Below are 267423 nucleotides of genomic sequence, written 5' to 3' on the forward strand. Positions count from 1 at the left end.
GCTGTCCCTTTAAGTTCATTGTGACCCTCTCTCATAGGCCTGGATGGAGGTCCCTCGGGAGCCAGGAATGCATCTCTGTTAATTTACCTCCAGTCCCGTCATTTTGAAGGTCCAGATGTTGGGCAGCTGCATCCTGTTTACGGCTCTTTTCAGCCCCCTTGGCTGTGCAACACCTGGCGCCTGGGAGATGTTTTATCAATATTCATTGCAGGAAGGAGGAGCCTCAGGAATCCTGGGGTCAGTCACTGGGGTTCCGACTTTAGGAACAGGAACTTAATATTTTCTGACTTGTTTATTTTCTGATTTATATTTATGATTATTATAAAATAATCATAGCAGACAATTATGTTTTAAAAAGCAATGTTCAAGCTGGGCATGGTGGTGCATGCCTTTAATCTCAGTACTTAGGAGGCTGAGACAGGAGGATCATAAGTTCGAGGCCAGCTTCCACAGCTTAGTGAGACCCTCAGTAATTTAGGAGACCCTGTTTCAAAGAAAAAAAGGTAAAAAGGGCTGGAGGTGTAGCTCAGAGGTAGAACACCTCTAGGTTCAATCTCTAGGAAGAAGGAGAAGGAGAAGGAGGAGAAGAAGAAGGAGGAGGAGAAGGAGGAGGAGGAGAAGAAATATCAACCTCTCTATGTTAGAAGCGCTCCTGGAAGGGGTGGTCAGGGAGGTCCAAGGAGGAGCAGGAGAGCTGGGGCTTCCCAGAGGAGGATGGTCCTGAAGAGTAGGAGGCTCTGCGGGGCAGGTGGGCTTTGCAAGGGGGATGGGATTGCATATTCCCAGGCCCTCCCTCCAGACCCTGAAAGGATCTCTCCCTTTTCTTTCTTTCTTTCTTCCTTCCTTTCTTTCTTTCTTTCTTTCTTTCTTTCTTTCTTTCTTTCTTTCTTTCTTTCTTTCTTTCTTTCTTTCTTTCTTTCTTTCTTTTTTGCAGTACTGGTAGAATACCCAGGACCATTCTACCTCCAAGCTACACCCCCAGCTCTATTTTTTATTCTTTATTTTGAAACAGGGTCTCACTGAGTTTTAACTGGCCTCACTAAGTAGCGGAGGCTGGCCGAACCGCGATCCTCCTGTCTCAGCCTCCGGAATGCTGGGATGACAAGCGTGCGCCACCACGCCCGGCTCTTGAGCTGAGGTTTCCAAACCTCCTCAATTTGGAAGCTACGTCCAGAGACTCCATCAAGCCTCCCAGCGCTGGGAATCTGGTCATGGGTTCCTGCTAACCTTGACGCGCAGCCATTCCTGCTGCTGTGCCCTCTGCATGACAAGCCTCAGCGTGATTCCGGTCCTGACCACCCCGGCCACTCGGCCCTCAGTGGGAGGCGGGAGGAGGAGGAAAGTGCTGAGGCCTCCTTTAGTTCTCCGGGACTGGGCAGAGCTCTGGGTTCCTTTTGGGGACTCACTAGCGTTGGTGAATTTAAGAGAGCCTCTGGGTGTAGAAGCCCATGGATGAGGGGCAAGGGTGGGCTCCCAGCAGGTTCCAGCAGGGGCTCAGGCCTAGCTCTCCAGAGTGGACAGGTCAGGCCCCCGAGCTGGCCGTGGAAGCGGCCTCGTGGAATTGCAGTTGGTGAAGGACAGGATTCTCCTGCTGTTGGGCGCGGCATCGACGTACCTGCCTAGTGTGGCCACCTGGCCGTGGTCCGCCGTCTGGCCGGGTGGAGGGCCTGAGGAGCAGCCCCCAGCCCCGCGGCTGCCCTCGCCCTGCCCTTGGCCTTCAAATCAGGGCTTGAAGTTGCCCCACCACCATCCTCACCTCATCCTACCTCCACTCACGCTTGCTTGGAAGAGTCTGGGCTTTGGAGTCAGAGCTTCCAGGTGATAATTAAATATGACCAGGTGGTTGAGCTCCCCAAGAGGCCAGAGCCAAGCACCCGGGATCCCCAGGGAGCTCAGGGCAAAGGGGAGGCGAGACCACGGGTGGGTGGGCAGGGCTCTCCAGGGAGCAGGGGCTTTAGCTTTTAGAAGCTGCTAGAAGGGTCTTGCTGCTGCTGAGGCCCTACCTAGCCCTGGTGCAGAGGAGGAGCTGGCGGGGGATTGGAAGGGCAAGGAGTGGAACATCCGCTGCCCTGCAGGAGGGGCTCTCCTGAGGCGGGGACAGGATGAAGCGGTCGGCTGAGTTTTATGGTGCAGATAATGGGTGAACCTAGGGTCCGCCGTCCTTTTTCAGAGCCAGCCGTGGGACGGGGGTTTCACTGCAGCTCTGCCTCTCCTGCCTGGGTAGCACTGAGCCGGTTTAGAGCACTCTGGGCCTCCATCGCTTCACCTGTAAAATGCGAGTATTAATAAAACCTAGAGCTCTCCTCTCCGTGGAGAGCACACAGGAGCCTACACGCTGGCCACAGTTCATGAAGGGAAAGCGGGGCACGGCCGCAGTGCCTGTAATTCCATTATTCGGGAGGCCGAGACAGAAAAATCACAGGTGGAGGCTAGTGCCTCAGCAACTTAGTGAGACCCTCAGAAACTTATCAGACTTTTCAAAATAATAATAATAAAAAAAATAAGCTGGGTGTGGTGGCACATGCGTTTCATTCAATACTTGGTGAGATCCTGTTTAAAAAAAAAAATAGCCAGGCGTGGTGGCGCACGCTTGTAATCCCCGCGCTTGGGAGGCGGAGACAGGAGGATCGCGCAGGTTCGAAGCCAGCCGTGCTGGTGTAAGAGACCCTGTTTCCAAAAATAAAATAGGTCTGGGAGTGTAGCCTGGAGGTAGAAGGGCTTCCAGGAATCCCAGTACCACTAAAAAAAAAAAAAATTAAAAATTAAAAATTAAAAAAATTTAAAAAATTAAAAAATAAATAAAAAGGGCCCGGGGTGTAGCTTGGAGGTAGAATGCCCCTGGGTTCTATTCCCAGTATCAAATAAATAAATGAATAAATAAATAAATAAATAAATAAAATAGAGAGAAATGTAAAAATGATATTCACACACAAAAAGTCAAGCTTCCCACCCAGCCCAGAGGCCCAGGCCGGCTCCCAGCTGGATGGCCCGGTGTCAAGAGCGATGGCTTCCGAGCTGTACCAAGGATGGCAGCCAAAAAAACTGCCTCTGCTACCCGCACCGGCAGGTCTCTGTCCTGCCTCCCGCCCCTCTTATGTAAGAGCGCCACAGGTGGGCAGCTGGGCCCGTGCCATGTAGGTGAGAGGTATCTGGGGCCACACCTTGCCCGCAGCCCCAAGGCGGGCTGGGGCGGGTCCCCACTTACGCCCAGCCCCACTGCTTCTTCACCCGAAACCTGGGGCCCCGGCAGCCAGCTCCCAGACTCACCATGGCTTAGGAGCAAAGGGATGCTGAGCCCTGCGTCTGCCCGCGGCGTCTAGGAGAAGGAAGGTGAGCTTTCTGGAGCCACTTCTGTCCCGGGTCTTCCATGGGGTTCACAAGCCAGGAACTGGGGATTGGGAGGGAGCTGCCAGAGCCTGGTCTTTGAGGTGACATAGGAGAAGTTGCAGGTGCCAGGGGATGTGGGGCCACTGGGCCAGGTCACCTGGGGACCACGGTGGCCCTTGCGGCCAGCACCTCGCAGTCCAGAGGGGCCTCCGCTCTTCTTCTCATTTGGGGTTTTGAGGATGGGGGTACGTAGATAGTACTTTCCCCGGAGAGCATTCTTCTGGGTTCTCCCTCTGCCCCTGAGGTGACCAGCGGTGGGAAGTCTTAGCAAAGCTGGAGTCCTAGAAGTCTGTTTTACTGGTGAGCGATTGGCCCTGGGCACTAGGGAGGTCAGAGCCCCAAGGCAGCCACCACCCGGGAGGCGTGTGTTGTTCTCCATCTGACCAATGAACCTGTGCGCTCAGGAGGCAGTAAATTATAGTCAGGTGCCCAGGCCCTAGGAGCAGTGAGTCATGCCCGAAAGGAGGGCGACTGTCCCCTGGCCCAGCCGGGCCTCGGGCCGTGACTCACGCTGTGTCTCTGTTGCAGGCCGGTTTGGTGGCACCGGGCCTCTCTGGGGCTGCTGTGGCGCTCCCTCCCCGGGGGACGCTGGGACACGCTCTCTGAGGTCCTCCCTCTCTCCTGGGTGAGCTCGAGGGAGCAGTAGCCCCCCAAGGACCATGCCGGAGGTACTCCTGTTCAGGTCCGCCAGCTCCATCCTGAGGACCACGTAAGGAACAGGCTCCCACCTCTCCCTGCCTTCCGGTCCCCGCCCTGTCTCCTGGGAGCTTTTGCCCCAGCACCTGGACATTGAACTTGGGTTTGGGATTTTCACCCCAATCAGTCACCCTCCCAATATCACCAGAGAATCTTCTTACTCCCCAAAAGATCCGAGACAGTGAACATAAATAAACAGACACTGGGTCCTCCTCCATAAGGAGTTCACACAAAAAAAACAGGGCTTGCCTAATGGCTGTGTCTGTCACCTGCGGAGTGACAGCTTGAGAGGACTAGGCCCAGCTCCAGTAGCAAGCCCTCATGGCGGGGGAACAGAGTCAAGAGTGACCCTGAGCCAGGTGGCTCAGGCCTGGAATCCCGGTACTTGGGAGGCTGAGACAGGAGGATCTCAGGTTCAAAGGCAGTTCTCAGCAACCTAGACCCTGTTTCAGTGTTTAAAATAGGGCTGGGGATGTAGCTTAGAGGTAGAATGTCCCTCGGCTCAATCCCCAGTACAAATGTTGGGGGAAGAGAGAGAGAGAGAGAGAGAGAGAGAGAGAGAGAGACAGAGAGACAGAGAGACAGAGAGACAGAGAGAGACAGAGAGAGAGACAGAGAGACATCTCTAGGAGCTTCCCAAGCCATAAGTGTCGAAGGTTCATGGGGGTGTTGGAGAAATCTGGGAGGCCTTCTTGAAAGAGGTGTTGAAAGAGGGACTCTGCGTCCAAATGTTTCCTGCTAGCTCTTCCAGCGAGATAGGAGGAGTAAGGAAAGACTAATCCATGGACAGAGGGCAGAGTAAACGGGGCGCGGCTCCCCTTCTGGCCACACTCCTTCCAACCTGCCTCTGCGTTCTCGCCCCTCCTGCTGCTGGAGAGATACTCGCGAAGCAGGGCTTTGTTTGCTCGTTTGGTTCTGTGAAAGGAGAGTAAGGTAACGTAGCACGCTCTGCGAGTTGGGGATGAGGACGAATCCTTCGCCCCCCCTTCCCCAAGCTACATCCTCAGCCCTCTTTTAATTTTTATATTTTGAAACAGGGTCTCACTAGGTTGAGTCTCGCCAAGTTGCTGAGGCTGGCCCGGAACCTGCGCTCCTCCTTTCTCAGCCTCCCCTGTTACTGTCCCTTTGTTACTTTAGGTCACTTTCTCCCCTGGGACATCTGCTAGCTTCTGGAAGACTTCATTCTCCAGAATAATAGGATTATAACGCTAACCACCGGACAGGCCCGCGAGGGGCTAGAGACCGTGGCGCCGCCTCTCCTGAGCCGGGGCAGTTCCCTGGCCGCCTGTCCTGCTGGGAATAGAGCTTTGACTTTTTTGTATGTGTGTGTGTGCAGTACTGGGGATGGAGCTGAGGGGCATTCTACCTCTGAGCGACACCCCCAGCCTTATTTTTTTTTTTTATTTATTCTTTACTTGGAAACAGGATCTCACTAAGTTGCAGAGGGCCTCACTAAGTAGCTGAGTCTGACCTTGAACCTGCCATCCTCCTGTCTCAGCCTCCCAAGTGCTGGGATTATAAGCATGCGCCACCACGCCCGGCCAAAAGTTTGACTTCTTAAACTACTTTTAAGGAGGCAAACAGAATAGAGTTTTAAGGAAAACACAATAGGTTGCACTTTGGAGTGTTTCCTGCCCTTTCACCCACACTTCTAACAAGCGGAGCTGTCTTGCTTTCTATTCTGCAAGAGAGGGCAAGCGGAGCCAAATGGCGCAGCTGTGATCCCAGGGCAGCTGTGATCCCAGGGCTTGGGAGGCTGAGCCAGGAGGCTCACAGGTTCTAGGGCAGCCTCAGCAATGTAGCAAGACTCTCGGCACCCTAGCAAGACCCTGTTTCGAAATTCATAAATAAAAAGCACTGGGGGTATAGCTCAGAGGTAAAATTCCCTGCATGTAATTTCCAGTACAAAAAAAAAAAGCCAGGCTTTGCCAACAGTCTCCTTGAGGAGGCTCGGGAGGTTCCGGCTAGATGCAGCTCATTCATTCCACTTCTGTGTTCAAGTCAGCCTGGTGAAGTGTGCTAGCGGTGCCTAGCGCCCTGATTTAAGTAGGAAAAGTCACAGGAAGCGTGAGTGCATTCTAATTCAGATGGCATCCCCTGAGAGGAACTCCCTCTCAGTCCCTTGTGAAGGAAAGAACAGGCTTCATTCCTGCGGGAAATTAAGAGAGTTTTGACTGGCTCTTGACCAAGTAGCTCCAGTTCTTGGAGCGTGGGGCGTAGAGTCGATGAAGACACTCGTGGGCCAGCAGTAAGGATGGGCGAGGGTCCCTGTCCCGCCAGCGCTGGCTGCACGGGGTCCACCGCTCGCTGCAGATAGGGAGAGCACCGGGATTTGATGCAATGGGCTAGCCAGGCGCGGAGGGGCGGTGCGCCCGGGCCTCAACCCCTGTAAAGAAGGCTCTAATCATCTCTGCGCTTGCCCTCAGCTTCCTTAGGTTGGCTGTCTTTTCATTTGTTCTTTGTTTAGCTGTTTTAAAAGCCGAACCAGTTTACACAAAGTTAATTAGGTGGGGGAATCGCTGCCTGTACCTTTAATGGTGAGGATTTAAATACAGACTTGTTTGTGAAGAGGCAGATAAGATGGTGGGGAGTTACAGCTTCCACTAATTTGGGGGTGCTGGCCAGCTGGTGATCTCAAATGCCGATCAACCTGGGGCACAGGGCTAGTCCTGCTGTTGGGCCCCATCTTTTGAAGATAGAGGCTGCCCTGCCCCCATGGCCCCGTGGGGGACCAGCAAGAGCCGGGCAGTCTCTTCCCCGCCCGTCTCTTCCCCGCCCTCTGCCCAGCACAGTGGACAGAGCCTGGCCCCAGCAGCAGCTCTGTGGGCCCGGGAGCTGGTTGCCATAGCAACAGAAGGGCTGCTCCAGCCCGCTGCCCAGGCTCTGCTCTCAACATTCCCAAGAAGGGGGCCAGCCCAGCCCCCCCCTCGCCCTCCTGCCCCCTCCTGCTCCCTTCATAACCTCCTGATGTCTTTGCTCCAAAACCTATCTCAGGTTCTTAAGCAGACTGCTGCCAGGTGGGCCTAGGTGCGTTCGAAAACTTAGTTTGAACCGACAGTACCAGCAAGGAGTAAAGCCGAGCGTACAAAGCAGGTAATTGGCCGGGCTTCCTGGGAGCTGGATGGAGCTGGGGCTCACCCACCCTGACAGCGATGGGGCTCCCTGGAGCCAAGGTCATGCCCTCGGGGTGCCACGGCCAGCCGCACACGCTGCCCACTGCACAGCCCCCGTAGGCTCCGTTTGCAGAGCTGGTGACTATGTGCGGGGCCTGGAGTTGCACAGCCCCGAGGTGTGTGCTGAAACTTGTCTGCTCATCACCAGGAGGTCGAGGAGTGGTGAGGCAAACCCTGAGGGACAGCGGCCTGAGGTGGAGGCCATGGCACCAATCCCAGGCCCCATCCTCACCCATGCCCTCCGAGGAGTGAACAGGCATAGGCTATGCCCACGGGGACGATGGGGGAGGGAGGCCTTTACCCAAAGGCCACGCAGGACCCGCAGAGGCCCAGAGATGCCCTCAGCGTGGCCAGGACTGGTGTGGAGCACGAGGCACGGGGGCTTTTCCCGAAGGCCTGTGCTCCAATGGAGCCAGAGTAGAGCTTGGAACCCCCCGTGCCAGACTCCAACCCTGTCCCTGTCCAGATGGGGACACTGAGACTCGGAGAGAGAGAACCTGCTCAGAGTCACACAGCAAGTTAGGGCGCAGCAGGACTGGCTTCTCTTTCTGCTGGGCCCTTTGAGCCTGCTGGGGACCAAAGGCGGGGGTGGGGAGGGCAGGGCCAACCCCTGCGAGGACTGAGGCCTCATCCCGGGCCCCCATTGGGCTCCTCTGTGGATGGCCTTGGGGTCTGCAGGAGGAAGAGACGTCCGTGTCACCCAGGGGTGCAGAGGTGGGGCGGGGGCTGTGGTCCAGCACCCAGGCCACGCATGTTGTAACAAATGTCCCACCACCCCTGCCAGCTCTCTGACTGACCAGCAGACCCTCTCCAAAGAGTCCCTGAGCCATGGTGTCCGGCTCTCCACCCCAGAGAAGGCCAAGGACACCCGGCTGGATCGTCCAGGTGAGCTGGGCAGGGCAGGGCCAGCGCCGGGCTGGGGCGCTGGGCTTTGGGGAGCCACAGCACAAGTTCTGGGGAGGAGGGGGGTAAATGATGCTCTCGGGCACCCCACCAAGCTCTTCCCTCATGGTCAGCCACCATCAGGGCCAGGCCTGGCCGCAGAGAGGTCTTTCTTCAGAAAGGTCGGGAAGGACAGAAGCCAGGGAAGGAGAGCCAGCCAGGATGTCCCGGGGCTGGGTCCTCCTTGGCTGCTCAGGTCAGGTGTCTGGGGATGGGGGAGGCTCAGATAAGCCCAGATAACTGGAGCAGGGGCCAGGCGGACGGCAAGGCCAGCAGGGTTTGTTCTGGAGGCTGGAAAGTCACATGGTCACTTGGTGACCTTCCCCTCAGATAAACTCACCCCAAAGGAGGACAGGATTATTATCATTTACCCTCAAACGCTATCTCAACAATAATAGTAGTAATAATACAGCGCTTGTTCACTTTTATTGGCTGCATGACAATATTGTAGCAACAACAGCAGGAGAGAGAGGGAGGGAGGGAGCGAGCCTGATGCAGAGATCCCTCTTCCGCCATCTGCGCTGCCCTGGGGACCTGACACTCATCACCGGCTGGGTCACCTTCCGGGCTGAGAGCTTCCCCCTTGGGTCTTCCTGGCTGGGAGTCCCCAGCCTCACCTGGTGCCTGGCTCCCCGTGCAGGAAGCCGGCTGGGCAGAGGGGAGCTGCCCGCCGGGTGGCCGTGCTTGACCTGGCCGGATATTTTGTAGAATGACCTTCTTTGTGGGTGTGCTTGGCCTCATCCTGGTTAACAGGGCTCATGGGTTTGAGGGAGTGGGTGGTAGTTTAAAGTGAGATCAGCTGGAACAGAAGGGGCCAGTTTTGGGGGGTCCCTGAAGCAGCAGAGCCTGGGGCTCGGGCAGGTCCTGAGGCTTCTTTCCCCCGGGGCTTCTCCTGACCCGGCTTTCCTGGGACCTGGGAAGGGGTCAGAGAACAAAGCAGCGCCAGGGCTCCTCTCTCCATCCTCAGCACGGTCATGGACTACAAGGTGGGAGGCGGGACACGGTCACGTGCCGTTTCAGTGAAGAAACTGACACATAAAGATGTATAACTAAAGAAGTGTAACAGAGCCGGGCATGGTGGCGCACGCTTGTAATCCCAGCATTCGGGAGGCTGAGACTGGAGGATCATGGTTCACGGACAGCCTCCTCTACTTAATGAGGCCCTTTGCAACTCACCGAGACCCTGTTTCAAAAGAAAAAAGAAAAAATAGGGCTGGGGGTGTAGCTCGGAGGTAGAATGCTCTTGGGTTCATTCCCAGTACTGCAAAAACAAACAAACAAACAAACAAACAAACAAACAAACAAACAGGATCGGGGGTATAGCTCATAGGTAGAACACCCCTGAGTTTAATCCCCAGTATAAAAGAAAAAGATGCAACAAGGTAGACAGCAGGTGCTCCGTCCCCCAGGTACTTTGTTCCCTGGAGACCACAGCCAGTCCCTTGCCCTAGCTGGGCTGCCACCGTCCCCAGACAAGAAGCCCTTCTCTCAGGCTGTCTCTCAGGGTGGCCTTGGCAGGGGTCTGAGTGGGGGTGGGGGCGCCTCCTGGGGTGGGCATTGCCTCCCATGCCCGTCCTCAGAGCTAAGAAGAAGGAACTAGTCAAGCAGAAGGAACTAGGTCAGGGAGAGTGTTTTGAAAGGCATGGAGGTAGTCGGGAGGATCACAGGTTCAAGGACAGCCTCAGGAACTTAGTGAGCCGCTCAGCAACTTAGTGAGACCATGCTTCACAATGAAAATATAAAGGGCTGGGGCTCAGCTACTTAGTGAGGCTGTCAGCAACTTAGTGAGACCCTGTTTCCAAATAAAATATAAAAAAAAAAGGTCTGGGAGTATAACCCGGAGGTAGAAAGCCTCTGGGTTCCACCCCCAGTACCACCAAAAAAAATATGTATATAAAGGGCTGGGGGTGCAGCTTGGAGGTAGAATGTCCCTGGGTCCAATCCCCAGGGAGAAAGGAAGGAGAAAGAGGAAGGGACGGGGCAGGGTCCACACTCACTGCCCACATGCCTGCATCTTCCTAGCCACCCCTCTGGGGCGCTCAAAGGGCAGGTGCCAGAACCCAGGGGCATGGGAGGAAGCCCAGGGCTTGAGAAGTCCCAGTGTGGGCAGTGGACCTGGCATTCAAGAGGCAGGAAGAGAGTCCGTGTGGGAAGCTCGGTGGCCCCAGGAGCCCGAGACGTGCCTGGCATTCCTGGGAACCACACAGCACCCGTAGCCCTTGGGCCTCAGCTGTGCACTGGGCATCCCTGTCACACGACAGTCCTGGGGCAGGGGGGCAGCAGCCCGTGCAGGGATGCCAGCCAAGGGCCCACAGGGAGCCAGAGCAGGGCAGTGGGAGGGCGCTGGGCTGGACTGGGAGGCCACGGTAGAAGTGTGGCCACCATCATCCAGTTTCTCAGGACTGTAGGGAGCCGGCAGCCTGCTGACTGTGTGACCCGCTCCCCTGCGTGCAAGGCTGGTGGTGCTGGCCTCGAAGAACTCCCAGGCCCAGGGCAGACAGCCCCGAGTGGAAGGTGCGGACCATCTGAGGTCTGCGCTCCGGGGTCTGGGACAGGGCGCCCTCCCTGGACCAGGAGAACCTCCCGCTGCCCTCAGGACCCCAGGCTCCATCTGGGCGCTGGGACGAGGTGACCCAGACATCCCCACGCAGACCGAGCGCCCACTGCGGGGCAGGCCTGCGGAGGCCTGGAACTGCATAGGAGCCTGGGGCTCAGGCCTGGCTCGGGCTGATGGGAGCCGTCTAGAAGCTGCCTGTTTTGGTTTCGGGAGATTGAGAAAAGGCAACTTTCCATCACAATGCCTTGAGGAGGGGCATTTGTGGGATTGTGGCAGGTGAAAGACAAAGTTTCATGGAGCGTTTACCGCAGGCTGAGCCTCGGATTAAAACGCTTTCTTGTGTTCTGCGGTTGTCTTCTCACAGGAGCCGTGGGCAAAGGCACACTCATCATCCCCATGCTCTGATGGCAGCTCAGAGAGGCCTAGTGATTTTCTTTGAGTCACAGAGCTTACTGGAGGTAGAACTCTTGTGTGTGTGTGGCAGGGAGGAGGGTACTAGGGACAACAGGGTCTTGCTAAGTTACTGGGGGCCTTGCTGAATTGCTAAAGCTGGCCTCCACCTTATAATCCCCCTGTCTCGGCGTCCCAAGTACTGTGATTACAGGTGTGCGCCACCCAGCCCGGCTAGAGCTGGAACTCTGCTGACCGTGCTGTCTCTTTAGGACCTGAATGCGACCTGTACAGTGCAGTTCTCTCTGGGTCTGGGCAGCCCTGCCTCCCCTCCACCTTGCTGCTGCCCAGGCAGCAGCCCCTCTGAGGAGCTCCTGGAGTCCTGCCTATAGGAATTGGGGTTTGCCCTGGAACCCGGAGAGGCTCCTTGGCCTCCTTGAGTTCCCAAGAGCGTGAGAGTCCCTGCACGCTTGTCCGAGGCTGGGCTCCGAGCTGCCCAGAACTGCTGGAATCTAACCTCGACACAAAAGCAGTCTTGTGCCAGGTCCTGAGACACATTTCTTTCTAGACCTTTCTAGGCTGAGCGTGAACCCAAGCTGAAGAAGGGGAGGGGACCCTGGGAGAGCAGCTTTTGGGGACAGCGCCAGCAGAGGTGCTGGTCAGGGCTGGTGCTTCACCCCCACCCTCCCTAAAAACACTCCCACACCAACGGGGAGCTCAGCTCAGAGCTAAAGATTGGGAAATGGGGTGCTCGGCCCAGCTCAGTCTGCAGCCCAGGGAGGCCCGCAGAGGCCCCAGAGACTTGCTGCACCTCCCTGTACCTCGTTCCGGTCCTTCACGAAGTCCCAAGGGCACAAGTGGTATTTCAGGCCAGAGCTATGAAGCGGGGAGCCAAGAAGGAGCGGGAGACTGCCGGGTCCATGGGGAGTTCGTGATCTGAGCCTGGGGCCTCAGTCCTCTGCCCGGGCCTCCCGTGTTCCCTGAGCACACCCACCCAGCGCAGGGCCTGGCTCCGTGGTCAGGCCTGGGTGTGTGGAGGCCTGGAGGGCCTCGTGGCGTCACCTTGTCCATCCACACCGTGACTGAGACGGGGAACAGGCCCAGGGAGGACTGGGGTCTGCACTGCTCACTCCACTGAGTGGCCCAAACTCAGAGCTCTTGACCCCAGCGAGAAGGCTGAGAGTGGTTGGCAGCCGCAGGGTCCTCCAGAGTCTTCTCCCATCAGACACAGAAGAACAAAACTGGCAGCGATTTTGACAGTACTTCTGTAACACTTTGCCAAGGTTCTGACAGTTCCTCTGTCCTAAGCCACCATCTTATCTCTCATCTGGTCCTGAGGGCAATGGCCGAAAGTGCCTGGCATGGGGCGCACCAGGGCCAGAGGCCCTCGGCACAAAGCCCTGTGTGGAGAGAGGCCTTTCTGGGCTGATTCCCCACTGGCCATTGGAGGAGGGGCCTTAGAAACCATGCCCTGAGGAGCTCTGTCCCCAGTGGGGGCACAGCCTCCTCCTAACGCTCCATCTGTACATATGTGCGTGCGTGTGTGGTACTGGGGATTGAACCCAAGTGCATTCAACCTCCAAGCTGCACGCTCAGCTCTATTTTATTCTTTATTTTGAAAGAAGGTCTCACTAAGTTGCGGAGGGTCTCACAAGCTGCTGAGGCTGACCGCGAGCCTGTGGTCCTCCTGTCTCAGCCTCCCCCGTACTGAGATTACAAGTGTGCGCCACCACGCCTGGCCTGCATTGCACTTTTTGATATCTCCTCCTCCTCCTCCTCCTCCTCCTCTTTTTTTTTATTTTTGGGAGGGGAGATTGAACCCAGGGACATTCTACCTCCAAGCTGCACCCACAGCCCTTTTTATTTTTTTATTTTGAAGCAGAGTCTCACTAAGTTTTGGGGTTTTTTGTTTTTGTTTGTTTGTCTGTTTGTTTGCAGTACTGAGGATGGAACCCAGGGGCATTCTACCTTCAAGCTACACCCCAGCCCGATTTTTTATTCTTTCTTTCTTTATTTTTGTTTATTTATTTATTTATTTATTTATTTATTTATTTATTTATTGGTGGTACTGGGGGTGGAACCCAGAGGCTTTCTACCTCCGGGCTATACTCCCAGACCCATTTTATATTTTATTTGGAAACAGGGGCTCACTAAGTTGCTGAGAGCCTCACTAAGTAGCTGAGGCTGGCTTCGAACCCATGCAATCCTCCTGTCTCAGCCTCCCAAGCACAGGGATTACAAGCGTGCACCACCACGCCCGGCTTTATTCTTTATTTTGAAACAGGGTCTCAGTGAGTTGCAGAAGGCCTCACTAAGTAGCTGAGGCTGGCCGCGAACCACGATCCTCCTGTCTCAGCCTCCCAAATGCTGGGGTTACAAGTGTGCGCCACCACACTCAGCTTTCTCGCTAAGTTCTTGAGACGGGCATCCAACCTGAGATCCTCCTGTCTCAGCCTCCCAGGTACCGGGATTTCAGGAATGCACCACCACACCTGGATGCATGCTTTTTATAGCCATTCCCACGGACAACAGAAAACATCCCGGGCCTCCCTGTCTCTGAGCTAGCGCTTTTCTTCTTCCCAGCACTCTGAGTGACTTCCTCTGCTGTTCAGATGTCTTTATTTCAGAAACCCAGAGAACAGAGCTGCCCAACCACCCCAGCATAGTGGGCAGATTGATAAGATACAGGTCAAGGTTGGGCCAAGACCAGCGGTAACATGCGAGGGAGCGGAAGGAGGGAGAGGCAGCCCGGCCTGGGAAAGCCCGCTGCGTGCTGGCACGGCCGCCGGCTGGCTGGGCTCTGCTACACTGTGGGTCGGGTTGGATCGTGGGTACCTTGCTAAGTGACGAAGGCCTCTCCTGGGTCCTGACACTGTTCTTAGTTGCTACTGCAACAGCCATCCTGTTTTAGGCAAAGGACAGAGTTGATGTCTGTGGCGTGTTGAACACTGACGCCCCTTTCATGGACTACTTTAAGGACTGGAAGCCCAGCCTGATTTTTTTTTTTTTTCCGGTACTAGGGATGGAACCCAGGGACATTCTACCTCCGATCTTCACCCCCAGCCCTATTTTTTATTCTTTATTTCGAAACTGGGTCTCACTGAATTGCAAAAGGCCTCACTAAGAGGCTGAGGCTGGCCGTGAACTGCGATCCTCCTGTCTCAGCCTCTTGAATGCTGGGATTACTAGCCTTATTTCTTAAGACTCTCTAAGCTCTGTGGACCACCCCCAGATAGACAGGCCGAGAGGTGTTCACAGCAGACCTGGGCTGGCACATGATCCCTCCCTTCTGCTTGGTTCTGAGCCAGCCCAACTTAGCGCATGCACCCCCAAGGGCATGCCCCATTCGCCGACCAGTTCCCCAAGCCCCTGAACACAAGGAAGCTGCCAGGACCAACTGGGATCATCGTGGTGCTTTTTTGTTTTTGTGTTTTTGTGGGTTGTTTTGGTTTGGTTTTTGGTTGTTGGTACTGGGGATTGAACCCAGGGACATCCTACCTCAGAGCCTCACCACCAGCCCTTTTTAGTTTTAATTTTTGAAACAGGATTTTACTAAATTGCTGAGGTTGGCCTCAGACCTATGATCCTCCTGTCTCAGCCTCCTAAGCACTGGGATTACAGGTGTGGGCCACCAGGCCTGGCTCCAACTGAAATCTTATCCAGTCCCTGCCCCTAACTTGCTGTGGTCCTGGCCATCCGTCCTTCCCCTCTGAAAGAACACCGGCACTCTCTGATGTACTCGGTACATCCTGCCCCCACTTCCTAAGGGCGACCCATCCTGCTGAGGGCTCTGTACTTCTGAACGGGCTGCAACATCACATGTAGAATTTTGTGTGTATGCGCATTACTGGAGATTCAACCCGGGGGGCGGGGGTTCTACCTCTGAGCCAAACCCCCAGCCCTTTTTATCTTTTTTTTTGGTGTGTGGTACTGGGGATGGAACCCAGGGGCTTTTCTTCCTCTGGGCTATATTTTATTTTATTTCTTACTTTGAAACAAGGTCTTGCTAAGTTGCTGAGGCTATCGTCAAACCTGTGATCCTCCTGTCTCAGCCTCCCAACTACTGGGATTACAAGCGTGCGCCTCCAGGCCCGGCCACCACGCCCTCCTTTGATGAGCAGACACTTTCCTGCCTGCTCAGTCCCCACCAGTCCCTGTTCTGAGTCGGGGTTGGCACAGTTATCAGTCATCGCCTTCACGTCCCAGCTCTACCCCCTTTCCATAAATCACTTATTTTATTATTTATAAGATATTTTTCTAGATTTTTAATCGGTGCATTGTAATGACACGTCACAGTGAAGTTCAGAGTAACACATCCATCCACGCCCACAGCGCTCACCCTGCATTTCCCTCCGGTTCCCACCCCGCTCCTTCTCCCCACGGATAAGCTTTACTTTGTTACAGATGACTTCATGTGTGAGCAAACAGTTATTTGAATAGTTTCTCCCCATCTCCCTCCCCCATTCCACTAGTGTCTCTCCTGCTATCTGAGGTCCTCTGCTTCCCAGTTTCTCTCTAGCCCCCCGCCCAAGGAGCAAGAACACACGACCCTTCCTTTTCTGTGACTGGCTAATCTCGCTAAGCACAGTGTTGTTGAGTTCCATCCATTTCCCTGCAAATGACATGACTGTGTTCTCATTTATGGCTGAGTAGTATTCCATTATTGTGTGTATATAGCAGGCTTTTCTAAACCATTTGTCTGTTGAACCTCGGCTGTTTCCACACTTTGGCTACCATTGACTGTGCCAATGGAAATACACGTATCCCTATGGTAATCTGATTTTAATTCCTAAGAGTGGTATGGCTGGGTGGTTTGGTGGCTTTTAAGGAATCTCCATGCTGATCTCTAGTGGCTGAACTAGTTTGCAGTCCCACTAACAGTGTGTGTAGCCCTATTTCCCACTAACAGCGTGTAAGAACCCTATTTCCCCACATCCTCGCCAGCATATATTGTTGTTTGTATTCCTGATGATTACCATTCTAACTGGAGTTAGATAAAATCTGTCATTTTGATTTGCATTTCCTTGATTACTGTTGATGGTGAACATTTGTTCATATATGTATTTCTTCTTTTGAGAAAAGTGTCTATTCAGATCCATTGCCCTTTTTCTTTTCAGTATCGAGTTTTTAAGTTCCTCCTCCTCCTCCTCCTCCTCCTCCTCCTCCTCCTCCTCCTCCTCCTCCTCCTCCTCCTCCTCCTCCTCCTCCTCCTCTTCTTCTTCTTCTTCTTCTTCTTCTTCTTCTTCTTCTTCTTCTTCTTCTTCTTCTTCTTCTTCTTCTTCTTCTTCTGCAATACTGGGGATGGAACCCGGGGGCATTCTACCTCAGAGCTACACCCCCCAGCCCTATTTTTTATTCTTTATTTTGAAACAGGGTCTCACTGAGTTGCAGAGGGCCTCACTTGGTAGCTGAGGCTGTCCTCAAACTGTGATCCTCCTGTCTCAGCCTCCCAAATGCTGAGATTACAAGCGTGCACCACCACACCCAGCTTAAATTCTTTATATATTCTAGATATTAGTCCTCTATCAGAGGACTGGCTGGCAGAGATTTTTTTCCATTCTGTAGGCTCTCTCTTCAAATTCTCCACAGCTTCCTTTGCTGTGCAGAAGCTTTTTAATATGATGCTTTTTCCCTTTTCAAAAACAGTTATTTTTTATTTAATTGATGAATTAAAATTCTGTGTATTTATGGTGGGCAACATTTTTTGTGTGTGTGTTTCTAGGGGCATTCTACCTCCAAGCGACACCCGCAGCCCTATTTTTTATTCTTTATTTGAAACAAGGTCTCACTGAGTTGCAGAAGGCCTCACTAAGTAGCTGAGGCTGTCCATCAACCCAGATCCTCCTGTCTCAGCCTCCCAAGTACTGGGATTACAAGCGTGCACATCCGAACCTGGATTAACATGTTTTGAAATATGTATACATTGCGGAATGGCTAAACTGATATCATCAGTATATGAGTTACTTCTTGGATTAATTTTGTGTGTGTGATGAAATCGCTGAATCTACTGTTAGCTGTGTTCAAAAATATAACATCATTATTAACTACGGTCATTGTGCTGTGCCACAGATCTCTGGAACTTTGCAGCTTTTCTTATAAGAGAGAAATATCACACGGTCTGGTCTCTACCAAAGGCAGAGAAACAAAAGGCGGGGCCTCTCTCTCTGTGTAAATGAAGACTGTACATCTGAGTTTCATTGACAAATCCTGGAGCACTTCCTTCGTTTATTATTTATCATCCTACATTATTTACTGTGATGCTGAGGCCCATGTCTTACAGACATTTCGAGTTTGCTACCCTTGATTAATACACTAAGAGAGAACTCTTCACCTTTTATTTATTTTATTTTTTATTTTTTGGTGGTACTGGGGTTCCTGGAAACCCTTCTACCTCCAGGCTACACTCCCAGGCCTATTTTATATTTTTATTTGGAAACAGGGTCTCTTAAGCCAGCAAGGCTGGCTTCGAACCTGCGCAATCCTCCTGTCTCTGCCTCCCAAGCGCGGGGATTACAAACGTGCGCCACCACGCCTGGCTTCCGACTTTATTTCTTATTTGGAAACAGGTCTCGCTAGGTTGCTGAGAGCCTCACTAATTTGCCAAGACTGGCTTTGAACCTGTGATCCTCCTGTCTTAGCCTCCCAAGTATTGCAATTATAAGCATGTACTACCATGCCTGGCTTATTATTTTTATTTTTAGAAACAGTGTCTCACTAAGTTGCTGGGGCTGACCTCCATCCAACCTGTGAACCTCCTGTCTCAGCCTCCAAGTGCTGAGATTATAGATGTGCACCACAACACCTGGCTCATCTGTGTGCGTGTGTGTGTGTGTGTGTGTGTGTGTATGTATGTGTGTGTGTGTATATATATATATATATATATATATATATATATATGTATGTATGTATCAGTGGCACTGAGGATTGGACCCAGAGGCATTCTACCAGATGTGTTTGTTTGTTTATTTATTGCGGTACTGGGAATTGAACCCAGGGGCATTCTACCTCCAAGCTACAACTCCATCCCTATTTTTTTTTAATTCTTTATTTTGAACCAGGGCCTCATTAGGTAGCTGAGGCTGACTGTGAAGCTGCGATCTTCCTGTCTTAGCCTCCCAAGCGTGCAGCATCACACCCGGCTTTTTTACTTTTACTTTGAAATGGGGTCTCACTAGGTTGATGTGAGTCTTAGCACTTGCTAAGGCTGTCCACCTGTCTCAGCCTCCCAATATATATATATATATATATATATATATATATATATATATATATATATATATATATATATAATTGGGATTATAAGCATGTGCCTCCACGTCCGGCTCATCTGTATATTTTATAAGGAGGGTCTATCATTTTTTATATCATAGGCTTCTAAATTGTTTCTTATTTCTTGGCACATGTATCCTATTCTTGTCATCTGAAAAAGATGATAAGTGTTCAGGTGAAAACTTTGGGCTTGAGGGAAGATTTAGCAACAGATCATAAGACTCACCTCTGCCCATCTTGGCAAAGCACAGTGGGGCGTGAGTTTCCAGGTGCCCTCAGGAGGAAGCCACCTTGGAAGACTGTGCCGGGGAGGGCAGGAGCCGTGATGGGCAGCAACCCCGCTGTTGGGACATCAGTGGGCCAACAACATTCTTCCTCCTTCGCTTTTTTTTTGTTGTTGTTTTTGTGTTTTTGGTCCTGGGGATTGAAGCCAGGGCAGTCTACCTCTAAGCCTATGTTCCCCTGGGCCTACATCCCCAGCCCTTTTCAGTTCTTTATTTTGAAACAGGGTCTTGCTAAATCGCTGAGCCAGGCCTCCTGTCTTGGCCTCTCGTGTACTGGGATTATAGATGTGTGCCACCATACCCAGCTTTTGCCATTTATTTTGAAGGCAGCTTTATAGCTGGAGGTAGCGGTATATGCTTGTAATTCTAGTACTCACCCTACCCATGGTCCTCCTCCTCCTCTTCCTTCTCCTCTTCCTCTGCCTCCTCCCTCTTTATTTTTGGTACAAAGATTGAATCCAAGAACATTCTACCTCCAAGCCACAGCCCCAGCCATTTTCCTTTTCCTTCTCTCTCTCTCTCACTCACTGAGGATTGAATCCAGAGGCATTCTACCTCTCATCTACAACCCCAGCTCAATTTTATATTTTACTTGGAAACAGGGTCCCACTATGTTGCTGAGGGCCTTACTAAATTCCTGAGTCTGGCCTTGAACCTGCTATTCTCCTATCTCAGCCTCTTAAGTACTGGGATTATAGGTGTGTGCCACCTCACCCTGCCCTTTTTATTTTTTATTTTTGAAGCAGGGCCATGCTTAGTTGCTGAGGCTGGCCTCAAACCTGTGATACGCCGGTATCAGCCTTCCAAGTCTTAGAATGACCACTCTTGCCCCAGGGGAAGAGGCCCCAAAGAGTCCAGACCATCCATCCAAACAAACAACCATCCATCCAAACTTCCTTTGCAAACAATTTGAAAAACTTTGAAACAGAGGAAGAAGGAAAGTGTGTATTTATTAAGCACCAACTATTTACTAAGGCTTTTCATACACACCTTTTCTTCCAATGGTCCTTGTTAGGTTGAAAATAGAGTTAAGGGGTTTAGGAGGGTGGTAAAACACCAACCGGGTTATCAGGAACCGCTGTTTTATTTGGACCCGGCACCCTCCGGAGAGTCAGCCGGCAGGGAGGGAAGGGACCGACGGGCCACGCGTCTGTGAAGTCGCACATAGTCCTGATCAGTCGGCTGAGTCACGTGGTGGATCAGAGGCACCGATGTTTTATAGGTATGCCGATTCTCGCGACATTTGTAGTCTCGGGATGTTTGGAGTCTCGAGGTACCTGGAGTCTCGCGATATCTCTGCTTCTGGCTTCTGGGGTTGCTGCAAGATCACGTGGGGGAGGGACCCAACTTATCAGTCCTATCCACCCTGATCATTAAATCCTCACCTTTTCCCTGAGGAAACAGTGACTGTCCGCAGAGGTGAAGTGCTGGCCTCAAATCTCACATACTAAGTGGTTAGTCCCTTCCCCCCTCCACCCCACACACATCCTTGAAGGCCGGTTGGTGCCTGGGACTGTTTTGAGACTGGGCTGTGGTGTCAGGCTCACCTGAGCTGGTGTCCTGACTGCCATTCCTGGGTGTGTGAACTTGGGGGGCACCTGGCCTGTCTGAGCTGTTGCTGCCCATCTGTGAAACAGGGCATTCAGTCCCCAGCTGTGAGACTAGAGATCGCCTACCCAAGAGGCAGGACGCACAGGAGACTTTGCAGGCTGGGGACCAGGGCTGGCTGCTTTTCAGCTCCCAGATCTTTGGGGCGCTTGCTTCCTCCGATGCTTTGACCTTCTGTCTGGCAGAGCCTGTCCCCAGCTGTTCCTAGGAGGCAGGAAAACCCTGCAAATCTGCAGTGCAGTCTCCTGAGAAGGTGCGAGCTCCAGCAGGCCTGGAAGCTGTGTCCAGGCAGGACCCAGTCCCCTGGCGAAAGCCCCCCAGGGCATGACCAGCCCTGGTCTCTCCCTCCCCTGCAGAGGAGGCGCTGTGGACAACTCAGGCCGACGGGCGGGTCCGCCTGCGCATGGACCCCAACTGCCCCCAGCTGCCCTGCACGGTGCACCAGATGTTCTACAACGCCCTGGACAAGTACGGGGACCTCAGCGCTCTGGGTTTCAAGCGCCGGGACAGGTGGGAGCGGATCTCCTACTCCCAGTACTACCTGATCTCCCGCAAAGTCGCCAAGGGCTTCCTGAAGGTGAGAGGCTGCTCCGGGATGTCCTCCACCCCCAGCCCACCTGCCTCCCCGCTCTGTCCCCCACGGCCACCTTCCTGATCCCCCAACAGGCAAGGTCCTTAGAAATCATAATCATAAAAAGTACCCTTGTTCATGTGAGCTGGGCGTGGTGGCGCATGCTATAATCCCAGCATTCCGGAGGCTGAGACCGGAGGATCATGGTTCATGGACAGCCTCAGCTACTTAGTGAGGCCCTTTGCAACTCAGTGAAACACAAAATAAAGAATAAAAAATGGAGCTGGGGTTGTAGCTCTGAGGTAGAATGTCCCTGGGTTCCATCCCCAGTACTGCAAAACAAAACAAAACAAACAAACAAAAAACCTTGTTTATGAAGCTAATAATATGTGATAGACCAGGTACAAAGGACTTTTTATTTACTGATTCAGAAACTTGATGTTATGGGATTTTCATTTGTTTTCCTATCCAAGGAGGGCTGGGAAGCCTAGTGTGCTGGGCTGAGAGGCTGGACTCCCCGGAAGACTTGGGAGGGGGCCGCAAGAGCTGTCCAATCACTGTCCCCAAGGGGACTCTGGCTAGGAGGGCCTGAGCTGGGCCTGAGTCTGGACGGAGGGCAGCGGGGAAGGAGAGGCCCTTCCTGTGCTCACCTGCTCTGCCTGCCTTTGGCCCGCAGCTCGGCCTGGAGCGCGCCCACAGCGTGGCCATCCTGGGCTTCAACTCCCCCGAGTGGTTCTTCTCGGCCGTGGGCACAGTCTTTGCAGGGTAAGCGACTGAGTAGGGGTACTGTCTCCATGGGTTGGGGTGAGCCCTCAGCCTCCGTCTCTCCCCTGGGGCCTCCCCCTGGGCTGCCCTTGCCCCCCTCTGCCTGGTGCAGCTATGCTGCGACACCGCGGGAGGCCCACCGTTCTAGCCCCGGGAGCTCTCTGGGGCTGGGGCCGAGGGGGGTGGAGACAAGGGGGTGCACCCTCTGCACCCGCCCAAGCGCAAATCCTCCCTGCTCTCCTGCAGAGGCATCGTCACTGGCATCTACACCACCAGCTCCCCTGAGGCCTGCCAGTACATTGCCCACGACTGCCGGGCCAACATCGTGGTGGTGGACACCCAGAAGCAGCTGGAAAAAATCCTGAAGGTTTGCGGGGAGGGGCTGTGGGCCTGGGACCACTACTCCAGCTTACTCCTCTCCTCTCCCTCAGCCCAACAGCAACACCAATCCCCCAACACATACACACACACACACACACACACACACACACACACACACACACCCCAAGCAGGGGAGGGCAATGGTTACAGCCCCATCTGGCAGATTCAGGGCAGGGTCTCCTCTGAATTGAGCAGGCGCGGTGAACGCCAGGGCCCTCTACTGGTGGGAGAGGTGTGTGCATGTCGGGGTGACTGATTCTAGAGAGTCACCCAGTCACCCAGAGAAGGGTTTATTCTGTGAGAGTCCAGAGGAGTTCCCAAGGGGGACAGGAGACTGCAACTCTGAGCTGGCAGGGTCCTTGGTTCATGTGATGGGAAAGAATTTCAACAAGTGTCAATCAGAGACCCAGATTTATTTAGGAAAGCAAGAAATACACGCCTAAGGGAGAATGTTGGCCATCCCCAGAGCGAGAGAGAGATGTACTTGGGGTTCCATGGCTGTGTGTGTGTGTGTGTGTGTGTACCAAAAAAAAAAAACACCTAGAAAATGCCTAGGTAATTCCAGTATTTAGGAAGCTGAGACAGGAGGGTCTCAGGTTCAGAGACAACCTCAGCAGAATAGTAAAGCTCTCAGCAACCTAACAAGATCCTGTTTCAAAACAACAAGTAAAAGCCAGGTGTGGTGGCACACACTTGTAACCCCAGTACTTGGGAGGCTGAGACAGGAGCATTGCAGGTTCGCAGCTGGCCTCAGCTACTTAGTGAGGCCCTCTGCAACTTAGTGAGACCCGTTTCAAAAATAAAGAATAAAAAAATAGGGCTGGGGGTGTAGAATGCCCCTGGGTTTCACCCCCAATACCACAAAAAAAAAAGTAATAAAAAGGGCTGGGGGTACAGTGCAAGAGGTATAGTGTTCCTAGGTTCTATTCCCAGTTACCCCCTCCCCACACACACATAGCTAAAATAAGCTGAGGGTCACGGCCCATGCCTGTAATCTCAGTACATGGGAGAAATTCAGGTTTGAGGCCAGCCTCAGCAACTCAGCGGAACCCTCGGGAACTTAGCAAGACCCTGTTTCAAAATAAAAAAGAAAAGTGCTGGGGATGTAGTGCAGAGGTAGAATGCCCCTGAGTTCTGTCCCCAGTACCAATTAAATCATGAAGCTAGAAAAGAATGTTCTGAATGTTCTTACCATGAGGAATGATGGACTGGCCAGTCACTCTGATGGGACTGTTACACTATGCATACCTGTATGGAACCAGCACATTACATTACAGCCTATAAATGTGTATAATTCTTACATGTCAATTAAAAGGATTTTTAATGAAAAAACTAAAAAAAATCAAATCCCCAATTTCCTGTTTTCCCAGCCCCTGGCAACCCCCATTCTACTATCTATCTTATCTACCCATGGTATCTTTTTTTGTTTGATTTTGCAGTTCTGGGGATGGGACCCAGGGGCACTACACCCCGGAGCCACACCCCAGCCCTATTTTTTATTCTTTATTTTATTTTATTTTTACTTTTTGGTGGTACTGGGGTTCCTGGAAGCCCTTCTACCTCCGGGCTACACTCCCAGACCTATTTTTACATTTTTATTTGGAAACAGGATCTCCCCAGCCAGCGCGCGCAGCTGGCTTTGAACCTGCGCGATCCTCCTGTCTCTGCTTCCCAAGCGCGGGGATTACAAAGCGTGTGCCACCACGCCCAGCTATTTTTTATTCTTTATTTTGAAACAAGGTCTCACTAAGTTGCAGAGGGCCTCACTAAGTAGCTAAACTTCAACAGCGATCCTCCTGTCTCAGCCTCCCAAGTACTGGGATCACAAGTGTGTGCCCCACACCCTCTCCACAGTATCTTTTTACCGCTGATTTATTTGGTCAGGCTCTAAACCAGCCATCAAGTTGCCTGTGGGTTGTCTCCTAAGTAGGGTGTAATTCAGAACAAAGCCAGCGTGGTTCCCAAATTAATAATATCTGGGAACTGGCTAGAAATGCACATTTTCAGGCCCCACCCCAGCCCTTCTGAGGAGCTCAGGGTGGGGGCGCGCTGTGGGCTCTGGAGCAGGCTGGCGGCTGAGGGCGGCTGGTGTGGACGCTGCAGAAGCTGGCTCCGCGGGCTTGCGCAAGGCCTCTGGTCGGGAGCGTGGTTCAACTTGCTCCTCTCTCCCCTGCTTCCTGCTGAGCGAGGCCGGGGTGCGTTTCAGGTGAGACCTTTTCGGCAAGGGCCCCTTAGAGGTGGCGCTGTGTACCCCATAGTGCCGCCCCAAGAGGCACAGGTGCTGCCACTGGGATGCTGAGGGACGGGCGGATGGCGGCCACCGGCCCTTCACCTGTGCCGCCCCCTGGCGGCCCTTCTCTAGCGGTGTTACGTGCATTGGTTCTCGTTGGCTGAATTATCACTTCTCTCGGGGTGGGAAATGGTGACACGTGAGCGCATCCCTGGAATTCTCTAAAGGAAAAACTTTCCCTTGGCAGCTTTGAGTTTTAGATTTTGTTGTGTTCCTCTTGCTTGAGACTCTAGAATTGATGGGTTCATAGTTTTAATCCAGCTTGGAAATTTCTCAAGCCTCTTTTTTTTTTTTTTGATGGTGGTGCTGGGGCTGGAACTCAGGGCATTTTACCTCCAAGCTCCCCCCCCCCATCCCCCGGCTCTACATTTTTTTAAAAATTTGGAAATAGGGTTTTTCTAAGTTGTAGAGAGCTTCACTAACTTGCTGAAGCTGGCTTCATACCTGCGACCCTCCTGTCTCAGCCTTCCAAGTGTTGGGATTACAGGTGTGTGCCACTGCACCTTGGCTGTGTTTTCTTTCTTTCTTTCCTTTTCTTTTCTTTCTTTTTTATACACCTCCATTCTTTCTCGCCCTTTTTTGACTTTCTGACCTCCAATGGAATTCTTTCTTTGTGTCTCCGTAGTTTTGGAGAGCTATAAGGTAGACTTTGATGTAAAGGACTTGGGTTCAAATTCCGATCCTTATTTCCAGCTCTGTGTTCTTGGCAAGTCTGAGTCCTAACATATATCATCCATAGAGTGACAATAATGTGACAATCAAATGAGGTGTTAAGGTTCTTAATTCGACATGTGACAACAATTACTGCCTCTGTTATGGTACTTTCTACTATTGGACTGTGTTCCTTCAGGAAACTATCATCTTGTGCTTAGGGCTTTTTTTTTTTGCCACATGCCTGGCTTTATTTCTTATTTTGAAACAGGGTCTTGCCAAGGCTGTCCTCATACCAGCGATCCTCTTGTCTCAGCCTCCCAAGTACTGGGATCATAGGCATGTGCCACTATGTCCGGCTTATTCTTTTTTTAGTTTTTAAAAATACTTTTCTGAGCCGGGCGTGGTGGCGCACGCTTGTAATCCCAGCATTCTGGAGGCTGAGACCGGAGGATCCCGGTGCAAGGACGGCCTCAGCTACTTAGTGAAGCCCTCTGCAACTTAGTGAGACCCTGTTTCAAAATAAAGAATAAAAAAAAATAGGTCACGGGGCGTAGCTTGGAGGTCGAATTCCCCTGGGTTCCATCCCCAGACCCGCCAGAAAAATAAAAAAAATAAAAAAAAAAACTTTTCCGTTGGCCGGGCGTGGTGGCACACGCTTGTAATCCCAGGGCTTGGGAGGCTGAGACAGGAGGATCAACAGGTTCGATGCCAGCCTCAACAACTTTGAAGCCAGCCTCAGCTACTTAGTGAGGCTCTCAGCAACTTAGTGAGACTGAGACCCTGTTTCCAAATAAAGTATAAAATAGGTCTGGGAGTATAGCCTGGAGGTAGGAAGGCCCTGGGTTCCACCCCCAGTACCACCAAAAAAAAAAACTTTTCTGGGATTTTCCATGTATATTAGATTTCTTAATACTGTCCTACAAGTCATTTTTCCTTCCCTGGAGTTCACTTTGAAGCATGTGTGTGAGGCTTGGCAGGGCTGGTCTAGATAGGCTTTACACCAAGGCTGATTTAGCACACCGACCCTCTGGGTCTCTGCTCACTGCCCGTGAGGCCCTCCTGGCCACCGATGGGGGCTTGGAGAATTCCTGTGCGTGTCCCCGCGTGTCCACCAGCCTGGGCACTGTTCCTGCTCCGGCCTCGGGGACTTTGCCCATGTGTCTGTGGATGGATCTTCAAAGACTCGAGAGGACCCTGGAACCCTGCTCCCGAGTTCTCTCCTGTCTGGCATTCTGCCCACAGGTGTGAGCCGCCCTGGCTTTCCTGAGCTCCGATCTCTGCCGCCTCAATTCAGCGATTCTCCCTCCTCTTTCTCTCCTTTCTTTCCCCCTCATCGCACAGACCCTGCGGCGGCCGGGCGGGGTCCTCGGGGGCTCCGCCAGCCCTTTCTCTTCCCTCGATGTCTGTAACATCTGAAATCAATGGCTTCATGTGTTTTCCCTCAGTGCTTATAATAAAGAATGTTGTTATTTCTTTGTGGTCAAATTAGAAGCCTTAGAAATATTATTATTATTATTATTTTTGTGTGGTACTGAGGATGGAACCCAGAGGTTCTCTGCCACAGAGCCATTCCCCCGCTCTTTCTTTTTTTCTTTTTTGGTGGTACTGGGGATGGAACCCTTCTACCTCCAGGCTACATTTCCCAGACCTATTTTTTATTTTATATTATTATTATTTATTATTATTATTATTATTATTATTATTATTTTGGTGGTACTGGGGTTCCTGGAAGCCCTTCTATCTCCGGGATACACTCCCATGGGCTACACTCCCAGACCTATTTTTTTACTTTTTATGTGGAAACAGGGTCTCTTAAGCCAGCAAGGCTGGCTCCGAACCAGCGCGATCCTCCCGTCTCCACCTCCCAAGCGCAGGGATTACAAGCGTGCGCCACCACGCCCGGCTTATTTTATTTTATTTTTTGAAACAGGGTCTCTTAAGCCAGCGAGAGAGGCTGGCTTTGAACCTGTGTGATCCTCCTGTCTCTGCCTCCCAAGCCTGGGGATTACAAGTGTGCGCCACCATGCCCAGCCCCCCCCCCCCCGCGGCTCTTTCTATTGTTCATTTTAAAGAAAGAATCTTCTTACTAAGTTATAGAGTTCTGGCCTTCAGCCTGCCATCTTCCTGTTGCAGCCTCCCAAGTACTGGGGTTATAGGGGTGCGCCAACAGGCCCAGCTGTTTGTTTATTGTTGTTTTCCTTTACTAGGGATTAAACCCAGGGGTATTCTGTTTCCAAGATACACTCTCAGCCCTATTTTAATTTAATTTAATTAATTAATTTATTTTTTAGGTACTAGGGATGGAACCCAGGGGCATTCTACCTCCGAGTTACACCCAGAGCTCTATTTTTTTTCTTTTCTTTTGTGTGTCTGTGGATGGAACCCAGGGGCATTGGACCTCCGAGCTACACCCCCTGCCCTATTTTATAGTCTTTATTTTGAAACAGGGTCTCACTAAGTTGCAGAGGGCCTCACTAAGAAGCTGAGGCTGTTCGTGAACCGCGATCCTCTGGTCTCAGCCTCCCGAATGCTGGGATTACACGTGTGCGCCACCACGCCTGGCTCCCAGCTCTATTTTTAATTTGTCATCTTTTTATTTTGAAACAGGGTCTCACTGAGTAGCAAAGGGTAGCTGAGGCTGTCTGCGAACCGCAATCCTCTTGTCTCAGCCTCCCAATGCTGGGATTACAAGCGTGCACCACCACACCCGGCTTATTTTTTATTTTGAAACAGGGCCTCACTAGATTATGGAGAGTCTCACTAAGTTGCTGAGGCTGGTCATGAACCTGGAATCCTCCTGTCTTAGCCTCCCAAGCACTGAAATTACAGCAGTGTGCCACTGAACCTGGCTTTTTATATTGTTTTTAACTCTTTGAGACAATCATCTTTTCCATTTCCATATCATTTTATTTTTCAAATGATTATAACATTTACATGATTCCAAAGTCAAAAAAATATAAGATTCACTCAAAGAATTCTTCTTCCCACCCTTTCCTTTCACCCCTGTACCCATTTTAGGTTTAACCTCCTAATGGTTCCTTTTAACAAACATAAGCAAATACACATTTGCATATATAGACATATATTCATGAGTATTTACATTCTGTCCCTTTCTTATGCAAAGATTAGGTGCTCTGTGCCTATTGTCCACATTCTCTGTTTCGCTAGCGGTGTACCCTAGAAATCACTTTGTGTCCATGTTTGGAACTCTGTCCCTTGGTCCCTCCGTCCCTCTGTCCTTCTCTCACCGTCGGCTGCCTCAGGCTCTGCTGTGCAGCTGGGTTCCGCCCGTTCCGCCAGCCCCACGCTGTCCAGCAGCAGTTTCCCTGCCCTGTGTCCACCCCCCACCCCACTCCCAAGTTCCCACGATGGGAAACTATGGACAAAGAGCTGCGATTGTTCTGCTGGAGTCAAAGGTCAGGACGGGGCACCCAGAGACGGGCCACACAGTGCCTGCCAAGCAGACTAACACACTGGTGAATGGGGCTTCCTTTCAGAAAGTAATATTTTTCTTGCTGAAACTCTACTTTTTAATTTTTTTTTGTCCCTGCCAATGCAGATCTGGAAAAATTTGCCACATCTAAAGGCAGTAGTGATCTACCAAGAACCTCCTCCAAAGAAGATGGCCAACGTGTACACGGTAGGGAGGGGGAGCGGCCCTGGGTGGCGGGTGGGGCCCGTCTGGTCCCACCCAGCTGACCTGACCTGGCCGCTCTCCCCTCCTGGCCCCAGATGGAGGAACTCATGGAGCTGGGGCAAGATGTGCCCGAGGAGGCCCTCGACACCATCATCGATGCCCAGCGGCCCAACCAGTGCTGCGTGCTGGTCTACACATCGGGCACCACCGGGAACCCCAAGGGCGTGATGCTGAGTCAGGACAACGTAGGACAGAGGGCCAGATGGGTAGAGGAGGGACAGTGGGGGAGGAGGGAGAGGTCCAGGCCATGACCTGCCCCAGTGGCCCCTAGGGAAGCTCCTCCAGCACATCCCATTAGTCTGTGGTCCAGCTGAGCTCAGCAAAGGGGCAGGAAAGGGGACAGAGAGAAGGCCTGTCCCTGAGGGTTTCCAGGGGCCACGGAAATGCCCAGGAGGGTCCCCACCCCCCGAGAAGTAGCACTACCCGTCAGGATGACCACCGTGTGGGCATTGCCAGGGCTGGCTCTGGACAATGTTGGCCCCTCTGCCTGCCCTCCAGATCACGTGGACCGCGCGGTATGGCAGCCAGGCCGGTGACATCCATCCGGCGGAGGTCCAGCAGGAGGTGGTGGTCAGCTACCTGCCCCTCAGCCACATCGCCGCCCAGATCTACGACTTGTGGACGGGTATCCAGTGGGGAGCCCAGGTCTGCTTTGCAGAGCCCGATGCCCTGAAGGTCAGTCTGCCTCTCCCGGTGTGGGTGTCCAGCGCGTGAGCAAGCACACGGTCAAGTGTGCACTCGTGTCTGCACCTGTGGGGCCGCCGGTGCCTTCGCGGGTGTGGGGTCCCATATGCATTCAACAATCAGAATTTTTCCAGGTGTGATTCACACAGCCTGATTCAAATGAACAGGCCAGGGGCGGTGCTGCACACCTCTAACCCCTGTACCGGGGAGGCTGAGACAAGAGCTTCGCAGGTTGCAGCCAGCCTCAGCAACTTAGTAAGACACTTTTTCAAAATAAAAAGGAATAGGGATGTAGCTTGGAAGTAAAATGCCCCTGGGTTCCATCCCCATCACCAAAATAAATAAGAAATGACCAAACAAGTTGGAAACTGGTGACATAGAGTGGTTTGCTGGGTCCACAGCGCCATCAAGGATGGCCCTCAAGCCGGGCCTGGTGGCGCACGCTTGTAATCCTAGCATTCGGGAGGCTGAGACAGGAGGATCATGGTTCGCGGACAACCTCAGCTACTTAGTGAGGCCCTCTGCAACTCAGTGAGACCCTGTTTCTAAATAAAGAATAAAATTGGGAGCCGAGCATGGTGGCGCACACTTGTAATCCCCGTGCTTGGGAGGCTGAGACAGGAGGATCGCACGGGTTCGAAGCCAGCCTCAGCTACGCAGTGAGGCTTCCAGCAACTTAGTGAGACCCTGTTTCCAAATAAAATATAAAAAAGGTCTGGGAGTATAGCCTGGAAGTAGAAAGCCTCTGGGTTCCACCCCCAGTACCACCAAAAAAAAAAAAAAAAAAAAAAAATTGGGCAGGGGGTGTAGCTCGGAGGTCAAATGCCTCTGGGTTCCATCCCCAGACCCGCAAAAAAAAAAAAAAAAAGGATGGCCCTCCGCAGAGGGGAGGGTTAGACGGTCACAGGGGCTGCAGCGTCCCGGCATCCCAGACTATGGCTATTCTTTGGATCCTTATTTTAACCAAGAAGAAAATTTCCCAGAAACCCCATAGCAGGCTTCCCTGACCCAGCATCTCAGTCGCCCAACAATACCATATGTCCCCTAGGAACACACTCATTCCTTTTTTTTTTTTTTTTTTTGCGGGACTGGGGATGGAACCCAGAAGCATTCTACCTCTGAGCTACACCCCCAGCCCTATTATTATTATTATTATTATTATTATTATTATTATTATTATTCTTTATTTTGAAGCAGGGTCTCACTGACTTGCAAAGGGCCTAAGTAGCTGAGGCTGGCTGCGAACCCCAGTCCTCCTGCCTCAGCCTCCCAATGTCCATTCTTAAAGCATATATTGCTTAGGAGAACGGGGTTGTTGTTGAGTTAGACAAATTAAGAGTTTCCACTCCCAGTCCTAGGAAGAGACACAGGTACTTCTGAAGCACCTGGTACCCTGCAACCCGAGGGACGCAAGGTTCTGTTAGCGAAGGGTGCGGGGGTGACCGTCAAGCCAGGGCTACCCGCATGTGCGGGTGTGCACACGTGGGCATCCGTGTGCAGCAGGCATGCTGGGCACCTGGCTCAGGTGAGGGGCCTCCTGGAGCCTGCTGGCCCTGAACCAGAGGCCTGCCTCCCCCTGGCGGTGAACAGGGGAGCCTGGTGAACACCCTGCGAGAAGTGGAGCCCACCTCTCACATGGGGGTGCCCCGCGTGTGGGAGAAGATCATGGAGCGGATCCAGGAGGTGGCGGCTCAGTCCGGCTTCATCCGACGCAAGATGCTGCTGTGGGCCATGTCAGTGACCTTGGAGCAGAATCTCACCTGCCCCAGCAGGTACTGAGCACTGGGAGACAGGAGGCCCAGGGAGGCAGCAGGGCTGGCTCAAAAACCCCTCGTCCATAACCAGGGATCTGGTCACAGCCCCTGGGACTGTCAGTCTGAGCGACCCCAGGACAGAAGCCCCCTCAGTAGCTGGGCTTGCGCTACTATGCTCGTTGTAGACACAGTGGGAATAGCTGGCATCTGTGGGTTCTGCCTGGCAGGATGACCGGCTGGCTCCCTGGGAGTGGCCCCCCACAGGGCCTCCCAGCCTTGGTAGGTGGTTGCAGAAGGGGTTACAGTGATGGGGTTCAGCCATCCCAGCAGCTCAGGCTGGGAATCTTTCCCCAGCCCTGTAGGTTGCTTTTTAAATTCCCACACAAGTCGGGTGCAGTGGCACACACCTGGAACCCCAGGAGTTGGGAGGTTAAGACAGGAGGATCACAGGTTCAAGGCCAGCCTCAGAAGCTTAGTGAGACCCTGTCTCAAATGTAAATAAAAAACAAACAAACAAATAAACAAATAGGGCTGGAGGTGTAACTCAGAGGTAGCATGGTCCTGGGCTCAATTCCTAGAAGCACATGCACACACACAAATAATAAACTCTCATGCAGTGCTTTGGAAGGGTTAATATTATAAATCCGGCCAGGTTTCAATTTAAAAATTGTTTCAGCCGGGCATGGTGGCGCACGCTTGTAATCTCCACGCTTGGGAGGCTGAGACAGGAGGATCGCACGGGTTCGAAGCCAGCCTCAGATACTTAGTGAGGCTCTCAGCAACTTAGTGAGACCCTGTTTCCAAATAAAATATAAAATAAGTCTGGGAGTATAGCCCGGAGGTAGGAAGCCTCTGGGTTCCACCCCCAGTACCACCAAAAAAAAAAAAAAAATAGTTTCCAATAACAGTGTGTCTATGAAACATCATTTTTCATGAGACCTGTGGACATGTCTGTACATCTACAGTTTCATTTACACACACAAATGATCATAGACAAAGCACTTGTGGGCTTCACACGGGATCATACACATGTACACACGAGAGTCCCAGAGTGCATTTCAAGTCTCATGTGTGTATTGTCATATTGTAAATCTGCCTGCATCTGTGTTTTTGCCTGTGTGTCACAGCTGGGTCTATCCCTCTGGCTTCCCGGCTCAGGACACATTTGCACGCGACCACGTGCAGGCACTCCTGCTTTCACGTGCACATCCACGGCAGGACCAATATTCAAAAGATTCAAAACGTAATTCAGTAGTAGCCAGGCATGGCGGCGCAGGCCTGTGATCCAGGACCTGCCACATTGAGACAGGGGAGTCCTGGGCTCAAGGCCAGTCTTAGCAACTTAGTGAAACCCTGTTTCAAAAATTAAAAATGCACAAGGACCAGGGGAGTGTAGCTTAGAGGTAGAATGCCCCTGGGTTCAATCACCAGTTCCCCCCATAAAAAAGAGGTTCAGCATTGGCACCAAGCAGTTAGAATAGCCAACCAGAATGTCTTGGCTGGCGTTTACCTGTGGAAGGCCACTTTTTCACGTGTCCCCTCCCACCAGTGACCTGAAGCCCTTCACAACCAGACTGGCAGATTACCTGGTATTAGCCAAGGTTCGTCAGGCGCTGGGCTTTGCCAAGTGCCAGAAGAGCTTCTACGGGGCGGCCCCCATGACGGCAGAGACACAGCGCTTCTTCCTGGGCCTCAACATCCGCTTGTATGCAGGCTACGGCCTCAGCGAGAGCACGGGCCCCCACTTCATGTCCAGCCCCTACAATTACCGCCTCTACAGGTGAGGTCCGAGGCTGCAACATCACGCGAGCCCCTAACCCTCACTGACGCGCCTGGGTGCCTGCCTGCGAAGCGCCCGGGACCAGCTCCTCTCTCTACACTGGAGCCCCGGCCCGTGGGCCCCAAGAGCTGCCATTGCCATCCTGGGCCGAGCCCCTTGCTGTCCTTCTTGGACCAGTGGGGTGGTCACCGCCACTGTGGCTTGTGAGGGTGTGGTCGAAACGGTTTTCACAGCTCTGGAAGGGACTTCTGTTGAAGGAATGTCCTCCAGTAGTACGGGGTGTATGCTAGAGGATGCCTCAAGAGAGAGCCATGCCTGGCTCCAGCTGGGGTGGGAGCGGGGAGACAGGGCCCCCGCAGCAGCGAAGGCAGATCTAGGGAGGGGTTTGAATGGCCATCTGTCGTGCTCTGCATTTTCCTGTCACAGTGCAAGATTAGGAATTCAAGCCGGGTGTGGTGGCGCACGCTTGTAATCCCCGCGCTTGGGAGGCCGAGACAGGAGGATCGTGCAGGTTCCAAGCCAGCTCAGCTACTGAGTGAGGCTCTCAGCAACTTAGTGAGATCCTGTTTCCAAATAAAGTATAAAATAGGTCTGGGAGTATAGCCCGGAGGTAGAAAGCCCCTGAGTTCCACCCTCAGTGCCACAAAATAAATAAAGATAAAAAATAGGGATGGGGGTACAGCTTGGAGGTAGAATAGCCCTGGGTTCCATCCCCAGAACTGTAAAAGAGAGAGAGAGAAAGAGAGAGAGAGAGAGAGAGAGAGAGAGAGAGAGAGAGAGAGAGAGATATTAGCAATTTACTCATTCATTCATTCAAAAAAAAATCTATACCAGATCCTATCTTTCAACTCTGAGCATCCCATTAAAATACAAAAACCCAGCCGGGCTTGGTGGTTCCTACCTGGAATCCCAGTACTTGGGAGGCAGAGACAGGAGGATCCCAGGCTCCCCAGCAAGTCTTAGCAACTTGGTGAAGCCCTCTGCCACTTAGTGAGATGCTGTTCCAAAATAAAAAAGAATATAGGGCTGGAATGCCCCTGGGTTCAATCACCAGTACCACAAATTAATTAATTAATTAAAATACAAACACCCAGCCTGGCGTGGTGGTGCATGCTTGTAATCCCAGCATTCAGGAGGCTGACAGGAGGATTGTGGTTCGTGGACAGCCTCAGTTACTTAGTGAGGCCCTTTGTAACTCAGTGTGACCCTGTTTCAAAATAAAGAATAAAAGCTGGGCATGGTGGCACATGCTTATAATCCCAGTGCTTGGGAGGCTGAGACAGGAGGATCGCACAGGTTCCAAGCCAGCCTCAGCTACTTAGTGAGGCTCTCAGCAACTTAGTGAGACCTTGTTTCCAAAAAAAAATTATAAAATAGGGCTGGAGTATATCCTGGAGGTAGAAAGCCCTTGGGTTTCACCCCCCAGTACCACACACACACAAAAAAAAAAGAATAAAAAATAGGGCTAGGGGTGTGGCTCAAAGGTAGAATGCCCCTGGGTTGCATCCCCAGTACCTAAAAAAATAAAAATTAAAAATTAAATACAAAAACCCTGGTCACTGGCACCTGGTCACCTGTGGAGACCAAGAGGCTGGGACCCCGTCCAGGGCCCCTCCAACTGACCCCTTCTCCTGCCTGTCGGTCGCCAGCTCAGGCAAGGTGGTGCCGGGCTGCCGGGTGAGGCTGGTGAACGAGGACGCGGAGGGCGTTGGCGAGATCTGCCTGTGGGGCCGCACCATCTTCATGGGCTACCTGAACATGGAGGACAAGACGTGCGAGGCCATCGACTCCGAGGGCTGGCTGCACACGGGTGACACCGGCCGCCTGGACACCGACGGCTTCCTCTACATCACCGGGCGCCTCAAAGGTGAGCACCCCACCAGCCAGCAGCTGGGCGTCAGGCTGCAGAAAGCGCGGGAGGAGCTCTACGTCCATCCACGTGCACCCCCGCCACCTGTGCTGACGGAGCCCTCACTAGGCGCACGGACTTTACAGATGTCATTTAACTTGGTCCTGTAATGGGGACCTCCAGAGAGGTTAAGCAACTCGCCCAGGGCCGCTCAGCCAGTGAAGGGTGGAGCTGGGATTCACATCCCTTAGAGAAATAGCCCAGGGCTTTGCAGGATATTCAAGGGCATAAATATTATGTAGCTTTATATGCAAGCACAGATGAGATGGAGAGTAGGAAACAAACTGGATAAAATGTTTAAAAATAAAATATGAGATGTCAGATTTCCTACAGAGAGAGCTGGATCGTGGTTGCGCACGCTTGTAATCCCCGCGCTTGGGAGGCTGAGACAGGAGGATCGTACAGGTTCAAAGCCAGCCTCAGCTACTTAGTGAGCCTCTCAGCAACTCAGTGAGACCCTGTTTACAAATAAAGTATAAAATAGGTCTGGGAGTATAGCCTGGAGGTAGAAAAGCCCCTGAGTTTCACCCCCAGTACCACAAAAAGAAAAAAAAAATCCTGCAGAGAAAGGGAAGTATGTTGGGGGGATTCTTATATGGAAAAAAACATTTTGCTTACTCTGCCCAAGTGGGTGTAATACCTATAGCATCCATGTGGGAATCTTGTACCCTCATTTCACAGGGGAAATTCGGTGAGCAGGTAAACAACTTTCTGTGCTCTCTGGAAATCACGCAGGCAGGTATAGTGAGGGAGACATGGACGCTCTGCAGGGGTTGGGGACAGAATGACCCCGCCGGACCCTAGGCCCTGAAGGCCCCTGAGGATTGGCAGGGGAGATCTTGGAGTAACAGGCGGCAGCTTGGGTGTGCCGCATGCGCGCCACCTAGTGTCCACATTTGCAATGGCAGGCGACAACCAGAGGTGGCTATACTGTTGGGAATAGTATTGTGAGCCAGGCATGGTAGCATGCGCCTGTAATCCGGTACTTGGGAGGCAGAGACAGGGTGTTGTTGCAGGTTCAAACCCAGTCTCGGCAACTTAATAAGGCCCTGATAAAGAATAAAAAGGGCTGAGCCGGGCATAGTGGCGCAAGCTTGTAATCCCAACATTTTGGAGGCTGAAGCAGGAGGATTGTAGTTCAAGGACAGACTCGGCTACTTAGTGAGGCCTTTTGCAACTCCATGAGACCCTGTTTCAAAATAAAGAATAAAAAATAGGGCTGAGGGTGTAGCTCGGAGGTAGAATGCCCCGGTTTCCATCCCCAGTACTGGGAAAAAAAAAAAAAAGACTCAATACAAAACAAAACAAAAAAATAAAAAGGGCCACAGTGAGCTAAGCATGCTGGCGCACACTTGCAATCCCAGGACTTGGGAGACTGAGTCAGGAAAATTGTAGGTTCACAGTCAGCCTCAGCAACTTAGTGAGGCCCTCTGCAATTTAGACCCTGTTTCAAAATAAAAAAATAAGCCAGGCGTGGTGGCGCACGCTTGTAATCCCTGCGCTTGGGAGGCGGGGACAGAAGGATTGCGCTGGTTCGGAGTCAGCTTCACTGGCTTAAGAGACATTGTTTCCAAATTTAAAAATTATAAAAATAGGTCTGGGAGTAAAGTCCAGAGGTAGAAGGGCTTCCAGGAACCCCAGTACCACCCAAAAAAAAAAAAAAAAATAGGGCTGGGAATGTAGCTCGGAGGAAGAATGTCCCTGGATTCCATCCCCAGCACAAAAAAAAAAAAAAAAAAAGACAGCCTGCTTTTTTTTATAGGCTTGTTTTAACAATTGAATGTGCGACTGTATGTAAAGCATGTAGACAGCCCCCACCCTGTGATGAGGGGTTGGTTGTTATTCTGTGTGTGTGTGTGTGTGTGTGTGTGTGTGTGTGTGTGTGGTACTGGGGATGGATCCCAGGGGCATTTTACCTCCAAGCCACACCCCCGGCCCTATTTTACTTTTTACTTTGAAACAAGGTCTAAGTTGCGGAGGGCCTCACTAAATAACTAAGGCTGGCCACGAACCTGCGATCCTCCTGTCTCAGTCTCCCAAGTACTGGGATTACAAGCGTGTACCACCACGCCCAGCTGGGGGGCTGGTTATAAAGCAAAGGCAGGGAGAGGAACACGGCTCTTTGGAGGCAAGGTGGGAGGCCTGTAGAGGAACATGGGCTGGCAAGAGGGGCCCAGGGAGGAGATGCCCGAGAAGGCAAAACCTTGGAGTAGGGGCTGTGGGTAGCATTGAACCTCGGGGTCTGCCACCGCCCCCCAGCAGGGCCCAGGCGTTTCTCCAGCGCACTTTCTGCCGCTTGGGCCTCCCAGGCCGGGGCTGAGTGGACCAGGGTTCCGCCCGGGACCTCTGGACTACAGCCTGTGCCGGCCCGGCCTTGCCTCCCCAGAACTAATCATCACAGCCGGCGGGGAGAACGTGCCCCCGGTGCCCATCGAGGAGGCCGTGAAGACGGAGCTGCCCATCATCAGTAACGCCGTGCTGATCGGGGACCAGAGGAAGTTCCTGTCCATGCTGCTCACCTTGAAGGTGTGTGCCGGGGCCGGGTGCTGCTCTTGGGGCTGGTCTGGCAGAAGCCATAGCCAGCCCAGGGTGCACCTGGATATCCAGGCTTTTTTCTGGAATCGCGGCAGCCAGGGCCGTCTGCACTCCTGCCGGAGTGGGGCAGTTGTCACCCAGGGAAACTCCGTTGCTGAGAGGACCCTTTCTGTGTTCCCAATGCGTTCCGGCTGGCAGGGTAGTTTTCATGCCCCTTTCAGGAAGTCTTCTGGCAGACCTGTTGCTCCTTCCACCACACCCCAAGGCTCAGCACAGTGGAGCCCTGCACATTCTAGAACCATCTCTGTAAAACAGCACAGTGACTACCACTCCTGCTCTGGGCAGTACCTCCTCCAGCCCGGGGCTTGGTCTCCATCTTTCTTCCCTTTGACTTTTCAGTGCACTCTGGACCCAGACACCTCTGACCCGACGGATAATCTGACCGAACAAGCGGTGGAGTTCTGCCAGAGGGTGGGCAGCCGAGCCAGCACCGTGTCGGAGATCGTGGGGAAGAAGGACGAGGCCGTGTACCAGGCCATCGAAGAGGGCATCCAGAGGGTGAACGGGAATGCGGCGGCCCGGCCCTACCACATTCAGAAGTGGGCCATCCTTCAAAGGGACTTCTCCATCTCGGGCGGAGAGCTGGGTAGGTTTTTTTTTTGTTTTTTTTTTTGGGGGGGGGGTGGGGATGGAACCCAGAGGCATTTGACCTCTGAGCTCCACCCCCTGCCCAATTTTTTATTCTTTATTTTGAAACAGGGTCTCACTGAGTTGCAAAGGGCCTCACTAAGTAGCCGAGGCTGTCCGTGAACTGTGATCCTCCGGTCTCAGCCTCCTGAGTGCTGGGATTACAAGTGTGCACCACCACGCCCAGCTCGAGCTGGGTAGGGTTTATCTGTCAAAGCTCCAGCGACCACGGGGAAGGCAGGGGCCGCGGCAGAGCCAGGGAGGAGCCCCTTAGGAAGCAGCCCTGGACTGACTGTCCTACATGCCCTCGGGGTGGTGCAGAACCTGTGGGATGTATGTAGTCGGCCCTCCCTACAACATGGCTTCCACATCTATGGGTTCAACTACAGATGGAAAATATTTGGGGAGAATACTGTATCTGTACTGTGTAGACTTTCCCCCTGTCATTATTCTCCAAATGACACAGAATGACTGTTTACATATCATTTGCATTGTGTTAGGTATTTTAAGTGATCTAGAGATGAGGATTGCAGGGTCGAGGCCAGCCTCATCAACTTAGTGAGACGCTGTTTAAAATAAAAAATCAAATAGGGAAGATTCAGAGTTCAGTTCAATCCCCAGTATCCCCCCACCACACTCACAATATATAAGAGCCGGGCACAGTGATGCACCTACAATCTCAACACTTGGGAGGTTGAAAGAGGAACATCACAGGTTCAAGGCCAGCCTCAGCAATTTAGTGAGGCCCTCGGCAATTTAACAAGACCATTTCAAAATTTTAAAAAAATTTTTAAAGGATTGAGGTGTAGCCAGGTGTGGTGGTGCACACTTGTAATCCCCGTGCTTGAGAGGCTGAGACAGGAGGATCGCACAGGTTCAAAGCCAGCCTCAGCTACTTAGTGAGGCTCTCAGCAACTTAGTGAGACCCTGTTTCCAAATAAAATATAAAAATAGGTCTGGAGTATAGCCCAGAGGTAGAAAGCCCCTGGGTTTCACCCCCAGTACCACCAAAAAAGAAAAAAGGGTTGAGGTGTAGCTCAGAGGTAGAATGTCCATGGGTTCAATCTCCAGTGGGTGTGTGTAAGTTATATACAAATATATATTATGGCATTAAATGTTAGGATTTGAGCATTTTCAGGCTTAATCATCTAACAGGGATCCTAGAACCAATCCTTGGTATCCACATATATTCATTCAAGGGACAGAGTACCAAATAAACATCAGGAATGGATACAGGGCAACGTAAGGTGGATAGGATTTACATCACTTTATTAAAACCGTGGTCATTTTGAATCTATTCTCAGAAGTGACAGACCATCACTTCCCCTGTTCTCTGCTGGTCAGACACACCAACCCTGGCATGCTACGGGAGGGACTGCTCAGGGGTATTGGGGCCAAGAGCAGGGTCCACTGCCGCGGAGGCTGCTTCTAGGCTTGTCCCACTTGCCTGGCTTGCTTCCTGAGCTGGGGGACTCCCCAACGGCATTTCTTTTGTTTTTCGGATTGAACCCAGAGGCGTTCTATCTCTGAGCTTCACCTAGCCCTTTGTTTTTATTTCTTGGTGGTGCTGGGGATTGAACCTAAGGGCATTCTACCTCTGAGCTACACCCTTAGCCTCATTTTTTATTATTTGTGGGTCTGGAGATGGAACCCAGGGGCATTCTACCTCTGAGCTACACTCCCCTGCCCTATTTTTTATTCTTTATTTTGAAACCGGGTCTCACTGAGTTGCAGAGGGCCTCACCGAGTAGCTGAGGCTGTCCGCGAACGGCGATCCTCCAGTCTCAGCCTCCCGAATGCTGGGATTATAAGCATGCGCCACCATGCCCGGCTCTTTTTATTTTGAAACAGGGTCTTGATAAATTGCTGAGGCCAGCCTCCAACCTGGGATCCACCTGTTTCAGCCTCCCAAGTACTGGGATTATAGGCATGCACCTACCATACCCGGCCCGAGTCTGCACCTATCACACACCTCAGAGTTCTCAGAACCTGAGCCTCACTCATTCCTTCCAATTTCTCTTTCAGGTCCCACCATGAAACTGAAACGGCCCACAGTTTTGGAGAAGTACAAAGATATCATTGATTCCTTTTATCAAGAGCAAAAAAAATAATCGGGGCATCCTGTGGTTTCTGCTGAATAGATGGCTGGCCTTCTGAGCCTTCCCCTGAGCTCCAGGCTCTCCTCATTTTGGGCCCAGAGAACTCCTGGCGTATCTGTTCAGCCTCCAGGTCAGGCTACGGCACTTACACCTGCAGTTCCACATGTGGATAGTCTAAATCTGTTGCTTCAAAAGTGGGTGACAGATGAGATCCGCTCTTCCCAGAACTAAAGAGCTGATCATTGCTGACCTTAGTCCAGGTAGATTTAACAAGCTGCTAGCTCACAGGACAGGTCACCCCCTGCCAGGCTGCCGAGGGCAGCAGGGAGGGAAGATGGCCTGTGTCGCTAGTGTGCTCTGCAGGGAAGCACAGCTGTAGCTCACCTAGTGCCCGGCTTACTCTGGGATCCTCTTGGACTGCTGACTACTGCCCACTACCAGGCATTCCTCCACCTCACCAACTGACTCGATGCTTAATACTGCCGTGCTTATGTGACTGTATTTAAAATATAATTTGAATATTAAACTTTTAACAGAACTGTCAACCTGACTTTTTTTTGTCAGCTGAGCACACTAAATACAGTACTGTTCAACCACACGACTGTGTGCGGCGGGTATGAGTGACCAGTACTGTACCGTGACTGCCCTGGAACAGGTGAAAGTGCGAGATGGGGTCGAGTGAGACATTCTGGTAAAAGCAGCCAGCTCTAGGGTTACCCTATCACCACCGGGCCCCCCCTCACTCTGAACACTGTCAACCACCATTCTATGAAAGGCAAAATGCCCTAAGACATCTGACCAGGAAACAGAGGGCATACATCACCATCAGTCTGGGAATTCTTTATTACGATGAACTGAAGAGCCACTGATAATTAGTATAATCCAATAAAACACAGGAAGCAGCAGTTTAAACAAAGCAAAACACACAAAAGATTGTTAAGTCTGGTTACAAGCTTAAAAAAAATATGACCCAGACAAGGATATTTGCTATTAAGAAATACCCTTGTGACCTGGGTGCATTATGCAAAGCCACAGGTTTGCAAATTTACACAAGGGCCAATGGAGGACAAGTTGCCTTTGGTGAGAGGTCAGAGGGTAACTGTTTATGCTGTAGCAGAGGAGGGGGCTGGGGAGAAGGAATCTGGAGGTGACAGCTGATGTGCCCAGGCCCAGCATGGAGTGATCTTGTGAATCAGCCCAGGGAGCCGACTCTCTTCTCAGCAAGGGCATCTTCTACAGTGCTGAGGAGGTGAGGGCAGCTATGTGGTGCTTGGGGAAACTGAAGGAGCAGCCAATCAAATACAAAGTAGCCAGCACCCAGCTCCTCAGTCACAGCTGAAATAGGAGTGATGAGGCATCTGAGCAGTACCACCCGGCAGTGCCCAGTGCGGCGGGAGTGCGGTCTGTTCCCAGTGTCATGCAAGAGCCAGCGCCTGCGGGCGTCGCTCCCCTGGCCTGGCTCGGGGGCTCAGAGCTGTGACAATCTGCGATGCTTACAATGTGTCCAGTGAAAAGGAATTACCATTTTTTGTTTCATTAAGAGCTCTTGCAAAGAATATTAAATCTCAAGGTAACAAAATAATTGAATACACAATGCATTTGGGGCTTTGTATCTAATATATTATTTATATCTTATTGACAAAAATTACATTGCTCATTATTTCTTAGATCCAAGTTTTTATTCATAGTAATTCATGTAAAGGACAGATCTGTCTTTATTTTCCATCACTAAGAAAGATACCATTTTCAGTTTCTGATGTGAACTTTCCCAGGATATTTTTCCTGTGCCTATTTAGTTTTGTAAGAATGTCATCTTGTGCTCTGATGTCAATATCCTGTTCTATTTCTATTATTTTTTTTTTGTAAACCAAGGAAAACAGGACTTTGTTTAAAAAGTTAGATGTTTTCTCTTATTAATTCTGTATCACAATATTTACAGCTGAGGAAAAATGATTTTAACTGAAGTGTAGAATGGTTAACAATGGCAAATGATACAGTCCACTTAAAAGAGTTTACAAAAAACTGTTTCATCAGATAGACATTTAATAAATAAAACAAGCACTCGGAAGAAGTCCCTTGAAAGCAGGCCCAGGGACATCACCTGCACCCTTTGCAGACTGTTAAGAAAAGGCCAGATCTAAAACTGCACTCTGTCAAGAAACAAGCAAGCCAAACGCATACGTATCCCAGGTGTTTGAAGAGAGGTTCGTGTGGTGGTGTCCATTAGGAGTGAACGCAGCAAATACCATCTACGCAAGGGTTAATCTAAATCTTTTACCCGGCGACAGATTTCTTCTGTGAAGTCTGAGCATTTTGAATTGCCTCCCAAATCTTTTGTTAAGCTCTGGAAATAGAAAAAAATAAAAAAGAAATAAAAATGCATCCACACACTACACTGAAGCCTATTTGCCTGTTCCTACTTTTATTTAGTTCCTTTTTTCAACGCAAGGTCCATTACGCACCACCCACCTACCCAAGGACGACATGCTCTGATAAATATGAGGCGCTTCTGTTACGAAAAGGAGTAAAGTTTTCAAAAGCTTTTCTGTTTGTACATACACCCTAAAAAAATATTGGCTGATTGTGGGTATTTAAATGAGAGCAAATCTAAACAAGGTTTCATAAAGTTCTTGGTGAATTTTAAACGAAAATAACTTAAGATGTTCTGATTTAAGAGGCTGAAAAACAAATACCAAGAAAAAAATACTTGAATAACTAACTTACGCTTCTCTCTCCATGGGAGAAAGATGACCGGGCAGCCCATCTTTCTCAAGCAGCTGTATCAACATCCTATGCGATTAAGAGCGCCTACTGTGCACCTCGGGCATCTCTCTGCTCGCTCTAGAATATAACTCCTCATACAGCTTCAGAGTAAAAACCAAAACACACACCCGCTAAAGTTACCATCGGGCTGTTAAAAACATACTTGGCATTGGGTGTACAGCTCAATGCTACCTAATCACAAGGCCTTAAAATAGATCCCAAGTACTGCAAAACAAAAACAAAAAACTCGCATATCTTACATTTTGGCCATAAGAAACAACCTCCAATTATGACTTCTTTAAAGAGAGCCGAGCACGGTAGTGTACACCTATAAACACAGTACTCACAAGGCTGAGACAGGAGGACTAAAAGTTCAAAACCAGCTTCAGCAATTTAGTGAGACTTATTTCAAAATAAAAAGGGCTGGGGGTGAAGTTCAGAGGTAGCGTGCCCTGTGTTAGGTCTTCAGTACCAGGAAAAATAAATAAATAAATAAATAAAAAAAGAAGGGGCCAGCTTTGAAGAGATTATGCTAAGAGGAGGATCTGGAGCTGGGGGTGGGGGTGCATGTCTGTAATCTCAGTGCTTAGGAGGCTGCGCAGGAGGACTGCAGGTTTGAAGCCAGCAACTTGGTGAGACCCTGTTTCAAAACAGAAAAAAAAAGCCGGGCGTGGTGACGCACGCCTGTAATCCCAGCACTCAGGAGGCTGAGACAGGAGGATCACAAAGGTTTGAAGCCAGCCTCAGCTACTTAGTGAAGCCCTCGGCAACTTAGTGAGACCCTATTTCCAAATAAAGTATAAAATAGGTCTGGGAGTATAGCCCAGAGGTAGAAAAGCCCGCGGATTCAACCCCAAGTACCACACACACACACACCAAAAATTAATAATAAATAAATAAATAAATAAATAAATAAATAAATAAAAATAAGGCTGGCCCTCTCTGGGCGTGGCGGTGCACGCTTGCAATCCCAGCATCTGGGAGGCTGAGACAGGAGGGTCGCGGTTTGTGGACAGCTTCAGCTACTTAGTGAGGCCCTCAGCAACTCAGTGAGACCCTGTTTCAAAATAAAGACTAAAAACTAGAGCTGCGGTTGTAGCTGCGGTTGTAAAATGCTCCTGGGTTCCATCCCCAGTACTGCAAAAGAAAAAAAGAAAAAAGAAAAAAAATAAATAAAATCAGTCTGGGGGTGTAGCTCCGAGGTAAAATGGCCCTGGGTCCCTGGGTCCAATCCCCAGCACCAAAAAAAGAAAAAGAGGACTTGGCGGAGATCCGAGATCACGCAGCTGACAGAACGCCCGGCGCACGTGGCCCACACTCCCCCACTGCGCACTGACGCCACTGGTGTTCCCAAATGCTTTTCAGCCTAAATACCCGATCCCCGCCCCAGCAGAGGCACACACGCACACACACACGCACACACATCCCCTGAAGTGCAAGCAGGAAGTTCTGCTAAGAACCCACACTCAGCCACGTATGGTGGGACACGCCTGTAACCCTAGTCCTTGAGAGGCTCAGACAAGAGGATCACGGTTCAAGAACAGCCTCAGCGATTTAGTGAGGCCCTCAGCAACTTAGTGAGAACCTGTTTCACAATAAAATATAAAACCGGGCTGGGAGTGTAGCTCAGAGGTAGAATGCTCCGGGGTCCAATCCCTACACCACTCATGCAGAAAAGGCTCCCCATTCAATGCCGAGTTCTTCAGCTCTCTCGAGGACTATTTTCTGTTCCCTTAACTCAGATGAAACATGTGGAAGAAATGCCTTTAACTCGGTACAAGTAGGTCAAGCTCACGGTACCTTTCCATCCTTAATGGTAGCAAAGCACGCGGCCTCAATTCTCCCGGCATGGTCAAAGAGCCCCATGTGGCGCAGCATCATCACGGCGCTGAGCAGCAGGGCCGTGGGGTTGGCCATGTCCTTGCCGGCAATGTCTGGGGCGGTCCCGTGAACCTGCACAGGAAGGCAGCGTCAGCACGAAGGTATTGAGAACAAGCAGGTGTTGGCTGAGGGTGCAGGAGGTCCTGGGCTCTATCCCCAACACCCACAATAAAAAGAACAAGACCCAGCAGCCCTCTTCTGGAAAAGCTGGGGTCTCATTCCTCCCCAATAAAAAGTATTACTGAGCTGGGCATGGTGGCATACACCTATAATCCCACTGTTTGGGAGCTGAGACAGGAGAACTGCACATTTGAGGTCAGCCTTAGCAGGGAGTGAGCCTCTCATCTACCTAGTGCGATGCTGTTTTAGGGCTGGGGGTGTAGCTCAGAGGTGAAATGCCCTGGGGCTAAATCCCCGTTACCACACATACACCAAAAAAGCAAAACAAAATTTAGCAGGACCTTGCCTGAAAATGAAGATAAAATAGGGCTGTGGGTATAGCTAGAAGGTAGAACACCCCTGTGTTCAATCCTAGTAACACAGACACACACACACACACACACACACACACACACACACACACACACTTACTGACAGCTCTCATGCTCAGTTATCTGACATAGATCTTAGAAATAAAGAAGAAACCTTTCGGAAATAAAGCTACTTTTAAGTGCAAAAATAGAGACCAACAATCTTTTCCAAAATCTTCTAAGTGAGGAAGGATGTGTAATAAAGAAATACCTAGAGAGAAATAAGCAAATCAAGGCTGTGTAAAAACAGACAAAGCGCCGTTTTCTTTGATGACGTGCAGAACTCCGGGGTAGAAGCCTACGCATGCAGACAACCCCACTCGAGTTCTCATGCTGTTGACCGAATTCTGCTCCAGCGTCAGGGTCCTTACCGACTCGAAGATGGCAACCCCGTTGGCTCCAATGTTGCCACTTGGGGTTACACCAAGACCTCCGATCAGTCCCGCACACAGGTCACTGGGGGCAGAAAAGCAATTCAAAGGATATTTGAAAAAGAAAACACTTCACCTACCATTCAAATTTTAGTTTTTAAATACCATCCTCTACTAAAAGGAGCCAGCGATCTGTGGTGAAAGGCGGTGATTCCAAGGCTAAGGTCAGCAAAGGTAGATGAGCCGGGCAGTTTACTGTGCTGGGCAGCAGGGAGAGGCTCTGAGGAAGGCGAGCCCAAAGGACCCAGGAGCCGTGGGGAAGAGCCCCTGGCCGAGGGGACAACCTGGGCGTGAAGGTCAGTGGTAACAGCAATGGATACGCCACGGAACAAAATGGAAAACCACGAATCCTCCCCACAGATAAACAACAAATACGAACAAGTGCATCCTTACAGTAGAATGCCATGACATGCTGCTCTCCATGCAGTGGGGGCGGGGGAAGGGAAAGGCGGAAAGACAGCAGGGACGGTAAAGTCAAAGCACAGTGGGAGGTAACACCGGGAGTCCATGCTGAGAACACGGGATTCTCCCTACCACTCGTGTAAATTGTCTAAAACTCTGGAAATTATGTCAAAGGTTACTTGGGACAAGGGGAACAGCTCAGTAGTACTGCGTGCTTAGCCCAAGGCCCTGGATTTGATCCCCAGAACCATAGACACAAACTTTACAAAACATAAAGATGACCACCCACCCAGTCGCTAGACATAACAAAACATACCGAAACTCCTGAAAAACGGGAAGAGTGAACCAACAATCAGGGAGCAAGAGCCCAGGGGTGACGAGCCAACCGGTGCACCGCCCAGCACAGCGACCGCTGACCTCCACCCAGCACAGCGACCCTGACCTCACCAACTCCACTCTTACGATCCAACGCCTATCTTAGGACAAGTGCTGCAGCTTCTAATACTTGAGTAAAAGCTCAGCCCTCTTTTATTTTTATTTAGAAACAGGGCCTCTTTAAGTTGCTGAGGCTGGCTTCGAACCTGAGATCCTCCTGTCTCAGCCTCCCAAGTACTGGTATTACAAGCGTGAGCCACCACAAGTGGCAAATAAAAACTTTATGCCATAATATACTTTAGGATGTCATTATGGTTTGGATTTTACCTTTTTTTTTGGGGGGCGGGGGGAATTCTGGTGATTAAATCCAGGGGCGTTCTTCCTCCAAGCTAGAGCCCCAGCCCTTTTTATTTTGAAACAGGGTCTCACTAGGTTGCTGGGAGTCTAAGTTGCTGAGGCTGATCTCGAGCCTGCCACCCTCCTGTCTCAGCCTTCAAGAACTGGGATCACAGGCATGTGCCACCACGCCTGGCACGGTGTGGATGTTCCATGTCCCACAAAGGCCAAGCGCTAACGGCTTGGTCTGAGAGATGGCACTGCTGGGAGAGGCAGGAGCGGAGGCGCCTCCGAGGGTTTGCGTCTCCCCTCCCTGCTCCCTCGCCGCCACGACGTGCGCGGCGCTGGTCTATCACACCTCCCTGCTGCGCTGTTCTGCCGGCAATGAACCAAGCGTGGACTCAAGCACCTGAAACCATGAGCCAAAATAAACCTTTTCTCCTTTAAGCTGAGTCCAGGTTATTTTGCCACAGTGATGAAAAGCTAACACAGATGTTGATAAAGAAACTACTGGCAAGAAGTACAAAGGGCCCGTGTGGCACACTCACCTGAGGATGTCTCCGTACAAATTTGGCATCACAAGAACATCAAACTGGGATGGATCTTGTACCATCTACAAGGAATACAATTGTGTATTTAGCAATCAGAAAGTGCACACCATACACACACGATTTGCCATAAGAAGCAGATAAGTATAAATACATACTTACATTCAAACACACTGTATCAAGGTACATCTCGTTAAATTTAATATCTTTACAGTTTTCTGCAACTTCCCTGCATTTTTGCAGAAAAAGTCCATCTGACATCCGCCTGTATTTAATCAAATAAATACTGCTGAAAACAAAGACTTGCAGAAAGAAGAGTCAAATCAAAGAAGTATATCTGAAAAATTTTAAATTCCAGAAACCAAAATGTTTGATTTAAATTACAGTAAGATTATTGCTTAGGCAGTTAATAAATTCAAGCTGAAAATATCTGGGAGCCGGGCATGGCGGCGCATACTTGTAATCCCAGCACTTGGGATGATCACAGGCTTGCAGACAGACTCAGCAACCTGCGGGGCTCTCCACAACTCAGTGAGACCATGTTTCAAAATAAAGAATAAAATAGGGCTGGGTATGTGGCTCAGAGGTAGAATGCCCCTGGTTTCAATTCCTGGTATCACCAAAAAAGAAAAAAGAAAAAGAAAAAGAAAAAAGTATATATTAAAATATTTGGGACTCTTCTGGAAGCACACAAAGTAAAAATGTACAATAGTTTGATCATAAAGGAAAAAACTAGATTTTTTTAATATTATCACCCTGGCCAGAACTAAGAAATACCCATTAATATTATTTAAATTGTCTTAAAAGGTTAATGTAAGCCAGGCGTGGTGGTGCACACTTGTAATCCTAGTACTTGGGAGGCGGAGACAGGAGGACCACAGGTTTGCAGCCAGCCTCAGCAAATTAATTGAGGTCCTCTAAAACTTAGTGAGACTGTTTCCAAATAAAATAATAAAATAGGGCTGGGGTGTAGCTTAAGGAAGAATAATGCCTCTGGGCTGAATTGCCAGTACCACAAAAAAGGTTAACTTAACTCTATTACTTAAATGATTTTACTGTCTTGTATGTTCATATTTTCCTTTTGTTAAGAAAGTTCTTTTTTGCTGGGCGTGTTGGCGCACGCTTGTAATCCCTGCGCTTGGGAGGAGGAGACAGGAGGATCGCGCAGATTCGAAGCCAGCCTCGCTGGCTTAAAACGCCCTGTTTCCAAATAAAAAAAATATATAAGTACCACAAAAAAAAAAGTTCTTTTTTGTTTATTTCTGGTACTGGGGGTTGAACCCAAGGGCACTGTACTTCTGAACTACACCCCAGCCCTTTTTATTTTGAAACAGGGTCTCACTACATTGCTAAAGGACTCAATTGCTGAAGCTGGCCTCAAATCTGTGAGCCTTCTGTCTCAGCTTCCCAAGTACTGGTATTACAGGAATGGGCCACCATGCCCAGCTATAACTATGTCTTTATACAGAGTTGGCCTTTAATAAACTGGGCAAAACACATCAGAGAGTATTAGCACTGACTATTTTGAGCCCCCAAGCATGTGGCCATTTCAGAAACATCCCCACTATTCCACATCTAAAACATACACTACATGGCCTCTGCCAAGTAGTCGTCTAGCCCCAAGTCGTCTCTAGCTTCCTTTTCTGATAGAACCTTAAGCACCTTCTAAACTTGCAAACCTGAATCCCCACCCCTTCTTCCTGCCTCTCCCTCTCCTTCTCCCTCTGACGGTACTGGGGATTGAACCAAGGGGCATCTCTCAGCCCTATTTTATTCTTTATTTTGAAACAGGGTCCCACTAAGTTGCTGAGAGCCTTGCCAAGTTGCCAAGGCCAGTCTCGAATCTGTCTCAGCCTCTTAAGTCCTGGGATTACAGATGCATGCCACCATGCCCACCCCAGCCCCCTTCTTTTGCTCTGGTCGCTCATCCAGCGAGGCACAGCGAACAGATAACAGAAGAGCAATGGGGCTATGCCCAATCCTCTGACTGGTACAAAGCTCTCCCAGAGATCTTAGGATCCATGAGGAACTCTCGGTCACTAATCTCCCTCAGTAAAGTGAGAGGCACTGGCCCCGGACTCACATGATGTTGGCTTTGTGCACCGCCGTGACGTTGCTCCGGTGATTGTTCCGGGCATACTCAAAGGCAAACTCAGCGATGCGCTTGCTCGCCTCCTCAGTGATGAGCTTGATGCTTTGCACGACTCCGTCAACGATCTGAAAGAGAGAAGGCCCTGTCTCGCTGGAAAGGGGGTGGCAACCACTCGTCAGCTTGCCATCAGCAGACAGCATCACAGTGCCATGCTTGCTTGGTGTCAGCTAGCAAGGCTGGGTCACACACGCTCAGAACTGAGACAGGCGGACGCTCTACCGCACAGACGTGCAAAACCGAGGTCACCTGCTGAAGAGCACACCTGTGAAATGGGGGATTCAAAATTCAAAGGGCTTCAGTACCAGTACTCCATATTGGGAAGAAGGGAAATGGGGAGGCGGAGGGGGGACACCAAATACTGTGTGCATGTATATCATTGTCATCAAAACTTACATTATGATGTGAGACTATAATGTACCATAAATGCATAATAAAAAAATAATAAAATTCAGAGGGCTGCCGGGTGTGGTGACATGTTTGTAATCCCAGTACTTGGGAGGCTGAGACAGGATGATCACAGGTTTGAGACAGCCTCAGCAAGTAGTAAGCCTCTCATCAACCATCAATCTAGTGAGACACTGTTTCAAAATACAAATAAAAAATAGGGCTAGGGCATAGTTCAGAGGTAGAATGCCTGAGTTCAATCTCTAGTACAAAAAACAATTATTTATACATACATACATACAAAAATTCAGAGAGTGCAGTGTGGTGGGGCAGGCCTGTAATCCCAGTACTTAGGAGGCTGAGAAAGGAGGACCATAGGTTCAAGGCCTCATTTTAAAAACAAAAAATACGGGTTGGGGCGTAGCTTAAAGGCAATGTGCCTCTGGGTTCAATTCCCAGTACCATCAAAAAATAAAAATAAACAATATTAGAGGGCAGATTCTCAAGCCAGTGCCCCAAACCGCACCACCTCCCGGCACTTGCTGGAATAGTCAACCAGAGACCCAGCACCAAGACAGACACCATAGCTCCTCCCAGAGGTAAGCTGGTATTTCCAACTGGGAATCTGAACAGCTGTCCCTAGTGCACAGAGAGCCACCCAACTAGGAAGAGCAGAGAATCTGAAGTGAACGTACCACGTGCTCGATTCCACTGTATTCTCCTTCGGTGTTCTCTCGAATGGTGACAATATTTACATCAGTGTAAGGGGTTTTATAGCCTTCAATTGAGACACAAGGTCGGACATTGGCATAAAGGTCAAATGTTTTCCGCAGCAGTAAATTCATGGATGGATGACCGGCTGCTATCGGGGTCTTTAGAGGGCCTGTAATAAAGAACACCCAGGTGACAATAGGCTACATCTGGTCTCATCTGTGACCTTCTATTCCACCTATCCTCTCGTGATGCCTCTAACTTCATCCCCTCCCTCAGATCCAGGTGAAGGAGGAAAGCATCCTCTGGGATCTTACTGCAACATAAATTGCATTTCTCATCTTGAGAACCTCCTGAGGACAAGAATCCCACCAGGTGCTGGACATTATCTTATCCTGTCTCCCTGTGAGAGTCATTTAAAAATGAAGAGAGCCGAGCGTGGCGGTGCACACTTGCAATCTCAGTACTTGGGAGGCTGAGACAGGAGGATCACAGGTTTAAGTCCCATCTCAGCAAACAGCGAGACTCTCATAACCATCAATCTAGTGAGACCGTGTTTCAAAATAAAAATAAAATAGGGCTGGGGGTGTAGCTCAGAGGTAGAATGCCCCCAGGTTCAATCTCTAGTATCTAAAAGCCAAAAACAAAAAAAAAATTAAAAATTGAAAGGAGCTGGGCATGATGGCACATGCCTATAATCATCCTAGTACTTAGGAGGCAGACATAGGAGGGTCGCATGTTTGAGGCCATCCTTAGCAACGTAGTGAGATCTTGTTTTAAAATTAAAAAAAAAAGGAAGGGGGATGGGGGTATAGCTTGGAGGTAGAATGCCTGTAGGTCCGATCCCCAGTACCTCAATCAATCACTCAATAAGAAGGGAAAGCCAGGCACAGTGGCGGAAGCCTGTAATCCCAGTACTCAGGAGGCTGAGACAGGATCATCACAGGTTTGAGGTCAGCCTTGGCAAATTAAGGCTCTCAGCAACCTAGTTTCAAAACAAAAAATTAAAAAGGGCAAGGGTGTATCTCAGAGGTAGAATGCTGCTGGGTTCAATCTCTAGTACCAAAAATAAAACAAAAAGGGGGTGAAAGAGAGGAATCTCAAGAGTAGAAAATTTACCCAAGCCTCCTAGCCAGGCGGTGGCAGGTATGAGACTCCTACTCAGAGCTGACAGTGATTTTAAACCTGTGCCAAATTCCCATGTTACATGCTAGTAACTTTGAATTATCACTTTAAACATGTATTAAAATAATAATAAAAGTGAAAATTAGGTAAAATATAAATCTGGTTGAAGATAAATACTATTGGCCAATCTCAAAAGCAAGAGTGGTGACTTCATACAAGGACGGCTCTAGACTGCAAGGCCTATCTAACTTGTGCCCATGAGCTTTCTACAACGCTAGCTCGGGAGCAGCCACCAGCCCCGCGCAGCGCTACCTTTCAGGCCCATCTTGTTCTTATCCATGGACTCCTTGGCTTCTGGGGGGATCATCCACTTCCCTCCGGGTCCTTGAATGGCAGTGACGTTCCGCTCCTCCCACTGGATGGGTGCCTAAAGGCCACAGAGCACAGTGAGCTGGGAAGAGCAGCCAGGCTGACCTCACGTGACAGCCATCAAGGCTTCTTCAAGCTCTGGACGCAACTGGTACAAACACACCCACAAGAACCAGGAGTTCCTGGCATGTAAGAAGAGACGCTGTTCTCCAGCATGCCCGGGGGACTCTCCACGTCACCCTGGCTCAGCCATCACTCCCGGCTGCCACCTGCCCAGTTATTTTCTTCACAAGGACTTTTAAGGTGGCTATGATTAGAAGAGCATAAGCAGCAGAGAAATCTGCTTCACAGACATATTGTATAGCACAGACACACGCAGGAACCTTGAGAACACCTGCTAAGTGCAAGAAGGCAATCATAAAAGACCATATGTGTACACTGGTAGAGTACTGGGGACTGAACCCAGGGGCATTCTACCTCTGGGCTATACTCCCAGACCTGTTTTTTTTACTTTTATTTGGAAACAGGGTCTCACTATGATGCTGAGAACCTAAGTACCTGAAGTTGGCTTCGAACCTGTGCAATCTTCCTGTCTCAGCCTCCCAAGCACTGGGATTACAAGTGTGCACCAGGATTTACTATATTTCTGATGGTTTCTTTTTTGGTTGATGTAAACGTTCTAAAATTAGGGCTGGGGTGTAGTTCAGTGATAGAGTGCTTGCCTAGCGTGTGCAAGGCCCTGGGCTTCACCCCTCATACCACACATCTAGCTGGTGTAAATAAAAACAAAATATTCCAAAATTAAATTGTGCAGCTGATTTACACAACTGTGAACATAACCAGAACCATCAAATTGAACTGTATACTTTTAATAGGATTGCATAGTATGGTGGTGTACACCCATAATCCTACAACGTGGGAGGCTGAGACAAGATCACAGGTTCTAGGACAGCCTCAGCAAGCAGTGAGACTCTCATCAACCTAGCAAAACCCTGTTTCAAAATAAAATTAAAACAGAAATAGAAGCTGGGCGTGGTGGCACACACTTGTAATCCCAGTACTTGGGAGGCTGAGACAGAAGGATCCCAAGTTCGTAACCAGCCTCAGCAACTTAGTGAGGTCCCCTTTAAAAGAAAAAAATAAATAGGGCTGAGGGTGAGCAGAGTGTAGAATGCCCCTGGGCTCAATCCCAGTAAAAAAAAAAAAAAAAAAAAAAAAAAAAAAAAAAAAAAAAAAAAAAAAAAGGCTACTTAGAAAAATCAGAAATTGAGCCCCTGGGCTCAATCCCAGTTAAAAAAAAAAAAAAAAAAAAAAAAAAAAAAAAAAAAAAAAGGCTACTTAGAAAAATCAGAAATGCTACTTAACCTATGAAGGCACTAGTTTAAGGAATAAACCAGATCCCTTTTCTACCTATATCATTTGCAGGCAAGTAGACATAGTCACTTCCTCTATATAAGTTTTAATTAAAAGCTAGATAGGACCCGGGTTTGGTGGCACATACCTGCGATCCTAGTACCTGGGAGGCTGAGTCAGGAGGATCGCAGGTTTGAGGCCAGCCAAATTAAAAAATAAAATAGGGCTTGGGGGTATAGCCAGAGGTAGAACACCTCTACTCCTGGCAACCTAGGGAGACCCTGTTTCAAAGCAAAAATGGGTGAAGCTTAGAGGTAGAATGCTCCTGGGTTCAACACCCCGTACCAAAATCTAAACAGAGGCTGAGGGGTAGAGCTAGTGATCAGCACATGCTTGGCATGCAGGAGGCCCTGGGTTCAATCCCTAGCACCAAGAAAACAAGAAAGGATTATTTCAAAATCTCCCATATAAATTTTCAAAATGTCAATTCTGGGGATTGAACCCAGGGTTATCCTACCTTCAAACTATACTCTTTGCCCTTTTTACAGGTTTCAATTTTGAAACAAGACCTCACGATGTTGCTGAGGTCCTTGCTCAGTGGCCAAGGCTGGCCTCAAACCTACCATCCTTGCCTCAGCCTCCCAAGTCCTGAAACCAGAGGGCTGTGCGACCACACTCAGCCTATTCGCTATTTTGACAGGAAGGTACAATGAGACCGGTGACTTGGTAAGGCTTAAAAACCTTAAACCCAAGCATGGTTCAAAGATCCACAAATACTGCAGAACTTTACATATAATGAATTTTAAACTATCAACAATAACAATAACAAAACACTTAAACATGCATCATTAAAGTAAAAACTGTGGAGATTAACAACAGACCTTCCCAACTTTACAGAACTGTGTGAGGTCATACTAAAGAGTTCGTATAATCCAACTGGCCAGGAGAACTTTTCTATGAGTTGTTATTAAATACATATTTTTGGCCGGGTGTGGTGGCGCACGCTTGTAATCCCAGGACCTGGGAGGCTGAGACAGGAGGATCGCACAGGTTTGAAGCCAGCCTTAGCTACTGAGTGAGGCTCTCAGCAACTTATTGAGACCCTGTTTCCAAACAAAATATAAAAAAATTGGTCTGGGAATATAGCGTGGAGGTTTAAGACCCCTGGGTTCCATCCCCAGTAGCCCCCCCACTACACACACACACACACACACACACACACACACACACACACACACACTTCTCTCTCTAAGCCTACTTACTTTGGCAGCATCAAAAATCTTCATAACTGCAGCTGAAATTTCTGGGCCAATTCCATCTCCTGGAATTAAAGTTACTGTCTGAACCTGAATATAAGAAATCATTAGAGGAAGACAGTAAGAATTGGTTTTTGAAGATAAAAAATTAAAATATAACATCATTAGCCTGGCATGGTGGCACACACTTGTAATCCCAGTACCTGGGAGGCTAAGACAGAAAGATTGCAGGTTTGAAGCCAGCCTCAGTAACTTAGTGAGGCTCTCAACAACTCAGTGAGATTCTGTTTCCAATTTTTAAAAAAGTAGTGGTGAACTAGGCACATGCTTGTAATCCTAGTACTTGGGAGGTGAGACAGAAGGATCGCAGGTTCAAAATCAGCTTCAGCAATGAAGTGAGGCTCTCAGCAACGGAGATCCTGTTTCCAAATAAAAAATAAAAAGTAGGTCTGAGGGTAGAGCCCAGAGGTAGAGGGCCCCTGGGTTCCATCCCCAGTACCACAAAGAAGGGAGGGAGCAGGGGGAGACTGGGCCTGCAGCTCAGAGGTAGAATGCTCTGGGTTCGTTCCCCAGCACCACAAAAGGGAAAAAAAGAATATCATTGAGAGAGAAATCCACTTATCAGGAGTGACTCAGAAAGACCCAAATGCTGTTAAGAAAACAACTAACCTCCCCAGACCATCAAAGTGGAGGAAGAATCATCAGACAAAAGATTCCACAATTCTACTCTTTACCTGAGAACTCAAATGATGCTCTTCAGATAAAACAAAAAAGAAATAGAACCACCAAGGCGACCACCCAATTGATATTTACTTATATTAAATTTTTTTTTTTTGCAGTACTGGGGATGGAACCCAGGGACATTCTACCTTCAAGCTACACCCCCAGCCCTATTTTTTATTCTTTATTTTGAAACAGGGTCTCACTGAATTGCAAAGGGCCTCACTAAGTAATAGCTGAGGCTGTCTGTGAACCGCGATCCCTTTGGCTTCTTCTTCCTGTTCTCCCAATGTGTAATAAATGTCATTAGGCCACTAGAAAATCTACTTTTCTTCCACAGCACAGAAAATAGATTGGGGAGAAAAGTGTACTGTGGTTTTATATATTCCTCGTGGCATAAAATGTTCTATGGGAGTATAGGAATTATGAAATCCAAATCAGATTCTGTAAAAAAAAAAAAAAAAAAAAAAGGGATAAAATAAACATGAAAATCACTGACCCACAGTCTTAGAATGTTCCAAAAATGTGGTATCAGCTTTTAAAGCACAGAACTCTAATGCTGGAAATTCTAAAAGCAGCAGATTTAATGAACAACAGATGGTCTACTAATATGATCGTCTGTAAAAACTATAAGGAAAGTACAAGCCTGTGGGGCTTGTAGAGATTTGAGAAATTCGGAATTGGTAAACAATCTACTGTTTTTAGGGAAGCTTGCAAAATAAAAATGTAAAGCAGGTTTCGAAGCTTCTCAACAACTGTCTCTCAAACTGCACTAGTTTTTTGGGGGAAAAAACCAAGTGTCTTACCAAAATGAGATTGTGAAACAAAGTTAACAGGCTCGCGGGTAATTTCTTTCTATTTTTATAAGAAATCTCCTTCAAGATATTAAAGTAACAAGCTTACATAGCCAGCTGTAACATAATTCTTTTAAATGTGCAAGTGACCTAATATATTTTTGTATATTAGCTAATAATTTTAATATTCATTGTAAATGGCCAATTTTCCCTCATTTTAAATAGATGGAGATTAAATGCTATATAAAAAATGTATTAGAGCATCTTTCTTGAGAAACTTCTAAAAGGAAAAAAATAAAAGACATAAATATACTCACACCACCAGCAAAACCTCTGGTCACCTGTTTTGGCTTGTGGAATGCACCCAGCAGCCGAGAGACCTACATTAATATCAACAGTGAAATGTTATACACAGAATTAAACCACATACAATAAATGATAGAAATTTATTATATTTCTTTTTGTGTGTATATGGTAATGGGGATTGAATCCAGGGGCATTCTACCTCCAAGCTATACCCACAGCCCCATTTCTTAGTCTTTATTTTGAAACAGGGTCTCACTAAGGTGCAGAGGGCCTCACTAAGTAGCTGAGGCTGTCTGCGAACCAGGATCCTCCTGTCTCAGTCTCCCCAATGTTGGGATTTTAAGCATGCACCACTATGCCCGGCTCCTTTACCAAGGTTCTTGTCATAGAGTGGCCTTTAAATGTCATTCTTCCAATAGTCCACCTGCTGGTAGATGAATCATGTTCTAGGATTAATTTTGGCTGATAGTTTTGGCATAAAGTATTCTTTTAAGTCTGGCCCTATCTTTTATTTTCAGTCCAGAGACATGACCAGAGATACAAATGATTAGAGAATACAATTCATTCATGCTTTCTTGGTTATTGATTGTTATCTGTAGTAGAGCCAGTATTTCAGCAAAGTTGCCAGCTCCATAAAAGAAGACTAAGACACTATGTAACAGACGTCTCTTGGCTCATGTATCTACCTGAAGATATTACCTTTAACATTTTCAACAAATTTTAATGCCTTTGGTCTGTGTACCTAATTTCTCTTTTTATATTGCTTATTACATGGCTTTGTATCAGTTCTCAAGGACTAAGTTATTAAGGTTCAAAATAACCTTTTGAGCCAGGCATAGTGGTCTATGCTTGTAATCCCAGTATTTGAGAGGCTAAGACCAAAGGATGGCAGGTTTGTGGCTAGCCTCAGGTACTTAGTGAGGCTCTCTACAACTTAGTGAAACCCTGTTTCAAAATAAAGAATAAAAAATAGGGCTAGGGGTGTAGCTCAGAGGTAGAATGCCCAAAACTCTAGTATTGTACAATAAACAAACAAACAAACAAATAAATAATAACTTTTTGACATTTGTGTTTCTGATGTATGATGTTAATGGAAAGAAATGTAACAATGGTAATTGTCTTATTGTGGTAGGATTACTGGGTGACTTGGTATCTTTCACTAGTTGCCCAAAATTAACAATAATGACCACATTAACCTGTATTACTATTCCACACGTCACAGACATCAAATAGTACTTTTATTATAAATAAAAATAGATTTTATTTTAATTTAATTTAATTATTATTATTTTTAGGGGGGTGGTACTGGGGTTACTGGAAACCTTTCTACCCTCCGGGCTTCACTCCCAGACCTATTTTAGATTTTTATTTAGAAACAGGGTCTCTTAAGCCAGCAAGGCTGGCTTCAAACCAGCGCAATCCTCCTGTCTCCGCCTCCCAAGTGCTGGGATTAAAAGCGTGTGCAACCATGCCCAGCTTAAAGTTTATTTTTTCCTTTTCTTTCTTTCTTTCTTTCTTTCTTTTTTTTTTTTTTGTAGTACTGGGGATGGTGACACCCCAAACCCTATTTTTTTTTTTTTATTCTTTATTCTGAAATGGTCTCACTAAGTTGTGGAGGGTCTCACTAAGTAGCGGAGGCTATCAGCAAACCCGCCATTCTCCTGTCTCAGCCTCCCAAATGCTGGGATTACAAGTGTGCGCCATCAAGCCCAGCACAAAGTGTAATTTCTTAACATTTTCCAGAGAAGAATGGATATAATGTATGACTGAAGCTGCACTGGCTTACAATCAGAAGACCTGGATGCTGGTGCTCATTCTGCTAAATGGTCCTGTGTGATTAGGCACATTTCTACTTGTTGAGTTCAGTGTCTCCACCTAAAAAATAAGTGAATGATGCCCGGGGTTTCATAAGGACCCTCCTGTATCTAAACTTTGATGGTGCGTTTCCCCAAATTGACCCGGTAGTTAAGCATGTTGACATAAAACCATGCGAATCATCAGAGAAAAAGTCAATGTTTGAGCCAGATAGTATAGTTTTGTCCTTCATCTTTTGACAACTTATATTCACAAAATTGGCTTTGAAGAAGTGTACTGCTTAAATTCAGATGTAAACTGTTTAGGTTTTTCAGACTTGAGCAAGCTAGCCACACTGAGCCAATATGTGAGAAAAGTATTTCTGGGGAGTTCCCCAAAATATCTGTAAATGCGCAGCATTACCAGCCATCAGAAATATAGTAAATCCCAAGCCGGGTGAGGCCCTCCACAATTTGGCAAGACCCTGTTTCAAATTAAAGAATAAAAAATAGGGCAGGGGGTGTAGCTTGGAGGTCGAATGCCCCTGGGTTCCATTTCCAGACCCACAAAAAAAAAAAAAAAAAAAAAAAGAATCTTAGTAAATCTACATAAATCCTTCTCCCACCTCCCATAAGGGAAAAAACCAGCTCCTGCCACTGTGATACAAGACTTAGCTTCCCCAAAAAACTGCCTTAAAACATAAACCGAGGAGTGCAAAGATTTTTTATTTGTTCAGTTTGATCTCTAGTGCCTAAAACAGTGCTGGCCTTACGTGCTCAATAAGCATCTTCTGAAAAGCACTGAGGCCAACCTCAATCATATTTCTATTTGAGGTCCCTTAATACATGCAATGACTCTGACAACCAGTCTTTTCCATATCTATCATCTCTCCTCTGAGATCTTCAAATAAAGTATGCTCCCTTGATGAAATCATAAGGACCTACATATTTTAGAGCACAGACTGTCTTCTAGTGAATAAAATATTTGTACTTATATCAGTGTGTGTGTGTGTGTGTGTGTGTGTGTGTGTGTGTGTGTGTGTGTTACTGGAGACTGAGCTCAGGGAAAGTTCTACCACTGAACTCTACTCCCAGCCCTTTATTTTTTTTAATTTTGAAATGGGTTCTAACTTACGTTGCTAATCTCAAATCTGTGATTCTCTGGGTCTCAGCTTCACAAATACTGTGATTACAGGCATGCACCACCATGCCTGGTTACATCATTTATTTTGGTAAAGCCTTTAAAGAGATATTCAGATGAGAAAACTGAGGCCAGGCTCAGGAAGCTTATACTGGATCCCTGACCTGACTTCAGGCCAACTTAATCCACAGCTTTTCATTTCCTTTTTACCTTAATACTCCACTTAAAAACTAAGAGACAGGGTGTTGGATGGATGCAGGGCAGACTCCCTCAATATTAAATGTGCTTAGCCTGAAAAACCTTTAGAAGCCCTCTATTCTCTCTATATGAAAAGCTTTTTAAGGTTCAAGTACACACACACACACACGTACACACACACACACACACACACACACACACCCTTAAATGGAAATCCAGTAAAGGAACTGCTCTGCTTAAAATTGGCATCCAGCTCAGCAACCCCACCAGCCTGGGGTCAGCCTCTGGGGCACCAATCCCTAAGGGGAGAAACTGGCCCAGAGGTTGTATGACTCTGTCAAAGGTCACAAGAAAGTCTACATTAGAGGAGAACCTCATCTTCTGACTCCACAACCTGGTACTTTCTGAACTCCCACTAGGAGGGTTTTTTCTTGCGGAATTCACCAGCAGTCATTCACTCCAGTGTTGCTTTAATGCCTCATTCTGAAGGCTTAACGTAACCTACCAAAGATGAATTAGGGAGATTAAGAGCAAGTCTAATAATTAAAGGACTGATCTGTTTTAAAAGTGACACAAATTGCTTTACCAGCCGGGCATGGTGGCGTGGTGGTGCATGCTTGTGATCCCAGCATTTGGGAGGCTGAGACAGGAGGATAGTGGTTTGCGAACAGCCTCAGCTACTTAGTGAAACCCTTTGCAACTCAGTGAGACCCTGTTTCAAAAAAAAAGACTAAAAAAGTAGGGCTGGGCATGTAGATCAGAGGTAGAATGCCCCTGGGTTCTGTCCCCAGTACTGCCAAAAATAAAAAGAAGTTGCTTTACCTTTAAAGCAAATGTGACACAACCGTTACCATCCCAAGCATAATCCAGGTTTGAAGAGAATAACAAAGGAGAATCTTAGCTTCTGAGCAAAAAACCCACGTACTGATGCCCAGGAGCCACTGTCTGCTTGATGCCCACCAAAGTAAATATATACACAGTGAAGAAGCTCCAGATTTTTGTGTTTCTTCTGCATGTTCTAACTGCTTTCACATACATTATTTAAGCCTCAAGTCTGTGACACAAGTATAGCTATTTCACAGATGGGCAAAGAAAGGCTCAGAGATGGTAAATAATTTGTTCAGGGTCACAATCAATGGCACTGCCCAGATTGAAACCTAAGACTCCTAAACTCCAACACAGAAACCTAATCAGTAAATAACACCCTATCTCTGGACCTCTCTTTAAAAAGAGGGGTGGGGTAGCAGCTGGTGGTGGGGCACACTTGTAATCCCAGTATTTAGGAAGCTGAGACAGGAGGATAGCAAGTTTGAAGCCAGCTTCAGCCTCAGTGAAACCTTATCCAAATAAAAAAAATAAAACACGACTGGGGGTGCAGCTCAGAGATAGAATGCCCCTGGGTTCAATCTCCAGCACCACACACTAAATAAATAAATAAAACAAAAAGGAGAAAAAAGTAGTATCAAGTCTTACGGGGAAAAAAAAAATTACGGTAGACTCCTAGCGGGCCCACCCCTTACTTGCAACAAGGGACTCAAGGCCTATTTTTCCTGCACGGTACCTATAACTTACTATGTGACCTTGGCCACAGAGCAGGCAGAACGCTAGGTAGAACCAAGACTCCTGGGTTCCTCACCCAGCCTGACACCGACCTCCTGAGTGACCTTGAGAAATCGGTCTTCAGCCACCAGTTAGCTCCCCTAAGAAACCAAGGGAATTGCAAAGATAACTCCGGCATCTAGGCCGTTTAAGAGAGCCGGAGCTCCCCAGGTCGCAGGATTCCCACCAAGAAAAGGTAAAAGGAAGGCGCTGCCGGACTTCCTCTCTGAGGGTTCAGACAGCAACTCCAAGGGGTAAGATGCCCCGTGTCCTTTGAAGGGGAAATAGTTACAAGAGCACAAAGGTCAAAATGGGAAGCGCTCGAGGTGGGGGGAATCAAACAGGAAAAGCAGCCCCGGGATTCCCTCGTCCGGGAAAGCCGCGTCCCACGCCCGCCGTCACCCGGCAGAGGGCCGCAGCCGCCGCGGAAGCTGGCGGGGCCGCCGTGACCTTCCCCGGCCGGCGCGGGGCCCGGGCGGAGGCCGAGGGACCGCGGCGCAGGGCCGGCGCCCCCCGCCTGACCTTGAGGCCGTCCCGCCCCGGGCGCGCCGTCCCCGCGCAGGCTCCGGTCTCTGCGTGCGGCCACGGGGCGCGGAGCACGGGCGGCCGGGACGGACTCCAGGCGTCCCCGCGGGCCACCTGCCCGTCCAGACCCGCAGCCCTGCCCAGCGCGCGGCCCGCTCGCCCGCCGGTTCCCGCCAGCCCGCACACGCCCGCCCGCAGCACTCGCCTTGGAGATCCACGCGGACCCAGCCATCGCGCCCGCTCCTCTCGCCTCGGCGACAGCAGCCACTGCACCGCGCTTGCGCACCGCCGGCGCCTGCGCCTGGCCCGCGTAGCCACGCCCCTGCCCAGTGTAGCCACGCCCCCTCCATCCCGCTCCCGGCTGCGGCGTGCTCGCCCCCGCCCCGCCCTCGGACGCACCGCGCTCCCGTCGGCCAATCATCGGGCTCGTTTCGCGGAGACGCGCGGCGCCGCGCTGCGACCCGGAAGCGGCCTGGCCCGGATCTCCGGGAAGCCGCCTCCTTCTGGATTCAGTGATTCGCTGTTTAGCTAAGAAATTCCTTCCGCGCCGGCTACGTGCCAATCAATCGTCTAGAGTTAGACGGGGCGGGAATATCGCGCTCATCTGGACCAGTGACTCTGATCACCTGTTCAGTCCATAAATCTTTGGCTTTTAACAGCTCACTGAGGTATAATTTATATATCATAAAATATACTCACTGTAGGTGTATAATTCAGTGGTTTTGGTTAAATGTAAACCGTTGCACGGCCATCACTACAATCCAGTTCTTGACATCAGGTAATAGTCCTTGGGCCCATTTGCAGTTATTCCTGCTTCTGTACTCAGTCTCGGGCAGCTGTTGATCTGCCTACAAATATCTTTACAGATCCTCAAATATTTTCGAATGCTAACTGGATGCCAGGCAGTGTTCTACATGCTGGAGCGTAAGCCGGCGCGGTGGTGCATACCTATAATCCTCTAGTGCTTCCTTGGAAAACCCAGACAGGAGAATCCCAAGTTCCAGGACAGCCTCGGCAAGTTAGTCAGACCCTGTTCCAAAATGGAAAGGGCTGGGGGTGTAACTCACAGATAGGGTACCCCTGGGTTCAATCCCCAGTACAAATAATAATGATACCATCCATATTTACTTTCTCCTTCATCATCTCCTCTTCCCAGGACTCCTAACTGGGTACCAGAGGAGGCAGGGTGATGTATGATGTAGATCAAGTTTTCTCTCACCCTACTGGGGGAATGGTTCTATGCAGAGAGGAGCTCCCTGCCCACCCACCCAGGAAGGTGACGAGCTGGGTGGGGCAGAGGCTTTCGTGAGATAAACTGCAGTTAAATCCATGGACTGGTCAGAAAGGAGGGCTCCCATCAATCTCTTCTCCTCAGAACCTTCCCTGCACCGGGCCCTGGCAGTCCTGCCCTGAAGTGTTCCAAGAAGTCAAATGATTCTGAGAAGGGTTTAAAGCATCCCCCCAAAAAAAGAATAAAAAATAGATCTGGGGGTATATATTGAAGAGAGACTTCAATATATATATTGAGACTTCAATATATATTGAGGAGAGAAGGAGAAATCAACTCAGGACCAGTGTAGTGCTTGGCTGATCTAATGGCAAAGAATTTCAGCATACACCAGTGAGAGATAGAGGCAAAGATATATTTGGGAAAGGAAGAAATGCACATTCAAGGGAGAATGTGGGCCACCTCAGGAGTGAGAGTGGTCCTCTTGGGGGTTATGGCTCTTCTTTAAAGGAAGCTTGGTGAGGGGTGGGCACAGGAAGCTGTGTGAGGATGACATCAGTCTAGCAATCTGGTTATCTTCCAGATTCTTAATGTGGTTTCTATTGTCTGATCAATAGATATTTCTTTTGCTTAAACTATTCATAGATGGGATAACAGGAGGATTTCATGTTCGAAGCCAGCCTTAGTGAGCCCCTGTGTTCAGATAAAAACTAAAATAGTGCTGGGGCATAGCTCAGAGGTAGAATGTCTGAATTAAATTCCCAGCAATGTGTGCACGCGAGTGTGTGTGTGTGTGTGTGTGTGTGTGTGTGTGTATCTCTCAGAAAAGTGAATGTTTCCTGTATCATGGTCGAGGTCGTCTTCCAGATTCTTTGTGTGGTCTCTGATCAATAGATGTTTCTCACCAGGCTTGTTGGTTCACACTTGTAATCCTAGCATTTGAAAGGCTGAGACAGGAGGATTGTGGCTCACGGACAGCCTCAGCTGCTTAGTGAGGTCCTTTGCAACTCGGTGAGACCGTGTTCAAAGTAAAAAATAAAAAGATAGGGCTGAGGGTATAGCTTGGAGGTAGAATGCCCCTGGGTTCCATCCCCAGTACCACAGAAAGAAAGAAAGAAAGAAAGAAAGAAAGAAAGAAAGAAAGAAAGAAAGAAAGAAAGAAAGAAAGACAGTCCTGGCCTTCCTCTCCAAGTCTAGTCAGAGAGAAACTGAGGTGTCTCAAATGGTGACTGGTGGCAGGTAAGGGGATAAAAAATTCCACAGTGCTGGAGGCATTTAATTCACTCCTTTTTGGGGGAGTTCTGTGGATGAACCCCAAGGTCATCTACTCCAAGTTACACCACTAGCCTTTTTTTATTATTTATTTGTGTACATGTGTGTGTGTGTGTGTGTGTGTGTGTGTGTTTTACTGAAGATGGAACCCAGGGGCATTCTACCTTCAATATATACCCCCAGATCTATTTTTTATTCTTTTTTTTTTTTTTTGGTGGTACTGGGGTTCCTGGAAGCCCTTCTACCTACGGGCTACACTCCCAGACCTATTTTTACATTTTTACTTGGAAACAGGGTCTCCTAAGCCAGCGCGCGTGGCTGGCTTCGAACCTGCGCGATCCTCCTGTCTCTGCCTCCCAAGCGCGGGGATTACAAGCGTGCGCCACCACGCCCGACTTTATTCTTTATTTTGAAACAGGGCCTCACTGAGTTGCAAAGGCCCTCACTAAGTAGCTGAGGCTGTCCAGGAACCACGATCCTCTTGTCTCAGCCTCCCTAATGCTGGGATTACAAGTGTGTACCATCACACCCAGCTTCCTTTTTAATTTTTTATTACTTCTTTTTTGTTTGGAATCAAGGTCTTGCTAGGTTGCTCAAAGCCTTCACTACGTTGCCGAGGCCATCCTCAAACCTGTGCTTCTCCTGTCTCAGCCTCCCAAGGACTGGGATTACAGGTGTGCACCCCCATGTCCTGCTTGATTCGGTCCTTAAAGAGGTAAAATGTCAACTGAACCCAGAGGCCCATTTTTGTATTCCTACCTACTCATAAAGATGGCAAATTTGAGACCAGCCTCCTCGGTAGCTTAGCGAGATCCTGTATCAAAGTTTTTTCTTTAGGCTGGGGATGTAGCTCAATGCTTGAGGGCTTGGGTTCAATCCCCAGGACTAAAAGATAAAAGAAAGAAAAGAAGAAAAAAGAAAGGTATAAAAAAAGGAAAACAAAGTTGTCCACATCCGTAATTCCAGAGTTAAGACAGTAGGATCACAGGTTCAAGGTCAGTTTGCAGTAACTTAGCAAGATCCTGTTTCAAATAATAAATTAAGAGCCAGGCGTGGTGGCGCACGCTTGTAATCCCCACGCTTGGGAGGCTGAGACCGGAGGATCATGCATGTTCGAAGCCAGCCTCAGCTGGCTTAAGAGACCCTGTTTCCAAATAAAATATAAAATAGGTCTGGGAGTGTAGCCCAGATGTAGAAGGGTTCCATCCCCAGTACCACCAAAAAAAAAAAAAAAAAGTCAAATAATAAATTAAGCCAGGCATGGTGGCACATGCCAGTAATCCCAGTACTTGGGAGGCTGAGACAGGAGGATCACAGGTTCTAAACCAGCCTCAGCAACTCAGTGAGGCTCACGTCAACTTAGGGAGTCCCTGTTTCTAATAAAAAATAAATAAAAATAAGGCTGTGGGTGTAGCTCAGAGGTAGAATGCCTGAGTTCAAACCCCAGCACAAAATAAAATAAAAATAAATGAGTAAATTATATAGGGCTGGGGTTGTAGCTCAGTGGTAGAACACCCCTGGTTTCCATCTACAGTAACACACACACACACACACACACACACACACACACACACACACGTTAAATATCAGAAGCTTTACAGAAGATATAAAAGCACAGAATCCATAGACCCTCCGGTTCTCAGGGCTGAAAGGGACTGAAGTCTCCCCAGTCTAACTCCCAAAACAAGGTGCTTCCTGTCGTCGGGGCAGCTGAAGACCGTCCCTGAATCTAGCCTGGGTTCAGAAGCCCCAGTCACCATTCCTCACATGTATTTTTCAGTTTTTCCAAGGTGCAGGCCACTCTCCTCTAGACAACTTTGTAGTGTCCCAAGATACCATCAGCAAAATATGTTTGGCTTTTAACTCAGTCCTTAAAGAGGTAAAATGTCAGCTAGGCACAGTGGCCCACTCAGGAAAAGGATTTAGAAGATTGGTCCTTATCTGTGACCACAACATACCCATCCAGCTATAATTTAAGAAAAATTTAATCAGATAGTAACGTTTAAATGAATAAACCATCAGAATAGAATAAAATTATCCATAAAAGGCTTCTTTTTAGTTTTTACAAAAAGCATAATAATTAATCTCAACATAATTTTCCTAGTTTACTTAAAATATTTTTATTAAAATATAATTTATTGCCGGGTATGGTGGCACATGCCTATAATATAATCTCAGTACTTTGGGAGGCTGAGCCAAAAGGATCAGAAGTTTGAGGCCAGCCTTAGCAACATAGTAAGACTCTTAAAAACCTAGCAAGACCCTGTTTTTAGATAAAAAGGGCTGGAGTGAAGCTTGAAGGTAGAATACCCATGGGTTCAATCCCTAGTACCCCACCCCTAATTTTTTTTTTTTTACAAAAAATTGATTTACAAAGGAGGCATCCCTATCCCCAGCTCTAGAAAAGATTCAAGTAAGGACGGAAGATATTAGAACTTTAGTAAATAAATGGGTGAATGACCTGAACAGTCAATTCACAGCCAAAGACAAAGAGACTTAAAAAATGTTCAACCTTAACTGTAATCGAATGCATGCAAAACTTTAGAAAAATAGAAACCTTTTCACTCCTTCTTATTGGGGGTAAATTAAAACTCTAAATGTCACATAATGTTCAATTTATGAAAAAATACTACTCTTAAGTTGTGTCTTAAAAATTGTCATAACTTGCTGGGCGTGGTGGCGCACACTTGTAATCCCTGCGCTTGGGAGGCTGAGACAGGAGGATCGCGCAGGTTCGAAGCCAGCCTCGCTGGCTTAAGAGACCCTGTTTCCAAATAAAAATATAAAACAGGCGTGGGAGTGTAGCCCGGAGGTAGAATGGTTTCCAGGAACTCCAGTACCACCACCAAAAAAAAAAAAAAATTGTCATAACTAGCCAGGTATGATGGTACACGCTTGTAATCCCAGCATTTGGGAAGCTGAGACAGGAGGATCGCAGTTCACAGCCAGCCTCAGCTATTTAGTGAGGCCCTTTGCAACTCAGTGAGACCCTGTTTCAAAATAAAGAATAAAAACTAGGGCTGGGGGTGTAGCTCAGAGGAAGAATGTCCCTGGGTTCCATCCCCAGTACCACACATACAAAAAAAATATTCACAGCTTTTGGAAAACAGTTTAGCATTGTGTCTCAAGAGCCAATAAATATTCTTCCTTTCTCATAGAGTAAATCCATTTCTGACGATTAGTCTCTTGAAAAATTCCACGAGAAAAACCCATCAGCACAAAGATATTCATTATAGGATTATCTATAATTGTGAAAATTAAATTTAAAGTCTTAATGATTAACAAAGGAAATAGTTATGTAATTGAGGTTAAATAAATTGAAAGGACTACACAGCCCTCAAAAGTGGTCATTATGAAGACTACTAAGCATCTTGGTAAATGTTTATAGTTTAATATTCAAAACAAAATAAAAATTTAAAGTGTTATATATGCTCCGCTGTACCTTCTTTCTTATGTGTAAGCAAGATTCACCTTACAGACTTTTCCTGCTCAATAAAACCCAACTCGATCCGGGAATGGTGGTGCCCACCTGTAATCTCAGTACTTGGGAGGCTGAGACAAGGGAATCGTAGGTTTGAGGCCAGCCTCAGCAATTTTGCAGACCCTGATTCAAAAATAAAAAAGGCAAAGCCAGCCGTGGTGGTGCACGTTTGTAATCCCAACGCTTGGGAGGCTGAAACAGGAGAATCACAGTTTGCGGACAGCCTCAGCTACTTAGTGAGACCCTTTGCAACTCAGTGAGACCCTGTTTCAAAGTAAAAAAAAAAAATAGGGCTGGAGGTGTATCTTGGAGGTAGAATGCCCCTGGGTTCCATCCCCAGTACCACAAATAATAATAATAATAATTATAATAATAATATGCCTAAGACAGGAGAGCCATGGGTTCATGGACAGCCTCAACTACTTAGGCCCTCTGCAACTTAGTAAGACCCTGTTTCAAAATAAAGAATAAAAAGTAGGCCAGGCCTGGTGGCGCACGCTTGTAATCTCCGCGCTTGGGAGGTGGAGACAGGAGGATCATGCAGGTTCGAAGCCAGCCTCGCTGGCTTAAGAGACCCTGTTTCCCAATAAAAAAGTATAAAAATGGGTCTGGGAGTATAGCCCGGAGGTAGAAGGGTTTCCAGGAACCCCAGTACCACCAAAAAAGAAAAAAAAATAGGGCTAGGAGTATAGCTAGGAGGTAGAATGCCCCTGGGTTCTATTCCCAGTATCACACAGACACACACACACACACACACACACACACACACACACACAGTAGATTTTATATACCATGAATCACACAGTGATAGCCACAAGTGCAGTCAAACACATCTCTGTTGAATGGGGACCCATACCATAGGTGAACCAAAATTCTCAATTCTATTTGCCAGCAATATCTGGGTTAACTTCTTTCTCAATCATGAGTCAGTGTTGCCATAACTAATGGTGTCAACTCTTGCCAAAGACAAATCTTATCAACTCTTGTTAAAATTCTGAACAAGATAAAGTTTAGACATCCCTCGATTGACACAATCTGCATTTGGAAAAAAGTTAGTGTATATTAAAACCATACGTGTTTGTAAAACAGAGTTAGATTCCAAGCTCAGATCCTTGTAAATAGATATGTTACCCACATGAGTATATGTGGACATCAGAGTCCTGCAGGGTAAGGGGCATTCTTCACTGGGCACGACTGTTCCAAGTATTTTAGGACCCTCAGTAGCTTCATGCCCATCCAGTAACTGGAAGCTATACCTCCTTATCATCATACCCCCAAACACCCCACACAGTTTAACGCATGCCTTGGGCCTTGGGAAGCAGCACCGTGTTAGAAGTGGATTTTAGGGGAGCTGTGAATAAAAGCTCATGAAACCCAAAGGAACCTGGCAAGGCAATTTACTTCTATACAAGAACCACCCTAAAACCTGTACAGCCGGCACACCGGGCAGGCAGTGCCCAGTGTTTTATTCCTAACTTGAAGGCTACTATGCTGTTCTCCAGTGGCTAGAGTATGGCTTTTACAGTCAATTGCGGTTGGCTGGTTTTCACTGGGTAGATTTTATGAAAGGAGAAGCACAAAACCAGTACTTCAGCTCAGCATGGTGGCGCACGCTTGTAATCCCCGCGCTTGGGAGGCTGAGACAGGAGGATCGCACAGGTTCGAAGCCAGCCTCAGCTACTTAGTGAGGCTCTCAGCAACTTAGTGAGACCCTGTTTCCAAATAAAGTATAAAATAGGTCTGGGAGTATAGCCCGGAGGTAGAAAGCCTCTGGGTTCCACCCCCAGTACTACCAACAAACAAACAAAAACAAAACAAAAAAAACAGTACCTCAGGGAGTGGAACATATAAAACCTTCTATAAAAGTTACAAAATGGATCCCTAAGCTACAGTTATAAAATGGAAGTTTGCCAGTTTCTAAGTGATGTTGTAACTTCAATAGAAAAGATTGCTTTTCTTTCTTTCTTTTTTTTTTTTTTTGCGGGTCTGGGGATGGAATGCAGGGGCATTCAACCTCCAAGCTACACCCCCTGGTCTATTTTTTATTCTTTATTTTTTTTGAAACAGGGTCTCATAAGTTGCGGAGGGCCTCACTAAGCAGCTGAGGCTGTTCATGAACCATGATCCTCTGGTCTCAGCCTCCCAAATGCTGGGACCACAAGTGTGGGCCACCACGCCTGGCTGCTTTTCTTTCTTACACTCCTTCCATAAGAACATTGGTCTAAAGGGCAGATGTTTAAAGGCCGTAATGTGAACTCTAGGGTCCATCCTCCAAGCCTGGGGTGCCTCAGGAACTAGAGAACTAGATAAGTGGGAAGACAGATTAGCCTGGGGCTTGAAGCCAACAGAGATTGCTATAAGCAAACAAAGTTTAAAGAAGAATTTTTCAAACAGAAAAAAAGGAAGGGAGCCGGGCGCAGTGGCGCACGCTTGTAATCCCAGCATTCGGGAGGCTGAGACCTGGAGGATCGCGGTTCGCGGACAGCCTCAGCTACTTAGTGAGGCCCTCTGCAACTCAGTGAGACCCGGTTTCAAAATAAAGAATAAAAAAATAGGGCAGGGGGTGTAGCCCGGAGGTCAAATGCCCCTGGGTTCCATCCCCAGACCCGCAAAAAAAAAAAGAAAGAAAGAAAGAAAGAAAGAAAGAAAGAAAGGAAGGAAGGAAGCCGGGCGCGGTGGCGCACGCTTGTAATCCCAGCATTCGGGAGGCTGAGACAGGAGGATCATGGTTCAAGGACAGCCTCCGCTATTTAGTGAGGCCCTTCGCAACTCAGTGGGGCTCTGTTTCAAAATAAAGAATAAAAAATAGGGCTGGGGGTATAGCTCGGAGGTAGAATGCCCCTGAGTTCCATCCCTAATACCGCGAAAGAAAGAAGAGAGAAAGAAAGAAAGAAAGAAAGAAAGAAAGAAAGAAAGAAAGAAAGAAAGAAAGGGAAAGGAAAGGAGGGACCTGGTGGAAGGAACCCCATGAGCACAGGCACAAAGGTGGCTGACAGGTGTTATCTGGGAAACAGGGATGGAGAGCAAAGGGCCAGGTGAGAAGAGGCAGGGAAGGAGGCAGGGTCCAGACCTCTGCACATTTTTCATAGTAAGTAGCTTGAACTTTGTGCTGGGGAGGGAGTGGGGAGGGATAGAGCCGGCAAACCATGTGCTTTACTTGTAAGTGAATTCTTTTGCTTAATGAACTCTGGCCAAAAGATTTACCTCCTGAGACCTGTCTTGAGGTTGTGTCCCTGGTGCTGCCCAGAAATGCAATCTATTGGGAGCTGATCCAGTCGAATGGCCCTCCCAGTTGCTCACAGCGGAGGGCCTGACTTCGGCTCTGTCTGTCCCAGTCCATAGGTCAAGTGCAGAGCACCCTATATAAAAAGTGATAACACTTCCCTCCAAGCTGAATGTGGCGGTGCACAGCCACAGTCTCAGTACTCGGGAGCCTGAGACTGGAGGATTAAAGGCTAACGATCAGCCCCAGCAACTCAGTGAGACCCTATTTCAAAATAAAAAAGGGTTCAGGGTAGAATGCCCCCGGGTTCCATCCTCAGTACTTCTCTCAAAAAACAAACAAACAAAAAACATCCAAGCAGGTAATAACTCCCAGCCTAAGACCCCTCCTAGAGTAGCTGAGCCTCGTACTTCTAGGGTAATGGAGCAAACACTTGAAAGCCTACTCCCACAGTCCCTGGGTGTGACAGAGGAACCCATTGCCACTTGCGAAGGGACAGCTCTCTTCTCAGCGAAGGGCCCAGGGCAACAGTGGAAGATTCCCAGGAAAATCTCGGTCTCGATTCTAGCTCTGACATCCTCTAGATATGTGAGCTTGTCCATTTCCTCCTCTATAGATGGAGTTAGTGCCACAGAGAGGGTTCTGAAGATTTTGTGTTAATGTGCTACCTTATTACATTTTTTTTCGTGTGTATGGGTGTGGCGATGGAACCCAGGGGCATTCAACCTCCGAGCTATACCCCCTGCCCTAATTTTTATTCTTTCTTTATTTTTTTTGAAACAGGGCCTCACTAAGTTGTGGAGGACTTCACTAAGCAGCTGAGGCTGGCTTTGAACCTGTGGGATCCACCTGTCTCAGCCTCCCAAGCACTGGGATTATAAGCATGCGCCACCACGCCCAGCTGGATCACAGTTTTGAAGCCAGTCTTAGAAGCTTAGGGGGGTCCCTCAGCAACTTAGCAAGACCCTGTTTCAAAATAAAAAATACAGAAAAGAGGGCTGGGGTGTAACTTGGAGGTGGAATATCTCTGGGTTCAACCTTTAGTACTCACCCCTCTTTTTCTTTAATAAAAAGAGCTGTGGGTGTAGCTCAGAGATAGAATGTTCCTGGATTCAATCCCCAGTAAAACACACACACATACACACACACACACACACACACACACACACACACACACACACACACATTCATTCTCTCTCTCTCTCTCTCTCTCTCTCTCTCTCTCATTCTCTCTCTCTCTCTGTGATAGTGAATGCAACCTGCTCCTATTGTTAAAAGTGTAGGGCCAGGCTCTGTGGTATATATACCTGTAGTTTTAGTATTTAGGAGGCTGAGACAGGAGGATTTAAGGTTCAAGGCCAGCCTCTGCAACTTAATGAGATCCTGTTTCAAAATAAAAATGAAATTTGGCTGGGGGTATAGCTCAGAGGTATAATGTCCTTGGTTCTATCTTCTAGCTACACTCCCAGTCCTCGTATTTATTTATTTATTTATTTATTTATTTATTTATTTATTTATTTATTTATTTATGGTGGTACTGGGGTTCTTGGAAACCCTTCTACCTCCGGGCTACACTCCCAGACCTATTTTATATTTTTATTTATTTATATTTTTATTTGGAAACAGGGTCTCTTAAGCCAGCAAAGCTAGCTTCAAACCAGCACGATCCTCCTGTCTCCACCTCCCAAGCTTGGGGATTACAAGCGTGTGCCGCCACGCCCGGCCTCGTTTATTTTTATTTTGGAACAAGGTCTTGCTAAGTTGCTGACAGCCTCACTCAGTGGCTGAGGACAAGATGTTGTCGCAGTAATCCAGGAGGTAGGTGGCATGGACCACAGTGCTGGTGATGGAGGGCTCAGAAGTGGTTGGCTTCAGCATATACCAGCTGCACTGCATGATCGAGCAGAAAGAGAGTCAAGAATGCTTAAGGAGTCTAAGGCGCCTGGAAGAGTGCGCAGGGCTGATTGATTGCAGGAGAAGGTTTTTGGGGTCTTTCTCCCTCAACAACAGGAGTCCCCATAAGGTTGAGGTCCCATCCCAGGCTATTCGAGAACAACTGAGCCAGGCTCCTGAGGGAGGAGCATGGCTAGCATGGCTCCGGAAGGGAGACAGAAGTCCACTCTGTTGGCTGTGTACCAAAGGGCGGGCGCTGAAGGCTGCTCAACAATCCTTTGGTCTGCTTAATTGCTTCCTGCCATTTTGTCCTTCGTCTTTAGCAATTGTTTGCGCCTTGGAGGACACGTGAGGTCCCAACAGATTGGCCTGTCCGTTTAGCCGATGACTGTTCTCACTAGAAGTTGGCAAAATAATGCTGGAAAAACCCAACCAGTAACCTTCGGTATGAAAGGAAATTAAAAGTGCCAGGATCATATGACAAACTTGGACCCCTGTCCCATGGCACCATCTTCAGTAATGGACCAGAACCCAGGCCCCAAGTGGCACACTCTTAGCATCAAGGGGCGCCGAGATCACACACAACTTTCAGCCTCTGTAGTAATGCTCTGAGTGCGCTCTTAGGACCAGGAGCCTCAGTTATCACCTGGGAACTTGTTAGATACCCACATTCTTGGTCACCCCAGACCCACTAAACCAGAAACTCTGGGAGTACAACCTTCCCAGGGGTTTCAGAACCACTAACCTAAACAAACAAAGCACATTTTTTAAAAGCATAAGATTTTGACTTCCTTCTCAAAATCCACTGGCAAATGGTGGTAGAGTCAAGAACTAGAATCAGCCCAGGTTCTGTTACTCCCCAGCTGTGGGACCCTGGACAAGCTATTAAACCTTTCTTCTTTTTCTTTTTCTTTTTGCAGTACTGGGGATGAAACCCAGAGGCATTCTACCTCCAAGCTACACCCCCAGCCCTCTTTCTTTCTTTCTTTCTTTCTTTCTTTCTTTCTTTCTTTTTTTGTGTAGTACTAGGGGTGGAACCCAGGGGCGTTTCTACCTCCAGGCTATACTCCCAGACCTCTTTCATTTGGAAACAGGGTCTCACTAAGTTGCTGAAAGCCTCACTAAGCTGAGGCTGGCTTCAAACCTGTGCGATCCTCCTGTCTCAGCCTCCCAAGTGCTGGGATTACAAGCATTGCGCCATCATGCCCGGCTCCTAAACCTTGCTTAGTCTGTTTCCTCACCTGAAAAATGAAGCTATTACCTACAGAACCAGCTGTCCTGAGGTGAGGATAACACGGATGTGGGCGGGGCCTCCCTCAGGTAGGCGCTCTGTAGGAGTTCCCAGGTTTGGGGAAGGGAAACGCACCTCAGGACCCTGGGATTCTTGGCATCCAAGGAATAAAGAATGTCAGCATGTGTCAGTCAGAGACAAAGACTGAGGTTTATTTAGGAAAGTGGGGGATACAGGTTCAGGGGAGAATGAGAGCCACCTTGAGAGCATGAGAGGCCCTTGGGGTCTTTACAGTACTTCTTTTATAGGAGAACCCCAGAGGGTGTGGGTAGGGCCATATGGCAGGGATAGGGATCCGGTCCCCTTTTTTTGAGTCTTCAGATTCTCACCATTTCATTGGTGGGTGCTGAGTGTTGTCCGGATATGACCAACCATTAAGCATTTTTTTTTTTTCTGGGCCTGGGGATGGAACCCAGGGGCATTTGACCTCTGAGCTACACCCCTTGCCCAATTTTTTTATTCCTTATTTTGAAACAGGGTCTCACTGAGTTGCAGAGGGCCTCACTTAGTAGCAGAGGCTGTCCGCGAACCGCGATCCTCCAGTCTCAGCCTCCCAGATGCTGGGATTACAAGCCACTATGCCCAGCACATTAAGCATTTTTGAGGATCCTCTGTTTACCAAGCTTCTCAGCAATTTCAAGTGGGAAGCTAGGCCATCATGAATAAAAAGTGTGGGCCTATTGCCAACGTTTGCTAAGAAAGAACCGGAATGTATAGGATGAAGGATTTTTAAGTTTCTACATTTTTTGTTACTATTACTAGTAGTAGAACTACGGGTGGAACTCAGGGACCTTCCACCTCCAGGGTTACCCTCAGCCCGATTTTATTTCTTATTTGGAAACAGGGTCTCACTAGGTTGATAAAAGTCTCACTACTTGCTGAGGCTGTCCTCGAACCTGTGATTCTCTTGTCTTAGCCTCCCAAGTACTAGGATTACAGGGGTGCGCCACCATGCCCAGCTAAATTTCTATATTTTTATATTTTTATTTTTTTGGTGGTACTGGGGTTCCTGGAAGAAGCCCTTCTACTTCCGTGCTACACTCCCAGACCTATTTTTTTTTTTTTAATTTGGAAACAGGGTCTCTTAAGCCAGCTCGGCTGGCTCCGAACCAGCGCGATCCTCCTGTCTCTGCCTCCCAAGCGCGGAGATTCCACGCATGCGCCACCACACCCGGCAAGTTTCTATATTTTAAAAACTATAGTTTTCTTTTCCTTCCCAGTTTGTCTACCTTCTACCTAATATTTTTACTTCTCCTATCCTACCTCAGTTCCACTTGGTTAATGGGAAAGGCATTCAGAACATGCCACCCCCTAATGCAACTCTGGAACATCGCCTATTTGCGTTAAAGGGCACTTGGAAAGTTGCCAGTGCGAGGACACAGTGACCTCTTTTCTTAAAAACAGAGAAGGTGACATTCCAGTGTGAGAACTGCAGGTCTTGTACCAGGAGAAAAGAAACATTCCTATCAAGGATAGAAGGATGAGATGACCCTTACCTTCCTTAGCCTCCCCATATATTTTACTTTTCCTCCTACAATTGTCTCTTTGTTCAACCTAGTTGAAACGCACTCAGCTTTTGACAGTTCTTTGGATCTTCATTTCCTTCGAAGGGTTACTAATGTCCCATAAACCCTACGTTAAATACATCTGTATGCTTTTCTGCCATTCATCTGTCTCTTGCCAGATTCTCAGACATAGCCCGAGATGCGAAGAAGGCACAGTTTTGCCTCCTAACAATGGCATTTGCTTAGAGCCCCATAAATGAGTCCTGGCCTTTGCCACACTTCAGGGGACACAGTCAAGTTCTCCGTATCCTCTCGTGGATCAAAAGAAAGCCAAGCAAACCGGTCCTCCTCCCCGAGGACCCAAGAGGACCTGACATGCTCTGGCCAGGCCGAGGCCAAAGGCCAGCTCGGCTTCCCAGGGCCTGGCCGCGGAGGACTCGGGACATCAGCTCCACTGACCTCGGGACCCGGGGAAAGGGCTCACGCCATCAAAGGTCGCCAGGCCAAACGGGTCAGAGCCCAGTGATGTCCCCTACTCACAGGCCAAGGCCCCCGCCCCCCGCCAAGGGGCGCCAAGTCAGAGCCGCTCTCCCTCCTGCACCCTTCCAAGGGGTTTCCCAGCTCGGCGCCCTTGTTCGGACCCCGCGGGCCGGGGCTGGCCTGCAGATGCTGGGACACCTGCTCCAGGGCCCGGGTCCCCTCCCGCGGCCACACCGCCCCCTGGCGGGCCCCGAGCGCGCTGCAGCGGCCATGGCGGCCCTCCCCGCGGCCCTGGGGGCGGAGCCGCGCCGGCCCGCGATCCGTGCCCGGGAGGTGCGGGCGGGGCCGGCCACCCGGGACGCTGCCCGCCGCGGGCTGCGAGGGCCGCGGGCGCCAGGCTCGGGGCTCCGGCGGCCGCGGATGGGAGGCGGCGCCCCGGGGGGCCACCATGGGCAACAAGCAGACCATCTTCACCGAAGAGCAGCTGGACAACTACCAGGTGAGCCCCGCGCCCCGGCCCCAGCGCCGCCCTCGCCCCTCCCGTCCTTTTCTCAGGCCTTCGGGAGTCCAGTTCTTTGGGGTTCAAACTCTGCCACTGCCTCCAGCGTGCAGCGTGACCTTGGCCCGGGGACCTCCCTCCTCGACCCTCAGTTTCCTCCTCTGGGGAGGGAGAGCGCTTTTCAATTGGAAGAACCCATCAGGGGCGCTTTCCCCATTCAGACTTCCCACTGCCCGCCCCAGGTTGGACCCCAGAGCTCAACCTGGCACGGAGATGGAGAATCAGAAAACGTGGGTTGGCGGAGGACCGCCCTGTCAACCTCCACAATCCCGGGAAGGACGAGGAGTGGGGTGTATCAGCCCCCAAACATGGTCTTTAGTTGGGGTGTCCTCTTATTATCTGCTGGAGTCTCTCCCTCCGGCCCCAGCGTGGAAATCATTGGAGCAAGAAGGTAAGCGGGATATCATTCTTGCAAGGCCGCCTCTGTGAACTCCCTCTGTGCCCCCAGCATCCACCCCTTAGACCCTTCTAGGTTCCAGAACCAGCTGTCCCAGGCATCCCAATGGCCTCGCACCTATATAAAATCTTTTCTGTGGTTATAGGATGAAGCCCACCCCAGAGCTTTCCCACAGCCACAGCAAGCTGCCCAGCGCACCCCATAGCCTCAGCCTCCCCAGGCCCCTTGCCTGCTATCCGCACTGCAGCCATCTCAGAACAGTGTGCACCCCCTACAGCTCCCCCAAACACGCTGGCCCTTCTTGTGCCTTTCCTGGGCCTGGGACCCCCTTCTCCATGCCCCCCTTTCTCCCAGTGATCCCTCCCAGCCTTTGAGGCCCACTCTGACGCCTCCTCCCTAACTTCCCCAGGCAGAACAGGCAGGGCCCAGTTGTTGCCTCTGCTCCTGGGAGAGAGACACAGTAGATGCTTGTAGCCTTCATGAATATTTATGTTGGCATGAAGGAAAGCAGGCTTGACGTGTGCATCCTCTGCTGTGGGTGAAGGTAAAATAAACAGGCTCCTGGGAGCCCCAGTTGTTCATAACACAACGTTCCCAGCTCCCTGTTTGTGGAGTGCCTCGCGTGTACCAGACCCTGTGTCAATGCTGTCTGTGTATCAACTCCTCGGACTACCACCGTGAGGTGGGTTATCAGCCCATTTACAGGGGAGTAAACAGAGACCTGGGAGCCTTGGCCAATCAGGGCACCCACGAGATTTTGTGGTCCTGGGGATTAAGCCAGGGACATCCTACCTCCAAGCCACACCTCCAGCTCTATTTTAAATTTTATTCAGAAATAGTGTCTCCCTAAGTTGCTGAGAGCCTCACTAAATTGCTGAGTGACTGCGAACCTGCGATCCTCCTGTCTCAGCCTCCCAAGTACTGGGATTACAGGTCTGTGCCACCATGATTGGCTTCACACAGGAATTTGAACCCTGACTCCAAGGCTTGCTCTCTTCCTGTGGGCTGGGCTGGGCTGTGTGTGCTTCTTGTCCTGCAGATGCTTAAAGTTTAGTAAGACAGACTCTCAGCTTCAGTGTGGCCCTTCTAGGAAAGGGTGCTGCCAGGTAGGGGCGATCAATAGGGAAGGGGGCTTCTGCTTTGACTGGAAGGTTTAGAAGCAGTGTGGTGCCTGAGCGGCCCTAGGGAGGTGGATGGCATTTTGCCCAGCAGGGCCTGAAAGCAAGGGGTGGCTTGGATAAGGCTTGTAGGTGAAGCGCAGCCTCTGGGGGTGGGGGGGGGAGCCTGGGTTCCCACCCAGACCAGCCTGGCATTGGGTTACCCGTCGGAGCCAGTCCCTGTGTTGAGTTCTGATCCTTTGCCAGGGCCTGGCTAGACCCACCAGGCAGGGTGGGAGAAATGAGAGCCATGAAACCTGAGTTCTCCACATCTCTCCGGCTCCCCAGCACACCCAGCCAGGGCCGGATGGGGTGACGCTGAGTTATAGCCACCCCTGGCCCAGGTGACTGCCAGGTTTCTTGGGACTTCTAGCCGGAGTCTTTTCCCAAAGCAGAGCACCCCCGCCCTGTTCCCAGGCTACTAGTTCCCTACAGACCACACCTCTGCAGTGTACACACAGCCCCCTGACCCTTCAACTCCCCCAAAGGCCTCCCTGCCTTCCCTGGAACCCACCACCCACCGCTGCTCCTCTAGCCGCTGTCCCGCAGCCCACAGTCCAGTTATGAATAAGCCCTGTGACTCGGCCTCTTTTAGATTTCACCTCGGAATCCCCTCCTGTGTGCCCACAGCCAGGGCCGGCCAGCCTCAGCTCCTGGGGATGAGAGGTGTGGCTCTCCTCCCTCCCCCTGCTGTCCCTCACAAGCCCAGGGCCTTGGCTCTCTCCCCACCCTCCCTCTGCCTCCCTCCTTCCTTCTCTCCTTCCAACAGACAAAATCTAGATCACCACACACAGCACTTTCTATGAGAATAAACCGTGGGCAAAGAGTTGCGTTGACTATGTACTGACTAGTTCCCTATTACCTGGGGAGACCCTGGGGAGCCATCCATGGGATATGGACACCTGGAGCAAGCAGTGCAGGGGCCAAGGACAGGATGGACCTTTCCAAATCACAGGTATGAAGCAGAACGTGGTGGCACACGCTTGTAAACCCAGCATTTGGGAGGCTGAGACCGGAGGATCGCGGTTCTCGGACAGCCTCAGATACTTAGTGAGGCCCTCCGCAACTTAGTGAGACCCGGTTTCAAAATAAAGAATAAAAAATAGGACAGAGGGTATAGCTCCGACGTCAAATGCCCCTGGGTTCCACGCCAGATCCAATAAATAAATAAATAAATAAATAAAATAAAACAAAACACAGGTATGAAGCCGAGTGTGTTGGCGCACACTTGTAATACCAGTACTTGGGAGGCTGAGGCAGGAGGCTGGGAGGTTTGAAGGCAGCATCAGCAATTCAGTAAGGTCTTCCGTGACTTAGTGTTTCTAAAAAAAAAAAAAATAGGGCTGGGGGGGGGTAGTTCAGAGGTGGAATGCCCTGGGCTCAATTCCCAGTATCAAAAACAAAACAAAAACCACAGGTATGACCCTCTCCTCTCTCTGTAGTTCCAGGTCCTGGGATGCCAGCCTAGTGGGGTCCAGAGCAGAGTGCATCCAGCCCAGCCTCATTTCTATTCCAGATTCCAGGCAGCCAAGGGCTTCCAGCCAAGCACTCCCTCCCTCACCTCTGTTTCTGTTCTCCTGGTGCCCTGGCCTCACTCCTCACCAGCCCGGTGTGCCCAGCTGTCTGCCCAGGCCAGGCACCAGCTGTCTGCCAAGAGCTCCCTGACCTTCCCCCACTCTGCTCAGCTGGGCGCACCGGGGGCACACACACCACACACAGCTCCAGTCCTTCTTGTGGCCAGGGGATGGTTCACACCAGGCTGCATCACTGTTTACACGCCCTCTCCTTCCCTGTACCTAGGGACCCCCGCTCAGGCACAGAAGAGGTGCCAGATGAACATGTGAATGAGCGCTAACGTGGCACACAGCTGTAGGAGGGCAGAGAACTCCAGGCAGGGATTCTGAAGCTCTGGCTTCAGTCGTTTCCAGGCAGCTATGTTGTGGGCTTCCGCAAGCCACGATCTTCTGGGCCTCTTGTTTCCCCACCTCTGAAATGAGGCTTTTAGCACATGCCTGTAATCCCAGTACTTGGGAGGCAGGGACAGAAGGACTGCAGATTCAAAGCTAGCCTCAGCAACTCGGCGAGACCCTGTTTCAGAATACAAAATAAAAAAAAATAGTGCTGGAGATGTGGCTCGAAAGCAAAATGCCTCTGGTTTCAAGCCCCAGTATAAGCCAGGTGTGTAATCCCAGTATTCAGGAGGCTGAGACAGGAGGATTGCAGGTTCATGGCTAGCCTCAGCTACTTAGTGAGGCTCTCTGAAACTTAGTGAGACCCCGTTTCAAAAATAATGAATTAGGAACCGGGCTTGGTGGTGCACGCTTGTAAATCTCAGTGCTTGGGAGGCTGAGACAGGAGGATCGCACGGATTTGAAGCCAGCCTCAACTACTGAGTGAGGCTCTCAGCAACTTAGTGAGACCCTGTTTCCAAATAAAGTTTAAAATAGGTCTGGGAGTATAGCCCAGGGGTAGAAAGCTCCTGGGTTCCACCCCTACTACTAGCTCAGAGGTAGAAGGCCCCTGGGTTCAATCCCTGGTGCCACAATAATTAAATAAATAGATAATAGGGAGATAATGTCTTCCAGGCTAGTGATGAGCACTAAACAAAACTGGGTCTTCAGAGCCGCTGTGCCAGCCACATGGTACTCACACAGGGGCCGCGAGGAGGTTCTCAGGCTGGGCTACATTTGGGAATCACCTGAGAAGACCGCTGACCTCTGGGTGGACCCTCGGGAATTTCTGGCCAGTTCATCTGGAGTCTGGGAGGGGCAGCAGTCTCCCCAGGTGATTCTGCACAATAGCAGATGCCTTCACACTGGACCACACACCAGCATCACGGGAAGGGCTTGTTGGAAACGCAGGTTCCTGGGCCCCACTCAGGGTTTCCGATTCTGGAGCTCTGGAGTGAAGCCAGAGCATATCCACCGGGTTCCTAGTGAGGCTGCTGCTCCTGGCCCCAAAGCCCCACCGCAAGGACCTTTGATGTAGAGAGATGCATAATGTGATAGGGAACCGGGGTTTTATGGGAAGGCTTTGCATTTTTGGCTAGTAGAACCCTTGGGTCAGAACCTGGAAACATATGGCCCCTCCTCCCTTCTTTTCTTCCTCTGGATTGAATCCAGGATGTTCTACCTCTGAGCCACGCCACCAGCCCTTTTTGAAGCAGGGCCTTGCTGAGTTCTTGAGGTTTTATTAAGTTGCTGAGTCTGGTCTCAAACTTGCAGTCCTCCTGACTCAGCCTTCCCAAGTACTGGAATTACAGGCATGCCTCACTGGGCCAGCTTGAACACTTCCTTTCTAACCCAGTGATGGGAGGGGGTTGGGGGAGGGAGAGAAGAGGCGAGCAGGAGCTGGTGCCAGGACCTCTCCCCATTCCAAACCTGCTAACGCCCCTCCAGGCTACTTGGCAGAGCCTCTCTCGCCGGGCACCTTGGGAGCACAGAACCAGCCTCACGGTGGAGGAAAGTCTTTGCTGCCTGCCCCAGGTCTCTGGGGTTGGCTGAGTCTTAGGCCTGCAAGGCAGGGAGCTTTCAGTCTATGCTGAGTGGGAGATGGGGGCCACTGCCTACAGAGGACCCACTGCCAAAAGCAAAGCTTCACCCCCCGGGTGAAGCCCCTATATTTCCAAGAAGGGCAAGGTAGCACGGGGGTCCTTTATTGACCTCCCACGGAGCAGCAGGTGGCTCAGAAGGACAGACGGGCTACAAAGGGCCTGGGAATTCCCCCCAACACTGCCACTTAAGCACCGCTGAAGGCGCCCAGTGGAGCCCTCACTGCCAGGTCCCCGAGGGCGTGCCCTCTGGCCTGCCTGAACTTGTAGTCCATTTGCCCTGGTGACAGAGGCTTCAGGTCTCATCCAGGGCCAGCCTGGCTGGCTGTGCGCCTGGGCAGTAGCCATTCACCCCATCAGGGCAGCTGTGCTCAGCTTATGGCCCCAGGAGACCCCACAGGCCCTGCGCTCTGCCGAGCCCATGACAGCGGACAAAGGCAAAGGAGCTGAACAGCAGGGAAAACACAAAGGGCTTCACAGTAAGGGGTTTTTGGAAGTGCTGGTCCTGTACAGCTTCTTGCTTCCCACCAAGGCTTGGTATGGTAGCCATCACCAGAGACTCTAATGGAGCTAGATGCCGTGGTGCACGCCTGCAGTCCAGTACTTGGGAGGCTGAGACAGGAGGATTACAGGTTCAAGGTCAACCTCAGCAATGTAGTAAGACCCACTTAGCAAAACCCTGTTTCAAATTTAAAAAAAAAATAATAATAATAAATAAAAAGGGCAGGGTTGGTTGTAGCTTGGAGGTAGAACACCCCAGGTTCAATCCCCAGGGCTTTGGGGTTTACTCACCGTGATAACCCAGGCTAGAGTCAGAGAGGCAGCAGGTCCAGACAGACACTCCCCCAAATCCCCAGGAGTCTGTCATCTGATGGGCTCAGGAACAGTGCTACCCACATCTGAGGTCAGCAGCTTCCACCTCACCCAGATATTAAGGCGGCTCCCCACTCCCCTGCCCCTCCCCAGCCACCCTTCCCCTTCACCCCTCCGCCACTCACAACTATGTGGTCCCACCCGTTCCTGTGGCTTCAGATACCAGGTACGTCCACACGCCTGGACCTCTGTCTCTGAGCACAGTCTGTGACCCTCAGCCGCTCAGGATGCACGCCATCCCCTGCGCTCCGCCGGGTCCTCAAATTCACCACGTCCACCTGTGAACTCTCCATCTCCCTCCTTACTGTACACCCAAGTGTGTCACGCAGCCCCACCCCACCTGCACACTGGCTTCCCGGGCCCCACTTAGGCAGCTCCTAGGCCTGTGAGGGCATTTTCTGGACCCATTAGAACCTGCTGGCCAACCAGATGTGATGGCGCCCACCTGTAATGCCAACACTTGGGAGGCTGAGACAGAAGGATGGCAGGTTCAAAGCCAGTCTCAGCAATGTAGCAAAAGCCCATTTCAAAATAAAACAGAGTAGGGTGTGGTAGTGCACGTTCGTAATCCCAGTATTTAGGAGGCTGAGACAGGAGGGTCACAGGTTCGCAGACAGCCTCAACTACTTATTGAGGCCCTCTGCAACTTGGTGAGACCCTATTTCAAAATAAAGAATAAAAAATAGAGCTGGGGATGGTGGTGCACACTTGTAATCTCAGCATTTGGGAGGCTGAGACAGGTGGATCAAGGGTTGCAGACAGCCTCAGCTACTTAGCCGAGGCCCTTTGCAACTCTGTGAGACCCTGTTTCAAAATAAAGAATGAAAAACAGGGCTATGGATATCGCTTGGAGATAGAATGCCCCTGAGTTCCATCCCTAGTACTGCAATATAATAATTATTAATAATAATAATAATAATAATAAATAATTAAGGCTAAGGGAATAGCTCAGAAGTAGAATGTCCCTGGGTTCAATCCCCAGTACTGCAAATACATAAATGAATAAATAAAACGGGCTGGGGGTATAGCTCAGAGGTAGGATGCCCCCCAGTTCAAATCTTAGTATGCCCCCCAAAAAAGAATCAGCTGTCCCCCATGGTGTGCGGGGAGGGGTAGCAGCACTCTCCTGCCCCAGGCTCCTGGGCTCTGAGGAGGGAGGGAGCCTGGACCGCAGTGCCCACGCGTGTGTTTTCCTCCGCAGGACTGCACCTTCTTCAATAAGAAGGACATCCTCAAGTAAGTGTTGATTCTTGTCCATCCTTTGTGTGGGGGCTGCAGCCGGGGGTGGGGCTGGGGACCCCTGTGGGATGAGGAAGAGCCCTCAATACTGCTGCCCTGCTGGGGCTGGGCTGGGCTGGGGGTGGGGTTCAGATGCATTTCCAGTTAATCTTTACCATCCTTTCACCTGGTAACAAGGGAGCCTCTTCTCCTCACAGGTGGGCTGCAGAGAGCCCCTTTAGGTTAGCATCCCTAGGGACTCACCGCCTCCCTGTTGATGCCCTTCCACTCTTGGGATGCCCAAAGCCCCGGGCAAGCCACTGCCTGCGCCCTCAGCGGCCTCCTTCCTTCCCTGCCCTCTCATAGGTCCTGGAAGGCAGCCCTGGAAGGTCCTGCAAGGTCCTTCCTCCCTTCCCAGCCCTGGAAGGTCCTAGAAGGTTCTGGGGGTTGGGAGTCTGGGAGCCCCCGGGTCAGACAGTGAGAAGGATCCACTAATGCCAGGAAACCTGCCCCACAGGCCCTTCCTGGGTCCCTCTGCTGGGCTATCAGGTGGCATTAAAAGCCACAAAGCCTCAGGATCACTTTCCCTGGAGATCGATGGTCAGGCCGGGGCTGCAGCCTGAGAGAGCAGGCTGCCGTCCATCCCTGCACCGACCGCTGCCCTCACCCAGGCTGCGCTTCCACCCGCTTCCACCCGTCAGAGTCAGCAGCGGGGCAGAGGCCCTGGGCCTGGCCGGACACAGTGCACTCAGCTCTCTTCCCACTTCCCAGGCCTGTGGCCTCGGGCAAGGTCTGGCCCTCCCTGAGCACTAGCTGCCTCTGAGAAGTGGGGGTAATGGTACTGCTACCGAGAGCATGCTCCCCTGTTCTGGTATCTGGTAACCAGGATTTGACCTGGAATTTGGGTGCTGTGAGGGGAAGGGCCCCATTGGGACAAGATGGCTCTCAGAAGGTCATCTCTTTCTCGCACACGCACACACACGCACACACACACGCACGCACACACACACACACACGCGCGTGCGCGGACACACATGCACTTGCTTGCTCTCCTGCAATCCCAGCTACTTAGAAGGCTGAAGCAAAAGGATGGCAAGTTCCAGGATCATCTTGGCAACTGTCGGAGATACTGCCTCAACATAAAAATTAAAAAGGGCTTGGGATGTAGCTTGGCAGGAGAGTTCCCCTGGGTTCAAGCCCCAGTACTTAAAAAAAATTTAAAATAAAGGATGCTGGCGCACACAACTTAGTGAAACCCTGTTTCAAAATAAAGGATACAAAAAAAAAAATAGAGCAAGGGATGTTGCTTGGAGTTTGAATGCCCTTGGGTTCCATCTCCAGACCCACAAAAATAAAAAATTAAAAAATTGAAAAATTTTAAAAATAAACAAAAAGAATGTAATTAGATGAGTGTAGTGGCTCAGCCTATACTTGGGAAGCTAAGACAGGAGAATCGTGTGTTTGAAGCTAGCCTCAGCAACTTCGCAAGACCCTATTTCCAAGTAAAAAATAAAATCGGGCCGGGGGTGTGGCACAGAGGTGGAACACCCCTGAGTTCAACCCAGCATAAGAAAAAGAAAGAAGCCAGGCATTGTGGTGTTTGCTTGTAATCCCAGTATTTGGGAGGCTGAGACAGGAGGATCGCGGGTTTGCAGCCAGCTACACAGTGAGGCCCTCCACAACCTGTCCCCAAATAAAGAATAAAAAATAGGGCTCGGAGTCTAGCTCAGAGGCAGAATGCCCCTGGTTTCCATCTCCAGTAACACATACACACACACACACACACACACACACTACAGAAAGAAAGAAGAAAGTGCCGCCAGGCCTCACTCCTCACCGTTCACCTTCTGGTGGCACTTGACCTTTCCAAGCCTTAGCATAGGCCTTCATGTTGGCCTGGCCACTTTCGCCCTCTGTTGTGGGGCGCCCCCACCACTCTGACCCCCCTTTGTAGTTGTTAGCCCCAGGCTGCTCATCCTCTGAGGCCCTTGACATCTCCATTCTGGCCACCAAAGCACGTGGCCCCCGACTTCACACTGGCCGTCCACTGCCCAGGGCACCCTTTCTTATGATCTCCACGCGCAGCATCGCCACACCTCCTTCTAGACCCAGCTCCCCGATCACCTCCTTTAGGGACCCCCCCACCTCCATGCCTCCCTAGTGATCACATGGTGCCCTCACAGCCCCCTGGAGATCTGTGGGTTTGTGGGTTCAGGTGCCAGTTCCCCTTGGACCTGCCATCAGACAGAACTCAGAGCTCCCGGCCTACTCAGCGGCACCCACCTGTTAGCCTGTGAGCGTTGGAGAGCATAGCCGGGCACGGTGGCACACAGCTGCAATCACAGCAACTTGAGAGGCCTAGGCAGGAGGGTCATAAGGTGGAGGCCAGCCTAAGCAACTTAGTAAGACCCTGTCTCAAAAAAAAAAAAAAAGACAAAAACAAACAAAAGCAAAAAAACAAAACAGGCAGCCAGGCGTGGTGGCGCACGCTTGTAATCCCAGCATTCGGGAGGTTGAGACAGGAGGATCACGGTTCACGGCCAGCCTCAGCTACTTAGTAAGGCCCTCTGCAAATTAGTGAGACCCTGTTTCAAAATAAAGAATAAAAAATAGGACAGGGGGTGGGTATAGCTCAGAGGTCGAATGCCCTTGGGTTCCATCCCCAGACCCATACAAAAAAGTGGGGCTGGGGGTATAGCTCGGAAGTAGAATGCCCCTGAGTTCCATCCCCGGTACCTCAAAAAAAAAAGGGCCAGGGATGGGGCTCAGGCGTATAGCACCCCTGGGTTGGATCTCCAGCAGCACACACATACACACAGAGTGGGCAAAGGACAGGGAGGATTGGTCGGGGGGCAGCAGAGGCCAGAAGACAGGTCTGCTTCCTCTGGTCTTCCTCCATGGGTCTTGCTGAGCGCAGCACGGTTGCCCCTGTAGGAGACAGGGAGTAGCTCAAGGTCAGGCCAAGAATTAGAGACAATTTGATAGGCATAGGCCTGTGGGGGTGTCCCCAGCCCCTTTGCAGATGACGGACTCCAGGTAGCTAAGAACATTTAGAGAGGGTGTCCAGGTTCCCCATGGCCCCAGCCTGCTAACCTCTGCTCCCCTCAGCACCCCAGCCTTGGTAGCTCCACAGCAGAGCAAAGGCCTAGCTGGAGGGCCCGCAGGGTGGAGACCTCTGAGGCCTCCCGTCCCAGCCCTGCCTCTGCGTTGGTAATCATTAGGAGCCCAAGGGGCAGGCCTGGTGGTACTGGGGTTCCTGGAAACCCTTCTACCTCCGGGCTACACTCCCAGACCTATTTTTTATACTTTTTTTATTTGGAAACAGGGTCTCTTAAGCCAGCGCGGCTGGCTTTGATCCTCCTGTCTCCGCCTCCCAAGCCCGGGGAATACAAGTGTGCCCACCACGCCCGGCCTGGTGCTTTTCTACCATGATCAAGGAGGGTTGAGGAGGGAGGGAATCTGGGGCTGGTCCCTGCTGTGTGGCAGTGTCATATTGTCGTATATGCAGCTTGGGGACAGCGGTCACCGGCTCCTGTGGCGGGGAGGCCAGGGGTGACAGTAAAGACAGTCAAGGGCTACTTTACTTAAGGTTTTGCCACCACCTGTCTGCCCGTGGAGAAGGGTCAGGGCGTGGGATCACCTGTCCTTGGAGGGGCCGGGCATGGCCACCAGGGGCCCCATGCAGTTCCAGCACTTCAGCTTGTCCCCAGCCTTTTCCCTGGGCTCCAGTAAAGGCCAGTGAGTCGACCCCGCCCCTCCAGGCGAGCCCCCTCCACTACTCACATCTCAGACCCAGGAGGGACGGTGGCCGAGGCCTGGAGCCCAGGGAGAGCAAGGAGTGGAGACCTGTCCAGCAGGGCCAGCCCCAGCCCGGCCAGCCCGCCCTCCTCCAGGCACAGCCCGGCCGCCCCACCCCCACCCGGATGGCTTTCTTGGTAAGCTGCACCCTGAGTACTGACCAGATGGCGAGGAGGGAACTTGAGCAGGAGGTTCTCTGTAGCTGGGGCCCGGTGTCCGGCAGCATCGGTCAGTGACACCAAGTCACAGATAACCACAGGGCTGGCTCTCCCTGCTCCCCCTCCACCCCACCTGCTAGATCTGGCTGCGCTCCAGGGCAGGCGATTCCACCTGCCCGCCTGTGGCTGAGCCTGAGTGGGCAGCCCACCCGAGCAGCCACCGACCGTCAGCTACCTCGCTTACCCCCTACAGGTGGTAAGGGCGTAACACTTTTGTGTATGTGTGTGGTACTAGGGACGAACCCAGGGATGTTCTACCTCTGAGCTTGACCTCTGGTCCTCTTTTTATTTTTCATTTTGCAACAGGGTCTTACAAAGTTGCTGAAGGCCTTCTAAGTTGCAGAGGCTGGCTGCGATCCTCCAGTTTCAGCCTCCCAAGTATTGGGATGATAAGGGTGTGCTACTACACTTGACTTTCTTTCTTTCTTTTTTATTATTTATTTATTTACTATGGTACTGTGGCTTGAACCCAGTGGCATTCCACCTCTAAGCTACACCTCCAGCCCTATTTTAATTTTATTTATTTATTTATTTATTTATTTTTGTGGTGCTGGGGATTCAACCGAGGGGTATTCTACCCTTGAGCTGCCCCCCTGGTCCTATTTTAAATTTTTATTTTGAAATAGCCTCTCACTAGGTTGATGAGAGGCTCACTATTTGCTGAGGCTGTCCTCGAACCTGTGGTCCTCCTGTCTCAGCTTCCCAAGTACTAGGATTAAAGGTGTGTGCCATCAAACCAGCATTTTTTTTTAGCTTTATTTTATTTACTTATTTATTTTGTGCTGGAGATTGAACCCAGGAGCATTCTACCTCTGACGTATACCCCAGGCCCTTTTTATTTTAAACATGGTCTTGCTAAGGCACTTGCTAAGTTGCGGAGGCTGGCCTCAAACCTGTGCAGCTCCTCCTGTCTCAGCCTCCAAGTGCTGGAATTATTGGCATGCTCCATCACACCTGGCTAAGAACTTAACACTTCTTTCAACTCCCTAGTCCTAAGGTGACTGGCACGACCCAAGAGACAAGAGACCCTGGAGGCTGGTCCAATCAGGGAAAGTTTATTGCAGGCGAGGCTAGCCTGCCGGGCTGTCTAGCTCAGTAGAACAGCAGTACTGGGGGGAAGTGTGAACATTTTTATATCAGCAAGAGAGCAAGGGAGGGGGGTGGTGCCTGGGCCGTGGACCAGCCAGTCTCAGTGGCTCCCAGGTGGTGGGGGCTGGCCCTGGTGGTCAGGGTTGGAATCTTCCCCTTTGTGACTCTTTTCTTGTTTTGGGGAACCGCTCCTTAGTCTGGGTCAGACTGCCCTGCGTTATCTTGGCGCAGCTGTGCTTGTGAAGGCCACCGGGCCCCATGCACCCTCCGTCCTGTCATGGGAGAAGAGATACCTCCAGAAGAGGGTCCGAGGAGTTCCCAGAGTGGGAGGGAAGACTCCATTTAGGACCATCAGGGCCCTTGGCTTACGTGAGAGAAGCGATGTCAGCATGCATCAGCAGAGGCACAGAGATTTATTTACAAAAGCGAGTGTACGTTCAGGAGAGAAGACAAGCCGTTTTGAGAGTGAGAAACGTGTTTTGGAGGGTTCCTGGCCTTTTATTTTAATACTGGAGATTGAACCCAGCAGTGTTCTACCTCTGCAGTTCTGCCTTTCACAGATACATCCCTAGCCCTATTTTTAATGTATATATGTATTGCGGTACTGGGGATGGGACCCGGGACATTCTACCTCTGAGTGACATCCCTGGCCCTTTTTTTTTTTCAAGTCTGGGGATGGAACCCAGGGATATTTGACTTCCAAGCTGCACCCCTTTCCCTATATTTTATTCTTTTATTTTTGAAACAGGGTCTCACTGAGTTGCAAAGGGCCTCACTAAGTAGCTGAGGCAGCCCACGAACCAGGATCCTCCTGTCTCAGCCTCCCAAACGCTGGGATTACAAGCATGCTCTCCCACACCCAACGCACCCTTATTTATTGACCTCAGGGGCAGTCTACCTCTGAACTACACCCTCAACCCTATTTTTAATTTTTTATTTTGAAACATAGTCTCACTAAGTTGTGGAGGGCCTCACTAAGTAGCTGAGGCTGGCTTCTAACTTGAGATCGATTGATCCTTCTGTCTCAGCCTCCCAAGTACTGGTATTACAAGCCTGCTCCACCACGCCCAGCTCCCTATCCTATTTTTATTTTGAAACAGGGCCTTGCTAGGTTTTGGGAGCCTCACTACTTGATGGAACAGTATCTTTCACCCGCTTCCAATCTGCACTCCTCCTGGCTCGGCCTCCCAATACACAGATTACAGTTCATCTTGGACGCAGCGGCCTTCACTGGTGACGGGGAATAGAGATGTTGTTTTTGACCATTTTTAGAGTGTCTCTCCATGGCGACTTGGGTTTTCAGTTTTTCCTTTCAAATCCCCCCCCCACACACACACACCCTCCAGCATTCTTTTTTATTTTTTTAGTGGTTGCTTGGGGATAGATCTGTGTCCCAGGGTAGAAGCTGGCTTCCCACCCCAGAAGAACTTCCTCAAACCCCTGGAAGCACCCACAGCACTCCCCCAAGCCCACCCTCCCAGGGAGCCCCAGGCAATGTGCTGATGACTAGGAGGGGCTTTATGGGCATCTTCCTACTTGATTCTCTCAAGTGCGAAGACAGTAGGTGGTCCTCATTTCTGTTTGGTTGGTTGGTTTTGGTACTGAGGATTGAACCCAGAGGAATTCTACCTCCGAGCTGTACTCCCAGCCGTATTTTATTTTTATTTTGAAGCAGGGTCTCACTAGGTTGATGAGAGTCTCACTACTTGCTGAGACTATCCTCAAATCTGCCATCCCCCTGTCTCAGCCTCCCAAGTGCTGGGATTACATGCAGGCGCCGCCCTACCTAGCTCCAGCAGTCCCTGTTTCTTGATTAGGAAATTTATTCTCCCAGGGTACTCCGCTTAGCCAAGGCCACGCCATTAGTGAGAGGTACAGGCAAGATTCAACCTCAGCCTAACTTCGAGCCCTCACAAGACTTTGGGGGTGTCATTCCCAAAAATACCTAGCAGCTCACCACAGTACAGGAGAATAGGTGTCAAAGTCCAGATAGAAACATAACAATTGGAAATTATGGATCTGTCAAGAATGCAAGCCTATAATCCCAGTACTAAGGAGGCTGAGACAAGAGGATCCCAGGTTCAAGGCTAGCCTCAGCAATTTAGTGAGATTTTTAGGAACTTAGCTCAGCGACAGCCACAAATGCGGATGAATACAGCTCTGTTGAACGGGGACTCATCCCATAGGAGAACCTGCTTCAAAATAAAAAGGAAGTCGGGCACAGGGGCTCACGCTTGTAATCCCCGCCCTTGGGAGGCAGAGACAGGAGGATCGCGCAGGTTCGAAGCCAGCCGCGCTGGCTTAAGAGACCCTGTTTCCAAATAAAAAAAAATATATATATAAATAGGTCTGGGAGTGTAGCCCAGAGGTAGAAGGGCTTCCAGGAACCCCAGTACCACCAAAAATAAAAATATAAATATAAAATATAAAAAAATAAATAAAATAAAAAGAAAGTCGGGCACAGGGGCTCACGCTTGGAATCCCAGTACTCAGGAGGCTGAGATGGAGGATCACATGTTTGCAGCCAGCCTCAGCAACTTAGGCGGCCCTCCACAACTTAGTGAGATCCTGTTTCAAAATAAAGAATCAGCTGGGCGTGGTGGCGCACGCTTCTAATCCCAGCGCTTGGAGGCTGAGACAGGAGGATCGCACGGGTTCGAAGCCAGCCTCAGCTACTTAGTGAGGCTCTCGGCAACTTAGTGAGACCCTGTTTCCAAATAAAATATAAAAATAGGTGTGGGAGTGTAGCCCGGAGGTAGAAAAGCCCCTGGGTTCCACCCCCAGGACCACAAAAGTTAAAATAGGGCTGGGACTGTAGCTCAGAGGTAGAATCCCCAGTTTCACGAGGAGAGAGAGAGAGAGGGAGGGAGGGAGGGAGGGAGAGGGAGAGAGAGAGAGAGAGAGAGAGAGAGAGAGAGAGAGAGAGAGAGAGAGAGGGAGAGAGAGAACGCAACAAGTTGTGGTTGCAGAGCTTGGGGTCCACAAAAATGGGCAAGATTTTTCTCAATGCAGGAAATAGGAGCAAAGAAAGTCCAGAGCGCCCTCTTGTGGAAAGTCACCACTAGGCCATGACACCCTGAGCCCCTCCTCCTACCCAGGGAGGCTCCTCCCCTTTCCCACCCGAGTCCAGCTTTCTCCAATCCCTGGGACTTCCTTGTGACTTCAGGCCCTTTTAAGGGATGTGTGACTGGAGACCGGGGTGGTGGCACTGGGCTTTCGTCGGCTAGGGACGGGCTCTGCACCCGGTAATGATGGTCTCGCCCGGGTGTCTTGACTGGCAGGGAAGAAGTGGGTCAGGGTTCATTCAGTGTTCCTTGGCTGTGTAAGGAGGGCATGGACACTTAGCCCATGAACCTGTTTCCCTACCAGAAAACCACCCTGTCAGGGTAGTTTGGGGATGAAAGTAAGAAAAGTGCCCGGCGCAGCAGTAGCCCAGGCCGGGCACAGGTGAGCACTGGCCGCTGTTGATTTTACTTGAGTGAGCTGAGACGCAGTTAAATGCCCTGCTAGACATCAAGAACTGGTGGAACCCGAGCAAGGGCTGCTGGCAGTGTGGGAGGGCTTGCTGAGAGAGAGCCCAGGCCGGGCCACTTAGAAGACCTGGGCTCACCCAGGCTTCGAGGTAATAGGGCAGGCCCAGGAGATACGGGCCGGACTTGACCCAATCCCTGGCAACCTGAGGTCTCCACTTGGGCAGGATACCCACCTCGGCTCCTAGTCAGCGAGCCTTACCCTTGACCCGCACCCCCATACCAGGTCAGCAGCAGCGCTTCATGGACACAGTTTCTTCTGGGTGCAGTTTGTACCTGTCTTAAAATGGTCTGGAATGGCAGGGACTTGGAACAAGGGCATGGAGGGCAAAGGAAGACTGGATAATGGGGAGGGGTCTTCCAAGTGAGACAGTGTATGGATGCTCCTCACCCTCAAGGGTCCATGCAACACGCTGAAGTGGGCTTGCATTCCAGCAGGACGTGACCTGCTACATCCAGGGCAAGCGATGGATGGGATTTAAGGACGGAGCCATCGGCAGAGAGGGGAAGAGGGCCAGCCCCAGGCAGCGGGCGTGGGACCGGGGTCCCAGCTAGAGGGAGGTTGCAGGTGGCCTGCTTGCAGGGGCTTCCAGAGCTCTCAGGGGCTAGGCTGAGGGGGATAGGAACTGGGCCAAGGCCGGGGCCGAGAGCGGTAAAGTTCTACTCCGTATTTCCAGTCCTGAGTTTGCTCCACGGCCTTTGGCGTGTCCTGGTTGTGTGGCCGTAGACAGATCACTGTCTTTCAGCCCTCCGTTCTCAGAGCTGTAAACTGGGGTAATGATGCATGTGTCTGCCCAGCGATGGTAAAGGTTAAATAAGGTGACTCATCAACTGCTTAGCTCAGTGCCTGGTGCAGAGGACCCTGAGACATCCCCAAGGAGCTGGGCATGGAGATGCACACCTGTAATCCCAGTACTTGGGAAGCCGAGACTGGAGGGTCACAGGTTCAAGGCCAGCTTTAGCAATTTAGCGAGACCTTCAGCAACTTTGCAAGACCCCGTTTCAAAATAAGAAGATAAAAAGGGCTGAGGGTAGCTGGGCGTGGTGGCACATGCCTGTAATCCCAGTACTTGGGAGGCTGAGAATGGACAGGAGGATTGAGGGTTTGAAGACAGCCCCAGCAAGTAGTGAGACTCTCATCAACCTAGTGAGACCATGTTTAAAAATAAAAATCTCTACCGGGCGTGGTGATGCACGCTTGTAATCCCCGTGCTTGGGAGGCGGAGACAGGAGAATCACACAGGTTTGGAGCCAGCCACTCTGGCTTAAGAGACCCTGTTTCCAAACTAAAAAAAAATATAAAAATAGGTCTGGGAGTGTAGCCCGGAAGTAGAAGGGCTTCCAGGAACCCCAGTGCCACCAAAATCATCATCATCATCATCATCATCTAACAATAAGAGTCCAGCATGATGGCGCACGCTTGTAATCCCCGCGTTTGGGAGGCGGAGACAGGAGGATTGCATAGGTTCGAAGCCAGCCTCAGCTACTTAGTGAGGTTCTCAGCAACTCAGTGAGACTCTGTTCCTAAATAAAATATAAAAAAGGTCTGGGAGTGTAGCCCAGAGATAGAAGCCCTTGGGATACATTCCTGGTACCACAGAAATAAATAAATAAACAAATAAATAAAAATAAAAATAGGGCTAATGGTATAGCTCAGTGGTAGAATGGCCCTGAATTCAAATCACACACACACACACACACACACACACACACACACACACACACACACACACACACGGGCTGAGAGTATAGCATGGAGGTAGAATGCCCCTAGGTTCAATTCCCAGTACCAAAGGAAGAGAGAAGAGATCCCAAAGACAGGGGTGCAATTTGGTCGAAGGCCCTAGGAGTAGAAAATGAAGGAAATGGGGGGCATAGACATCTTAAAAACAGGGGGGCTGGAGATAGACTGATTGTCAGCATGGGATCTGGGCAGACCCCTCCTCCCTCCCAGGCCACATGTGCTGTGGCTGAGCAGGGTGCTGGCTGAGGTCGGTTTTCAAGGGCAGAGGCCCAGATGTGGCAGCGCTGGCCATGGGGGCTGGGTGCCCTGCCCAGTGCGTCTCCTCTGCTTTTCCCCCAAGGCTCCACGCACGGTTCTATGAACTGGCCCCCAACCTCGTCCCGATGGACTACAGGAAGAGCCCCATCGTCCACGTGCCCATGAGCCTCATCATCCAGATGCCGGAGCTCCGGGTAGGTGAGGGGCGGCCGTGGGGGGCGGGAGCCTGCGCCTGTGGAGGGGCAGCGGAGCTAAGAGGCAGAATGCCTCTGGGTTTAACCCCCAGTACCAGAAAAATAATAACTAACTAAGTAAGTAAATAAATAGGGCTGGGGTTATAGCTCAGAGGTAAAATGCCCCTAGGTTCAATCCCTAGTATTCCCCATAAATAAAATGAAAAGAAGACATTTGGGGCCAGACGTGGTACTCCACCTCTGTAATCCCAGTACCTGGGGAGGCTGAGTAAGGATGCTTGCAGGTCTGATGCCAGTTTCAGCAGCTAAGCGAGTTTCTCAGCAACTTAGTGATACTGTTTCAAAAAACAAAAACAGCTAAAATGCTGGGGGTGCAGCTTAGAGGTACAATGTTCCTGGGTTCAATCCCCAGTACAAAAAACAAAGGAAAACCCAAACAGAACAATAGCCACTGTGCACAGCTCTGCATTGCAGACGTACCCTGGCCAGGCCTAGGCTGCGTGGCTTCCAGGCAGCAGGAGCGGCCCTTGGCCTTCCCTTGGGCCTGCATCCTGGTTGGCTTCAGCCCCAAGTGAACCCCAGGGTGGCCCTGGACAAGCAGGTAGCCTGACCTGGGGGCTGGGGAGCAGGCTCAGAGGGCCGTGGAGAGTGTCAGGCATTCGTGGGCAGGCGCCACCTTGTCTCAGAGCCGCCAGGGCGGGCCTGGGGCTGAGGGCCTGGCCAGCTGCTAGCCCATTGGGGTGGACGGAGCCAGGAGAGTGTGGCCCTGGGTGATCTGGTGTCAGAGCAAGGAGGTGGTGTATGGTGCCCCCGGAGGCAGCATCTGAGGTGGTCCGGGAGGATTCAGAGGGGCCGAGGGCTTGGCGGCCTGGTGTCTTAAACTGGCTCTGTGACTCGCTCTGTGGCTCGGTCCGGGGGTCTGACCCTGTGGGGCCCTATTTTTACCTCCTGCCATCTTGGCCTGTTTTAGCTGAGCTTCCCATGCCTTGGGTATCTTCTCTCTCCAGGAACAGAGCCCTGCACACTCAGCCTGCTCTCTGGACAGTAGCACAAAGGAACAGAGGCACTGATCCCTGCTCCTGCCTCACACCAGGCCCCCGTGCCTCCAGGAGCACCAGGCTGCGCAGCTCCTCCTCCCTCCCTCCCTCCCTCCCTCCCTTCCTCTTGGTACTGCCGATTGAACCCAGGGAAATCTACCTCCAGACAACACCCCCAGCCCTTATAATTTTGAAACAAAGTTGTTGAGGCTGGCCTCAAACTTTTGATCCTCCTGTCTCAGCCTCCCAAGTACTGGGATCACAGACTTGTGCCCCCACACCCAGCACTGGTACCCATTTAATGACTCAGCATGATATTTGCATCACTCCCTGTGCCAGGCCTCTCATCCTTAACGCCTAGAATCCCCTAGCAACAGTGCTGGCACCGTTACCACCGGGCAGATGGGGAGACGGAGGCTCAAGGGGCTGGGCTCCAAGCGTCCCCTGCCTCTGTGACCGGTGTGGTTGCTCTCTTCAGGAGAATCCCTTCAAAGAAAGGATCGTGGAGGCCTTTTCTGAGGATGGCGAGGGGAACCTAACCTTTAACGACTTTGTGGACATGTTTTCTGTGCTCTGCGAGTCGGCTCCCCGGGAACTCAAAGCAAGCTACGCCTTCAAGATCTATGGTGACAGGGGTCTGGCGGGGGGCGGGCTGTGGTGCTGTGGAAGGTGGCATTCGGGGTTACTGCTGGCCCCTGCTCTGGGGGATGCTGAGACACCGAGTGCCACGAGGCCATGAGCGCCATGTTCTCTGAAGGGCGCCAGTTCAGCAGGGTGGCCACAAGAGGCAGCTCATGGCCGCGGGACATCCCGGTGTCCTGAGAGCAGAGGACGGAGGGACCGCCCGCCCCAGATAGGGGCTACTGTATGGAGGATTCCCAGGTGGTGACATTTCTTCAGGCCTGGACCCCCCAGGGGACCTGTCAACTGGAGACGTGGGGGTGGGCGTCCTTGGCGGAGGGGGTGGCCACGAGGACTGAGGGAAGCAGGGAGGTGTGGGGTTGGAGGACACCGGGGAGGTTGGGGCTGTGGTGTGCAGGGGCACTGTGAGTCTGGAGGGGTTAATGAAGGCTAGAAGGTGAGGAGCCGGCCCAGGAATTTGGGCCTAGTGCTCAGGGCACTGCAGGGCTTTTGGGGGGGGGCAGCTGTGTAGAAAGATCTCCCTGCAGCTTTGGGGTGTGAACTGGAGGAACCAGACTGAGTCTGGGGCCCAGCAAGGAGGCCTGGGCCTTGGGGCTGAGGGGGCCAGCAAGGGAAAGCCCTGTAGTGCCAAGGTGTGGCCCCTCGGGTGCCCTGGCCGGTGGCCACCAGAGGGCGCAGTGCGCTCATGAGTCCCAAAGCGGTGTCCTGCACTGTGCCAGAGGCGCGGCCAGGCAGGCCCCTGGGGTCAGAGCCCCACAGTCCTCAGAGAAGATCTGTCCCAAACCAGAACGGCCAGCAACAGACTTTCTCTGGGCACCTTTGAGCAGCTGGCGGCTCCCAAGGCAGTGGGGTCTGTCGGGCGCCTTTTCTCTGGTAGTCATGTTTATTTCAAAGGACTTTGGTTTAGAAACGCGTTATATTCACATATGAGAAAGACAGTACCCGCCTGTCCACCTTCCACAGACGAAACCCACTTGGCTCATGAGAAAGGTCTCCTGAATTTCACTCAACATCCTCCCCTCCATCTCAGACCCCAGAGGGGGAACACATGGAGACCTCAATTTCCTTAAATAAAATGGGCAGAGGAGTGCAGTCAGTCAGCAAGGCTTTCCAGAGAACCTCCTGTGTGCCCCCTGATGAATCCCCCGTGCCTGCCCTGGGGCTCTTCACGGGCCAGCAGACTGGACCGCACTCTAGGACCAGGGACTTGACCTCAGGCAGGGCCTCGTCCTTTCCAACTGTTTCTGTATCTGTACAGTGGGATTCTAATTGCCCCTACCTAATAGGCATGCTTTAAACATTAACTGAGGAAGAACATGCAAGGCTCACATTTGCTGTTATGATCTACACCACTACCATTTACTGTCAGCCCAGCGGACGGAGCAGCTCCGTGAAGGAGGCCCTTGTGTCCAGGAAGCCCACCTCCTGGGCGGTGTTTGAGCAGAGACGTTACCCACGTTTGCTGGGAAAGGCACCCCAGGCAATTGGGCTAAAAATGGTAAGGAGAGTGTTAGGCAGCAGAGCTCAGTGGCACAGGCCTGTGATCCCAGTACTTGGGAGGCTGAGACAGGAGGATGGGAAGTCTGAGGCCAGTCTCGGCAACTTAGCAAGACCTTCAGCAACTCGGAGAGATCCTGTTTCAGATTTTTAAAATGAATACATAAAAGGGCTGGGCGTATCATTTGGAGAGGTAGAATGCTCCTGGCTTCAATCCCCAGTACCACAAAAATAAATAAAAAAATACCTGCATGGGGCTCAGCCCTCCAAACCATTTTGCTGTGCTGTGGGGTAGTAGTAGTGCCTTTTGGTCAGTAGAGTGAAGCCACGCTCCCTGCGGTGTCAGAGGCCCGCCATGCCGCCTTTCCCTGAGCATCTCCTGCCTTGAGGATTTTTTTTTCTTTTTTTCAGGTCTGGGGATGAAACCTAGGGGCATTCAACCTTCTGCCCTATTTTTTATTTTTTATTTTGAAACAGGGTCTCACTGAGTTGCAGAGGGCCTCACTAAGTAGCTGAGGCTGTCCGCGAACCGCGATCCTTCGGTCTCAGCCTCCCGAATGCTGAGATTACAAGCGTGCGCCACCACGCCCGGCTCTGCCTTGAGGGTTTTTATGTACAACATGATGTGCTAGCAGACCGTATGTTTGACCCGAGGCTTACCTTAGACAAAACATTTAGAAAAACAGGTCATAGAGCCAAATCGGCCCCGGGAAGAATCTCCACTCCATCTCTGACCTATCAATCACTTGGTGTTTCTGGTTCTCATCTCCCTGGCTTGTGAAGTGCAATGCGGGCTGCGGCCAGGGTGGCCACCTGTGCTGAGCTCAGAGCTCCTTGGGAGCCTCAGACTTGAAACGGTCGTACGCAGAGTCATTGTGTGGATTTTGTGGGTGCTCTGAATGCCAATTTGTTGACTGAGTATTCAAGCTGTGTCTTGTGCATGAGCCCCTTTGGTCTCCGTCAGCCGGGCACAAGGATCTCGTATCCCAGGGTACCCATGGCCATGCTCTGAGACTCCAGAGGCTCAAGGCCAGATGGGTGTTGGGAGGGAGGGGACATAGGGCAGGGCGCCTTGGGGGACTCAGCCCTGGCTTCAACATCTCCATTTCTTACGCCCTTTCCCCACAGACTTCAACACTGACAACTTCATCTGCAAGGAGGACTTGGAGCTGACCCTGGCCCGGCTCACCAAGTCAGAGCTGGACGAGGACGAGGTGGTGCTCGTGTGCGACAAGGTCATCGAGGAAGCCGACTTGGATGGCGACGGCAAGCTGGGCTTCGCTGACTTTGAGGACATGATCGCCAAGGCCCCAGACTTCCTCAGGTGCCGCCAGCACAGTGGCTTGGCTTGGGCAGGGCAGGCCAGGATGTCTGGGCTCCAGCTGGGCAGCCTGGTCTCGTGGGACCTCCATGGGCAGTGGTGTGCATGCCAGGAAGTCACCCCCAAGGCCAGGTCCCCTTGCCGTGGGAGGCCTTTGCCTCTTGCTGACGCTCATGGGAAGGCTAAAGACCTGGGTGGTCCTTCCGTGTGGCTGGCAGCGCTGGTCCCTCTGAGCCATCCTTCCCGCCTGGTTTGTGTCTCCCTGAGGATCCTTTGCCTGCCCAGCCCAGGGTCTCACCCTCTCGTGCCTTTCTCTTTCCAGCACTTTCCACATCCGGATCTGAGGACGCTGCCCAGGCCTCGGGGGCTGAAGCCCACATCCAACCTGCTGTCTCTACAGGTGTGGCTCCACGTTCCACAGGAAGGGAGCTGTGGTCTCTGGGATTTACACCCACAAATGTTTCCTGCGGCCCTTTCAGCAAAAAACTTTAGCCAGAGAAGGGGGTGTGAATAGGATGTTTCCCAGGGCCCCCAATTCTCCGGGGCCAGGACCCACGACCCCTCTGCAGACCCTACCAACTACCCCCATCCAGAAACATCCCCCTGCAAAGGCAGAAAACCTTACAGGAATTGGGAGGGGCTGACTCTGTTCATGCACTGGGTAGACACCCCAGTCACCCAGAGCAAAATGGGGAAAAAACAGCGAAAGACCGGGGGTTTTAACGAGCTATGCAATCTCTTTCTGAAATCCCAGGCTGGGCCGCGCCCCACCCTGGCCTGTTCCTCTCTCTGCCACCCTTCCCAACCTGAAGCTGCGTGAGCAGTGGATCCAAAGGGCTCTGTCCCTGTGCTGCCCCAGGGGCTTGAGTATCACCCTTCCTCCCTCCCCAACGATGTGGAATCCTCACTGGTGTGTGCTGTGCACAGATTTGTAAACTGATAGTAAAACACTCTTGCATCCCACACACACTGTGTCTGCCAACATCGGAAACAGTGGTACCTACTGTCCTGGTCCTCGACCTCCCGCCTCACAAGGCTCAGTTTGCTACACTCCCCCTTCCCAGCCCCCAGAGCTTCCGCGCTGGGCCTTCAGGAGGAAGGTATACTGTGCCTTGTCTTCCCGCTGGGCGAGACCCAGAGGGCACCGGGTGAGAGTCGCTTCCGCATCCCTCGTGACAGTGACAGTTCTGTTTTACACTTACGGAGTACTAACCCCAGGTCAGGCCCTCCGCTTTCAGTCCCCATCCCGCCCCAGAGATCAGGACCCCTACAGCCCCATTCTTCACAGAGAGAAGTGGCAGAGTCAAGTGACCCTTGATCATTTTCCTACAGATGTGCCAGGTCTGCCCAGGGTCTGGGGCAGGAGGATCCTGTGTGATCTTCTACCTGGAGATGGTCAGTTCTGGTCTCTGCCTCCTCTGGAGACAGTGTGGAGGGGTGGAAGGCATCAGGCCAGTTGCCCACCCTTATGGAGGTGGGAACACACAGGTGAGGGGGGACATGGTACAAAAGAGGAAGGAGCCCATGAGTAGCCAGCCTGGCCTACGGGAACAGCTGGAGCAGGAGGCCTGCGTGCCTTGCACCCAGACCTGGTGCCGGGGCAAAAGCTGGAGGGCTTGTTGGAGGCAGGGCCCCGAGGTTGGGGCTAGGTCCCATAGGTGGAGTCTAAGAGCTACTACAAAGGTTGGGACTGGCTGGAGACAGAGGGTGACCTGGCTGGCTCCAAGGGCCACTCAGCAGTGCATGTGAGGCTGAGCCCAGGCTGGAGCTGGCCTTACAGAGGGGCACACACTCAGACTCTAACCAGCTCTGCAGCCCCAAACAGGTTGCTGCTTCTCTCTAGGTCTTTGATTCTTCACTGGGGGTCCCTTTGGATCTGCCCAGCTTGAACAGTGAGGTCTTGGTGAACATAGGGGGCAGGGAGGAGCCGAAGGGCAGTTCTTGGGAGCTTGGCCAGAGCCAAGAGGTCAGAGATCAGAGCCACCACCCCTGGGCTGGGCCTTTACCACCATATCCTTGGCTTCTTGCCCCAAACCCCATGGGACCAGAGCAGAGGATATGGCTCCTGGCCTTTCCCTCCTTCCTGCTGATAGGTCCAGGAGGAGGGGAACTGGTTTTGTTTTCAAGAGCAACCCCGCGATGTCAGCCATCCAGTTAGGAGAATGTCTGTCCTGGCCCAGGGCCCGCCACATGCTTGGCAAGTAAAGTATTCCGTGGGGGCGGCAGGCTCAGTTAATCAGCCCAAGTCTGTGCGTGCTCATCTGGAGAAACAAGGGTGTTGATCCCTCCTCTGGGCCAGTTCCCACTCTTGCTGGCCTTAACTCCTCTGCCGGGACTGGAGAGGCACTGGGGAAGGACACAGCCAGCAGCCTCGTTGGCTAGAAGGGCTGGCTCAGGCCTCCCAGGCTGGCATGGGCCTGCACTCTGAGCCTGGTCCACAGCAGCTGGCTGGTCTGAGGATTTAACAGGCACCTGCAGATGAGTGCATGGCTTCACCATCCCTGGCTAGCCTGGGTACCAGGAGATCCGCCGGGTGCCAGGCCATCCTCAGGATTTATGCTTCTTTTCTGCAAAGAAGAGCCTTCGGAGCTTGTCAGGCTACAAGAAGAAAAGAGATGCCAGGGCCCTCTGTCCCTGGAGAGGGAGGACAGACCCAGGCTCAGAGACCCAGTGACACCAGCCTGGGGCTGGGGGCCCAAGTCCAGGAAAAGAGGCCAGGCTGAGATAGTGATGTGTGCTCCTGTAAGCCAATCCCTGTGCCTGAAACTTCACCTCTGACCCTTCAACCCTTTTCTGGCTAAGGAGGGGAAGGGGAAGGAGGAGTATAGAAGGAGGTAGAAGAGCCGAGCATGGGGGCACACGCTTGTAATCCCAGTGCTTGGGAGGCTGAGACAGGTGGATCACAGGTTCAAGACCAGCTTCAACAACATAGCAAAACTTTCAGCAACCTAGTGAGACATGTTTTAAAACAAAAAAATTAAAAGGGCTGGGGGAGTAGCTCATAGATAGAGTGCCTCTTTGTTCTATCTCCAATACCACACATGCATACACACATGGGAAGTTCCCTGGCATGGTGGCACAGTCATGTTACTTGGGAGACTGAGACAGGAGAATCAGAGGTTCAAGGCCAGCCTCAGCAACTTAGCAAGGCCTTGTTTAAAAAAAAAAGACTGGGGCCGGGTGTGGTGGGGCATGCTTGTAATCCCCGCGTTTGGGAGGCGGAGACAGGAGGATCGCGCTGGTTCGGAGCCAGCCTTGCTGGTTTAAGAGACCCCGTTTCCAAATTAAAAAAAAAAAAAAAAATAGGTCTGGAAGTGTAGCCCGGACGTAGAAGGGCTTCCAGGAACCCCAGTACCACCAAAAAAAAAAAAAAAAAAAAGACTGGGGGTGTAGCTTGGAGGTTGAATGTCCCCAAATTCCCAGAGTGCTCTACTGCAGCTGAGGGCCTGGCTGTGCACTGGTGAGACAGGATGGGGAGGGGGGTTGTACACAGGGTTACCACAGTAGGGAGAGGACACGGATCAGCAGACATGGCTGTGGCTTCTGAGAGTCAGTCTCTCTCTCTCTCTCTCTCTCTCTCTCTCTCTCTCTCTCTCTCGGTACTAGGGACTAAACTCAGGGGCATTCGATTTCCCAGCTACGTCCTCAGCCCTTTTTATTAGTTCTTATTTTTGAAAGTGTCTCACTAAGTTGCTGAAGGTCTTGCTAAGTTATTAAGTCTGGCCTTGAACTTTGACTTCTATCTCAGCCTCCCAAATACCAGAATTACAGGCATGTGCCACCACATCTGGCCTGAGGTTCTTAAGGGACCACCCATTGCCTGGCCCCAGGAGGGTCAGGACCTCAGAGGCTGCTGCATGTGTGTGGGCACAGCTGTACCCTACGGGAGGAGCTGGGCTCCCGTGGAGCCTTCGGCTGGGAACTCAGGGTATCCCTGTTCAGGCCAGGAGCCTGAGGCCATGCCATGGGAGGGGACTGCTCCCATTACCTCCAGGTATTGCAGAGCACAGCTGGGACTGAGGCCTCCTCTGCCTGGGAACCTTGCCCTCCCACCCACTGTGTTCCCGGGATCCCCACTTCCTCTTCATCCTCCTTATTAGAAATGCTCAGAAATAATAGCTTCATCCACCAAGAGATTTCTCAGGCCCGGGTCCTGAACACAGGAGGATGTCTAGCACTACCCTCTGGGCAGCTGCGGCTGGGCACAGCCAGGGGATCAGCCCACTTTACAGACAAGAGAAAAGAGGTCCTGGGTAGGGTTGCCAAGTAAGAAGACAGAATGCCTGGTTAAATTTGAATTTCAGATAAATAATTGCAGTATTTGAAACATACTAAAAATATTTATCTGAAATTCAAATGTAACTCTGTGTGTGTGTGCGTGTGTGCGTGCGTGCGTGCGTGTGTGTGTGTGTGTGTGTGTGTGTGTGTGTGTGTGTGTGTGTGTATGTGTGTTGCTGGGAACTGAATCTATGAGCTTTACTACCTCTGAGCTACATTCCCAGCCCCGGTTTATTTTATTTCTTGTGGTACTGGGGATTGAACCCAAGGACATTCTACCTCTGAGCTACACCCCCATCCCTATTTTTTTTTTAATTTTAAAACAAGGTTTCACTAAGTTGCAGATGACCTCACAAGTTGCTGAGGCTGGCTGCGAACCTGTGATCCTCCTGTCTCAGCCTCCCAAGTACTGGGATTACAGCCGTGTGCCACTACACCTGGCTCCTGTTTTATTTTTTATTTTGAAATAGGGTCTCTCCAAGTTGCTAAAGCTGGCCTCAAGCCTGTGATCCTCCTGTGCCAGCTTCCCAAGTACTGGGATTACAACCATGCACCACTATATTCACCTTAAGATGCCCTATGTTTTATCTTCCTAAATCTGACAACCCTAGTTTCTGGGGAAGTTGTCTTACCCAAAGCTGAGGCTGGAAGTGGCAGCCTAGGGCTAAGGGCCTCTTCTCCACCTCTCAGGGGGCTCCAAGACCCCTGCAGTGGCTGGGTGAGAGAGAGCCAGGGAGTCTGGTCCAGTGCAGAGAGAGCTCTTAGCTGGGCCTGGAGCCCCCATTTACACCCAAATCCAGCAGCTGCTTCTCTCACCATGACCACCACCAGGCAGATGTCAGGGCTGGAAAACCTGGGAGCTTCTGGGTGGTGGTGCTGGTGACCCACCTTGTCCATGCCTGGGGGGCACAGGTCCCCTGATCCCACCAGGTACTCCCCAGGGACAGGCAGTCACCGCGCCACCCACGGAGCTCACCTTCTGTGTCCGCCCAATCTCCTTGCTCCTGCCTTCTGGAATTTGCTCGTAGGTGTTCCCAGGCTCCGGGAGTCCCGGGGTCTCTGAGATCCTCTCATAGCCACAGTCCATGGGCCCAGACAGTTTGCTATACATAGGACCGGCGCCAGGACACGGGCATCTGGCCGGGCCACCCCAGCAGGTTGGCATCTGCTCATAGGCACTGCCTCGTTGGTCTGCCATGCCCCTGCCCTCCTGCAGACCACCTGCAGTCCCAGTGAGCTTGTAGGTATCTGCAGAGCTGCCCCAGGAGCGGGTCTGAGCCTCGTGGCTCAGCTTCAGAAACGGCTGCCTCTGGGTAGCAGCCTGAGATCCTGGGGTCTCAGAACTGGGGGGCAGATGGAGGGCCCAGGAAGTAGAAGACATAGAGGGGCCCTGATCTGGGCTCCCCACAGAGAAGGCAGGCCCAGGGCCATCAGGCCTATTCTGGCTTCCATCTGAGGGTCTCCTCAGGGCCTCCCTGCCTGGGGAGCAAGCCTGGCTGCCAGCCAGAACTGGCCCATGCCTGCCGGACACCTCCGTGCCCAGGCCTAGCCGTGCCTGGTTCATCTTCTTCAAGTCTGCATAGATGATGTCACTGGGGCCTGTAATGGACTCATCCAGCAGGGAGGCACTCCTCTCCGGGACTGGGGGTGCCCTGATGGGGTCCTGGAAAAAGAGGAACAGAGAACTTCTTAAAGGGCCCCCACCGTTAAAATGCCCTCAGATCAACTAAACTCTCTCAGGTAAGCTGAGGCCCCATCTTGGCCTCCATCTACCTGTTACATGCAAGGTCTGGGATGTGACATTCAGGGTCTCACCAACTCTCATGCGCTAGGATTCGGACAGTCTTTGATGTTCAAAGCCTCAGGCCGCCAGCTCAACTGCCAAGCCAAGCTCACCCTGCTGTGCTCCGCCCTTCTCCGGGGAGGTCCCTGGGTTCCTCAGAGTCCCCCTTCAGAGTGCCCACCCCCACGTCTATCACTCATGTGTCCTTGCAACAAAACTTCAGTGGGCATCAGCTATGGGCCAGACAGCCTTCATTTGGTGCTAAGGACTTAGTGGTGAGTAGGACCAAGCCTTGGGAGTTTACATCCTTTTCTATTTTTTTAATTTTTTGGTGATGGGCATTGAACCCAGGGGTGTTCTACCTCCCAGCAACACCTTCAGCCCTATTTGGAAACTGGGTCTCTCTAAGTTGCTGAGACTGTCTTTGAACCTGCTTTCCTCCTGTCTCAGCCTCTCAAATACAAGGGTTCCAGACATGTGCCACCATGCCCGCCCTGGAAGTTTACATTCTAATCTGGAGATGGGCAACATATGACTTTGTTATATTGTATAATATATTTATACAATATAATAGTTTGGGATTTATATTTGTTTGTTACTAGGAATTGAACCCAGGGGCATTCTTCCTCAGCACTGCACCCCCTGACCTTTTTATTTATTATTTTGAAACAGGGTCTCACTAAGTGGCTGAAGCAGGTCTCAAATCTGTGATCTTTCTTTCTCAGCCTCCCAGGTATGGGGATTACAGATGTGTGCCACTGTGCCTGGCTCAGAGGGGACATTTAAGGGGAGAAGGGAATGCAGCTAGAACATGAGCCACGCGGCTGATAGAGCATCCTAGGAGAGGGAACAGCAGGTGCACAGGCCCAGAGGCAGGAAGGAGCTTAGTGGGTTCCTGGAAGTTCTAGGTGAGCCCTGCCAAGAGGAAGGGGAGAGGCAGCTGGGCACCTGGCAAGGTTCTTGTGGAGACTGGTGCAGTGTAGCTTTTATTCTAAACAGGAGGAAAAGCCCTTGGCATGCTATGACGTGAATGATACTGAGGAAACTCTGAGTCCCTCCCATGGGGTGCTGTGGAGAGGAATACAGTACTGACAGACACCCCACTCTACAGTTTTTGGGTTTTTTTTTTTGTCTCTGTGTGGTACTGGGGTGGAAGCCAGGGGCTTTCTACCTCTGGGCTATTCTCCCAGACCTATTTTTTATATTTTATTTGGAAACAGGGTCTCACTAAGTTGCTGAAAGCCTCACTAAGTAGCTGAGGCTGGCTTCGAACCTATGCGATCCTCCTGTCTCAGCCTCCCAAGCGCGGGGATTACAAGTGTGTGCCACCACGCCTGGCCCCACTCTACAGTTTTAGAGGGATTTTTGGCTCTTGCGTATCCCTTCCCTCATTCAAGCTTCAGGATAACTTCAGAAATGGTAAACAGAGGTGCAGAGAGATTACCTGACGCGCCCAGTCACATCATGAGAAAATTGCCAAGTCTTGAAACCAACCCACCGAGGCGCAGGCCATGGCCCGGGTTAACAACGGTTGATCCACGCTGGGCCTCTGCTCACCCTCCGCCACTGAAGGGACCAGCCAACGTGCCCTCTCAGGGCCTAACTGGCCTGGCAGCCTCATCCCTGAGCTCTTGGTCCTCACCTGGGCAGCCCGGAACGCGCCTCACCTCCATGCTCTCCTCTTTGGAAAGGATTCGGGGCCTCATGGCCAGACTCCTCTTCAAATGGAGAAAGGAGACCTGGGGCTTTGCCGGGGGACGCGGGCTGGCGGCCCTGTTGGGGACTTCCGTGGAGGGTGGCTCTTCCAGGCTCAGGCTGGCCTGGTGCAGGCCCAGGGTGATGGCATCATACAGGTCACTGTCTTCTGTCTGGGGAGCAGTGGAGACACAGCAGGCATGTCATCACAAGCCCCCTGTGACGAGTGAATAAAACATTGCCATGGATTGCTGGCCCCGGGTTAGGATGCGGCCACGCTCTCTGCTTTTCAGACGGGACCCCGCACTGAGAGCCTCAGATGTCCAGGTGATGGACACCCTGTGTCTGCACATGCCACCCTCGCCCTGGGGAAGAGGGGTGCCTACCCGGGGGCAGGCAGCAGCCAGGGTCTCCCCGAAGGGCTCAAGCTGCACCTCCTGGTAATGGCGCACGAGCTCGGCCAGGGTGCTGTGGCTGAGGGTGTCCCCTGAGACCAGGTAGCGCCGATTGCGGAGCTGGTTGATGACGAAATGGCGGCAGCGGTCGCTGCCCCTGCAACACAAGCACGCGTGGACTGGGCCGGCTCTGCCCGGGTGCAGGACAGGAACTCGGCTTCCAGGACAGACCGCCAGCCCCGGGGCCCTCCGCTGGGGGACACAGTGCGTTCCTCAGGGAGCTGGGGAGAGGTTTTCAAACCGTGGGGGCCTGGGAAGTACCTGAGCCTGCTCTGTGGACTGGGGCGGGGGGAGGGTTCAAGTAAGGCCCTCACCTAGGGTGCAAAAATGAAAAGGGATGCTAAAAATCTCAGTCATCAAGTGAACGAATAGTGCAATATTTTAGATCAAAATGAATTCCCAAAAAATCTATGATGAACAAAATACCAAAATTTAAAGACAAGATCCAACCGGGCGGCTTCACAACTTGGCCTCACCTGAATCCCCGCCCTGCTGAAACAACGGAGCTCCATTTCCCGCCTCCCCTTTCAGACTATAAAGTGCTACCCGCGCCGTTTTCCTTTTATGTGGAAGATTAGCCTACAGGGAAGCACACACATCCAAAATGTGCAGAGCTGGATGAGTTTCCACATACGAGGTAACTGCAAAGCAGATCAAGGTGTGGAGCCTCTCCATCCCCAAGGCTCCTTTTACCCATTGAGTTGTCTGTCTTTGCACATTTGTCCGCAGGAGCTCTGGATTCATGTCCTTTGTTACATATATTTATTGAGGTTTTGTATTTTGGTTTTGGTACTGGTGACTGAAACCAAGGCACTCTACCTCTAAATCACACCCCCAGCCCTTTTATTTTTTATTTTGAGACCATCTCACTAAATTGCTGAGACTGACCTTGAACCTACAATCCTCCTGTCTCGGCCCCCCAAGTACTGGGGTGACAGGTACGCGTCACCACGCCCTGCTTACAGATATGTCTTGTAATATAGGACTCTCAAGGCTGTACTTGACCTTTCCTTCCCTGAATGGTAGCTTTTCTTTTTCTTTCTTTCTTTTTTTTTTTTTCCTTTGGTTGAAACCCAGGGGCATTCTACCTCTGAGCTATATACCCGGCCCCTTTTATGTTTTAATTTTGAAACAGGGTCTCACTAAATTGCTGAGACTGGCCTTGAAACTGTGATCCTCCTATCTCAGCCTCCCAAGTACTAGGATTACAGGTGTGTACCACTGTCCAGCATGCCAAGCACCTCTAAATATGTGGATTCATTGAACACTTTCGGTGGTACTAGGGGTGGAACCCAGAGGCTCTCTACCTCCGGGCTATACTCCCAGACCTTTTTTTTAAAAAAATATATATTTTATTTGGAAACAGGGTCTCACAAAGTTGCTGAAAGCCTCACTAAGTAGCTGAGGCTGGCTTTGAACTTGTGTGAGCCTCCTGTCTCAGCCTCCCAAGCGCGGAGATTACAAGCGTGTGCCACCACACCCGGCTGAACACTTTCAATTATCCTATAGAGGCTAGAATATTCCCTTTTTACAGATAGACAAGCACCGAAAACCAACCTGCTCTTGGGCCAGGATCAAACATCACTGTCTCTGACTTCATCTTGACCCCCTTTGTCTCTTCCTCGCTATGGCCACAGCCCTCAGCATCCAGCCAACAGCACAGTCCCCGCTGCCCCAGCCTAGGCTGCTTGGAGGACCCTGGCAAAATGGAGGTCTAACCAGATCACCCTTCCTGGTCTACAGACTTAGCCAGACATCCAAGGCTGTCTTGCGCCTTGCCCCCTCTCTAGGTGGTCCCCTAGAGGAACCCCACATCCTGCTCCAACCGGCTACTTGTGGCTCCCATCACCTCATACATGTCCACATGCAGTCCCATCTACCGGAAATAAACCTACCTTCCTTTCTCTCTCTCTCTCTCTCTCTCTCTCTCTCTCTCTCTCTCTCTCTCTCTCCCTCTCTCTCCTTTCTTCCTTTCTTTTTCTCTTTTTCCTTCTTTCTGTGACTAGGGATTGAACACAGGGGCATTCTACCTTCACACTACACCTCCAGCCCTTTTTATTTTGTAACAGGGTGTCGCTAAGTTTCTGAGGCTCTTGCCAAGTTGCTGAGGCTGGCCTGAAACCTGCGATCCTCCTGCCTCTGCGTCCCAAGTACTGAGATCATAGGCATGTGCCACTGTGCCTGGTTAGGAACGCCCAACCTCACTCTCCTTCCTGCCTAGCAAATTGCCGCTCCTCCTATTCTGGGCTCAAAGTTTGCCTCTGGGAAGGCTTCCCTAGCCTCCCATGGGGAGGGAGGATGTGTCCCCTGGCCCTGCTCTCTCCATGAAAGCTGTGCTGTCATTCCTCATCCCTCACAGGTGGCTCCTGCTGCCCAGAAAGTGTGTGTGGAGACAGTCCCCCATGAGCTGAGGAGTCAGGGGCGGGGCCCTGGGCAGGCCTGCGCTAGTCTGCGAGGCTGAGCTATGGGGGCCGGGGCCTGCCTGGCCCTCACAGAGCAACCCCGCCTCTTACCTGTAGGACAAGATGTAGCCGATAGCCCGGTCACTAAGGCGGATGAGGAAGCAGCCAAGAGCTTTGTCCCTGAGTAGCTGCTCCGTCTCTCTGGGCAGAGGACACTCCATTAGTTGGGGCCCTAACAGCAGCCCTAGCAGCCTGAGCTACTCAGAGTCCCCAGAGGCCATGCCCTTGGGCCCCAGACCCCAGACACAGCCAAGGGAGGCCCCCTCGGATCTTCCAGTGGGTCAGTGGCCTCTTGAGGCTCAGGCTGGAATCTGCAGGCTCCACTGAGAGCTCATTCAAGACTGTCTGGACTAGATCGGGGTCCTGAGTCCACAGGCACCTCACTTCCCCCCACTGCAGCGTCACTAGCAAGCCTGCCAGCCACGACTCCAACCACACGCTCCCACCTGATGACGATGGACAAGAATAAGTCCACACAGCTGGACACTTTCCTTTTTTTTTTTTTTTTTTTTTCTGGTGGTACTGGGGATGGAACCCTTCTACCTCCAGGCTATACTCCCCTCCCAGATGTATTTTTACATTTTATTTGGCTTCGAACCTGCGTGATCCTCCTGTCTCCGCCTCCCAAGCGCAAGGATTACAAGCATGCGCCACCACACCTGGCACAGCTGGACACTTTTAGGTGGTGAGAAGCCCTTCCTCGGGACCACTATATGCAGCTGTGCAGGGTGAGCACTACACAAGCGTTTCCGCAGGAAGAATATGCTGGTAGGTCTCAAACCTGCTTATAATAGGAGCTCACAGAGTCTGGCCGCGGACCTCTTTTTTCATGTCCCCTTCAGCCCCAGGCAGCTACATCTATTTCTACTTGGTGCCAAGTATTTTGGAGGCACGGCAGAACATTCCAGCTGTCATCTGGTTTGACAGTACATGCACCAGATATTCTCCCACCTGCTTACTCTCCAACTCAACTGAGCACCTGCTCTGTTCAAGACCAGCAACAGGACTTCTAGAGCCTGGTGTCAAATGAACATGTGGGAATCCCTTGCTCAAAAAATTACTAAGAAGCCGGGCGTGGTGGTGCATGCTTGTAATTCCAGCATTTGAGAGGCTGAGACAGGAAGATTGCGGTTCGTGGACAGCCTCAGCTACTTAGTGAGGCCCTTTGCAACTCAGTGAGACCCTGTTTCAAAATAAAAAAAAGTAGGGCTGGGGGTGTAGCTCGTAGGTAGAATGCTGCCCGGTTCCATCCCCAGTACCACACACACACACACACACACACACCAAAAAAAAAAAAAAAAAAAATTGCTAAGAATTTCAAGATAGCAACAGTAGAGCATTAAGGCAGGTGCGTGTCCCTCCTGAGCACAGGGCCCTGCCGACTGACACAGCGATGTCCAGCAATCTGGCCCTGGCCTACACCAGGTGCTGTGCTGGGTCCTTGTAGCTGGACGTATTTCTCTCTCTTTCATCGGGTACTCTGGTGGCTTGGAGATGCAGCCCAAGCAGAAAGCCAAACCCCACATCTTTGCCTTTATTTCTGGGGTAACTGTTACCCAAGTTTACCTGGCACGGTCCCTTTTGTGACAGTTGTAGCTTAGTTGCAATTAAGAAAGATGAATGATAAAAGCTTCTAGTTACTCGTCCTAATACTTAGAACTGGCCTGAATGCATCCTGCTCCCACCGGCCCTCGTTCTGTCTTACTTGAGGCCTGATGGCCCCAGCCATCCTAGAACCTCTTTTTTTTTTTTTTTTTTTTTTTTTTTTTTGGGTACTGGAGATTGAACTCAGGGACATTCTACCTTCGGGCTACATCTCTAACCCTTTTTTCTTTTGAAGCACAAGGTCTTTCTAAGTTTCCGAGGCTGGCCTGGAACCTGCGATCCTCCTGCCCCTGCCTCCCAAGTACCAGGATTACAGGTGTGCCCCATCACACCTGGCTCAGCCACCCTAGACCTAAGTGGGGGCCTGTGCCCTCTCCACCTTGTCCATAGAAGCCACCAGCCGAGTATATATCGCTCTTCAGTTCACTTCCCCCCAGTTGCTCCCCGGGGTTCCTGCCTGGCACAGGGAAAGGGCAGGACCTAGCTGTTCTGGAGTCTGAGGCCACATCCTCAGCCCCTCGGGGCTGCGGGCCATGCTGGCCCCGTGGACAGGGGCAGTCTTACTTGCGGGTGATGAATCCGTGAAACCACGGGGGCAGGGCACCGTTCTGCAGGATGAAGGGGGCCTGCGTCTCGGTGAACCACTTCAGGGCCAGCTCCTGGAGCTCGGCCAGGGCTTGGCTGTCGCCTGCGCCCCCTGGCTCCCTCCCCAGGCTGAGCGGCTGTAGGCTGCCCTCCATCCTGGCCAGTGCTGAAATGGAAGCCGAGTGGGCAGGCCCCCTATATCTGTGCGCTCGGGCTCATTTGCCTGAGCCCGGGCCCTCTCCAGGCGCGGCCACAGGAGCCTCATTGTCACCTCTGGGCTGGCAGCTGGCTCTCCTCTGTGATGCTTCGGGTGGGGCACCTGGGCTGGCTGGAGGGCTGGGGGAGGGGCGGGCTTCCTGGCCGCAGATGAGCAGCCTCCTGGCTTGGGCCTCTTTCCCCTGACACCTCCGGTCTTTGTTGCAGCCTCTGGCTCAAGTCCACAGCACTGTCCCTGTTAGCAAAACACTGGATTCAAGCTCTACGTATCCTTCCTCACGGGGGCGACTGTATTTGGGTGGGGGGAATTCAGAGCTGATTAAGTCTTCCTTCCACTCAAGATCTATTGAGTGCCTACCGTCTGCCATGTAAAACCGGGCCCTGGGAATAAAGCAACAAACAAGATAAGGCCTTGCCCTTGCCATTCTAGTGGCGGGGGCAATCAATACCATGTATGTATGCATGTATGTACTATGCATGTATGCATGTATGTGCGCATGTGTGAGCATGTATACATGCATGTTATGTGTGTATGTATGTATATGTGCATGCATGTATGTGTGCATGCATGTATGTAGAAGTGTCAAGTGCAATAAGCTCGCCAAGAAGAAAGGGAGCAGAGCTTGTCATGTGGCGCACACTTGTAATCCCAGCATTCGGGAGGCTGAGACAGGAGCATCATGGCTCACGAACAGCCTCAGCTACGTAGTGAGGCCCTTTGCAACTCAGTGAGACCTGTTTCAAAAAGTAAAAAAAAAAAAAAAAAAAAAAGGGCTGGGGTATAGCTCAGAGGTAGAATGTCCCTGGGTGCCATCCCCAGTACCGCAAAAGAAAAAAAAAAAGGGAGTGGAAGGAGCCAGCGAGCCTGGGCCACAGCAGAAATCCAGGCCGGTGGGCATGGAGGCAGCAGAGGTTGCAACCAGTCAACTCCAAAGATCTGGGTTAGAACCTGCTTTCAGTCCTGCGTCCATGCTGACGTGGGGTCGCGGGACTTACTACATTATTGCAGGTACCTCAATTTGCTGACCCATTAAATGGGAATGAGAGGCATTTTCCAGACTCTAGGGTCATTATGAGGATGAAGTGAAAGGGGGTAATAGTAAAGAAAATGAAGGAACATTTTACATAAATTTAAAACCAGGCAGAATGGATCAGTGATGATAAGAGGACCCACCGCAGCTGCCTTGGGAAGGAATGACTGGGAACGGGTGGGTTGGGGGGATTGCCGAGCGCCGACAGTTTCTATTTTTGCTTTTTTTTTTTTGCCCTGAGGATTGAACCCAGGGTCATTCCACCTCTGAGTTACAGGTCTCAGCCCTATTTTGAAACAGAGTCCTGCCAATCCACTGAGGCTGGCCTCAAACCTGCAGTCCTCTCGTCTTAGCCTCCCAAGTACTGGGATTACATATGTGCACCATCACACCCACCTAGGTTCTGTTTGTGATCTGAGTGGAGGGTTAAATGAGTGTGCCCATGGTGGGAAACTTCATAGGTATCTGCACTCACAATTTATACACTTTCCCATGTACACATTCTGCTTCAATAAAACAAAAGAAGAAAAAGAAGAGGAGAAGGAGGAGGAGACAGCAGCAGCAGCAGCCATATTTCCCTGGCTCAAATTCTGGCTTATAAACTATGTGACCCCTAATCAATTGCTGTGACATTTCTGGCTACAGTATCTTTTGTCTTTGAAAAAGGACAATAAGACAAACTGCATATTAGTCTATCTTTCGTTGCTATAACGAAAGACCTGAGGATACATTATAAAGAAAAGAGTTTTCGGTAGCCCATCTTTTTGGAGGCTGAAAGTCCAAGGTTGGGAAGCCCCACCTTTGTGGCTTCCGGTGGCGCCTCCTTGGTTACTTCTCCTTTGGCATCACCGTGGGGCGTGGGTGAGACGATGCTCTCACAACCCACTCTCACAGGACCGACCAGGACCCACACGACTACCGCAGCCACTTCAACTACCCAGAGCAGCGCCTCCAGTGACCGACCTGCCTACCGCTGGGCTCCACCTCGTGTGTGTGTGTGTGTGTGTGTGTGTGTGTGTGTGTGTGTTGGGCTCCTGGGGATTGAACCCCAGAGATATTCTACTCCCCCACCCAGACTTTTTTCTTTTAATTTTAAATTATTTTTGTGATATCGGGGATTGAACCCAGGGCCATTCTACCTTTGAGCTATACCCCCAGCGCTGTTTTTATTTTGAAACAGGGTCTCACTAAGTTGCAGAGGTCTCACTAAGTAGCTGAGGCTGGCTGCAAACTTGTGTGTCACGTGGCTTGGGTTAGACCCTACTTTTTTTTTTTTTTAGCATTGGGGATTGAACCCAGGCACATTCGATCTCCAAGCTATGCTTCTAGCCTTTAAATTTTTAAAAATTATGAAACAAGGTCTTGATAAGTTTCTGCGGCTAGCCTCAGATCTGCAATCCTCCTTTCTTAGCTTTCCAAATATTGGGATTATTGGCCTGCACCACCATGCCTGGCTAGGCCCCACCGCTTAAAGGCCCCGCAGCGTCCTAGCATTGCCATGCTGAGGACCAGGCTTCCAACACATGAACCTTCAGGGAACGCGCCACATCTAAACCATAGCAACATAGTGTTAGAAAGGTTAGATGACTGGAGTCTTTTGAACAGCATTTGGAATAATAACATAAGCAATTAAAACTTAGTGAAGATTAAGATGATAATAATATGATGACTGAAATATGGCTAGATATGGTGGCACATACCTATCACCCTAGTAATTGGGAGGTCAAGACAGGAGGATCACGAGTTCATGGCCAGCCTCAGCAATATAGCGAGACTGTTTCAAAACAAAAAATAAAAAGGCTGGGGTGTAGCTCAGAGGTAGAACGTCCCTGGGTTGAATCCCCAGTAACACATATGCACAAAGAAAGGAAAAAGAAAAAAAATCTATTCTAAAGTCCTGAAGCCAGGGGCCATGGAGCAGGAGGAGGAGGAGGAGGAGGAGGAGGAGGAGGAGGAGGAGGAGGAGGAGGGAGAAAAGAGGAGAGAAAAGAAATGAAATAGCAAAGAGGCTGAGGGTGCTGCGGTCCAAGCAGTAGTTGGCTCACGCCAGAGTGAGATCCTGGAAGTATTCAAATACAAAGAAATGTGCTTCTATAATTTTCCATGCAGCATTCTCTCTCTATCTCCCTTTTAGGTTGGATACTTTTATGAGCAGAACCTGGTCATTTTCATACAATGACAAAGGCTTTGTCTACAAAAGGGGGCAAAGCCCAAGCTGGCTGTGGGCCAGGGGTGAAGATTCCGAAGTCAGGCAAATAAAGGGGAGCTTACATTCTTACATTTATGCTCAGAAGAAATGTGGGGCAGAGGAGGGTCGAGGCTCTGCAAGACTGGGGTGGGGTAGAAAAGCGGTGACCTGGGTGGCACCCTGCCTTCCATTGCTCAGTTCATTACATGTGCTCACTGTTGGTGCGGGGCCCTGGATGTAGGGAGGAAGCTGGAGTAGCCCTGCCCTCCTTTTCCTGGGGCCTCAGAGGTGCAGAGATAGGGAACAAGAGGTTTCACACTCAACTGGGATGTGGGCAGGCCTGCAATCCCAGTACTTGGGAGGCTGAGACAGGAGGATTGCAGGTTGGAGGCCCTCAGCAACTAAGTGAGACTGTGTTTAAAAATAAATAAAAAGTGTAACCAGACAGAATTTGGGAGGCTGAGACAGGAGGATTACAAATTCATGGCTAGCCTCAGCAACTTAATGAGGGCCCTCCTCAATTTAGTGAGACTCTGTTTCAAAATAAAGAATAAAAAATAGGGCTGGGGATGTAGCTCAGAGGTAGAATGCCCCTGGGATCAATCCCTAGTACCTAAAAAAAAAAAAAAAAAAAAAAAAAAGATAAAAGTGCAATCAGGCGTGGTGGCACATGCTTGTAATCCCTGTATTTGGGAGGCTGAGACAGGAAGATTACAGGTTTGAAACTTAGCGAGGCCCTCTGCAACTTAGTGAGACCCTGTTTCAAATTTTAAAAAATGAAATAGGAGCCGGGCGTGGTGGCGCACGCCTGTAATCCCCGCGCTTGGGAGGCAGAGACAGGAGGATCGCGCAGGTTCGAAGCCAGCCGTGCGCTGGCTTAGGAGACCCTGTTTCCAAATGAAAATGTAAAAATAGGTCTGGGAGTGTAGCCCGGAGGTAGAAGGGCTTCCAGGAACCCCAGTACCACCAAAAAAAAAAAAAAAAAAAAAAAAAAAAGAAATAGGAGAGTAGGGGTGTAGCGTGCGCGCGCACACACACCGCACACACACACACACACACCAGTGCTGGGGGTGTAGCCTAGAGGTCAAATGCCCCTGGGTTCAATACCCAACATAAAAAAATAATAATAGTAAAAATTAAAGCCGGGCGTGGTGGTGCACGCTTGTAATCCCAGCATTTGGGAGGCTGAGACAGGAGGATTGTGGTTCGTGGACAGCCTCACCTGCTTAGTGAGGCCGTTTGCAACTCAGTGAGACCTGGTTTCAAAATAAAGAACAAAAAGTAGGGCTAGGGTGTAGCTCAGAGGTAAAATGCCCCTAGGTTCCATCCCTAGTTCCAATAAATAAATAAATAAATAAATAAATAAATAAATAAATAAATAAATAAAAGGTTCTTTAGGCTAGATTCAGACTGGTTGGCTTAGAATCCCAGCTCCCCCGTTTGCTGGCTCTGTAACCTCACTGTGACTCAGTTTCCTCATCTGTAAAGACGGAGGAGAGGGAAAATTCCTGCCTCGTGGCTCTGGCGAGTGTAGGAGCTCCGCCTTGCTGTGCAGCGGCAGGGAAGCCCTGCTGCCCGATGATTCACAGCCGGGCTTCCCGGCCTGGGAAGTCCCCAAGCTCTGATGTCCTTGCCCCTCTCAGAACCTCCCTGTCTCCAGGGCCTGCTTTTCCTATAGGGCAAGTAGAAGGTGAGGGGCTGTCCAACAAGTCCCTCTCTCCTGAAGGCACTCGGCACTGCTGGGCCGGGCAGGAAGCAGGCCTGAGGTGTCTCCAGGGAGAGGCTCAGCAGAAGAGTCCTCCAGCCACTCGACCAGGCTCTGCGTGGCCAAGTCTAGCACTTACTCCCACTTCTCCTTTCCTGAGCCCAGCGTGTACCACACGTGTACCTCCTGCGTAGATTGCCAGTGTGGACTTTCAGTAAACACTGGCCACGTGCTTATTTTAGAGCCCGGGCGCCACATTTTTGTGGTCCTCTGTTACTCTTAGTAGGCATGAGTGTGTCCCATGAAGCTCAGGAGCAGGGACCAATGAAAGAGCAGGGGCTGGGGAATGATTTAGCTGCCGCACTGAGATTTAACTGTGTGTCAGGGACCATGCCAGGAGTAGTGTGTTTGTGTGTGTGTGTGTGTGTGTGTGTGTGTGTGTGTTATTGGGGATGGAACCCAGGGTTTGGCTTCTACCTCTGGGCTATACACTCAGCCCTATTTTATCTTTTATTTGGAAACAAGGTCTCACTAAGTTGCTGAGAGCCTCACTAAGCCCCAGTACTGCAACAACAACAAAAAATTGTTGAGGCTGGCCTCGAATCTGAGTCAGCTTCCCAAATACTGGTATTATAGCTAGCATTACAGATTACAGCTCCTTCTATATCTGCCTCCCAAATACTGGTATTACAGGCACGCACCCTAGCACCTAGTTAGTAAATATGTTGTGTGTGTGTGTGTGTGTGTGTGTGTGTGTGTGTGTGTGTGTGTTTATTTTGAAACAGGGTTTCACTAGGTTGATGGGAGTCTCACTATTTGCTGAGGCTGTCCTTGAGCCTGCGATCCTCCTGTCTCTCCTGCCCAAGTACTGGGATTATAGGTGTGCACCACCATTCCGGCTCTGTGAGTACATTTTAAACTCTTTATGGACCCTTTCACCCAGTGAGGAGATGCTTGAACTCCTACCTTTAGGAGGGCACACCTCTTCAGCTTTTAAAAACCCCATCTCCTGCCCTGAGCTCAGCGAGGGTTCCAGCCCCTAGGACTGTGTCAGAAGGGAAGGGGGACCAGGGATGAGGGCTGGCTGAGTTGGGGGCGCGGGTCGGAAGCAAGTGGTGAAGGCAGGAGCGAGTGCAGTAACCCGGGATGGTACCAGGCCCTGGGGACGGGGCAGTGACTAGGAAGGGCATAGATTCTCTGTCACCGCAGCCCGCTGCCTCCCAAGGATCCAGGCCTCGTCGGCTCCCGGGAGGCACAGCTCTCCCTAACTCCTGTGCCTTGAGCCCCACCAACGTGCCACCCTCGCCAGCTCCCAAGGATGCCCTGACCTCCACCTGTCCAAGCCCTGGTCCCCAGGGGCTGGGAGCTTGTCCAGCACCTCAGATACTTTTCCTCTTGGAAAGAGAAGCACGGAGTGTATAGATTTGCCTGCCAGTTTGTTTGGTAGGGAAATGAGGTTCATTGGAAGCCAGAGTCTGCAATCCGAGGGGCCCTGAGCCCTGGCTGCCCTGGCCAGGGCCTTCCTTTTCAATCTCCTCACTTGCCTAGAACGCCTCGCAGTGTGGGCTGGGACCAATGCTCACAGGAGACCTCAGCATCGCCCAACACCGGCAAAGAGCAGGGGCTGGGAATGATTTAGCTGCCGCACTGAGATTTAACTGTGTGTCAGGGACCATGCCAGGAGTGTGTGTGTGTGTGTGTGTGTTACTGGGGATGGAACCCAGGGGTTGGCTTCTACCTCTGGGCTACACCCTCAGCCCTATTTTATCTTTTATTTGGAAACAAAGTCTCACTAAGTTGCTGAAAGCCTCACTAAGTTGCCGAGGCTGGCCTCAAACCTACCATCCTCCTGTCTCAGCCCCCCAAGTGCTGGGATTCCAGGCTTAGGAGAGTGTCTTGCCTTCATTAGCTTACAAAAGTCTTACCTCCACTCTAGGAGGTAGATGTTATTATTATTTTCCATGGTTCAGATGAGAGAGCTGAGGAACAGGGAGGTCCTCTCCTTTATTTGGGAACCATGTTTCACCCCTGCCCTTCCCAGCCCCACCCCCCCAATAGCCACTCCCCATCCGGGCTTTAGGCAGACAAGCAAGCATGTACAGCCTTTCTGGGGGGGGCCTTTTTGGGGGGCTGCTTGCTCTGGTCAAAGTGTCTCTCCCCTGAAGACACCCTGCTCCTCCCAGCGGCTCCCAGCCCCTGCTCCAGTGTGCCTGTTCCAGCCCCCAACTCCTCCCCACTGTCCACCCCTATCAGGCCAGCTGCCTTCACAAGTCTCTGGGTTGGGCAGCGGGGCCATCTCTGCCTTGGGGACAGAGGCTTCCGTCTGTGCCTTCCGGAGGTCAGAGGTCGGAGGCCACGGAAGATGTGAACGTGTTACCCGGAAGCGGTTCTGCTGGCACTAGCCACAGTGGGCAGCCAGGCCCACGGGTGGGATGGAGCCCCGGAGACGGTTTGGCTGCCATGGCTCAGGAAATCTAGGGGGCTTGAAGACTTCAATGAACGGAGCTCTGGGCACAGTGCGAGGCCCTCACAGACAGGCCTCTGTTTTGTTTCAGAGCAGGCAGGAGCAGGGCCCTACAGAGATCACTTAGCCATCCACCCTCTCGTCATCCAGGTGGGAAACCGGGCCCAGAGAGGGCAGGTGTGCACCCAAGGTCACACAGCACTTCAGTGGGTGAGGCTATTTCCCCTCTGGGTCTCCTACAGAACTGTGGCTCTTCTTGTGGCAGATGACATCTTGGTTAGCCCTGGCTCCCTGGGGTCGGGTAGATGCAAGGCAGTGTAGCCGGGTGCCCCTTCCGAGCCTCTGGGCACACTCCTGCCCTCTCTGGGTGAGGCACTGGCTCCTGCTCCCCTGGGGTTAGCCCCGAGACTGGCCATGTGGGAGCAAGTTTGCAGCTCAGATTTCCCCTTTTCAGTAAACAGTGGCTACTTCCTCCTGGACGGGCCACTTCCTTCTGGTCACTGGGTTCCTGGGAGGCCGGAGGGGGCAGGGGCTCACACAGGACAGACCCTCTGACACCCGTCGTCAACAAAGAAGCCACGGTTGGCCCCTGAGCACAGGACGCTGACGTTTGATCTAAGAGCTCTCGGGGACTGCAAGGTCGTCAAGCCGTTCGCCATGGTCTCCATGTTTGTTCTTGCCAAAACTCACGTTGAAACTTAATCCCTAAGGTCAGATGTGAACGGGGTGGAGGTGGGGCCTTTGGGAGGTAATCAGCTTAGGTAAAGCCATAAGAGTTTATGACTCTCCAATGGGCTTTGGCTCTATAAGAGGGAGGAGAGACCTGAGCTAGGACTATTTCACCATCTGATGCCCTGGGCTGCCTTTATACGCCCTCTGCAAAATGTTCTCCATGGGCGAGAGGGACATGGCAAGATGTGGCTGTCTGCTCTTGGGTGTCCCAGCCTGTAAACTTATGAGCCAAATGAACCTTCGTTATTTTTTTGTTTTGGGGATTGAACCTAGGGCGAGTCAACCTCTGAGCTACACATACCCTCAGCCCCCCTTTATTTTTTATTTTGAAACAGGGTCTTACTAAGTTGCCGAGACCGGCCTCAAATCTATGAACCTCTTGTCTCAGTCTCCCACATACTGGGATTACAGGCATACACCACCACACCCAGCTGGAAATTTCTTCTTTTTTTTTCGGAACTGGAGATGGAACCCAGGGGCATTCTATCTCCGAGCTGTAACGCCAGCCCTATTTTTTATTTTTTATGTTGAAACAGGGTCTCACTGAGTTGCAGAGGGCCTAAGTAGCTGAGGCTGGCGGCGAGCGGCGATCCTCCTGTCTCAGCCTCCCGAATGCTGGGATTACAAGCGTGCGCCACCATGCCCGGCTTGGAACTTTATTCTTTGTAAATTACTTGGCCTATGGGATTCTGATTTAACAACAGAAAAGAGATTAAGACATCACTTTAAAGGAGGGTTCCAAGGAAAAAGGAGCCACCAGACATAGTCCCAAAATTTCCATGTAGGAGGATCTGCAGGGAGGTGACCTGGTTTGAAACGGAAAAAACTGAAGCTGCCTTTGTTTAGCTCTTTACATCAACTCTAAAGAGTCCAGACTGAAGATGGGAGGAGGTTCTAGGAATGAGGGAGTGAGACAGTGAAGGGTTCGTTCACGCAATCGCCAGCACGGGCCTCAGAAAGCTGGTCGGGTAGAAGGGCCTGGGGAGGTGTCGAGGTTGATTCTAAAGGCACGTCTATGCCTCAGTGGGATCGGGGACCTTTGGGGTCCCTGCTGCGAGACATAGCTGCTGGCTCCGGTGGCTCCATACTTTACACTCATTATGGGGTCTCAGGCCTGTGGCGACAGCAGAGGGCCATATTCTGGGCCTGTCAAGAGCCTGATGGGATCTAAATTATGGAGGACCTAAGTAGCTGAGGCTGCCATGAACCTGTGCAACTGCTGTCTCGGCCTCCCAAGTACTGGGATTACAAACCTGCGCCACCACACCCAGTTTTAACTGCTTTTTATTTTTTGGTGTTAGGAATTGAACCCATGGGCATTCTACCTCCAAGCTACACCTCCAGCCTTATTATTATTATTATTATTAGTAGTAGTAGTAGTAGTAGTAGTAGTACTGGGGTTCCTGGAAGCCCTTCTACCTCCGGGCTACACTCCCAGACCTATTTTATATTTTTGAAACAGGGTCTCTTACTCCAGTGCGGCTAGCTTCGAACCTGCGCGATCCTCCTGTCTCCGCCTCCCAAGCGCGGGGATTACAAGCGTGTGCCACCACGCCCGGCCTTATTCTTTATTTTGAATCAGGGTCTCACTAAGTTGCAGAGGGCCTCACTAAGTAGCTGAGGCTGTCCTGGAACTGTGATCCTCTTGTCCCAGCCTTCCAAGTACTGGGATTACAAGCGTGGCAGGGCCACGCCCGGCTTTATCTCTTTTTAATGTGTATACTATCTTGCTCCTCAGCCAGAATAGAATCACTATGTGGGCAGGGAAATGATTGGCTTGTTGTTGCTAAATCTGCCAGTGCTTGAACTCGTAGCTGGCACACAGAAGGAACTTAATAAATATTTGCTGAAAAATGAACGCGATAAGACGTGAGGAGGCAGAAAATGCTTTGGCTTTCCTTCATAAACTCTACAAACATTGACCCAGCGCCCACTCACTACCACACAACGGGCTCTCTCATCTCTCACACTACTGAGGTTCCGGCTGATTTGAAAAAGCCAAGTTCAGCCGGGCGTGGTGGCGCACGCTTGTCATCCCAGCATTTGGGAGGCTGAGACAGGAGGATGCAAGGTTCGCAGCCAGCCTCAGCAATTTAGTGAGGCCCTCCGCAACTCAGTGAGACCCTGTTTCAAAATAAAGAATTAAAAATAAAAAAAAGACTGGGGATGTAGGTCGGAGGTAGAATGTCCCTGGGCTCAATCCCCAGGATCTGGAAAAGAAAAATGCCAAGTTGGCTCGCACGCGGGTTTCAGCCGACCCTGGGCGTGGCGGTAGCGCTGCGGGGACCGCGGCGAGGCGTGGGCGTGACCAGGGCGTGGTCTCGGCGGAGTGGGCGTGGCATCTGCGGGGCCGAGGCGGGGACTACAAGTCCCAGGGCGCTTTGCGCGCCCGGCCTTGCGGAGGGCGCGGCGGCTGCGGCGGCAGCGGCGGTGGCGGCGGCGGCAGCGGGCGATGCCGGGGGCCGGGGCCGGGGCCCGGGCGGAGGAGGGCGGCGGCGGCGAGGGCGCGGCGCCGGGGGCTGGGGCGGGGGCCGGGCGGGAGCCGGCGCGGCTGTGCGGCTACCTGCAGAAGCTGTCGGGCAAGGGCCCGCTGCGCGGCTACCGCAGCCGCTGGTTCGTGTTCGACGCGCGCCGCTGCTACCTCTACTACTTCAAGAGCCCGCAGGACGCGCTGCCCCTCGGCCACCTGGACATCGCCGACGCCTGCTTCAGCTACCAGGGCCCCGACGAGGCGGCCGAGCCCGGCGCAGAGCCGCCCGCGCACTTCCAGGTGCACAGCGCGGGAGCCGTCACGGTGCTCAAGGTGGGAGCGCGGCCGCCCCACGCCCCTCTCGGCTCCCGGGGCGCAGCCCGCGCACCTTCCCCTCCACCCTCCGTCCCCAGAGCCTCCTCCCGTCCTGCCCTAGTCCGCCTTCCTCTCCCCACTTCTCCCTGATTCCGTCCTCTTTCCTAACTTTCGCCCTTTATCTGGGCTTAGGCCAGTGGGGCTGGGGGCTCTCCAGTCCTGCCTCTCTTGCTCACAACTTTGACCCACGGTCTCGCGCTGCCCCTTCCCTCAGGCCCCTCTAGTGTCCACCCCACCCCCACCACCCCGGGGATGTCCTGGGCAGCCCTTCCACAACTGTAGGCTTCCACCTCCAGGGCCTTCTTTATAACTCTGTATAACCCTGGGGATGCCCTTTAACCTCTCCGCTTCCTCTGTAAGGTGGGGACAGAGCAGGGGTGTTAGGATTAAGTGACGTCCAAATGGTTCAGGAAATGATGGTGCATTTAGGGCTATGGACAGGGTCAGAGATGCCAAGACCCCCTAGAATTAACTCACCACAGTGCCTCCCACAGTGGGCAGGGATGCTCCAGAGGAGTTCTCACCGCCAATAAGTGGCCCGGCCTGTTTTCTTGCTCCTTGTTTTGGCTGGGAGAGGTGAGTGGGGGTGGCTTCATTCAGTCTTGCCTCCCTCATTGGAGACTTATTTATTTGGTCACTTACTTATTTTGGTGGTATCAGGGATGGCACCCAGGGTACCACTGAGCTACATCCCCAGCACTTTTTATTTCCAAACAGGCTCTTATTAAGTTTACTAAATGCTGGCCTCGAACCTGCAATCCCCCTGTCTCCTTGAGGGGTAATCTAATAGCAGAGATCACATATAGAGGCATGGCAGAGAGTGAGGAGTTCTGGTGCCGGAGGTCTGCTCGGTCCATGGAGTCCCCCGGGGGCCAGACTCTGCCCTTTCCTAGGGACTGCCTTGCATAGAGCACCCCAGGGTCTGGGCTTGGCCTTGGAGTAGAGCTGAGCTGCCTCTCTTGGGGCCTTGCTCCCTGCCTGCTTCCTGTGAATCTCCACCCTCACCCCTCTTTCTGGCTTCTCTTCCGTTTTGCAAGCTGGGCCTTCTCCAGAGCAGCAGGGCTGGGCTCTCTCAGCAGCAGCTCTTGCAAAGCTGGCCAAGTGGAGAGCAGAGTGGGTAAGCGCGCTGGCCTTGTGAGCACAGGACTGTTCCTTCAGGACTCCAGAGCCAGCAGCAGCTGGAGCTGCTCCCCCCAAGTCCGTCTCAGAGCTTTGTCCACTCAGCTTTTGCCAATTCAAGCAGAGTCTGGTTCCCATGAACTTCCAGGCTCCTCTGGCTCATCTCTGAGTTAGATGCAGAGAGTCCCTTTCTCCGGAGGAGTACTAGCAGAGCTGCAGTTCAGCCTCCGGGTTTAGAGAGTCTGTATAAACTTGGAAATGACTCTGAGAGTTCACAGGGACTTTTGCCAAAGGCAGAGGCATGTTCTCAGTGTACACGTGGACTGTCCCTGTGTCAGATGGATTTCCGGTGGGATTGTTTGTTAAAAATGAAAACAGAGGCTGGGTGAAGTGGTGCACGCCTGTAATCCCAGTACTTGGGAGGCTGAGACAGGAGGATCGCAGGCATGTGGCTAGCCTCTGCAACTTAGTGAGGCCCTGTTTCAAAAAAATAAATAAATAAATAAAAGGCTGAAGTGCATCTCAGAGGCAAAATGCCCCTGGATTCAACCCCCAGTACCACACCCCTCCCCCCCCTACACACATTAAAAAAGAGCATCCTGTTTCAGATTCTCTCAGATGATTTTATAGCCCTGTGTGTGTGGGGGAGTGGGGGTAGGTAGGTACTGGGGATTGAACTTGGGTATTCTACCTCTGAGCTGTACCCTCAGCCCTCTTTTTAATTTTTTGTTTTGAAACAGGTCTTCACTAGGTTGCCAAGTCTCACTAGGTTGCTGAGGCTTGCCTGAAACCTGCCATTCTCCTGTCTGGTTTCAGTTTTATTAAAATAAAAAAATTGGGATGTGAGGGCGATCTGGCTGCGACATCTGTCACCCCATTGATCGCCAGGGTTGATTCCGCTGATCTGGCTGGCTAGGCGGGTGTCCCCTTCCTCCCTCACCCTCCATGTGCGTCCCTCCCGAAGCTGCGCGCTCGGTTGAAGAGGACGACCTTCCCCGAACAGAGGAGGACCGGTCTTCGGTCAGGGCATACGAGTAGCTGCGCTCCCCTGCTAGAACCTCCAAACAAGCTCTCAAGGTCCATTTGTAGGAGAACGTAGGGTGGTCAAGCTTCCAAGACTCCAGACACATCCAAATGAGGCGCTGCACGTGGCAGTCTGCCTTTCTTTTAAGTAAAAATAATAAAATAAAATAATTGGCTGGGCATGGTGGTGCATACTTGTAATCCCAGCACTTAGGAGACTGAGACAGGAGCATAGCAGGTTTGTGGCCAGCCTCCGAAACTTAGTGAGACCCCATTTCAAAATAATAGGTCTGGGGTGCAGCTCAGAGGCAGAAAGTCTTGGGTTCAATCCCTAGTACCCTCCCCAAATCTAAATAATGATACCTACATAAGTGGGGCTATAGAGCTTAATGTCAGCAGTGTGGCTTTAGACTTTTATGAACTTGCGCTTGTATCCTGAATCCACGGCTCACATAGGTTGGACAAGTTTTATCACCTCTCCGTTCCAGTTTCTGCTCTGGTCTAGTGGGAATCTTACTTTCCTTGTTGGGTACTTGTGAAGATTCTGGAAAATGTTATGGAAAATAGTTCATAGGCAGTAAGTACTACCTGGCAGCCGTATTTGGCCAAGCATGTGATATATTTGTAGCATTCATAAAAGGAATGTTATGTAATAGTAGTGAACATAAAGGGACTTAAGCTGTGTGTGGCACACGTAAGTGAATATTGACAGCCCCAAACATAAAATTGAGCAAGAAAGAAAGTTACAGAATGATAGCATTATGTGAAGATTAGGAAGATTGTGTGAACAGTAGGTCCTAGGGCCCGTACGCTGCACAGGGAGAGGGAGCGCCACTGAGGGTGGTGAGCTGTGGAATCAGGGTGGAAGGTGGCTACCTCTCTTGGGTAGGGAGGGGATATGACTGGGAATGGATACCCCAAGTCTTCCATGTTGCTTCGCAGTGTTGTGTTTCTGGAACTGGGTGGTAGGTGAACCAGTGTTTGCTATGTTGTTCTATCCTTTTTTTTTTTTTTAATATTCAGACTATTTGTTCAAAAATACATTTTTGCCAGGCGTGGTGGTGCACATTTGTAATTCCAGTACTTGGGAGGCTGAGATAGGATTGCAAGTTCGTGGCCAGCCTCAGCTACTTAGACTCATCACAACGTATTAAGACCCTGTTTCCAAATAGAGTTTAATGAATAGGACTTAGAGTATAGCTTGTAGGTAGAATGCCCCTGTGTTCCATCCCCAGTTCTGCAAAAACAAAAGCGAAACAAAATTTGATGTGGGTTACTGACCTATCTGCAATTCATTCATGAGGTTCACTGACCTCCAGAATATTCGTGCAGGGATGTATGTAAAATTAGTCACAGAATAAGGCAGACTACCTGAGGCCAACTGTTAGTTTGATAAAAAATGATGAAATTGGCCTGGCATGGTGGCGCACGCTTGTAATCCCAGCGCTTGGGAGGCTGAGACGGGAGGATCGCACAGGTTTGAAGCCAGCCTCGGCTACTTAGTGAGGCTCTCAGCAACTTAGTGAGACCCTGTTTCCAAATAAAGTATAAAAATAGGTCTGGGAGTATAGCTTGGAGGTAAAGCCCCTGGGTTCCACCCCTGGTACCAAAAAAAAAAAAAAAAAAAAAAAAAAAAAAAAAAAAAGAAATTGGAAACAGGGCTTTCCAAAGGAAGGCAGTGCAGTTGAGATGTAGGGTTTCAGAGCCAGAGTGTGTTTTAAGGTGACCTTCAGTGTTAAGTAATTCCTTTTGAGCTGTAGGAGTAAAATTTTATGGTTGTAAAAGTGGAAAATAACAGTTTATTACCCTTTTCGCTTGAACTGATCCAAGAACTGGCTCCCATAAGCATTAGTGCTTCATGTCAGGGCTGCCTGGTCTCAGGGGAGACCCTGATTTCCAAGGAGCATCATAGGTTAGTGAGCATTTAGCCCTGCTGGAGCGCCAGCTGGTTGTATATAATTGCACAGATACTGTTTCTTCTGACAGATGGATTAAAACGAAAAGCAAAATCAGTGATTTTCTTATTTTATTGCCATATGTTTCTCATTTTAAAGCATCTTTCAGCCTTTTCTGGAGACGTCATAGCTTTGTTGGGCTTTTCCAAAATGCTAGATTGGTTGAATCTTAATGAAAGCTGACATTGGACTCTTTCCTTCTTTTTTTGTGGTACTGAAGATCGGACTCAGAGGCATTCTACCTTCAGCTACACCCCCAACTATCTTATTTGGAAACAGAGTCTCACTAGGTTACTGAGAGCCTTGCTAAGTTGCCAGGCTGGCTTTGAACCAGTGATCCTCCTGTCTCAGCCTCCCAGATACTGGGATTACAAGCATACACCACCACTCCTGGCTCAATATTGGGCTTTTTTTCCCCCCTAAACTCAGGGATCTGGCCCAGTTCCCTGCTTTACAGATAAGGGAAGGAGGTCCAAGAGGGATATGACTTACCTGAGATCATGAAGTTAGACTGAGACCCTCTGACAGTAAAAGCTCTGAGGGGAGTGTCCCAAACGTGGAGTAACACATTCTGTTATCTGCCTTTTGTGGCTTTGGATATTATTTGTTTTGAATGAGATCAGGTGTGGTGGTTTTTCCTCGGACTGCATTTGATGCCTGTCCTTTTTATACAGTAAGTATGCATCGGGAACATCTCACTGCCTGCTTCTTGACCTGGATGGGTAGTACCTTGTAGTGGATGGACAGAAACTGCTGCCAGGGTCTGGCTGAGGCTGACTCTCCTGTGGAGTGTGTTATTTGTGGGGGTGTTGGAGGCTTCTCTTCAAGCCTCACTGGAATTGGAGGCACAGACAGTTCTGGAGTGAGCTAGCACTTAGGGGCAGGAGAGCTTGTGACTTACTAGGGCTAAAGCCAGCAGAAGCCTCTTCTCCAGATCCCCGTGGTCTCTGGAGCCAGGAGGATCATCAGACTCGCATCTGCTCCCATTCCTGTAGGCACTTGGTGCTCACATGGGCATGTGTATTGGTTTCCGAGTCACATGGATCTGAATGGTTACGCATCCCTATTCTTAACTCACTTGTGGGAAGGATACACATTCTTTGGTGTTGAAACTGTTCTCAGTTTAATGACAAACATTTGCTAGCTTGGGTAATCATAGTGTGTTCAGTACAAAATGGATGTGGTAAACCACCTTTCTTGGTAAATGGTTCTACTAAGCTGTCCTGTGCTGGGGCATCTGCTCAGGGGTCTTAAAGCATTATTTAAATTTTTAAGTTGTGGGGACTTTCCACGGGTTTTGTCAGAGCTTCCCAGTTAGTAAGCTCCTTAAATGCAAACGCAGGCTCACGCTCCTGGTGTCCAGGTGGCTTCCCATCCTTCCTTGCATCCCGTGCAGTCCTCCTCCTGGGCCGTCAGCACCCTATTCCATGCCCACTGGAGGGGCAGCTCTCTCAGGACTCACCAGAGCAGTGCTTTCACCCAGTAGGTGTGCTGTGGACTGAATGCTTGTGGCATTCTAAACATTCTGAGGCTGAAGCCCTAACTCAGAATGTGATGGAATTTGGAGATGGGGCCTTGTTGTGGGGGGCATGAGGGTGGAGCCTTCACAAATTGGATTAGTACACTTAAAAAGGTATCCCAGAAAGCTGATCTCTCTCTGCCTCTGAGGACACAGCAGAAACCATTCCTCTAAACGAGGAGCAGGGCCTCACCAGGAACTCAGAGGGTTTCTTGTATTAGGGTTTAGGTTTTTTTTTTTTTTGGTGGTATTGGGGTTCCTGGAAACCCTTCTACCTCCGGGCTACACTCCCAGACCCATTTTTATATTTTTAATTGGAAGCAGGGTCTCTTAAGCCAGCGCAACTGGCTTTGAACTAGCGCCATCCTCCTGTCTCCGCCTCCCAAGCACGGGGATTACAAGCATGCACCACCATGCCCGGCAGGGTTCAGGTATTTATATGTTATGCACTGGCAAGTGGGTTTCAAAGTAGATAAAGCAAAGTCGGAGATCTGTTCACCAGTTGCGGTGTAAGCCCAGTTGTTTCCGAGTGGGGGCGCTTAGGTACGTGAAGCTGCCTGCGGAGGGCTGGAGTGGCCCGGCCTGCCCCACCTCGCGACTCCCTTTCCTGAAGCATTCCTGATGGCCCCTTTACTAACTTCTCTCATGTTCCATTTGCTTTGCTCATATGCACGTTGCCAATTTCCTTCCCTTTGGAGCTGTTTCTTGAGAAATGGAGGGAGCGGCCAGAAGCAGCTCGGGTTACGCCAGGCGCGGTGGCGCACGCTTGTAATCCCAGCATTCTGGAGGCTGAGACTGGAGGATCACGGTTCGTGGACAGCCTCAGCTACTTAGTGAGCCCCTCTGCAACTGAGTGAGACCCCATTTCAAAAATAAAGAATAAAAAATAGGACTGGGGGTGTAGTTTGGAGGTAGAATGCCCCTGGGTTCCATCCCCAGTACTGCCCCCCCCCCTTCAAAAACTGCACCTCGGGTAGCAGTATATCAGCTCCACCTCACCAAGGTCTGGACAGGTCTCCTTGGTCAGATGCTCTTACCTATCAGCCGTTGGGTTGCAGCCTTCCCACCTTCAGGGGAACAGGACATAAACAGTATCTCCAACCCCTAAAGGACGAGAAGAGCCCCGCTGTTCTAGAAATGACTCTCTGACTGTGGGAGGAAAGGAGTTTTAGAAATTTTCGGTTCTGATTCTGAAAGGAGAATTAGGAATTTTGGGTTCTGATTAAGAGCGATGTGTATAGTGGAGTCTTAGTGACATTTGAGTAGGTATTTTCCTAAGTCCTCGCAGTCCAGTCCTCAGCTGGGTTTTGTTTGCGTGCAAGGAGCCAGTGCAGTATGGAGGTGGTAAACTGGGGAGTGGCGATTCTTCTGGCTGGTGTCTATAGAACCTCTTCCTGGGGTACTCAGTTCACTAACACCCTACGTAGGTGCCAGGCCTTCTAAGGGGCAAGAAGTTGCTAGGTCCCCGGGGGAGATTGTAGTTTTCCTGGCCACCCATTGAGTAGTAGCTCACAGGCAGCACTGAAGCCCTGAACCCACTAGAGACTCAGGGTGGTCTTGAGATACTCTCATCTGTTTCTGGTTTCTGAGCATCTGATTTATCCTACCAGAGCATGAGCTCCACAAGAGAGACGTTTTCTCAGAGGGTGCCAGGTACCTGTCAGGTGCTCAGGATGCGTCTGTTGGCTGGATGAGCGCTTTGAGCCTTTCAGTCCTCTTGGAGAGAGTGAGTGTGGAGGTGAGCTGGGGAAAGAGCTCTCGTTGCATGGTCAAGGGAGGTTTAGAATGCCCATTTATTTAGCAAAAAAAAAAAAAGGTTATATTTAGCATCTACCATGTTCTAAGCATCATTCATCAGGTTACAGATACAGCAGTGAAATTTTTCTATTGATTTGAGAAGCCAGTGGTAAAACTTTAAAAATAACTTAGCACCTGATATAATTGAAGAACTGAAAGGCTTTGAAAAAAATCATTGCAGAGAGACCATCTTTGTCGTATTCACCATGGGGAGGCAGATATCGAATGTCTGCAAACTTTTTGGTTCTGGGAGAGGTCTGGCCTCGCACTATTGTGAGTGAGGGGGAAGGGCATCCTTTGGGTAAAACACTAATTTGTATATGGCCTGGGGCCAGAAATCTATAGATTATATAATAATTTCTGTTAGTATTGTGAAATTGGAGCCATCTGTGTAACTGGTTTTATCAAGGGGAAAAAAAAAAAAACCTCCTTGGAGAAGGTGGGGAGGGGAGTTGTAGGTTTTGGTGTAGTTCGGAGCTGCTCAAAGACTTGCTTTCTCATGGTCAGCATGTGTGTTCCCAGCGAGATGAGCGTCAACATCTTTCAGCGAGTTTGTCCGCTCACTGTTGCTTCACTTCTGCACACATTAGGGGTGGGAGGACTGGAGTCCGGTAGGAAAAGGGGGTTCAGGAGCTGGGGTTTTGTACTTCTCCTCCTCTGCCCTTGGTGGGGCCAGCCCACTGGGAAAAGCAGGCTGTCCCCAGGCCAGACCTTGCTGGAGTGAGTGTTGGATAGCCGGAGGTGGGCAGGCCAGCATTATCGGGGCTGTTGATCTTGGAATATAGGAATTACCTCTAGACGGCAAGCCCAGTTTTCCTTTCTCTTTCCAGCACTCTGATGTTCAGGGGTGGCTGCTTGCAGAGCACGTGGCCGACTTTGTAAATGTGATCCAGCCAGCCAGCCATTCACCCAGAGGAGGCAGGCAGGCCTCTGACCCGGAACTTGCCCAGTGCCTGTTCTGGGGCGCATTAGGGCACTGTCATTCAGTGGCCCTGTGAACTGCACTTCTGCTCCCAGAGTCACTATATCTGAACCAGAGCCGCAGAGGCCCTCAGAGATAGCCTGCCCCGCCCCACACGATCCAGTGAGGAAACCAAGTGCCATACCTAGTTAGTGGCAACCCTGGTGGCAAAACCCTCTCTAGACGCATGACCCAGCAGTGTGAGGACCCTCGCTTCGTATCTGCATTTTAGTCCATTAGTAGAAAATTAGGCTTATTTTGCTGTTGTTGTTATTATAGGGCTTAGATTTAAGTTTAGTCACACGAAGGTTGGAAATGAATAGCATAGGTTATAAACTTCCAGTGGGAGCCGACTTGATAGGAAACGTGGTGGTATCTCCCTGGGGCGGGCGCCCGCTCAGGGGCTCTGTGGGGTGGAGGTGTCTACGGGAGGCAAGTCCTTGGCCATTGGCTGGACTGCCCTCCAGCCTTGGAAGGGAACTAGCTTTTTAAGCTTTACAAGTTGACCCAGCTCTCTCAGGTATGCCGTCCCAGAGGTAAGAAGCTGATAAGTCCTTTTTATGTCTCTGTGAAGGCAAGCAGCTCGCGCAGACTGTGGGTCCCAGCTGCGTGGTGTGGGGGCGACGCCTCCTGCGTACTGTTAAATGTGGCTTGTGGGGTTCCTGCCCTGGAGAGTCGGTCTGATTGGCTGGCCAAGGTGGCTGCAGGAATCTGCATGTTCACCCAGCCCTTCGGCTGCGCATTTCTATGACTTTCCTTGAGAAACTCTGCTCTCCTTTGGCTCCTGAACGACTCTTCTCTCTGGGCCTGTTTGATGGTGGCTTTCTGAGTGGATCTGAAATAACTGGAGTGCCAGGTGGAGACCAGTGAAGTGTGAGCCCTTTGCCCTCGGAGGACACTCTGTGGTTTGCAGCTGCGAGTCTTCTTTGCATGTTTAGTTTCTATTCTTCAGCACAATGATTTGGGGTCCAGTTCTCTGTGCTGAGGTTCCTGTCTCCTGTGGTAGGGCTCCTCTGTGAACACTCAGAGGGAAGCTTCTGGGACAAACAGTGTTGGCCTGGCATCTTCAGGCATTTCTTAGCTGAGTTCCAATGAATGCTACTACCAGATACCTGGCAAATACTCTCACTGCCACCAGCTTTTTGCCCAGAGAGGGGTGAGTGACAGAATGATGTAGAACCATCCGGCACTCCCCTGAGACACCGGCTCTCCCTTAAAAGATTGTTAGAAGCCTGCCTGGCACCTACACACTCTGTCAGTTCAATGAAAGACTTGGTGGGTTTCTGGTACCAGGCTCTCCTGCCTCCAGGGCCTCCTAAAACGGCACCTCCTAACCCACGTTAAGCCAGTCGCTCCTGTGTTCTAGTAGTTCAAAAACATCAAGCCATCCCAGTACTTAGGAGGCTGAGACAAGGAGAACTGCAGGTTCAGGGGCAGCCTCGGCCATTTAGCAAGACCTTCAGCAACTCAGTGAGACCCTGCTTCGAAATAAAAAGGGGGAGTAGCGCAGACGTATAATGCCCCAGCATTCAATCCCCAGTACCAAGGGGAATCGAGCCAGAGCGCCTAGGCAGTGTGTGGTGTGTGGGAATTGGCAGGCAGAGGCGGAGCAGGCCTGTGGTGCGGCCTCAGGAGTTTTTACCCTGAGCGCACAGCACCCTGGCCCTCTGGTATTGCCCAATGGCAGAGCTAATAAGGAGCCTTGGGAACGTTGGCTGTGGTCACTTGGAGGCCCGGCTCCCTTTCTGAAACAGAAAGCATTTTGATAGGTTTCCACATTGCCTGCAGGGAGGAGCAGGCTTGGAGAGCGGCGAGTCTGGATGGCACTGTGCCCCGCGGGGTGGCTGGGGCTCTGGGGCGGCAAGGCCCTACAAGCCCGCTGTCTCATCGCCCTGTTCCTGTGGACACCACGCTTTCCTCTGTTCTGCTCTGGGCTCTCCTCTCCCTTATCTTAGCCACTCATCTCTATTAAGTGGGTACAGGTATTGGCTGAAGATGGGGTTAAGAAATGGCTTCTCTCTAAAGGTGTTTTTGCCTTTTTAAAAAGGGGGCTGTTTGAGTATTAGAGTTGGAAAAAGTCCCCAGCTGGCCACCTCCCCTAGTGGGTCAAGAGTGCAGGACCTTTCTGGGGCACCCTGCCACCCAGCTCGGACTATGCAGGAAAACTTGATTTAGGGCCTGGGCTTTCGTTCAACCTTTGAAAAGGACTAAGAATTCAGGTGACTATTTTAATAAGATATATGAAAATGCTAATTTTAAAATAGTGATTTTAAAATAGACAAAATAAGAACTTCTTGTGTTCACCAGAGGAATGCAGTTTTGTGAAGCTGCATTCCTATCCAGTCTCCGTGGCCTTCTCAGTCTTCTCTGGCTGGCTGAAACAGATTTCAAAATCTTCCAAGGGAAAAGTACATTTTTTTTCCATTGGTGCTGAGCCAGGTCTCTTGAGATTGTTCATGATTTTGAAACATTCAGGAGGAAATTTGGAGCCAAGCATAGTGGCAAAGCCTCCAATCCCAGTACTTGGGAATCTGAAACAGGAGGATCAAAGGTTCGAGGCCAGCCTCAGTAACTTAGCAAGACTCTTAGCAACCTGACAAGACTGTTTCTAAAAATAAAAAGGGCAGGGGGTGTAGTTGAGAGTTGGAATGCCTCTAGGTTCAGTCCCCAGAACCCCCCCCCCAAAAAAAAAAGGGTGAGTGAAGCTGTCCGTACAGTTCGCCTTGCTTCCTATGAGGTAGGTAAGCTTAGCTCTCCTGTATGTGTGTCCTCTCTGTGGCGCTTTTGGGACCAGCAGTTATGGCTTTCTTTTGGCTTACAAACAGTGGGACCTGACCTGCTGCCGAACCCCAGAAACCCCAGAGTTCACCCCTCCGTAGGTGGCTGGGGAGTGTCATCACACAGAGCGTGTTGGAGGAATGAGTGGTGGGTGTGTGAGGAGCACTGGGTGTCCTTGTAGACGGGGTGGCTGAGCTGGGTCTTGAGGAGCAGGGAGGAGTTCTCTAGATGAGATTTGGTACAGTGGGAGCAGGGTTGTGGGAGCAGAAGAAGCTTTGTGCACCTGTCACATAGGAGAAAGGTCATGGTCCTGTGGGGTGAGGGTAATATGGGCCTGATGACCAAGTCAGATCGCTTGGCATTGGGAAGCAACACGGGGCTTTAGGCATGGGATACATTCAGACCTCTGTGGCTGGGTGTCAGGAGAGGGTCTGGAGAGGGAAGACTGACAACACCAAATCCATTTAGGGTGCTGTTACCAGGGCCCAGGGGTGGGAGAAGGTGGGGCGCTTGCTGTGCTGGAGAACTGTTGCTCTCCTCTCCTGCTTATGTACTCTGTGTGTGTGTGTGTGTACGTGAGTGCTACATTCTCAGCCCTTTTTATTTTTTATTTTGAAAATGATCTTGCTAAGTGGTGGAGGTTTGCCTTAAGACGGTGATCCTCCTGTCTCAGCCTCCCAAGTAGTAGAATTACAGGCATATGCAACCACACTTTGAGTTACAGGATTTTAAGTTTAACTTTGCTGTTGCTTGAGGTCAGCAGCACTTCAGTACTTGAGAAAAACTCATAGAGGAACTTCTGGTTCCTATTAAAGTGCTGAGAATGGACTTTATCTTGGACACCCACTCTCGTCCTTCTTGATAGCGAGTAGTGCAGCCCCAGGTTTGAATTTGACTGTGCAGCCGGCTGTGGGGCCCTTCAGGAGCACTTGCTGTGTGCCAGGCACTCTTCTGAGCTTGACACACGTTGACTCATGTAATACTCCTAACAACACCATGGACTAGGCTCCTGTTATTTCCATCTTACTGACAAAGATCCAAGCCCTGGACGAGTTAAGTAACTTGCTTCACGGAGCGAGCCAGTGGCAGAGGGGGATTTGAAGGCAGGCAGTTGGGTCCTGGTCTGTGGGCAAGTGGAAGGTATTGCTTTGGGAAATTGTTATGGAGGTGAAGTAATGGTGTGTATAATGTGAGAAGCATAGTGTTTGGACACAGCAGTTGTTTTGTTAATGATGTCTTACAATATGGTTAATATGTAAGTATAGATTAGGGAAGAGTATGATTTTATGAAGAAAATTGGTGTATATAATTATGCGTAGACAAGTGTTAAGAAGTACACCAGAGTTTTGACAGAGGTTATTTTAAGTGATGTAGTTATATTTCCTTTTCCAAATTCTTCATAGCAAATGTGTGTTGTGTGTATGTGGTACTAAGGGATTGAACCCAGAGGAGTATTCTACTTCTGAGCTATCTTCCTAGCATTTATTTATTTATTTTATTTATTTATTTATTTATTTATTTATTTATTGGTGGTACTGGGGATGGAACCCTTCTACCTCTTGGCTACACTCCCAGACCTATTTTATATTTTTTTATTTGGAAGCAGGGTCTCTTAAGCCAGCAAGGCTGGCTTTGAACCTTTGAACCTGCGCAATCCTCCTGTCTCTGCCTCCCAAACGCGGGGATTACAAGCATGTGCCACCACGCCTGGCAGCACTCTTTTATTTTGAAACAGTCCTAAGGTGTGGAGGGCCTTGTTAAGTTTCGGAGCCTGACCATGAACCTATGATCCTCTTGTCTTAGCCTCCCAGGTACTTGGATTACAGGTGGGTGCCACCACACCTGGTTTAAAATCTAAACGGTAATATTATTAAAATTATTGTTGTCATTATAATTTTGGTGCTAGGAATTGAACCCAGGGACATTCTACCTCTGAGCTACACTCCCAGTCCTTTATAAATTTAATTTATTTTTTTGAGGTACTGGGGGTTGAATCCAGGGGCATTCCATCTCAGTTATAGCCCCATCCCTGTTTTTTTTTTTTTTTTGAAATAGAGTCTTGCTAAATTGCTGAGGGTCTTGCTAAATTGCTAAGGCTGGCCTTGAACCCACAATTTTCCATCTCAGCCTCCCAGCTACTTGGATTACAGGCACACACCTGTATATGCCACCACACCTGGCTTCTTTTCTTCTTTCTTTTTTTCCTTTTTTTTTTTTTTTGAAACAGGGTCTCAATAAGTTACTAAGAGTCTTATTAAATTCTGAGGCTGACCTCCAACACAGGAATATGCCACATTACAGCTTAAAAATGTATCTTTTTTTTTTTTTTTGGTGGTTCTGGGGGTGGAACCCAGACGCTTTCTACCTCCAGGCTATACTCCCAGACCTATTTTATATTTTATTTGGAAAAAGGGTCTCACTAAATTGCTAAGAGCCTCACTAAGTAGCTGAGCTGGTTTCAAACCTGTGCGATCCTCCTGTCTCAGCCTCCCAAGCGCAGGGATTACAAGCGTGCGCCACCACGCCCGGCTGGCTTATTTTTTTTTAATAAAAAGAACATGCTCACCGGGCGTGGTGGCGCACCCTTGTAATCCCAGCATTTGGGAGGCTGAGACCAGAGGATTGAGATTTGTGGAAAGCCTCAACTACTTAGCGAGGCCCTTTGCAACTCAGTGAGACCCTGTTTCAAAATAAAGAATAAAAAGTAGGGATGGGGGTGTAGCTTGGAGGTCAAATGCCCGGGTTCCATCTGCAGTACTGGAAAAAAAAAAAGAGTACTTACTCGCTACGCAAACAGGATTTCCCTTGGTGCGGGCAGAGTGGGGAGCTGAGTACCTGCGGTGATGTGACGCTCTGCGGCATCTCAGTGACTTGGATGCTGTATGGTCCTTTTCTCAGTTCGTCATTGCCTTTTAATTTTATTGATGGCGCTTTTAGATAGCATTTTCTCTGCTGGCTTTCTTTGTGGATTAAAAAGGCCTTTCCACTCCAAGGGGATAGAAATGTGAGGACAGCAGTTCTTCTGAGTTGCCAGGGAGAGTAAGGAGCCCTGGGAGCACCGGTGCTGCCCTTCTCGGCTCAGCCTGAGCCGGCGCCCTGGCCTGGTCCACGGAGGCCGCTGGTGTTGCGTTTGAAGTGTTGCTCCCCTCATTTCCGACTTGGGGCTCAGTCCTAGCAGACCGTTTGTTCTCCTTGCCTAAGTGTCCCTGTGCACGTGGCCCTCACCTTCTGCGTAGGAGTCTCATGGACACTGACGGGACTTCAGTCTTCGCCATCCAGAGATCTGTGCTATAAAATCTTGTGTGTGGATTTCCATGCTGCTACCCTGGCTCAGTTTTAAGTGGCCGTGTTCCTTTCACCTCCTTACAGTGTGGTGGAAACTCAAGCAGCCCAGGGAGATAAGTTGAAAGAAGCAGAAACAACTTTAATTATATAGGCATTTTCCTCTTATAATTTAATGCCTTTTATTCAGTTCATTAACTTAAAAATTCATTATTCAGTCAGGTCATTAGTATATTACATCTTGAATCCAGTTTGAATTAATTTTCTATTATGATGGGTTTCTAACATAGATCATGATTCATGATATTTTTATTTCTTTCCGGCTGTTTGACGAGTTGTCATCATTTAATAATTAAGACTTTCCCCACTGGTTTGATTTGAAATGTTACTTAAATATTCTTACATATAGTTAGTTTTATATTTTTACTTGCCGGCAGTACAACTGCTAGTTTAATTATTGTGGCTTTATAACGTGCTTAACTGCTTGGTGGTAGCACAAGCCCCCACACCCCTCACTATTTTGTCAGAATTCTACAGATTAAACCTCAGGCAAATTTTATAATCTCTTTGACATGCTTTGAAGAACTTGTGGTTTTTAACTATATTTTTAAGAGTTTACATAACACATCACATAAGTGTTTGTTAAGTATACACCTGGGCATTTTACATTGACTGTATTTGTGAACATGTGCCTTATATTTTTTTTTCTGTTTTTCATTGGTGCACTATAGTCTCACATCATAATGCTTTATTGTTTATTACCGAGTGGAAGAGAATGTTCGCCCACCAGGAGTGTGTGAACGGCAGGAACTGCCCAGGCCTCACTCGACCCTGTGTCTCTAGTGCTGCCTGCTGGACTTGGTCCAGCTTAGAATTCAACAACGTTTGCCAAGTGAATAAACAGACGTGATGTGCATGGATTCTTCCTCTTTCTTTTTTTTGAATCATTTTTTATTGATTTTTAGGAATGGGATTGTGGGTCAAAGAAGATGAGCATTATCACAACTTCTAAAGTGTACTGAGTTTTGATATGTGGAGATTCTTTCTTTTGGAGGAGTACTGGGATGGAACCCAGGGGCATTCTCTCTCTGAGCCACACTCCCAGCCCTTTTTACTTTTTATTTTGAAACAGGGTCTCAGTAGGTTGCTGAAGGCCTCCCTGAGTTGTTGAGGCTGACTTTGAACCTGCACTCCTCCTGTCTCACCCTTCAAGTACTGGGATTACAAGCTTACGCCACCACACCCAGCTAGCTGGAGATTCTTTACCAAAGATCTTAGATAGGGTGGGTGGGTGGGGAGTGGCTATTTGGGAAGCCTGACCTCCTGTATGGGCTGCTGGATTCCCCTTCCAGCCCAGCCCACTACTGCAATGAAGACTTCCTACTGAGAGTGGGCCTGGATGAATGTGGGTTGAAATCAACTAACTTATAATAAAACGTCATTATTGTGGGGTTTTTCAGAGTACTAAGTTGAGAGCCAGCTGGTGTTGAGAGGCAGAGAGTCCCTGGGGTCCAAGAGAGGGAACAGGTGGCCAGGGCCCGACGCACTGCCAGTGGGCTTCTGGGTTTGGGCTCGTGCAGCCGGGTTCAGAGGCGCATGGGAGCAGCATGCATGCCATGTAACACTTCCTAGCCAGCCATCCAAGGACAGCGTTCCCTAGGACATTCGCACAGCCAATTAGGAGACAACCAGAATGGCTGTCCAAGATGCGTGGCCTGGTCTCTTACCCTGGGATCGGTGCCATATTTGAACTGGTGTTTTAGTGGTCTTGAGACAGGAGCAGCAACTGAGCATAAGGAATTATTCAGATACTTGAGAGCTTATCTAGACTCGAGGCGCTGAGCTAGATCCTAGTGAGACCGCAGGAACTTAGATTAGTGAGCAACACGTGGGGGTGCCTTTGTCCCCTTGGGAGGTTACCTGGTGCCTTGAGCTCCCTTTCAGAAGGTGGAGGTGAAATGCACACTCAGGTCAGGGAAACCACTTCTGAAGAGGTGTCCTTTGCATTGGGCCTGGAGGGATGAGTAGGATTCGGAGAGACTGGTGTCATGGGAGACTCCGGATGTGGCTGGTAGGCTTTCCCGTAGCTGATGCTGCTGACACCTGGGCTGCCCAGCTCAGTTCTTTGCTGAATGGTGGAGTTTTGCCTTGTTTCTGTTCCTCCTCCTCCTCCTCCTCCTCCTCCTCCTCCTCCTCCTCCTTTTCCTCCTTTTCCTCCTCCTCTTCCTCTTCCTCCTTTTTGTGGTGCTGGGGATTAAACTCAGGTGGATTCTACCTCTGAGCTACACCCCCAGCCCTATTTTATTTTTTATTTTGAAACAGGGTCTCCTAAGAGTTGTAGACGGCCTCACAAGTTGCTGAGGCTGGCTGCGAAACTGCGATCCTCCTGTCTCACACTCTCAGGTACTAGGATTACCAGTGTGTGCCACCACGCCTGGCTTCCTGTTCCTTCTGGTGTGACTGGAATTCTGTCTGGCTCTCTGGGACTTAGGACTGTAGCACTTTAAGTGGTCAGCCTGAGGGTGGAGGGCAGATGCCGGTCCTCTCCTGGTCATGCCTTCGCCCCTCTGGCTGAGGGTGCTTGGTGGGCACTGTGTGGCGTGGTGACAGGCTCTTTGTCACTAGCTGAGCTGAGGCTTTGTGGAGGAAAATCCTGGTGATAGATGTCAAGGCAATGTCTGTGTGATGCGGGACAATTCAAGGGTCCTACTCGCCCCGCCACGGAGGGGCAGGAGCAGCACTCAGACTGTGATCCACCAGGCAGACCAAAGATGTTGGGTCCCAAAAAAGTGCTGACATCTTCTTGGGCATTAGCGGCCTGTGTTATCACCAGCGACACCCCATTTCCAGCCACCGTGGGTCCCCAGCAGCCTTGGCCCTCACATAAAATCTCACTTGCCATCATGATGGAGATTGGCACTGTTCAATAAAGACACAATAGGTACCACATATATACTTTCAAATCTTAAAGTCACATTAAACAGGTGAAATTAATTTTAATACATATTTTATTTAATCCAATGTATCCACTATGGCAGACACTCCAACAATTGCCAGGTGTGGCTAGTGGCTACCGTTTTGGACAGGACAGCTGTAGACTAATTCTATTAGGACTGGGGCCAGGGAGAGACTAATTTGTGATTATTCATCTAATGGGGACTAAGCAAGTCCAAATTGCAACCAGAATCTCAATGAAAAGATGCCAAATGGGAAATGTAGGAGCTTTTTGGATCTCTGCTCATTTGTGTTTTTTCTTTTTTCTTTTTGCCATGTCCCGTCTTGGGACTCGCCTGTATTTCCGTCTTTGGGTTTCAGCTCCCTGAGGGGAAGCCCTTTGGGGCTGCTGTATCTCCCACTCCGGAGCCTCAGGGCCTTTGCAGACAGTCCTCAGCGGTCTTTCCCTAGTCACTTGGGGACTGAAGTGAGGATTCTTCTGGGGACTTTCAGCTTTCTGAAGGGCAGCAAACGCCCGTTAATCACTGTCTCGAGGTGATTTTGCCTGGAATATGAGAATGTGTCCAACACTGAAGGCATGTGATCTGAAAGGTTCCCCCCCCACCCCCCCAGGAACACTGAGAGATGACTAGGCGGTTTCTAATTATTCCCAGTTAGATTTAATACTCAGAGATTGAAAGCGAAGCGGTTTGCTTGTTAAAAAGAAAAGGCTGAGTTGTCCTGCATCACAGGAGGGAACTGGAGAAGCTGGTGAGGGCTCTCCCTGTGGGTGGGCCTCTGAGCACCAGCAGGAGCGCAGGAGTGCGGCTGGAGGAGAGGGAGCCCGGTGGGCATGCTCAGGGCGCAGCCTGTCCTGTCTCCCCCAGGCAGGCAGGGCTGTTGGTAGGAGGGCCAGAACGCAAGCCCACCTCGGAACACTGCCTGTGCTGAGCTGGGTGTTGGCGGGCCAATCTCTGTGCTGGCTCTGTCATTGACTCCCCTGTGACCTGGGCTAGGCCCTTCCCTTCCTGGGCCTGAAAAGCGGAAGGAGGACTGGGGCTCTGGTTTTGGCAGCAGTAGTGACTCCCAGTCCCCTCCCGTGGGGATGCTCCTGTTCTCTGTCCTGCCGCAGGACCAGGAATAGCCTCAGCCCTGCCCCTGCAGCAGGGCTGCTCATTCTGGGTCTCCCATGTGGACTTCTTGCTGCTGGGCCTGAGCTCACCTCCTCCCTTTGCCCAAGCCGGTGTCCCTGTCCCACCAGCTTCCGTGGCAGTGACGTTGTCTAAGCTCGCCATTGCCTCGCTGAGGCCTGGCCAGGGCGGGATGGGGCCTCTCCTCACTCATGCTCTCCTGCCCTGGGCTTTTGCAGACCCTCTTCTCTCTGCCTGAAACCTCCTCTTTCTCCTTGTCCTTCTTGCTACCACTGTTTCCCTATAAGACCAAGCTCTTACATCACTTCCTGACTTGTTCCTTTATTCCTACACTTATTTATCGAGTAAATAAGTGTCCTACTATGTGTCTAGCACTGAGCTCGATGCTACAGAAATGGAACCATCTTGGAGTTCATGTTTATTGGAGAAGAAAGACATTAAGCCAGTACTTTGAAGCTTTTGAAGCTGCTGGTGGCTGCCCTAAACTTTGAGAACCTCTCCTGTGTCTCCCCCGGCTCCCTACTTGCCAGGTGTCCTTCACTGTTCTCCAGGTACCAGCCCCACCTCGCACCTCTGCCCTCTCTTAGAGTACTTAACACACCTTGGGAACCATGGGGTTTGTTTTCTTTTCCAGTACTTTGGAGACTGAGACAGGAGGATCACAGGTTTGAGGCCAGCATGGGGTAATTTACCAAGACTGTTTCAAAATAAAAAGTAAAAAGGGCTGGGGGTGTAGCTCAATGGTAGAGTGCCCTGGGTTCCATCTCTAGTACTGCAAAAAATAAAAATAAAATAATCTTGATGTTAGAGTTGCTGTTTCTTGACCAGCCCTGTCACTGGGGCTCCCTGGCTCTGCTCGCCCTACCTCTCCCCTCCACATGGCAGGTGCACATTCTGTACTGAGGCACCTCTCCCTCCCCCCCTCTCTCTCACCGGGGTTCCTGGAAACCCTTCTACCTCCGGGATACACTCCCAGACCCATTTTTATATTTTTATTTGGAAACAGGGTCACCTAAGCCAGTGAGGCTAGCTTCGCATCTGCGCAATCCTCCTGTCTCTACCTCCCAAGCGCGGGGATTACAAGCGTGCGCCACCACGCCTGGCTCTCTTTTTAAGCTCTTTATCTTGCAGGTAACACATTTGCTCCTTTCCTCTTTCTAGGCTCCTAATCGTCAGCTCATGACTTACTGGCTACAGGAGCTTCAGCAGAAAAGATGGGAATATTGCAATAGCCTGGACATGCTGAAATGGGACAACCGCAGCCCCCCTGCTCCTGCGGATTTCCCCAAGGGTCTTGTGGCCAAAGATCACACAGGTAAGTCAGAGAGGGTGGGGCCTGTGTCGGCTCTGTACATAGGCATTTGATACAACAAGCCCACTTGGCAGTGAATGAAACTGAATTCAAATAGAAATAATGATGCCGGTCCCTTATGAGTGGGGAGCATCCCAGAGTTCCTGAGTGCTTCTAGATACAGAATCATGTTCAGGCTAGTGAGGACTTTGGAGTCGAGCAAGGCAGAGACAACTAGGACTGAGACCGATGTGTATGTACATGTGCAGTTATGGACAGCTCAACCCAAACCTTCAGCTCTGACTGCCGGGCCAGCCGCCTCCTGCAGTAACCTGGAGGTCAGGTCCTCACGCCGTCCCGTTCACCTGGGCCGACTCGCTGGGCTTTTCAGCTCGTGTGTACTGGACGGTGCTCTTAAAGCATTCTATTTGTAATTTTCTAGTATTCTTAGGAAGATTTTAATCTGCTGACACTGATTTTATTTTATTCTGGATTCATAGCATTTTTATAACCCGTATTAATTTCTAGCCATTTGCAGTTTAGCGCTAATGTGCTATTATATTTAAATATAAAAAAATATTAAAACCCATGCTGGGATGGTGGCACATGCCTGTAATCCTCGTGCTTGGGAGGCTGAGACAGGAGGATAGCAGGTTGTGCCCAGCCTCAGCAATGTAGTGAGGCCCTCTGCAACTGAGTGAGACCCAGTTTCAAAACAAACAAACTACCATGTAGATCTCATGACTGTTTGGTTGTATTGCACCCTCTAGAGAGAACAGGACTGTTACTGGGTGGCCATCTTGTTCTCCCACCTTCCCCAGCCCCCACAAAGACTGTGGGGTAGGAATGTTCTTGTGTCCCCTCCCATGCAGGGAGAAGAGCGGCTGAGAACACAGCAGGCTCCAGAGCCCTGAGGTGAGGCCTAAAGGGGCCCTGAAGGCATGCCAGCTCTGTGAAGGCCACAGAGGGTGTGCCATAAAAAATAGGGCAGTGAGGCCGGTTCTAACATTTCATAAATGTGAGCGGTGCTTTATAGACCCGCGGGCCCTCTGCTCAGCAGAGCTCAGGGCTAGGCCTGAGTTCCTGCACACCAACGGGGTCAGCACATGTACTTTGTTCCAGAAGCAAGTGCCTTGCTTCTTATTTATTTATGTGTGTTAACTAGGGATTGAACCCAAAGGTTTTCTACCTTCGAGCTATACCTCCAATCCTGTTTATTTTTTATTTTTATTTATTTATCTTTTTGGTGGTACTGGGGTTCCTGGAAGCCCTTCTACCTCCGGGCTACACTCCCAAACCTATTTTTACATTTTTATTTGGAAACAGGGTCTCCTAAGCCAGCGCCCGCGGCTGGCTTCGAACCTGCGCGATCCTCCTGTCTCTGCCTCCCAAGTGCGGGGATTACAAGCGTGCGCCACCACGCCCGGCTCAACCCTGTTTATTTTTTATTTTGAAGCAGGGTCTTGCAAAGTTGCTGAGGCTGGCCTTGAAACTACAGTCCACCTGTCTCAGCCTCCCAAGTACTGGGATTATAAGTGTTTGCCACTGTATCTGGCTACAAATGCCTTCTTTGGCTTTAATTTTTCTTCTCTAAATTTGTCGGCCTTTTCTTTACTAGTAACTATTTTTGAGCAGGCCAGCCCTCTAGTCAGTGAGAAATTACTGCACATATTTCGTCCCACGACCACGTTTCGCCGAGAGCGCTCTGGTCATCTTCACGGATGTCATGGTGCAGCCAAAGCTGAAATGAGGCCTTCACGTTTAGGAGTCTGCTTCTGTGGACTGAATTATTTGTGTGTGTGTGTGTGTGTGTGTGTGTGTGTGTGTGTGTGTGTGTGTGTTTGGCACTGGGAATTGAACCCAGATACATTCTACCTTAAAGCTATACCCCCAGCCTGATTTTATTTCTTATTTAGAAACCGGGTCTTGCTAGGTTGATGAGAATCTCACTATTTACTGAGGCTGTCCTCGAACCTGCAATCCTCCTGTCTCAGCCTCCCAAGTATAGGGATTACAGGTGTGTACCACCATACCCGGTTTAGGACTAAATTTTTTTTTTTTTTTTTTTTTGGTGGTACTGGTGTTCCTGGAAACCCTTCTTCCTCCACAGGGCTGCACTCCCAGATCTATATTTTTATACTTTTTTTTATTTTATTTGGAAACAGGGTCTCTTAAGCCAGCGCGGCTGGCTTCGAACCTGCGTGATCCTCCTGTCTCCGCCTCCCAAGCGCGGGGTTACAAGCTTGCGCCACCACACCCGGCTAGGACTGAATTTTTAAAAGCCACTGTCAGCATTTTTTTCATGAAAGCAGCTCCATAACTCAGCTTCTGAGTAACTCAGGACCCGTGGAGACACTGCCTGGGAACTGGCGGCGTCCGTGAGGGTGGCTCATGCCTTGGCACAGAAGAAACTTGGTTTACCCCTTTCTTCCTTTACTCTGGAGACACAGAGTGCTTCTTACTGGCAAAGACCAAGAGATACTAAACGGAGCAGAGTGTGAAGAAGTAGCACCTTGTCTTATCTCTGTATAAGACCTACTTTTCAAACCAAAATGTTGAGGTGGGGAGCCAGAGAAAACATCCGAGGCTCTCTTTTTTTGGTTTAGGAACTCTAGGTATGGGGATTGTGTTTGTTCCACCTGACATTTATTTATTCAGTAAAGAGGCGTGCGTGATGAGCCTGGTCCCTCCCCTCATGGACTTTCTTAGTCAAGCGGGGCAGTCCTGAGGGGAAAAGGAGGTTAAGAATGAGGAAGGGCTGTAATCTCAGTAGTTGGGAGGCGGAGGCAGGAGGATGACAGTTCAAGAACAGTTTAATCAAGTAAATTTTTTATTTTGGTAAAATATAAAACAGGGCTGGGGTATAGCTTAAAGGTAGAATGCCCCTGGGTTCAGCCCCCAGTACAAAAACAAGGACGACGATGACAATAAAAAGAAAAAGAGAAAAGGACCAGGGATGGGAAGAAGGGGTGCTCAGGGCCTGTGCATGGCTGAGCATAACTGTGGGGTGGCTGGGGGCTGCCTAAAGACAGGAAAGGAGACGAGGTGAGAGAGCCAGAGCCCGGTGTGCTCATGGAGCTGAGGTCCCGGCCACAGGGCCCAGCAGATGGGCAGCCTGGTGCCCTCCAGGGCCCTAGCAGACCCAGCAGAGCCTTGGTGGCTGGCCTGGGGCTTCAGCACTTTATCCAGAGTGCCGAATCCCAAAGCCAGAAGATATCATGTGTGAGCCGGGCGTGGTGGCGCACGCTTGTAATCCCAGCATTCGGGAGGCTGAGACCGGAAGATCGCAGTTCTTGGACAACCTCAGCTGCTTAGTGAGGCCCTCTGCAACTTAGTGAGACCTTGTTTCAAAATAAAGAATAAAAAATAGGACAGAGGGTATAGCTCAGAGGTCAAATGCCCCTGGGTTCTATCCCCAGATCCACACACACACACAAAATTGTCATGTGTGGACATAACTGTAACTTTAGATTTCTGCCAATTTTTAGATAGCTTCTAAGAACAAATAATGAAACTATGAGCCTCTTTGAGTCATCTTTAAAGATGATACTAATTAAAGAAATAAAAACATCAAAAGTAGGAAGTCAAGAAGGAAAGGCCTATACTTTAGCCCTTTTTGTTTCAAAGAGGAAAACCAGCTAAAAGATAAGTTACGCTGTGTTGTGTGACAGGGCCCTGCGACGTCCTGAAGCTGTGTTTGTAGTGTTCTGCTCAGGGTAGGCCAACCGTGCTGACGAGCGGGAATCGAAGGTGAATGCTTTTGTAACTCTGGTTTTCCTCCTCTCGTCTCCCGCTCACCCAGTCGTGTGCAGTATTTTCATTTGTAGTCTAATGGGTGTCACCCATCAGAACGCCCTTAGCACGTTATCAGAACGGGGACTTAGGGACTTGGTACTCTCCGCGGATAGCCACTTGAAGGTCTTGAAAGGCATTTTGATCTCATGGATGAAGCCCCTCGGCCTGGCCTGAGGTTGCCGCTCTGGTATTTATTGGTAGCTGGGCTTTGAGGAAGTCACTTTGCCCTAGAACAGGAGCACAAACTGTGCCTGTGGGAATGAAGCTGGGCCACCTTCCTTCATAGTTTTGCCATGCGGGCTGATAGAAAACTGCACTGTTAAATGTGAAGATGTGTATATATACATGCACACACATAAATTTTTATATACATGCATGCATGTATATGATAGGATTTTGAATGAGTTAGGATTGTGTTCAGCTGCATTTAGTGGGAAAGCTGACACACAAGGACTTAGAAGTAGGGGTTTGTCTCACATAATAGGCTGTTGGTGGCTGGTGTTTCTGTGTTCTCCACTCTTCTTTTCTTTTTTGGTGGTAATGGAAATGGAACCCAGGAGCTTTCTACCTCTGAGCTACACTCCCAGCCCTATTTTATTTTTTATTTGGAAACAGAGTCTCACTAAGTCACAGAGAGCCTCACAAATTGCTGAGGCTGGCCACAAATCTGGGATCCTGTCTCAGCCTCTCAAGTATTACTCGGTGGCGAGTGCCACCGAGCCTGGAAGGTATTCTCCATTCCCAGCCGCACTCGATGCTCCTAGGGGGTGGCACCTTTATCAGAAAGGAGAACGCCTTCCCGGGAAACTCGAGCTTATGCATCATTAGGACCGTGTCATGAGGCATTCCTCATGGCTGCGTCACGTGGCTGGAAGGGAGTCTGGAGCCAAGCACTTCAGCGGAGCACACAGCCCCATCAAAATCAAGGCCTCTGTAAGGAAAGCTCGAGTGAGTATTTGATGGTGAGCTGGCGCTATCACATAACTGCTGACATTAATTTTTCGTAGAAATCATGTATTCAGAGTAAGAGACTGTTCTGTGTGGTTGGCTTTTCAGCTTTATATCAGTCGAATATGAGAAAGCGGGCTGGCTGTCATCTCTTCATTCGTTCTGTCTGCCTTTGCTTCCACAGCCTGGCCTCCGAAATCTGCCTTGCTTCAAATACTGCTTGAAAAGCATTGTCTCCTATGTTTGGGTGGATTAAGATCTAGTTTCATACAATTTCTTTGCAAAGGGATAATTTGCAAAGATAAAAATCAAAGGTCTGTAGGCCTTCAGAGCTGTTGAAAATAGGGTAGCTAGAATCTGAATAGCCTATAGCCTCATCACAAAATATGTGCCCAGCCCACTGTGTTTACTTCATTCCCTGCCTGGACTAACAAGGGGTAACAGACCTGAGAGTCAGGAGCATGAGAGCGCAGCGCTCGGCCCGGCGGGTGGGCGGCTCAGTGCCTGTTTGAATACAGATGGTTTATTGGGTAGAGTTGCATTGTGAAGATGGTTTGAGGGATGGCCACACATTTCCTGCCCTGCAGTTTAACTGTCACACTCCTAGTGGCTGCTAGGACAACTTGCCCCTCAGGGCCCTGGGCTTCTAGAGGGATGTCCAGGGTGAAACGCAGGGCCAGCACTGGCCTCCTTTCATCCTTTCTTCCTTCCTTCCTTCCTTCCTTCCTTCCTTTCTTTCTTTCTTTCTTTCTTTCTTTCTTTCTTTCTTTCTTTCTTTCTTTCTTTCTTTCTGTTATCTTTTTAGTACTAGGGATTGAATCCAGGGGCATTTCTACTTCCAACCTGCACCCCCAGCCCTTTTCATTTTAAATTCTGAAACAGGGTGTTGCTAAGTTGCTGAAGCCGGGCTCCAACTCGTCTCAGTGCTGGGATGACAGGTGTGCGCCACCATGCCCAGCCACGCCATTCTTTAATGCTGTGAACCCACAGGGCAATCACAGAAGCTGTGCTTGTGTGTTGTATTTGTGAAATGCTACAGAATGCCAAGTGGTATTTCACAGCGTAAGTCATGGTAATTGCCATGTTGTAAGCGGAGAGGCCGTCTCTCCACAATTCAGTGGAGAAGGCTTAGGGCACTTTGAGCTCATCTCAGCATCTCCATCTGTGAAACTAGGTTCCTTCTGATTTGAAGGCTTCGTGGAAGTCAGGCGTGTGACGGGGCACGGTGTGTGTGGGGAGGACCGCGAAGTGAGGTATGGGTGGGTCCAGCTGTGCAGGGTCTGAGAGGAGGCCACCTGAACGGGCTGGGGTTTGTCCAGCTGAGACAGCCTGGGCCTGGGTCTGGGAGGGGTTGGTACAGGTGAAAGCAGAGGTCCATGTGGCTGTGGGTGGGCCGAGTGGATTGCGGTGGGGTGGGGGGCTGTGGAGTCGGGTGTGCACCCCTACCAATTCAGGAAGCCTCCGAGGGAGGTGACAAGAGGGGGCAGCCAGGAGGGACAGTGAGCGTCAACCCATGGAGATTGACAGGGTCCTCCAGCACCCCCAGACTTCCTCAACTCCACAAAGACTTTTTGCCATACCCTGTTAGTGAGTTATGGTCTTTTATTTCTCCACTCAGCTGTTTTACTAATACTGGTTGAACCTTCTGTGCTGTGTGCTGGGTATATAGCGGTTAGTGGGTCAGCCAGGGTTCTAGTTCTCACAGATTTGCGTCCTTGGTGGGGTGGGGGGATGGACAGGTGAGCATTAACTAGACCCGTGCACCGGCCTGCCCTGGGCTCTGAGGACCCTGTGGTTTGCCTCTCTTTCTAGTACTTAGATCCACACCTACTGTTCTAACTTGGAAGATCTCTGCTGCTCCTGACCAAGCAGGATTGCAAGTCACTTTGACTATAAGAAAGCTTTTTTTTTTTGGTGGTACTGGAGATGGAACTCTTCTACCTCTGGGCTATACTCCCAGACCTATTTTATATTTTATTTGGAAATAGGGTCTCTTAAACCGGCAAGGCTGGCTTCAAACCTGAGCGATCCTGTCTCCGCCTTCCAAGTGGGGATTATAAGCGTGCGCCACCACACCCGGCTTATTAGAAAGCTTTTTAAGCCGGGTATAGGGGCACATTCTTATAATCCCAGTACTTGGGAGGCCGAGACAGGAGGATCACAGGTATGTGGCCAACCTCATGTACTTAGTGAGGCCCTCCAGAACTTAGTGAGGCCTGGTTTCTAAATAAAAAAATAAAATAGTGTTGGGGGTGTAGCTCAGAGTTAGAATGTCCCTGGGATCCATCCCCAGTGCCTTCCCTGGATTTTAGCCCCCCCAGCCTATCCCCGCACGGTGACTCCCCGGTTTGCAGTGTGCTCTAAGGCTTCTGGGGCTGAGCACCCAGGTGGCCCTTTCCAGGGCTCTTCCTTTCCCTATACCGCTGCAGGCCGTGGGGCTCTGGGAGATGTGCCAGGTGTGCAGCTCTGTGAGCGGAGGTGGCTGGTGGAGTGCTGGCCTGGAGGCAGACTGGGCACCACTGCAGAAGCTGAGCCCAGGACCCAAGAAAGTAGACACTGCCGTCTACACCCTCAGAGTTGTCACTTTAGTGCTGAAAAATGTTTAGAAAGATCAGAGGGGTCCACACACTTTCAAGCACCAGCTTTCTCTTCCCACTGCAGCCGCAAGACACGAACACCCACCCATCCTCTCGAAATCCTCAAGGAGATGTTGCTGTGTTGTATTCTATCTTCTCTTCTGTACTAGAGCTAGAACCCGGAGGCATTCTGTCTCCAAGTTATACCTCCAACCCAATTTTATTTCTTATCTTGAAACAGGGTCTCACTAAGTGCAGAAGACCTTGCTAAGTTGCCGAGGCTGGCTTTGATCCTGTGATCCCCCTCTCAGCCGCCCAAGTACTGGAATTGCAAGTGTGCGCCATCGTGCCCAGCTAGTCTGTGTTTTCTCTTCATGTCCTTGCGGATGTAGCTCCCTGAATGCTAATGTCAGGACATGCATTAAGAAGCCGCCAGCTCCGTTTTCAGTAAAATAAATCTCACATGCTCTTCTTTATATGTGAACCTAAGGGCATTCTACCTCTGAGCTGCACTCCCATATTTTTGGTTTGGAAACAGGGTCTTGCTAAGTTGCTGAGGGTCTTGTTGTGTTGCTGAGGCTGGTCTTAAACCTGTGATCCTCCTGTTTCAGACGCTCAAGTATTGGGATTGCAGGTGTATGCCACTATGTCTGGCTTCACACAGTCTTTTATTTCTTTTTATTTATTTATTTATTTACTTATTTATTTTATTTTGTGGGTCTGGGGATGGAACCCAGGGGCATTCGACCTCCGAGCTACACCCCCTGCCCTATTTTTTATACTTTATTTTGAAACAGGGTCTCACTGCGTTGCAGAGGGCCTCACTAAGTAGCTGAGCCTGTCTACAAACCGCGATCCTCCGGTCTCAGCCTCCCGAATGCTGGGATTACAAGCGTGCGCCACCACGCCCGGCTCACATGGTCTTTTAAAAGCCCAAACCCAGTCACCAATAACAACAGCAAAACCATACTGAGCTGGAAGTATCTTCTTTTTCAAGTTAAGTGATTACCTTTAGAAATCCTTTCTGCAGCATGTTCATCCCTGGTCTCCAGTTCCTTTCTGCATCCAGCCCCCAGCACCCCTGGTTTTCTCAGGAAGTGCTTCCAGGATGGGCTGAGGGTTGCTGCAGGTCTGGGGTTTTCTGGGTAATAGGCCCTTTGCCACACCAGGGTGTTTGTCAGCCTGTGCCGCAGAGGGGCTGCTCAGCGCCTTGCCACCCGCCCACACAGGAAGGAGAGCCCCGCAGGCCGGTTACAGGCATGAGTATGGTTGTGTCTACTTCCTGGTGGGGCTTAGTGCAGTGTTTTGCCAGTGTTGGTCTGTAAAAGACCAGCCTTTGGAAACCTGTGCAGCAGTTGTACTTTTCTCTGAAATAAAGAGGTAGATCCTCCCCCGAGCCCGTGTGCCCACAGAAGAGCATGTGCACGTACACGCCACGCAGGCCCACCGTTCGGCCACGTGCTCTCAGAGACCGTCCCCTCTGCCTGCCCCGCCAGTTTGCTCCTGCTGGGGTAGGTGACCCTACCTTGGCTCCGGACTTTAGTGTTTTGATAGAGTAGCAGAGAGACTGAGCTGGACTGATGGTGTTTGAAAATTTTTTGTTTTGTTTTGTTTATTGGAACCCCATTTCCAAATGAAATCTTATGGGTGTCCCAGTGTATACAAGAGTGAAGAGAGGAAGCACTTCTCCTTCCCCTCCAGCAGTCTCCGGGACCCTCAGGCTCAGAGCCAGGGTCTGGATACCTGGGGCTCGTGTTCTGTGGGGACTCGGGGCCAGGTGTTTTGCTGTTTCCCATGCTTCCTAGATGTGCTCCCCTTCAGGCAGCAGCTCTGTCCTGTGGGTTGGCACACCCTCAGTGCCCACTGCGTAATATGTGAGGGCAGTTTGAACCAAGACCTGGACTCTGGTAGTTTGTACCTTCTTGCCTTTTTTTTTGGTGGTAGTGGGGATGGAACCCAGGGCGTTCTGCCTCTGAGCTACACCCTCAGCCCTTTGTATTTTAAAACAGGGCCTCACTGAGAGGCTGAGGGTTTCTCTGAAGCTGGCCTTGAACCTGCGATTCCCCTGTCTCAGCCTCCTAAGTACTAGGTTTACAGGTGTGGGCCTCCCGGCTCCTCCTTTCCTCTTGACTCAGGCTTGTAATCCATTACCAAGCCCGTGACTCTTCTGTCCCCAGTGCATCCTTGTCTTTTTCTGGTCAGAACCCAACCATGGCTATGTGTTTACTTCTTCATGTCACACCCAAGGTACTTTCTCAGTGTTTCCTTGGAGCCTTTTCCACACGGACACTGACTGGTCAAATTAGTAACTAGTCTACAGAGTGCAAGTCCAGAGTCTGGTATTATAGGCATGTGGTGCATGCCTATAATTCCAGTACTTAGGAGGATCGCAGGTTCAAGACCGGCCTCAGCAAGTTAGCGAGACTCTCAAAAGCCTAGTGAGAACTTATTTCCAAACAAAAAAATAAAAAGGGCTGGTGGTGTGGCTTGGAGGTAGAATGCCCCTAAATTCAATCCCTAGTTCATCACACACAAATAAATAAGAAAATAAATAAAAGTTACAAAGTTATAAAGTGCAAGCCAGTCGGAAAGTGTTCCCATCCAGGACATTGGTCTCCAAGGGCCAGTTCCCCAGGACCCTTTGTGCTCTACTTTCTTGACCAGTGCTCAGTGATCTTTTTTTTTTTTTTTTTTTTTTGGTGGTACTTGGGTTCCTGAAAACCCTTCTACCTCCGGGCTACACTCCCAGACCTATTTTTATACTTTTTATTTGGGAACAGGGTCTCTTAAGCCAGCACGGCTGGCTTCAAACCTGCACGATCCTCCTGTCTCTGCCTCCCAAGCGCGGGGATTACAAGCGTGCGCCACCACGCCTGGCTGTGCTCAGTGATCTTTAAGGAGGCCTGTCCGGAATGACTCTGGTTATGTGCTAGTCTAATTAGAAACTAATTTTTTCCCACTGGGCATGATGGCACATACCTGTAATCCCAGTACTTGGAAGACTGAGACAAAAGGATTAGAGGTTCAAGGCCAGTCTCAGCAACTTAGTGAGACCCTCAACAATTTGAAAAATGCAGTTTCAAAATAAAAAAATAAAAAGGGCCTGGCATGTAGCTCAGAGGTAGCATGCTTCTGGGTTCATTCTCCAGTAACCCCCCAATAAACAAATAAATATGTATATATGTATATATTTTTAACTCGATTGTGCTTTAGCATCAATGTAGTTACCTGTGAATTTACTGAAGTGTTATTCTGGGATGTGCAAACTGATTTTTTTCCAGCATCACTATATGCAAATCTATTTTTGTTTGCATTTTTCCCACTTTCTCAAAGGAATATAATCTGATCTGTTCTTTTTTCATGTAGCAGCTTATTTGGGAACTCTTCCTTAGCTTACAGTTGCGAGGCCCCCACTTGCAGGCCATACCAGGTCGTTTGTCCACAGGCCTGGAGGAATGGTCTGGTTTTCCTCTCCCTCGGTCAGTGCAGCTCATATTCAGTGGCTTGAAGCATATCACGGCCTTCCTTTGAGAAACGTGGATCTACTTTGAGATGAAAATGGTTTCGGAATACCTAAACCACTCTCAAATTATGTTTTTATATAGTATTAAAAATATAGTATTGGCTGGGCGTGGTGGTGCATGTTTGTAATCCCAGCACTTGAGAGGCTGAGACAGGAGGATTGCACAGGCTCAAAGCCAGCCTCTGCTACTTAGTGAGGCTCTCAGCAACTTAGTGAGACCCTGTTTCCAAATAAAATATAAAAATAGTTCTGGGAATATATAGCTTTCTACCTCTGGGTTCTACCCCCAGTACCACCACCAAAAAAAAAAAATATATATATATATATATATATATATATATATATATATATATATAGTATTGGACATATAACTGAGATTTTAGGGGAAGCCTATTAAATCAGTGTTTCATTTAGGATGTTAGGTTTTGTGTGGAAGCTTTAGTGACTGACATGTGCCCCCCCTTTTTTTTCAGATTTAATTTACCCGCACCCAGATGCTTCTGCAGAAAAAGCCAGAACTGTCCTTGCTGTGGAAACTGTGCCTGGAGAACTGGTGGCAGAACAAGCCGCAAACCAGCCCGCCCCGGCGCAGCCGAACACCATAAATTTCTACTCCTTGAAACAGTGGGGCAATGAGCTAAAGTGAGTCCGTGGGAAGTAGACACGAACCCGAATGGATTACTTCTTATCAGTGATGGCATGTGTTAGATGTTCATGTGTGAAATGGTGAAAACACTTCACTTTTACAAAGGCTCTGTATCCTTTTTACTGCATTTTCCTGTAGGTCATTAACTCTGCAGCTTGTAAGTAGCCTGCACTAAGTCTGATGCTGGCCTGAACATTGTCACGCTTGGGGCTTAATTTCCTTGCTTGACTCTGAGGTGGGTTGACACTTCACAGAGACTCACACTTGCTGGAGGAGAGAGTGTTTGTCTAAGGTCACAGGGCCCCAGGTCCAGAGCCAGCCAGGGCCTATGCTCTGGGTTTCCATTTTCTGTTTATGTGTGGGCTAGTGAGCATGGAGGGGTGTGTGTGTGTGTGTGTGTGTGTGTGTGTGTGTGTATTTGTGTTTTTTCTTTTTTGCAGTACTGAGGATTGAACCTTGGACCATTCTACCTCCGAGCTACACCCCCAGCCCTACTTTTTTATCATTTATTTATTTATTTGGTGGTACTGGGGTGGAACCCAGGGGCTTTTCTACCTCTGGGCTATACTACCAAGACCTATTTTTTATACTTTATTTGGAAACAGGGTCTCACTAAGTTGCTGAGAGCCTCACTAAGTAGCTGAGGCTGGCTTTGAACCCGTGTGATACTCCTTCTCAGCTCCCAAGTGCTGGGATTACAAGCATGTGCCACCATGCCCGGTTTTATCTTTTATTTTATTTTATTTATTTTATTTATTTATTTTTTGGTGGTACTGGGGTTCCTGGAAGCCCTTCTACCTCCAGGCTACACTCCCAGACCTATTTTATATTATATATTTTTTTGGAAACAGGGTCTCTTAAGCTAGCGAGGCTGGCTCTGAACCAGCGCGATCCTCCTGTCTCCGCTCCCAAGCACGGGGACTACAAGTGTGTGCCACCACGCCCGGCTTTTATCTTTTAATTTTGAAACAGGGTTTCACTAAGTTGCAGAGGGCCTCACTAAATAGCTAAGGCTGGCTGTAAACCTGTGATCCTCCTGTCTCAGCCTCTCAAGTACTGAGATTACAAGTATGCACCACCACACCTGGCTTTTATTTTTAAAAGTTTGTTTTTAAAGAAAAGCTGTATTTTGAAACAGGGTCTCACTAAGTTGCAGAGGTCCTCACTAAGTTGCTGAGGCTGGCCATGAACCTGGATCCTCCTATCTCAGCCTCCCAAGTACTGGGATTACAAGCATGCACCACCACACCCAGCTCAGAAGGAATAAAAAATTGGGCTGAGAGTGTAGTTTGGAGGTAGAAAATGTCCATGGGTTCAATTCCCAGCACCACCAAAAAAAAAAAAAAAAAGAAAAAAGAAAAGAAAAGAAAAGAAGAAGCTCTATTCAACCATTTAAAATGTACAGTGGGCTGGGTGTGGTGGCTCGTGCTTATAATCCCAATACTTGGGAGGCTGAAACAAGAGGATCACAGGTTTGTGGTCAACCTCAGCTACTTAGGCCCTCTGCAACTTATTGAGACCCTGTTTCAAAATAAATATATATAAAAAAGAATAAATAGGTCTCTGGGGGTATAGCCCAGAGGTAGAATGCCCCTCAATTCAATCCCTAGAACCACAGATAAGAATAAAATGTATAGTTGGAGCCAGGTGTGGTGGTGCACGCTTGTAATCCAGCATTTGGAAGGCTGAGACAGGAGGATCGTGGTTTACGGCCAGCCTTAGGTACTTAGGCCCTTTGCAACTCAGTGAGACCCTGTTTTAAAATAAAGAATAAAAAAATAGGGCTGGGGGTGTAACTTGGAGGTAGAATGTCCCTGGGTTCCATCCCCAGTACTGTAAAACAACAACAACAAAAGTACAGTTGGGTGTTTTTGTATATTCAGAGTTGTGCAGCCATCTGCATAATTGATGTGAGAATTTACCCCAAGAAGAAACTCCACTGTGTTAGCATTCCCTTCCTATTTCCTTCATCCCCTCTTCTTCCGCCTCACCAAGGCCCTAGGCAACCACCGAGCTACTTTCTGTCCCTATTGTTTATTCTGGACATTGCATTCAGTTGAAATTATACTATATGAGACCTTTTGTGCCTGACTTTTTGCACTTAGCGTAATATTTTCAGGGTTTCCCATGTTATAGCATGTTTCAATAGCTCATGGCCTTTTATGGCCAAATAATATTCCCTTGTATGGTTAAACCATTTTAGTTACCTGTTCATCAGTAGGATATTTGAGTTGTTTCTGCTTTTTTGACTATTACAAATAATCCTGCTATAAACACTTGTGTACAAGTTTTTGTCTGGACACATGTTTTCTTTCTGTTTCAGTCATGGAGGTTGAACCCAGGGGCATTCTACCTCTGAGCTACATCCCCAGTCCTTTTTATTTTGAAGAGGATCTCACTTAGTTACCAGTGGTCTTGCTAAAGTTGCTGAGGCTGGCCTGGAACCTGTGACTCTTCTGTTTCAGCCTCCCAAGTACTGGGAATACCAGTGTGTGCCATTATGCCTGGCTACAGTACAGGTTCTCATTTCTCTTGGGTATATACCTAGGAGTGAAATTTCTGGGTCTTATATTAACTATGCATAACGTGTGTATGTGTGTGTGTGTGTGTGTGTGTGTGTGTGTGTGTGTGTGTGTGTGTGGCACTGGGAATAAGATTCAGGGGCCTTCTACCTCTGAGCTATACCCTACACCCATTTTATTTTTTTATTTGGAAACAAGATCTCATCACTAAGTTGTTGAGAGCCTCACTAGGTCTCTGAGGCTGGCTTCAAACCTGTGATCCTCCTGTCTCAACTTCCCAAGTGCTGAGATTACAGGTGTGTGCCACCATGCCCGGCTATGTGTAACCTTTTGAGGAACTGCCAGACCCATTTGACATCCCCACCAACAGAGTGTGAGGGTTCTCCACCAACACTTACCTTCTTTTTGGTCCTAGCCATCTTGTGGTTGGCGTCTCGTGGTTTTGATACGCAGTTCCCTAAAAACTAGTGATGTTGAGCATCTGTTCTTGTGTGTGGACGTGCGTGTGGAGAGGTGACTAGGGATTGAACGTAGGACACTTTACCACCGAGCCACATCCCCAGCCTTTTTCTTTTCTTTTCTTTTCTTTTTTATAGTACTGGGGATTGAACCCAGAGAGTCCATATCTGAGTTACACTCCCAGCCCTATTTTAGACTTAAATTGAAGTAGGATCTCCCCAGGTTGATGAGAGTCTCAGTACTTGCTGCGGCTGTCCTAGAACCTGCGACTCTCCTGTCTCAGCCTCCCAAATACTTGGGATTACTGGTGTGCACCTTCACACCTGGAGACATTTCTTCTTAAGAACAGACTTTTTATTTGCCTCATTTTCTTTGCCTTCCACATCCTCTAGCAGTTCTACCTGCTGCCTCTGAATGCAGCTTTCCAGAAGGGAGTCCCACCAGATAACCAGTTCCCTCACTTGGACCTCCCCTAACTTCCCTCTGTCTTCTAGTCTAGACTGGGTGCTTTCTTGGCCTGCCCTAAAGTTGTCAGGGAAGGTCTTTCTGTTTCCTGATCCCATGCTTCTCTTTGGGGGGGGTGGTATTGTATTTGTTCTGGCGTTTTGTTTGCTTTGGTGGGGCACATCCTCAAGGCTGCTCTGGTTGCAGGTGGCCTGGGTTGGCAGCCCTGCCTCACTTCCCCCTGCCCTCTCCCCTGGGTCTAGGGAGATGAGTGGACTCATCAGAGGAGACAGGCCACACGTCCAGCTCGGGGTGCTGGCTGTGCCTGACACGTGATTGGTGGCTCCGGACCCAGCGCTGCCTCTGATGAGTGAGTAGTCCTGTGTGGCTAGTCCTCTTTGAAGTTTGTCTAGGTTTCGGAATCCCAGCCTTGCCATTAGCCATGTGATATTTGTTTTTTGTGCTGGGGATTGAATTCAAAGGCATTCCACCTCTGAACTATATCACAACTCTATTTTTAAATTTGAGACAGCCTTTTTTTCCAGGTTAGCCTCGAACTTGTGATGTTCCTGCCTCAGCCTGCGAAGTAGCTGGGAGTATAGGTCTGTGCCACTGCCCCCAGCTTAGCTGTGTGTTGTTGAGCCAGTTACTTAATTTCTTGGAGCTTGATTTTCTCCATTAGTAAGTAGTATGTGTAAATAAGAGCTGTCTCACTTGTAAGTTTGCAGGAAATGGAAGCGCTCTGATTCCACCTGGGGCATTGTCCGGCTCCTTAGAGTCAGCTAGTGGCGTGGCCTTCCCCCTCTAGTGTCCAGCAGAGAGGGTTCCTTTTCCAGGGTGGGTGTGAGGGCTGAGCCACGTGGGAAGGTGCCCGCCCTTCAGGGCATGCCTCTGAGCATCTTCTGCAGTTTTCTGCGCCCAGCTCTCTGTTTGCACTTCTCTCCCGACCCCCACAGGCGTGGAAGTTTATCTGTGTGTATCTGGTGTTCACAGCTTTGCTCTTGAAAACCGTGCCTGGTGGTTCATCTTTTTTTAGTCCCAGTGTGTAGAAGGGCATCCGACCCAGCTGGAAGCAGTACCAAGTGTATAGGGGATTTGGGGAAGTTTGTCGTGTCCATAGCTGTAATAAGGTTATTTGTGTTTCCCTAGTTGTCAAGCACAGAGCTATTGACAGAAACGACTAGGAATGTATCACCATGCTGCGGCCTCACAGACGTTTCAAAGCCAGGCCTTCTGAAGAGGGAACCACGGGGAGGTGACTTGCTTCTGTGGGTGCAGGAAGTTGGCTGGGCTGCGCGTGGGTGACACCTGTGTTGTCTTCTCTGAGCTTCCCGTGAGCCTGAGGCTGTGCTTAGCAGTTCTCCCCCGCAGCCCTCTGCATCGCATTTCCCTCCACGAGCTCCTGGTGACCCGCTCACTGGAGGTGCGCTGTGCCTCACCCTATTCCTTGGAGGCCATGGGAGTCATTGAGAAGCGACTGGTGTGGATTCAGAATGCGTGGGCATCTGACTGAGCACCGGCGACCAGGCTCAGAGGCCTTCGGTACTTGTGTGGATAGCGCAGGCCTGTTGTATCTGGACTTGGGGGCTGGGGCGGGGCCAGTCCTGAGCCCGCCTGTCTCAGGACCTGTTCTCAGTGGCTTGGATCAGCTCCTTGCATTGCTGGGCCTTTCCGCAGCTCCTCGTTGCCCAGGCTAAGTAAGGGCCACGCTCCTGACCTGTTGTTGGGCGTGGCCTTCAGGGCACAGTGCGGTCCGAGCCCCCTCTCCTCTGGCTTGCGTTCTTCAGCTGCTCCACCTGGGCCCTGCTCAGGCAGCTGCCTTGAAGGAGGGCTCTGGCCACTGGTCCCTCTGCTCAGTGCCAGGGAAGCCGTTCCTGCTCCTTCCTCGGCACTGTAGTGCTCCACCCGCCCAGCCCACCACCATCTTGGATCACTGTCCGTCTTTACCCACTTGTCTGGGGTCTGGCGCCCTTGCAAGGCTGGGAGCTCCACAGGGCCAGGGGCCTACCTGTCTTTTCCCTGGGGTTTCCCCAGCACCTCACACAGTCCTTCGTACATAATGGGTTCCAGAACCCACTTGAGCAAGAGTGATAAAGGGCCGGGGGCAATGGCATACTCCTGTAATTCCAGTGCTTGGGAGGCCAAGACAGGAGGATTGCAGGTTCAAGGTTAGCTTCAGCAACTTAGTGGAACCTGTTTCAAAATAAAAAATAGAATAGGGCTAGGAGCGTAGTCTGGAGATAGAATGCCCAGGCTTCAATCCCTAGTACCCAGCCTTAAAAAAAAAAAAAAGTCGTGAAAGAAGGGCTCAGTGTCCTGGGCAGAACTGCTGTGCTCTGCGCCTGCTACTTGGGGCTCCTTTGCCCCCTACTTTATGCACACAGGGCGTGCACCGTTGCTCCCCTTTGCCCTGCTTCCTCCCAGTAGGGCTGCAGGGCCTCTTAGCTGACCTTCTGTGAGGATGACTCATAGCAAATACAAATGTACACTGTTGGTGTGTGCATATGACTGAGATCAAATTTTTGGTGCTACATTTAGGAAGCTAGGTACTATTTTCTCTCTTAATTTCTTCAAAGGTACAAGTCATGACCCTCAGAGTTGATTTCATGGTCCCTTCCTTTGGTCCCATGGCCCCTGTTTGAGGAACCGTGCCTTGGAGGACTGCCTGGTCACTTTTGTGCCTCCCCTCACTGCGGGGCAGCGTGGAGGACGCTCCCTTGGCTGAGGGCAGGGCCTGGAGGTGTGTGTGGTCCCTGGGGAAGCAGGCGGCAGGCCTGTGAGTCCTCTGTCACTAGGTGCAGCAGGGCGCAGGAAAGGCTGCCCCAGCGTGCTGCGGCCTCTGGGAGCACCGAGAAGGAAGTGGCTTACTCAGCAGGTTTGGAGGCTGGTGGGGGGAGGCTTTGCCCTGCAGGTGTGTTCACACTTAGACTTGAGGGAGGGCAGACCCCCGAAGGGGAAGGCGGTGGACCGTGCATCGCATGGGCAGCAAGAGCCAAAACTTGCAGGAGCTGGAGGCCAGAGCCGCCGCAGGTGAGAGTGGGGTGCCTGTCCTCTGAGCAGTGGGAGCCAGCAGAGCTAGGCCTGGCTTGGAGCAAGCTCTGGAGTGGGAGTGTTTTACTCGTTAATTACACATGGATACACCCTCGTTTAACCAGTTTCCTGCTGTGGACATCTATTGGTCCCCACGTTCGCATTGTCCTAGCATCCATGTGCATCTGTGTCTGTGGCCCCGTGAGAAGGTATCCAAAGACTCAATTTGCATGGGAGGAGATGCTGATCTTGGTTACTGGGATGGCTGTTGCGGATCCGAGGGACGCCTCCCTGTGTTTCTCTGACCTGTGCTCCTAGTCTGAGGGAGGGAGCGATTGGCGGCCCAGGAGTAGCCAGCTGCCCTCCTGCCTGCAGGTCACAGCAAGCCTGAGCTCTGCCTCAGCCCCCTGACCCGCCCCGACGAGGTCATGGTGCGGCCTGATGTTGGCTATGCAGCGAGTTCATGGGGCTCTGGGCTCTGGAAAGATTTGATGAGATGCCTGTCTCAACTTTTAAATTCCACCTGATTATCAGGATTTAGGTAAATGTTGAGCACATTTTTACTCTTTTAGTTGGACTGTAGAAACTGTAGAAACCAATCAGAAATTTGTCAACTTGGAAGAGGCTTTCTTTTGGGGGGGGGGGGTGGTACTGGGGTTCCTGGAAGCCCTTCTACCTCCGGGCTACACTCCCAGACCTATTTTATATTTTTGAAACAGGGTCTCTTATGCCAGCATGGCTGGCTTCAAACCTGCGCGATCCTCCTGTCTCCGCCTCCCAAGCATGGGGATTACAAGCGTGTGGCACCACGCCTGGCGGAAGAGGCTTTCTTAGCGATAGCACAGACCACTGGTGTTGGAAGCTCAGGCTGGAGGTGGCAGCCATCGTGGTGCTGTTTGGCCCCTGGCGCCGCTGACCTTCCACCTCGGATCAGAGCAGCTGAATGCTTGCTGAGCTGTCCAGCAGGCCCCCCAACACAAAGCTTGGAGAACTTGTGGGCTTCCCAGGGCACATCAGATCAGGTGGGGCCTCTGGAAAGCAGGCATTGTTGAGGAGCAGCCTCCAACACCAGCCCAATGAACCCTATGGAAACGGGCTGTGGGCCCCGCAGGGTAGAGCACAGGCTGGATGTGCATTTGGTCGCTGCGGAGGCCGGTGTGGGTAGGGTGGGTGTGTTTGAGAAGTGTGGACTGTACTGTAATGACCCCCTTGTTGCACAATCAGAGCTGGATTGCACCATGTACATGCCAGACGAGGACTGGTTAAATAGTATGTCAGCTTAAAGAGCCTTTGGCTTTGAGCCTGATCTCATTTCTCCATTCCCCGAGGCTGGCCTGAGGCTGCAGGTGAGCCTGGCTCTGTGTGCATGGGCAACTGGGAACAGCAACCCTGTCAGGTCCACTGTGAGCTCGGAGTTGTAGAAACCTCCTTTCTTCCTGCCCAGGCCCTGCGGGTCTTCCCTCAGCTCTCCTTCCCGCACTTGCCCTTTGAACCCTGACGAGCAGAGCCAGAGAGCAGCTCGAAGCCTGGGCAAATGGCGAGGAGAATCTGTCTCCTGAACGCCTGCTGGCAAGAAGACTGCTGCAGGCCCCGGCCTGGGCATGGCAGCCGGAGAGCTTGGTGGTGTGGCGGGACCAGAGGCGCTGGTGCTGAGCAAAGACACGAGTTGGCTGTGTCAGAACACTGGAGCAGTGGTGAGGCTGGGGCGGAGCTCAGGTGGAGCACTGGCCTAGCACGCATGAGGCCCTGGGTGAATCCCAGCCATGCCCCTGGAAAACCAAAACCAAAAGTGGATCAAGCATATGTGAGAGTTTTCCAGAGTTTTCTCCACAGTTCCGTAATGTTTGTAAGGTCAGAGTCACTACAACAGGATCTTGCTTGCTGGGTCCGCGTGGGGCTGGCCAGAGCCCTCCACGCAGCCGTCTGAGTGGAGACGCAGCACAGCACGGCTCCGAGGGTGCAGGAGGTGAGCAGTGCGTGGGGGTGCTGATGGCGCCCATTTGCCTGCTCCCTCCTGGGCCAAATAACTAGGAAAAAATCCTTCAGGTTTTCTTTTTTTTGTGTGTGTGTGTGTGTGTGGCAGTAGGGATTGAACTCAGGTTCTCTCTCTGAGTTATGTCCCAGCCCTATTTTATTATTTTTTAAATTTTAAAAGAGTCTCACTAAGTTGTTGAGGACCTTGTTGAATTGCGGAGGCTGACCTCAAACCTTGATCCTTCTATCTCAGTCTCCCAAGTACTGGGATTGCAGTACTTAGGATACGCCACCACACCTGGCTCTGTCAGATCTTAAACAGGTGTGACTGCTAGGTTCTGGAGATTTGTTGCAGAGATTTAATCAATTTAAGTGGGTTATGTAACTGCTTTGCATTCTTCTAAGTTTTTAAAATACTTTAATGACATAAAAATTAAAAGGTAAAAAACTCGTGCTTTAAAAACAAGCATTGAAGCTGGGTGTGGTGGTACATGCTTGTAATCCTAGTGCTTGGGAGGCTGAAACAAGAGGATCACATTTTTCAGACAGCCTTAGCTACTTAGTGAGGCCCTCTGCAAATAAAATAGGGCTGAGGGTGTAGCCCAGAGGTAGAATGCCCCAGTGTTCCATCCTCAGTACCATACACACACACACACACACACACTAACACTGCACATTTCTCCTTTTTGTTTATCTTAACAACTATATTGAAATATAATTTACCTATAGGTCACTTATTTTAGGTGTGTAGGCTGGCGAATGTTAGAAATTACAGTCATGCTGGGTGTGGTGGCGCAGGCTTGTAATCCCCGAGTTTGGCAGGTGGAGACAGGAGGAAACCAGCCGCGTAAGAGACCCTGTTTCAAAAATATAAAATGGGTCTGGGAGTGTAGCCCGGAGGTAGAAGGGTTTCCAGGAACCCCAGTACCACCAAAAAAAAAAAAAAAAAAAAAAGAAAGAAAAAGAAATTATATAGTCATGTGATTTCACCTCCATAATCAAAATAGAGAACATTTCTTTCTCCCCAAGAAGCTTCTCCTGCCCCTTTGCAGTTGGCCCCGCCCCTGACAAGGCCCTCGGCAACCTCTGAGCCTCTTTCTGTCACTATGCGTTGGCTTTCCTTTTTTAAGAATTCCAGGTAAGTGAGCCCCGCACAGTGGCACACGCCTGTAATCCCAGTACTTGACTGGGAGCTGCTGCTCGCTCCACCCGGCATCTCGACAGTACCATATTGCATGTGTTCCCTGACTGGGAAAATATAAAAATTAAGTTAGAGTTTCTAGTGAATATGTATCACTTTTGAGCCATTGTAAAGCTTAAAAATCTTAAATCCAGCCTTCCCAAGTGAAGGACTGTGTATTCTGTGTGTGTGTGTGTGCGTGCGTGGGTGCATGCGTGTGTGTATGTGTGTGTGTGTGTGTGTGTGTGTGTGTGTGTGTGTGTTTTACTGGAGGGACATTCTACCTCTGAGTTACACCCCCAGGCCTTTTTATTTTCTATTTTGAAATGTGGTCTTGCTAAGTTGAGGGTCTCGCTAAGTTGCTGAGTGCCAAAAATCACTTGAGTATTTTTGTTTGTTTTTTGTTTTTCTTCTTGGTATACTGGGATTGAACCCAGGGACATTTTGCCACGGAGCTTTACCTCCAGCCCTTTTTGCTTATATATTTATTTGTATTTTGAAACAGGTTCTCACTTAGTTGCTGAGGGTCTGGCTAAGTTGTTGAGGCTGGTATTGAACCTGAAATCTTCCTGTCTCAGCCTCCCAAATACTGAGATGAGAGGTCTGTGCCACTGTGCCCAGCTGATTTGAATCTCTTAAGAAACATCTTTGAGATCTAAAGCATGTTCAGTCTTCCAGCTTCTTGAACGTGAGGAGTTGTTGTAATGTTTAAAATCCTTGCTTCCTGGTCTTATTGTCAGTTCTGGGTCTATTTCTTTCAGTTGACTATTCTCATTTATGAGCTGTGTTTTCCAGCTTCTTACATGCCTGCTAACTTAAAAGTCGGATACCAGGTTTTCTGAATTTCACCTTTTTGTGTGCTAGGCTATTTGGTTTTCACTGAACACTCTCGAGCTTTGCTCTTAGATGTAATGAGATGGCTCAGAGGCAGTTCGATCTTCTTGCAGTTTGCTTCCAAATGTTGTTCTGTAGGTGAGAGTACCCTTAGTTAGAATGGGGTTGTCCGTGGCCCTTCGAGCACTTTGAGGACCCGCGAGGTAAGAGGCTTTCACTCTAGCTGCTTGACCTAGGCGCTGTGCCTGGCCTGCGCAAGCTTCAGGGATTTTGCCTCTGCTCACCAGGCACGGCTTTCCAATCCGCAGGCAGCCTCTTACACACAGGCCCTGAGCAGCTCTCAGCTGAAGGCCGGGAGGACCATCTGTGCTGTCTGCGGTGCTACCTCTGCAGTCCTCCGTCCTGTGGCCTCCCATGGCCCTGGGTCCTCAGCTGTAGCTGCGGGGCTCCTCCGGGCCCTGTCTGATTGCAGTGGCCTGGATGCTCTTCAGGCAGTAAGCTGGGGCAAGGGCGAGGCTCCCCTCAGGGTCCCCGTCCTGAGCTGTGTGATACCCAGTGTCTGAAAGTCATGTTCTCCTATATTTTGTTCAGTTTTTAAGTTTTCAGGAAGGTGGGTAAATCCAGTCCCTGCTATTCCATCTTCAATGGAATAGGAATCTCAGCCCAGCTTTGTATCCCTCTAGTGAAATGTTTTGGGCACACAGGCAGGCATATGGCATAGGGATTACTTGGTAACCACTATCCATTTTTATAATGTGTCATATTTCTGTTGCTATTTTATTGTTGTATTTCTGTTGCTATTTTATTGTCGTATTTCTGTTGCTATTTTATTACACTTGTAATCCCAGTCTGGGGGCATGCCACCTCCTAGCTATACCCCTAGCCCTTTTTATTTTTTTCTTTTGAAACAGGGTTTCGCTAGATTGTTGCGTCTTACTTTCTGTGATCCTCCTGTCTCAGCCTCCCAGGTGCTGGAATTATAGACATGGACCACCACACCCAGCTTCTGCTGTATTTTTAAAAACAAGTTAAAACATTCCAGACAGCATCAAAATCTTCTTGACTCATTTTATTCTCTACTTGCTCTCTACAGAGGTAACCAATATTCTGTAACTGATGATTCTCCTTCACTTGTGTGAAGCTTTAGAACAGCTTTATTGTATACATGTGTTCATAAGTAATCTCTGTTAAGAACGCACCATGAGCATTTAAAGCAGTATCACAAGCGTGGCGGCGCAGACTCGTCATCCCAGCACTTGGGGGGCTGAGACAGAGGATCGCGGTTCGCGGGCAGCCTCAGCTACTCAGTGAGGCCCTCTGCAACTCAGTGAGACCCTGTTTCAAAAGAAAGAATAATGCCGGGCGTGGTGGCGCACGCTTGTAATCCCCGCGCTTGGGAGGCGGAGACAGGAGGATCGCGCTGGTTCGGAGCCAACCTCGCTGGCTTAAGAGACTCTGTTTCCACATAAAAATGTTAAAAAATAGGTCTGGGAGTGTAGCCCGTGGGAGTGTATACCGGAGGTAGAAGGGCTTCCAGGAACTCCAGTACCACCAAAAAAAAAAAAAAAAAAAAAAAAAAAGAATAAGCCTGGCGTGGTGGCGCACGCTTATAATCCTCATACTTGGGAGGATGAGACGGGAGGATTGCACAGGTTCGAAGCCAGCCTCAGCTACTAAGTGAGGCTCTTAGCAACTTAGTGAGACCCTGTTTCCAAATAAAATATAAAAAAAATAGGTCTAGGAGTATAGCCCGGAGGTAGAAAGCCTCTAGGTTCCATCCCCAGTACCCCCCCCCCACACACACACACAAATAAAGAATAAAAAAAGGGCTGGGTGTAGCTCAGAGGTAGAATGCCCCAGGGTCCCATCCCTGGTACTGCAAAAATAAATAAATAAATAAATAAATAAATAAATAAATAAATAATAAATCAGTACGGAGCCGGGTGTGATGGCACACGTAATCTCCACGCTTGGGAGGCTGAGACAGGAGGATCGCACAGGTTGGAAGCCAGCTTCAGCTACTTAGTGAGGCTCTCAGCAACTTAGTGAGACCCTGTTTCCAAATAAAGTATAAAAAATAGGTCTGGGAGTATAGCCCGGAGGTAGAAAAGCCCCTAGATTCCACCCCCAGTACCACACACATACATACACACACATAAACCAGTGTCATAAGTCAGGCATGATGGCACACACCTATAATCCAGAGACAGGAGGCTGAGACAGGAGGATCACAAATTTAAGGACAGCCTTAGCAAGTAGCAGGACTCTCATTAACCTAGTGAGAAGCTATTTCAAAATCAAAATAAGCCGGGTGTTGTGGCGCACGCTTGTAATCCCAGCACTCGGGAGGCTGAGACAGGAGGATCACGGTTTGCAGACAGCCTCAGCTACTTAGTGAGGCCCTCTGCAACTCAGTGAGACCTGGTTTCAAAATAAAGAATAAAAAAATAGGGCAGGGGCCATAGCTCGGAGGTCGAATGCCCCTGGGTTCCATCCCCAGACACTAAAAAAAAAAAAAAAAAAAAAAAAAAAAAAAAAAAAAAATCAAAATAAAATAGGGCTAGGAGTATAATCAGGAGTAGAATGCCTCTGGGCTCAATCTCCAGTACCCCTCCCCCACACACACAACCAAGCCAGCATCCTGCTGCACCTACGATTCTTCAGTTTTCTTTCCTTTTTCACCAGCACTTAAACATATTTCTCCTTCTGATACATATAACTTCAGCTGTAATGTGCATTCATCAAGGCTAAGAATCTTGCTGTTTGGCTCACTGGTGTATCCCATGCACCCAGAACAGTACATAGTAGGCACTTGGGAAGTATTTTCCCTTTCAGTGCTAGCTAGTATTTGGTTGTAGGAATATGCTACAGTTTATTTTTCTACTGCTTTTTTCTAATATGAACGATGCTACACTGAATGTTCTTGTTTGTGTCTTCTCCACATTAAGCAAGAATTTCTCTTAGGACGTGCTGGGATCTTGAGGTAGGCACCTCTTCAACTTAGTGGTGTATTGTCGAACAGGATAATAGCGTCAATTTATATGCCCACTCTCAGTGTATAAGAGTCCCATTTCTCTGGATCTCACCAACATTTGGTATTATCCAGTCTTAATTTTTGCCAATCTTAGGTGCATGAAATGGCGTTTTGTTTTTTCTTGCTTTTAAATCACACATTCCTTTTTCCCCCCAATAGGAACTCAATGTCATCTTTTCGTCCTGGGAGAGGGCATGAGAGTCGGAGGACGGTGTTTTACACCAATGAAGAATGGGAACTTTTAGACCCACCTCCTAAGGACTTGGAGGAGTCCGTGGTACCGGAAGAAAGGAAGAAGCAGATGGCTGAGGGAAACAAGGGTACAGCATAGCCCTGCACTCTCTTGCTCTCTCAGCCTCCTCCTCTCAGCCCCCAGGGACGGCCGACTTTATCAGCAGGTGTTTCTAGGAGCCGACTTTATCAGCAGGTGTTTCTAGAAGCGTAAGGCCCAGTGGGGGTTCGCGTTCTGTGTGGGACATAAAGTGATAAGCTTGAAAAATGAAACGCTACGAAAAAGTGTCTAGTCCAAAGGATGTTCAGCTTTCTCAGAAGGCAGGACACCTGGGAGCTGTGTTCCTTTTTATGAAAATAGTGATTTAAAACTTTTCATTACTAGAAATTTGAGATGTATTCAAAAGAAAATACATCTTGAATTTTTTTTTTTTTTTTTTAGTGGTACTAAGGATGGAACCCAGGGGCATTCTACCTCCAAGTTACACCCCAAGCCCCAATTTTTTATTCTTTATTTTGAAACAGGGTCTTACTGAGTTGCAGAGGGCCTCACTAAGTCGCAGCTGAGGCTGGCTGCGAACCGCCATCCTCCCGTCCCAGCCTCCCACATGCAGGGAGTACGAGCGCGCGCCACCGCGCCCGGCTTACATCTTGAATCTTCAGTGCTGGTGTACCCATTGTGTTAGTCAGCTTTCCATTATGAAACAGATTAACTTAGAGAAAGCGTCTGTCTTGGCGTGCAGTTTTGGAGGTGTTCGTCTGACCAGTTGGCTCCATGGCTCTGGGCTTGCGGCAGCACGTCATGGTGAGAGCGTGTGGTGGCTCAGGGCTGCCCATGGCCTGGGAGCAGAGAGAAGGAAGGGGCCAGGGCTCCACTGGGCCGCACTGCTCCTTCATTCGTGGGCGCTTCTTTAACAGCTCCAAGAATAGCCCACCAGTTACTGTCCATGATATCTGCGGAAAGCTGACTCTCTTTCTTTGTATTTTTTTCTCTTTTTTTTTGGTGTGTGTGTGGGTGTGCTGGGAATTGAACCCAGGGGCATTCTACTTCTGAGATACACTCCCAATCCTATTTCTTAGTCTTTATTTAGAAACAAGGTCTCACTAAGTTGTGGAGCGCCTCATTAAGTTGCTGAGGCTGGCTGCGAACCTGTGACCCTCCTGTTTTAGCCTCACAAGTACTGGGATTACAAGCGTGTATCACCACACCTGGCTTTCCCCTCCTTTTAAGTACATTTTGTACTGAAGCATAACATACAGAAAAGTTCCCAAGTCAGAAACACGTAGGTCAAGGAATTGTCAGAGTGAAGACGCCATGTGACCAGTGCTCACCCAGCGGCCGGCCGCCCCCAGACCCCAGTGCTGCTCCCGAGAGCGCAGGCGCATCTGCCCAAGTCCTACTTTCACAGAAGTTGAACTCGTATATGCCCTTTCGTGTTTCTTTTTTTATATTTAAAGCCATCTACATTCAAATTTATTTAAATCCCACAGTATTGTTAAATACTCATGTTTAAGCAAAAGTATCTAAAGTGTGTGTGTGTGTGTGTGTGTGTGTGTGTGTGTGTGTGTGTGTTTGGTACTGAGGATTGAACCCAGGGCCATTCTACCTCTGAGCTACCCCCCCTCCCCGACCTATTTTTTATTTTTTATTTTGAAATAGGGTCTCACTAAGTTGCAGGAGCCTCACTAAGCAGCTGAGGCTGGCTGTGAATCTTTGATCTTCTCAGCCTCTCAAGTATTGGGATTTAAACATGTGTCACCATGCCCAGCTTTAAGTATGTTTCTAAATGAGTATTTAAAATATGTTAAAAACAAATTTTTTTTTCTCAGCACTGGGGATGGAACCCAAGGGCATTCTACTTCCAGGCTACACTCCCAGCCCTATTTTTATTCTTTACTTATTTTTATTTTATTTTATTTTATTTTATTTTATTTTATTTGCAGTATGGGGAATGGAACTCAGGGGCATTCTACCTCCGAGCTACACCCCAGCCATATTTTTTATTCTTTATTTTGAAACAGGGTCTCACTGAGTTGCAAAAGGCCTCACTAAGTAGCTGAGGCCATCCTCAAACCATGATCCTCCTGTCTCAGCCTCCCGAATGCTGGGGTTACAAGTGTGTGCCACCATGCCCGGCGTCTTTATTCTTTGTTTTGAAAAAGGTTCTCAGTAAGTAACTAAGGCTGGATGCAAACCTGCAATCCTCCTGTTTTAGCCTCCCAAGTACTGGGATTACAAGTGTGCACCACCACACCTGGCTTATGTTTGCAATTTTTATTCTTTATTTTTTTCTTTTTTGGTAGTAATGGGGGGTGGGACCCAGGGGCTTTTCTACCTCCGGGCTTACTCCCAGACTTATTTTATATTTTATTGGGAAACAGGGTCTCACTAAGTTGCTGAGAGCCTCACTTAGTAGCTGAGGCTGGCTTAGAATCTGTGCGATCCTCCTGTCTCAGCCTCCCAAGTGTGGGGATTACAAGTGTGCGCCACCACGCCCGGCTATGTTTACAACTTTTTAAAACATGCATTTGAGCTAGCTGAGACGGGAAGATCACAGGTTCACAGCCAGCCTCAGCTACTTAATGAGACTCTCTTCAACTTAGTGCGACCCTGATTCAAAATAAAGGATAAAAAATAGGGCTGGGTATAGCTCGGAGGTAGAATCCCTCTGGGTTCAATCCCCAGTACTGCAAAATAAATAAATAAATAAATAAATAAATAAATAAATAAATACATGCATTTGGGGTTTTGGGGGTTACTGGGGATTGAACCCAAGAGCATTCTATTCTGCCTCTGAGGTATACCCTCACCCTTTTTATATTGGAACAGGGTCTTGCTGGGTTGCTGAGGCTGTCCTCAAATCTGCAATCCTCTTGTCTCAGCCTCCTAAGTATTGAGATTATAGCCATGCATCACCACGCCCAGCTAGTTGTGTTTGTTGTTGTTTTTAACTAGAGAGAGATTAGCAAAAATAAAAAGCAAGAATTTCTAGTATGTCATAGTTTTAAAGTGACCACATGGTGGCCTTCCAAGTAAATATCTAGTGGCAGTCATCTTTGGTTTTAAGCAAATTTTTTATTGGGTGGAACGAGGGAGCTGCTGAGAAGCATCTCAGCTCCCCTGCATTCTCGGGGGCTCGGCAATCCTCCCCCCTTGGTCTCCCAAGAAACAGAATTACAGGTGTTCACCACCACATACCGGGCTGAATACACTATATTTCTATTATAGTTCCCAGAAGGAAGCTTCACCTGCTTTTAATAAAGCAAACTTTTGTTTTTATGTAGGCGTAATTGGCTCGGGATTCCCCTTTGACTTTGGACGAAACCCCTACAAAGGAAAGCGCCCTTTGAAAGATATAATCGGGTCATACAAAAATCGTCACAGCAGTGTCGAGCCTTCTGGTGAGGGGCTGTCGGGCAGTGGCAGTGGCAGCGGCAGCAAGCCAGCCTCCGAGATGGAGCTGCAGGTTCAGAGGCAGCAGGAGGAGCTGGAGCAGCTGAGGAAAGACCTGTCCAGTCAGAAGGTAACTGATCTTGAGGCTGCCTCACCTTGCCCAAGGGCCAGGGAGGCCCGGTCCCCCGGAGCCTCGTGTTGCCACGCCGTCCTACCTGCTAGTGCCCGCCTGCTGGTCTCATGATAGGGGAGGGGGAGGTGCACGCCCTCACCCAGCCCCACCCCTGAGCTGGGCTTCAGCCCAGAGCCCTTTACCAGTTGTTTAAAAAGTTTCCACATCCTGTTAGACAGCAGTTTCTTTCTGAGCTGATAAACCGAATTGCGTGTAACTGTTGAGAAGTTCGGTGAATCTTAGAGCACAGATTCTTTAATGCACATTTACCAGGAACCATTGCTAATCACAGTCTGCACATCCGTGATTTCCTGTTTCCTATTATTGTGCTCTGCAGATAGTCTTCACAAGTCCATATTTTTTCCTCTCTATTTTTGAGATCTTTCAAGAGGAAGTTCAGTATTAAAATGTTTCCAGTAAAGTCTCTCGAGTTCCAACAACTGCTCCGTGTAGCGTGGTCAGGGTTTCTGCTTTCCCTCCCCCCTCACCGTCCGTGCGTTCACCCCGTCCTCCTGTTGGTTCCCAGGAGCTGGTTCGGCTGCTGCAGCAGACAGTCCGGTCGTCCCAGTATGACAAGTATTTCGCGAGCGGCCACCTCTGCGAGGGGGTCCCCAGAGACACGCTGGAGCTTCTCCACCAGAAGGACGATCAGATCCTGGGGCTCAGCGGCCAGCTGGAGAGGCTCACCCTGGAGAGGGAGAGTCTCCGGCAGGAAGTGAGGATGCTGAAGAGCCAGGTGGGCGAGCTCAGCGAGCGGCTGGGGATGCTGATGGAGACCATCCAGGCCAAGGACGAGGTCATCATCAAGCTCAGCGAGTCCGAGGGCAGTGCGTCTTCTCCTACCTTGGGGCCTTGCTCCCCCACGACCGCCCCGGCCGGCAGGGACCAGCTGGAGCTGGACCGGCTGAAAGTAAGAGCAGGACATGGGCTCTGGTTACTGGGACAGATCCCAAGCCCGCCAATACGCCATCTCTATTACATTTAAGTGTTAGTACTCATGGAGGCACTGGCCTCTGTGAGCTGATTTGTTGAGATGGCTGAGCAGCTATGCCCTTTTTTTGGGACAAGTGTAATAGAACTTACAGTCAAATAATAATAACTTATAATTTATTTTTCTTGTGATACTGAGGATGGAACCAGGGCCTCATGCATGCTAGGCAAGTGCTCTACTGCTGAGCTATATCCCCAGCCCTAGTCAAATAATTATGGGCACTCAAGGGAAAATTGAACATTTTAGTCCTGCACTGTTTCCATTGGTTGGAACAGGTCAGGTTGCTGAGACTTCCTTTCTGTGTTTGCCACCTGAGAAATTCCACCACGGCACATATGAAGGCTGTCACTGTGCTTCTGTGCATGAGTGCACACACAAACTCGGCGTGCACTGCTTAATGCTGGGCCCAACATGGGCTGGGCATGAGCACTGTTCATGATAGCTAGTGTAGGGCCAGCTGGGAGGTGGACCCGACTCCATACAGGCCTGAGACAGCCTGCTGAGGGCCAGGGCCCCACTCCCAAGGTGGGAGGATCCTGACATACGGAGGGGAGGACTGAGCTTTGAGCTCCTCTCTGGGCTAGCTGTGGGTGGGTGGCGGTTCCTGAACAGCAGCAACTCACCACGTCACGCCTTGGGGTGGAGAACAGAAGATGAGGGCGGAGGCACTCCCAGCTCCTGGGGTCGGCAAGGGCAGCCGGCTCCTCAGCTGTAGAGAAGCCTCCTGGTCCCGAGGGGAGAACTGAATAGCCTGTGCCTCGTCAGTGAGGCCATAGAGACGGCCTTCAATGCTTGCCCCCACGAATTCCCGAGACCAATGGATGTGTTCTTAGGACATGGGGCCCAGCAGACCCCAGACAGGTGGCTGTCAGCCCCATCTGGCCCCAAAGGTTCTTTGCCTGGTCACCCTCTTTGCAAATATCTTCTTGACTCTAAGGTGGTGGTGCACACCTATAATCCTACTTGGAAGGTTGAAATGGAATGATTGCAAGTTCAAAAACAGTATCAGCCAGCCGTGGTGGCACACGCTTGTAATCCCCGTGCTTGGGAGGTGGAGACAGGATTGTGCAGGTTCGAAGCCAGCCTTGCTAGCTTAAGAGACCCTGTTTCCAAATAAAAATATAAAAGGTAGGTATCTGGGAGTGTAGCCCAGAGGTAGAAGGGTTTCCAGGAACCCCAGTACCACACACACAAAAAAAAACCCAATAGTATCAGCAACTAGGGAGACTTTCAGCAACCCAATGAAACCCTGTTTCAAAATAAAATTAAATAGCCGGGCGTGGTGTTGCATGCTTCTAATCCCTGCGCTTGGGAGGCTGAGACAGGAGGATCGCACGGGTTCGAAGCCAGCCTCAGCTACTTAGTGAGGCTCTCAGCAACTTAGTGAGACCTTGTTTCCAAATAAAATATAAAATAGGTCTGGAAGTATAGCCCAGAGGTAGAAAGCCTCTGGGTTCCACCCCCAGTACCACCAAAATAATAAATAAATAAATAAATAAATAAATAAATAAATAAATAAATAAAATAGGGCTGGGGTGTAGCTTGGAGGTGGTTTGAATTTCTCTCTCTTTAGAAGCTTCTTCAGTTCATTGTTTTACTTGGATGGTCCGAAGAAGTTCCATAAAATTTATTTTCGCAGCATTTTACATGAAAATTCTCCTCCCTCTTTTTGTTTGTCTTTGGGCTTGGCAGAACTTGTCACCAGCTGGTCATGTTCTCTTGAGGACATAAAGTAAATATGGCAGAAGTTAACAGTTGGTGAATTAGGTAAAGACTTTATTCTGTTTATTTGTTGTTCTGGGGATCAAACCCAGGGCCTGGTGTATTCTAGGCAAACTTTCTACCACTGAGCTGTACCCCACCTCTCTTATACTTTTTGTTCATCTGTTTCTATGTTTGAAATTTTTGAAGTAGAAAATTGAGGAACAGAGTTGGATGTGGTGGCGAATGCTTATAATTCCAGCATTCGGGATGGTGAGACAGGAGGATCGCGGTTCGAGGACAGCCTCAGCTACTTAGTGAGGTCCTTTGTAACTCAGTGAGACCCTGTTTCAAAATAAAGAATAAAAAATAGGGTTAGGGGTGTAGCTCATAGATAGAATGCCTCTGAAGTTAGTCCATAAACATATATATACACATATATGGCTGGGGTGAAGCTCAGAGGTAGAATGCCCCTGGATTCAGTCCCCAGTACCACGAAAATAAACAAACATACAGAAAATCAGTTCAGTTGCTCTAGTTAAATAAGATTCTGCTTTTTTTGTACTTCCTCAATGAATATGAATAGATCGAATAGTTGCAAATATTTAGGAAATAAATCTTACATACTTCTGTCACCAATTGAGAAAAGTCATTTACATAGATGTTTTTTTTTTTCCATCTCCTTAGTTACAGCAGCAGTGCCTACCTTCCTTTTACTGGCCAAAAAGATTAGCTAGAAAGGTCCCTAGAAGTTGTTCTAACTTAAGACTATTTGCTGAGGTCAGTGTGTTATGTTGACGCATTGTGAATTAATGGATTTTTTTCGTTTTGGTCCCAACAGGATAACTTACAGGGGTACAAAACCCAAAATAAATTTCTAAATAAGGAAATTTTGGAACTTGCAGCTCTACGAAGAAATGCAGAAAGGAGAGAGAGGGACCTGATGGCAAAGGTGGGTTGGGACGGACCTGCTCCACTAACTGGTGGGAGGGCAGGTTAGGAACCATTCTTCTTTTTTAATTTTTATTAGTACATTGTATTCATACATCAAGGAACCATTCTTAAATGCACGTACTTTCAAACCACTTTAGCTGACAGCCAAATCTATTTTATATATATCATGTAGAGCTATGTTCTTTGTCTTTGATAGAGGCGAAGAGAAATGTCCTTAAGTGTGCCTTCCATTCACGCATGTGTATTTTAATAGAGTTTTGAGGGGAAATGAAGTACAATGATAAATTCTCCCAAATTAAGGTTACTTGGATTTTGGCTTAATGCTGTCAAGTTTCATACCTATAAAATAGGGGTGGTGAAGGTAACGACTGCTGTGAAACCAGTAGGGTTGGTTTGGGAGTCAGACATGGTTGTAGCTGAAAGGGCTTTGTGAACTGCAGGACCACAAACAATTCAGTTGTATCGAAATGGTCATACCCACAGCTGTTATGGGCCTTATACACGTCTCCAGGCAGACCTCAGAGCATCTACCCAAGCTTTATTTCTGCATGCTTTCCAGGGTCTATTTGATTTTTCTGATCAGGTGGCCGATGGGAACTAGTCATGGGTCACAATGTTCTAAGAAAACTGGTGTGTCCTGGGTTGGCAGTGTGGCCCGAGGCCTGGTTCCTGCTCACTGCAGTCCCATGCAGGGCCAGGCATGTGCCGCCTCCTGGCCTTTTTGACTGTCAGCACCCCTTCTGGGAAGTGCCAGGTCCCCAGAAGGAAGAGGGGCCGCAGCAGGCCTTCTAGCCATGATAGGTGGCCTCTGCCATACAGTCATCTCTTATCTTTACTATAGTCTGCCTCTGGCTCACTTCTTAATAATCTGGGCTCGTCACCATTGATTTACTTAAAGATACCTAAAAGCTGGGCATGGTGGCGCACGCTTGTAGTCCCAGCATTTGGGAGGCTGAGACAGGAAGACAGCGGTTCGCGGCCAGCCTCAGCTACTTAGTGAGACCCTTTGCAACTCAGTGAGACCCTGTTTCAAAATGAATAAAAAATCAGACTGGGGGTGTAACTCGGAGGCAGAATGCCCCTGGGTTTCATCCCCAGTACCACACACACAAAAAAAAAAAACACCTAAATATTGTATTTCTTGTGTGTCTATCTGGATGGAGCTAACTCTCACAACCTCTGCAGTATTCTAGCCTGGAAGCCAAGCTCTGCCAGATAGAAAGCAAATACTTGATCTTGCTTCAAGAAATGAAGACACCAGTTTGCTCAGAGCAGCAGGGGCCTGCCCGGGATGTCATAGCCCAGTTGCTGGAGGATGCTCTGCAGGTTGAGAGCCAAGAGCAGCCGGAGCAAGCGTTTGTTAAGCCTCATCTTGTCAGGTAAAGGTGCCAGCAACCATTAGGTGGTGCACCCTATTCCTCTAGTCTTTACAACAGTAGTAGCTATTCACAGGAGGATTTTACACAACTCTGTCTCATTTGATGCTCATGGCAAAGCTTTCATGTCGGCAGGATGGATAATACCATTTCTCCTACAGTAACAAACTGACAGATCTGGGAATTAGCCTGGTCTGTTGATTACAAGATCTTTTTCTCCAGTACCATATCAAAGTAGCCTTATTCTAGAGGAGTCCGTTTTTCATAGGAACCCTTTCCTGAGACACAGTTGCACCCACAGGGGATTTAGGAGCAAAGGGAGGATGTGGGGGGAATGGACTTTCTTTGGAAGGGAAAGCTGCCTGGGTGATCTGATTCAGTGAGCCAGAACCCTCTGAGGATCTGCTACAAGCCATTGGCATACTCCCAACACACACACACACACACACACACACACACACACACACCTGCATTTTTTTGGGGGGGTCACAGAATCTAGAAGCCTGTGATGGATTTTGGATTAAGAACCCATATAATGCCAAGTGCAGTGGTACACAATTTTAATCCCAGTATTTGGGAGGTGGAGACAGGAGGATTTCAGGTTCAAAGTGAGCCTTGGTGTGGTGGCGCACGCTTTTAATCCCAGCGCTTGGGAGGCTGAGACAGGAAGATCTCACACGTTCGAAGACAGCCTCAGCTACTTAGGCTCTCAGCAATTTAGTGAGACCCTGTTTCCAAATCAAGTATAAAATAGGTCTGGGAGTATGGCCTGGAGGTAGAAAAGCACCTGGATTTCACCCCCAGTACCACAAAAAGAAAAGAAAAAAAAAAGTGAGCCTTGGCAACTTAGCAAGATCCTGTTTCAAAATAAAACATAAAATTGGCCTGGGGGATGTAGTTCAGAGGTAAAACGCCCCTGGGTTCAATCTCCAGTAACACACACACACACACACACACACACACACACACACACACCACCAGTACCAACACTAACACCACCACCAACAAACAAAACAAAAGGATCTATATAAGCCAGGCTTTCACAACTTATAAAAAGGCCTGGGGTATACAGCTCAGAGGTAGAATGCCCCTGGGTTAATTTCCCCTGTACCAAACAAAATTAGATTTTAAAACTTTTTGAAAAGAACCCATATAAGCTATTTTCTGACTGAACAGGGCATTCTACCTCCAAGTGACACCCCCATCTTTTTTGTTTTTTATTTTAAAATAGAGTCTTGCCAAGTTGCCAAGAGTAGCCTTGAACCTGCAGTCCTCTTGTCTCAGCTTCCAAAGTATTGGGATTAGAGGTATATCCTGGCAACCTTCAAGGTTTTAAACTATCTGGAATTGATTTTTTCCTGTGTGGCATCAGAAGGTCTGATTGAATTTTTCTTATGTTTTAGTCAGCTTCTCACTGCTGTGGCCTGGCAAGCGCAGCCTAGGGAGGAGAGGTTTGCTTGACTCATGACTGCAGATGCATAGTCCATGCTTGGCTTGCTCCGGGGCAGCCGTCATGCAGCAGGTGCAGCGCAGGGAAGCGCCCAGCTCACGGCAGCCAAGGAGCACAGAGAGACAGGGAGAGGGAGAGGGGAAAGATGTGATCTGAGCTCTCTCGGGGAGCCAGGGACAGATACAGTCCTCAAACCCAAGCCCCCAGCGCCCCATCTCTGGACCTTGCTGCCCAGGCTTCCACATGTGAGCACTTCTGGTTGACATTCTGTATCTAAAACGTAACCGCTTCTAACTAGCCAGCTGTCCTAACCTTATTTATTGAAAAGCTTATTTATTATTTGCTCACTGGTTTGAAACGTCTGGTCACATATCAAAATGCCATGTATCCATGAATTGGTTTCTAGGTTGTCTGTTCTGTCTCACTGGCCTTTTTGTCAAGAACATATTTTCATTTTCTCTCTTTCTCTCTTTTTTTTAAACCAACAGTGAGTATGATATTTATGGGTTTAGGACTGTCCCTGATGATGACGAGGAAGAGAAGTTGGTCGCCAAGGTCCGCGCGTTAGACCTGAAGACTCTCTACCTCACAGAAAACCAGGAAGTGTCCACCGGGGTCAAGTGGGAAAACTATTTTGCAAGCACAATGAACAGGGAGATGATGTGCTCTCCAGAACTAAAAAACCTGATCCGCGCAGGCATCCCCCACGATCATCGTTCCAAGGTGTGGAAGTGGTGCGTGGACTTCCACAGGAAGAAGCTGAAAGATAACGCCGAGCCGGGCTACTTCCAGATCTTGCTTCAGAAGGCACTGGAGAAGCAGAACCCGGCCTCCAAGCAGATCGAGCTGGACCTGCTGCGGACTCTGCCCAACAACAAGCATTACTCCGGCCCCACCTCAGAAGGCATACAGAAGCTCCGTAACGTCCTGCTTGCCTTCTCCTGGAGGAATCCGGACATCGGCTACTGCCAGGGCCTGAACAGGTGGGTGTCAAACATAGAATACTCTCATTTGTCGTGTGTGTGTGTGTGTGTGTGTGTGTGTGTGTGTGTGTGTGTGTGTGTTTGCTGGGAATTGAACCCAGCAGTGTTCTGCCTCTCAGCTACACCCTCAGCCCTATTTTATTTTTATTTAGAAACAGAATCTTGCTAAGTTCTGAGGTTCCCACTAAGTTGCTAAGGCTGGTCTCAAGCCTCCAATTCTCTCGGCCTCCACATCTAGGGATTCAAGCGTGCACCACCACACCCAGCTCCACCTGCCATCTAGAGAACTTGTAGGCACAGACACTGCCTGGCGGCTCCCTCCCTTTCTTGATTAGCCAAGGAAAGCCAGTGACTTGAGGAGAGATGATTGCAGCAAGCACATTTTAATGATGCAGTGTCTCCAGTTCTCAATAACTGAGGGAAACAAACGTGCTTTCAGAAAGCATCAAGAATAGAAAGTTGGGGCAGGGAACATAGTTCAGAGTTGGGACCCAGGCTCAGCATCCATGAGGCCCTAGATTCAATCTTAGTACTGAAGAGGGGGCGGACGTGAAAGTCAGATTCCCTTGAACCTGCATGTCCTCTCAGTTTTTCTTCCTCGTTGATCTCTTCACACTTTGGTTTTAATCAGAAGAGTTTCATTGCATTAGTTCATTTTGCACAGAATGAAAGCTCATGGTCGCAACTTAATTACATATGATCCTTGTGAGTTAAGTTGCTCCTCACCCCTAAAGGATCTAAGCTCACTGTCTTTTATACGGGACTCTCTCTACAGGTCTCACATACTTTCTAGCTTCCAGAAGTAGAGGACAGTGAAGTCCTCCCACCTTTTCATAGTGATCCTGGCTCATTGTCCCGAGCTGGGCTGGGCCAGTGCGAGGCCTCAGGAGGTCCTGAGATCTGCCGGCCACGAAGTTCCTCCTGGCCCTGGACGTTGGGTGCTACAGACCACATCTTACCATCAGATTTTACCAGATACACTTTCTGCTATTTCTGCTTCCTACTATCATGGCAGTTATATTCCTCTTTGGATAGTGATCATATGCAACCAAGCCTGTTAGAAAGATAAAGGAATACCAGGCATGGCGGCTATAATCTCAGTACTTGGGAGGCTGAGACAGGAGGATCACAGGTTCAAGGCCAGGTTCGGCAGTGCAGCGAGACTCTCAGAAACCTAGTGAGACCTGCTTCAAAACAAAACAGAAAAAATGGCTCAGAGGCAGAATGCCCCTGGGTTCAACTCTCAGTACTACACCCATCCCCCCAAAAAAGAAAGATGGGTGAAGAATATACTTGAGGTGTGTCCCTGAGGACTTGTCAGCCAAGCACGTGAGCTTGGGTTTTGGAAGCTGGTATTTTCTCAGGCCGCGCAGAGGCTGTTTCACTCCCTGTCCACGCTGGGTGCCAGCCTCCAGGTGAAGGCTGTCTGTGTACATGAGGCTGTTACTGAGGAAAGGCTTTCAAACCGGATGCTACTTGGTTAGGACCCAAATGGAGCTAAATGGGTTTTAAGAAGTTATTGCCTCTGGGTTGGTGAGGACAGGGTAGCCTCTGTGTGTGTGTCTTTGGGGGGAAAAAAAAGAACACTCTAGAAGGGTCTACTAAGAAGAAAGAAAAAATGCCGGGTGTGGTGGCGCACACTTGTAATCCCTGCGCTTGGGAGGTAGAGACAGGAGGATCATGCAGGTTCGAAGCCAGTAGCACTGGCTTAAGAGACCCTGTTTCCAAATAAAAAAAATATATAAAATAGGGCTGGGAGTATAGCCCAGAGGTAGAAGGGTTCCATACTCAGTACCATAAAAAAAAAAGAAAAAAGAAAAATAGAAGCCCGGTGTGGTGGTGCACGCTTTTAATCCCACCATTTGGGAGGCTGAGACCAGAGGATCGTGGTTTGCGAACAGCCTCAGGTACTTAGGCTCTCCGTAACTTAGTGAGACCCTGTTTCAAAATAAAAAATAAAAAACAGGTCAGGGTGTGTAGCTCAGACATCGAATGCTCCTGGGTTCCATCCCCAGACCCACAAAAAAAAAAAAAAGAAAAAGAAAGAAAAGTAAAGAAAAGAAGGCTTGTAAATCAGAAACTGCCTAATAGTGCAGTCTAGGATTACAGATGCATGCCACCACCACTGTACCAGCAGTAAAGTTGGTTTTAAGCCATTTTACACTCTTTGTTACTTATGTTCACACCTTTTTTTTTTTTTAGTGCATTAAAGGACTTGTTGGAGCCAGGTGTGGTGGTGTACACCTAGTACTTGGGAGACTGAAATGGGAAGATCTCAGGTTGCAGGACAGCCTCAGCAACTTAGTGAGACTCTCGGCAACCTAGCAATACCCTGTAATCCCAAAACAAAAAATAAAAAGGGCTGGGGGTGCCAGGCATGGTGGCAAGTGCCTGTAGTCCCAGTACTTGGGAGGCTGAGACAGGTGGTTCACAGGTTTGAAGCAATTTAGTGAGATCCTGTTTCGAAATAAAAAGTAAAATAGGGCCGAGGATATAGATTGGAGGTAAAATGTCTCTAGATCCAATCCCAAGCACCACACACACACAAAGGACTGGTTGGAATTTCTTGAACAATGAACTGGAAGAATTAGCCACATTGAGTCTGGTTGATCCCTGGGAAACAGTTTCCACCTTTGAACAGAAGCCAGAGGAAAAGCCTCTCGCAGCGCAGCAGGTGCCTCCCTTGCTCAGGAGCACTCGCTGGCCTTGGCTGGGAGCTGGGAATGGTGTGGGCCGTGAGAGAGAACACAGCTTCTGTGGCACGGGGGTCGGCGCTGACCTTGCTCCCCGTTTGCTCGCAGGTTGGTGGCGGTGGCCCTCCTGTACCTGGAACAAGAAGACGCTTTCTGGTGTCTGGTTATCATCGTGGAAGTGTTCATGCCTCGAGACTATTACACAAAGACTCTTTTAGGATCCCAGGTACTTTAAAAATACAGTGCTTCAGCCAGGCATGATGGTGCATACTTATAATCCCAGTATTTGGGAGGCTGAGACAGGAGGATCGCAGGTTCAAGGACAGCCTCAGCAAGTAGCAAGACTCTTAGCAACCTAGCGAGACCCTATTTCAAAACAAAACAAAATAAATAAATAAATAAATAAATAAATAAATAAATAAATGGCTAGGGGTGGAACCTGGAGGTAGAATGCCCCTAGATTCAATCCCCAGAACCAAAAAATACTGTGCTTTAGTTACTAAGTTACAGAATTATAGCTGAAATGTGGCTTTAGTTAATTCCCTATTGGGGGACACTTTATAAAATCTCTGTTGGGGGACACTTTGTGCCCATGACTTAAGTGATTGGCCCTGTAGGTGGCAGGGCAGGGCACATCTCAGAGGCTGCACAGAGCTGTTTGTGAGTGAGACTGAGCCGGGCTTGTTCAGCTCACTAGAAAATGGCAGAGCGGCCCTGTGGCCTGAGCACTGCTCAGTGCTCTCTCCCTCCGCCCAGAGCTGCCCAGAGGGCCCAGTGGTGGTGCATGCCTGTGATCCCAATACTCGGGAGGCAGAGACAGGAGTATCGCGGGTTTACAGCCAGCCTTAGCAACTTAGCAAAGCCCTCTGCAACTTAGACCCTGTTTCAAATAAAGAATAAAATAGGGCTGGAGATGTAGCTCAGAGGTAGAATGTCCCTGGGTTCCATCCTCATTACCACAAAAATAAACAGATTAAAGATCTGGAGTGCTGGGGGAGCTGGGGCCTAGCTCAGGTCCTTTGGGTTCAGATTCTTGACAGGCTTAGGTGTGCCAGGGGCTTTTTCAAGAAAAGACTTGGAAGGAACAGGGCCAATGTGGGGAGGGCAGGGAGTACCTACAGCCCAGAGCTGGGGAGGAGGACTGGGAGGAGGCGTCTCAGGCGACAGTGTGGTCCTGCGCTTGTGGGGAGGCCCAAGTCAGCCTCAGCTGTTAGAGGCGCCACAGGAATGAGAGCTGCCGCGCTCACCTGCTGGCTTCTGGGAACTGGTGATGGGCCTCGAGTGGCAGCTACAGGAAATTCCAGCACACGGCACACTCCACGCCTGGACTCTGACCCCGCGGTCCAGGCTAAGAGAAACCATCTGTGCCCTCGGCTGCTGCTGTGAGTCCTCTCGAGGACCTTCCTCTCCTCCCCTGCTGGCCTGCCCTCGGAGGCACCTTCAGGCGCCTCCTGCCACTTAGTCACCGCTGTGCAGCGCCTGCACCTGCTCCTCTACCCACATCCTCCTCTGCAGCGTGTGCTCACGGAGCCTCCTCACCCTCCCGCCCCACTCGGTGTCCCAAGAGCCAGCCCCATGGGCGGGTGGGGGGCGCTGGTGGGAAACGGAGGGACTTCTCTCCTGTGTCTGTCATGGGCACTGCCTCTGTTCGTGGCTTTCTCTGCAGCCCCAGCTCCTGTCTGGTGGGTCCTTCCTGCAGACAGATGACCTAACCAGCTCCTTTTGTCTTTTTTATTTGCTCTTTTTTTGTGTGTGGTGCTGGGATTGAACTCAGGAGCATTCTACCTCTGAGTCACACACCCAGCCCTATTTTATTTTTTATTGGGAAACAGGGTCTCACCCAGTTGTGGAGTGCCTTGCTAAGTTGCCGAGGCTGGCCGCGAACCTGTGATCCTCCTGTCTCAGCCTCCCGAGTACCGGGATTGCAGGTGTGTGACGCCATGTCTGGAAATCCCTTTATTGATCCAGCAAGGGGTGGGCCTGCCCTCGCTCATCTCCAGACTGCCTCACCATTGGCCACTCCACCTGGCTCCCAGGATCAAACTCCCTCTGTTACAAATACTCAGAGTCAGGACTGTTTTCCTGGTTAAACTCTGAGTTTTACTTTTATTTGTGATTCTACTTTTAGAGGAGGGTTCTTATTACTGCCTCTGGTTACCAGCTGACCTACCTACCCACCTTTCTAGATGCTCAGGCCAGAACAAGCCATCCTGGACTCTCTGCCTGCTCCCTATAGCCCACAGTTGCCACCAATTCTTTCTTCTTTTTTTTTTTTTGGTGGTACTTGGGGTGGAACCCAGGGGCTTTCTACCTCTGAGCTATACTCCCAGACCTATTTTTTATTTTATTTGGAAACAGGGTCTCATTCGGTTGCTGGGAGCTTCACTCAGTAGCTGAGGCTGGCTTTGAGCCTGTGTGATCCTCCTGTCTCAGCCACCCAAGTGCAGGGATTACAAGCATGCACCACCATGCTCGGCATCATGGTCATCATTTCTACTGCTGCCACTTAACGGCGACAGCTTGCACATTGGTTTCCCTTCCTGCCTGCCCACCATCAAGCCACCACCCCTCTCCACACTGCTGCGGTTGTCTCTCCTCCCTTCATGCATCCACCTTCCAGCTCTTCTGACTCCCAGTTGGAGCTGTGTCCCTCCCTGCCGGGCTTCTCACATGCTTGGCCCCGCTGTCCACTGAGCTGCTGCACGCAGCGTGCTCTGCAATGGTGGCAGCCTCGTTCTCTCATGCCCTGCCCTCTGCACTTCTGTCTAGAGCGCCCTCGCTTCTGACTCCCGGGCGAGCCCCCACCCGGCCGCAGCGCTCTCATGTCCTCTGCAGCGCTGTCCCTCCTGGCCGTGCCTCAGGCCACTCTAGTGCCCACTGCCCTGACACAGGCTCCTCACAGCTGCTGGCTCGTCGGATTGTCCTCCAGCTAGTCAGCAGGGCCCGTGAGGCCACAGTTCTGCCATCTAAGCATGCCCAGCAACCCTCAGAGGCAGTGCATGAGCTTATAGGAGCTACTGCCTGACGAGGAGAGGGAGGCTGGCATTCAGCGAGCCCCAGGCCCTAAGTCCTTACAGGGGAGCCGTGGCATCCCTGTGCGACTCAGGAGACAGGATCCAAGGCACTGAGCAGCCGAGGGGTCGGGCTGGGGTTTGGACTTGGCCCCGTGCAGCTGGGCCGAAGCTCACCCCTGTCTGCTGCTCCCTGTGGCGTCTGGAGGGTGGCATAGGAGCTGCGCCTGGCACGCTGCCCACTCATCTTTTAAGATCTGAAGTTTAAGGTTGAACCTTGTTCAGCTGTTCAGCCCTCGTCCCAGTACTCGCCCCTTGCGGTCCTGACACAGTAGCGGCGACAGCCACCTATGACTTCCTTGTTGTGGGGTAAGCAGTTTACATAAGTGTCATTTGATCCTCACAGCAGAGCAGTCAGAGAGACATTATTGGGCCTTATTGGCTATTTTCCAGATGAGGCACAGAACTTTTTTTTTTCTTTGCGGTACTGGGGATTGAACCTGAGGCATTCTACCTCTGAGCTACACCCCCCCCCACCCTATTTTTTATGCTTTTGAAATAGGGTCTCACCAAGTTGCAGAGGGTCTCACTAAGTAGCTGAGGCAGGCCGTGAACCGTGATCCTCCTGTCTCAGCCTCCCTCCGTGCCCAGCACCGGCACACAGGTCTTTAGCCTAAAGCCACACTCAGGCCCCGCTGACTCCGGAGCCCTTGCGCTACTCCATTCCCCATTCAGCCTGCGAGTATTTGTTAGGTGGCCATAGGTGGCACCAGTGTGACATGGGTCGTACTTCTTTGGGTCAGAACTGAGCTTTCGTGTGTGTGGTGCTGGGGTTCTGACCCAGGCCCTTGGCCACACTCTGAGCGCTCTACCACTAAGCTACATGCCCGCCCTCCGGGCTCATCCTGGCACATCTGCCTGGACTCAGGCGTGTGGCCCTTTGCATCGGCGCCACCCGTATTTACAGATGGCTTGGCAAAAGCTGAGTCTCTCCTGCTGGCTCTTTGCAGCAGCCTGTTTCCCAGGGTGTTTTGAGTGCAGGGGCCAGTTTCAGGCTGCAGACCCTGCCCCCCGAGGTCCTGTGGAGAGGACGCCACTCCATGGGCGCTGGCTGCACCTGAGCCACATGAGGGCAGCTGCCTCCGAGCCGCAGGTGGCCGGCTCTGAGGAGCTGCACAGTGCAAGTTAGAGCTGTGTTGAGCAGGTACAGTGGCCCACACCTGCAATCCCAGTACCTGCAGAGACAGGAGGATCGTAGGTTCATAGCCAGCCTCAGCAGCTTACACCGATTCAAAATAAATAGCCGGGCGTGGTGGCACACGCTTGTAATCCCAGTACCTGGGAGGCTGAGACAGGAGGATCGCACAGGTTCAAAGCCAGCCTCATCTACTTAGTGAGGCTCTCAGCAACTTAGTGAGACCCTGTTTCCAAATAAAAATATAAAATAGGTCTGGAAGTGTAGCCCAGAAGTAGAAAGCCCCTGGGTTTCATTCCCAGTACCACAAAAAAAATTAAAAATAAATAAATAAATAAGAAAGAACTTGCTGGTTGAGGTGGTGCACACCTGGACTCCTAGTGCTTGGGAGGCTGAGATAAAGAATCCCAGGTTCATAGCCAGCCTCAGCAATCTGGCAAAATAGGGCCGGGAGTATGGTATAAAATAGGGCCGGGAGCATGGTATAAAATAGGGCCGGGAGTATGGTATAATGCTCCTGCATTTAGTTTCCAGGACAAAAAAATAAATAAATAAATAAAGGAAGGAAGGAGAGAGATAGCTGAGTTGCTGTGCGCCCCGACGGGCTCGACCTGCCACCCTCAGATGAGCGCCTGGCCTCGTTTGCGCTGACCGACCCCAGACCCCTCTGCTCTGTTTCCTGTTCAGGTGGACCAGCGGGTGTTCAGAGACCTCATGAGCGAGAAGCTGCCTCGATTGCACGCCCACTTTGAACAGTACAAAGTCGACTACACCCTCATCACATTCAACTGGTTCCTGGTGGTGTTTGTAGACAGCGTTGTTAGTGACATCCTCTTTAAAATATGGGACTCTTTCCTTTATGAGGGACCAAAGGTGGGTTTGCTGAGCTCGGCTGTTCTCAGAAAGACGCACTTGATGGTTGTGGGACAGGCAGTGTCGGTGGTAGCAGAGTGGCTGGTCCACCTGGAGCTCCTGAGGTTACCACACACAGGGGTGACCTGGAGCTGGGTGCCATGGCACATCTCTAATCCCAGGGCATGGGAGGCTGAGACGAGTACACCAACACAGTCTGCATCCTGCATGTGGCCGAGCGGCAGAGCACTCCCGTCAGACGGCCGTGGTGGTATCTCCATTACATGGTGAGGTGGAGGCCCAGAGATCTCATAAGAGAGAACTAGGGGCACACGCTTGGACCCAGCTTCAGAGGCTTACAGACCACAAGCCTTCCTTCTAGGCTGTTGCGTGCTTTTAAAAATCAGTTTTTGAATAAGTAGTACATTAACATATTGAACTTAAAGCATATAACTAAGGATACCAGTGCAAAGATGACCTGTCTCCTCCCCAGTCTCCTGGTATCTGTTCTCAATTTACTATATATCCTTCTTTTTTTGTGTGTGTGTGTGTGTGGTACTGGGGTTCCTGGAAGCCATTCTACCTCCGGGCTACACTCCCAGACCTATTTTTACATTTTTATTTGGAAACAGGGTCTCCTAAGCCAGCGCGGGCAGCTGGCTTCGAACCTGCGCGATTCTCCTGTCTCTGCCTCCAAGCGCGGGGATTACAAGCGTGCGCCACCACGCCCGGCTATATATATATATATCCTTCTTAAGGTACTTTATGCATATCTAAAATATTTTTTAAAGTTACCATACCTTGCCAAGCGTGGTGGCACACACTTGTAATCCCCATGCTTAGGAGGCAGAGACAGGAGGATCGCGCAGGTTCAAAGCCAGCCTCACTGGCTTAAGAGACCCTGTTTCCAAATAAAAATATAAAAATAGGTCTGGGAGTGTAGCCCAGAAGTAGAAGGGTTCCATCCCCAGTACCACCAAAAAAAATAAAAAAGTTACCATACCTTAAAGACAGTTCCCTATCAGGACATATATCTCTAACTTATATTCACTCTTTCCTTCCTTCCTTCCTTCCTTCCTTCCTTCCTTCCTTCCTTCCTTCCTTTCTTTCTTTCTCTCTTTTGCAGTACTGGGGGTGGAACCCAGGGGCATTCTCCCTCCAAGCTATACCCCCAGCCCTATTTTTTATTCTTTATTTTGAAACAAGGTCTCACTAAGTTGTCTAGGGCCTCACTAAATTGCAGAGGCTGGCCACGAATCTGTGATGCTCCTGTGTCAGCCTCCGAAGTACTGTTACAAGCGTGCACCACCACACTTGGCTTATTTATATTCTTTTGTAACCCTGTGTAGTATTTCCTTGCACAGATGAGCCAGAAATGATTAATGTGACAGCCCCCAATGTTGGACACTTAGGTTGTTCCTGTTCTCTTGCTTCAATTTGTAAGACCACCAAGAGCCCATTTCCCCAGCTAAACATAGCACTCTAAAAACAAATCAGTAAAAATAGCTGATTCTCATCCAGTTGGTTCAGAAGTCAGTAATTCCTAGTTCACTAGTTGAGTGGGAACTGCCTCTGGAGGTTGAACATCCCAAGATTTCAGAATCAAAAATACTGCTTTTGATTTATTTCAGAATGACTTCTAGGCCAGGCATAGTGGAGGATGCCTGGAATCCCAGTAGTTGAGAAGCTAAGGCAGGGGGATCACAGGTTTGAAGCCAGCTTCAGCAACTTAGTGAGATCCTGTTTCAAAACAAAAAATAAAAGGGGCTGGAGGTATAGCTTGGAGGTAGAATGTCCCTGGGTTCAAGCCCTAGTATGACAAAGAAAAAAATTTTTAAATAAAAATGATTTTTGAAGCCGGGCATGGTGGCACACACTTGTAATCCCAGCATTCTGGAGGCTGAGACAGGAGGATCGTGGTTCGTGGACAGCCTTGGCTACTTAGCGAGGCCCTCCACAACTTAGTGAGACCCTGTTTCAAATAAAAGAACAAAAAATAGGGCAGGGGGTGTAGCTCAGAGGTCAAATGCCCCTGAGTTCTACCCCCAGACCCACAAAATAAATGATTTTTGGTTCCAGGTTCTTTATTGACTAGAAGTGGTCACTAAATATGAAAGGATTCCACAGCGGTCTGCTTACTTCACAGGGAGATTTTTGGTTTGGACCAAATTGTTGAGAATGACGAGAAAGTTTATTTTCCTTTAAGAAAGGACTTTGGCAGCCAGGTGTAATGGCACATGCCGGTAATCCTAGTACTTAGGAGGCTAAGGCAGGAGGATCCAGGTTTAAGGCCAGCCTTAGCAACTTAGCGAGGCCCTCAGCAACTTAGACCCATTTGAAAAAAAATAAGAAAAGGCTGAGGGCAGCATGCACCCAGGCTCAATCTCCAGTACCAAAAAATTTAAAGAAAAAAGAGAAGAGGAGAAAGGGAGTGGGAGGGGAGAGGGGGAAGGAGAGAGCAAGGCGGGCCGTGGGCCAGACTGTGGGAATCGACCCTCAGGACGGTGTCTGCTGCAGGGCGGGGTCTGGGAGGCGTCCTCAGGCCCAGGGAGCCTGCAGCCCCGGGAGCTGTACTGTCTCCACTTACAGACCCCCGTCCTCCCACAGGTCATTTTCCGTTTTGCTCTGGCACTTTTTAAATACAAGGAAGAGGAGATCCTAAAGCTGCAGGACTCCATGTCCATATTCAAGTATCTCCGCTACTTCACTCGCACCGTCCTCGACGCCAGGTGAGTCCGGGGCTCTCCAGGCCAGGGAGCAGGGCGGCCCTGCCGTCTTCAGACTCGGCCGCCCCAGGCGCTGAGTGGGAGAGGGAGTTTCCTTCCAGAGAAAAGAAGTGGGAAGAGGCTGGCCTTCCACAAACTAGAGAGGAACAGAGATGAAGGTGGTTTTATCCTGTGTCCCGTGAACATAAATCCCAATAACTAGAAGCCGTAGTCTCTCATGTGTACACGCACCTGCTGATTGTCTGCTGTGGGGCAGGGCCCGTGGCAGGCACGGGTGACAGGTGCGTGGCCGTGAACACGAAGACCTTGCGGGGTGAAGAGGCCTCCTGCGGTGAACAGGAGAGCAGGAGGCCCAGGCTGGCGAGAGCCCTGCAGGGAGTAGCAGCGAGGAGAAGCATGCCTGGCTGGGGCAGGTGGGGTTAGCACACAGCAGGTGTGTTAGAAAAGCATGCAGTGGCTCAGCAGGTCCTCGCCTTTGTGCGTGGCTTCGTGGCTGTGCTCAGGACTGACGCTTCATGCAGAGTGTGGGGCAGCTTGAGGGTGGGCAAGAGAAGGGCTTGTCAGACAGGGGCAGGATTAGCCACTGACCGAGGAGAGGGTAGTGATTCTGAATACAGGGAGAAAGGTGGCGGCTGGGAGAGGGACCCCAGAGATGGAGGGGGAGCAGATCGGATTATGTGGAAGAGGAGGTGGACTTGGAGGAAGCCTGTGTTCTTGCTCGGGCAGCCAAGTGCCACGTGCCCTGGCCACATAGTTACTTCCTGTCCTGGGCTGCCCTTGTCCCCACGCCCCCTGGACCACAGTTGGTGGCTGCTCTGGCCCTGGCCACCGAGGTCGATAAGCACAGCAGAAGGGATGGCTGAGGCTTCCTGGGGGTCATCGCTACTATTAGAATATTTTACTTAGGCCGGGCGTGGTGGCACACGCTTGTAATCCCCGCGCTTGGGAGGCGGAGACAGGAGGATCGCGCAGGTTTGAAGCCAGCTGTGCTGGCTTGGGAGACCCTGTTTCCAAATTTTAAAAAAGTATAGAAAATAGGTCTGGGAGTGTAGTCTGGAGGTAGAAGGGTTTCTAGGAACTCCAGTACCACACACAAAAAAAAGAATATTTCACTTAGGAAATTGGGTTTTTAAATGGTTTCAGTCAGCTTGACACAGTGGCATAGGCATGTAATACCTTCCTGTAATACTTGGGAGGCTGAGACGGGGGGTTGCAGGTTTGAGGCGAGCCTCAGCAACATAGAGTCTCAGCAACCTAGCAAGACCCTGTTTTAAAATAACAAATAAAATAAGGGCGGGTATAGCTCAGAGGTAGAATGCTCCCAGGTTCAATTTTTAGCATCATAATAACAATAATTAAATACTTTTGGGCTTGTTAGTAACCTACACTATAGTGACCTGGTTTTATAAGAAAAGATAACTTGAGAATATTTGCCTGAAGACTGATGCTAGCCCTGGGTGAGCCTGAAAAAGCTTTGCTGATCTCACACTAGTTCTAAGAGTGGCACTGAATAAAGCCCTTGTGCCAACACGGGAGCTGTGTTGAGAGCAATTTGGGTTTTAAAGAGGGTCCTGCCCAGCCCTGCCCGGCAGCACTGGCCCTTCCAGCCACCGCCTGCTTGCGCTGCGCGCTCCGCAGCGCCACCTTGTGAGTGGTTCTTGGTGCCGTTTCCACTTGAGAGCTGGGAACTCCAGATGCAGAGTTCCCAAACAGTGATGCTTGTGGACAGGATCACTGCAGGCGCCCTGCCCCATCCGCACCGGAGCCCCCGGGCTTTGACAAGCTGCCCACACTAGTTCCACGGAGCACCAGTTCTGCAGGAAAAGGGAGTGGGGTGAAGCGGGTGCATGCCGGTGATCCCAGTACTTTGGAGGCTGAGACAGCATAGGTTCGAGGACAGCCTCAGCAAGGTAGTGAGACTCTCAGCAACCTATGGAGACTCTGTTTCAGTATAAAAATAAAATAGGGCTGAAGGAGGGCTGAGGGTGTACCTCGGAGGTAATAATGCCCCGGGCTTAATCTCCAGTGCCCCCCCCCACAAATCTCTCACTTGCAGGACTGCCCTCTGCATTCAAGCCAGGCATATCTGAGGAATAGGCATTTTAAATACAAAAGGAAGCAGTGCTCAGGGCTGCGTGTTCCAAGCCTGCGCAGCTGCGGTCAGCGTCGCAGGCTGAGCCTCGGGAGCAGCTGTCCTGCTCCTGCGGGGTCGCCTGTGACATGGCTCTTCCACTGCTGCTCTGCCCGCACCTGGGAGCCTGAAGCAAGGCAGGGCCTGGCAGGAGCAAGGCGGGGTAGGAGGCCTCTCCATGCCACCCTTGTGTGCCAGGGAGCAGCATGGCAGAGCCGGGCGCTGGAGAGCCGGGGGCTGACCTCCATTCATTCCTTCATACATACATGTACACACATACATACACACGCACACACACATATACATACATAATACATACACACATATATGCACACACGTAGGCGTACACACATACACACACATACATACATACATTCTGGGGATGGAACCCAGGGGCATTCTACCTCCAAGCTACACTCCCAGCCCTATATTTTATTCTTTTTTTTTTTTTTTCAGTACTTGGGATGGGACCCAGAGGCATTCTACCTCTGAGCTATACCCCCAGCCCTGTTTCTTATTCCTTATTTTGAAACACTAAGTTGCAGAAGGCCTCACTAAGTAGCTGAGGCTGTCCGCAAACCGGGATCCTCCTGTCTCAGCCTCCCAAATGCTGGGATTACAAGTATGGGCCACCATGCCCGGCTCCTATTCTTTATTTTTTGAAATAGGGTCCCACTGAGTTGCAAAGGGCCTCACTAAGTAGTAGCTCAGGTGTCTGTGAACCTCAATCCTCCTGTCTCAGCCTCCCAAATGCTGGGATTACAAGCATCTGTCACCATGTCCAACTGGCAGACCTCCATTTTTATTCACCTACCAACCAGTGGCTAGAGGCAGGCTATCACAACTTTGAAACTTCTGCTGTAAATTGCTGCCCACACATGGGGATGATGTGAAACCCCGAGCCGCACACGTCCGTGGACTGTGTTGACGCGGGCCGGTTGCTCACGGCCTGCCTGTCAGCACCGGGTGTGCTTGGGCCCCGCTGGCTGGTTCCAGGATAGGGTCTTTCTGAAAGCCTGCCCGTGGCTGGCCTGGTGCGCGCACTGAGAACTCGCATTCATCGGCACTTGCGTCACCGAGCGAGCCTCAGGTGCTGCTCTCGGTACCTGTGAGTGGGAGCCAAGTGACCCCCACCCTGGGAGGCAGCAGTCCTGTTACCTCCAGTGGTGGGCGAGGATGCGGGCCAGAGGGCATCAGCAGCTTGACTCTGTGTGTGCGTGTGCACACACGCACGCTCCAGAGCTGGAATCTGGCAGTGCAGGCAGGCATTCCTGGTGTGCCCCTCAGCCACTGTGCCTCCCTGCGCGTCTGCAGGAGGTGACCCCAGCTCAGTGAGACACAGCCCTCCCAGCCTGCCGCAGCCTCTGGGCTTCGCTAGGACTGAGCGTGAGCACTCGCCTGGGTGCTGCTGATGCTCTGTTGTCTGTCCGTCCCGTCAGGAAGCTGATCAGCATCTCCTTTGGGGACCTGAACCCCTTCCCCCTGCGCCAGATCCGCAACCGGCGCACCTACCACTTGGAGAAGGTCCGGCTGGAGCTGACGGAGCTGGAGGCCATCCGTGAGGACTTCCTGCGGGAGCGGGACAGCAGCCCTGACAAAGGCGAGCTGGTCAGCGACGAGGAGGAGGACACCTGAGTGGACTCCACCCAGACACTGCGCTTCTTGCCTTCACGACCAAAGCATGTCAGGGTGAACTGCAGGGACCTGACGGCTCTACTCGTCAAATGCCCGGATGTAATGTGGGTGGCCTCTGGGAACCTGCCGGGCAGATCCCAGAGCAGCCTACATTTTGTCATTTCCCACTTGGGGCTGGGCGGGGTCTCGTCTGTTTACAACCACCTCCTGCCGTGGCTTCAGCTGTGTGTACCACATCACACCTGCCCGATTTGTGAATCGCCAGGCCTTTACCACTTGGCTGTCCTGAGAGCCTGTTTACAGCACCTGTCCGTGGTGTTGGGTCTCATCCTACCAAACCCATACCTTGCTGGACCTCTCCCCATGCTCTTTCTTTTGTACTTAGGAGGCAGTCCTGTGTCTTTAAGTGGCAGCTCTGTGGAGGATACACACAGGCCTTCAGAGTGGGGCTGCTTCCAGTAGCTGAAGGTCAGTGTGAAAAGAGGGACTTCTAGAAAAATAAGCACATCCCTTGTTCACAAACAGCTTCCATAGAAAGCCCAAGGACCTGTGGCTCTGAGCCCAACCTTGCCTACTCCTGGACTCACCTTTGCCTTCTGACATGCGGCCTTCAGCGGCGGCTCTTGCCCTGCCCGGGTCTGGCTGCCCCCTCCCTCATCACCAGCCTGTTTGCAGGTTGCTGGCTGTCCCCCAGCTTGCCCTGTTCCTGGGGTGCCTCCATGGGCTTCTGTGGAAAGTGCTTCTCTCCATTTGGGAGTTGACTTGAGGAGGCCGATATGGGGTTCCAGGAAATTGCAAAGCAGGCCTCCCTGGCGCAGCTTTGGGGTTGCTCCGCGGGCGAGCCCTTCTCCGGGCAAACCTCAGCTTCCCGAGTGGCCACGGCTCTTGTCTCCTCCGCCCGCAGGCAGGCAGGAGAGGCCTGCTGCCAGCATCCCTTTCCTAGACAGGCCCCTCCCACTGCCGCCCAGGGCCTTGGCAAGGAGATGGGATCCCTGTGGTCTCAGCGTCAGGCTGCCTGGCCAGTGTCTGGGACGCCGAGCACTGCCGTTGGAAGCCTGGAGCGCAGCTTTGAGCGGGGAAGGTCAGTTTTCTTAATCCCTGTGGATTGTCCCTGAAGTGTGTGTGTCATGAGAGGCTGTTTTCTAGCACAGTGTTACTCAGACACGAGAGAAACATGTTAAGTGTAGTATTTTATGCTACTTGAAAAAAAAATAATAATAATCCTTAGTTGCCAGGCATGGTGGAGCACGCTTGTAATCCCAGCGCTTGGGAGGCTGACACAGAAGGATCACAGGTTCACAGCCAGCCTCAGCTACTTAGTGAGGCCCTGTTTCAAAATAAAGAATAAAACATAGGGTTGGGGGTGTAGCTCGGAGGTAGACGTAGAATGCCCTGGGTTCCATCTCCAGTACCGCAAAAGAAAAAAAGAAATAATCCTTAGGTGATATAAATACACTCAGACTTAGAGTGGAAGTAATGCAGTTTCTGGAAGTGCTTTTTTCCATAACTGTGGCTTCTTTGTTATTTTTACTGTCAACCTTCTAGCAGTTTCATGACTGAAATGTGATTTTTTTTTTTTTTTTTTTTTTTTTTTTGGTACTGGGGTTCCTGGAAGCCCTTCTACCTCCAGGCTACACTCCCAGACCCATTTTTATATTTTTATATGGAAACAGGGTCTCTTAAGGCAGCGCGGCTGACTTTGAACCTGTGCGATCCTCCTGTCTCCGCCGGGGATTACAAGGGTGCGCCACCACGCCTGGCTGAAATGTGATTTTAACATACCAGACAGAGCTCGGTTTCTCTTGTCTTTAGTTAAGCTGCACAATTTCTTACTGTGGAGTGGGAGCTGGTCTCTGTATTTAGCCAAAAGCTTTGTTCTTTTTTCAGGCATCAGCCATGTGTTTTGTCACTGTGCACACCTTTGGAGTGGCTGTTTGAGGCCTGACTTCCTGTGGATAGCTGCCTGGCGTGGGGGGCTGCAGTCTCACTGCTCTTCTCTGGTTGCTGGGGCCAATTCCGGGGACCACGTTGTGAGGTGTGCTGTCAGCTTCGGGGACTGCTGTGCCGAGGAGGCATAGTGGGGCTGGGGCTGGGCCCCATGGGTCAGCCAGCTGCCCTGTTTTTAGTTTCAGAGCCAATTTCCCCCTGGCAGATGCACCCCAAACTGCTGTGCTGCTGATAGGAATCCTTCCCTCCGGAATGGGCTTGTTCTGCCCATTTGCCCTGTAGAGATGCGTCACGCAAGCACCTGGTGCGGCTGGGGATGTGTCTCGGTGGTGGTGGAGCGCTTGCCTGGCATGCGTGAGGCCGCAAGCAAGAGACATCCCCGAGGAAACGGTCTGGGGACACTTGGTTGAAGGTTCTCCCTGGGGTGCAGTGCTTAATGTCCAGAGGGCTGCGGCTGAACACCTTGACCTGGTACCAGGTTGGGGCAGGATGCAGCTGACTCCTTCCAGATCTGCAGGGCCCACTGTTTGAGCCAATACTTTGCCCTCCCTCCTGCTGCAGAGGAGGGGCCCGCCCTGACCCCCTGGTGTCCCGAGGTCCCGCTCCCTGCACCCTCCACAGCGAGTGCCCCTTCTGGCAGGCTGCTGCCTCACGCTGCTGGTCGTCTGAACCTTTGCTCAACACCCAGCCTCGGGCTCCTGCGTGGGGGCCTTGGAGGCCGAGACTCAAGGCCGTGGGGCTGGGAAGCCCAAAGGACAGCTCCAGCCTGCTGGTACCGTGCACAGGCTGGGCAGGGCTCCCTCCTCAGTCCCTCCCGGGGTGTTCCCAGCTCTTCCATGTAAGGGTTTCCATGGGTTGAACCTGTTAATACTTTTGTATATTTTCACTACAGTTTATATTTTTATAGGCTATTTTATCGAGGTTTTTCTAGATACCATTCATCTATTTTATATGACAAGTTGTTCTGTGTGCATGGACCCTCATATGTGTAGGCCTGAGCCCCGGCCTTGCTCTCCCTCTGTGCCGCCATGGCCCTACCCGGAGCCCTCCCTCACCCAGGGGGCCTCGGGCGCGACCTGCAGGCCTGCGGCAGCCAGTGCTAAAAACATCCTGTCTCCAACTGTTACACTGACCTAGGAAGCAGTCGAGGCAAACACCCAGTCGGGTTTTCTTTTAAAGTAACATATTGTTGCGCTCCCCCACCACAATCACTGGGCTGCGCTGTCTTTCCCGGTGTGGCTGGGCAGCGGGGCCTGCCCAGGGAAGTGCCCGCAGGCGGTCAGCTGGACGTGGCCCGTGTGCCACGGAGCGTTCTACACCTGCTGGGCAACTGCGGAACCTGAGGGGCGCTGCCAAGTGACTGTCCATTTGTATCACAGCAGCTTCTGTGTGGAATCGCAAAGCAAGAAATAAACCCATTTGTATAACATTCTGCCTTGAGACCAGTTACAGTCATCTACGTGGGCCGGCCCTCGGGGCTTGGAGGGTGGGGCAGCTGGCGATTCTCTCAGCTGTGGGAGCCTGGGGAGAGCAGCTTTGGCTGCTGCCGGGGCGCCGAGGCCAGAGGTGGGACACGGCCTGTGATGCTGGGGAGCAGGCGCCTCCGCCCGGGCGCCGTGCCCCGCCTGAGTCACGGCTTGTTTGCCTCTGGGCCTCGGGCTGACAGCTCAGGCCCAGCTGCCACTGACAACACCCCCAGCCATCACTGCAAAAACATGAGTGATTAAGACCAAATGTCTGGGGTGTGGAGGGGGCTTAGGGATGGCTCCGTGAGAGGCCAGAACCAGCTGGCCAGGACCTGGGAAGCTGCTCTCTTATCTTGGGACACAGGTTCAGCAAGGCTGGGGGTTCCTGAGGCCACACAGCTGGGGTGGGGACCCCAGGGCCCCACTTCCATGCCCACCCCTGCTCTCCATGTGGGGCAAGAACAAGGAAGCAGGCCCTGCTCCCCACCCCTTGTGAGAGTTGCCACTAAACCCCGGGAAACTTGCTCAGAGTACGGGTCCCTGGGGCCACAGCAGACAGCAAGCCAGGCTGACGCGCCCTTGGCACGTGCTGGGAGTCACGCAAGCCAGGCGACTGGCTTTCCTGAGTGACCTCTGAGACTGCCCTCTGGACAGAGCTGCTGGTGAGGCCTGCTGGGGGTCACCCAGAGCTCAGGACAGGAGATGGGGACTCAAGTCCTGCGCCGGGCCCATGTCACGAGGGCACGTGCCCTTGGGCTGGTCACTTGCCTCAGAGCTGTGGGTTTCTCACCTGGAGATGAGGTTTAGGAGCAGATGGTGTGAGCCCGCAGCCGGACGCCATCCTCCATTGCCCCCGGGGCCCTGCTCCCCAACTCCCCTGAGCCACAGGTAGGGCAAGTCCTGGGCACGCCCAGCGCTGCTGCTGTGCTGCGATCTTGATTCCCAAGGAGAGGTTTCCAGTGTGCCCACACGTCCCCAGCCTTGAGTCAGGTGCCATAGTACATGCACGGTGTCATGGCCCCACTTGCCACCCAGCCGGGAGTGCTGTGTGCTGGAGAGCAGAATGTGAACAGTGTCCTTCTCAGAACCTCATGCCCCTAACTTGGGGAAGAGGCACAACACCTTCCAGGAGGGTCGCTTAAAAAGTGGCAAAAGAGCCCAGCGCGGTGGCGCACGCTTGTCATCCCAGCATTCGGGAGGCTGAGACTGGAGGACTGCAGGTTCGCAGCCAGCCTCAGCGACTTAGTGAGGCCCTGTTTCAAAATAAAGAATAAAAAATAGAGCTGGGGGTGTAGCTTGGAGGTAGAAAGCCCCTGGGTTCCAGTACCGGGAGAAAAAAAAAAAAGGTAAAAGGACCAAGCTCGGGGCTCACAGGCAGGGGAAGGCTGGATGCTGGCGGCCTGGAAAGGGGACTGTGTCCAGCCTCCCCTACCTCCCTGCCCTGGTCTGGCCCCAGGATACTCCAGAACACTTCCACACCCAACTGTTCCCTGGCGTGTGCACCAGTCTGGCTCTACTGGCCTAGGTTTGGCAGGTGAAGTTAGCTGGACCACAGCTCAGTGTGGCAGGAGCCAGGCTGGGTGGTGGGGAGGGGGGCACCCTGAGTCAGCCTCAACAGCCCAGCCCCATGAGCACAGGGGCAAAGGACGGGGTCAAGGAGGGATCCAAAGTGGAGAGGCCAGCCGGCCAGCTCCTCCCCCTCCACAACTTTGCCCAGAGGAGTCAGAGCAGAGGCCAGGGTGCGCCCACAGGCAGCCCTGACCCATTGCCACCCTGCAGGGCCAATGCTGTAGTGGAGAGCGAGGCCCAGGGGGAAGGCTGGGGAGGCCTCACAGAGGAAGAGGCGTGGACAGGGACCAAGACTCCCCAGGTCTTTACCAAGCTATACCCCCAGCCCAGCCCTCTGCAGATCTGCCTCCTGTAGGAAGCAGCTTTCCACTCTGTCCTCATTCTTTTTTTTTTTTTTTTTCTTGGTACTGAGGATGGAACCCAGGGGCATTCTACCTCCAAACTACACCCCCAGCCCTATTTTTTAATCTTTACTTTTAAACAGGATCTCACTGAGTTGCAAAGGGCCTCACTAAGTCACTGAGGCTGGCCACGAACCGTGATCCTCTTGTCTCAGCCTCCCAAATGCTGGGATTACAAGTGTGCACCACCGCGCCCGGCTTGTCCCCGCACTCTCCACCCGTGCTATGCGCCATTCTCTGGCGTGGATCCCTTGGCCCCCAGAGGTGCAGGTGAAAAGCTGTCGCTGAGGCGGGTCAAGGTGGGACCAGAGGACCGTGGGGCAAGGATGGAGAGTGGGGGAGGGGCCTCCGCTTGAGAGTCCCCTGATCCAAGAAGAAGCTGCTTTGGGAAGGCAGATGCTCATTTATGCAAAATAACAATATTAAATGTTGCACAAACTGTTAGATTAAAAAAATACCTTTTCTTAGGGGGAAGGGACCCCAGCCTGGGGCTGGGCAAGGTTAGCACCATTAGGGCGCGAGGGGCGGGGCGCTGAGGTCGTTTGGTCTGTCTGTCGGTACATCCTGTACATCCCAGAGCGTGGGTGCAGGGGGGCTGCCGTCAACGGCGGGCCACCCGCTGATGGCCTCGGGAGGGGACGCCGCGGCCGAGCGGGGGGCAGGTGCGGCAGCACTGGGCCTGGATGGTGGGCAGCTGGCAGCGGCCCAGCAGGCGCATTGTCTCACAGTCGGTGAAGGTCCAGTGATCCCGCTCACAGCCTAGGGATGCAAAAGGCTGAGGTCAAGGCCAGGGACGCCCAGAACGGTTGCACCATCCCTGAGCACAGAGGACGGGCTTCCCTGGGGCTTCCACCTGCACCGTCTCGCCTACCCTAGCAGCCTTGGGAAGAAGCAGCCAACTCCAGGGAACAGGGCCCTCCGGAAGAGGGCCTAGACCCAGAGACAGGGATGGTGCCCATCTTCATCCCTGCTCAGCCTCGGTCCCTGACAGATCCTGGCCACAACTGCCAGCTGCAGCTGGCAGAGGTCTCCATCCCGCACCCGGTCACCTCCCTCGGCACCAGTACGCCTGTCCTGCCGGACCTGTGTCTACCTCGCTTGGCTTGGGTCATGCTCAATCTCAGGTTCTGGGTGACAGGCCAGAACACAGCTCCATCTCCCAGTCCTGCCCTTCAGTTGTCAGCTGCCAGAAGTGGCCAGGGTCATGCTGGCCCTCGGTGGGCACCATGGACGGAGAGCAGGTCCCCTGGGGAGGAAGGACGCTGCAGCTGTGCTTGTCCGGCCCTCCCGCCTGTACTTTGGGAGCTATTTTGGGAAGTGGCTCCCTTCCAGCCTCCAGCCTTGTTCCGGATGCTGCTGTTGCCGCCGACAGCCCCCAGCTGCCACTGGGCTCTGCTCACCCCAGCTGGCTCCCCGGGGAGGAGCAAGAGGGCACCAGGCAGCAGGCAGGGCCCCCGGCCCTAGCTTCAGGAAGTAACTCAGGCTCTACAGCTGCAGGCCTGACTTCTGGTCCTACTTCATGACCTCGGGAAGGCGGGCGGATGTGGTGAGCTGTGTCACCTGCCTTGCCACCGTGACCACATGCCCTGGAGTTTCCAGGATTTCTAAATGTCCAGCCACACTGTCCCCCAAGCTAGCAAAACATCCTGGGAATTCCAGGGCCTCGGGGCCAAAGAAACCTCCCAGGGTGGTGGAAAACTCACTTGGGACATCGAACTGCCCCCCACAATTCTCTCCCTGCAGTCTATCCCCACCCCTGGAATACCTAGAAAGCTCAGGATCTCCTGAGCCAGGACGTCCTTGGTTCTAGCCCCTACAGGACCTGCAAACTCAGTTCCTCTCCCAAAGTCCTCAGTACCTGCGAACATGACTACCCAACACCCGGTCAGCCCTGAGCCCAGTGTTAGGGACAGGGGCGCAGGGGCCACCCTGTCCCTGCTGGAGCCAGCTTCTGGTGAAGGCTGTGTCTAGCAAAGGAGAGAGTCAGATGGGGACAAATACCAGAAGTCCTGAGCCTGGCCGCCAGCCTGACAGGTGTGGACCCTGTCCTCTGCAGCAGGAGGCAGATGGCTGTTAGGCACAGGGCGCTGCTCTTCCGACAGTGCCAAGCCTCTGGGGCCCCTCAGCGGTCAGAGGGGGCCCTGGAACTCTCTCCAACTTTGCAATGGGAGACAACAGTGGTTGCTACAAGGGAGGGATTTCCCTTAGCTCTTTGCCCCCAGACCCCATCTACGCAAACCCCTGTATGCCGAGGAAATGAAAGTCCAGAGAGGGAGTGGGACCCAAGGCCACAGCTGGTGACGGAGCCCAGGTGTGGATTCCAGGGCCATAGTGTTTTCTGTGCTCTGTGCCACTGGAGGCAGGAAGGAAGTGAGCCAAGGTCTAGAGCCACCTCTGGCTCAGGCCCGCTGGCTAGGAGGACCCAGCTGGCCAGGAAGCCCACAAGCTTGCGGGACCCTGGGAGGGAGGCCTCTTCCATGATTCCATGGCTCAGCCTGGGCAGTCCTTCCCCGGCCAGGAACAGGCGAGAGCTGGGGTGGGCTTGCCCAGGCCTGCACAGCCTCACCATGGGGGACTGACCCTAGAAAGAAAAAGCTTGCCTGAGGTCAGCAACAGAGGGGCCACGGCCGGCAGGAGGCTGCCTGCGACTCCTCTGCCAGATCTCAACATGGCCCGGCTCCCGCACGGCACTCACGGCTGGAGATTGAACCCAGGGACATTCTGTCTCTGAGCTACACCCCTAAACCCATTTTACCTATTTTTTAAATTTTGAAGCAGGGTCTCACTAAGTTGCAAAGGGCTTTGATTATCTGCTGAGGCTGGTTGGGAACCTGCAATCCTCCTGTCTCGGCCTCCCAAGTACCAGGATCACAGGCACGCACCGCTGTGCCTGGCCTACCACGTGGCTCTTGACTACAGACAGAAGATGGCCAGTGCTGTGTGGGCCACGAAGGGTGACTCCCACCGTCCTCCTCACCGCCCCCCACCTCTGCGGAGAGCCAAGAGCGCGACACTCACGGAGAGGCTCGACCGCCTCGCAGTCCTCCGTGCCACAGGGCCGGGAGCTCTCGGGCCAGGCCTCATGGCTACACTGGTCAGTGTCTTCTTCAGGAAGCCCCGTCTGGGTGTTGACACACTTAACCAGACGCCTCTGGACGCCACCGCCACAGGGGGCTGAGCACTGCAGGGAGAGGGGGGAGTGTCGCCAGGGCCTGCCAGGCAGCGCACCTCTGCTAGGAAGCCATCCCCATACCTTGTGCCCGACCAGCCTCCCAGGCCGTGGTCCCATTCCCAGGCCCACATGGTGCTGGGCCTGCACCTGGCTCCGCTCCCGCACAGGGGAAGGGTTCAGGAGCAGCGAGGAGAAGCCTCGGGTCTTCCGGGGCGAGCCCCTCACAACATGCTGGCCCCACGGGCCTGTGCACAGCTGGCAGAGCCTCAGACGGACGGCACAGTGCCCAAGGGATGTGGTGCGGGGTCTGCCCACAGCCCATGGGTGGTAGAGGGGCACAGGCAGAAGTTCCCCAGCCAGGGCCACCTTCCCGACAGGAGAACTGATGTTTGTTTATTTATTTAGTAGTACTGGGGATGGAACCCAGGGGCATTCTACCTCCAAGCTACACCCCCTGCCCTATTTTTTATTTATTTTGAAACAGGGTCTGAGTTGCAAAGGGCCTCACTAAATAGCTGAGGCTGGCTACGAACTGCAATCCTCCTGTCTCAGCCTCCTGAATGCTGGGATTACAAGCGTGCGCCACCACGCCCGGCTCGGAACTGAGGTTTATAAAAGCCCTAAAACTGTTTAACCTACGCTGACATCACACAGGCCCCGTGCTTTGCCCTGTTACCTTTACTTCATTATACTTGCATCCTTGTGCCTCCGAGACGTCTCAGCGAGGCAAAGCACCCCACTCAGCGTCACTCAGCTCCCAGTGGGACAAAGACTCAGAGACGGAGGCCCGAAATCTGAAGTCCTGAACCTTTCAGCGCCAAGAGGCCTGGCAGAGAGGCGTCAGGCCCCCGGGGGCCCCTTTCCCTCCCTTCAAACACACTGGCCTCTGTCAATTCCCAGAACACCCTAAGTTCATTTCTAGGATCTCGCTGCTCTCCTGGTCCCTTCCCTGGGCACCCTTCGGGGGACTCCTTTGGGTCTTGAGCTCAAGTCCCCTCTCAGAAGGGCTTCCCTGACATCCTGACACACACCCCCTTTTCACACACCCTTTTTTCTTTGTCTCTTTCTTCCCAGCAGGTGCAGGGATTCTGTCTGGTCACCTCTATACCCAGTGTCCAGAGAGCCCGGCGCACAGCCCACGCCCCACAAGTCAGTGGCCGAGGACCCGCGAGGTGTATGCTGAGCACCTGCTCTCCGTGGCTGCTCACCTGGCCCCAGGGCCCCACCACCCACTGCGTGCAGGGGTGGGTGTTGCACGGCCTCGTGGCGTTGGGCTTCACTGCCTCCTCGCAGAGACCAGGCTCCGGACAAGTCACCAGGCGCTGCTGTTCACCCCCGCCGCAGGCCTCGGAGCACTGGGAGGACAGGGGAGGGGTCAGCGGCCTGGGTCTGAAGGCAGCCCAGGAAGGGGAGAGGCGGGCCAGTGTCTGAGGATGTCCCTTGGCCCCACCCCAGGTCCCAGGCCTCACCTCCCTCCAAGAGGAGGTGTACCAGATGAGGCAGGGCTGCACCCCACAGGGCCGGCGGGTGGGCGGCTTGGCGGGCCCAGGCTGGCAGTGGAAGGGCCGCAGCGGCCGGAGGTCCCGTGTTTCCACACACTGCACGTCCCTCACCGAGAAGCCTCCGCCACAGCTGCGGGAGCACTGAGGGCCAAGGCACGCGGGTGTGGACGCACGCCCTTTGCATGGCCCCCAAGGATCGGGGTAGGGCAGCCATCAGACCACCCTACAGCCCAGGGCAAAGAGCCGGGGAGAGGCCGGGGTGGCCAGGCCAGGGCGGCCACAGGATGGGACAGAGGGGGAAAGAGGAATAAAGGTGAGTTGCAGGGAGGCCAATGGGGACCAGAGGCAGGAGCAGGGGCCAGGAAGGAAGGCGGCCACTCCACACAGGGCGGCGCAGCCCCCCTGTGCCCCAGGCTCATCCTCCTCACGCACCTTACTCCAGTCGCTTGAGTGCCAGGTAGCGCAGGGCCGCAGGTGGCAGCGGCGGGCGGGCTGGGGTCGGCCGGCAGGGGAGCAGTCCTGGTCCCGGCCCGAGCTGCAGTTCACCTGCCTCCAGGAGGCTCCCAGGCCACAGGTGGTGGAGCACTGCGGGGCGCAGAGGCTGTGAGCACCGGCGAATCCCCCCGCGCCTCATCTTGAACAGCAAGGGCGCTGCCCACCTCCGTGGTGGCCCCAGACAGCTAACCCCCCCCTTATTTGGCCCTGGGGATGGAACCCAGGGTCACCTGATCTCTGAGGTACACCCCAAACCTTTTAAACTTTTACTTTCAAACAGGGTCTTGCTAAGTTGCTGAGCCTAGCTAAGCTGCTAAGGCTGGCCTTGAACCTGTAATCCTCCCAAGGTCTCAGGCTCCTAAGGACTGGGATTGTGGGCATACACAGCCCCGCCTGGCTCCAGGGCCCTTCTTCTGGACCTCAGGTTCCTTACACAAACTGTACCTCCACCCACCTCCCAAGGAGACTGAAAAAAAAAAAGGTCAAATCCCATCAGCTCTACCCAGCTATTCTGACAGAGGCTGCCTCCCCAGATCTTTAGGGAAGGAGGTCTGGGTTGTAGTCTCAGTGGCTGAGTTGCAAAGCCAGCCCAAACTAAGGATCTGAACAGAGGAACTCACTGCTCCTACAGCGACAATCTGGGGACTTAGAGAGGGGGCCCAGGCCAGTTTCTTTGCCCAGTAGAATGGAAGCCTTCCCTCCTTCCTAACACAGCTGTGTAAACTGAGCCCCATCCTGGGAGGCCTGTAGGTCAGTGCCAGGATGCCCCCCACACTGTTCTTCAGGTGTGTCTTGCCTTCCCCAAGCCCCCTGGCCAAGCAGGAACCAGCCTCTGGGCCCAGGCAGATGGATGGGCCTTCCCAATCCACTCTGCTCAGAGTCCCGGGGCAGCTGGGGAAAGGCTCTTCCTGCCTCATGGAATCTCCGCCCACCCCATCTGCCCCCTAATCTCAGGAATCCCTGCCCCCAGGAGGCAGGATGGAAAGGGCTGGTGCTCTGATCCTCCTCAGATGAAAAAACAGTCTGAGTCCTGTGCAGACCCCCACCCTCCCGCCCCTGCACCACTTGCCTGGCTCCAATTCCCCACTTGCCAGCTGGCAGTCCCGGTGGGCGGCAGGTCTGCGGGGGGCCCCTTGTCCACTTGGCTGGGCTCCAGAGCTGGTGTGGACAGCAGCACAGAGCTTAGGGGCACCTCAGGCTAGAGCCTGGACAGTTACCCAAGGCATCTGCCCTAAGCCAGCTGGTGCTGTCAGAAGGATAGAGCCTGGCACTGACAGCGTCTGCAGGTCCTGTGAGTGGTCTGTCCCTGCCCCAGACCCCTGATGCAGAAGCAGAGGGAGGGGGAGGGGAGGAGTCCCCCCCCATGGCAGGCACCAGCTCACCATGCACAGGCCCCGAGCCACCCTCCAGAGCAGGGTCCACAGTTTCTCCTGTCCTCGGCTCCAGCAGGTTGGGACCAGCAGCAGGGTGGGTGATGGCGGCGGGGGGTGGAGGGGGCTGTGTGAAGCCAGGGCTCTGGGGTAGGTGGAGGTCTACGGCTTCCTTATCGTCCTCGGAATCCTCATGGGTCCTGTGCCACCGTGGAGGGGGCGGCTGGCTCTGAATATCCTCCCCCACTACGAACTCATTTGGGCTCCCAGGGGCAGTCTCCATGCCTTTGACCAAAGTGGGGGGCCAGGTCAAGCTGGGGAGCCCAAGATCAGGGGCCCCTATGGGAGCATCTTCCTCGGGTAAGAAATTGCCCCAGTGGTTTCTGTGGTTCTGCTCCAAGTGTGGGGGTAGGGGGTGGCCAGCCTGGCTGGGCAGGGGGCTAGGGGGCCAAGCTCCCCACATCCCTTCCTCCTCGGCCCCAGGAGGTTCTGTGGCAGGTAGGGGGGTGTCCACGGGGGGCTCTGCAGGACTGCTCCGGGGTGAGGGTGTCGGATCCCCTGTACCCACCACATCTCGGGTGGGCTCCTCAGAGGGCCCATGAGACAGGTCTTCGTGGAAATTAATGAAATTGTAGTCATAGTAGAAGTCGTCCACAAACACAGTCCCTGGCTGGCCCAGCTCCGGGTCCCCCTCTTCAATGGCATTGCCCATGCTGGTTGGCCTGGGCAGGGAGGTGGGCACAAGGTATGGGGCCCGGCGATGCGGGATGAAGTCGACTTCATTGAACAGCTCAGAGCTGGAGGATCCACTGCCCGAGCCTTCGGGTCCCAGCAGCGCCCGGGGCTGGGGGCAGGGAGGGAGGGCGCACACGGCCTCCCTTGCCGGCCGCTGGGCCTCGTCGCAGGGGATCTCGGTGTCATTGGTGCAGAGGATACTTCGGTGCTGAGTGCCAGCCCCACAAGTCGCTGAGCACTGCAGGGGAGGCCAGGGCAGGGGCTCAGACCAGAGGAGGAGCCTGCCCACTGCCCAGAGGCCGCAGCCAGCCCCCTCCAGCCCACTGCAGCCCTGTCCATTCAAGACACCAGCTTATGGCCATGCCTTGCCAGGGCATCCCATTTTCCCTGGCTTTGTGGGCAGGGGCTGGAACCTGGAATATCCCCCGCACTAAGGACTCCTCTTGGCAGCCAAAGGACAATGGTGTAGCTGGGGGTGGACACCTCCCATCTCTGTGCTCACCTGAGACCAGTTCCCCACAGCCCAGGTAGCAGGACAGAGCACATGGCGGTTGCACGGGGCTTCTGTGGGGGGCCGGGGGAGGTGTTCGCAGGCAGGCGGCTCCAGGGCGCTCTGCTGGTCCAGCCCCACGCTGCGGAGGCACAGCACGGCCCGGCGGGACAAGCCCCGAGGCCCACAGGAGTGGGAGCACGGCTGCCACTCCCCTGCCCACCATCTGTCAAGGAGCACACGGTGGCATCAGACAGCGGGTGGCAGGCTTGTGCGCACCCCTGGTGCCCCGGGGCGCGCCAAGGCAGCTCTGGGTATAAAGGACAGCCCCTCAGAGCTCCGAACGCAAAGCCTGGCGATACAGCTGAGTCCTCTTTACCCCTGCCACCCTGGAGACCTGGCCAAGGTCTGAGGCCTAGGCCCACACGCAGAGATCCAAAGAGTAGCCAAGGGGGTCCGGGCCGGCGCTGGCTGCCCAGGGGCACGCCAGGCTTGAGCCCGGGTCAGGGACAACCAGGGGCTAGGGCTTCAGCCCTGGGGAGAAAGGCAAAGAGCACCCCCCCGCCCCTCATCCTCCCTGGACACTCCAGGGGCCCCAGTGTGGGGGTCTGTGGTGTGGTCGGGACACTTGGAATCAGAGCCTGCGGACAGTGGTCACCTGGCAGGGCAGGGCTCCTGGCTGCACGTCCTCTGGAGGTCGTCGGGCCGGCCCAGGGGGTCGCAGTACTGCTCGTTCACAAGTCCTGCCTGCCGCTCCTCACAGTGCACGCTCTTCCTCTGCACGCCTGGGGACACAGGGCTCAGCCTGGGCCTAGCGCCCGCATCCCCCTGCCCAAGCAGTTCTTGTCCCCAAAGAACGAGCCCAGCCTCCTCCTCACTGGCCCCCAGCCCTCAGCCTCACCCCCTCCACAGCAGCCTCCCCCGAGGGAGGCCCTTGGAAGGCAGCAGAACGTGGAGGCTTAGGGAATCGAGGCCCTGGAGCTCATGTGGATTCTCTGGAATATACAAAGGTGTGTGTGTGTGTGTGTGTGTGTGTGTGTGTGTGTGTGTACCCTTGCATGCAACTGACCCCAGGAGTGTTCTGCCTGAGCAACACCCCCAGGCCTCGCTAAGTTGCTGAGGCTGGCCTCAAACCTGTGATCCTCCTGTCTCAGCCTCCCTAACACTGGGATTACAGGTGTGTACCACTGTGCCCAGGTGCCTGTCTGAGCCTCAGGGTTATCATCTGTGACGTGGGAGCAACGAGGAGGCGGCCTCCAAGACCTGGCGTGAGCATCACGCCTGTGCGGGCTCAGTATGTGGCCAGCGCCTCCCGAGAGCTCTGCCAGGCCCAGCCTCGGGCCCCCTTCTCACCTGTACCGCAGGTGACTGTGCACTCACTCCAGGGCCCATACTGCCAGGAGAACTCGGGCGGCCTCACCTCATCGGCCCCGCTCTGAATGGTGTACTCATAGCGCACCCCGGGGTTGGTGTCCTGGAACAGCAGCTGGGCAGGCAGGTGGGGGCCTGTGAGCATGAAGACCTCCACCCAAAGTCAGCATCCTAAAGGGACCGACTCCAGCTACCTCTGAGAACGAGGCCTATACTGTGGGGCCATTTTCAGAAATAGGGAAATGGAGGCAGGAGCCCCAGAAGGAGGTACCAGTCCAGAGCCAGGCTCTACGGCTGCCCTGAGGCTTACCTCTCCAGGATAACACCCTGCCATGGGGGATCTGGGCCCCGGGAGCCCCACCTCTGCTTCCCCTGCCTGGGCCTTGGGAGGCGGGTACCTGGATCCAGATAGGCTCGTGAGTAGGACCTGGAGACGTGAGGTTCTCCCAGTTGCCCGTGCGGACGTAGGTGAAGATGGTGCCCGCCATCTTGTAGCTGCCAGTCCGCTGGATGGACCAGCCACCGTTGAGGAAGTACTTATTCGGGTCCTCACTCCGCAGGGCCAGATAGTTGGCGGCCTCGGCCACCTCCTGGATGAGAATCTCCCGTGCACCAGCCGGGATCAGCCCCACGTCCACGTAGCCTGTGGGCCGGGGTTGTGCGTCCCAGAGGTAAGAGGGCTGGTGAGCCCCTGCCCTTCTCCCTCCACTTGCCTCTGCCGCCGACACCGCCCTTTGCTTGAGATCCTGAGCCCCGCCAAAGGGCAGATGCTCAGTCTACCCCGGGTCACCAAAGCCTCACAGATGCCTCCCCACGACCCAAGCCCATCAGCCCTTTCCTGGGGACCTATGTGGTCTCGTCACAAGGCCGGGTCTGGCACCTACAGACAGAGCCTGCAGAGCCTAATACGCCCAAATGCGTCGGGCTTCCTCCTGGGCTGGCGTCTTAATCCCAACAACGCTTGTTCTGATTTGCTTTCCTTTTCTTTCCTTTTTTTCTTTCTTTTTTCTTTTTTGTAGCACTGGAAATTGAACCTAGGGGTATTCTAATACTAAGTTATACCCTATCCCTTTTTAAAAGGTTTATTGAAGCCAGGCATGGTGGCGCATGTTTGTAATCCCAGCATTTGGGAGGCTGAGACATGAGGATCACAGTTCGAGGACAGCCTCAGGTACTTAGGCCCTTTGCAACTCAGTGAGACCCTGTTTCAAAATAAAGAATAAAATATAGGGCTGGGGGTTTAGCTTGGAAATAGAATGCCCCTGGGTTCCATCCCCAGTACTGAAAAAAAAAAAAAAGTTTTTTTGTTTTTGTTTTATAGTACTGGGGATGGAACCCAGGGGCATCCTACTCTGAGCTATGCACCCAGCCCCCTTCACGCTTGAAGCAGGGGCTCACTAAGTTGCTGTGGCTGGCCTGAAAGCTGCGATCCTCCCGTCTCAGCCTCCCCAGTCCTGGGGTTGCAAGAGTGCTCACCACGCCCGGCTCATTCTTGTTCTTTCAATTAAGGAGGGCCACTCCGGGGCCTGACAGAACTCTAAGCACTGCACCTGTGTACACTCCTGGGTAACAACCCTGCAACAGAAACATTACTATTATCCCACTTTACAGATGTGGAAACGGAGGCACAGGGAGGTCAAGTAACTTGCACAAGAGTCCTGCTGGAAAGTGAATGGGGCTCCGGGCTCAGGCTGTAACGTTACTGGGATGAATGAAGTCTGAGCTTCTTGGCCTGGCTTTCGAGGCCCACAGCCAAGTGGTTGTGCCAGGCAGAGAGCACACTTTCGTGCCTCCCGGCTTGGTGCAAAGCTTCCTCTAACTGAGGATGCCCAGGAAGCCTGCTGTGGCCTCCGCAGAGCCTGCACTTTCTTCCTCGGTGTGCTCTCAGCCCTCTGAGCGTCCCTACACCGAACCAGCCACAGGGAGAGCTTCTACCACCTGGTCAGACTATGAGCTCTTCGCCTCCAGACCCCAAGGCAAGGACACAGAACCGGGGAGGTCTCTGACGCTTCATAATTAGCAACGCTCTGAAATGATGGCGTCCTCACACAAGCTGGGCTGGCCCTGCCTGAGGTCCCCAGGACTGGAGGCTTCCCCATGAGGCCTGGCCTCTGCACCCGGGCCAGGGACCCCTGACTCCTGCAAGGACTTAAGGACAGGCGAGGGGGCCTCTAGTCTGGGTGGGGACCATAAAGGTCAAGGGCACGGCCTGGAGGAGGTGAGGAAGGAGTCCCCAAGTTAAGAACACACCCCTCCCCCCAACAGCGGTCCCAACCCGTACCCAGGCCCTCGGCCTCCTCGAAGGTCTCGCTCACGGTGAGACAGGTTGAGCCGTTGCCCTGGCACACGCCACAGCGGTCCTCCACGGCACCAGAGTCGATCTCAAAGTCGCAGCCCACATTCTGCAGCACACAGGGGAGGAGGCCCATGTGCCGGGCTGCAGCCCTCTCCCCATGTCCTCCAGGTTGCTAGAAGTGAGCTCGGGATCGGGTTGGGAGCCCTAGCTCTGGGCGTTGCACCACACTGTGCAGTCTGACCCCAAATGGACCTCGCTCTCCAAACCTCATTTTTCCCAGACGTGATACGGGGCGCTCAACCCATCCTTCAAAAACACATTGTGAGCACCATGAGACAGGAAAAATCTTATAAAAAGCTGTGGGTGGACAGAGGACCTGGCACACCATGGACTCCCGCCCAGAGCAGAAACAAGATTTTGATATCAAAAGCACTAGTTTAGCACCTCCTAGCTGGTCCTCTGATGCCCAGGGGCTTAGAGGGCAAGAAGGTAGGTGCCACTGTTTAACCCCAGGTGGAACCTGGCCTGGGCTGTTTTCCTGGCTGGGTGGCGCCGTAACGTCAGGAGAAGCAGAGGCAGCCAGTGAGGATGAGGTGGGAAGGTGGTGGCGCGGAGGCCGGGGATATGGGGCCCAGTGGGGAGAGGGGAGCGTTGCCTTACAGGTCATAAGGGGGCAGAAGCTGGGATGCCCAGTGGTGTGGTATGGGTAGGGCAGCGAGGAAGGACTCAGAGGAAGGAGACTAAGGACAAGTGGTACTGGGAGGCCCTGCTGCCGCCCAGGCACACCTTGCAGATGCCATTGATGCAGAGATCACGACTGGTCTGGTCTTGGCCGCAGGGGGTGCCATCGATCACTGCGTCCCGAAGCTTCTCAGAAAAGTACTCTTTCAAGGGCCGGCAGTGCAGCTCACAGGGGTTGTCTGGGGGCCCAAGTCGTGAACTCATCAGGAGCAGCCAGGGCAGATGCTATGGAGGCCACCAGGAAGACCCCTCCCCAACACACAGCGATGGCGGGCCAGGGGCTACAGCCAGCCTGCTAGCTATCTGCAGGGCTGCAAACTGGGGAGCTAGAGTGAGCCCCAGCCCCAGGGGACAGTGGGGAGGAGCTGAGGGCCAGGGGGACAACCAGGCCTCCTGTCTGGATCACCAGGTGACCCAGTGGTGTTCCCACCAGAGACCCCAGCCCTCTGGGCTCGGGTCTCGCAGGGGGCAGGACTCACCATTGCTGACCACAGGCACCCATGTGTGCTTGTGGCCGTTGTAGAGCATAGAGTCAAAGCTGCTGCACTGGACCTGGCGGAAGGAGGGCTGGCCGGGGGGACAGGCCTCCAGGTTGCAAAGCCGGAAGCGCCTCCACTGGCCCACGCAGTACTTGCCCTTGTTTTTGGGGCTGTCGGGAGAGCCAGGGCGGGGGCGTGAGTGCACTGTCAGGCGCTTCAAGCTGCATCTGCCTCCCCACACACAGTCCCACAGCCTGCCTTTGCTCACCCGGCCCTCAGAGACTGCCCACTCTCTGGTTCAGACACATCCTCCCTGTTTGTAAGGACCTAATGTGGCCGTTAGAAGCCTGGCCTCTGATCTCAGCTGGCTGGATGGCCACAGGCAAATGTCTGGCCATCCTCTGGGCCTCTGTTTCCTCATCTGCGAAAGGGGGTCGGGGCTGCCTCTGCAAAGGCCTGCTGAGAGTCTGAGGCATGCAGCGGACAAGACTGGCACTGGCCCATAAGACCCAGCACCCTAAAGAGCCCCTGCAGGCCCCCAGAGGGGCTGCCAGAGCAAACCACTTGAACTCTACCCGCACCCAGAGTTTTTGTAGTGCTAAGGATTGATTCCAAGGGCATTCTACCTCTGACCTATATCCCCCATCCTTATTTTATGTTTATTTTAAAACAGGGTCTGCCGGGCGTGGTGGCGCACGCTTGTAATTCCTGCACTTGGGAGGCAGAGGCAGGAGGATCGAGTCCAGCCGCTCTGGTTTAAGAGACCCTGTTTCAAAAATACAGAAAATAGGTCTGGGAGTGTAGCCCAGAGGTAGAAGGGCTTCCAGGAACCCCAGTACCACCAAAAAAAAAAAAAAAAAACAGGGTCTCACTAGGTAGCTGAAGGTCTAGTTAAGTTGCTAAGGCTGGCCTTGAACCTGCAATCCTATCTCAGCCTCCCAAGTATTGGGATTATAAGTGTGTGCCACCATGCCTGGCTTATGGTTTGGATTTAAGTATTTTTGGGGGTTGGTGTACTGGGGGTAAAACCCAGGGGCTTTTCTACCTCCAGGCTATATTCCCAGACCTATTTTTTATACTTTGGAAACAGAGTCTCACTAAGTTGCTGAGAGCCTCACTAAGTAGCTGAGGCTGACTTCGAACCCGTGTGATCCTACTGTCTCAGCTTCCCAAGCACAAAGATTACAAGCGTGAGCCACCATGCCCGGCTTTATAGTTTGGATTTAAAATGTCACTCAGGCCGGGCGTGGTGGCGCACGCTTGTAATCCCCGCGCTTGGGAGGCTGAGACAGGAGGATCGCACAGGTTCGATGTCAGCCTCAGCTACTTAGTGAGGCTCTCAGCAACTTAGTGAGACCCTGTTTCCAAATAAAATATAAAATAGGTCTGGGAGTATAGCCTGGAGGTAGAAAGCCTCTGGGTTCCACCCCAGTTCCACCAAAAAAAAAAAAAAAAAAAAAAATGTCACTCAGACCCCATGTGGTAGTCAAAACAGCCATATTGGAGGCTGGACTTGCTTGCTGGGGAGGGGGTCCCTGGGCGTGGGGGACAGTGTTTCCTAGGCAGGTTGCTGCAGCTTCCTGCTCTGCTCTCGCTGCCTCCATGAGTTTCCAGTGAGCTCGCTCTCGAGCTCTCCCCACCCACCCCCTCTCTCTCACCTCCCTTCCCCTGCCACCACCATTGTGTCCTGAGGACCTGCAGCTGCGGCTTCTGCTTGTCAGCTGACTAATCATAGACTGAAATCTCAGAACTGTGAGCAAATAAACTTCTTCCTCTAAGTGTGTGTGTCAGGGGCCTGGGTCACAGCGCCGAGAATGCTGACCAAAACACCTGTGTCACCTGCCTTTCCCTCTGACAGCAACTTTACCAGGTGGGTACTGTTATCACCCCATGATACAGCTAAGAAAACCCAGAGAAGGGGTGGAGAAGGAAGCCCTTTGCGTAAGAGGTGGAGAGGATCAGAACCCTAATGCCTCTAAGGTCCAGGGTCTAAGCACAACCACTACTTTCTCCCAACTCCTTCCAGCCTGCTGTTGCTTGGCTGCATGGCCCCTGGCTGCTTCTGCAATGGAGTTTGCACTGGGGAATTCTTCTGGAAGTGACCTAAGGTGACCTAGACACTCGGGACTTGGCCAACATTTCTGGGAGCTGGAGGCTAAATTCCCCGCAATCGGGTCCCTTGGTCCCACCCAGGGCCCACACTTACGTGGGCTGCGTGCACTGCCGCTCAGCGCTCTGCACACCCATTCCACAGCTCCGTGAGCAGTCGGACCAGGCACTCCAGCCGGACCAGCCGCCGTCCACAGCCCCGGGCACGGGGCCCACAGGGACGCACTTCCTCCTGAGACACCACTGCAGAGACAGATAGAAGCAAGCCCACCCCACACCCATCAGTCATCCTCTCCCTGTTGAGGAGGTGGGCAGGAAGGTCTCAAAGGACAGAGGGAAAGGATGGAAGGCATGAGAGAGGCCTCTTGGGGTTACCTGCAACCCAGGCCCAGAGGCAAGGCGGAGCGAGGACTAAGCGCCGGAACGTAGCCTCTGAGCCGAAGATTCCTTGGAGAATCCTGGCCTCAGGCCCTGCCCCGTGCCTCTGTTTTGCAGATGGGGACTTGGGTCAGAGAGGGCCGGGGGTCTGCTAGGAGCAGCAGGGAGTCCAAGCTGCAGTTGACTCCAGCGCACGGCTGGGCTGGGAGCAGCCCCTACCTTGCCCTCGCCACACGTGGTACCATCTGCAACCGCGTCCAGCTTGGAGCGACAGGTGGTCCCCACAGAGCACCAGAGTGTGTGGCAGACATTCTGCGAGGAGACGGGCCATGCCTGTATTCCTTCATCCTGCCCTGCCCTTCGCCATCCCCAGTGGCCCCTCCCCAGCACTGGTGCATCACAGGAGGCCCCAGACTGGGTGGCGAGGCCTGTCCTCCACACCCCATGCCCTCCCCCACGGGGCCCACACTCACGTCTATGTCTTTACAGAAGGCAGAGCGAGCCCCATACTGTAGGCGGCACTGGTGGTTCGCGTCATAGAGGACTCCGGGCAGCACCGAGGGCAATTCAATGACACTCTTGGCTGGATGGTCATCCAGGCACTGGCCCCACCCACGGCTACAGAGATGCGACAGGAAGGTGGACTGAGGGGCTGCCCGTTCCTGGGGCAGGAGAGCCCACGAGACCCAAGGCCTCGGCAGTGCTGGGAAGCAGGTGAGACGGGCACGGCACGGGGCCCTCAACTGCGAATCTGGGGCGACACCAGCCTCCCCATGTGGCCCCGCCAGCCCCGACCCCAGCCTGACAGCGGCCTCCAGACTTCTCTCCCTCACCTCCCATGCTCTCTGCCTGATGCCTGGCCCCGGCTCAAGCTGCCCCACTGCGCTCCAGCTCTGCCAGTGAAGCCCCTCCGCCAGGTAAGGAAAGGACCGAGCGCCCTCCCCTGGGAAGCCTGGACCAACCCCTCCCACGGCCTAGTTCTAAGCACCTATAGCCTCTGCCCCCAGCCTCGACCCCGCAGCCAGGATTGACAAGGATCTGGAGAAGGTTACATTACAGTTAATAAAGCTAAGGCCTCTGAGGGACCCAACCCAGGCAGAGACCTAGGGACACCCATGGAAGGCCAGGTCCTGAAAGCAGCCTGTGTTCTGGGAGAGTCCAAGGGCTGCAATGCCAACTCCTTTAGAGCCAACTGCCCTGCCTCCATTGCTCCCCTACTTCTTCCTGCCTTGCCCAGGGCCAGCACTGCATGACAGCAGCAGAGAGACCAGTCGACAGGAGCAGGCACAGCCTGTAGACGTTACAAACTCCTGCTGCACGGCGCTGAAGATGTGGCCATCCAGGCGCCCCACCAGCAGGCGGGGGCAACAGAGGTACAGGGCCCAGGAGAGGATGCCCAGGTCCAGCTCAGCCACCTCTGCCCCATCTTCCTGGTGCACAGCTAGTAGCTGCGGGGGCCAGTGGCTGTCTTGCTGCCCGAGCTGGGTTCTGGGAAGAACCATGGCAGCCTCACCCAGGAGTGTGAGCACACTGGCCTGGGGCTCACTGACATCCTGAAGACTGGGACAAGGTCCCAGGCAGGACTGAACTACACAGCTAGACAGGGATAGGGCAGGCGTGGGTAACAGGGGCTTGGATGGAGGCAGGACCTACAGGGTGGGAGCCTGGGCCAGGGTGCAGAGCAGAAACCCTCTGGTTTTCCAGTCTGGGAGGCTGAGGGCGGACAGTGCCAAGCCTGGGAGCCAGGATGAGCACAGGGTGCTGGTTGGGGCAGGCAGGGTGCAGGGGAGGGTGTCACGGGGCAGAAGGGCAGAGAACTTGGGGTCTTGCAGGAAGAGAGAAGAGGAGACACCATGGACACGGAGAGGCTGGGAGAAGATAAGGACCAGAGAACAGGTCCAACGGCACCAACCAAAGGCAGATTTGGGAGAGGCTGGGGGCAGCTCAGATGCTGGAGTCCTGGGGTTCAGATTTCAGAGGAGGACAGGCAGCTGTGAGTCCTGGGATGGTGGGTGATCTAGGTGGTCCCCCAAGTCCCCGGGCTGGTGACAAGCCCTGATTCCAGCCTCGGAGCCTGGACTGCTCCTGAGGACCCTGGGAATCCTTCTGGGGCCCTAAGTGGATTCCTCTAACAAGGCATGGGCAAATGAGGAGCGGTTGGATGCACCCTGCGCCCCAGATGGCCATACCCAGGCTGGACCCGGGCACGTGGCATGCACCCTCTCACCGTCTCCTCATACCATGGCCCCTTATACACACAGGGCCCACAGGGTCTGTCACACCCCAGGTCACAGGACACAAAGCCAGACCCAGGCTGCCAATGGCCACAGTGTCCAGTTGAGCCTCATAGCCAAGCAGGAGGCCAGCCTCAAATACTTCACCCCAGATGCAAATTCAAAGCCATGGCAGCTGAGGCCTGTCGAGCCAGGGCAGAGCGTCGGCAGCAGGTGGCGGGGCGGCGGGCCCTGGGCTCCCTCCTTTCCTTTAGGCCACTGTGATTCATGCCCCCTGGGCATTATATATATATATATATATATATATATATATATATATATATAATTTTGTGTGTGTATGGGACTAAGAATTGAAGGGTCGCCCCCCAGCCCTATTTTATTCTTTATTTTAAAACAGGTAAGCCGGGCGTGGTGGCACACGCTTGTAATCCCAGCGTTCAGGAGGCTGAGACCACAGGATCGCGGTTTGCAGACAGCCCCAGCTACTTAGTGAGGCCCTCTGCAACTTAGTGAGACCCTGTTTCAAAATAAAGAATAAAGCTGGGCGTGGTGGCACACGCTTGTAATCCCCGTGCTTGGGAGGCGGAGATAGGAGGATCGCTCAGGTTCGAAGCAAGAGACCCTGTTTCCAAATAAAAATAGGTCTGTGAGTATAGCCCGGAAGTAGAAGGGCTTCCAGGAACCCCAGTACCACCAAAAATAAATAAGGAAAGAATAAAAAATAGGGCAGTGGGTATAGCTCAGAGGTCATATGCCCCTAGGTTTCATCCCCAGATCCGCAATAAATAAATAAATAAATAAATAAATAAAACAGGTCTCACTAAATTGGCTCAAAATAAAATTTAAAAAAAATTAAAACAAATGAAGCCGGGCATGGTGGCGCATGCTTGTAATCCTTGCGCTTGGGAGGTTGAGACAGGAAGATCGCACAGGTTTAAAGTCAGCCTCAGCTACTTAGTGAGGCTCTCAGCAACTTAGTGAGACCCTGTTTCCAAATAAAATATAAAGTAGGTCTGAGAGTGTAGCCCGGAAGTAGAAAGCCTCTGGGTTCCACCCCCAGTACCAAAAAAAACAAAAACAAAAAACAGATGACTGTGAGCCAGGCATGGTGGCATATGCTTGTAATCCCAGTACTTGGGAGGCCGAGATGGGAGAATGGCAATTTTGCGGCCAGTCTCAGCACCTTAGTGAGACCCTAAAACAAGTAAAAAATAAATAAATAAAAATAGAATACGGCTGAGATGTGACTTAGAGGTAGAAAAACCCTGGGTTCAATCTCTGGTTCCTCCCCAAAAGAAACCCAAGATCTCTGCCCAGCTATTGATTCTATGTGGTCTGGGGCCACCCTGGACCCTCTCTGGGCCTTCACATCTTCATCTATAAGAGGCTGACCCTAAACTACAGAAGAATAAATAGCAGTGTCCACTTGGAAAGGTCATGTGGGTGGCCAGCAGCCAGCCCTTCCTTCCTCCAGCCTGCTCCTCTCACACACCCTGCCCTTCCCCTAGGGGCCCCTCTCGGCGCTAATTATAGCAGGGCCGGGCAGCCCCACACCGGTCTGAGCAGACAATAGGCAACTCCTCCAGCCGTCCACCACCTGTGGGACACTGCATGACACTGCCTGACACTCTGGTCATGGAGCCGCTGGACACTGAGGGCCCAAGAGAAGTGAGGATCCCCATACTCAACCGCCTGCCTCTTTCCCCACAGAAAACGGCTTTGCGGGCAGGGATGAACAGGGCCTCCTTCTCAGAGGCCGTTCCTGAGTCCAGGAAAGGCCAGCGTCCCCCTCCTCCTTCCTACAAACCCCACAAAGATCGGTAAACAGGTACTTGGCAGCCCAGCGACACCAGGTGCCACAGAGAGACTGGTGGTCCGTGCGTGCTGGGTGACTCCGGCACCTTCTGGACCTCACTCCCTCGACCCCCACCCCCATTTGGGTATGGCCTCTTGCCTGTGTCTTAAAGGGACTAAAGGCTGGGAGACAGGCAGATGCCACACTGCCCATCTGAGCACCACCTCTCCTTCTGCCTTCTTGGGATGGAGAGGGGCAGGTGTGCACTGACCGCTGGGAGATGGTGGTCTTCTCTTTCCTAGGCCCCCCTTAGGCAATGAGGCGTAACTCTGTCCTCCTGCCTCTGCCCGGCTTGGGGAGAGCTGGCTCAGGCTCCCTGCCTCTCCGCCCACCCTCACCCCAGGCCCAGGGCCAAATCCCTCATACATTCCAGAAGATGTATGAGGACAGAGACTTGCCTGTCTGTCTGTCCTAGAGCCAGGGTGCTGGGCGGCGCCCTGGGTGGGGCAGCTGGGAACAGGCCCTGGGGGTATTTTGGAGGTGCCTACTTATTCTGATTTTCAACCATTCTCCCATTCTCTGCCCCTCTCTGGGAAAGGAGACACCTCCTCTCCACCCCCAGGCCCCTTCCCCAAGTCCATACATATATCACTTGGAAATAGCAGGAAAACAGTAAGTCGTGACCGTGTAATGAGTGTAGACTTTTCACAAGTTTTTCATTTAGTCCTCACAGCAAACACGTGGGTTGGTCCCAGCATCTGCCCCATTTTCTTGTGTGTGTGTGTGTGTGTGTGTGTGTGTGTGTGTGTGTGTTTTGTGTAGAAACCCAGGGGCTTTCTACCTCTGAGCTATACCCCCCTTAGCCCTTTTTATTTTTGAAACACGATCTTGCTAAGCTTCTGAGGATCTCACTATGTGAGGCTGGCTTCGAACGTGTAATCCTCCTGTCCCAGTCTCCCAAGTACTGGGGTTACAGGTGTGTACCACTACGCCCAGCATCACTCCCATTTTTTTGAGTCTTAAGGGATAGTGTAACTTGTGTGCTAACAGGGTTAGAAACCTGGGCCAGAGTCCAGGTTTTGAATCACCAAACTAAACTCTTCCTTGCCTCCAAACACACTCCTCACACCAGAGGAGATGATGGCCTCACCTCCTCCCTGGGAGGCCAGCATCCTTGAACGTGTGTCCCCACATACCTGCTAAACCCCATGTGAGTGGACTTGTAGAAAAATGTGGCACATCGAGCAGACAGATTTATGCCTGCTCCCTTCTGAAGCCCCACGATGATAACTTATAAATAAGGCATATATCCATGTGGACAACGGTACGGGAATGGGGTACGACGAATGAGAGCCGTCTATGAAATTCCAGAAGCTGGAAAGCACAAAGCCAGCAGTAACTGACGGAACTAAGAGCCAGGTGCCTACAGAGGAGCCGGGAGAAGCAGGCACTGGAGGGACCGTGGTTGCTGAGGACAGGAACCCCACTGGAAGCCTTTAGGAAATGGCTCCCTACCCAGCAGGCGCGGGGTCACTCTCTAGTCAGGGTGAATGAGGAAGACCTGGCTCAGGTGAAAGGTGAAAGGCAGAGGGATGAGCTGCAGGGCGCTCATGAAGACACCCCCGCCCTTTAGCCAGAGTTAACACTGTCCCAGGAGAAGACTAGAGGATTCCTGTCCGGTGTACTGACACCAGAAAATGACCTCAGATTCTGACGCTGGAGGACCTCCCAAAGAAACAGCTCCATCCCAGCCTCCTTCGTAGTGACAGGGAAGAGTCCTGCCCAAGTCCACGTGTCTCCCAACAGGCGCCCCCCCCTCTCCATGCATGAAACAGCCAACATATAGAGAGAAAACCTTCAGTAACCATCCTCCAAAGAAAAAGATTTCAGAGAACATGAAAAAATAATAATAATAATACCCAGCAGGGTGCATCAGTAGATGGCTGTAATCCCAGTACTTGGGAGGCTGAGACAAAAGGATTACAGGTTCGAGGCCAGCTTCATTCAGCCATTTAGCAAAATCCTGTTTGATAGAAAATAAAAAGGGCTAGCTGTATCTGGGAGGTAGAATGCTCCTGGGTTTATCCCAGTACTGATTACAAACAAACAAACTCCATAGAAGTAATAACCTGAGGAAGATAAGATACTATACTCATGAAATAAAATAGGTTAATAAAAGGGTGTATGTAGTAAATAAGAAAGCTTGGGAAATAAAAAGTATAATAAAAAGAAATAAAAATTTAACAGAAGAATTGTGAGGTAAAGGTAAATGCGTACCTCCCAGAAAATAGAAAGAGATGAACAACAGTTTAAAAGTAGGTGGAGTCTGAAGGGACCAGGACCTGTGTGAACATGAGCATTTAAAAAAAAAAAAAAAGTTGTGAAATACCATAATGAAATCAAAATAGAGAAAAAAATAAAATAGCAAGAGAAAAAAATGTTTAAAACTTAAAAAATGAGAGGCAGGCATGGTGGCACATGCTTGCGATTCCAGCACTCGGAAGGCTTAAGACAGGAGGATCCAGGTTCACAGCCAGCCTCAGCTACTTAGTGAGGCCCTCTGCAACTTAGTGAGACCCTGTTTCAAAATAAAGAATAAAAATCGGGCTGGGGGTATAACTTGGAGGTAGCATGCCCCTGGGTTCCATCCCCAGAACTGGGGGGGGGGGGAAACTTAGGAAATGAGAACGGACCACTAAATATTAAGGGTTTCAGAAAGAAAAAAAAGAGAAGATTACCAAATAAATAATACAAGCACATTTCTAAGAACTAAACACCATGAGTTTCCAGATTAGAAGGGTCTAATGAGTGGCCCAAAACACAAAAACAGAGCAAGGCACATAGCTGTGAAATATTAACTTAACAAAACACATACAGAGAAAGAGAGAATCCTAAAAGCTTCCAGACTTTTTTGGGGGGTAGGGGGTGTTCTTGAAGATTGAACCCAGGGGCTTCCTACCTCTGAGCTGTACCCCCAGCCCTATTTTATTTTCTCATTTTGAAATAGGGGCTCACTAAGTTAAGGAGGGCCTCACTAAGATCTTGAGGCTGGCCCCCAGCCTGCAAACCTCCTGCCTCAGCCTCCCAAGTACTGGGATTGGAGGTATGCGCCACCACGCTTCTAGACTTTTTAGCGGGTCACATTCAGAGGCCTGGGGATCAGAATGGCACGGGATGTCTCAGCAGCAATGCTGGAAACTAGAAGAAAATGCCTCCCACGTCCTGAAGGAGGGTGACTCAACCTGGGTGATAGCAAACCCAACTATGATGCAGAGACAAGAGAAGAGTAAAGACACTTTCAGAGGCGAACCATTTACCCCTATTCACCCTTTTCCAGAAAACTTGCGCCCCACACAAACAAATAAAAAAATCTACACGTGGTGACACACGCTTGTCATCGGGTACTTGGGAGGATCACAGATTTGTAGCCAGCCTCAGCTACTTAAGACCCTGCTTCAAAATAAAAATAAAAAATAGGGCTGGGGATGTAGCTCAGAGGTAGAATGCCCCTGAGTTTGATCCCCAGTACCAAAAAATAAAAATAGTAAAAAAAAATAAAAGACCAAATTCCCCAAGAAAGTAGCATGGGGTCCCCAAATATTTAGGGTAGACCAAGAAAGCATCCCGTTTAGACTAGAAGACAGAAGGAAGTTAGAGGTCCAAGCAAAGGAACTGGTTATCTGGTGGGGATTCTCTTCTGGGAAACAGCATTCAGAGGTATGGGGAGGATTACTAAAGGAAGCGGAAGGCAAAGAAAATGAGGCAAATAAAAATCCTATTCTTAGGAAGAAATGTCTTAAACCAGGCGTGGTGGTGCACGCTTGTAATCCCAGTACTTGAGAGGCTGAGACAGGAGGATCACAGGTTCGAAGCCAGCCTCAGCAACTTAGTGAGGCCCTCTGCAAATGCATGAGGATCTGTTTCAAAATAAAAAATAAAATAGAGTTGGAGGTGTAGCTCAGAGGTAGAATGACCCTGGGTTCAACTGCCAATAACACACACACACACACACACACACACCCCACATGTAATCTCCCTAGGTATGATGGCACATACCTGTAATCCCAGCTACTAAGGAGGCTGAGATGGGAAGATTGCAGGTTCGAGACCAGCCCCAGCAACATAGCAAGACCTTCAGCACCTTATGGGACCCTGTTTTAAAATTAAAAACTAAAAATGGATGCCAGGCATAGTGGCATATGCTTGTAATACCAATACTTTGGGAGGGTAAGATAGGAGGATTGCAGATTCGAGACCAGCCTCAGCCATGTGGGAGACTCTCAGCAACCTAGTGAGACCTTGTTTCAAAACAAAAAATAAAAAGGGCTGGGGGTAGAGCTCGGAGGTGGATTGCCCCTGGGGTCAATCCCCTGTACCTCAAAAAAAAAAAAAATGTCATCTTGTTACAACACGTAGATCAGCAAAAAAACACACAGTCACCATAAGAACACTGAATATGGACTTAACCTAAGTGTTAATGCTGAACTCAGAGGGCTGGGGAGGTCGGGGATGGGTGCGCAGGAGGCCCTGCAGAGGCCACATCTCCACCTTCCACATAAGACCTAAATGACAAAAATCAAGAAATGTGTTTTGGAACTATGAAAGCAAATGTAGGACAAAGTTGTAAGAGTTAAGGTAGAAAGTGTCTGTCTAGAAAAAAGCAAAGGGGGTGGGCTGGAGTACGGAGATGACTTGAGCCATCTTGCACTATCTGTCTTTGAATTGGAGGTTTGCGATCAAGGTCTGCCGGGCGCAGGAGCACACACGGGGCTGGGAGACACAGTCTGTGCCCGCCCTCGACCCCATTTGCATCTCGCATTCACTTGGCCCAAGCAGCCTTGGCATTCTTTCTTACACCAGTTACCAAAATGAAAGGGCAGCCACCCCAGAGTTCCTCTTACTTCCAGTCTTTCCTTAGTCATCAGAGAGCAAAAGGTAAGCTGGGCATGGTGGCACAGGCTTGTAATCGCAGTACTTGAGGCTGAGACAGGAGGATCGCAGGTTCAAAGCTAGCCTCAGCAACTTAGCGAGGCTCTCAGCAACCTACTGAGACCCTGTCTCCAAATAAGAAATAAAATCGGGGATGGGCGTGGTGGTGCTTGTAATCCCAGCATTCGGGAGGCTGAGACAGGAGGATCTGGGGTTCATAGACAGCCTCAGCTTCTTAGTGAGGCTCTTTGCAACTCAGTGAGACCCTATTTCAAAATAAAGAATAAAAAATAGGACTGGAAAGCTGGGCATGGTGGTGCACACTTGTAATCCCAGCACTTGGGAGGCTGGGACAGGAGGATCACACAGGTTCAAAGCCAGCCTCAGCTACTTAGTGAGGCTCTCAGCAACTTAGTGAGACCCTGTTTCCAAATAAAGTATAAAAAATAGGTCTGGGAGTATAGCCCGGAGGTAGAAAAGCCCCTGGGTTCCACCCTCAGTAACACACACACACACACACACACACACATACACACAGGGCTGGGAGTGTAGCTTGGAGGTAGAATGCCCCTGGGCTCAATCCCCAGTACCAAAGAAAAGAAAGAAAAAGGTAGGTAGAGTGTTGGAAGAATGTGCACATATCCAGGACAGAAATAACTGAAAATAACCCAGTTTGTTTTGTGCAGTATTTGAGCTATTCTGGTAAATATGTGCTCTGAAAGATAAATTGTGCAATCGTGATGATTCTGTACCTCAGTGTTCTTGTATTTGCAGTTGGCGTGGTGGTGCACACTTATCCCCAGTACTTGGGAAGCTGAGTCAGGAGGATTGCAGGTTTGAGACCAGCCTCAGCAGTTTAGTGAGAGCCTCAGGAACTTAGCAAGACTCTGTTTCAAAATTTTAAAAAAGTCGGCCATGGTGGCACACGCTTGTAATCCTAGTACTTGGGAGGCTGAGACAGGAGGATCGCAGGTTCACAGCCAGCCTCGGCTACTTAGTGAGGCCCTCCGCAAATTAGTGAGAGCCTGTTTCAAAATAAAGAATGGTAAATAGGGCTGGGCATGTATCCCGAAGGTAGAATGCCCCTGAGTTCCATCCCCAGTACCACAAGGGAAAAAAAATAATAGGGCTGAGAGTGTAGCTTGGAGGTAGAATGCCGCTGGTTTCAAACTCTCGTACCCCAAACAAACAAATAAATCAATAAATGTTCTTATATTTGTATTTAAAACTGGCACTAAGGGTTGGGGTGTAGCTCAGTGGAAGGGCAGTTACTTAGCCGGTGCCAGGCCCTGGGTTTGTTTTTTTTTTTTTTTTTTGTGGTACTGGGGTTCCTAGAAGCCCTTCTACATCCAGGCTACACTCCCAGACCTATTTTTTAATTTTTGGAAACAGGGTCTCTTAAGCCAGTGCGGCTGGCTTCGAACCTGCGCGATCCTCCTGTCTCTGCCTCCCAAGCGCGGGGATTACAAGCGTGCGCCACCACACCCGGCGTCAGGCCCTGGGTTTGATCCCCAGCACTGCAAAACTGACACTGCACAAAGTGAAGATGAATAGTAAAAATTATGCTAATTATTATTATTACTTTTTTACATTCTACCTCTGAGCTACATCCCCAGCCCTATTTTTTTTTTTTTCCGGTACTGGGAATGGAACCCAGACACATTCTACCTCCAAGCTACACCCCAGCCCAATTTTTTATTCTTTATTTTGAAACAGGGTCTCGCTGAGTTGCAGAGGGCCTCACTAAGTAGCTGAGGCTGACCGTGAACCCAAATCCTCCTGTCTCAGCCTCTCAAATGCTGGGATTACAAGCTTGAGCCACCAACGCCGGCCTATGATAATAATTAACATTTTTCAGCCGGGCGTGGTGGCGCACGCTTGTAATCCCCGCTCTTGGGAGGCTGAGACAGGAGATCGCACAGGTTCAAAGCCGGCCTCAGCTACTGAGTGAGGCTCTCAGCAACTTAGTGAGACCCTGTTTCCAAATAAAATATAAAATAGGTCTGGGAGTATAGCCTGGAGGTAGAAAGCCTCTGGGTTCCACCACCAGTACCACCAAAAAAAAAAAAAAAAAAATAATAATAATAATAATAATTAACATTTTTCTTATTTAAAGCCATGTTAAATAAGAATCCAAAATATTTTTTTTTTGGGGGGGATACTAAGGATTGAACCCAATGGTGCTCTACCACTGAACTGCATCCCATCCCCAGCCCTTCTTATTTATTTGGAGAAAGGGTCTTGTCATTCAGCCTGTCCTAGTACTTGCAATGCCCTGCTTTAGCTTTCTGAGTAGCTAGAACCACAGGCCTGCTGCATGGAAATACAAAATATCAGGAATGAAGCCAGACATTCTACCTCTGAGCCACACTCCAGCTCTTTTAATTTGCTATGTTTGAAACAGGGTCTTGCTAGTTACTGAGGGGCTCCCTAAGTTGCTGAGGCTAGCCTCAAACCTGCAATCTTCCTGTCTCCACTGCCCAAGTACTGAAATCACAGGTATGAGCCACCACGCGCAGGTAAAAATATAAAATATCTTTACAAATTAAAAGACCACAAAAGATGAGCCGGGCATGGTGGCGCACGCTTGTAATCCCAGCACTCGGGAGGCTGAGACTGGAGGATCGCGGTTCACGGACAGCCTCAGCTACTACTTAGTGAGGCCCTCTGCAACTTAGTGAGACCCGGTTTCAAAATAAAGAATAAAAAATAGGGCAGGGGGTGTAGCTCGGAGGTCAAATGCCCCTGGGTTCCATCCCCACACCAGCAAAAAAAAAACCAAAAAACAAAACAACAACAACAAAAATAAAGAAAAAAAGAATAAAAAATAGGGCTGGGGATGTAGCTCGGAGGTAGAATTGCCCCTGGGTTTCATACCCAGTGCTGCAAAAATAAATAAATAAACAAACAAATAAAAGAAAGGAAAAAAAGCTTTGTATCTCAGCTCCTTAAGGGCTCTTTCTCCCTGCTCCTCTCCCTCATCTGGCAGCCTCTGTTCTTCACTCCCTATCTCGCAGTTCTCTGAAAACCATCACAGCCTCACCCTCCTCTCCTGGGAGCACCTGCCTCCTCTGGCCGAGATGCCTGTGAGCTCCTGCCCGCCCTCCAGGATGCAGCACAGGCAGCCCTTGCCTGGGAGCCCTGGGACCCCAGGCCCACCCGGGCCCTCCGCCCTGGCGCCCCTGCCCCGCGGGGCTGGGAGGAACTTACTCCAGGAACCTGGTGATGTAGTCGCGGCTGCAGGGGGACCAGATGAGGGGGGTGCTGTCATACAGGAGCTGTGGAGACATGATGAAAGCCTGTTTCCCAACGGGCTCACAGTCATTGCCTCTTCCGTCATGTTGGATGCCAAAGCTGTGTGAGAACACAAGCCCCGGGGGCGAGTGAGTGGGGGAGGGGTGTCGCCAGGCCCCCTCCCCCCAGGCCTCAAGGCTCAGGGTTGGCCCTGCCACCAAATGGCTGTGTGGCCCTGAGGTGGTCACATGCCCTCTCTGAGCCTGTTTTCTTTAATGCAAAACGTGGCGGGCTAGAGCCTATTCCCATGGGATACTAGCTGCACTAAGTAACTGGCCCAGCCTAAAGTGAGGCCCAGAGAGGCCCTGGCCCGGACTTGGGGTGGCCAGCAAGGGCCTTTCAACCTCGCCGGCCCTGGGCACTGTCTGACGTCCTTGTCCTAGGGTTGTGCCTTTGAGTTAGGGTATCCAAGTACTATATCATACACAGGCCTCAAGACACCATCTTTGGGAATGACACAAGAAAAAAAAATCTGTTTCCCGAGCACCTAGTATATGCCAGGTTCCACACCAGGGCCTGGCGGACGCTGTCCCACCCAGGCCTGTTATCCCAGGAAGCTCAGAGAGACTAAGGGACATTGCCCAGCCAGGAAACACAGAATTGGGGCAGCTTGCTTTCTGGGCTCCAAGGCCCCACGGGCATGGCTGTTACCCAGAACATCTGAATGGGTGACACTGACACCCCTGACCAGCAGAACTTTTGGGGAGCCTGTCCTCACTAGATGACCTAAAGGACCACTGCATTCGCCTGCTCAACAACCTGGGCAGAGGGCCGAGGCCGTGGACCATGCTTAGACTTGAACACCCCAGGCAGCAGGGCTGGATGGAGTGAGTCTCGCACACCACTAAATCCAACCCCTTTCAGCTAGGGGTAGCACACAGAGGCCCAGAGAGGGCAGGACACTTGCCCAGGGTCACAGAGCAAGCAGGGAGAGGGGCAGGGTAGGAACTGAGAATAAAAACCCACAAGCACCACAGGAGTGAGGAGGGCCAGCCAAAGACCTGAGATGACTTTCTGACCGTCCCAACCCCCTTCCAATAAGATGTGCCTCGGACGGGTCCCAGAGACACCAGGCAGCGTCAGGGCTCCTGCCCTGATGGTTTCCACTCCCCGGGCTCTTGTGATCCCTGGGCTGGGCCAACAGCTGCCCCGGGGCAGGGGAGGCTGCTTTATGGGGGGCATAGGGACAGGTATAGTACCTGTGCCCCAGCTCGTGGGCCACGGTGAAGGCCAGAGGGAGGCCGGTGTCCTCGCTGACGCTGCAGCTGCGGTGCGGCTGGCACATGCCGGCCACGTTGGACAGCCCCAGAGTCTCACAGGGATGGTTCATGGCGGCACACAAGTCCTTCCTGCACGGGCAGAGAAAAGGCTTGAGGTGAACCCAGCCCAGGCCAGAGGAGGAAGGGCCAGCGCTAGCCCGGATGAAGGAAGCAAGGGAGCCCTTCCTGCGGTTCTGACATCAGCCGACACAGTGGCCATTTGGGAAGTGGGTACCCCCATCACACTCAACCTCCCAGCCACCTAGCTGGCCCTGGCGAGCAGGCCTGTGCCCCCAACAGGTTGGGTACCACCCTAGCAAGGGTATTGATAGCCCTGCGGGAGCCTGCAAAGAGAAAAATAACTCCACCTGGAGCTCAAAACACTGCCTTGGAGCAGATCAGCAGAAGCCAGGGCCTGGGGAGGAGTGGGGAGGCAGCTGTGACTAGGAACTGACCCAACTGACCCAACTCTGTGGTGGTGGATACACAAACTACACGAGCGAAAAAAAGCAAGGCACTGAACACATAACACACGCACGCACACACACACACACACACACACACACACACACACACACAAACACACATGCACGTAAAGTGCATGGAGGAGTAAGAAAACCTGACTCACGTCTTTGGATTGATGGATTGTGTCTGTGTCAGCTTCCTGGTTGGGATATGGTACTACAGCTGTGTGTGTGTGTGTGTGTGTGTGTGTGTGTGTGTGTGTGTGTTGGGGTATGTACTGGGGATTGAACCTGTAACGTTCTACCTCTGAGCTATACCCCCAACCCTATTTTATTTTCAAACAGGTCTTGCTAAATTGCTAGAGGTCTCGCTACGTTGCTGAGGCTGGCTTCAAATCTGCAATCCTCCTGTCTTCAGCCTTTCAAGTACCGGGATTATAGGTGTGTGCTACCACACCTGGCTGAGAATCCACATTATCTTGAAATAAAAAGACCTCCCCAAGTGCTGACAGAATCCAGCGTTGGGCCAAAGGTGCAGAGACTCTTCCTAAAACGAGGTTCCCAAGGGCAGGGCTGTGTCTGCCCCAAAAGGGCTTCTCCCGAGGGTCAGCGGGACCCTCCTTCAGAAGCACCCTCCGGCCACGCGGTAGCTACCTGGTGAGCAGGATGGCAGTGTCGTGGTGCTGGGGGTGGTTGTCCCCTTTCATGTTGATGTTTTTCTGCCACTTGCAGAAACTACTCAGGGTGTTTTCTGCATGGTGTGTGATCTTTAAGTCCTCCTGGGGCAGAGAGAGAAAGAGAGAGAGAGAGAAACAGCTGGTACTTCCCTGAGCTTGAAGAGAGACAGTCCCAATTCTCCTCCATACAAAGCATGATTGGAGGCCCAGGGTCAGCGGGAGGGCGAGCAGCCAGGCCCCCAGCCCGAGTGCCCCGCCTGCAGGCACCTCTGCAGGGACCTGACACCTGCCGGAGCGCACCGCCCAGGCCTTCCCCACAGGAGAGGCTGCCCAGGCTGTCTGGGCGGAATGGGCCCATGCCACCGCTCACCTTCTCATCTTCCAGCAGGATCAGGCGCACCATGGTGATGTGCACGGGGTTCCCGATGCTGGGGTCGTGAAACAGGCCGGCTACCTGTCCAAAAGATGGGGAGTCAGGATGTCAGCAGAATGTGGGCTCACAGGCCCGCACGCCACCCCAAACTGGCAGTGACAGAACCTAGGGACACAAGAAGGCCTTCAGCCCCCTCCCAGGCCCACACCGCCAGTCCTCTGTCAACTCTGTCCTGGGGGGGGGGGCAGCCCCATCCTGCCCTGGGGACCAGCCTCCCAAGAAGTAAGCTCTCCCCTGAGGCACAAGACCCTGCACAGGACGGCGGCTCCTCCTGCTCCGCCAACCTGTCCTCTCCGGGCTGACAGCCATGGGCCTGCGAGGGCTGATGGGCATGTCTGTCGAGGCTCCCATGGCTCCCTCCTGAGCCCCATGAGAGAGGGCCACCCCCAAAAGTGGAAGGTCCACCACTGTGCAAAGAGGTAGAGAGCGATGGCCATCTGCTCCTATAAGGCTCACGCAGAACCAAAGAGGCCATCCTTCAACTGGGGACAGCTGTCAGGTTCCCACAGGGCAGAGGTGGCAGCACAGACTGGTTGTAACGTGACTTGCAGCAAAACGTCAAAAAAAATATTCAAGCCACATGCAGTCACACATGTCGCAATCTCAGGACTTGGGAGGCTGCGATGGGAGTATCTCAAGTTTGAGACCAGCCTGAGCCACTTACTGAGACCTTCAGCAATTTAGTGAGATCCTATTTCAAAATGAAAATTTTTACAATGGGCTTGGGGATGTAGCTCAAAGGTAGGACTACCCATATTCAAATAAAAATGACTTTTTTTCAGTACTGGGGATAGAACCCAGGGACATTCTACCTCTGAGCTATACATACAGCCCTATTTTTTATTCTTTATTTTGAAACAAGGTCTCACTGAGTTGCAGAGGGCCTAAGTAGCTGAGGCTGTCTAAGAACTGTGATCTTCCTGTCTCAGCCTCTCAAAAGCAGGGATTAAAAGCGTATGCCTCCACGCCTACCCCCCCCCCCAGACCTATTTCTATTCTTTATTTTGAAACAGGGTCTCACTGAGTTGCAGAGGGCTTCACTAAGTAGCTGAGGCTGGCTACAAACCTGATTCTCCTGTCTCAGTCTCCCAAGTCCTGGGATTACAAGGACGTGCCACCACACTCAGCTTGGACTTTTTTTTTTTTTTAAGATAATAGTAGGATTGGCCAGGCTTGGTGGCATATGCCTGTCGTGCCAGTACTTGAAAGGCTCTTGAGACAGGAGGATCACAAGTTTGAGGCCAGTCTTGATAACTTGGTGAGGCCCTATTTCAAAATAAAAAACTTGGTGGTAAGGTACTAAGCCTGGTCTACTTTTTATAATGTGTGAGTTCTATAAGTCTGAACAAGGAAGGCAGGAAGGGGTCAGGCCCCAGAGCAGAATGCCCAACCCCTGTCTCCCAGGGCATGCCGAGGGGGAGCCAGTAGGCCTGGGGGCGGGGTCTCTCCTTGCCTGAGACCCAGCCTTGGGAAGCTCAACAGAGGTGAGCCTTGTTCACCACTGGGCTCCAGCCGCCTCCAGGCTCTTCTAGGCTAAGCCCCCAAGTGGTGTCAGTGAGAAAGAGAGGACCCCAGAGCCTCAGAACCTGGCCTTGCCCCTCACACCTGCCAGAGGCCAGGCCCTGCTATTCAGCCACCACCCCTGAAGCCTGGGCACCATGGTATCCCCTCCCTGACAGAGCTAAACAGAGAGGTCTGAGCAGTGCCTTCAAGCCTGAGGGGTGTGGGTTATTTATTTCTTTATTTTTGATACTGGGGATTGAACCTAGGAACATTCTACCTCCAAACTACAACCCCAGCCCTTTCTTCTGTTTTTTATTTTGAGACAGGATCCCGCTCAGTTGCTGAGGCTGGTCTTGCACCTGCGATCCTCCTGTCTCAGCCTCCCCAGTACTAGGATTACAGGTCTGTGCCACCACTCCCAGCTAGGGCTGTGTTTTTTATTCCACAAGGAGCCAAAGACGGTGGCAAGTCAGGGGAGAGCTGGCCCAGAGAGGCACTTGCTGATGGGCACTGGATCAGTGGGGCCGCGAGGTCAGTAGAGGGAGGCCAGCCCCTTCCTCTGGGCCCCAGTGTCACGCTACAGCTGGGCACAGAAGCTGGATAACTTGGAGGGTATTTCCTTCCGGCTGCAGCAGGGAGGGGTGGTATGGGGGAGCAGCAGCAGGGAACACTGGCTGAAGGGCTCCCCCAGCTGCACAGCACGCCCAGAACCTCACCCTCTAACACCCAGCCCAGGTGACACAGGACTGTGTCACCAGCACATTCATTACACTAGATGCAGAGATCTTTCCTGGGGTGGGGGGGTGGGGTGCTGCAGACTCCGAAGGCTGCCACCTGCCACCCCCTCTCAGGGAGGAACAGCTGGGAAGAGCCTAGCTCTGCAAGCAGCTCCAGGGATCTCCAGCCCCATCAGCCATAGCACCCACCCAAGTGGGACTTAGGAGACGCGGCCTCCCACCCGGCTCTCCCCTCTCTGCCTTGCTGTGTGACCTGGAAAATCAGTCACCTCGCAGGGCCTCGGCTATCTCAAATGTCATGTGAGGTCAAGAGCTGGATGCCTACTCCACAAGGCCAGTTCACAGACTCGCCCAAGGTCGCCGGCTGATAGAACACAGAACTGAAGGGATCTTTGCTGCTCTAACGCATACTGCCGTCTCAGGCAAAGGCTGGGCTGATGTGGCCGTGCCCCCAACACCCGAAACCGTTCCTAACATAAAGAGGGAGGGGAGGTTCAGGGAGTCTAGGAGCTCCCGGGGCAGGCACAGGGTCCTGGTTGCCTCAGCCTTCCCTGCCCTCTCCCAAATGTTAGCTGAGCCCGTGAGATGACAGGACACCCTGGTGTCTACAGGGGACGTCACTCTGCCCAGCACGCTGGGTGGTGGAGGGCAAGGTGCGGGGTGTTCTATGTGCAGCTAGATGCTGTCTATAGGAGTCCACAGCCCGTGGCCATCTGCCACTGTCTCCCAGTGACCCCAGCCAGCCAGCCTTCCGCAGCCACCCTCTGCAAGCCCCTCCCCGCACCTCCGGCTATGGCCCCACCACATCCCCACACCGCCGCCGCCTACGGCAGCTCACCATGTTCATGATGGTCATCACGTACGTCTCCACCTGCAGCCGCCCATGGTACTCCACCATCTTGGAATCAGCTACCACCAGGGTCTCCACCCACTTCTCCCGGCTGACCGAGCGCTGCTGCAGCCGCCTTGGCCGCGGCCGCTGCTGCTGCCGCTGCTCCCAACGCTCCCGCTGATTTTCCAGCTCCGGGGACCCTGTGGGCTCAGACAGGTGGGATTAGCTGGCCCAGGGCATGTCTCCAGGCCTCTTCTTAGCCAGTTCTCTGGCACAGCAGGAATAGCGCTGAAATCAGAGCCAAAAGGTCTAGCTTCCCTTCCTGGGTCCACCCTAGATCTGTACTGTGTGACCCTGGCCCGGTCACCTCTCTTCTCTTCTGAACCTGGGATTCCCAGGATGATTCCTATAAATAAAAATAAGCTAGCCAGGCTCGATGGGGCACACCTGTAATTCTAGTAGTAGGGAGGATTAGGCAGGAGATCACAGGTTCAAGGACAGCCTCAGTTACTTACTTAATGAGGCCCTCAGCAATATCATGAGACCCTGTTAACACTAAAACAAAAGTTAAAAAGGGCTAGGAGTGTAGCTCAGAGGTAGAATGCCCCTGGGTTCCATCCCCAGTACCACAAAAATAAATAAGTAAATAATAGTAAATAAAAAATAGTTCAATAAAAAATAAATAAGGACTGAGGGTGTAGCTCAGAGGTAGAATGCCTCTCTCTCTCTCTCTCTCTCTCTCTCTCTCTCACACACACACACACACACACACACACACACACACACACACATGCATGCGCGCACGCTAATCTATCTCTCTACCTCAAAGAGTGACACTGAAGCCAAGTCGAATGTTGGAGGCAAACCCAGTTAAGTGCTGGCCTCTGTGAAGGGGATCCTGGGTGCAGCAAAGCTTGCAAAGTGGAGGCTGAACCCTTTGTCACTCCCTCCTCTGCTGGGGGCTAGTGCATCTCAGCACACACGGACCTGTGGTCTACTCCCCCACCTAGGGCGGCTGGCCAAGATCCAGGGGGCCCACTGAGAGCCTGTTCCTCTGCCCTGCGCCCCTCCAGAGCAGAGGGGGAAGATGGGAAGACCAAGACGCAGAAGTGTCCCTCTGTGGACAGGCTCTGGCCGGCATAAGGTTGGAGTGTCCTCTGAGCAGCCCCAAGCCCCAGCAGCCCTCGGTGGGCAACTCCTTCCCTGGTCTGGCTGGCACTGTGGCTGTTCTGCAGGGGAGGCATTAGGGATGTGGGAGCAGGGGAGGGAGAGAAGAGAGGTCCCAGGCCAGTGGCCCCGCTAGCCCGGACACTTGAAGATAAAAGGCTGACAGCCCGACGTACCAGAGGCACGTGTGGAGGGAGAGGCCCCACAAAGGTGGCGGAGGCAAAGTGGGGCATGGAGTGTCAGTCCAGGAGTCAGCAGGCTGACCTGAGGGCAGAGGCCATAGACTCTGAGGACATTAAAGGCTCTGGGTTGGCCATGTGTCTGTCTGTCTGTCTGTCTGTCTGTATCACTCTAGTCCAATGGGAGCTGGGCATGAAGATGTTGAAAGAGACTTCTAGAAAGGCCCTCCTGTGTGCCCAGGCCCTCCCCTGCCACAGAGCTGTAGGGAGGAACACACCTTGCACCGCACAGGTTTCTGGAGCCCTGGAGTCATTCTTTTTTGCCTGCTTTTTGGGGGGTTGATGCTTGTAGATCACGTGGGGCTGGGCGTGCCCGGGCCTGGCTGGAGCGCTGTCCAGGGGCTCAATGAAGTAGTCCTCGTTGGAGAGCTGGAACATGCCTTTCTGTGGAAGAAGCAACGGGCCACGTAGGGAGGGCTGGCACCTGCCAGCAGATGCATCTGCTGAGGCCCAGACATTTCTGCAGTCCGTGGTGTGGGCTGCCCTGTCCTTGGGTTTTTGCCTCAGCCATCTGTGCTGGGGGCCTCTGGCAACAGGGAATGGCCAAGAAGGCACACACATCCTCACCCTCTGGGACTGGGAAGTTAGAAGCTGGGCACCTAAACAGGAGCAGAGAGGGGCCCCATGCTGCCTGGGCTGGGAGCTGCCGCAGTGAAGTCACTGGGGCTCAATCCAGGCAAAGCTGAGGCTCCCCTTCCAGGGAGCTCTGGACTGGGCAGAGGGGGTAGCGGCAAAATGGCTGAAGGGCAAGGAGGGTCTGCCTTAGGGGAGAAAAGACAAGGGGGTCTGTGAAGGCAGTCATAACTGACATCGCAAGAAGGAGGGGTTAGAGCTGGGCGTGGTGGCACACACACTTGTAATCCCAGCATTTGGGAGGTTGAGACAGAAGGATCACAGTTCGCAGACAGCCTCGGCTACTTAGTGAGGCCCTTTGCAACTCATTGAGTCCTTGTTTCAAAATAAAGAATAAAATATAAGGGCTGTGGATGTAGCTCGGAGGTAGAATGGCCCTGGGTTCCATCCCCAGTACGAAAAAAAAAAAAAAAAAAAAAAAGGAGGGGTTATTTAGTCTCAGTGAACTGTGGCCCTCCAGGTGGGGCTCTGGACCAACAACTTCAGGGCTAAGTGGAACACAACCAGAAATACAAGTAGACATCTGAGCGATGCCACACCTACCCTGTTGGGAAAAAAAAAAAAAAAAGTCCAGCCCATATAAAACTTTGAGAATCTCTCTCCCAGAGAACAAAAGCCCACGTTGTCATTCCTGTTTACCAGCAGTAATACGGCAGAGGAAAGGCACTGGCCAAGGCCACCAGGCAAGGCCGGGTCGCACCCCACCACCCCAGCCTCACTCACCAGACCCTTGCAGGTGCTGATGGCCGCCAGGCCGCCCTCCAGCTCCGGGTCCTGCACCTCGCCCAGCAGGTGGCAGGTGGCCGTGCGGGTCCGGATGCGCGCGCGGGCCACGCCTTCGCCCCGCAGCGTCTCGCTCACGAAGCTGGGCGCCAGCAGGTGCGGGTTGGCGGTCAGGTTGAAGGTCAGCTCTCGCCCGCGGTACTGCAGCTGGTAGAAGGCGGGCGCGTCGCGGTGCGCGGCCAAGTCCCGCTTGCGCAGGGAGCGCGGCCACAGCTCGTAGGACAGGAAGGAGCCGCCCGCGTCCACGCGCACCGGGTGCACGATGTCCTCTGCTGCCCGGCCCTGGGCTGCGTGCCCTGCGGGGAGAACACCGAGTGCGCTTAGGTCCGGGGCTGACTCGGGGTCTTGGCGGATCCTTCTCAGGTGCCAAAGGAGGCTCAGCCAAGAGAGGGCGGCCGAGTCAGCAGGCCTGGGGTAAAATCCTCACCGTGCTATCCACTAGCTCTGCTCTTTCATCTCTCCGTGCCTCAGTTTCTCCACCTGGATTATAGCATTAACTACCCTCTCCCCTTCTCAGTACTGAGGAGTAAACCCAGGGGTATTCGACCACCAAGCTACATCTCCAGCTCTTTGGGGTTAAGTTACCCAGGCTGGCCTCAATTTTGTTTTCTTTTTTCTTTTTTTTTTTTCGGTACTGGGGATGGAACCCAGGGGCATTCCACGACCGAGCTACATCTGCAACCCTATTGTTTATTCTTTATTTTGAAACAGGGTCTCACTGAGTTACAGCTGAGGCAGTCTGTGAACCATGATCCTCCTCTCAGCCTCCCAAGTACTGTGATTACAAGAATGCCCCGCCACACACAGCTGTAGCCTCAATATTTTGATTCTCCTGCCTCAGCTTCCAGAGTAGCTGGGATTAGAGGTAATTTATTTTGTGTGGGGGGCAAGTGGAGGTAAAGGATACTGGGAATTGAACCCAGGGCCTTCTACCTGAGTTACACAACCTCACCTTTTTTTTTTTTTTTTAACTGTCTTGATTTTTGAGGGTTTTTGTGGTACTAGAGCTTGAACTCAGGGGCATTTTCCTTTGAGCTACATCCCCAGCCCCCCCTCCATTTTTTTTGAAACAGGATCTCACGATGCTGAGGCTGTGCTCGAACCTGCAATCCTCCTGTCTCAGCCTCTCAAGTACCGGGATTACAGATCTATGTGGCCATGCCTGACTTATATTTTATTTTGAGCTGTCTAAGTTACAGGGCACAGGCCTTGAACCTGTGATCCTCTGGCCTCTACCACCTTTGCAATAACTCCAGCCCTAACCTTAACCCGCTCAGTGACTTCCTAGCAGGTCTCTGCATCCACGGATGTCCACGTGGAGCCCCGCCCGCTGGCTCAGTTTTAACACAGTGGCCAGGAGGATTCATTCATTCAAAACGGGTCAGATCATGGTCCTACCTTGCCTGAAACCCTACAGTAACTCACACCTCAAAGCATATGACAAAGTTCCGGCTTGGCATATGAAGCCCTAGACAAGGGACATCTCCAATCTAATCTCCAAGCTGTCTCTCCACCTCTCTGAGCCTCCATTTGCTTTCTCACCTAGAGAAGAGTCTGGTAGACCTCACAACAGGTTTCATAACTTACTGTCCACAGTGTAAGGGGCCATGAGTTCCAGGGATCCCTGGACTTGCATGGAAAATTATTTACATCTATAATTTCTCTAACCTCTAAATGAGGTGTTAACATTTCCTTCTATTATGAAGATGAGAAGACGGGCAATAAATCCTAATAGTATTAGTGGCACCTGTGGTGTTTCTAGTAGAAAACAAATATTTTTCTTACCCTGTTATAGTTGTTGCAGGACTATGTATTTTATTTTATGTACTTATTTTGGGGTGCTGGGAATTGAACCCAGGTGCAGGCTAGGCTACAGCCACACAGCAAGAGTGACAGAGCTGGAACCTGAGCCCGAGTTTCCCAACTGGCCCCAATCGCTTCAGAAACATTACTCCATATTCCCCGCAGCCTGTTCCCTAGCTGAACCTCAACTTCTCCGTCATTTATACAAAGAAGCTGGATTAAATCAAGTTTTTCAAACTTCTTTGGCCACCGTATCTAATCTTCAAAAGAAATCATAGAAGCCGGGTGTGGTGGTGCACACTTGTACGCTTGGGAGGCTGAGACAGGAAGATCGCACAGGTTCAAAGCCAGCCTCAGCTACTTAGTGAGGCTCTCAGCAACTTAGTGAGACCCTGTTTCCAAATAAAGTATAAAAAAGGGTCTGGGAGTATAGCCCGGAGGTAGAAAAGCCCCTGGGTTTTCTACAAGAAAGAAAGAAAGAAAGAAAGAAAGAAAGAAAGAAAGAAAGAGTGAGTATGTGGATGCACACTTGCCATCAGAACGAGTGTTGCTTCTGCGAAGTCGTGGGAACCCAGGACCCACGTTCTTGTCCCCCTTGACCCTCTCTACAGAGCTCAGGCTCTGAGGACCCTCTGAGGAGCCAGTTAGAAGACTGGCCCAGCCAGGTGTGGTGTCCCACGCTTGTAATCCCAGCATCTGGGAGGCTGAGATAGGAGGATCGCAGTTCGCAGACAGCCTCAGCTACTTAGTGAGGCCCTTTGCAACTCACTGAGTCCTTGTTTCAAAATAAAGAATAAAATATAGGGCTGGGGGTGTCACTCGGAGGTAGAATACCCCTGGATTCCATCCCCAGTACCACACACACACACACACACAAAAAGAATATTGGCCCACCTGCAGTTTTTCGCAGCCTAAGTCCTGTCCAGACTGATTAGGCTTGTGCCCAGCGCCCGAGTTCTGGCAGTTCATGACACCGACCCCACCCGAGTGCCTGCGGACATCCCCCAGGGTTTTCTTTGCTTTTGTTTGCCAAGGCTGGAAGGGAGGTGAGGCTGAGCCTGAGGCCCTCCTGGATCACACTGCGGAACCAAACCCCATGCAGACGCTCAGGCCAGTGTGGCTCCACTGCCCACCGTGGCCCTAGTGGCACAGGCCTCAAAGCGCCTTCCCTGAGAGCCTGTGGGCTGCAGGCTGGGGAGACTGGCCTGTGCGCTGAGCAAGTCTTTCCCCTCCCTGAGCCTCACTGGGCCCCAAAGCAATGATTTTTTTTTTCTCCTATATGCCTTGGACAAGAACTTCTTGATATTATGTTGTGAGTGGTACCGGGGATTGAACCCAGAGGGTTCTACCACCTTTCTATTATAACACTTCTTTTTATTACTATAGCCCTTTTTTATTTGTTTTGAAACAGGTCTCACTAAATTAGCACGTCCTGACCTAGAACCTGCAATCCTCATGTCTCTGCCTCCTAAATACTGGGATTACAGGCATGCGCCACCACACCTGGCTTAGATAAGAATTTCTGAAAAGCAAACTCCCAGGCTCGCTCAACCAGATGTCCAGGGAAAAGGACTGGGAAGGTGCATGCGCCTTAGGGCCTAGACCTTCAAGGAAGCTAGGAAACCTCCCTCTGGGAGTGAACTTGCGTGCCTAGAAAGCTTTGAAAAACCGCAGACACCAAAGGACTCAAAGATTCTGATTCCACACCCTGAGGATTCCAGTGAAGTCATTTCAGGAGCTGGCATTTGGAAGCCACCCTAGACCGCTCATTCCAGGAAACTTACTGCTGACATCCTTGTAAGCGTGCCTGGGAGGACGGCCTGCACTCTTGATGTCAGTTTATTGATGCCTTTTGGTTTGTTTGGGCTGGCCCAAATGTTGAAAGATGGTTTAATCAATTGCCAGTGTTTAAAAATCACATGATCAGCCAGGTATGGTGGCACACGCTGGTCATCCCCGCGCCTGGGAGGCGGAGACAGGAGGATCGCGCAGGTTCGAAGCCGGCCTCGCTGGCTTAAGAGACCCTGATTCCAAATAAAATATAAAAAATAGGTCTAGGAGTGTAGCCCAGAGGTAGAAGGGTTTCCATAAACCCCAGTACCACACACACACATACAAACACACAAAAAAAAGAGCTGGGGATGCAGCTCGGAGGTAGGAAAAACAAAAACAAACAAACAAACAACAACAACAAAAAAAACCCCACATGATCTTGCCCAAATCCTCAATTTTCAACTTTCCTTGAAAAGTCTTCTCATTCATCCAGGTCAGACTTAAACACCAGTAGAAACTGCTGGGTTCAGCAGCGAATCCCCTTTACAGAGGGCCCGTGTTCCCATCCGCCTCAGTCCCCACCACTCCTTACTGTGCCCAATTCTATGGCTGACTCTAAATTTGCCCTTTAGCATCATGCCTGTGTTTTCTCTCACTCAGCAAAAACTGAATTTCTAACCAAAACTGAAGAAATAAGCCAGTTGTGAAGGCACACAGCTGTAATCCCAAGTACTAGGGAGAGGCTGAAACAGGAGGATCACAGGTCTGAGGGCAGCCTCCGCAACTTAGTAAGATGATTTCAAAATAAAAAGGGCTGGGGGCTGTGGTTCAGAGGTAGAAAACCCCTGAGTTCAATCCCCGGTACCCACCCCCAAAGGAAAAAAAAAAAAGTGTTCCAATTTGAAACGTTCCCTGACAAATGGGTACAAATTCAGATGTGGAGGCCAGCAGTCTTCCTGGGGGTAGGCATCATAGACAGAGCCTCAGAGAAGTGGGAAGAAGCAGAGAGAACAAGCAGAAAGACGTTAATCGTGGCTCAGGCACCTGTTCTGCGAAATAAGACAGTGGAGTGTCGAAATAATAACTTGACAGGAACCACGAGCCTTCGAAGTAGAAAGACCAGGGTTCAAATCCCACGTGGGCCACTTAGTGATTGTATGGTCTGGGTCATTTCATCTCTCTGAGGCTCAGTTTGGAGAATCCAGGCCAGAACACTTGAGGCGGGAGCCCAGGATGAAGAAATAAAATGGCAAAGAGATAGAGACTAAGGCAACAGCTATGCTCCGAGGCTTGAAGTACGACCAGTGGTTCCCAGGGCACGCAGGACCATAGCAGAAGCGGCTCAAGACAAGCTGAAGGGGTGCTGATGCCAGCCGATCTTGAAGTGCCCAACTGGAAGAACCGGAGCCACCTGGCACATTTCTGGCACAGTGCTGTCCTCAAATGGATGTGGGTGAGTGGAGGGGGAGGATGTATTTGAACCATTGGGGGAGAAATAGCCTCACAGGCTCAAAGTGTCCCTGAGGAGGGGCCATGCCCCCTGGGGATGTATGGAGCGGTTGGGAATCCCTGTTCTTTACCTGGGGCAAACACTGCAAAATAGAAATCGCAAGTGAGCTACACAGAAGCACTGTTATTAAGTTCAAAAGTGTGAAGGAGGAAAAGCCGGGAGCGGTGGCACATACCTGTAATCCCAGTACTTGGGAGGCTGAAACAGGAGGATCACAGGTTTGCAGCCACCCTTGGCTACTTAGTGAGGCCCTCTGCAACTTAGTGAGACCCTGCTTCCAAATATAAAATACAAAATAGGGCTGGGGGTATAGCTCAGAGGTAGAGTGCCCCTGGATTCAACCCCAAGTACCACACACGCACGTACACATACACAGAATGAGTATGCTCTGAATCCCAGCTCTGCTGGCCGCAGCTATGAGGCAATGGGCAAGTGACTCACCCATGCGGAGTCTAGGTTTTCCTCGTCTGTAAAGTGGACTTAATAATTGTACCAACTCTCTGGTTGTGTGAAAAATTAAACAAGTTAAATTTAATGTAAATGCTTACTGCAGGAGTCAATACAAAGCAAATGTGAGCCACAATAGCAAGACAAGTTCTAAACTATACTTAGCTATTTCCAACAAGCTGCACTCCCAAACCCTTTAGCTAGCTAGCTAGCTAGCTTTCTTTCTTTCTTTCTTTTTTCTTTCTGTCTTACTGGGAACCGAACCCAGGAGCATTCTACCTGAGCTCTATCCAAAGCCTGTTTTGTTTGTTTGTGGTGCTAGGGATTGAACCCAGCAGTATTCTACCTCCAACCCTATTTTATGTTTTATTTTTGAAACAGGGTCCCTCTAGATTATGGGCAGTCTTGCTGCATTGCTGAGTCTGTCCTTGAACCTGTGATCCTCCTGTCCCAGCCTCCCAAGTGTTGGGATTACAGACATGCACCACCTCGTCCCACCACTAAAATATTTTTAAAGAGGGTCAGAGTTAAAAGTAAATTCTCAGCATTTCCTATTGCCTACCCTGATAGAGATCTTGGTGACTGAAACTAGCACCGCCTAGTGTCCTTAAGGGATAATTGCAGGTTCTAGTCCATTGACCTGTATGAACTTGCACCTGAGCAGAGCCCGCACAGCTAATGCTACCTCAGGGTGGCAGCAGGTGGCATGATTGCCAGTGGGTCATGGCCAAGTCTGTACTGCCAGGTCAGGAGGTCTGCCCTGATTGGCCTGAGCTCCTGCAAGAGTAGGTGTTAAATACTTTAAATATCACCCCTCGGTGACAAACTGTCACTTCGGAGCTCCTACTAGAGAAATGCCAGCGTATGTTCCCACTCTCACCACCCTATCAGGAGCCTGAGTTACTGTCCATCCCCTCAGATGACCCGCAGCGCATGCCAAGGAGGTCCAAACAACCCTCGGGAGGTATGTGAGTGACACACACCACCTCCTTTGAATCCCCGCGCCTGGTCCTGGTATGCACAGAAGCAATCACACAACGGGCTCCCATGAGCGATGCAGCATGTGGGTGGGGTGGGGCATGGCTGAGCCCCAGCCAGTTCCTGATGGAGAAAAAATCAGCATCTATCTTCCTAAAAGTGAGAACAAGGATGTGTCCTTTGGAATCAAGGAAGAAACCATTCAGAGGCCAGAGCCCCAGGGTCAGGTCTTAGGCTTCAAAGATAATGACAAGGTGACCAGCAGCCTCAGGATCAGAGGGCAGAAGGGAAGAGCTCCGAGCTACCCTTCTACGGGAACTGAGACACCCTCTACCCAGGTGGGGGGGGAAGGGGCCCTGGATTAGCTGGGGGAGGGTGCCTGGCCACTTCCACCCCCAAAACAACAGGTCCAAGTCACAGGACTCAGCAAGGACTTCCTGATCCTACTGTACCCACCTGGCAGATGTCTAGACATAATGGACCGCACGGTCCTGTACTAAGCAGCTGACGTTCAGCACACACACACACACACACACACACACACACACACACACACACACTTCCCCCAGCTGCCAGAGGGCCTGGTCCCTGGGGAGCCACTTTCCTGCCCCCTATTCTCATCGCCCTGGCTCATCGTCAGGCCCCCCAGCTCTGGGCAGTGGATAGACAGGTTCCCACAGGCAGCCAGAGGGGTCCGACCCCGCTGCCGGCTCAACTCCAGTCTCCTCCCCCATAAATGGCCTTCTGTCACCTGCGCTGACGATGAGAAGAACCGGTGAGCCCAGGACCCGGGGCTCCCTCTCCACTCCCGCACACGGCCGCTAGACCCATCTCTCAAAACCCCCTCTCCTCCGCTGCTCCCCTGAATGGTGGTCTACGCCTCTCAGGTCTGGTTTTTATGCCCCCTACATCCAAGTTCAGACTTCTAGCTCCACAGCCACAGACCCTTCACTGGGGAGGCAAGGTCGCCCCCAACCCCAGGAAGCGGGCCTCACCCGGCCCCAGGGCAGATGTTCCTCAGGGGCCGCCCCAGCCCTCGCCCCCTTTCCACGCATCCAAGCTCGGTGACCCTTTCCAGCCTCTCCAGCCTCAGGCTCCTCCTCCCCTCCCTACACAGCCCTCGGGATCGCCTCGCTTACGGGGTCTCAGCCCGCTGCCGGACCGGGCGCCCGTCGGAGCCGAAGCTCCCTGAGCAGCCGCCTAGGGGTCTCCCACTCCCCCGACCCCTAAGCGCCCAGGCCAGCTGCTCAGAGTGCGCCAGGCCCTCGGCTGTCCCGCAGGTCACCGCCGAGTCGGAAGCCAGCCGGGCGGAGCCAGGAGAGTTAGCCCGGGGCGGAGGAAGACGCTCCTGCTCCCGGCTTCTTCCCGGCGCCTTCGCGCTGGAGGGAGGGAGCGGCAGGAAGTGCGAGGGCCGCGGGGACCCGGCCCCCCGCGCCGCCGAGGGCTGGGCCCGCTGCCCAGATGTGGCGGGCGGGCGGGGGGCCGGAGCCCCGCGACCCGGTGCCCTCGCCGGCAGCGTCGGGCGAGCGGCGCTGAGCAGCGCGAGCGGGAGCCCTCCGGTGCGCGGCGCCCGTCCAGCCCCGGGGGCCGAGCTCCCCCGAAGGATGCGCGCACCGCTGCACCGCGGCGGGGAGGCTGGAGCCCCGGGAGCTGGAAGGCGCTTCTTGCAGGCGGAAGGTTGGGTGGACAGCCGGGTCGGAGGCTGGGGAGGGTTCCCCGAAGGCACGGCTCCGCTCCCCTGCCGGCCCGACCCCACCCCTGCCCCTAACACTGGGGACCCCGGGGGCGCAGCCAGCCCTGGCAGAGGCCGGCGGCGCGGGGTCCGCAGAGGTGAGGGGGGTGAACGCAGGCTGGGGGGCGGGGGCGGCGGCCGGGCCAGGCCGGGCGGGGACGTTCGGCCACCCACCTGGTGCGGGTCCGGGGGCGCCGGGCGCCAGGGCGCAGAGCAGGAGGAGGGGGCGCAGCAGCCGCGCGGGGCTGCGGGGGCTCTGGCGGCCGCGCATGGCCGGGGCTGGCGGCCGCAGGGCGACCCCTCGCGCACGCTCTGGTCTGTCCCGTCCGGTCCCACCGGGTCCGGCTCGGGACAGCTCGGCAGCGTGCGGCTCCGGGCGTCCGGGTCCCGACTCCGGCCGGGCGGGCAGCGCTGCTCGGTCCGCGAGCAACAAAGGCTGCAAGGCCCGCCCCCTGAGCCCGCGGCCGAGGCCAAGAAAAGACTGGAGAGCTAGAAGGAGAGACAGAAAGAAAGCCAGCCGGAGAGGGAGGGGGAGCGCCGCTCGGCCCCCGCCCCGGGCCACGCGCCCCGCCCCCGCCCGCCCCCGCCGCCCGCCGGCTCCAGGGGCGGGGCCGGGCCGCCCGCTGGCCCCCGACGACGCCCGCCCGCCCGCGGGGCCCGGGGCGCCCCCTGGCGGAGGATCCGGGCGGGGCCGCCCTCCAGGGCCCTCCAGGGCCCCCAAAGAATCCCGAGTTGCGAAAGTCCTGCCTGTCCCTAATACATGCTCCAGGAGGCGCTCTTTGCTCTGGGCCCCTTTCCCTCAGAGGAAGGGACCTGGAGGCCTCCCGAGGGGCCAGAGTCGGCAGCCCCCCCCCCCCCGGGTTCGGAAGTTGATTCTGCCCCAAAGCCTGCTCTAGGGAGAGCCCTGGCCCTCCGATGGCGGGCCGCAGATTCCCACGTGGACTCCTGCATCCCCTGTGTTCGTTTCTGTGGAGTGGAGAACCGTGTTCAGCCCACAGCCAGGGGACTGCGCCGGCCCCACGCGGGGCCAGCACCCCCGGCTTTCAGCAAGGGCCACTAGGAGCCTGGAGGCCAGCCAACCCCTTTCTCACATCTCGGGCCAGACTCCGCCCCAAGCACCCTATGTCTGTCCTTGGGCTTTCCAGCTCTTTACCCCTGTGGTTCCAGAAGCCGCTCTTCACCTGCTGGACCCACCCCAAGCTTAACCGTCTTGTCCCTCAGGAAGCTTCTGGTCCTCTCCCTCCCCCGGCCAACCTTTGTGAAGCCCCACTGTCCTCTGAGGCCCACACATCGCGCTGTCCGATGCCCGTGCACTCTCCTCTCCTGGAAGCCCTCCACCCCATGCCTGTTACCCTCTTGGGACACCCTGTAGATCTTGACCACCCACTTCCTTCACCTCCTCCACAGCGTAGGTAGGCTCTGTCACGCTCAGAACGCCTGCGTCTGAAGATGAAATGCCCCACTCACCCCAACCTGCCCCCATGCGCTGTGTAGTTCTTCCTTTGGTCCTCTGTAACTGCCCCCTCCTCCCCACACATCTGCCTCTTCTGGTGTCGCCTATTTCCTTCCTAACTACATCCACTACTCGGCCCCTGGCCCCTACCCAACCACCTTCCATATTTCCCAACTCCTAATACTTGCTGCCCAGTGACAGGGACAGTTCAAACTACCGCACACCCCTCATCCTGCACCAGTCTGTAATGGGCACCCACTCATTTTCCCTCCCTCTGGACACGATGGAGCTGGTAAGATACCCTCCAGCAGTAGGAGAAACATGCTTCCTCCAGGGCTCTGTGGCTGTCTCCCCTCTTCCCCCCCCCAAAGGACTTGCCCCAGGCATCCAACCTTTCCCTTGGTCTCGTGACTCTCCTGACCAGAAGTGTAAACTTCATCCTCTTCCTAGTAAGGTGCTGATTTACCCCTCAGGACTCCTTCCTCCCCAAAGGATTTGCCCCAGGGCATCCACCTTTTTCCTTGGTCTCTGTGAGTCTCCTGACCCAAAGTCTAAACTTCATCCTCTTCCTAGTAAGGTGCTGATTTACGCCTCTGTGGACAGGTGCCCTCTAGAAGGTTCTCTAGATTCCACCACCCCCCTTTCCTCCTTCACCACCCCCACCCCCACCTCCTCCACCCTCCATCTTGGTGTCAAAGCCATAGTCCTCCACCTTGAGCTGCTGATGGATTCTTGGAGATGCCCTCTACGTGGCAAATGTCTTCTTCCCGCCACACGTGATGCTGCGTACTGGCTACAGACTCAAGGCACTGGAGACATAGCTGCAAACAGATGAATAAATTCTCTGGAGGAAGCTGCAGGTAACAAGCAAGAAGATAAAACAGAAATAGAACCAGCTACTAGCAGGGTGAGGTGATGCAAACCTGTACGTTACTGTACTCCTAGTATTTGGGAGGCTGAAACAAGAGGATGGCAGGTTTGCAGCCAGCCTCAGCTGCTTACCGAGGCCCTCCATAACTTAGTGAGACCCTGTTTCCAAATAAAGGATAAAAAATAGGGCTGGGAGTGTAGCTCGGAAGTAGAATGCCCCTGGGTTCCATCCCCAGTACCACAAAAAAAGAGAGAAAGAGAGAAAGAAAGAAAGAAAGAAAGAAAGAAAGAAAGAAAGAAAGAGTAACTCTTCATCCCTCATCCCTCACCCCTGGCCCCTCATTGCTCCTTCCCAGGGGTCATCAGTGTTCCAGTTTCTCATGAATTCTTTCAAGTTTTATGCAAAGACAAATATAGCATTTTACGTACCCGATAATACATAAATGCTCTGTCTGCACCTGGCTTTTTTCATTCAACGCTATAGGTTGGAGGTGGCACTATATCCTGACTCGGGGATCTGCTGCAACCTTTGAGCAGTTTCAGAGGTGACGACATATTGGCCAGGATGCGAGCTCCGTGACAGCGGGCAGCCTTCGCTCTGCTCAGATCTATCCAGAGCGCTTAGAACAATGGCTGGCATGTAGGCTGCGTTCAGTAGATATTTTCAACATTCAAATAAAAATTGCATAATTAATTTATTTCTTGTGGGTATGTCCTATCATTATCACGCCTTTCTTCTACTGATAAATAATTTGGTTATTCCCAGTCTCATGCTGTGACTGTTCGTTGCGAACATGTGTGAATGCAACTCGGTGAGACCCGTTTCAAGATAAAGAATAAAAAACAGGACTGGGGGTGTAGCTCGGAAGTAGAATGCCTCTGAGGGTTTTGTTTGGTGTTTTGGTACTAAGGATCAAGCCAAGAGACATTCTACTTCTAGTTACATTCACAGCCTATTTATTTATTTATTTATTTATTTATTTATTTTGCGGTAGTGGGGATGGAACCCAGGGACATTCTACCCCTGAGCTACACCCCCAGCCCTATTTTTTTTATTCTTTATTTTGAAACAGGGTCTCACTGAGTTACAAAGGGCCTCACTAAAAGCTGAGGCTGTTGGCGAACTGCGATCCTCCTGTCTCAGCCTCCCGAATGCTGGGATCACAAGCGTGCGCCACCACACCATAAAAGTGCTTAGCCCTTTTATATTTATTTTGAAACAGGGTCTTGCTAAGTTGCTGAGGTTGACCTCACATCGTCAAACCTCCTGTCTCGGCCTCTCAAGTTTTAGGATTATAGGTGTGAGCCACTATGCCCAGCATCTTTGGGTATCTTAATGCTCCTGACTCTATTAACCCGGTTATTGCCTCCACTGTTTTCTTTTTTAATTGTGTTTTTCTTCTTTTCCATGCCATTGTTTCAGCAATGAACTTTCCTTAGCTGCTTCTCTGGAAATAATTTGAAAACATTTTATGCTTTTTTAAAAATTGTATCTATGAAGTGTTTAGAAGTTCTTTCTGCTCATGACTTATCCTTTAGTAAATATTTTCGTGTATTTCATTAGCTTTTGTAATGGAAATTCTTATTTTGACATTTAAAAAGCAGAATCCTAGCTGAGACTGGTGGCGCACGCTTGTCATCCCAGTACTTGGGAGGCTGAGACTGGAGGATCGCAGGTTCGCAGCCAGCCTCAGCTACTTAGTGAGGCCTACCACAACTTAATGAGACCCTGTTTCAAAATAAAGAATAACTAGCCGGGCGTGGTGGCGCACGCTTGTAATCCCAGCATTTGGGAGGCTGAGACCTGGAGGATTGAGGTTTGCAGACAGCCTCAGCTACTTAGTGAGGCCCTCTGCAACTCAGTGAGACCCGGTTTTAAAATAAAGAATAAAAAATAGGGCAGGGGGTGTAGCTCGGAGGTAAATTGCCCCTGGGTTCCATCCCCAGACCTGCAAAATAAATAAATAAATAAATAAAAAATAAATAAAATAAAGATTAAAAATAGGGCTGGGAGTGGATCTTAGAGGTAAAATGCCCCTGAGTTAAATCCCCAGTTCTGAAAAACACACGCACAAAAAGCAGAACCCTTTCTGGTAATCAGATGCTGAATTAAAATGAATTGTAGTCTGGGTACGGTGGCGCACGCTTGTAATCCCAGCATTTGGGAGGCTGAGACAGGAGGATCACGGTTTGCAGACAGCCTCAGCTACTTAGTGAGGCCCTCTGCAACTCAGTGAGACCCTGTTTCAAAATAAAGAATAAAAAATAGTGGAGGGGGTATGGCTTGGAGGTAGAATGCCCCTGGGCTCCATTCCCAAACCCACTAAATAAATAATAAATAAATAAATAAAATATATAGGTCATTTTCTGTTTTCACTCATGTAATCAAATTATTTCCTTCTTTATTTATCCAACAAATACTCATACTGCCTGCTGTGGAGTTTTGATGAACAAAACAGCATGAAACTTTTTTTTTCCTTAGTACTGGGGATTGAATCCATGGGCATTCTACCTAATGAGCTACACTCCCCCCCCCCTACTTTTTATTCTTTATTTTGAAACAATATGTCACTAAGTTGTGGGAGACCTCACTAAGTAGCTGAGACTGGCCTCCAACCTGTGATCCTTTTGTCTCAGCCTCCCAAGTACTGAGATGATAAGCAAGTGCCACCACACTCGTCTATGAAACTTAATGTGAAAGTGCTATGCTAACATCAAAAAATGGACTTGGTTATATAATTTGGGATTAGGAAGGATATTTTATTTATTTATCTATTTTTATTTATTTTGATGGCACAGGGGATGGAACCCAGAGATGTTCTACCTCCAAGCTATACCCCCAGCTACTCCCCAGCCCTATTTCTTTCTTTTCTTTTCTTTTCTTTCTTTTTTTTTTTTTTTTTTTTTGTGTGTGTGTGTGGTACTAGAGAGTGAAACCAGGGGCGTTTTACCTCTGACCTACACCTTTAGCTCGCTTTCTTTCTTTCTTTCTTTCTTTCTTTCTTTCTTTCTTTCTTTCTTTCTTTCTTTTTCTTTCTTGGTGGTACGGGAGTTCCTGGAAACCCTTCTACCTCCGGGCTACACTCCCAGACTTATTTTTATATATATTTTAAATTTGGAAACAGGGTCTCTTAAACAAGCGAGGCTAGCTTCGAACCTGTGCCATCTTCCTGTCTCTGCCTCCCAAGCGCGGGAATTACAAGCGTGTACCACCATGCCTGGCTAGTCCTTATTTTGAAACAGGATCTCACTAAGTTGCAAAAGGGCCTCACTAACTGGGGCTAGCTTCAAACCTGCAATCCTCCTGTCTCAGCCTCCCAAATTTTTGGATACAAGCATGCACCACCAGTCCCAGCTTCAGGAAGGATATTTTACAGATAAAATAACAGCAAATTCTGTAAGGGGGAAAAAAAGTTCCTTAATGTACGTATATAAAAAGTAAAAACGTATCCATATTATTAATCCAACATCCTAAAAATAGGAGAACTAGGGAAAATAGAGGAAAGATTATCAAATAAATAGTATAAGGGCTGAGAGCAGAGTAGAATATATACTGAGCATCCACGAGCCCCTGGGTTCAATCCCCAGCACAATCAATCAATCAATCAATCAATAAATCTTCTCAGAACGGAAGCACATGAATTTCAGTTTGAAAGGACTCACTGATAGCCTGACAAGGTGGCGCATGCCTATCATCCCAACACTGGGGAGGCTGAGACAGGAGGATCATAGGTTTGCGGCCAACCACAGCAACTAGGAGAGGGCCTCATAACTTGATAAGACCCTGTTAAAAAAAAAAAAATTAAAGCCCGGCTTGGTGGCCCACACTTGTAATCCCAGCGCTTGGGAGGCTGAGACAAGAGAATCACATAGGTTCAAAGACAGCCTTAGCTACTTAGTGAGGCTCTCAGCAACTTAATGACACCCTGTTTCCAAATAAAATATATATTTAAAAGGATAGGTCTAGGAGTGTAGCCCGGAGGTAGAAAGCCCCTGGGTTCTACCCCCAGTACCGCAATAAATAAATAAATAAATAAATAAATAAATAAAATTAAAAGTTGTGTTGTGAGTATAGCTGAGAAGTAGAAAGCCCCTGGATTCAATCACCAGTATAGAGAGAGAGAGAGAGAGAGAGAGAGAGAGAGAGAGAGAGATAGGAGAGAGGAGAGAGAGAGGAGAGAGAGAGAAAGGGTTCACTGACATCTAGCACAACAGATAAAAATAGACCCACACCAAGCCCTGACATTTTGACATACTGGAACTCATGGATATTAGAAAATTGTTTCCAGAGGAAGGAAAATGGTCCCAAAGATTGTAATTGGAATGGCACGAGTGTTCTTTCCAGCAGCGCTACAAACTAGAAACCAAGCGCAATGCCTTCAAATTTCTGGGAAGAAATGGTTTCCAACATAAAAATTCCCAGACCCTCAACCAAGTATGAGAAAAAAGAATGAGGATATTTTAAGACATGAAAGAGCTCAAAACGTGTCATGTTGCATCCTTCCTAGCTAAGTTATTGGAGAATGTGCTTCACCAAAATGAAGAAGTAAACTAAGAAAAAGACCAGAGAACGAAGAAACAGGTGATCCAACACAGATGTGGTGTTGTGCCCGGGCCGATGTCGCAAGAACGGAGCAAGGGTGCACCAGCCGAACTTGGAAGATCATTTTTTTTTTAACCGCGGACAAAAACAGACATAGTCCAGCACTCGGTCCAGAGCTGGACCTCCGAGCTCAACTTACAAAGGGATTTTGAAAGGCAGAAGCCACGCACAGGTGGCTGAGGGTAGGGGGAGGAACAGCCAATATAAGTCTAACAGCTTTGACAGAACTCCAACATTTTTGGAGTGGGGCTGGGTATTCCAGGATGTAAGCAGGATATTGGTCTGTCCTTGCTAGTTTAATGCCCTCTACTGATTTTAGTGGGGCTCAGTGTTCTAGGACGTTGACCAGAGGGTAAGCAGGATGTTGGTCTATGCTTGTTACATTTACTCTCCCATTACTTTAACCCAAAAAAACTCGGGAGCAGCATTAACAAAAGGTTCAAACTACTAAACAATTTGGGCTTGGCTCTTGTTAGGGCCCTACAGTAGCTAGCTCCAGAATAACAGTAAAAGAAAAATTGAGATTCACAACTCATGAGTAGGCCAAGAAAGTGACCGGTCCAGATGGCAGCAGGAAACCAGAGATCCAGGAAGGTGTTTTCAAAAGAAAGGAATGGACACCCAAGAAACCAAGATCTCCCGATGTATGTATAGGAACCTGTGCAGGCGTAACTGCAGTGCATCAGAGTGATTGATCTTGGTGTCTCTGGGTAGAGATAAGACTCTCTGGCCTGGCTCAGCTGCTTGCCTGGGCTGGGCTCGGGGTCTGGATGCTCAAAATGAACTACAAATAATGGTGGAAGGGATGGCAAACTCTGGAGTTGTGGGTCAGTGCAAGTCCCAGGTCTTTCTAGAACTAGCTATGTGCCCTTGGGAAAATTGCCTGATCCTTCTGAGTCTTAACTCCTTAGTTAGAAAAGAGTGGGAGAGGCTGGGCGTGGTGATGCATGTTTGTTATCTCGGTGTTCAGGAGGCTGAGAGGAGGATGCTGGGTTTTCAGGCAGCCTCAGCTACTTAGTGAGGCCTTCCACAACCTAGTGAGACCCTGTTTCAAAATAAAGAATAAGCCGGGCGTGGTGGCGCACGCTTGTAATCCCAGCATTTGGGAGGTTTAGACAGGAGGATCGCGGTTCGCAGACAGCCTCAGCTACTACTTAGTGAGGCCCTCTGCAACTCATTGAGACCCTGTTTCAAAATAAAGAATGAAAAAATAGGGCTGGGTGTGTAGCTCAGAGATAGAATGCCCCTGGGTTCCATCCCAACTACCACAAAAACAAAAAACAAAACAGGCTTGGGGTGCAGCTCAGAGGTAGAGCTCCCGGGTTCAATTCCCAGTTACACACACACACACATACACACACACACACACACACACACACACACACACACACACAATGTGACCCTGTAATCTCGGTATTTGGAAGGCTGAGATAGGATTGAAAGTTCAAGGCCAACCTCAGCAATTTAGTGAGATCTTCAGTGTTTCGAAATGAAAAATAAAAAGGGCTGGGAGAGCCGGGTTCGGTGGCACACACCTGTAATCCCAGCACTTGGGAAGCTGAGACAGAAGGATTGCAGGTTTCAAGGACAGCCTCAGTGACTTAGTGACTCAGACACTTACTTGATGCTGTTTCAAAATAAAAAATAGAAAGGGCTGGGGGTTTAATGTGGAGTTAGAATGCCTTTGGATTCAATCCCCAGCATAGGAGGGAAAGGAGAAAGGGGGCAAGGGAAGGAAGGAGGAATTACAAGATAACTGCAGGGCCGTGGAGGGGGCATGGTGGCACAGGCCTGTAATCCCAGTACTTGGGAAACTGAGATGGGAGGATCACAGGTTTGAGGCCAGCATGTGGTAACTTAGCAAGACCCCACTTCAAAATTAAAAAATAAAAAGGGCTGGGGGTGTAGCTCAGTGGAGTGTGCCCCTGAGATTCAACCCCCAACACAAGAAAAAAAAGCGAAGAAGGAAGGAAGGAAGGAAGGAAGGAAGGAAGGAAGGAAGGAAGGAATCTCAGCCCCATCCCACCTGAGACAGACTGAAGGACTGCAGGAGAACCCGCATTTCCACCAGACCCAGGGAGCCTGAGGGGAATGTTAAGATCTGCTCCAATATGGCTCCTGCATTCCTCTTCCCGCAAAGCTGGGAGCAGTCTTCCGAAGTGTCCTTGGGTTTATTCCCAAACCAGTTTATACACTGTTCCTGTTTTAATGAAACTAAATTAAACAGGCAAACCCAAAAGTGGTTACAAAGGAAGTGTTTCCATTAAGTGGAATGTTTTGGAAAGACATGATCAAAGTAAATTGCTAACAACAATTGCCTAGAATTCCTGTTCAATATAAGAAATTCTGTATTTATTATTTGTTTATTTATTTATTTATTTATTTATTTATTTATTTATTGGTGGTACTGGGGTTCCTGGAAACCCTTCTACCTCTGGGCTACACTCCCAGACCTATTTTATACGTTTTTATTTGAAAACAGGGTCTCTTAAAACCAGCGCAACTGGCTTCAAACCCGCGGGAGATTACAAGCGTGCGCCACCACGCCCCGCTGTTTTTATTTGTTAATTATTTGTTTTTGTTTTTGTGGTACTAGAGATTGAACCCAGGGGCATTCTGCTCCTGAGCTACACCCCCGGCCCTATTTTTTTTTTTTTTTTTTTTTTTTTTTTTTTTTAGTTTTGAAACAGGGTCTCATTAAGGTACAGAAGGCTGAAGGCCTCGGCAAGTTGCTAAGGTTGGCCTCAAACCTGCGTCGTCCTGTCTCAGCCTCCCAAGTACTGCGATTACAAGTGTGGGCCGCTTAACTAACATTGGCGTTCTTATGAAGAGACCTGTGCTTTATATGAATTTTCAAATTAAGTCTCAAGTATCTTGATAATGTAAGTTACTATTTCTGATTTATGGGCAAAAAAAAAAAAAAAAGTGGAGATTTGGGCACTTGCCTGTAACTGGCAGGGCCAGATCTTGAAGATGGATCTGCCGGTCTCCAGGTGCCAGGCTCACAGCAGTTACACTTCCCTGGTCAGACACCAGGAGTTTAAAGAAAATACAGATGGTGCAGAAACATCTGATAAATGTACATCCTCGCCAGAAACGAAAAGAATGCAGATTCCAGCAATCGTGGAGCTGTTCTCTCTTTTCACAAATTTGCAAAGGCTTTGGTTCTTAATGTGCTTTACATAAAGCAATATGCAGCCTCGGTTTCAGAGTCGCCTTGTATATGAACACATAAGCTGAAGGCAAGGGGAATAGTCATTTGAAGAAGGTGGCTGGGTGGCGGTGTTTCTCTGCATGGCTTTGGCCCACTGTCCACTGCCTTCTGACCCCACACTTCCGCTGCTGCACTGGCCTGGGCCTTTTGGAATGTTGCCTGCCGTCCCGTGATCTCCCTGGTGGGGTGAGCAGGGACCTGGGTGGCCCTGGCAGGGAGGGGGTGGGGAGCTGGAGGGGAAGCCCGCAGCAAGAGGCCAAAATGATGCAATGCCCTTTGACACCTGTCACCTCGCCGTGGGGCAGTTATCTCCAAGGAAAAAACCAGCACTGGCCACATGATTTGTACAAAACTCTTTGTGGACATGCTATATGTTCATTGTAATAATAGCAAGGGTTTTTGTTTTGCTTTATTTTGTTTTTGCATATTTTACCTCTGAGCTACATTTTCTCTCTCTCTCTCTCTCTCTCTCTCTCTCTCTCTCTCTCTCTTTCTTTCTTTTTTTTTTTTTTTTTGTGTGTGTGTGATACTGGGGATTGAACTGAGGGGTATTGTACCTCCAAGCTACACTCCCAGCCCTATTCTTTTGTGTGTGTGTGTGTGGTATTGGGGATGGAACCCAGATGCATTCTGCCTCCAAGATAGAACACCAGCCCTATTATTTTTTATCCTTTATTTTGAAACAGGGTCTCACTCAGTTAGTTGCAAAGGGCCTCACTAAGTAGTAGCTGAGGCTGACCACAAACCAGAATCCTCCTGTCTCAGGATCCCAAATGCTGGGATTACACCAGCCCTATTTTACTTTTTTTTTTGTGTGTGTGTATGTGTGTTTGGTGGTACTGGGGGTGTAATCCAGAGGCGTTCTACCTCTGGGCTATACTCCCAGGCCTTTGTGTGTGTGTGTGTGTGTGTGTGTGTGTGTGTTTTGGTGGTACTGGGGTTCCTGGAAGCCCTTCTACCTCCGGGCTACACTCCCAGACCTATTTTTACATTTTTTTAAAATTTGGAAACAGGGTCTCCTAAGCCAGCACCCGCGGCTGGCTTCGAACCTGCGCGATCCTCCTGTCTCTGCCTCCCAAGCACGGGGATTACAAGCGTGCGCCACCACGCCCGGCTCCTTTTTTATATTTTATTTGGAAACAGGGTCTCACTAAGTTGCTGAGAGCCTCACTGAGTAGCTGAGGCTGGCTTCGAACCCGTGCGATCCTCCTGTCTTAGCCTCCCAAGCGCGGGGATTATAAGTGTGCACCACCACGCCCCGGCTTTTACTTTTATTTTGAAACAGGGTCTCACTAAGTTACAGAGGGCCTTACTAAATAAATAGCTGAAGCTGCGGGTGAACCATGTGATTAATAAATAAAGATGCGGTGGGTCCCATTGGCGCACAGATACACGCAGGACACTGATATAAGATGATATGCATGTCTTTATTCATGGGGAGTCAGCCACCAGCGCCCGCGGGCCCACGGGGGCTGGTGGGGGAGAGAGCGTGCCTCTTTGTCCCTATCAGGCTTCTCTTAAATCGAGGGGCATGGTCTCCTCTGGGAATCACAGGACTCCGCCTCCTAGCTTCTGGCCCCGCCCCCTGCGGGGCAGCAGCTCAAACCTTTCATCCCGACCTCTTTGACTAAGGGGGTATACAGGACAATGATTACCCCCTCTAGTTACTTCCTGCTGTGAAGGGGCGTCGTCAGGTGCCCCAGGCCAGGAGAACTCGAAGTCTGAGTCCGCCGGAAGGGGGCAGGCAGGTGTGGTCGCAGCGAGAGTTGGAGGTTACCCTGGAGAGCTCGGTGACGTGGTTTCCTTTGAGGAGACTAACAGGCAAGGTGCTATTAAAGAAAAAAGAAAATCGTGACAGTGGATCCCAGGCTGAGCAGGATCCCTTTTAGATACAAGGCAGATTGTCACTAGATCTATTAATACAAATAGCACTTCCCTGAGGAAGACGTGTGCCGCCCCTTTAGCAGTTTTTCATTAGACCAGAGTCGTTAATAGCAGCACCTCCTGGAGAGGACCCCACACCACTCTTTTCAGCATTGAGTGGGTATGGATTTGTCTGGTTAAACAAACACCTGTTACTGCGTCAGGAGCATCAGTTACCAATTTTAGAGGTTTAATACTTATGGCAGTTTGGCATCTGAAGAGGGAGAGCACCAAGTATGTAAACAAGTGGACCTGCTAAAATATAAACATCAAAGAGAGTTATGTTGAGAGAAACAAAGTTTAGTGGGTCCCAACACCGTGCAAGAGAATTTGTCCTGGAGCTGTTGTAACGGAGCCCTTTTAGATATGGCCTAAGCCATGGGCAGAGGCCGGAGGGCTTGCCGTCATCACCCTGGACCGAGATTGGGGAGGAAGACTAAGGCTTGAAAGATTGAGCAGGCCACCAAAGAGGAAACTGGCTTACCCTGTACCAGTAGAGTTACCCTGGGCCAGCAAGGAAGATGGAGGAAGGAGGAGGAAGGGAAAAAGGAACATGGAACCGAACCACACCTTCTGCACCAGCCACCTCACAAAGTGGGGCCAGGAGAGAGGGAGATGGGGCCTGTGACCCCAGCACCCATGTTTCATCGTAAAATGGCAGCCATGAGCCTGCAGAATTATAAGCCTGTGACCCAGAAGGACTACCAGGTGACGCCTGTGAGTTGCCACGTGGTGTCCAAGATGATGGCTGTGGCTGGCGGGAAAATAAATAGCAGCTGAAAAGTTCCTAACTATTCCTGGGCCACTGCAACCCATTTCCCTACTCGTATCAAGGCCAGACAGGCGCTCAGGGCATCTGCTAGTTTAAAGGTTCAACTTCCCATAATTGGTTCGCGGGCGGAAACGAAGAACAGGAAATGGGCGTCCCTGATTTCCCTGTTTAATCGTTTGGAAACGGAGGTTAAGAGATAGAGAAGAACGTCTTCATCCCTTCTGAAAACCGGAGGATGACCTGGTCATTCGGAGAGTGGTCCCAGTGGACCGGGGGACAATGGGTCACCAAGCGCTTGGATTTTGGGGTCCCAGTGGACCGGAAGACCCAAGTCCAGAACCCGCTAACCAAGAGAAGGAGACAGTTTACCGGAGTGAAGCATTGCTGGCCAGCGCTGGCTGTGACAGAGCGCTGAGAAGCTGCTGGGGGTGTGGTGGAGCTGGGGCGCGCGGATGCCAGTGGCTGGTGTGGACAGCACTGGCGGCCGGTGCAGGCGGGATCAGTGGGGGCGCACAGGCGGCATGGCTTGCCGGGCCCGTGGCGTGGAGACAAAATGGCTTCCAGGCGCGCGGCAGACGCTGAGGCTGGGCCCCGAGGAGCACCACCAGTGAGCCTGGCTTGGGCGGGCGGAACAGAGCAGCAGCAGCAAGTAGAGCTACGCCTGGCGCGGGTGACTGTGGCGGACGCCAAGGCCGGCTGTGTGCCGCCCAATGAGCCTGGCTTGGAGTGGGTGGGACAAACCAGCCAGAGATCCCGGCAGTGATTGGAGTGCCGAGCTGGAACGGTGGTTTTAGGAGGTCCAAGCGGCAGGCAGAGGTCCTGGCCCGCGCAGGTGGTCGGCAGGCAGAGCAGGTGCCAGCATCACCCAAGGAGCCTGACTCGGGGCCGGAAAGATGGCCGCCGGCTCTCAGTAGAGCCGGGGCCGGAAAGATGGCTGTGGGCTCTCCCGGAGAGCACGGAGCTGGGGAAGAAGGCTTACAGTCCGGGCAGGCACGGGGCAGCAGCGGCGGCAGTGGCGGCTGCGCGGCGGGGGTGCGCACCTGAACTGGAGCGTGGTGGGGCCGTGGAGGCTGCAGCTGGAGCCTGAGCTGCAGATGGCAGCGCGGGGGCCGGAGCCTGAGCCACCAGTGTGTGGCAGCGCGGCAGCCGCCTGGATGGAGGGGCAGCCTTTCGCCACCATGTCAGCGGGCACTGCGAAGGTGGCGTGGGGGCTGGCAGATGGAGGAACCGACTTGTGCCGGGGCGGGCCGCGCCTGGCGGCGCCATGTCGCGGTTCCTGGGGCGGCAAGAGCTCGACTGGGCGGGTGCTGCGGCGGGATGGAGCTGGAGTGCAGCGCTTTTGTGTAAAGTCTGAGCTCCGAGCGCAGATGGAGAGTCAGCTGCAGGCAGAGCGGATGGAGGGTCCAAGAAGCGCAGGTCCATTAGGCAGGTCCAGGTTAAGGCCCCATTAATTCGATATGGCCATCGGCACCAATATGATTAATAAATGAAGATGCGGCAGGTCCCATTGGCGCGCAGATACACGCAGGACACTGATATAAGATGATATGCATGTCTTTATTCATGGGGAGTCGGCCGCCAGCCCCCGCGGGCCCACGGGGGCTAGTGGGGGAGAGAGCCCGCCTCTCTGTCCCTTCTCTTAAATCGAGGGGCGTGGTCTCCTCTGGGAATCACAGGGCTCTGCCTCCTAGCTTCCGGCCCCGCCCCCTGTGGGGCAGCGGCTCAAACCTTTCACCATGATCCTCCTGTCTCAGCCTCTCAAGTACTGGGATTACAAGCATGTGCTACCACGCCCAGCTTTACATCCATTTGTTTGTTTGTTTGTTTGTTTGTTTGTTTGTTTGTTTAGAAACAGGGTCTTGCAAGCTGTTGAGGGGCTTTCTAAGTTGCTGAAGCTGGATTCAAATCTGCAATCCTCCTGTCTCAACCTCCCAACTACTAGAAGTACAGGTATATGCCACCATGGCCAGTATAAGATTTTATAAAAGAAAAATAAATACATTTCTAACTTTTGACCATCTCTCACCAATAACTACCTTCTCCTGCTGAGAGGGGAACTTTGGGCTGGGATGAGCATAAGGTTTGCTGATGTAGTAGACAGTCAAGGAGGACTTCCCTTAGGAGGTAACATTTAATCTGAGACCAGAAAGAGCCTGTCTTAAGGCAAACTGCGAGAGCAGTCTAAGTGAAAGTCTTGGCAAACACAAAGTTCTCAAGGCAGAAATATGCTTGACCCCTGGGAGGGAGCAGGGGCCACTGGGGGTGGAGCCTAGTCCAGAAGTGGGGGGAAGAGTCAGAGGCCACTAGCTGACATCAGCGTGTGCAGGAGCCAGGTCAGCAAGGCCTGGTGGCCAGCTCAGGAACAAGGGTTTTGTTGGAAGCAGAGGGGACATCTTGGAAGAGGCCTTCCTCAGGGGCTCGCTGTGACCCAACCTACCTTCCTGCCGGTGAGAAGATGTCCTCAGCCAAAATACCCAGAGTCGTAGAGGAATGAGAATAAGACATATGTGAGCCAGGCTCTCGAAATGTGAGCACTAGAGGGTGCCTTACGCATCATTTTGCAGACGAGAAAACAGACCAGAGAGGGAAGTCTCTTGATTTTCCACAGTGAGTTAATGGCCAGGCCAGAGAGACTAGCTGGAACTCAGGCCATCTGATGTTAAGGGACGTCTCCCATTAGAGGAAGAAAAAGTTCCCAGGCCCTGGTCCCCACTGGAAGGAAATCCTGGGAAAGTATGATCTAATTTTGTAAATGTTCTATTAGATTACCAGCTCATCCAGGCTCGGGCTCAGCCTGCAGCCAGGGAATTCAGTTAATTTCCCGCCTCTAACCGCTGGACAGAGGATTTCACTTATTGCAGATTCCCTGTGTTCTGAGCACGGGAGACAAGCCTGTGCATTATAGGGAGGAGATATGCAGAGGACATGTCCTCTGGGGACCACCTCCCAGATCCCGGTGCCGTTTATGCTGATGCACCTCGTGGAATGAGGAAGGAGAGCCACAGATAAAGCCAAGAGGGACTGTCCTCCAGAGATGGCCTTCAGTAAAACAGGAGGTCAGGCTAGCTTCTCGATATTAATAGGAAGAGAGAGAGGGGAAGAGGAAGGTTCCATACTTAGGCACAAATGTGAGAGCTTTTCCTCATTAGCTTGGTTAATTCTCCATGACCCTGCCAAGGCTTAATATCCTTTTTTATAGATGCACAGGGTTAATCAGCCCCAAGACACACAGGTTGTCAGAGACATTAAGGGGGCCTATGGACCAGGTGCAGTGGTGCACGCCTGTAATCCCAATACTTGAGAGGCTGAAACAGGAGGATCGCAGGCTCAAGGCCAGCACCCTAAAACTTAGCAAGACCCGATTTGTGTGTGGGGGGGAGGGGTCTAGCTCAGAAGTAGAACACCCCTGGGTTCAATCCCCAGTAACACACACACACACACACACACACACACACACACACACACCCTGCAGAACTATGATCTCTTCTGGGAACCCACCCACTCTCCTGCCCTCTCACTCCTCCGTTGTCTCCTTATATTATGTTTTATTTCTTGTACTTTCCCTATATGTGCCTCGTTGATCTGATTGTCTTTATCCCCTGTAGAAGAGGCACTCTGTGCACGGCCACACCTCCAGGGCTTAGGAAGGTTCTTGATATGCAGAAACGGCAGTAAATATTTGAGGAAATAAAGAAAGAGATGGGAGAAAGTCTTTCGGGAGAGGTGACATTCGACCTAAGGCCTGAGTGCTGAGGAAAACAAAACAAAACAAAAAAAAACGAGTTTTATGATAATCTGGAGGTAGGTCTCGTGTGTGTGTGTGTGTGTGTGTGTGTGTGTGTGTGTGTGTGTGGTATTCATTCTGAGGATGGAACCCAAGGTCATTCTATCTCCAACCTACACCCCTAGCCCTATTTTTTAGTCTTTTTTTTTTTTTTTTTTGGTACTGGGGACGAACCCAGAGGGATTCTACCTCCGAGCTACACCCCAATTCCTATTTTTTAGTCCTTTAAAAAACAAACAAACAAACAGTGTCTCACTGAGTTGGGAAGGGCCTCGCTAAGAGGTGAGGCCATCTATAACCGCGATCCTCTGGTCTCCACGTCCCGAATGCTGGGGTTACAAGCATGCACCACCACATCTGGCGTACTTTTTTGTTTTGAAACAGGGTCTTGCTAGGTTGCTGAGAGTCTTGCTAAATTGCCAAGGCTGGTCTTAAGTCTGCGATCCTTCTGTCTCAGCCTCCCAAGTACTAGGATTACAGGCGTGTGCCACCATGTTTGACATTTATTTATTTAGGCCTGTAATCCCAGTACTTTGGAGGCTGAGACAGGAGGATCACAGCTTCAGCACCATAGCAAGACATACAAAATATGGGCGAGGTCCTGAGTGCAGCTGACCCATCGCTGGTTGGAGGAGAGAGTCCCTAACTCTTAAAAGGTGCTGGCAATGCTCTGTAGCGCCCTAGCTCCAGCTGCCAGCCACCAGCCACCAGCTGGGTTTGTGCAGACCAAGTGAAGGCATCCCCCAAAGGCAGCTATCCCATCACCTACCCCTTGGGGTGTGTGCCCGTGGAAATGGCTGGAAAATGTCTTCCCTGAGATGCCTACCAGCTAGATGGGCAGCGCATCACAGAGCCCTCGTCTGGCCTGGGTTCCCCGCACTCCGGAGGCCCGCACTGGGTGGCCGGCTCAGCAATGGCGCTGAGGGTGCCGTGGCCCCACGCGATGCCGGGCTGGTGCTAGTGCTGTCCCTAGCAGCTGGCTTTCTCTCGGTGGGTCAGTCACTGACCTACAGTTCGTGTTCACCCTGCCCTTTGGGGCGATGGTTGCGCGGCCTCGACAGCGCCCCCTACTGGCTGGCGCTCTACCACCTGCCCAAGGTGGCCGTGGATTCCCGCTGCCCTGGCCACGCTGGGCACTTCCGTGGCTCTGCAGAGCCACCACATGTTGTTCTTTGTGAGGCTGGCCTTTGAGCTCTGCTGGCTGCCTAGCTGAGCACACCTGCTCTCGGGGGCCAGCACTGTGCCTTCGTCCGGGTCAGGCCTATCTTTTCCATCCTCCACCTGGCGGGCTCCCTCCCACAGCCGCTTCAACCCGTTGCTTTCCTGTCTGGAAAGCAGCTGCGCTCTGACCACCGTGGGGTCCTGCAAGAACTGTGCAGCCTGGACAAGCCCCTGCAGACCTCCTGTGACAGCCTGGCTCCAGCAGCCAAGCCCTCTAACCGGGCAGCGGGAAGGGGCAGATGGGACCATTTGGAGTTGGGGTGAGGAAGCAGCATCAGGACCGACATCCCACGGTCTCAGATCGTCCACGCCACGACACCAACCTTCTGTGTGACCAGGTAGCGTCTCCTCCTCCTGGGCCCAAGTTTCTCAATTTCTACAAGGACCAGGGGAATTCGATGAAGTCTGAGGACCTGCCAGGTCTAGCACGGTGATCTTCCTGGCACCGTCTCTGGAAAGCGTGCACTCCGCACTTTCCACCAGGCCCAGCCCCTGCTTTGTTTCTCTTTGATTTGACAAGGGAGCTGCATGCGGAAGCCCTGGTCGGTTTTGGGGCTCTAGAGTGGAGGGATGCTGGGCTCAAAGAGCCCTTGGTGGCTGAGGATTCCTGAGCTTTCATCTTTAAGGCCTGACTGCAGAACATCATCTCCAGATCCCCGGGGCTTGGCTGGCCCCCAGCAGCATGGATCCAGCAGTACGCTGACTCTGAGGGGGGGATAAACAGTCACCCTCTCTCCCACCCCCAGGCTGGGAGGAGCAGCGCGGCCTAGGGGGCCACAGAAGTCATTTTCAGTCCCTGGTTATGACAGATCTTTTCCACTTTTGAGCAGCTGTGCCTCATGAGGTAGTGAGTTCCCTGACTTCAAGGTACTCTAGCAGACTGGCTGGTCACTTACAAAGAATGTTGAAAACAGAATTAATGCCTCAGGTGGGAGTGTGGACTGATGAGGTGATTTCAGAAATCCCTTCTAGCCTGGAGATCTCGTAACTGATACGGACAGACAGGAGTATAACCCCAGGGCTTGTATGATGTAAGCCTTGGCAGTCAGCAGCCTCTCTCCCTGCGCCCCAAAAGATGGATCTAAGGGCAACCGATTTAAATCCCTTCTCTGGCAGGCAACACTTGATTCTCATAGATGCAGAGCCACAAAAATATGCCCTCCGCGCACATCTCTTAAGGAAATTAGGTAGCCACAGGCCAGAATTCATATTTATATCCTTGCAAAGACCTCGTTAGTTTCATGCCTCGTGCTTTTAATAGAGGAAGACTGGATGTAGTGGGGAAAACCCATTACTCCCAGGCCTGGTATCCAAGTGACGAGCCTATGTAGGGCTTAGGTTCACTCAGATGTCTGCAGATTTGTTATCCCAGAGCAGCCTGGAAGTGGGAATGATTCCCGTAGCTAGTGTCTGATGGGCTAAGAGTCCTGGGGCCTCGGCCGGGCTTGGTGGTACACACTTGTAATCTTATACTTGGCTGAGGCAGGAGGATCGTAGGTTTTTGTTTTTTGGTTTTTTTTGGTCCTGAGGATTGAAACCAGGGGCATTCTACCTGTGAGCTACACCCCCAGCCCGATTTTATTTCTTATTTGTAAACGGTCTCACTAGGTTTATATGAGAGTCTTACACTTGCTGAAGCTGTCCTCGAATGTGCAATCCTCTTGTCTCAGCCTCCCAAGTACTGGAGTACTGGGATTACAGGCGTGCAGCACCACCCCCGGATATAATACTAATAATTTTACAAAGGACTTGGGAGTGTAGCTTGGTGGTATAATACCCCTGGCTTCAATCCCCAGTGCCAAAAATAAATAAATAAACAAACAAACAGCCGTGCCCCATGGCCTGATTATACTGCAGAAAATAAAAACAAACAAATAAATAAGTGGGCCAGAGGTATAGCTCAGGCAGAACACCCATGGGTTCAATCCTTACTACAAAGAAAAAAAAATAGGGTGTGGTGGTGCACAACTGTAATCCCAGTACTTGGGAGGCTGAAACAGGAGGGTTGCAGGTTTGAGGACAGCCTCAGCTACTTAGTGAGGCCCTTTGCAACTCAGTGAGACCCTGTTTCAAAATAAAGAAGAAAAAGTAGAGCTGGGAGTGTAGCTTGAAGGTAGCCTCGGCAATTTAGCAAGATCCTGTTCTAAAATAAAGTGCTGTGGATGTAGCTCAGAGGTAGGATGCCCCTGGTTTAAATACCCAGCAACACACACACACACACACACACACACACACACACACACACACACGGAGTATTCGCTACTCCTCTTTTTTGTGTGTCGTGGGAATAGTTGGGGGAAAGGGGTCCCTACTGCAGTTTCCCATCTTCCTTTAGCCCGTCCTTGAGTTAGGACAGGAACTTAGAGAAGGTGAGGCCTGTCTGGGAGCCACATATACTCTGAGACAGAAATGAGAGTTTATTCAACAGAGCCCCAAGGTGACTGTCACTCCTACAGTCATTCATTTTAAAGAGGGTTGCATCAAATTAAATGAATGACTCCATGCACATCACGCCAGGGACAGCAGAGAACGAGGACAAGGGCATTCAGCTTGGAGTGCGGCCTGGTCAGGAATCCCTGCTCAGAGGTACAATGCCCCGTTTAAATCCCCAGCAACGCCGGGCGTGGTGGCGCACGCTTGTAATCCCCGCGCTTGGGAGGTGGAGAAAGGAGGATCGCGCAGGTTCGAAGCCAGCCGCGCTGGCTTAGGAGACTCCGTTTCCAAATAAAAATATAAAAATAAATAGGTCTGGGAGCGTAGCCCGGAGGTAGAAGGGTTTCCAGGAACCCCAGTACCAAAAAAAAAAAAAAAAATTAAGAAAATAAAAATAATAAATAAATCCCCAGCAACACACATACACACACACACACAGCTCTGCCTGACCTCGCGACCTTACACCAGTCCCCTGGCCCCTCTCACCTGTACAGAGGGGCCGGGGGAGAATTCCTGGTGCCTCTTCCAGGTCCACAGTGAGTCTTCACCACCCTCCTTTGTTCTTTTTCCTAATTACTCTTTGCAAGCCCAACACTTTGCAGTCATTTCTTGCCACAAAGCTAACATCTCGTAAAAAACAAAAACACACACAGCTCATTGAACTCTTAGTGCTTGTGAACAGTTTATTCAGGATGGAGAGAACTTCTCATGACAAAAACATCGGTCTTCTCATCTAGAAGAAGACTGTGGGGCTTGTGAAAGGGCAGAACAAATAGCACACCTCGCTAGCCCCGGATGGAGCCGATGTTCCTGGGGTTTCTCTTGGAACTGCCCTGCTGTGTGGAAATGAGGCCTCACACTCTGGTGCCTCAGAAAGACAGGCGAGAAGGGAGCGTTTAGCACGGTCCTGGCCCAGGGCTGAGAGTAGCGAAGAGGAAGGCCCGGGCCCAGGGCACGTCAGGAAGACTGTCCAGATAAGGGAATCTGGAAGGGTGTGTAGTTGATAAACGGAAAAAAAAAAAAAGAGGGATACAAAATATATGCACAGAAGCGCAGAATCAATGAGATTTCAGAAGGAAAAAACAAATCCCAAAGCTTAGAGAGCAAGAATAGCAACTGAGCGCTTAACAACGAGGCAGGCAGGGCACTGGGTGTGTGTATGATTGGCACTAAGCGTTCTCGGGATCACCATTTTGTTCATGTTGTGTGGGAGAGACGAAGGCCCTGAGAGGTCAGGACATTGCCCATGCTCGCACGGCTTGGAAGGCGGCTGTCTTGTTCAACATAGAATCCAAGACAACTGACCACACAGCTCAGAGGAAGGAAAGTGTATTGCTCACAGTTGTTTGAGAGCTATCAGACTTCCTGTCCATGTCAGGCGGGGTTCCATGACAGTGCTCAGGGCAGGGTGGGAGCAGGGGGAGGGAGAGGGCCAGGCTCTGCTCTCACCCCACAGAGGCTGGAAGCAGAGAGAGCAGGCCAGCAAGATGGTTCAAAGTCCACAGCACAAGCCCTAGGGCCAGGCCCCCAGCAACCCACCTTCTCCAGCCACACGCACCTGCCTAGGCCACTGCCCAACAAACCCATCACGATGGACTTACACCAATGCCATTACAACCTTCAGCACTTACTACGTCACCTCTGAGCTTGAATCCAGGAGCTTTTGAGGGGACATTTGTATCTAACCATAACAGTTGCATAGCCGGTGTTCCTAGTCACAGAGCCCCGATCCGGAAGCCTAAACTTTTTTTTTTTTTTTTGGTGGTACTAGGGATGGAACCCAGGGGCATTCTATCACTGAGCTATACTGTCAGCTCTATTTTTTATTCTTTATTTTGAAACAGGGTCTCACTGAGTTGCAAAGGGCCTCACTAAGTAGTAGCTGGTGCTGTCCACGAACCCGGATCCTCTAGTCTCAGCCTCCCGAATGCTGGGATTACAAGGATGCACCACCACACCCAGCTCATAAGCCTAAACTCTTAATTGCTATTAATTCTTCTACCAGGTGACAAGAAAGAGGATAAAGTTCTCTAAGAGGCCAGATGGGAACTTATATCCTGGGCACAGAGGCGACAGAGGAGCCGGGGCCTGGGAGAGAAAAAGGCGCTCTCCCCAAGTGAGTGGGGGCTGGTGGCTTTGGAGTAAGGTACTGCAGGTCTCACTAAGTTGCTGAGGGTCTTAGTTGCTGAGGCTGGCCTTGAACCTGTTACCCTCCTGGCTCAGTTTCTCAAGTACTGGGATTACAGGTATGCACTACCATGCATGGCCTTCTTCTTCTTCTTCTTCTTCTTCTTCTTCTTCTTCTTCTTCTTCTTCTTCTTCTTCTTCTTCTTCTTCTTCTTCTTCTTCTTCTTCTTCCTCTTCTCCTCCTCCTCCTCCATGCTGGGGATTTAACTCAGGGATGGTCTACATCTGAACTACACCCACTGCTCTATTTTATTTTTCAGTTTGAGTTGCTGAAGCTGTCCTTTTTTTTTTTTTTTTTTTTCAGTACTGGGGATGGAACCCAGGAGCATTCTACCTCAGAGCTACAACCCCAGCCCCTATTTACAGGGTCTGAGGCTGTCCGCAAACTGCGATCCCCCTGTCTCAGCCTTCCAAGTGCTGGGATTACAAGCGTGTGCCACCATGCCCGGCCAGAGGCTGTCCTTGAACTTGTAATCCTCCTGTCTCAGCCTCCCAAGTACTGGGATTACAGAGGTGTACCACCATATCTGATTTAGTTTCTCTTTTAAAGCCCTCAAGGACTGGGCAGCGGGTGGGTCTGACTGAAAACATGTCATTCGAGCTTCCCCTATTTCCTGGGAGCCCTAACGGTATCTGCCACACAGTGGTTTCATCTCTTCCAAACATAGCCCCCCTCCTAAGGTGAGCAGAATCATGCTGGCTCAGGCACAATAGCTATTTATTTATTTTGGTGCTGGGATCTGAAGCCAGGGGCATTCACCTCCAAGCGACATCCCCAGCCCTTTTTATTTTTTTGTTTTGAAACAGGGTCTTGCTAGGTCACTGAGAATCTCATTAAGTTGCCGAGGCTGCTCTCAAGCCTGGCATCTTCCTGCCTTAGCCTTCCAAGCACTGGGATTACAGGGGTGCACTACCGCAGCCATTTGGGGAACATTTTTTTTCCCTTTGGGCACAGTGCTAAAGCGTGCAAGAGCCGGGCGTGGTGGCGCACGCTTGTAATCCCTGCGCTTGGGAGGCGGAGACAGGAGGATCGCGCAGGTTCAAAGCCAGCCGCGCGGGCTTAAGAGACCCTGTTTCCAAATTTTAAAAAAAGTATAAAAATAGGTCTGGGAGTGTAGCCCAGAGGTAGAAGGACTTCCAGGAACCCCAGTACCACCAAAAAAAAAAAAAAAAAAAAAAAGCCTGCAAGAGTGCTTTAGGTATGAGAAAAAATAGCATATTCATTCATGAGTACTTCCCTATCTAAAAGTAAAACATGACATTATTAAATCATAGGATTTTTTGAGAAACAGATGTGAAAGTATAACATTCATATATAAAACCACATGTGTCAGAAATGTTCAGCTCAGATTCTCCTGAAGTGAACAGGCCCATGTCACCTGCACCCAGGTCAAGAAGAAAATGTAACCAGTGCCCTGAAGCCCCTCTCAGTCTCCCTTCCTCTCACCACATTCCCCAGGGATCCCCACTCTCTGCGTTCCTCTAGGTGCTGTCTGTCCTTGATCTGACTTTCCTAGTAGATCTTGGCAGGAGGTTGGCAGGTCTGCTCTGAGCTGGTCCTGTGCAGAGATAAACGTTCTTGCCTGCCTCAATTCGGCTTCCTAAACTGTTAATGTGTTTGATATGATGTTGAGAATGAGGTCTCCA

The 267423-nt window shown here is 51.2% G+C and overlaps 6 protein-coding genes across 8 annotated transcripts; 3 read left to right on the top strand and 3 right to left on the bottom strand.

The window, feature by feature from the left end:
- Positions 1–4046: 4046 nt before the first annotated feature.
- ACSBG1 (acyl-CoA synthetase bubblegum family member 1) lies at positions 4047–40124 on the top strand (the record flags this gene model as incomplete). Its single annotated transcript, XM_080692806.1, has 15 exons — positions 4047–4096; positions 7078–7176; positions 8041–8141; positions 20663–20883; positions 21554–21642; positions 21889–22009; positions 28527–28607; positions 28700–28849; positions 29163–29339; positions 30939–31120; positions 32652–32882; positions 34532–34749; positions 37178–37317; positions 37726–37972; positions 40039–40124. The coding sequence occupies 15 exons, from the start codon at positions 4047–4049 to the stop codon at positions 40122–40124; spliced, it is 2193 nt and encodes a 730-aa protein (XP_080548932.1).
- Positions 40125–42372: 2248 nt separating this feature from the next.
- Positions 42373–62036, bottom strand: IDH3A (isocitrate dehydrogenase (NAD(+)) 3 catalytic subunit alpha; the record flags this gene model as incomplete). The annotated part of the gene is made up of 11 exons (XM_080692511.1): positions 42373–42456; positions 44676–44828; positions 45658–45742; positions 47379–47443; positions 47541–47643; positions 49462–49595; positions 50610–50797; positions 52063–52177; positions 54735–54818; positions 56560–56622; positions 62010–62036. 11 exons carry the CDS (start codon positions 62034–62036, stop codon positions 42373–42375), a joined length of 1101 nt encoding a protein of 366 aa, XP_080548637.1.
- A 14589-nt stretch (positions 62037–76625) lies between these two features.
- CIB2 (calcium and integrin binding family member 2) lies at positions 76626–99603 on the top strand (the record flags this gene model as incomplete). Of its 2 annotated transcripts, XM_080691036.1 has the most annotated exons (6): positions 76626–76676; positions 83915–83949; positions 94651–94762; positions 96278–96425; positions 99067–99262; positions 99582–99603. In XM_080691036.1, 6 exons carry the CDS (start codon positions 76626–76628, stop codon positions 99601–99603), a joined length of 564 nt encoding a protein of 187 aa, XP_080547162.1. The 2 variants fall into 2 exon arrangements, with proteins under 2 accessions (XP_080547162.1, XP_080547163.1); XM_080691037.1 differs by lacking the exons at positions 83915–83949; positions 94651–94762.
- Positions 99604–101098: 1495 nt separating this feature from the next.
- SH2D7 (SH2 domain containing 7) lies at positions 101099–112277 on the bottom strand (the record flags this gene model as incomplete). The annotated part of the gene is made up of 8 exons (XM_080691669.1): positions 101099–101207; positions 103144–103193; positions 104354–104470; positions 104514–105200; positions 106988–107188; positions 107402–107567; positions 109984–110073; positions 112102–112277. The coding sequence occupies 8 exons, from the start codon at positions 112275–112277 to the stop codon at positions 101099–101101; spliced, it is 1596 nt and encodes a 531-aa protein (XP_080547795.1).
- Positions 112278–122910: 10633 nt separating this feature from the next.
- Positions 122911–193573, top strand: TBC1D2B (TBC1 domain family member 2B; the record flags this gene model as incomplete). Of its 2 annotated transcripts, none has more annotated exons than XM_080691804.1 (13): positions 122911–123261; positions 142984–143137; positions 154429–154597; positions 168238–168398; positions 171595–171833; positions 172402–172785; positions 175409–175519; positions 176707–176900; positions 178836–179330; positions 182132–182249; positions 186917–187102; positions 189689–189810; positions 193378–193573. In XM_080691804.1, the coding sequence occupies 13 exons, from the start codon at positions 122911–122913 to the stop codon at positions 193571–193573; spliced, it is 2880 nt and encodes a 959-aa protein (XP_080547930.1). The 2 variants fall into 2 exon arrangements, with proteins under 2 accessions (XP_080547930.1, XP_080547931.1); XM_080691805.1 differs by having other exon boundaries at positions 193430–193478.
- Positions 193574–199557: 5984 nt separating this feature from the next.
- ADAMTS7 (ADAM metallopeptidase with thrombospondin type 1 motif 7) lies at positions 199558–243587 on the bottom strand (the record flags this gene model as incomplete). Its single annotated transcript, XM_080691106.1, is given in 26 exon segments — positions 199558–199715; positions 201975–202137; positions 203337–203483; positions 203598–203771; positions 204063–204215; positions 205195–205324; positions 205326–205418; positions 205420–206468; positions 206733–206946; positions 207379–207505; positions 208074–208206; positions 208490–208734; positions 210373–210493; positions 211174–211307; positions 211608–211777; positions 213814–213959; positions 214314–214406; positions 214568–214712; positions 226263–226406; positions 227546–227695; positions 228724–228848; positions 229117–229200; positions 232258–232451; positions 233876–234041; positions 235014–235369; positions 243491–243587. Coding segments are annotated over 26 exon segments (4911 nt in total).
- Positions 243588–267423: the final 23836 nt, after the last annotated feature.

Source organism: Muscardinus avellanarius, assembly GCF_963383645.1.
Source record: "Muscardinus avellanarius genome assembly, chromosome: 3".
Taxonomy (NCBI): domain Eukaryota; kingdom Metazoa; phylum Chordata; class Mammalia; order Rodentia; family Gliridae; genus Muscardinus; species Muscardinus avellanarius.